At 40.0% G+C, this 261141-nt stretch overlaps 15 protein-coding genes and 1 long non-coding RNA gene across 32 annotated transcripts; 7 read left to right on the top strand and 9 right to left on the bottom strand.

Moving 5' to 3' along the window:
• Nucleotides 1–36259: 36259 nt before the first annotated feature.
• LOC141772683 (prickle-like protein 2) lies at nt 36260–89688 on the top strand. Of its 2 annotated transcripts, none has more exons than XM_074643958.1 (9): nt 36260–36848; nt 77702–77886; nt 83005–83118; nt 83216–83353; nt 84053–84256; nt 85586–85772; nt 86379–86533; nt 86635–87436; nt 87523–89688. In XM_074643958.1, the coding sequence occupies exons 2-9, from the start codon at nt 77755–77757 to the stop codon at nt 88482–88484; spliced, it is 2694 nt and encodes an 897-aa protein (XP_074500059.1). In that variant the 5' UTR covers nt 36260–36848; nt 77702–77754; the 3' UTR covers nt 88485–89688. The 2 variants fall into 2 exon arrangements, with proteins under 2 accessions (XP_074500059.1, XP_074500058.1); XM_074643957.1 differs by having other exon boundaries at nt 36269–36848; nt 77699–77886.
• Nucleotides 89689–91346: 1658 nt separating this feature from the next.
• On the bottom strand, nt 91347–102631 carry LOC141772684 (uncharacterized). Of its 2 annotated transcripts, XM_074643959.1 has the most exons (8): nt 102466–102631; nt 102223–102307; nt 99427–99504; nt 99199–99302; nt 98832–99052; nt 95603–95661; nt 92669–92827; nt 91347–91923 (listed from the first exon to the last, which is right to left on the bottom strand). In XM_074643959.1, exons 2-8 carry the CDS (start codon nt 102259–102261, stop codon nt 91741–91743), a joined length of 843 nt encoding a protein of 280 aa, XP_074500060.1. In that variant the 5' UTR covers nt 102262–102307; nt 102466–102631; the 3' UTR covers nt 91347–91740. The 2 variants fall into 2 exon arrangements, with proteins under 2 accessions (XP_074500060.1, XP_074500061.1); XM_074643960.1 differs by lacking the exon at nt 102466–102631 and having other exon boundaries at nt 102223–102450.
• Nucleotides 102632–104856: 2225 nt separating this feature from the next.
• On the top strand, nt 104857–111506 carry LOC141772682 (receptor-type tyrosine-protein phosphatase V-like). Its single transcript, XM_074643955.1, has 11 exons — nt 104857–104967; nt 105472–105567; nt 106309–106408; nt 106492–106582; nt 106670–106746; nt 106836–106970; nt 107943–108065; nt 108226–108386; nt 108524–108659; nt 110025–110086; nt 110217–111506. Exons 2-11 carry the CDS (start codon nt 105563–105565, stop codon nt 110446–110448), a joined length of 1122 nt encoding a protein of 373 aa, XP_074500056.1. The 5' UTR covers nt 104857–104967; nt 105472–105562; the 3' UTR covers nt 110449–111506.
• A 514-nt stretch (nt 111507–112020) lies between these two features.
• Nucleotides 112021–121844, bottom strand: LOC141772681 (transcriptional regulator QRICH1-like). 2 transcript variants are annotated; one of them, XM_074643953.1, is made up of 12 exons: nt 121616–121841; nt 119507–119782; nt 119325–119414; nt 118483–118623; nt 117602–118369; nt 117315–117492; nt 117043–117197; nt 116797–116911; nt 115506–115614; nt 115094–115242; nt 114905–114995; nt 112021–113191 (listed from the first exon to the last, which is right to left on the bottom strand). In XM_074643953.1, the coding sequence occupies exons 2-12, from the start codon at nt 119759–119761 to the stop codon at nt 113005–113007; spliced, it is 2238 nt and encodes a 745-aa protein (XP_074500054.1). In that variant the 5' UTR covers nt 119762–119782; nt 121616–121841; the 3' UTR covers nt 112021–113004. The 2 variants fall into 2 exon arrangements, with proteins under 2 accessions (XP_074500054.1, XP_074500055.1); XM_074643954.1 differs by lacking the exon at nt 112021–113191 and adding an exon at nt 113198–114513 and having other exon boundaries at nt 121616–121844.
• A 1227-nt stretch (nt 121845–123071) lies between these two features.
• On the bottom strand, nt 123072–133127 carry qars1 (glutaminyl-tRNA synthetase 1). Its single transcript, XM_074643946.1, has 23 exons — nt 132935–133127; nt 131925–132075; nt 131346–131455; nt 130508–130583; nt 130352–130416; nt 130175–130228; nt 129740–129803; nt 129576–129650; nt 129362–129447; nt 129180–129266; nt 128988–129087; nt 128810–128888; nt 128484–128723; nt 128291–128383; nt 128057–128194; nt 127577–127664; nt 127344–127490; nt 127113–127214; nt 126922–127014; nt 125772–125899; nt 125621–125687; nt 125391–125516; nt 123072–123559 (listed from the first exon to the last, which is right to left on the bottom strand). Exons 1-23 carry the CDS (start codon nt 133043–133045, stop codon nt 123509–123511), a joined length of 2331 nt encoding a protein of 776 aa, XP_074500047.1. The 5' UTR covers nt 133046–133127; the 3' UTR covers nt 123072–123508.
• Nucleotides 133128–133537: 410 nt separating this feature from the next.
• Nucleotides 133538–158650, top strand: ogg1 (8-oxoguanine DNA glycosylase). 8 transcript variants are annotated; one of them, XM_074643945.1, is made up of 8 exons: nt 133538–133872; nt 134864–135225; nt 135314–135493; nt 135737–135915; nt 135997–136144; nt 136247–136296; nt 136415–136634; nt 151065–151204. In XM_074643945.1, the coding sequence occupies exons 1-7, from the start codon at nt 133763–133765 to the stop codon at nt 136613–136615; spliced, it is 1230 nt and encodes a 409-aa protein (XP_074500046.1). In that variant the 5' UTR covers nt 133538–133762; the 3' UTR covers nt 136616–136634; nt 151065–151204. The 8 variants fall into 8 exon arrangements, with proteins under 8 accessions (XP_074500046.1, XP_074500045.1, XP_074500044.1 ...); XM_074643944.1 differs by having other exon boundaries at nt 151062–151201; XM_074643943.1 differs by lacking the exon at nt 151065–151204 and having other exon boundaries at nt 136415–136888.
• A 1342-nt stretch (nt 158651–159992) lies between these two features.
• Nucleotides 159993–160828, bottom strand: LOC141772680 (uncharacterized). Its single transcript, XR_012594942.1, has 2 exons — nt 160654–160828; nt 159993–160560 (listed from the first exon to the last, which is right to left on the bottom strand). It is a non-coding gene; the product is annotated as an uncharacterized LOC141772680 (long non-coding RNA).
• A 353-nt stretch (nt 160829–161181) lies between these two features.
• On the top strand, nt 161182–165323 carry LOC141772079 (uncharacterized). Its single transcript, XM_074642738.1, has 8 exons — nt 161182–161281; nt 162408–163109; nt 163299–163370; nt 163509–163747; nt 164139–164192; nt 164307–164417; nt 164582–164659; nt 164767–165323. Exons 1-4 carry the CDS (start codon nt 161221–161223, stop codon nt 163571–163573), a joined length of 900 nt encoding a protein of 299 aa, XP_074498839.1. The 5' UTR covers nt 161182–161220; the 3' UTR covers nt 163574–163747; nt 164139–164192; nt 164307–164417; nt 164582–164659; nt 164767–165323.
• Nucleotides 165324–175192: 9869 nt separating this feature from the next.
• On the bottom strand, nt 175193–183460 carry LOC141772679 (cytosolic sulfotransferase 1-like). 2 transcript variants are annotated; one of them, XM_074643951.1, is made up of 8 exons: nt 183302–183456; nt 182811–182943; nt 182565–182687; nt 181850–181950; nt 177566–177692; nt 176754–176851; nt 175553–175727; nt 175193–175428 (listed from the first exon to the last, which is right to left on the bottom strand). In XM_074643951.1, the coding sequence occupies exons 1-8, from the start codon at nt 183320–183322 to the stop codon at nt 175316–175318; spliced, it is 891 nt and encodes a 296-aa protein (XP_074500052.1). In that variant the 5' UTR covers nt 183323–183456; the 3' UTR covers nt 175193–175315. The 2 variants fall into 2 exon arrangements, with proteins under 2 accessions (XP_074500052.1, XP_074500053.1); XM_074643952.1 differs by lacking the exons at nt 175193–175428; nt 175553–175727; nt 176754–176851; nt 177566–177692 and adding exons at nt 179979–180314; nt 180420–180594; nt 180693–180790; nt 180881–181007 and having other exon boundaries at nt 183302–183460.
• Nucleotides 183461–185653: 2193 nt separating this feature from the next.
• Nucleotides 185654–189515, bottom strand: LOC141772678 (cytosolic sulfotransferase 3-like). The gene is made up of 8 exons (XM_074643950.1): nt 189346–189515; nt 188987–189119; nt 188740–188862; nt 188373–188473; nt 187118–187244; nt 186938–187035; nt 186665–186839; nt 185654–186559 (listed from the first exon to the last, which is right to left on the bottom strand). The coding sequence occupies exons 1-8, from the start codon at nt 189364–189366 to the stop codon at nt 186447–186449; spliced, it is 891 nt and encodes a 296-aa protein (XP_074500051.1). The 5' UTR covers nt 189367–189515; the 3' UTR covers nt 185654–186446.
• Nucleotides 189516–191429: 1914 nt separating this feature from the next.
• Nucleotides 191430–201517, top strand: wdr46 (WD repeat domain 46). The gene is made up of 14 exons (XM_074643947.1): nt 191430–191583; nt 191830–192009; nt 192887–192967; nt 193055–193167; nt 193291–193378; nt 193853–193914; nt 194766–194870; nt 195010–195160; nt 195715–195950; nt 198148–198301; nt 199165–199312; nt 200425–200615; nt 200732–200845; nt 200953–201517. Exons 1-14 carry the CDS (start codon nt 191527–191529, stop codon nt 201070–201072), a joined length of 1800 nt encoding a protein of 599 aa, XP_074500048.1. The 5' UTR covers nt 191430–191526; the 3' UTR covers nt 201073–201517.
• A 1222-nt stretch (nt 201518–202739) lies between these two features.
• On the bottom strand, nt 202740–205232 carry b3galt4 (UDP-Gal:betaGlcNAc beta 1,3-galactosyltransferase, polypeptide 4). Its single transcript, XM_074643949.1, has one exon. The coding sequence runs from the start codon at nt 204892–204894 to the stop codon at nt 203758–203760; it is 1137 nt and encodes a 378-aa protein (XP_074500050.1). The 5' UTR covers nt 204895–205232; the 3' UTR covers nt 202740–203757.
• Nucleotides 205233–209603: 4371 nt separating this feature from the next.
• nr2c2 (nuclear receptor subfamily 2, group C, member 2) lies at nt 209604–224149 on the top strand. 5 transcript variants are annotated; one of them, XM_074643935.1, is made up of 15 exons: nt 209604–209798; nt 212937–213021; nt 213262–213382; nt 213886–213962; nt 214191–214391; nt 214559–214664; nt 214820–214999; nt 215723–215879; nt 215992–216082; nt 218096–218241; nt 218486–218663; nt 219825–219946; nt 220073–220212; nt 220896–221033; nt 221132–224149. In XM_074643935.1, exons 4-15 carry the CDS (start codon nt 213894–213896, stop codon nt 221410–221412), a joined length of 1809 nt encoding a protein of 602 aa, XP_074500036.1. In that variant the 5' UTR covers nt 209604–209798; nt 212937–213021; nt 213262–213382; nt 213886–213893; the 3' UTR covers nt 221413–224149. The 5 variants fall into 5 exon arrangements, 4 of the variants coding, with proteins under 4 accessions (XP_074500036.1, XP_074500035.1, XP_074500034.1 ...); XM_074643934.1 differs by having other exon boundaries at nt 213867–213962; XR_012594941.1 differs by lacking the exon at nt 213262–213382 and having other exon boundaries at nt 213867–213962; nt 220073–220244.
• Nucleotides 224150–227029: 2880 nt separating this feature from the next.
• Nucleotides 227030–230548, top strand: mrps25 (mitochondrial ribosomal protein S25). Its single transcript, XM_074643932.1, has 4 exons — nt 227030–227265; nt 228817–228923; nt 229031–229118; nt 230018–230548. Exons 1-4 carry the CDS (start codon nt 227132–227134, stop codon nt 230205–230207), a joined length of 519 nt encoding a protein of 172 aa, XP_074500033.1. The 5' UTR covers nt 227030–227131; the 3' UTR covers nt 230208–230548.
• Nucleotides 230549–232786: 2238 nt separating this feature from the next.
• Nucleotides 232787–237896, bottom strand: rbsn (rabenosyn, RAB effector). The gene is made up of 12 exons (XM_074643931.1): nt 237758–237896; nt 236473–236754; nt 235912–236046; nt 235662–235762; nt 235499–235544; nt 235242–235403; nt 234880–235148; nt 234628–234698; nt 234444–234530; nt 234253–234355; nt 234008–234112; nt 232787–233916 (listed from the first exon to the last, which is right to left on the bottom strand). The coding sequence occupies exons 2-12, from the start codon at nt 236633–236635 to the stop codon at nt 232810–232812; spliced, it is 2349 nt and encodes a 782-aa protein (XP_074500032.1). The 5' UTR covers nt 236636–236754; nt 237758–237896; the 3' UTR covers nt 232787–232809.
• A 6064-nt stretch (nt 237897–243960) lies between these two features.
• On the bottom strand, nt 243961–247889 carry trh (thyrotropin-releasing hormone). Of its 2 annotated transcripts, none has more exons than XM_074643928.1 (3): nt 247734–247889; nt 246806–247020; nt 243961–245689 (listed from the first exon to the last, which is right to left on the bottom strand). In XM_074643928.1, the coding sequence occupies exons 2-3, from the start codon at nt 246996–246998 to the stop codon at nt 245058–245060; spliced, it is 825 nt and encodes a 274-aa protein (XP_074500029.1). In that variant the 5' UTR covers nt 246999–247020; nt 247734–247889; the 3' UTR covers nt 243961–245057. The 2 variants fall into 2 exon arrangements, with proteins under 2 accessions (XP_074500029.1, XP_074500030.1); XM_074643929.1 differs by having other exon boundaries at nt 246806–247016; nt 247734–247869.
• Between the last annotated feature and the right edge of the window lie 13252 nt (nt 247890–261141).

The following is a 261141-nucleotide window of genomic DNA, read 5'->3' as shown; positions in this document are numbered from 1 at the left end:
ATTCTTATACCAAAAGAATGACTCATGGAGTAACAACCTAATCCTTCTATGATTGTTTGAAATGCATAGAAGGCCAAAGAGAATATATAGATAGATGTACTTTATTCATCCCAAATTGGGAAATTATTGTGTTACAGCAGCAAGTTATCAAGGCAATGTACAGGAACAGTTAATAAAATGTACATATCAAGACTAGAGAAATATATCCATAGAACACACAATATAAAGAATATTGGAATACACCATAAATACCATAAATAAATACACCATACATTAGCAAAAGTGTGCAAGATAAAATGTTTTGTTTTTAAATAAAAAAAAAGAATTGAGGTAGTAAATGTGCAAAATTCAACATGAGCAACATTATTGCAGGAGCAAAAGGAGAACGTATGGTTGAGACAGAACCTATAAAACCTACATACAACCATACATAAATTAAAATAATTTTACTGCAGTACAGCCTTTTATGTAACCACTGAAATATTTTACAGAAATTAAAAATCTCTTGCACATCGGGTGTCCTGGCCTAGATGGCAGCAGAAGATATCAGACTTTGAAAAAGTCTTCAAACACATCCTGGTCTCTCGTATTAATGTGTGTTAAGAGGTCAGTGTTCTGTACTGTGTTGAATGTAGAGCAGAGGCAGTGGTGTTGCTGAGTGCTGGGCCATCTTAGCTGTTGGTAAAGAGCTCAGCACTTTCCTAATGGGTGTTGTATTAAAGAGATTTGGGGCTTATGTTACTCTCACAGGCCTGTAGTGGATTTAATGTCGCAGAGGGTCACTCTCGCTCAGTAGGATATTCCTGGCTTCAGATGTGATATCTTCTTCTTCTTTTTTTCATTATTCATTGCAATGACTGCATGATTTATTGCAATGACTGCAGGCTTAAAGTGCACAATTTATAACCTGAGCTGCTGTGTGCAGGTAAAGACAGATAATTATTGTGGTGATATCAATTTAAATATAAAGCTGGCATAAAAAAATATCTTATTTTCACAGAAAAGAAACCATCACATATTGTTTCTGAAGTCATGAGAGACAGGTTAAGACTATGGAACAAATGCTAATTGTTGATGTTTCTGAATATAGACTAAGTAATATAGGGACAGCTTGAAAATGTACTTGTAGAAGCCTGCCTGCCTTCACTCACACCGTGCTCGTTCTGGCTCCACTCGTGCATACGCGCACACTCCACATTGCAGAAGAGTTCGTTTTGCTCTGAGAATATCTAGTAAATGTACAGAGGACGTTTGTGCAGAAATAAATGCTGCAGCTCCTCCAGACCAACAGAGGTTTCCGGTGTCTTGTGAAGTGACGGGGCTCCGCAGCAAGAAACGTTATCGTCTCCGACCAAAACTCTGGTGTCTACCCTGTTCCTTCTGACCGCGGTTGGGAAGCTGAGGCAGGAAGTCAAAAAATTATCATAGTTTAGTATGTCACAAAAAATTTCATAGTTTATAATATGCCATAAAAGAATCAGGAAAAAAGTCATAGCCATTTATTTATTTATTTGACAGGGACAATACATGTAGGCATTGTTACCTTTTAAATGAAGTGCAACTGATAGAATGTATGTAGGACTTCTAGCTGTAGCCAATTTGCAGAGCATGTCCCTGGTGAGGCTTCTAAGAAATGAAAATACATAGTACACATACATAAAAACACATAATACAACATCATACATTACAATCACATCATTCATTACAATCCATGAAAAATGTCAAAATAGTATGACATACTATGATATGATTCTTTTTATCACTTTTTTTGACATACTAAAACTATTACTTTTTTTAAACATATTATACTATGAATTTTTCAACGTACTATGACTTATTCATTTTTTTCGATATAATATATGACTTTTTTTCGACATACTATACTATGACTTTTTTTTAATCATTTTTTGACATACTATAATATATGACTTTTTTCAATATACTATGACTTCTATTATTTTTTTGACATACTATACTATGACTATCACTTTTTTCGACGTAGTATGCTATGACGTTTTTAATCACTGTTTTCGACATACTACACTTTGACTTTTTATCACTGTTTTGACATGCAATACTATGACTTTTTTTTAATCATTTTTTCCATATACTATACTATATGACTTTTTTCAATATACTATCTGACTTTTTTCGACATACTATGACTTTTTATCACTTTTTACAACAAAGTCTGCTATGACTTTATTTTTCACTTTTTTGACATACTTTATGACTTTTTTCATCACATTTTTCGTCATACTATGAATTTGTATCACTTTTTTTACATAATACACTATGACTTTTTATCACTTTCTCCGACATACTATACTAAGAATTCGTATCACTTTTTTTGAATTACTGTACTATGACTTTTTTTTGACATGATATACTATAATATGACTTTTATCACTTTTTTGACATACTATAGTATGACTTTTTTCATCACTTTTTTGGACATACCATACTATGAATTCTTATCACTTTATTTTGACATACTATACTGTGACTTTTTTATCACTTTGTTGAAATACTGTACTATGTACCATGTAAGTATGCTGAAAAAAGTGACAAAAACGCCATTGCATATTATGTAAAAAAAAGTGAAAAAAGTCATAGTATAGTATGTCAAAAAAGTCATAAAAAAAGTCATAGTATAGCATGTCTTATGTCTTACAAAAAAAACTCAAGGTGAAGTTTATATTATAGAAACATATGCAAATTTAATAATATATAGTATGCCATAAAAATAAAAAAACACTTTTCCTGCAAAGCCCTCAATCATATGTCATCCTTCTCTTCTTTTCTCCCCAGATAAGTGCAGACATCTGGACCAGAACAGAGGACGGACAGAGTTCTTTCACTTCGTCAACATCGCCCTCTGTATGAACTCAGAGGGTCGGGTTGGCCCTCAGATTACGATGCCGCATTTTCAATAATTTTTTTTTTTTCAAATTTGTGGTTTCCTGTTTCATAACCCCCTCCTTCTATATCCCCGAAACAACCAGAGCATACCGTATTAAGATTTTTTTTTTTTAACCACATTTTTTATGATAAAGTATATTAATATTTATGGCATACTATACTGACATTTTTTATGGGATACCATATTATGACTTTTTTATTACACTTTTTGGCATTTCTTTTTTTACCGTATATTATTATTTTTTCATGGCATACTACATTACTTTTTTATAACATACTATATTATTTTTTGTAGCATACCATACTGAGACATTTTTTATGGCATAGTATATTATTTATGGTATACTACACTGTGACATTTTTATGGCATACCATACTATGATTTTTTTATGACATTTTTAATTTTTTTTTATGGCATACTATACTATGACATTTTATATGACATACTATATTATTTTTATGACATTTTTGTTGCATACTATACTATGACATTTTCATGGCCTACTATACTGTGACATTTTTATGAAATTTTAGTTGCATAATATACTATGACATAATGACTTTTCTATGACATACTATATTACTGTATACTATACAATACTGTACTATGACTTCCTTTATGTCATAAGTATGGTATGTCATAAAGTTTATGACATATTATTGCATACTATACTATGACATTTTTATATTTTATGACATTTTGATGGCATACCATACTATAGAATTTTTATGGCATTTTTTATGACATACTATGGTATGACTTTTTGTGACTACTACTAATTTTACTACAGCAACTACAACATCTACTATTTCTACAACAAAATACAACGACGACGACGACGACGCTACTACTACTACTACTACTACTACTACTACTACTACTACTACTACTACTACTACTACTACTACTACTACTACTACTACTACTACTACTAGTTGATTTGATAGTTACCAAATGTTTGTTCCAAGTACTCAGTTCTTGACTCCTCCAGGCGCTTGAAGTCCCTTTGTTCATTCAGCAGTCTGGACAGAAAACAGACATTTACACCAACAGTTACAGAACATATAAAGTCTCTCTTGCTCCAATAACAGACCCTGGCTCACCACTTTTTAAGCAGACTTTTTACATCAGTTTTCATGGAAGATTGATGAAAATCTGTGCAACACAAAACACAGGTAGATAGGTGCATACGTAGGTATATTGGGTCATACATTGATAATCTTATCATGTAATCACAATGTGCATTGTGTAATGATGTCAACGAGTTAAAAGTGACTTACATTTGATTACATTTAAGGCCCTTAAGTCACAAATGTTCCCCTGGGTCCATTCTGCACCATCTATCAGTAAACAATGCTAAAATGTCAGATGAATATCTTTACAAATAAAAAAATCTGAAATAATAATCAAAGTATCGAGAGAATATTTAGCATTACCGGTGTGTCGTCATTCTGTGAGTCATCCAGCATCGATCTTGTCTCAGAGGCAGGTGAGGTGCTACTGATGAGCCTGGAGGACACAAAATCATTAGAATATAAAAATCAAGTAATTTGACTGTTGCAGTTTCCAGCTGTGTACAGACGGTAGTGTTTTTCAGGTCCACCTCTCCTCACCTTGATGTCCTCATCTCTAACCAGTCTGCTGCTCCTCCCCCAACATCTCCTGACAAATCTGAAGACTCTTCCATAGTTCCCACGAACCGTGTAAACACCAGTCCACCTGCAACCGCCTATACGATGAAACTAAATAAATAATAAAGTCCTCAGAATTTTGAGTTGCATTCATTTCAAGTTGAACCATGTTGCACACATTCAAACCTACCTTGGTGTATGAACTAAAAAAGTGTATATTTGTATTGATAAATTACCTTTCATTTAATCTAATTTCCATTAGTTTTGTCGTTGATAATTTAAATACGATAAAGCTTGTATTAAAGGGTGTCTAAGGACCCATAATCCCCCGTACTGACAAAAATACATCATGGAAACTCTTGAGGATCTGCTGCTTTTCTTTGTCATATGTGATATTAAAGTAAATATCTTTGGGTTTTGGACTGTGGTTGAACCAAACAAGCAATTTGAAGACGCTGCTTCAGGATTTGGGATGTTGTGATTGGTGTTCTTCACTAGTTTTTAAAATGTCATAGTCTACACGATTGATCGATTGATTTTTCTTGTATACATAGACAATCTACGTCTGGTAGTTAGTGTATAGATAAATTATACTGTGCATAGACATATAGTACGAATACTATATAGTACTCAAGTTAAACTAAAGCCATCCTGCGAAAAATGAGTAAAAGACTAGGACAGACTAGGGTCAGTAGGAGGACTAACTCTACAGTACACCAGCTATTCAGTCACATGCTGTAAAGGATTTACAGATGCAGGAGATCAGGACAAACCTATTGCTGAGTTGCAAAGCCTCTCTACTCCGCTGAGGCAGATCTGGAGGTGTTTTGCTGCCCTCTTCAGGAAACTCAAATAAATGCATTTATACACAAATCACAGGGTTTATTTTCATTGCTACCAGAAAATTGATTCATATTATTTTTAACCAGGTTTTAAAAAATTAATCTAAAACTCAAAAAATTTGATCAGCTTCTTCCACAGCAACATCTTTGGTTCTCCAAACTGTGACCTTTCAACCATAATCCCTGGGTGTTGGAGACTTTCAACATTTCAGGTCCATTTTTTAATCTTGATTTGAAACTCCTATCAATACAGAAACAAACAATGGTAATGGTAAAATACTGTATTTTATTACAATTTTGCGGTACTTGAGGTGCTATACTTTAGTATATCCACTTTCTGATACATTATGTTTCTACTTGTCTACAGTTCAGGGGGGAATATTGTACTTTTTACTCCACTGTATTTATCAGACAGCTGAAGTTACCAGTCACTTTTCAGATTTTGGATTTAAAATGATATCATATGTTTAGAAAATACACAACATTGTGATTTAAGTGGCAGTAGGCAGTATATTTTTGGCATCATTGGGCAAAAATTCCATAATAACCTTTCAGCATATTGTAATTCAAGTGTTTTGAGAGAAAACTAGACTTCTGCACCTCCTCATGGCTCTGTTTTCAGGCTTTAAAACATCTAGCCCATGATGGGAGACTTTGGCCAATCACAGGGCATTTCATTGAGAGAGAGCGTTCCAACTGGCTGAGCTCCGGTTATGTGACCGGCATTTGACGTTCTTTCAAGATATCTCATCATGGCTGCCAGGTCACAAGCTTTCTCATTTTACAGCTAAACCGTGCACTACAAGATGATTCTGAAAATACTTGAGGCAAGAAATAGGCATTACAGTAACATAATATTGATTCAGATTTGATCAGCGCTTTCGACAGCGAGTTTGAGAGTGACTGACAGCCGGCTCTCATTGACAGCAGATGGACAGCAGACCTCAGATCAGCTCTGACTGCTTGTTTTCCTCCGGTCTCTGAAATCTTGCAGATGCCGTTAGGAGCACTGGAGGACACAGAGGCACATCATTTTTTTTAGGTTACCTGTTTCATATACTACTGTCGTTTTATAAAAAAAGCTTTTTTTAAATCACATTTGCTCCAATCTCGCCTACTTCAGCTTTAACAAAGTGGTTCCAACCCCTTTGGCCTGTGGTGCCTCGCTAAGGAACACTTTGACTAAATTATATAACTGTATATAAAGTAGTTAAAACACACCTTAACCATCTTAAACAGTAAAATGGTGTGTACACGTTGAAGCATCAGTATTCATATAATGTCATATATAATAATATATCAGTCACAGGAGTACTTTTACCTTTAATACTTTAAGTACATTTAGCTGAAAATACCGCTGTATAATAATAACAATAATAAAACAATAGCTATCCTCAAAGTAGAGCCCTGGACTGAACCAGCTAAATGAACCACCCTAATTTCACAAAAAAGTTATGCCGGACTCTTGTTATGTTGCAAAATTGTCCATAAACAATGGTGTTGGCCTTGGTTATGGTTTTATTGTTTTATTGTTTGGTGAACTGGTTTATTTCCATTGAACTCCCTTTCTAAGATGCTAAACTGAATATCGACAGTACTGTAGAATCTAAAAAGTATCCACCTTGAGTTTCTAGATGCCTCCGACAAGGACCTCTCTAATGAATAATACACACAGATTCGGCCTTATCCTTATGAATAGTGTATGACTTTCTCTCCAAAGAGAAACACATAATAGCACAGGAGATGTACTGTTACTTCCTTGAGGTGTGGTAATGTGTAAAGTAGAAACTTTTGGTCACGTAGAGTCAAACCGTGCCACGCAGTTTTAGTGTGCCAAGTTGTGCTGAGACTAGGGCTGTCCTGAATACCATCTTTTTGGGCTTTGAAGCTTCGCTGAGAAATATTCGAAGGTATTCAAAGCTTCGAGGAGCAGCGCAACATGTTCTTCTGTCTGTCTGTCTCATTATCCCTCCTTTCAGTACCTGGGGCAGTGCCGCTGCCACACCACACTACTCTACACACAACAAACAGCGATATTCGTCTGAGAATAACTAATAAGAATGAATGTTGAATAATGAATAATGAATGTTGTGGGATTATTCCTTATTTCATGGGCTATTTGGGAATATATATATAGTACATACATTATTATTACATACTTATATATAAAATATATAACCAAATAAAATTAAAATAAAAAAAATAAAAAATGAAGCATTCGAATAATGATTTGGAAATCGAATACTATGGCAACAGTCGAAGCTTTGAAGCGTTCGGGTCAGCTCTAGCCGAGCCGCAACCGAGCTGGACCATCTCCGGAGTCAGGTCAAAGTGCGCCCAACCCGCCTCCAAGTGGGTTGCGGTGAAGTCTCGCTTAACTCATGTCTGTGCAGGTGACTAGAGAGAAAGATGTTGTGTGTTCAGTATTTTTGTAGCTTGTAATTGAATCTCTGTGGTTTGAAGTTAAGTTTTGTGTTACGTTGCTGCTGAAACCCATCATTTCCTGATTTTGCTGCTTCATAATAAAAGCTTTTGAATAACAAAATAAGGGGGACTTTTATGGTGAAGAATTTAATAACATGTTTTTATCACTGAATTAGTAAAGCTTTGTTAGCGGCTACTCTTCAATAAAAACAAGTCTACTAATACTAATACTAGCACTAATAATACAAGCAGCAACTAGAATTACCGCCTTGCGGTTGTTTGCCTCTGCCAACCACTTTCAGTTTACATCCATGTCTGTCCAAAATGTCATTAATTCATCATTTTATCCTATTAGATATTTGTGTGACATTGTCCTAAATCTTCAGTTATGGCCAAAAACATGTTTGTGAGGTCACAGTGACCTTTGACCACCAAAATCTAAATCAGTTCATCCTTGAGTCCAAGTGGACGTTTGTGCCAAATCTGGAGAAATTTGCTCAAGTCGTTCCTGACAACGCTTTCACGAGAATGGGACAGACGTGAGGTCACAGTGTCCAGGCATTCTTGAGACATGGCATTCACGAGAATGGACAGATGGACGGACAACCGAAAACATAATGCCTCCGGCCACGGATGTAGCCGACGCAAAGGCATAAAAATAACGGGGGACTTTTATTGAATATAGGAATTGAAATGTGAAACGTTTTACAGCCGCCTTTGACCGCTAGTCACAGCTCCTCAAACAGGTAGTCCTGTTGTAATGGAGATACAAATCCCTGCCGTTCTGGGCTGACGCGCCGATTCAAACAGAGTCACACCAAGGAAAAGGCGCTCTAGTCTGGAGGAAGTATTGTTTTCGGTCAACATCATATGACAATAGACCTGACATCAGATTTAATACAGCAAACAACTAGTTACTGTAACTATTCCTCTAACTTTTCAACCTGTCTCAGGAGAGTTAGCGTTCAAGTGTTTCCATCCTCAGATCTGTGGTTGTCAATCCTGGCTACATTTAGACACAGCAATGACTTGACAGTATCCATTTATATTACAAATAAAACTTGTTCCAACAGCCACAGCTTTGTTTCCTGACTTCAGCTATTTTTTTTGTTTTTGCGTATGAAGATGACTGTGGTTTTTAGAGGACAAATGTGTGGGCAGAGTGTGATGCTCTCTCACTCTGCCCACAGGAACTCTCTTGCTGAGTGACCGGTAGAAAAGAGGGAACACTCTGTGACCACGACATGGCACATTCACCACCACCAGATCCCACATGCATTTCACACTGAGGGTTATAAATCATCGGACCCGTAACGGCAAAAATAACATCAACTGGTGTCGAGGATGTCAAGATTAATTTTGAGTTTCACTGTCCAAACAACAAAAACTCTGTCACATACAAAGCTTAAAATAATCATTGATGCCATTTGGTTTAGGACTGCAACTAAAGATTATCATTACTGATTAATCTGTTGTAGAGCTGCAGTAATCACTCGATTCGCAAGAAAATTATTGCAAATATTTTGACAAATTATCTGTTTAAGTAATATTTTAAGGAAAAATGGCAAATATACCCTGGCTCAAACTTCTCAAATGTCAGGATTTTATGCTTTTCCTCGTCTTACACGATAATAAACTCAATATCTTTGGGTTTTGGACTGTTGGTTGCACAAGACAAGACATGTGAAGACATCACCTTGGTCTGTGAGAAGTGATAAAGGGGCATTTTTCACTATTTTCTGACAGCGACAAAATTAATAATCGATTAATGAATAATTTAAACTTTTATCAATAACAACAATAAAGCGCTAATCTGTTGATTTTTTAAATGAATTAATCGTTAAGTCTATAAAAGTGAAAAATGCCCATCACAATTTCCCAAAGGCCCGGGTGATGTCCACATATTTCTTTCTTTGTCCGAATTACTGTCCAAAGATCTGAAATATTCTATTTTCTACAACATGAGACAAAGAGAACCAGCAAATCCTCACAAAACAAATCCTCATTTAATAAACAACTACTGTGGCATTTTTGCTTGATAAATTACTTTTTTTTCACATTTTCTATGGGTGCGAGATGAAATATCAAACAAAAGGACTGCCAGGTGTTGCTCCAATACGCAAAATGCGTCCAATACTGACCAAAATTCAGTATTGGGCATTGGCGAATACGCCAGTCTATGCACCGATCAGATACCATAATTTATTAACTCAGAAAAAAATCAACTTCTTTAACCAGAAATTAGTTCTTCTTCGCCGCTCCAAAACAGTAGCCTTCACTGTTCTGTTGCTGGCTGTATTTTAATATATATATATATATATATATATATTAAAATCACGCTGGCATGGGATCGGTTCTCTTTATCGGCCGATACCGCAAGTTCAGGTATCGGAAATCGGTATTGGGAAGGGAAAAAATTGGTATTGGAACATCTCTATTGCTCTCAACAATTTGGTTACATGATGGTTTGTGAAATTTGCAGCAAATAATGTACAAAAGTAGAGTAAAGTATCTATATCTATGTAATATCTATATAGAGGGGGATGAGTAAAAACACTGCTGCTAGGACCCTGTGTGATTGATAAAAGGGAGTAGAGGTCCAGAGGTTCGTATGGGTGATTACTTTTTTGATGATCAAGTAATCTGTAATTGTGGACTAGTGGATAGTTTCAGCATTTATTCCGGTAATCATGTGATTAGATGTAGTCACACATAAACTCCAAACTAAAAATCAACAGGCCAGTGGATATAGGCTATAAGATAATTACTACATACATCTTACCAACCCCACTAGAAGACAGCCTCTCCTTTCCCTTCACTTCAAAGCTGAAAACAGGACTGTAAATCAAAGCTTCATATAAAAAGCAGTCGACTGGAAATCTCGGGTGCTGCACATGCTTTCAGGATGTTTGCCAGCAGTGGGAGCTGTTAGGCTTCACTGTACTGCCTGACATGAAATCGTTCACATTCAGCAGTAGTGTTGACTCTACAGCAATCGACTGAAGCAATATTTGCATCTTGTTGCTGAATTAGATAGCACCATTTCAGGCCGACAGTATTGGAGGGTGCCAAGCTACCTTTTTTAAATACATTATTCACGTTGTTGGTGACAGCAGGGCTTCTCTCTCCAATCCTGGTGCATCATAGCTGATGCATGGCCATGTTTCTTTAACGGAATCAATGTCTTTTAGACCATCACAGCTATTATTGTGTGGAGGGGGATGTGTCAGCACTCTCAGCAGTCAGTACACGCAGATGGAGACCCTGAGACCCTCCCCTCCTACCAAAGACTGCTATTTGTCAGGAATAGCATCCGGGCCCATTCAGTAACCTTAAAGTGCAGAGAAGATGAGGTCAGATGTGTTGTTACAGCTTCCTTTAATGGAAACCTGCAGAAATCAGATCATACTGCATTAACGCCATCCACTCTCACCTGAACATATCAGGGGGAGGTGTTTGTCAGACTGGCTCGTCACACGTCTGAAACAGATTTCTGCTTGGATGCGTATTTGCATTTGTGCATAGCTATTGATCCCTGGTGAGCAATCAGCTGAAATCTTCATGTAATAGACCTCTTCAAAGAGAGTGCGAGTTAGGGATGCTAGTTTTGAAAATTTTTCTAAACAGATAACCGACCCTTGTTAACCGATTATTAACCGTTAACCAACAAGATTTGTGCCTCGCATGCAGCGGTGCGCCAGCTGCAGTGTAGGAGCACAACAGACAACTGAGTCCCCAGTTCACCCGTCCGGGAGCGTTAACTTAGCAGATAGATAACTTAGATGCTGCGTGTAGTGTGTGAGATTGTTGGTGGCGATATAGCTGTGAACGTAGGTGTAGCAGTGTGTGTACAGTTTATTTGTCGGTGAATAAATGCCACGAAACTACAACTCCTCCACTCCGCTCAAGCGAGCTGGAGAGACCGGAGTCAACTTCCCATATCCTGCAACTCCGGCTCCGCCTCAAAGGCTGTTAAGGTGGGCAGCTTTTCTCCTTTAAGTGACGAGCCGCTCGTCTGAGCTGCTCAGCTTTTGAGTTAATTATTAACATTACTTTTAACCGTTTTAACCGATAGCGTTAATCGGTTAAAATGCTTAATGTCAGTTAATGGTTAAACGGTTAATTATTAACATCCCTAGTGCGAGTACGGAACTTCCTCGTATTTATTTTAAAAATACCCATTTGTGTTGTGAGAAATAAAAAGAAAGCCACTTCAGCAAGCTGATGAGGAGTTTACAGTATTTCTTTCTGGTCAGTCAGATGTATTTAAGCAGTAAGACTGACTCTCTTCTTTCTTTCTCTGACTATCCTCCATTTAGCCTTGATTTTGCCGCTCTTCCTTTCTGTCTCTTTATGGTCGTCTTTCAAGTTCACGCACACACACACACACACACACACACACACACACACACACACAACATTCTGTCTGTGGTGACGTTTCTGTGACTCCTTCTTACCACCCATTGTTCATGTTTGACAACTGCAAAGAAATTAGCAGTCTTTGGCATGATTCATCATCTTTCAATCGACTGGTTGCTAAGGTGATGAATCCACGGTGTATGGAGTGTGTGGAGAGCGGTGTCCTCACTTTGACACACACACACACACACACTCACACACACCGTCTATGTGGTGGACTAAGCCATCGGGCTGAGCTGGGTTCTTACCTCTCCTGGAGTGATGTTTTAGGGTTTATAGAAAGAAGCCCCAGATGCTTAAACCTCTCACTGTGTGCACAAATGTCACCCTCATCAGCAAACACTTCCAGACACACGCGCACACACACACACACACACACACACACACACACACACACACACACACACACATCCACACACAACACCTCCTACGCTCTCATCTGCACACGATCACACAACAACCGCTTCAAAGCCACACATATTCATCAGCCCTCTCCAAACTCCTTTTATCATATCTCCATATTCATATGCTGAACAGCCACACAGATTTGGGGGTTGTTAACTAGAGCATGGCAGATAGTAAGGTAAACACCCGGGTCAGGCAGCATGTTGGCTTTTGTCATAATGTTAGGCTTGTATGGACAAATGTTTTTCTCGTTCCCTTTTGGTGCTCTGTTAAAGGGCCACTGTAGATGTTCAACCTGAATCTTTCTAATATGGTGTGCACATGTAGCCAGGTAGATAAGTAATTGACTTAAATCCAGTATTCCTGATTGCCAAACTAATGCCAGACTACTCATGAATGAGGTGCCAATATCAGCTAAGTTGGGTTAAAACCGGTCCAAAGCTACTATTTAGAGATGATTCTCAGTCCACGCCCCCAAAACAACCTTGGCATCCAAATAGGCTAAATATACAAATATGTGACCGGTCCAACTCACATTTGGTTTTCCAACGCTGAACACAACCAAACGCATCAACGCTCCAACAATGTGGCCACCTTTGAGGCCACCTTTGAGGCCAATACAAATAAAGATGGATCAGAGTTATAAAAATCGGATGATATGTCATGTTTTTAAACACATGATGTGAAAAAAACATGTTTAAGAAGTTAGAGCTGAAATGATTAGTACAGAAGAATCAATTAGTTGATTGGCAGACAAAATTTCAGCAACTATTTTGATAATTGATTGCTTCAGTAATTTTTCAAACAAAAATGCCCACCACTCTGCGATTTCAGCTTCTCTAATGTGAAGATTTGTGGCTTGTAAAATGAATATCTTCCAAGTGTTTGTCAGACAAGACATTTGAAGAAGTCACAGTGGGCTCTGAACAATTTTGATGACATTATTTCATCCTATTTTTTCATTTTGTGTAATCGATAAAAAATAATCTACAGATTAATCGAGGATGAAATAATTGAATGACACCCTAATATACCTTAAATTCGTTTTTAGTAGGGCTGTCAATCGATTAAAGTATTTAATCGCGATTACTCACGCATGTCCATCATTAATCACAATTAATCGCAAATTAATCACACATTTTTTTATCTGTTCAAAATGTACCTTAAAGGAAGATTTGTCAAGTATGTAATCATTTTATCAACATGTGAGTGGGCAAATATGCTGCTTTATGCAAATGTATGTATATATTTATTATTGGAAATCAATTAATAAACCTAAACAATGACAAATTTAGAAGATTTCATTTAGAAAAAAAGAAAATTGACTTGCCCCAAACTGCATGTGATTATCATAAAGTGGGCATGTCTGTAAAGGGGAGACTTGTGGGTACCCATACAACCCATTTTCATTCACATATCTTGAGGTCAGAGGTCAAAGGCCATGACAGTTTTTCCTCGCCAAAATTTTGCGCAAGTTTGGAGCATTATTTAACCTCATTCACGACAAGCTAGTATGACATGGTTGGTACCAATAAATTCCTTCGGTTTTCTGGTTTCATATGATAGCAGTATCTTCACAACACCCCCAATCCTGACAGTAGTGCTGCTCTTTAACTAGGCATTTTCCAACCCTTTTAATCATCTTTTTACTATAATTAGAGTCTGATATTATCACAGATGCATCTACTACTGCCATCAGCCGCTGGTAACTCACTGCTTCCAAATGCAACATGCCCAAAAATAATTGGGTGTGTTATTATTTAACTCCTTCTATGCATGCAAACATTTTTCTTCCTGATACTGTTTAGACAAGATCAGAGTTGAGACAATAGTCACATTATGTGCTGTCCTGTGTGCTCACTGTGACCACATTAGTTTAATATGCAGCTTGACCCTGCAGATACATCACGCTACAGCCTATTTTATTATTTTTAGGGCTGTCAAAGTTAGTGTGATAATGCATATTTGTTTTAACACCAGTAATTTCTTTAATGCATTAACGCATTCAACTTGCGATTTTCAAGTTGTAGCAGGCTCAGCTTTAAAGCTAGAGTGAAGATACTGCTATCATATGAATCTAGAAAGGCAACCACTGGTACCAACCATGTCATACTAGCTTGTCGCGAAGGATGTTACATAACGCTTCAAATTTACGCTAAGTTTTGGCGAGAAAAAACTGTCATGTTCATTTTCAAAGGGGTTCCTTGACCTCTGATCTCAAGATATGTGAATGAAAATGGGTTCTATGGGTATACCCACAAGTCTCCCCTTTACAGACATGCCCACTTTATGATAATCACATGCAGTTTGGGACAAGTCACAGTGAAGTCAGCTTCAGTTTGTCATGTTATGATTTGAGCATATTTTTTATGCTAAATGCAGTACCTGTGAGGGTTTCTGTACAATATTTGTCATTATTTTGTGTTGTTAATTGTTTTCCAATAATAAATATATACATACATTTGCATAAAACAGCATATTTGCCAACTCCCATGTTGATAAGAGTATTAAATACTTGACAAATCTCCCTTTCAAAGTCAAATTTTGGACAGATAAACAATCCGCGATAAAATATTTTAATCGATTGACAGCCCTAATTATTTTATATTATTTATATTATATTATTTTTTATTTATTACTTAGGTGTATTGTAGCTATTAGGCGCCTTCCTGGCAGTACAAGGGTGGTTCATTCTGCAGTCTCGTCAAGAAAAACACAGCTCAAAGCATGATGCCGCCGTTTTGCGTTTCATTTCTAGACATCACAGGTCAAAAGAAATGGGGGCTTTGTCAAGTGAGGGCCATGAATAATATTTAAACAGCTGGAGCGTTTGAAGCTGGCACATGCTCATCTTTGAGGATGCATTAATATTAATCAAACGTGTTTGTGTCCTACATGAATGGAGTAGTAATTTATTATGCCACTGTACTAGTCATCTGCAAGATTATCTTTAGATCGAAACAAAATTCTTATTCATGCGTGACTGTTAGAGCAACACGACACTACTCGTTCCAATTTTCCACCACAGATTAGTTTTGGTGAACCAGCATGCTTGTTAATTTTTGTGGGCATTAATCATAATGTGGCGTGAATAGTGGAAAGTGGGCGAAGATGAAAACTTCAACCAGGATATGCATCAGTGGAGCTGACGCCCAGAATTTGTCAAGTGTGTCTCCAATTTAGAAGAAGTGAAGGGGAGATAGAGTTTCAGACATGTCAGAGAATTAACACAATTTCCAATTAAAGCTTTCATTTCCTTAATGAGAGGGAGGGACTAGTGCAGACTCAGAGACAGATCAGCAGATGATGGATTGGGCTCCTGAGGGGAGTGACTGGGAATAGGCTACAGAGGCTTTGTTCCCCATCTGTTTGGCAACCTGATTTGACTCCTCTAGAGAAGACATTCAATTTGACTTATGAATAAGAAAGAATTTTCTGTCGGTATGTGTGAAAATGAAGTGTTTCACTGTTCTTAATACCAGAAGTACTAGAAATGATCAAACCCTTTTTTCCCCGTCAAGAGGAATTTGTGTTTTGCTAATTCACGGTTATGAAACACTCCAGCATATCTCTCAAGGCTAGAAAGCCTGACAGCTATTTGACGAGCTTCAGCTACAGCCTGAGAGTTGATTGAAGTCTGCTAGTTAGCCAAAGTTCCTGTAAGACGCAGAAGGACCACAAGGCCTCATGTCTGTTTATTGAATTACATAGGGGGGCTGATAATTGGCATAGCAACTGGCCTGCTGGGAAATTGACTTAGAGCGAGTGAGAATCGTGTGACTTTGTCCACATGACCAGCTAATAGTAGGTGAGGAAGAGAATCAATGCAAATGTTTTTTTAAAAAAAGGCTATAAATAGAGCTTATTTTATAGATATTTAAGGTGTTACTTTTCAGCAGTAGGACTAAAATGAAAAAAGCTATTCACCAGTGGGATACAGTCAGAACCTCCCTGGTGCTGCTAATGTTAAGAGTCTACAGCCGTGCTATTTGCTCTGTGAACTTGTACTTGTAGCTGCATGTGCTTTGAGCTGAATGCTAATGTTGGCATGGTGATAATGGCAATGCTGATATTAAGCAAGTGTATAGTGTTTACTGTGCTCACTAGGGCTGCACAATTAATTGAATATTAATCGCAATCACGATTTTGGCTTTCCACAATTAAATGAACAAGATCGACTGCGATATTGACGTTTAAAATGCTCCGCTCATAGAAAACTCTCATGATGTCAAAACTGGATTATTAATGATAACATGGTAAATGGACTTGGACTTATATAGCGCTTTTCTAGTCTTTCGACCACTCAAAGCGCTTTACACTACATGTCAGTATTCACCCATTCACACACACATGGCAGAGGCTGCTAAGGTGCCAACTTTGCCCATCAGGATCTAATCTAAATACTCATTCACACACCGATGGCTATGCCTTCGGGAGCAATTTGGGGTTAAGTGTCTTGCTCAAGGACACATCGACATGTGACTTTGAGCAGCCGGGTATCGAATAAATATCAATAATGGTAAAGGGCTTCAAAAATCCAGTTTTGGTTGGGCTCTAAGAAATGCTTTAAAGGCTTTTGTTGGTTGGACAAAAGCAATTTGAGGAAAGCACTTTGGAAAATTGTGCTGGGCATTTTTCATTATTTTCTGACATTTCATTACAATCAGTTATATACAGTACATCTCAAAATCACAAATTTGCCTCAAAGGACTTTACAATCTATACAACACATGATAACAGTTAACCTCAAACCCCCGTAAGTCTAGGCTACATTTATAAAATAAATACTGTATTAATAAGACGGATAGATTAATCAATAATGAGAATTATTGTTAATAACAGTCCTACTACAATCAGGTAAACTAGGTGGTCTCTGATGTGGCAGGCTGACACTCTGCTGGTCATTACTGCTGCTGTGTCTGGTTATGCAGTTTGCTTCTACCTGCTCCACACAGCTGCTCCACCCCAACCTCCTGCCCTGCGTTTAGATTTCTTATTAATCATACATTCACTGGCATATCTGGCCTTGTGCATTATGTATATACCATATTTCATATCTGCTGTTCTGTTACCCTCTGCATTTTCTGCCGCATGAATGCTGAGCGGAGCATCCTTTTTTCTCCCATCATATACAAATATAAATCCATTTGTAGCTATAAATGGTCCGGTCTCCTTTGACGCAAGTGTTTCTGAATTATTAATTCCTACTGCGTGTTGACGGCAGACACAGCTGAACATAAAAAACAAACAAACAAAAAACAAAACAATGAGAATATAGAACCAAAGTTAACCAATCAGTAGCCTATGCTGTTTGGACAAAATCTATGAGCAGAAAAGGAGATGTTAATACTGTATTAGCCTCAAGACAGATTAACATTTCCAACCGTTTTCACCAGACAGTGAAAGTCAAAAGCTGTGCGCACAGATGCACACGCAAACATGTGCTTGAATCATCATCTCTACTTTTGGAGATGCTGCTTATTTCTAACAAGGATGGATGTAATTTTCATTTATAACTTCTCTCTGCTGGTCTTCGAAAGGCAAATGTGCTTTACAGAATGCCTCATGTGTTTACGTATGGTGGCTGATCAAAGCGGGATCAGATTAATATTTATTGTCTATGTGTGTGCGCGTCTGTCTGTGTCTTTGTGTGCATTTCTGAATGCGTGTGAAGTGAAAGACTCCCTCGTCAAAGATGAAAGCTGCACAGCATCTTGTGATGTTCACTCAGGATTACATACAGTAACCACTGTTAAAAGATTTAAGTCTGCTATTTTAGACACAACACATAAAATAATGCATTGTACACATTAGGGCTGGGATGATACACCCATCTCCCATTTCAATACCATCACCATACCTGGGTGTCGATTCAATATGTATTGCGATTCGATATTATGATTCATTGCGATTTTTGTTAACTTTTTTAACACTAGATCATGGGAAAAAAGTAATCATACACTTCTAGGGACTTTTAATTTGAAAAATATCTAAATTGATACAGTAAAAATGTTTGATTTGTAGTCAGAGATGTCCTGAAGTCAAATATATCAGTGATTGTCAGGCATTATTTATTAAATGTTTTCCAACAACCCAAAAATCAAAGAGACATTTCCCTCACAAGTTAGTGGTATTTTCTTTTTAATCTGTAAGAGATATGTGACATGTTTAATACTTCTGGTGAATACAATCCAATCGATCTTATTTCCACATATATCTTTTTTTATACAGTTCTCTTTGTTAATACCTTATTTTGAAAACCGGACGAAGTCACACGTGTATACTTCCGCTAACTTTGCCAAGTAGGTCGCTAGCTCTCCCGTCAGCTCTGCCCTCTTTATACATCCATGGTGGGCCGTTTGAATGCATTTAACATAAATGTCAGTATATGGGTGCTCTACAGTTGCAGCGTCGGCTGATTTGACCACTGAGATGAGAGTGACAGCTGGCTTGACCACACGTTACCGCAATACGATAACGTTTCCTTAGATAGAGTTAGAATGCAGCTTTAGCCATGATGTCTAGCTCTGCTTTTCCTGGCGATGTGTGAAACCCAAAGTGTTTCTATACTTTACTGGATGTGTAGTGTTTACCACTTTGGATTTAAAATGTGAGGGTGCAGATCGTGTCCATGCAGACCCTCCGCCGTTTTGTGCTCTCTGCTTTCTGTTTTGGTTGATGGATACGGAACAAATATGACGTCACATTACTCAGACTACAACAATAAAACCGTTAACTTCCTTCAACCTCTGCATAGACTCAAATGAAGCAAATGTATCGATTCTGGCATTTCAAAATCAATTTCAAAATCGTAAAAAAATATGTTTTTTTTCCCACCCCTATAAAATAATGCACTGTACACATGCACTCTCCCATCTCTCTCACTGTCCCACATATAAACACACACATTTGTGCTACTTCTGTCTCATCCTACTCGCTTACTTAATAACATGGCCCATATTAGATAATTCCTCTTAAATTATGTTGCCAAAAATATGATAGGCCCATCAGTAATCCCTGCAAGGCTTGGAATAGAACTGAATAACCTAAATGCTAACATGATCATCCAGTACTCAGTTGCGTAAGTGTTGGTACTCGCGTACACTGAGTGGTTAGGTACTGCTGTCTTTCACCCTTGCTCTCAGTTCTTGTCATTCTGCTGCTGTACAGTTTAATCTCTGTATTTTCAGATCCTGTTTGTTGCTTGTCTACGAAGCTGCTGGCACAACACATCCCCAAAGCTCTGTGCTCATCCAGGAGACAGAGCTCCTCACTGTCTGCTAAAGTGAAAGTGTCTTACAGATCATGGCCAAACCGTGTGCTCATGTCTGCGGAGCTCAGGGTCTTACTGAGTACCAGTCTGCCCAGTTTAATATTCCAGACTCCCACCATATGAGCACTTGCCAGTAACACAGCCTCGATTCATGGCCTTATCCCGGCTTTCAACAGGCCTGCAACAACCAACAGCGGGTTTATGCACCATGTTCAATGAGTAGAAGTCTTACTGTTTGTTTTTTTTCCACCAAATCTGAAAAAAAGACGGAGCAAGAGTGTTTGGCGGGGAGCACAGGAACGGCGCTGTGATAAATCATGAGACATTCTTTCATACCAGTTAACACGCTGCCTATTACGTCCATCTGATATAGTTCATTTAATTCTGCGTCAGACTGCTAGAAAAGAGGACCAAAAGCTGCTGGTTGATCTTGACAGCACTCTTCAATGTCTATTTTAGCACACATGCAAACCTCTTCAACAGCAATAGAGGCAAATGTACAAGAATGTAACCTCGAATGACAAATTCTCCTGTGCTAAATATTTATTTTTATTTTTTTACTGTACGTTTGGGGAAGTCTCTGGAGCAAGCATGTTTAAGAAATGTATCTGAAAGGATTTATCTCCACTTAATCCTTTCCCCGTGGTGGCAGCCGCCTGGGCGTCAATGGTAGTACAGTCCTTTGATATCAACTAGCACAAAATAAAACATTTACTCAGGCTACGTTAAAATTTATTTTTCAATTCCTCTAAACTGATGCTAAGATGCTGATAAGCATGAGAGAGACAGAGAGAGAGAGAAAAAGGGAGCGAGAGAGAGAGGAGATTGAGTCTTAGAATAAATCACATTGGTTGATCTGTAGCAGCTCACAGCAAATTTGCAGCTCTGATTGCGAAATGTAAAGCACTTTAGTATATTTTAGACAAGAAGCACTGACTTTTGAACTAACTGCAATGCTAACCAATACAACTATTTATCCCAATGGAAAAAAACAATGTCACACTTGGTCCTTCATATGAATCAAATCCTCCATTATGGTATATTTAATTTTATATCAATAGAGAGGCTGTTCTGGATAAAATAAACCAGACAGAAATGGCTGCTTTTGGCAAATCCAGCAAATGAAATACCTAAAAACTTTGGCCCTCACTGCATTAGACTTATATACTATGTACTTAGACTATAAACTGTGTTACCTTCATCACAATGCTCAAATGTTTTGAGGCTCCAGACAGATTTTTATTATTATTATTTTGCCTAAAATGGCTCTTTTGATAGTAAAGTGAATGTAGACTAAGCACAGTTTTAACATTGAGGATTTATGTTTTGTCGCAAAGATAAACTGTGGACAAGCGAGCAGATACGTCCTCCTCCTCTTCCTCCTCTTCATCCTCCTCTTCCTCCTCCTCCTCCTCCTCCTCCTCCTCCTCCTCTTCCTCCTTCGTTAACAACAATGCAGGAAAAAAACAAAAAAACATCAGATTTCCTGAGTTTAGCTTTTTATATACTTTTTAGACCGATACTTTTACGCTTTGGCTGCATCTGTTTAAAGACAATCACGCTCCCTCCTTTCATAACAGTTTCACCTCCGTGCACCTGGTTCATTGAGGGGGGAGGCGCTCTATTCAGTCCACCTTTAAGTCCCCACCGGGCGTTGCAACCTAATGTAGACATCTCTATCTTTATTAAATTGTTGTGGTTGCTGGTGTGTGCTGATGTGCAAGATCAATATCATCAATTTAATTTTAATTTTAATCAATTTGAGTGTGAAATTGCTTTAGCCTTGGAAACAGTCAATTGACAAAACAATACACTTAAAGGGACTATTTGTAAGAATCAGAAATGCTTGTTAACAGCGACACCTGTGGCCGCCAATTCAACGAGCACATGCAAAATGATCCATTCAATTATCAAAATCTGTCAGACATATTGTATATGAATATTCCAGATATATCTATGGCATGGTGTTACGTACTGTGAGGAGGTACAATTTTTCTGTTTTTTGCTTTACTTATTTTTGGTAAGGATTTCATTTTGTGGCAATATTTTCTGTTCACTGTATATGACTTTACATGAAAGCTCAAAGGTGAATTTTCTATTTATAATACAAGTAGCACATTGCTACACAAATACATTTAAACACACGTATATATCCTGTTTATCCTGTGTATTATTGTACAGTATTGATGTTTCCCTTTAAACTTTGACCTACTGTTGAAATGGGAATCTAAACAGCTCAGTGTGATATATAACAGCATTCAGCTGGAAAAAAACTCACATTCTTGTATCGTACAGTAAGCAGTACTCAACAGAAAAGTAGAAGAAAACAGAGATTGGTATATTAAACATTTCCAGGGTTGAGTGCCGTGGTGAAGAAACATCTAAACATTTTGCCCAGTACGGCTCACACAATGACAAAACAACTTTTCATTTTGGTGACACTGGCCAATTTACTGACACAATAACGTTTTGAAGCATGAATGAAGTGTTTTGGGTGAGTTACTTCCTTTTGCAAACATGCAATAGAGTTTTGATGTCCCATCAAACAGTTGTGACAATTGCACTTATACCATTTAGAGAATGAATCACTTTGGCTCATTTTTTGAAACAGTCTTAACTTTCTCTTAACTGTAAGTGTGATTGTCACAATGACTACTAAACGATACAACTCTATTGCATGTTTGCAAAAGGTAGTAACTCACCCGAAAGACTTCATTCATGCTTCAAAACCTAGTTATTGTGCCAGTAAATTGGCCAATGGCACCAAAATGAAAAGTTGTTTTGTCATCGTGTGAGTCGTACTGTGCAAAATGATTAAGTGTTTTTTCACCACGGCAATCAACTCGAAGTTTTTCTTATATACAAATTTTGTTGACACTAACTACTTATTGTAGGCTACTATAACAGAATGTCAGTTTTGTGCAGCTGAATGATGTTATGTATCACACTGAGCTGTTCAGGTTCCCATTTCAACAGCAGGTCAAAGTTTACTGTAGTAGCTACACAGAAAAAGGATATGCACATTTGTATGTATACAGTAAATGTATTAGTGTAGTAATGTGTTACATGTACTGTAAATAGAAAATTTTCTTTTGATCTTTCATATAAATTCACATACACTTAACAGAAATTGTGCCGCAAAATGACATACAGTATATGCCAAGAAAACAACAACATCCCTGAAAAAAGCTGCTGTAGTTCAGTTCAAAAACAACAAATTGTACCTCCTCATCAAAGATATTTATGGAACATACATGCATGTCTGACAGATTTTGAAAATTGAATCGATCACTTTGCATGTGATAGCTCAAACGATGAATGAATGAGAAATTAGAATCTGTTGTGAACGACAAACTAATTGTTCAGAGATTTGAGCTTATTGTTTTGAAAAAAAACTTCTCATTCGAGAATTGAGCCACATCGATTGAGAAAAACTGGAATATTTCATGTAAAGTCATGTACAGTGAACAGAAATTTTGCCACAAAATGACATCTATGCCAAAAAAACAACAACAACCGTGCAACAATGAAAAAAAGCTGCTGTAGTTCAGTTCAAAAACAACAAATTGTACCTCCTCGTTAAAGATATTTTTACTATTTTTTACTAATAATAACTCCATCCCACCCATTTCCGACTCTGCTCTAAGTCCTCTATTTCCCCGGTGTTTGAGAGAGCCTAAACGCTTCTCTCAACTGCTGCTGCACACCTTCCCCAGACACTCCCACAACACCCAGAAATCCTTGCTGCATCTATAATTATGTCAATTTTCTCAGATTTTCTTTCTACTCCAGCAGAACAGTTAATTACCATAACTACAATGCTCCACAAAATCCTGATGCTTACTAGCTGACTTTAGTTTCTAGTCTCACACCATACCTTGTCTTATGCATTTCCTCATGCTTACAGTATGTTTCTTCTGAGATCTAGTCCTGATTATTTCTGTCTCCTTTACTCTCTTTGGACAGTTTGCATGCTGCATGGTGCCTTTTATTGGAGCTTTCTGGCTAAGCGGATAACATGCCACTGGGTGCATATTAGTGGTGTAACGGTTCATCAAGTGCAGGGTTCGGTTTGTGTTGCGGTTTTTGTGTCACGGTTTCAGTTTGGTTTGCACATTAGGGAGAAGAAAAACAACCATTTCCAATGTGTTTCAAATTCCAAAATATATAATAGATAGATAGTAATGAATGATATTTCTATATTATATGAAGCGATAACACTGATTTTATAAATGAAATAAGGCAAGCTACTTAAAGTTGCAGTGGGTAGAAATAGAGCAAATATGATTTAAAAAAAGATCTTCTCATAAAACGGTCACTGTATCCTGACAGTAGTTCTTGAGACAGGTAATCTGAAATAAATCATGTGCCTCTGTGTCCTCCGGTGCTCCTAACGGCATCTGCAAGATTTCATAAACCGGAAGAAAACAACCAATCAGAGCCGAGCTGGAGCCTGCCTTCTCTGAGCAGCTGTCAATCACTCGCAAACTCCGATCAAACGGTCAAACTAGGCAGCGCTGATCAAATATGTATCAATATTCTATGTTAATGTTACTGTAATGCCTATTTCTCACTTCAAATGTTTTCAGGAACATCTTGTAGTGAACTGTTTAGCTGTAAAATGAGAAAGTTTGTGACCCGGCAGACATGTTGAGATAAGTTGAGGAAATACCAAGCACCGCCCACCAGCCGGAGCAAACTTTCTCATTTTACAGCTAACCAGTTACACTACAAGATGTTTCTGAAAACATTTGAGGCCAGAAAATAAGCATTACAGCAACAGAATATTGATTAATATTTGATCAGCGCTGCATAGTTTGACCGTTTGATTGACAGCTGCCTCCATTGAATGAACAGCCAATAGGAACGCTCGCTCTCTGAAATGGCTTGTGATTGGCCAAAGTCTCCCGTCACGGGCTAGATTTTTTAAAGCCTGAAAACAGAGCCATGAGGAGGTGCAGAAGAACACTTGAATTACAACATGCTGAAAGGTTATTATGGAATTTGTGCCCAATGATGCCAAAAATGTTCTGCCTACTGCAGCTTAAATGGTCAAGTTGGCCTATGTTCAGATAATTGCCTTTTATATGTCTATGGCACCTCATTAAAAACCTAGCAGGTCTGTATTTCATAGCGGTGTAACCGTTCAACAAGCCCACGGTTTGGTTTTGTACATCCCGACATATCCATCCCACCCCCAAAATCTCTATTTTCAAGACTTTTTCCATCTATCAAGACAACTATCAAGCCGAATCATTTTATATCGATCAGTTTAACTTGTCCCCTTAATCCATCTTGCCACAGTCTGCTTTTCAGACAAAGCTCCACATCCAGACACATCTATCAAACCCTGACTGACAAATCATGACTCGATGAATCCACTTTACTTGTCTTTCTCTTCTCTGAGGTCCTCCCTCTTCTAAATTCAGAATTCTCAACATCCATTTTCCTTGTTTCTTCCTCCTTCATTTCCTCACCGCCATTCTCTCCAACACTTGTCTCCTTTCAAGTCTTTAACACTGAATGTGGGTGGCCTCCTTGATCTGATTTAGCCATCCATTTACTCCAGGTGGATGATTTTGACCCCCTACTCAAGTGATGCTGTAACCTCTTTTCTGTCTTGTGTTCAGTTGAAAGTCCAAGACAAAGCTAAGTATGTGGATCTTGATATCAGCTATTGTAATTTATTTTGCTACAAGAGGGCTCCCATCATAATTTTTAAATCCTATTTTACAAGAGGTTGTGGTTAATCCTGCCTGTATAAACTGCAGCTCTCTATCCTTCCCAAAAGAGGAAATGAAATCAGAAAGGGTTATGATTGAGACAGCCTGTTCGGCAGAGAATGGGACTGAGCTTTTCCCCGTCGACAGTAGACTATGTCATATGACCCTTCTACTGTGGATCTAACAATGTTAGGGTGACCTGCCCCCGATGTTTGATGAGGTAACATCTGAAGCCGTTAATCCATGACAGTCGAGGCGAAGCGCCTGAGAGCGGACAGAAATAGATATGCAAATGGTGAGAGTTTCATAACTCCTCATATAGAAATCACTATCTTGATGCTTTTACCTTTTATGTGTCACATCCTTTCATGCAGTGCAGTGGAGAAAACATATCCACATAGGTCTGCATGGGTTTCATCAATTCAGCATGCTTCATTATAGCTGAAAAATTGATTTACTGAACATACAGGCAGTTTACGTTACAGTATATGAGGGCCATTGAGAACTCCATTGTTTCTTTTTTACTCAATATCATGCCACCATGGGGGTTTGGAGTTGCAGTCTCTGAACACATGCTGCATATGAGATCCAATTAGAGGTGATTTACTGCCCTCACAGAACAGGCAAATGGCTGTATGATAAAATAAGCAATCTGATCCCCCAGATGTGACTTCCTATTTTACTGTATTTGGCAGCACAGAGGATTTATTCATGCAGCACCACTAGTTATGTTATTGTGGTTTTGCAGTTTGTTGGGCTAATTTTTGCGATTGTAGTTTAAAGTCGCAGCTTTATAGCTTTGCTTTTATTAGATCTACTACTGCTCGTGGCCGGAGATGAGAGCAGGAGGCCGACACACATTTAATAGCCCCTCGTGTGTTTGGCATCTTGTGAAAATGGTAACAGATAGGTGGGATTAGAGGGCAGACTGCACACTGTGCCCATGTGGTTCCCATCTCATCTATTCAATGTGTTGTCATTAAGCGTCTTATCTAATTACTTCCACACAAAGTGGATGTGGCAGATCCACGAGGGCTCGTCCTCTGGGCTCCACACTGTTGATGTAATGCCTTTGTGCTAAATGCAAAGGGACTTACTGTATGTACACAGACCTTTTTAATGTACGGTTGCAAAAATGATTAGGCGCAAGATCCATAGTTATTCATTTTCTGTTAATATACATAGAATCCAGTGCGGGAGAGGAGCACATTCGGTTCATGTTTAATCATTTGTTTTTGTCTGATTTCGCCGGAGGTTAAGAAAAAGATCAAGTGGCTGCAGTTAGACTGAATCTTTTGAAAATGCGGCAGATGGAAAGCAGCACGGGATGAAACAAGGATGGCTTCGCAGAGAAAAACAGCCAGAGACCTTGCCTATCATTCCTGCGCTATTCATTTTAATTTCCTTGAATGAGAGATCTCCACATAAAAGTCTTTTTTTTGCTTCAATTAAAAGTCTCACAAAAAACAGCAACTGGGATTTTCAGTCTAGGGATAATAAGCACAGCATACTGTGAACTACATGTTCAGTGTCTTGTATGTATTTTACTGCACACTTGTATTTTCACCTGGAGTGTGCTCCTGCAGAGTTATGTGTGCTTGCATGTGTCTGTGTCTGTGTTGTGACTGTCTTTCAGCTCCTTTCTGAGAGGAAATAATAGACACCTCCGTACCCAGGGAGTTGTTATAAAGAAAGATAACATATAAAGATGTCTGCTGGTTGACATCTTCTTCTCTACGACATTACAGCACTGAGTCCCCATGGAGGAGGGCTGTTTATCAGTCAGGGGCTTTAAAGGGAATAGGTGGACGTGGGAATATGTGGAGGAGACGGATGTGAATAGATTGGAAATGGGCAAAATGACTGATGGTAATAGTGCAAGAAGAAGAAAGCAAGTTTCAACGTGGCTTTTTTATTTATTTTTTGCCCATTTGCATGTTAGCACTTTTTTTGTGTGTCGACGCACGGTGCATCCTGAGCTTTAGCACAAACAGACATCTAATTCTACCCCAAATCTTCTTTTTGAATTGCACGTTGTGATCCAAATGCTTTTTCGGGCCCATGAAAGTGGATTATCTTTGCTGCGTGACTCTCCTCCTCCTGTATTGTGGCTGTGCAATTGTGCATTGAGCCACCAGGGAATCAGTGGCTCATCTCCTGAAAGCGCTTAAGAGTGAGTCGTTAGGGCCGAGTGTTAACCCCCTAGGTGCCTTCATTCAGACAAGATTCTCAAATGTCTCAAGTGGAACAAAGGGGAAAACGGGACATTGTCTTGTGCATAGTCTTGAGTTAAAGCTGGAGTAGGCAGATTGGAGCAAATATTAAATATTTTATAAAACGATCGCTATATTCTGACAGTGGTGCATGAGACAGGTAATCGGAAAAACATCATGTGCCTCTGTGTCCTCCGGTGCTCCTAATGGCATCTGCAAGATTTCACAGACCGGAGGAAACTACCAATCAGAGCCGAGCTGGAGGCTGTCGTCTCTGAGCAGCTGTCAATCACTCGCGAACTGCGATCAATCAGTCAAGGCAGCGCTGATCAAATATGAATCAATATTCTGTTACTGTAATGCCTATTTCTCTCCTGTTTTGAGAAACATCTTGTAGTGTACTGTTTAGCTGTAAAATTAGAAAGTTTGTGACCCGGCAGCCATGTTGAGAGATCAGTTGAGGAAATATGAAGCACCGCCCACCAGCCAGAGCAAACTTTCTCATTTTACAGCTAAACAGCCCACTACAAGATGTTTCTAAAAACATTTGAGGAGAGAAATAGGCATTACAGTAATAGAATAATGATTCATATTTGATCAGCGCTGCCTAGTTTGACCGTTTGATTGGAGTTTGCGAGTGATTGTTGAACTGTTGAATGAACAGCCAATAGGAACGCTCTCTCTCTGAAATGACCTGTGATTGGCCAAAGCCTCCCGTCAAGGGCTAGATTTTGTAAAGCCTGAGAACAGAGCCATGAGGAGGTGCAGAAGTCTAGTTTTCTCTCAGTACACCTGAATTACAATATGCTGAAAGGTTATTATGATTTTTTTGCTCAATGATGCCAACTACCTACTGCAGCTTTAAATATGAAAAGTAAAAAGGCATGATTTATGTAAAATGCTTCATTTTAATTCCTCAAAACCTCCTAATACCAAATGACAGTACAAAAACAGTTACTTTGCAACATTTACCACTGTGAATAGTCAAATCCCTGCAGGTGAAGATAGATGTAGCTTCAGTTAATTGCATCATATTCCATGCATTGCAACGGACTTCATCCAATAAATGCATTCACGTAAAAGAATATTTAATAGACTCGAAAAATGATCTTCTTCTTCTTGAGTCTCAAATACTATAAAATGTAATAAAACAGTTTGGTTGTAGCTTTATTAGATTTCAGTGAAGAGGTTGATATTTCCAGGGAAAAACAAACAGACCTTTGTCAGCTAAAAGCAGGCATGGTAATTGGAAAGGGGACACTGGGACATAATCACTCTATCACAATCCTGGTATGGCTTGTAAATATTCACACTTTGGGTGCGCTACCTGGAAATGTTTTGTTTAGATGGAGAAGGTCATCTATAAAAAGCAGGGTCTAACAAAACTGAACACTTCAGGCCACACTTCCGCAGCAAGATGTGTTTTCACCCAGAGGAAATAAGTATTTTTCATGTCTGTCTTTGTGTATATTGTGATTTCTGTGAAGGGGATGGCAGTTGCTTCACCCCGTAGAACAGTAGTGTGAATTGTATCTGGTCTCAGCTGAATACTTGCTGTTTCACAGAGGGTATTTTTGTCAATGTTTTCTGGCTGTGTGGACCCAAACATGAGAATAACTGCTGCAATAGACTGCCACTCTGGTCTCCCTAGTTGTGTGCTTGTTGAGGAAGCTGATGTCACTGATGGGTTAGAACCCTGGATGTATTAAGGAAAACCGGATACCGCGATCACATATGGCGCTCCATTCAGTCCTATGAGAGTTGCTGTGGGAGCATATCGTATGGCAAAAAAATCCTCCCTGGGCTTCCTTACGCTTCAGTGTTTTGGGACTCATAGAAGTGGTTTGCAACCTTTTTCATTAGGGGACTCCTTTTCTATCATTGACCCCTGTCCATTTTATGGATATTTCATATTATGTTCAAAGCATAACAATAACGGTACAGAACAACTGATAAACTTTACAATTAGCCCAAATAGTGAATGCAATAACTGCAGGAAGTTTGTGAAAAGGAATGATTTGAATGAATTTTGAGCAGATTATTTCCTGTGATTATTGAGTCAGAGATGATTATTTGATTATTTTTAGGGACTTTTAAGACAATTTTCTGTATTGTGTCTTTATCTTTTACCTTTATTTTTAACAATCATTCATATTTAATAGGACTCTTTTTTGACAAATTCTGTGTTTTCTTCTCCCTGAAGCTTGACCATTGTTCTATCATCTCTTTGGTTGTTCTAACTGCGTACTTTTCTAATGTAGGATGAGGCTGTTTAGCAGAGAGGGAAGGCTCTAGCTTGTGTTCAGGTCCTCACTGTGCCCTTATCCTGTGAGATTTGTTTTAAGATTATATTTTAAATAATAATACAAACTTTAAATATAATAATTTCATTTAGTTTTCTTCACAGCAATACATGAAATGCTGAGATAAAGGCCAACTGTATATTTTTAAAGAAAGTTGTCTTACATCCCTTAAAATCAAGAAGGCCTCGCGACTCCCCATGAAGCTTTGGTGACCCCTAAAGGGGGTCGGGACCCCCAAGTTGGGAACCAGTGCCATAGAGTATGAGCACGTCTCCAGCCATGCCGATTGAGAGCATGTGCACCGCAGACCTCCGCTGGCTGAGTCGGCTGACTTCCTGTTGGATCCCCGCACATGAATTGGATAAAATGATTTAATCATACGGCTTTTCTGGACTCTCCAAATATTATTGGACAGAATGGATCAAATTCTGATAATAAAAAGAGGGGGATTGTGAAGCTAAATTAAAAGTATTACTTATTTTATAGCCGCTTCTTTTCCAATTTTAATTGTGTACGAAATCAATTACTTTTGGGCCAGTTTTGTCATGTCAGTGGGTAGCGTCATGGGTTGTCCTTTAATCGCAAGGTCGGCGGTTCGATCTCCGGCTCCTCCTGTCCACATGTTGGAGTGTCCTTGAGTGAGACACTGAACTCCAGGTTGCTCCCTGGGCGCTTCACAGCAGCCCACTGCTCCTACGGATGTGAGCAGTCAAATTTCATGTATGTAGTGTATGACAAATCTACAAATTGCAATATCCCGTGCCGCCACTATGCCAAAATCCCTTCAGAGAGCCGCTCCGTTCCTGGGTGATTGGTTAGAACCAGTTGTTGACATAATTGTAACACTTTACTTTTTACTTGACTAACAGTGTGCGTACACATTTCTCAAATGTTTCAGATTATTTAAACCTGCATTAACAGATTTCTTTGGCCACTCAGGGGCACTGCATCAAGTTGTGAGCACTTTATCCCTTATAAAGTTGATACGGTGAAGATGTTGCTTATTTACACATTTTAGTCAACGCTTGTGTTAAATGACTAGGCCTCTGTTTTGGAGAGAGTCTGGGTGTCGCATTGGCAGTGAGGGATTAGAGTCTTGTTTATCAGCCTGAAGAACCGGTTGTGTGATCAAATCAAAGGGCAAGAAGGATGACGGACTCTAATAGAGGCAACACTTCACTGTCATCCTCATTATCTCCCTTCTCCATTGACCTCATCACCTCAGTAACACTGCTCACCCAGTACAATGGGTCATTACTCTATTAAAGTGTAAATAAGTTTCCCTCTGTGGAGTTGAATCATACCTGCAGATAACTGAACTGAATACAGCACGTATATGTGACATCAGGGTCCGCAGCCACAGACACGGATGTGTTTTAACCCACCAAACACACATGTTCACCACCACACACGTACAGTTACACCTCTTTAAAAGGAAAGCCTTTAGGGCTGGGGCACTGGCAGCTTTGTCATCCTGTGACACCGCACCGTGATAGAGGAGAGAAAACCCCCATGTGTCTTACTCACAGTCCCCCAGAGCATAGACATTCTTCAGTAACTGAAATGGAGTATGGCAGGACACAGCTCCCCTCTGCTCAGGGCATTTAACATCAGTATGCCGGTATCAGATGTGTAGGTCCTCAAGGGAGTCGAGGAAGTGGTGCTGTGGGTGAAAACACGACAGAGACACAGACTGGGGGAGAGAGACAAGTCCCAAATGTACCTTGACAGATGCTGGTCACAATGATCTCTTGGGGATCGGATTTGACCTTTTTACTGTTCCTTTTCCGCCTGAAAGACTATCACCTTTACGTACAATTTCGCTGACACTAAGTAGCTCTGCCTTTCTCTTCATGATTCGCCACCCTTTGGCACGCTAAATAATCACTGAAATCCTTTTAATGTCATCTTACTCACACAGACACGTGACAAATATTACCCAGAGAAAGGGTCATGTAATGTATTTAAAGATGCAATTGACCAGGCCACAGGGTGGAAGAAGTAGCCAATCTATCTGATATGATTGTGCTATTGTAGGTGTACAATGGCCACTAATGAATACATGATTGTGAATAATGGTTTTATTGGAAACCTGAGGCCGCCTGATTTAATGTGGCACTGTGATCTGTAGGAAAATATGACATTTAGCTTCCTTTGATAGAACAAAGTCTCTCGAACACCTTGATTTTCCAAAAGTAGTCCAATTAGAGAAACGTTACTCCATTAATAGGCAGTCCAGTGGGATGAGTCTTCACATCCCCATTGATATTTCAAAGTCAAGTCATCATGCGGTTGTCACGCCATCCATCATTACCCGCCTTTAGTCAGATGTTTCATCCAAAGAATCGGACACCTAAAGACGCTGTACCAATCATTCTCATCTTTTTACTGACTTCATGAACTAGAAGTCTAGAGAGAGCAGCTCAGGGACTTTTTCAGGATTATGTTCTGTTTTAAACAAATTTGGACAACTGTCGAATGGTCATTCTGCTGTGGTGGAAAGTAACTAAGAACATTTATTCACTGTACCTAAATACAATTTTAAAATACCTGTACTTGAGTATTTCCATTTTATGTGACTTCATATTTTGATTGTACTACATTTCAGATATTGTACTTTTTACTCCTTTATTTGACAGCTGTATTTACCATGCAGATTAGGATTTGTCATTTGTCAAACATGTCATCACCTTATAAAATAAAATGCATTATCTCACGGGAAGGTGTATAAAATAGCATGATATTACAAGGACATTCCACGTGCCATAAGAACACATTTGCCTTTTTCTGTGTCATTTGTACGCCTCTTTTGCGCGTCATTTTTACACCATGCAACAAAACTACAGTAACGGCTCCAGTTTTAGGCAGGCTTTGGCAACAAAACCACTTAGTTAGAAAAACATCATGGTTGACCTTAATAACTCACACTTCTCACACTCAAAATAACTCAACACTTTTGGACACGAACACCAGTCTCCTGGTTGAAAGTCCTGTGGTTGTTGATTTCAGATTTATCTTGTGACCCGTTGGAGGGACCCGACCCCTAGATTGAGAACCACTGGACTATTCTACCTCTAACTGTATATAAAGTAGTTAAAAGTGGCTCCATTATTAACATCTAATAATGTAATATATAATAATATATCTGTTACAGGGGACATTTTACTACAGATTGAGTACTTTTACTTAAAAGCACATTTTGCTGATAATACTTTGAATTTCAATGCTTTTGCTTGAAAAGGAGTATTTTAACATTATTATGGCCTGAGCACCGACAACGTCGGGAAGCAAAGGCCCTATTGAAACTATAGGAAATATTATTTTTATTTTTATTAAAATGAATTGCATTTTTGAGGGCCTTACGGTCTTGAAATGTTGTTAATTATATTTGTATTTTTACTCAAGCAAAGTATCCGAGTACCTCTTCCACTTTTATTCTGTCACTGTGATTATTATTCCACTGTATATGTATGTTTTGTTGTATAAGTGCTTTCTGTAGACTTTCTAAATGAATAAAGTCATCTCATTCTCACTGTTTATTCTTCCTCTTTCTTCTAGTGTACTTACTCTGAATAGCTGTACCAAAATGAATTAATTTGGCCCTCCAAAGCAGTAATTTTTGAGGAGATAATGGAAATTTGAGGAGAAAAAATAGCATGTTAGGAAAGAGTGTGGCTCAACCGTATAATCGTCAGGATATTCTATTATTCGCATCCGATGGCAAAGTCTATTTTCAGCCTGCAACAGTGGGGAGAGGAAATGGCTTTAACAGCTACACTGCAGCCTTTGAGTCTATGGAATAGGCTCCATTTCTTCTTCTCACATGCTTCTCCTTTTCCTCTCACAATTGATTCCTTTTCAGTCACTGTCTCTCCTTTTACCTCGTCTCTATTTCCTCACCCTCACGCCCTTTGGCTCAAATCATTTCTCCTGTTGGCCCAGAAATGACAGAAATCCATTTGGATGTGTGACTCCGCCAATAGACCACCACCACAGTTTTGGGTCTACAGTCGTTTAAAGTTAAGTTGAAGTTTAAGTCTGGTACCAAATTAAATCTTGCCTCAGTCAAAAGTGCTGTTCACAATTGATTTCCAGTGTAAGCCTTGAAAATAACCAACTTAATGAGAGCTGAGCTGACCAGACCTCTCTAGTCCGCTCCTCATCTCTACTTGAAGCTTTGCTCAAGGCAACATTAGCCACCACTAGCATAACCTTACAGAAAAGAAGCTTATTCAAGTACTATTAGTATAATTCTTTTAAACTTAAAATATAAGAGTATGCTTTCAAATTACTTGTTTTATGTCCTTATCAGAGTTAAACTTAACACAATTATACTTATGTATACTTGGGTTATACTGAAAAGTATGCAGAAAAGTATGAGTATATTTGGCTAAGTACTATAAGTTCACTTAAGAAAACTGATAAGTATACTTGCAGTAAAAACTATTAAACTAGTTTACTGAGAGTATACTTTCATATTCTAAAAAGTGGGCTACAAGTATATTACTAGTAAACTAACAGTGTACCTAATAGTCGCCCCCTGCTGGCTGTTAGAAAGAATGCAAGTTTAAGGCACTTCAGCATTGGCTTCACTTTTCAGAGTATAACAGACGTGTCTAATACATTTCCTTCCTCATAAAAAAAATGCAAAACCGTTTTTTCTTTTACATTTTGAAACCGGCATTGTTTACATCGACATATTCTCATACAACGGTATCTTATGAAAAAGTTATTCCTCCTTTTGTTCGTTTTCCTACGTATGTCCAGCAACACGTGTCAAATTCCGCTAATTACATACATACAGTCTTTTCAAAATGAAAACATGAAACAACTTCCTGAGGTTTAGGCAACAAAACTACTTAGTTAGGTTTAGAAAAAAAAGTTTGGGTTAAATGAACTGTGGAAGTGGCATCACTTTAGTACATAACTTAAGTGACAAATAAATCAACGTTGACTTCTGGTTTCACACGGGACATGTTTCCTGGGCGAGTCTGGTATTTTTTTACCCATCCATGCACCCCCACCTCCTCCCTACGCAGCGTTCAACATTTTTTATGTTTCCTCTTTCACGATTACATTAATTACACACTAATTGATTTTGTGGGATATACATGAATTACAGCGCATTATTTTTTGTATGTATAGCTTCGAACAGCGTATGAAACCCGACTGGTTTACATTCATGTTTACTTGCTAGCAGTCTTCTTCTTCGCTGCATTTCTTGGCGCATTTCCGCCACCTGTCGATCATAATATGAAATCCTAAAAGAAACGTTTCCATAGTACTACTAGAAGTGATAAACTCCACAGGGTATTTATAAGGTTACACATAAACAGTCCAAACAAATGGTGCTTTTCTTTGGAGGACAGTCTCAGATTAGTCAGCTTTGTGAGCTTTGTTTGTACTGATGATTCAACCAGAGGAGCTTAATGTCCATCCAAGCCCTACTCCAAAACATTTTCTTCACAGAAAATGAACAGAAATTTAACTTCTGAAACCCCGAACACCCAAAATACCTCCTCCCACCTCACTACACAGGAGGGCACTTCATCATGGCAGGCAGAGTACGCAACGCAGGTCGCTACAGATCGCACAGTGCTGTGTGTTCTATTTTAGCGCTTTGCCTTAATCTTCCCAGGAAAATTACCGTGGGTCAGACCTTATTGTAGTCGAATGTGACTACGGCCTTGATAGAATGAATCATATACCACAGTGAGTCACGCCTCACAAGTGATGCAGTGATGAATACTGTGCATTTCTAATCATATTTATATGGATCTCTTCATGCTTATGAAGCCGTTAAATGAGTCCAATAACAATACTCCTGAGAAATTATATGAAATAATAAGGGAGAAAATTGGGGAGAAAATTTTCACCGTGACATTTTTTATTTTAATAAATCCTGTTGTGATTTTCTTAATATATCACCTGATCTCCCCACCGAGAGCAAAGTATGTCAAGTCCTCCCAGACAATTCTCCATTTCATTTTCATCTCCTCAAAACAGGCGTGCATAAATACTCCTGTTATTCTAATCGAGAGGCTGTGTGCCGCCGTGCGATTGGCTGATAGCTGATGACTCACTTCAACAGGCTGGTGTGGGGCTGGCAAGGAGAGGGGTGGGTGGATGTGTGGGTTGGTTAAGGTGGTGGTGGTGAAAAAGAGGGAAGCAGGAGGCGTGGAGTGAAGCTCTCTCCCACAGCTTGTGTGCGTTGTTGTTGTCAGAGCACGCTGGTTCTCACACACTAACACACAACATAAATACTTGCAAAGGGAGTTAATCTATATACACTTTGTCACTGTGTTTCTGCCTGCCCATCCATGGCTGCCTGAAGCCAGACTTGAGGAGAAACACAGAGCCTGGAGGAGGAAGAGAGAGAGAGAGAGAGGGAGAGAGAGAGAGAGAAAAAGAGAGAGAGACTGGTGCTGATCACAGAGGCTGCAGCCCCCAGCCTTCCCTTCTGTTGCAGCTACAGTACGTGTGAAAGGCGGAGTGGGAGAGGCAGCAGAGGCAGAGCTGGTGTTTGTCTCTGAGACTCGGAGGGAAGAGGAGAACGCTGCGAGCCGAGAGGTGAAGAGTATAGAGACAGTCGGTCCTCTGGTATGTGTCCAGTGTGAGCGAGTCCAGTCCAATCCATTCCCTGCGCACCTCCACCTCGCACACCAGGACCCTGACACCATCCACACAAACAGGTGAGTCTCAACACGATGAACTACTCTCTTTGATTTGACACTTCAATAGGATGTGATGTCATCAAAAATAACAAGAATGTATTGATTAAGCAAACATGGATTGTTGAAAGTTCTCCTAAGAAATGCATCCATCATTAGTTGTGCGTGCATAGCGATGTGACGAGTGGGTGTTTTTTTGTACCCGTATGTCTTGCATGTTTGTTGGTTCGAGTGAAGGCTTGTTTACCTGTTCTGACTGTCAAGAGAAAAAGACCACAGGGACTTGGGGTGGGGGGGGGGAATAAGCCTCTGATAACAGTGAATCCGTCTGATTTCATGCCCCATGTGCAAATCCATGTGTTCCTGAAAGAGAAAGTGGGTGGAGTGGGAACAGCTCTGTTACTGTTATCTTGTTTGGAAACAGAAAGAAAAAAACCAACACGATGAAGACATCTCAGATGCTGCGCTTTAGGCGGACTACAGTATTTGATGGAATGCAGACTGTGCATACATTTGGGTTCGCAGCGAGTGTGGACACAGTAATTTATGGACAACTGTCAGGAAAATCTGTTGACATGTCAGATTTACAGTGTTTTTCTTGAGCTTATAGTGCGAAGCCTTGTCTCAACTGCGCAAGAGAACATACTGCATCCAGCCCTAATTGTTGTAGCACTGACAGGATGCGATCACTGTGGCATAAGATTGTATCAACATTCCCAGATCAGAGTCTACTCCATTACATAATCAGGGTTTCAATATACTGGAGTGATTTCAAAAACATCGAATCATATCCATCTAATGAGCAAGATTATGACATTTTTTTCTGTAATATTATGTGCAAACGACAATGTGTTGTTAATTTGAAGTAGATTTTGTTGCCCATTTGTCCACTTTTTGACAGCATGTCTACAGTTTCCTATCAACATATTCATTTTGATTTCTTTACTAATTGCTTTGCCCACAACTGAGCTCAAACTCTTTATTCTGATGCGAAGCTGTTTTTCTAATCTATCATCTGAGCCAAACATTGCAGCACCTTCTCCTCCCTCCATGTTAGTGTGTGACACTTGTCGCTTGCGCCGTTGCATCCTGGAAATGTCATTTGTGTGTAATGGCAGCTCATGAGAGTTTACCGCAGGGAATCAGCAGGTCGGTCCAGAATTTATATCCTCCACTGCACCACTTGTTGAATCAAAGTTTGCCTGCGAAGTGAGTCTTAATCTGCCGTGACTTACTTGGAGCCAGTGTGATTTGCGTACAGAGAGGACAGAGAAATACGAGGCTTTGAATAGGAGCATATGGCCGAATGGGATTTCACAGAGAGACATTGTCAGTGTCTAGATGGTTTAAACCCCTGAGCCATGACCGTGATCTGGGGCTGCCATTGAGAGGGAAAAAATCCCCTCCGTGTTTGTCTCTCTCACTGTGGATGCCGCTGTTGTTTGCCTCCGACTGTCAATCTGTCAGTGACTGTGATGTTGCTCCCCATTGACCCTGCCACATCCCTTTATCACCCATCCCTCAATATATCTGTCCCCTCATCCATCCATCTATCCATCCCTTCATGTTTCTCCCACCGGGTTTCAAATGTTTGTCTCTTCACTTTCACCGAGCACCTCCCTCCACCCCCCTCCGCTCTGGTCGCCACAGAAACGGCTGATTCAGGAAGGGTGGGCGGGTGTCTCAGAGCTCTTGCTGCTCTGCCCCATGCGGTGCTTTCACAGTACATTTCTGCTTTTGTGCTGCTTTTATGGCCCCGATATGCTGACAGTTCAGGTGGCTCAGTCAGATGTTATACAATCGTATCAGCAACACAAAGGCTGTTTGTTCTGTTCCCACAAAGGACATGTTTGGTATTTAGAGTTGCGTTGCCATTCATGTTCACTTGGTGCGAACACGGGGAATCTCTTCACTGCCTTTTTTTTTTTAAAGGTTTACTGTGCTGAATTTGTGAAGACATCATTTCTGATTCTGACGTTCATGTCCGTCCCTTGACTTGTCTCCTAATTAAGAGTTGGGTTGATCCTGAGAGATTGCAGGCCTATTTTTTTGCTTAAACATATATGACACCCGGGTCGGAGTCACACTGTGCGTTTAGAGACTTCACTGAGGTGATTAATAATGTAATATACCATGACTGAGTCATTTAATAATAGATATGCTATGACCTTTCTCTTACAAAAGGTCGATGAAGCAGAATGAGAGTGAGGGCGTACAGGATTGAAATGAATAGATGGGATTGAAAAGAAAATTCTTGGATAAATGACCCCCTTCTTAAACCCTGTATTACAGTACACCTCCCACTCAAAAGAAAAACACAGTGAGCGCCAGATTTGCTTCTGTAATTACAGATGAATTTATCAGAAGTGGCTTTTTGTTTTTGTGTTGTGGGTTTATCCATTTTGTTGCATGCTTAGGATAGCTCTGGTTGCCATGGCGATAGTTTGTACAGTAGCTTAAAACACTGCCTAGAAAAGGCTTTTCTGAACAGGAAATGAAACCTGCCTTGCACCGCAGTCTATTTCGAGCAGGACCCCATGAGCTCGTCCTGCTGTGCCTGATTAAATTAAAATGGGAGTTTGTATCCACTGAGGAGGGAACGGGGAAGACCAGCTCCGTCTAAACTGTTGTGCTCCCCGAAAATCCAAGCTTTTGATGTTTTTATGTCCATTGTGCAAACACGTTGTTGATCACAGAGTCAGTCTTTCTGCGGCACACTATCTCAGACAAATGAGCTGCAAAAAGTTACTAGCATTTAATATTATTTGACTATTTACTGTTGTTTAAACAGGGATGAAGAGCAGCATCTATTGAGTCTGACCAATGTTATCTTGCTCGAAGCACAATTTGGTCTTGTTTTATTTAATGAAAACCGCCTCAGATGTGTTTTCTTTATGTTATTTGAGAATAAATAGGTGTAAATATATGCAGGCTGCAGGGGTTTCTCCACCCTGCAGTGTTCAGCCATTACAGTGAGCGGTGACGCAGCTCGAGACTCACAAAGCACACTGCAGACCGTCACGAGACTCAGCCAGAACAAAGAGCACACACTGTCATCTAAGAGAAAAACTCAACATGGATGATAACACAGAAGCTGCCTTTTCACAATATAAGGACTGTAGATTGGGAGATATTGTATGACGCCATGTGATGAGACCCAAGTGGCTCGCCTTACTACTTTTTTAGGACACTGTCCCAGGTAACACTGAGGCAGCGGACGCCTCAGATGGGACACTTTTAGATCACTCTGACATCCATTTGTACTGAATGTACCTGTACTGTACCTCTTCAGTCTTTCATGTGAGCATGAGAGGTTGTAAATGTACGAGGAGGAGTTCAAAGATGACGACAACGTCAGGCACTTTGATGATATGCGAGACTGCAGCCTTACATGATGGTTCCACACACCCATAACTAAACCACAAAGGTAAGTTTATAAAAGAGGAAACCAGAAACTTGGCTTCAAGTTCAATATTATGGATATGTTTATTTGACAAATGATGTAGACAAAATGTAGACTTAAAGTTTTGTAAATACATTAAGGTAGACCCCAGGTTAGCTAATGGAAATCTACAGAAAATAAAAGTGAAAAGAGATTTTTATTGCAGAGTTCAAATTAATTCATAAATAGAGTTTAAATGGAAATGGACCTAGAGAGGTGGGCCGACCTACTGCTAGGCTACACTAATATGGGAACCTATCACCACCAAGCGGATGACACTGCAAACACTCCCTGCAACATAAAAACACATTTGGTTGATACACAAATCCACTAATTGTACATTAGAAGGGACAGTGGCGGAGCACAAAAATCTGGGCCCCACACATATGCAGCCTCATGGGCCACTTCCCCTTTTAAGACATACATTATCACGCCTGTATAACAACAAAACAACAAGTAAACACATGAATCTGTAGTGGTTATAGGGCAATGAGTAGTCAAGGGTTTAAGTCTGCACAGAATGAAATCTTTGCATGTTTCGGCCCTCTTTTCACAACATACTGTTATTGAAGCGTGGAGTTTTCACTTTGAGGTATTAGAACATTACGGAATATTAATTTAGTTATAGTTTTTAGGTCTTCATTTTACCCTGAGAGCATGACAAAGGTGGAAAGCCATCTTACTGCCCCTACGCTGAGAAAATATTACTGTATCATTGTACTTCATCATAAAAACAACCGAATAAGACTTCACTAGAACCGTGTTTTATATACGAATAAGTTCGTTTCCAACTGGTTTTAGCCCATAAAGTAGCATAATAAAACATTTGAATATTAAAAGTACAATCCAATACAATATATACAAAAAAGACAGTCCCTATATTAAAACTGCAGACAGGATTAGAAACTGCTATTACCCTGATTAATTGGTCTTAATACTGAAATGTTAACTCAGTCTGACGCTGCTAAAGGTTTATTTGCATCAGTAATGTTTGTGAATACAATAATAAAACTGATCATAACACTACAGTAAACAGACCATATTTCAAAGGGCATTACTTTATAAACATTGTTCATTACAAGCATCTGAACATTTTATAATATTATATAATATTTATTAGGGCTGTCAAAGTTAACGCAAATTCATTTTAATGCCACTAATTTCTTTAACGCATTAACGCAATCGATCTTTCGGAGGTTGTAGCTGGCTCATTTTTAAAGCTAGAGTGAAGATACTGGTATCATATGAAACTAACAAAACATAAGGACTCATTGGTACCGACTATGTCACACTTGTCGCCAAGGAGGTTAAATAACTCTCCTAAATTGCACTAAACTTTGGCGAGAAAAAACTGTTATGGCCATTTTCAAAGGGGTCCCTTGATCTCTGACGTCAAGATATGTGAATGAAAATGGGTTCTATGGGTACCCACGAGTCTCCCCTTTACAGACATGCCCACTTTATGATAATCACATGCAGTTTGGGGCAAGTCATAGTCAAGTCAGCACACTGACACACTGACAGCTGTTGTTGCCTGTTGGGCTGCAGTTTGCCATGTTATGATTTGAGCATATGTTTTATGCTAAATGCAGTACCTGTGAGGGTTTATGGACAATATTTGTCATTGTTTTGTGTTGGTAATTGATTTCCATTAACAAATATATACATACATTTGCATAAAGCAGCATATTTGCCCACTCCCATGTTGGTAAGAGTATTAAATACTTGACAAATCTCCCTTTAAGGTACATTTTGAAAAGCTAAAAAATGTGCGAGTAATTTGCTTAACTATGGATAATCATGCGATTAATCATAAATATTTTAATCGATTGACAGCCCAATATATATCTACAAGAGGAGAAGCTCTTGTATTGTTCTAGATACAATAAATAGTTTCAAAAAAGTAGATAAAAACAAACAAAATACACTGCTCCAGGAGCTACAAGTTATAAAATGAAGTTTAAGAAGCTGGTTTGTCTTCAGAGGTTTTGATACAGCCCTATAAACTAACTAGCATATGTAGATAGAAGCAGTAAAGACGTTTGTGAATCACAACAGGCAAAATAAACCTGCCTGAGAAAGTAAAAGGGCAAAACAGCATCAACCTGATTTATCATGATAATAAAGAGGCACCATCACGCATAATGAAGGTAAACCCGAGATTAAAACGGTCCACCTGGGACTTCAGTGTATGAATAAATCCCCAGGAAAACCACAGCATTGCCCATAACCTGTGCTCCTCCTTTAATGGATAGCAGTAAAAACTGTTAAAGGATAAGTCTGGTGATATTGTATATTTTTCTTACTGTCAGTATATCCCATGAAAAGACCAAAACCAGGTTATTCCTAGCCCAACATTGTTGTCCAAAAAAACACATCAATGAGCCTCAGCATTGCACTGGGTGGCATGCTCCTGCATTACCATGAACATGGGCAGCTCAGTTTATTTTGAGTCAGTCCAACATACACCATGCTGCTGCTGTAAATACTCATTACAGCACCAAATCGGAAAATGCTCCCCAACTAATGCACTAAAAACTACAGTGGCCAGCTGTTTTAGGAAATTGGGGTAACCTATTTTGAAGCAGGAGCCAGTGGATTTGGAGCCGAGTGCCACAGGCAGGATAGTCGGAAAGTAGACAGAGAGACAGACCAACACATTGTTGGTTCTGGTATTTTAATATATGATTCTTTGACATTACCAAAAATGCAGAATATTGCCATCCTTATCCTTTAAAATCCACAATTAAAATCCATCCGCTAGATGTTACACACTGTACCTTTAAGGACCAGTGTGTAACAATTCGGAGAATCTATTTGCAGAAATGGAATATAATATTAATAAGTATGTTTTCATTAGTGTATAATCACTTGATCATAAGAATCATTGTGTTTTTGTTACCTTAGAATGAGCCATTCAGGTCCCCTCTCCACGGAGTCTGCCTTGTTGCACCGCCATGTTTCTAAAGTAGCCCAGAACGGTCAATCAAAACAATGTTAACTTTTCCTGCATGCGCCGGAGTCGATAACGTTACTCGCTCCAGTCGCCACTGCTCTCTCTCTCTTGCTTCACCATTCACTGCCCACGTATACACACACACTCTAAGCACTGGCTCTGCTCCAGATGACTCTAGAGAGTCCTTTTTTTCGGCCACTGTAGCTCTCCAACACGCTTGGCATACGGGAGAGGCTTCACTTGGTTGCAATCTCCTCACCTCAGATACCGCCTATCTACATCTAGAAAACACACACACACCTAGTTAGTTCAAGACTGACAAAGTGCGAACTGAAAGAAACACCAGTATACCTTACTGTATATCTAGTAGTAATATTAGGTGGGTTTGCTTTTGCTGATGTGATGTGAGGGAGCAACAAATCCAGACATGGATGTACTCATAAAAAAGATTTAAGAATATTAGCAGAGGAACTCGCTGCTCATGTGGGGAAATCGTTCTCCTCTGCTTTGGTGAGCAGATTAACGAGCATTGAGCGTTTCTTCCTTTATCGACTTTACTCTTTTTACACTCAGCAGCCACCAAGATTGATTTTTCCAATAAGTCGGCCCTGTCTTTTAACTGAGCTGTTCTGGTGGTGGGTTGGGCTAATGAAGAATATCTTAAAAATGTTGCCACAAGGAATTAATGCAGATGACTTCTTTTGTTATCTTGGTTTTGGACAAGTGGAAAGTTGCTGCCCACAAGCTAAAAGGAGCATCCTCAGTTCAAAATAACACTGAGAGGAAATCCGGTGAATCATGCTCTAAATAACGTTTGACGTGCAGACGGCTTGATTTGATTTCCACATGGAGTGAAAGGTGAAAATTTAGCTTCCAACCGGTCGTTACAACAATCAAGCTCCTCTTGAAGTGGATCCTGGATGATTCCCTGCGGCTTGCTGCTGTCTGATGACTAATGTTCTCCCAAGCGCCATATTAAAGCCCCTTAATTGGTTAGAATAAACCAATCATTAACTTCCTCATTAGAGCTTATTGTAGTGCTGAGCCCACTGTGACTCCATCTTAGCAAACTTCTGTAATTGTTCCCAAAGCCGAGTCGTGGTCCTGTCTGCGACACTATTCAGGACTCATCAACACCAACGTCCTGACTCATTTTGGTTCTTTAAAGATTCCTCGCCACTTAGTGTCAGGGTGATTCTGCGCTAACCTTGCTGTTCTCGCCAAAAATTCCCATCTGGACACACTCTTCACCGCCATCTGCTCCTCTGCTCTCTTACTGGCCGGTTGACAGTTGTGAGGAGTTCAAAATGGCCCCAACACACACACACACACTTTATTTGGGGGGTGAAAAGAAGAAACGAGGTGAACTGAAAGAATAGAGGAGGAGGCTACAGAGGCATAGAGATTCATAAAGCTCTGGGTTCAAACTCGATTCACCACAGTGCGTTTCTCTAGTGCCGTGGCACTGTGCGTCTCAGCAGTTTCCACCCAATCTCTGTGTATCCTAGAAAGTGCTGACTGGCTTACGATAGGGATCACTAAGAGAACAATATGCAGTTTATGCTTAGTCAGAGGAAGACGGTTCTCCCTTAAATTACAAATTACATCCAGAGAGGAGTTGAGAGGGACGGGGACAAACTGTGGCTGCAGGTGTATGGATTGTTTTCAGGGGAGAGAGACAGCATGATGTAAATGCTGCTGCCGGTGTCGATTTGGGTGCTAGTTTGGCCTCGATGACTGATGGATACGAGGAGACTTAACTCTAGGGGAATCATCTGTGGTGCTGCTGTGCCCTGAGGTTTAGTACTCACTCTATCCTCATACTAATGGCATCATTACTGGGCCTCTGAAATACAGCATTTTCCTACTCACCAGAATGTACACGCACACACACACACACACACACACACACAATTAGAGCATCACACATTCACACACAAAAACAAACTCACTGATGCACATATGATGCATTTAGAAAACCACCTCCATCTTACATTGATATTTCCGAGTGACTATTGCGTGCAGAGTGAAATGTACAATATAAGTGTTTTTCTGTGGTACTGTCTGAAGTACTTACAGTATATATCATGAGCTGACCTATATTCCCCTATCCTCCTAGATAACAGGGATGATATAAGAGGATGGAGGAAGTAGCACAACATGTATCTGCCAAATAGGACATCTTTCCACGAGCGTCATGTTGAAGTGACGTCATTTCGAGACACGCAGGCACACGGCAGATGTGAAAACAATAATAATAATTTGATTATACATAGTACCCTACAGTTCCACATATACACAAGAAATGGCTGCTATAGCGACTGTGTGCCTGAAAAACAATGACTGAATTTATGAATGCATTCCAAACACATTTTAAATCACTGTCTTTTGTTGGCTTCATCATCTTTTTACAGTCCAACGAGATCAGCTGCGGCACCCAACTGCTAAATAAAATCTCTTGCCCATTGGCCAGCTGATGCCTCTCAACTGATTAATTAATCAAGCATGCACAGTTTGACAATATATGAGCAGCAGAGGGGTTTTCTAACTTGGATCATGTATTCCTAAGCACCTCTTCAATGGACATGACCATTATAGAAATAGTATTCACCTTTCAACATCTGCAGGTCTTAAAAACGCTTAGAAAGCATTGCATTTAAGTTTCTCAATAATCTAGGACGGTATTAAAAAGTCTCATGCTCAATTCTTAAAAGTCTTAAATATTCAATATTTAATGAATGGTTTATAATGTAGTTGTAAGCAGATATAAGTGTTAATAATGCATTTGTTAACAACTATAACTCCTCCTGTGGACACCCATAAGTGATGGCAGATGTATATGGACAGAAATATATGTCACTAGAAACTGAAATTAATAAATAATTCAGTTAATAAACTGACATTTAAATCATTTTTATTTGAATTTGTATTGTTTGACTTGAATAGTTGCATTGAAAAACTGAATCTCAAGTTGATAGCGATTAAAATTCACTTTATAATGATACATATTTCTGCCGATAGTGGTGTATAAACAGCTAATAAATGACAACATAGTAAAACAGCGTTGTAACAATATAAAACATGTCTTCATAGGAGAAATTATAGTTGTTTAATAAATATTGTACATTAATAAACACAAAGATGTCCTTATATCGGCTTACAACTACATTATAGTATGTTTTAAACTATTTATTAAAAGTTTGTATACTGTTTATAAACAGAGGGACTTAAAGTAATGTTTCCCGCTTAATATACCAAGTGTCTATGATACATACAGTAGACTGTATATAAGAAGTGGACGAAGTCACCGTGACCCATTGGTTTGTGAACTGCCATTTTGAAGCATCGAGATCAGCATTTTGGCCACCACCATCTTATCAAGACGAGAGGGTGGAGTTAAGTACAACCAAATGCTGACATTTTTAGGCAATAAACTGTGAAAGGGTTAAAGTTGTAAGACGAAAACACGGACAACTTCCAGACTGGACAACGCCGTGGTAGCGGCCTTTCAATCACAAGTTAGCCACGCCCTAAAGCATACCCTGCTTTATGGTCTGTTTGACTCTAAATGGGACCATAATTTACTAAATGAACATCATGCTGTATTGAAGAAGACTTGAAACTAGCGGTTGAGACCATACATTCAAGTTTACAATGTTTACTGAGGTAATAAATCAAGTGAGAAGTAGGCTCATTTTCTCATAGACCCCTATACAATCAGACTTCTTTTTGCAACCGGGCACTTCCGCTTGGCTTCACTTTTCAGACCCCGGAGTTGTGCAAAAAATAAAGGAAAAGGTGTCCAAAAAAACAAAGTTGCATCGGATGCACTTTACTTCTTTCTCCAAGCATTTCTTGGAAGGCGTCTTGCTCTTTGTCGACTCCAAAAGGCATTTTACCAATTGGAACGTTGCTCGAGATGGCAGACCTCAATCGATTTCCAGGTCACAGAGAAACGAAAGGACAAGGATGCATAAATAAACAGCTGGAAAGAAAACCTACATCACCCTGACGTCCTGGATCCAAATCCAGCAGGGGCCTTTGCTATGTGTGTCATCATCTCCCTGAGTCTCTCTCTTATTTCCAGTCACTTTTCAGTTTCAACTATCGTATAAAAGACAAACAATTCTTAAATTACAGAAAGAAAGGTTTATGATTTCAAAGTAGATTATATTGCTTTGACTTGCATCGTGATACAAACTCTATTCTTTTTCAAATCTCCCAATTTATCTTTTCGCAGTTCCATCTGTCTCCTCAAATCACTCTCATGACTTCATCTGCAGCCTTCTTCAACTCTATTACAATTCACAATGCATGAAAACAACGTGAAGTATATTCTTTCTTATATCTGAATGGGTATTCCATCTTGGCAAAAACACTTTATGATTAGGAGGGTATGGCCAATAAATCGATTCAATAAACGATTTGTATCAGGTGGATGAGGAATAAGAGTAGTTTAGGATTAATTTCCTTTCAGACGTCTTTGTATCTGCCTTTTGATTATAGTTGACAGTATCAAGAAACTATGTAATGCTGACATTATTGCTGTAATAAAACATCAATACTGTTCAAAATGCCATCAAAATGAATGCAGAGTAAAAAAATAACCTGAAAAACAAGAGTCTACAGCCATGCTAGCAGCTCAGTGAAGCTGTACTTGTACTTGGCACAGTGGGGCTCTGAGCTAAGTGCTAATGTCACCATGCTAACATGCTTATAATGACAATTTTAACATTTTGTTTTGCAGGTATAATGTTTACCATGTCCACCATCTTAGTTTAATGTGCTAACATTTGCTAATTAGCACTAAACACAAAGTACAGCAGAGGATGATGGGAATGTCATTAATTTTGCAGGTATTTGGTCATAAACCAAATAACAAATTTTGATCTGATGATAGGTGAGAAGTTAATAGTATTAAATATATTGAAATTACTACAATTCATCCCGAGGGGGGCATGAATGTCTGCACCAAATTCTATGCCAATCGATTCAATAGTTTTGGGATATTTCACTCAAAACCACAACTGTCGGCCTCATGGTGACGGTGGATGAAAAGTCAGAAGATCACCAAAGTTATTAGGAAACATCCTCTGGGGACCATGCATCCCTGTAAAACATTGCATGGCAACCCATCCAGTAGATGTGGAAATGTTTCTGTCTGAATTGGTGGACCAACAGACAGACCAACGTTACCCCTTGAGCGTTATAAAAATTAGAACAATCCCCCCAAAAAATAATCATCTTTTAAGGAAAGAGTTAGAGGCATTCATAATTTAAGTTGATTTAATTTAACATTTTCTAACAAGGCAATTTCTGTTATGTTTGTCAATGTAAAACTACCACTGTACCCCAGAGACGATGTAGAAAAAGTCAACAATGCCTGCCTGATCCATTAAATCTTCCATTCCCACGAGGCTGCAGTGGAATCACTTCACAGACCAAAATCTTCGGTTTCCTCTTATGAGCTCTGCGTCACTCTAAACGGCTTTGACGAGATGAGGATGTGATGCGAGCAAAGCTGTTAACTATTACACCTCCTTTGCGAAAACCACACACACACTCAAATACTTCTAACCAGCAGATCCTCTCCATTGCTGCACCACCTGCCTCTCATCAACCCCCTCATCAAGCAGAATAAGATCACTGTTAATCCACTCGTCTCAGCCCATGGCGTACCAACAGCGCTCCCACTGCAGGACTCAGCTGCTCCCTCAGGGCTTCCTGGAAGCCAACAGTATAGAAAGGTGCTCACAGCCTACACACTGCCTTTATGCCTCTCCCTCCCTGACTTATATTATGCACACATGCATCTTTGCTCTTTACTTGTATTCAGTTTTTTATTCTGTAAAAGACAAGGTAAGTGGACATACAGGAGATGTCCAGTAGTGGAAAGTAATTAAGTACATTTACTCAAGAACTGTTCTTAAGTAATTCCATTTTCGAGGGAAATATGTTCTTTTTTACTCCACCACATTTAATTGATAGATTGATAGACAGATAGAGATTAAACCAGCAATTCCCAACCTTTTTGGCTTGTGACCCTTTACAAAAAAGCCAACCTGATATCACACCAAAGCGTGTAATAGACCCGCCTGTCCACCAGAGGATAGCGTGTCAGTGTCACGTTTTGCCATGAATATTACATGTGTATTAACGTGCAGTACCAGCAGGGGGCAAAAGACACTCACTCGTCATGGTTGGAATTAAAATAAGTACGTAACCTAAGTGAAATAGGTATGGAAACAACATAACACCACTACGGAAAACATGTCAAATGTCACTACAAATCACGTCACTAACGTAACTTACAAACAAAACACCAGTCTCCTGGTTGAAAGTCCTGTGTTTGTTGGACCTATCCATCTCACATCCCTCCCACCATAAGCAGTCTTTCTCCCCTTTTATACTACGTCATTACATTGCAGTGAGTGCAGACATCATGGCGTGAAAATGACACGCCTAAAACAAGCTTTAGCCTGGCACATTATCATGTCATTCACACGTCTTTTCGTGCTATCGGGCTGAAAAAGCATTAAAGTGTCTTGTAAAGTTTCAGATGTCCATAAGTTCTTAGCAGTTCAAGCAAAGAGGCATTTCCCCTCTATTCTTCATATAAATAATTGTTTGAAGTCAAAAGAGGTAAAACTATCCAATATTTTATAAAACATCAAAGATTAGAGAAAAGTCCAAAAAAATAATATCAACTTGTGTATCAGATCTTAGATTTCTCTTTCTCCCCACACCATTAATCATCTCATGACCCCTCGGATTTATCTCTTGACCATGGAGGTTTAAAACCACTGGACTAAACAACCTTACTGTTGATAAAGTAGTTAAAACCCGCTCCACATCAACCTACAACAGTAAAATGGTGCTTACATATTGTTGCATCAGAACTAACAATCTAATAATGTCATGTATAATAATATATCAGCCACTGGGGCCATTTTTCTGCAGAACCAGTACTTTTACTTTGACACTTTGAATACACTTAACTGATAATGCTTGTGTACTTTTACTTAAAGGTGCAGTTAGTTGTAGGATTTGGTGGCATCTATCGGTGAGGTTGCAAATTGCAACCAACTGAAACTTCTCCCGTGTGCCAAGTGTATTGGAAAAATACGGTGGCTGACGTGAAAACACAAATGGCCCTTACTAGAGCCAGTTTTTGGTTTGTCCGTTCTAAGCTTCTGTAGAAACATGACGTGAAGAGGATATACTGTATGTAGTATGTATGTATGTATGTATGTATAAGCTCCATATGTAGAATAAACACTCAGTCTAAGGTAATGAAAACACAACGATTCTTATTATCAGGTGATTATACAAGAAAACATACTTATTAATATCATATTCCATTTCTGCCAATAGATACTCCCAAATGCTACACACTGGTCCTTTAAGTAGGGTTTTAATGCACTACTTTACCTGCAATGGAGTATTTTGACATTGTTGTATTGGTACTTTTACTTAGGAAAAGGATTTGAGTACTTCTTCCTCCTCTGGAGATGTCCAGGTTTGATTTGAAGAGGAGATCTTTGTTCATTTTGGGGTTGATTTGTATTTCTAGCTAGCTCCCTAAATGTTTCTCTGGGTATTTCTGATTATGCTGTTACGTCGATTGCGGACCCTGATGTCTGACTGCACAAAAGTGGGGGAGGGATGGGAATTATTTTGGCTGCAAAGTCCTCCAGAGGACCATCAGGGGAGATCTAGTAACAAGGAGGTAATTGAATTTGAGGTTTCAGCTAATGATTTTTCCAACAGCGCGACATTTCCCCCCTTCTCCTGGGCTCGCAGTGTCATGCATGGCCTGCGCAGAGCATCGCTCAGGCAAGCCCTAAATCATCCCATAATGGCTTTGGAGAAGCTAAGTACCTCTTACTCGTTTAACAGGTGTTATTTAATAGCACTTATTAATCCAACAACATATACAGAGCTTTCCATTTTGTGTGTAGTCTTGTAGGCTTCACTGAACAGATGTTAAACTAAATTAATTTCCTTTGGACAAGAGCTTCATTGTTAAAAACCAAGTAGGGGCTAATGAATCTTGATGAGCTCAGGATAATATATTATAACTTCACATAGGAATTCATTAGTTGTCTTATTTAGGTTTTTTGTGCCTTTAATTACTAAAGGATGTTGTTTAACCGGTAAACCAATCCACTGTTAGAAGTAGTCAGATCTCTTGCTTAAAGCTGAAGTAGGCGAGATTGGAGCAAATATGATTAAAAAAAGTTATTTTTATGAAACGGTCACTATATCATGACAGTAGTACATGAAACAGGTAACCTGAAAAAAAACACGTGTGCCTCTGTGTCCTCCAGTGTCCTCTGGTGCTCCTAATGGCATCTGCAAGATTTCACAGACCAGAGGAAAACAAACAGTCAGAGCTGATCTGACGTCCGCTGTCCAGCTGCTGCCAGCTGTCAATCACTCGCTAACTCCGACCAAACGGTCAAACTAGGCAGCTCTGATCAAATATGAATCAATATTATGTTACTGTAATGCCTATTTCTCTCCTCAAATGTTTTCAGAATCATCTTGTAGTGTACTGTTTAGCTGTAAAATGAGAAAGTTTGTGACCCGGCCATGTTGAGATTAGGTTGAGATGGCTTGAAGGAACGCCAAGTACCGGTCACAATACCGGAGCACAGCCAATAGGAACGCTCTCTCAATGAAATGACCTGTGATTGGTCAAAGTCTCCCGTCACAGGTTCGATTTTTTTAAAGCCTGTAAACAGAGCCATGAGGAGGTGCAGAAGTCTAGTTTTCTCTCAGAACACTTGAATTACAATATGCTGAAAGGTTATTATGGAATTTTTGCCCAATGATGCCAAAAAATATACTGCCTCCTGCCACTTTAAGTAAAAGTAGCAATACCCCAGGGTATAAATACTCTGTTACAAATGAAAGTCCTGCATTCAAAAATGTAAGAAATTAGAAGTACAAAAGTAAGTAAAATTATTTATTGTGCAAAATGGGCCATTTCAGAATGATATATATTATATTATTGGATTATAATTAGCAATAATGTGTTCATCACTTTAATGGTGCAGCTGGTTAACTTGGAGCTAATTTGAATTATTTTACATACTGATCGGTAGCTTGTGAATTTCCCTCAGGGTTCATTAAAGTCCTCTCTTAAACTATAATAATTACGGATACAAAACTGAACCATAAAAAAATGAACTGTTGGCTTGTTGAACGGTTGCAGCAATAAAAAATGCAGACCTGCTTGTTTTTTGATAAGGTGCCAGAGACATAGAAAAGGCAATTATCTGAGCATAGGCCTACTTGACAATTACATACCCTGCCTTATTTCATGGATAAAATCTGTGTTATGGCTTCATATTACATAGAAATATCATTCATTACTATCAATCAGTTTATATATCTATTTATATATTTCGGAGTTCAAAGACATTGGAAATATTTTTATTCTCTCTAAACCAAAACCATGACTCAAAAACTGCAATACAAACTGAACCGTGGGCTTGTTGAACCGTTGCACCACTAATAGTAATACATCATAATGTGTATTATTAATTGGAATCTGCAAAGTAACTAGTAACTAGTAACTGCAGTTATCAATTAAATGTAGTGGAGTAAAAACTACAATATTTCCCTCTGAATTGTAGTGGAGTAGTATAAAGCAGCATGAATTGTAATTACTCAAGTTAAGTACCTCAAAATTGTACGTTAGTGCAGTACTTGAGTAAATGTATTGAAATCTACACCTGTTTCCTGATAAGAACCTGTTGAGCATAAAGTGCTCTAATTATCTATTACCAGGTCAGTGAAATATATGTTTGATTGTTGCTTTTTAAATTAATCTCCACTTAAAATGTCTCATCTCAACCTCAACATTTATAATTAGCTTTAGGATCTATACGACTAGATTGACAGTAACGTATTTATTAACTAAAGTAGCGACAAATTCTGTCAGACCTCATGTTGTGTTTTGCCCCAGACAGATTTGAAACCTTCAAGCGACTTCAAGGCTGATTGGTCCCCATTATAGTTCAGTCAGGAACAGACACGTCTCCCCTCGGACCCCTTGTCTCCTCACCTCCATTGTTATCCTTTTTATCCTTTTTCTGTTGCTCCACATAATCTCCATCTCACTTTCTGTCTTTTCTTTCACCAAATCTTATTCAGCTACCTACCCTCTATTAAGCTACTGAATATATTTATTTCTCTTTCCAGCTTGGAAGCAGCTCTTATCACAAAATGAGTGGGTATCATAATTGTTCCTCTTATCCCACCTCGGCTCAGCCCGCCGCTCACACACACAGTCATCGTCGTCCCTGTTGCTGTGCTGTAACCCATTTAGGTGCGACATCTTGTCGTTGCCCTTCAGCTGCACAGACTCACCAGCTAATGGCCACCAGGTTTTTCTCATTAGTTAATTATGTTTTGTGATAAAGTCTGCAGCTTTGAGCTGTTGGCTGAATGGCTTTTAGGCTAATGGTAACTGATCACCTCTGTACACAGATCAAAATTGCCCTTTTTTTTTGCACTTGTTGACCATCTATTATGCCATTCTATTATGCCATTCTTCATTCAGCCACACAGACAAGCTGGTGTTTGTGTTGGTGATCCTTTTGCAGTATGACTGAGGTCAGAGGACAGTGGGAAAAAAGGCTCCATCAGAGATAATGGTGGTGCCCACTGGTCTATATGTAATCATACTTTCGCCGGGAGCTGCCCAATATAATTTTCCTCTCAGCCTGTAATTCCAGTTTTCCGGTCATGGAGGTGTAAATGATTCACAGATCCAGTGGTAACACCTGCAGCTGCTTCAGACCGACACATACATCCACAGATTTGTTCCTCTCACAATCTTTGTCTGGCTTTGACTTGATCTATTGAGATCTGATCGATTTGTCCCATCTCATTGTTTGCTCCTCTTTGTACCGTCACAGTCAATTTATATTTCTTTGTTCGTTCTGGAACGACTCTGGCGTGAGTCATTACATGTTCATTGTTGGTTGCGTCGCTGCACAAAAGCGCTAGTTTTCAAAAAAAGGAATACAACAATGATGGAGGGTGTCAAGTGAATCATGCCTTCAGTGGCTACTCTCTCCACTCTTTTGAATTTGGTACCCAACTCTACATAGCCAGTACTGGATTCACTGTCTTTAAACCCAAAGCTTCAGTGGCAAACAGTTGTTGGTGGTGGATTTTCCGCTAGAGAATTTCCTTCCCTCCTCAAGTACACCATTTTTCCAGAGCACATTAAGCTTCACAACACAATGATGTATGAACTTGTGGTGCTGCAGCAATGTTTAAAAGAACGCTCAGACCAATTCAAACCTCTTGGGTCCATCTTCTGTTTCTTTGAAAATAGTATGAATACTTTAGAAGACACTTCATTCTCCGATGTACCACTCATACTTAATCACACTACCTTGTCATGGCTTCACTGACAAAGTGGTCCAAGAACAGGGAGACTCAGACAACTCATCTCCTGACTGAACACCAGAAGACGTCGCCTTCATATGCACAGCACTTAACACATGCATGCAGAGCAGTAAATGCTTCCCATATGGCAGCATCCACACATTTGTCAGCCCCTCTGCATTGGTCTAAAAAAAAAGAAAAAAAAAGAAACATTTGTGGCTAGTTCGCTGCCAGTAAGAGAAAGATTATGGAGATATATTGAGATTTATAACATTATTTCTGGAGAGAGTGCTGATATTGTGAAATTCACACAGTGCTGTCACATCGAAGCCAAGTTGTTATCAGTCATGGATGTCAGAAAAGAAAAAAGGCTTTCTCGACTTAGCCCTAAATATATGGTGTCTTTTATATCACATTAGGAGTGTGTGGATCATACGTATGTGTGCCATTGTCAGTGCTAGCTGTAGGTTGCATAATAACTAGGGCTGTCAATTGATTAAAATATTTAATCGCGATTAATTGCATGATTGTCCATGATTAATCACTATTAATCGACAATTAATAACACATTTTTATCTGTTCAAAATGTACCTTAAAGGGAGATTTTTCAAGTATTTAATACTTTTATCAACATGGGAGTAGGCAAATATGCTTGCTTTATGGAAATCAATTAACAACACAAAACAATGACAAATATTGTCCAGAAACCCTCACAGGTACTGCATTTACCATAAAAAATATGCTCAAATCGTAACATGACAAACTCAAGCCCAACAGGCAACAACAGCTGTCAGTGTGTCAGTGTGCTGACTTGCCCCAAACTGCATGTGATTATCATAAAGTGGGCTTGTCTGTAAAGGGGAGACTCGTGGGTACCCAGAGAACCCATTTTCATTCACATACCTTGTAGCCAGAGTTCAAGGGGCCCATTTGAAAATTGCCATAACAGTTTTTCCTCGCCAAAATTTAACGTATGTTTGGAGCGTTATTTAACCTCCTTTGTGAGCTAGCTAGTATGACATGGTTGGTATCAATGAATTCATTAGGTTTTTGTAGTTTCATATGATGTCAGTATCTTCACTCTAGCTTTAAAACTGAGACCGCTACCGCTACCTCCGAAAGATCGATTGCGTTAATGTGTTAATGAAATTAGTGCCGTTAAAGGGAATTTGCGTTATTATCGCGTTAACTTTGACAGCCCTAATAATAACACTGATGTAATTATACTTGCCAACAAAGAAAGTATCACATTGCAAAAATAAAAATGAATTAGAATAATAGTTTATCAGCTTATTTTCATATAACACCAAGTTCCTCTCAGGACCAGGAGCAGGATTTGTGCTGCGGTGTTGTACCGTGCTAGCTGCACATATTTCAAAAGCCAATAAAGTCCATATTTATTTAATGAAGTAATTTTGTTGTCCTCCAGACTGTCCTAAGAAAAACAACAACATCAGTCATTTCAGCAAGTGTACCAAAAAACGACATATGTTTACATTCTAGTAGCAAAGCCCATAGCGGCCGAAGGAATTATGACAGGAACAAAGGGGGAAATCAGATGACGTTATTATAGAGCCACAATGGGCCTCATTCACTAATATGTGCATACAAATGTTCTTACTTTGCGCACAAAGTAATGTCAAACGCGAAAGTAACGATAGCGATACCTGGGCTTTGGGTATCGGCCGATACCCAGTACTGATCTGATACTAGTGCTAAATTAATAAATTGTATGCCTCACTGTGTGGAAGTGACTGGGATTATTCTTTTATGTGTATAGCAACATCAGGCTTGACTTAAACATTGCTTTCCTAACTTTGTAAAACAAAATTTAACAAATAAATTCATAGATAACACAACATAAATTAAGTGAATTGTTTTTTATTATTAAAATAATAAATCGTACATCAGAAACTTGGCAAAAAAATCTCAAGTTTTTTTTAGGGATGTGCATTCCAAGCAAAAATACTATTCGAAAATCATTGGGTATTATTTGGTTAATTATTCTATTTATTTTTTATAAATAACGACTATTCGAAAAATCATAACTCATCCCTAGTATATAGTACAGTATATAAACATAGATTGAATTTAATAGATCAAACCCATTGTCACCAATATCCGATCCAGCTATTTGAGTCAGTATCGGCCCGATATCCTATTAGTGCATCTTTACCATACATTACATTTATATAACCACAATAACAAAAACATAAATTGTCCCCCCTTTTTTAGGCGTCATAAAATATGAAGAAAGACATTCAAAGCTTCATTCGAAAACCTCAATAGATAATATATAATCGGTTATATTTTAATTATGACAAAAATGGATGAGGATGAAAGAGTGTCAATTCCATAGTTATTTAATACATTTTGCCAATGTAAACCGTCTTAAAGATTGTTGTCTATTAAAGCGTTTTTAATATGAGATGCACTTAGTTAAAAGGTGTGTGTTTACATTTAGAGAACCGGCCGGGCCTTCATCATTTGTGCGAACGCATGCTTCAACGTTGGTTTCTTTTAACCAGGATTGTGGTCGTTCCCTCACCTTAACGACGTTTATATTATAACCATGGCGACAAAGGCTCACAAATAATGTCTCCTGCCAATGGGGGCATCAGATTAAAAAATGTGTCATTCTGGCGTGCATGGACAAATGATGTATTTTTAATTTGGGGAACTTGTTGCCAAGACGTATCTAAGCATAAAAGCTTGAGAAGTGACATTATTTGGTGGTTTCTTTGTGGAAACCCCACACGTTACGGAGAAAGGAAGACATTGTTTCAGTCAAATATGCCCCTAGTTTTGGAGCCATTACGTAACTCAAACATTACATAATAACCCATATAGCATGACTCTTCACCACAGGTTAAACTGTAAGAAAACATAATGCTTTCATTCAACCATAAATCACTGCAGTGACTTCCCCTGGAATCCATCGAAGTAATGGAGCAATCTAGCGAACCAACAAGCAATTTAAGGGGGTTCAAGCCCTTTTTCCTCGCAGCATCAAGACAGTTCAGGGACGTGCCCGACCTCTAACGCTACGCTGAGGCTTTTTGGGCTTTTACTGCTAAGTGTTGTTGCATCACAGGGAAACGGCTCAGCTATATGTGTTCAACTCCTCTCTGCCATGATGTTTCATGTGAAGAGACCAGTGGGAGGACGTGTAAAAATGCATAGCAACAGACTCTTTCTCTCTCGCTCTCTCTCACTCTCTCTCTCTCTCTCTCTCTCTCTCTCACAAACTCACAGAGACACATTAACACACACGCACATGCACAAATAAACACACGCCTGCACAGATATAGCACACATGTATCCCCCCAACACAACGCTCTGTGGTATAATAATGGCCCCATATTAAAGATTGCACCCTCAGGCAAATGATGTAAATGGCACTACACAACAGGAATTAGCCTCGGTTTGTGAATCACCAGCAGCAGTCGAGGGAGAACATGCGCCGCTGTCCGCCCAGCTGCACTCCTCACACAGGTCATAGGCTCGGTTTGGAAACCGATCCCCTTTGTGTGTGTGTTGCCATTTCAGCTCTGCCTTGGCCTGTCATCATACCTGCTCACGCCTGTCTGTCAGATCATTTGGTAAAATTCCCACAAAGATGGGGAGGCTTATGAACACAGGCAGTATCAATTTCCCTCGCTGAGACGCAGGATGGTGCCCGTGCAGCGGCGTAGAGTGCAGCTTTGCCTGTTGAAACCCTGCAATTCTATTTCAGGCCATCCCACACACAGTGGGAGAGGAGCAGAAATGTGTCACCCTTTAATTACAGCTTTTCAGGTCCTTGTGAAATTTTGTACATCTGTAGGTAAGAGAGTCCTACTTTGGATTTCACGAACACACCTCCAGCAATTAGCACATCAGGGACATGATCACTAGTGTGTGTGTGTGTGTGTGTGTGTGTGTGTGTGTGTGTGTGTGTGTGTGTATGTGTGTGTGCTTTAATTAGCTTGATTTAAGCATTTTGGTTTATTTGCCCGTACATTTGGGATCCACAGCTTCAGCACATGAAAATTATGTCCTTCCAGCTATTGATGACAACGCCGCGTGAGTAATGCAGACGGACAATTCGAAGTGTGTGTGTTATGTTCCCAATTATATCACCAGTATTGTCACCCACTCTGAGCTTTTCTCAGTCTGTTCTGCCGGCTGAGCTGCGGAGCTTTATTCCTATAGGGTCAACCCCCTTTCAATTAATTTCTTGTTAGTCCTGATCCAAATAAGCTGCGGTAAGAATTTAATCCTCATAACTGGATTATGAGCTGATTGGTGCTACTGTAGAGAGCGGTTTGCTATTGAAATGACGGGTTACATAATTCTGGGTTTGATGGTGTATTGACAGTCAGAACTGATCAGTTAATGCAGTAGTTCCCAACATATTTTCCTTGAAGCCCCCCCACTTTTATTTAAGAAAACCCTAATAGTCCCTTCTTCCCCCCCTTATTTTTTGACATCATCACATCAAATAAATTACAAATCCTCAAACAAAATCCTCCATTTGAATATGTTGATTCAGTGTATTAAATTATTTTTATTTTTTTTTTATGAAATCAACTTTCTTTAATGAATTTAACTCGTCAAGTTCATCAACATAAATAAAGTGATGGCGTCTTGACAGATTTGCCAAGCAAATGCTCTTTTTTTTTAACAACTTAATTTACTATAATATTGTTAGAGCTGAAATAGATTTTTTGTTATTGTGGTTATATACATGTAATTTATGGTGTTGTTCGATTGCTGCTAGACCGCCCCGTAAATACAGGTGCGTACCTTCCTTTGTGTGTGGCAAGCCGGAAAGCAAATAGTGAGCTACAGTAAGTGTTGTTTTTGAAAGGCTAAACGCCAACAAATATGAATTGAAGCAGAATGGTTCCTTACATAAAAACATGTGAATTTTTGAAATTATAACATCTATCTTTCTTCAATAAATGTTGAATTTTTGACTTCTCGACGCTCTGGAGTTATTGGAAATGTTTGGATCACACAAGTCGGAAACAATCCTACGCAGCCACCACTGGAATCTAATTATACAAATAGTATAATACTAATTATATTAGTGTAGTTTGATCTTTATCTGCAGCTGTGCAGAAATACAGAGTTTAAACAGAATGTGGCCTACTAAGTAGCAAAAAATATACCTTTTTAAATTGTTTTATAAACTGACTTTTGTATAAAAAAAAAAAAATAATCCAGTAAGTGTGTTATTATGACTTTAGTTATACACGTGCAAATCTAATTTTGGGGGGAGCCCGGACCCCAGGCTGGGAACCACTTAATGAACAGTTGCTTCGTTAAAATCAAAATCTTGTTTTCAAAGAAAAGAGGAGGATTTCTGGCTCCTATCAAGAGATGAGATCTAACAGCGTATTTGCTGTTTTCACACGTGTCCTTGATAATGATTTTCCACGCAGACCTCAGAGAGCTATTGAACACGCACACACACACACACACACACCACCCCTTCTGTGCGGATTAAGAAACAAGATGGAGGAATGAAGGACACTGAACTTGCTTGAAAGATTGCATTTTAAAATGTTTCCACTCCTTCCCAGCGAGAAGTAATCTGACAAAAAAATCTCTCATCTTCAGTCGTCTATTCTATCCTCCAAATACACCGCCACACTTAGTCACCTCCAGCATCTGTATTCCTACATTTAGATAAACGAATAACATATTTCCTGTCGTGCCTCTTGCTCGGTTGCCATGTTATTATTTCCCCTTTCATAAGTTGGGCAAGGGTTACTGTATTTACTCAACCAGCCTGACTCCATGGTGACGAGCTCCTGTGCCATTATCCTGTATAGAGGGTTACTGTGCTCTGCCACACTCGTTCCCTGCTGGGTGAGATAATTCCCCTGTTATTGGAGGACAGGATAGAAAAGCTGGAAGCTTTTGAATTGGAAGGTGTGTGCTTTGTGTATGTGTGTCTATAACCCTTTATTATTAATCAGGGATAACTGTGAGTTCAGCAGGGGAGGGGGAAAAGGCCAAGGGTTGACATTTGGGGCTGTTGTAAGTCCAGTCGGGAGGCTCACACTCCAGCGTTAGTGGAGCAGTAGGTTACTGTTTCAGTCCTGCCCACAGCACTTTATTGTGTCGCTTTAAATCTGTGAAAATGCATTTAAATGTTTGTGACAAGACATCACATTGTGGCTGATTTCAAACAGGAATAGCATAAATTTTTTTTAACCTCAAGATCCGTCACACTAAATTTGTGTGTGTATGTCTGGGAGTGTCATAGAACACACTCAGCCCAGAACGTCGATCCAAACTGTACCCGCTGAGCCATTTGAAAGCCATTTGCATCACGACACTGGTTGAGGAGAAGAGGATGATACCAGATTTCATCCATCTGCTGTCCTGTAAAATTGATTATATCAGTCGATTATGTAAGCAAGGAATGAGATGAGCCAACAAATTAGTTTCATAGCGTAGCACTGGGAGCCAGCACGAAGGATCCCATTATCAGTTGATGAAACCAATATTAATAAATGGATATCAACGCATCTCAGTTTAATCAACCTTTTTGTTTTGTAAAAGCAAAACTGTAATCTGATAAATATCCAAATCCTCTTGTTCCACTCACAACACACCTCCAGGGTTTTGTGTCAATGTGAGAGGCACTTGGGCAGATAATTACCATGAGAGGTGCTAGAATGATTCGGGGAATATCAGCGGCACAAAAAGGCGCAGACTGTTGAATATTGTCTTCATCATGTATGTTGAACTAGAGGGATAACTTACATTTTTTTTCAGTTTTGGACAAAAACTTAACAAATTAGGGGTGGGGAAAAATACAGTATCGCAATATTTTGCGTAGCAATATTGTATCGATACACGGACGTCAAGTATCGATCTTTTATTATATAATTATCATAAAATATATATGTATATTATAATAAAATAATATTAAGCTCTAAACAGCTGCTATTCTGTATTTCAGAGGTTGTAGCAGGCTCAGTGTTGAAGCTAGAGTGAAGATACTGATATCATATGAAACTAGAAAACATAAGGAATCGATTGGTACCAACCATGTCATGTTAAATGCTAAATAATGCTCCAAAGTTACGCTAAATTTTGGCGAGGAAAAACTGGCATGGCCATTTTCAAAGGGGTCCCTTGACCTCAAGATATGTGAATGAAAAGTCCAAAATGAACAGAGTGAAAACTGTATCTTATTAGATGAAACAGATTTTGACAAACTGCATAATTTGCAGTTGAAAAAAAGTAATAAATTGCAATATATCATATCTCATTGCAATACTATAAATCACAAAATGTTTAAAATTGCAATTAGATTGTATCGTGATAATATCGTATCGGGGGTCCTCTGATGTTTTCGACCCCTAAAGTAAATATTTCAAAATGTAATCTGCTAATTATCTATTCTGTATTGTTAGTATCTGTTACATGAATGGATACATAAATGGGGCCTGGCTAAAGACAGGATGGATGTGGGGCAATCCACTAGAGGACATGAAAAACGTCCACTTTCTCAGTCTTTTTATGCTCCTATACTGAGCTACACGACACTGAAGCCTGCTTACCTCCCAAAAAAATTAGCATTACAAATTTTTCAATGACTGACCTTTATGTACTTTGTCGCATCATGTATTTGCCTGCCACAATCCTCCCAGGGGCATATTGTTGAAGTGTTTGATGTTTTACAGCTTTTGCTGAGGGGGCCTGGGTGCAAACTAAACCACTACCACTTCTTTCACATTAGGAGCATGTGTTCAACCACTAAACACACACACACACACACATAAAAACAGAGTGAGCAGAAAATGTATCGAGTAAAAATCTTCAAACCTCCCACTGTACTCTGGCTTTAATATTTCATAGGATGTGCTGAGTCTTTGAGAATACGATGCTGTTGAAAGTAGTAAAGTGCTGCTACGAATAGTGAGGAGTGAGTAACATGATTTAGACTCTTTTACATGTCATTTTTAGTAGTTTCATGCACATTGTAAATACTTTAACAGCATTCATAAATCCTGAACCATTGTGTGTTTGCTACATTACTGCCGCAGAGTCCACAACAGGCAATGGATGATTAATTACTGTGTGTTGGAATAATAATTCCACACAGTGTTTGTTGACAGTGAAATAATTGCCTACATACAGCACTGAGATTAGCTGACAACCAAGAACCTGTTGAGACAATTAGTACCCTCCTTTGTTCGGCTTTTGTGTGTTAAAGGGGACGCAGGAGTGAATGCTTTCAATTTAAAACTCATCACCAGTTTTCAGATTGAAGCCTTTAAAACAGTGGTCTCAAACTCAATTTACCTGGGGGCCGCTGGAGGCAGAGTCTGGGTGAGGCTGGGCCGCATCAGGTATTCCACAAAAAAAGCTTTATTAAAAAAAAAAACAATCTTCTCAAACGTCATTATTAACAGTTCTTTAACTTGAATGGGTTCTTCTGAACATGAACTGTCCTGAACATTAATGGAACATTGAAGAACATGAACGGTTCTTCTGAACATGGCCTCTATTGCGTCTCCCACTTTTCCTGAAATTGTCTGTGCTCGTCACCAACCTTTCTCTTCACTGCAGGCTTTGAAAAAGACATGATTGGGGCTGTGTGACAAGATATATATTCATTCCACTTGGTGTCACTCCGCAATAAAGTTGTGCCTGCTGTGTTTGTGTTGCTCTGCAATTACACCACCAAACCGCTAGTTGGCGGCGGCGTCTCTATGAGTTTCCTTCTTCTTCTTGTACTACAAACAGAAACTGAGCGGAGTTGGAGCTAATAACTGTTGAACCACAGAACTTTTACTGACATTACTGCAACGCCGAAAAGAGAAAATATATCTGAGTGGATTTGTGTGAACAAACATTGAAAAGATGGAGGCAGAGAGAAGTAGAACTTGGTCCTGGCCGCTCAGCATCGCTGAGAGACTGGACCAATCACAGCTGTTGCGGTCTGCGTCGCCGCGACGTGTAGTTACATTTCTGGAGAGGTGCACGTCAGGCTACGGCGTCGATTCAACGCAGAAGTATAAATCAAGCTTTAATCGAGTTTATGCGATGTTACACGGGCGCCGCCACAGTTGTTGTGAAATGTTTCTCTGCTTGCATCAAGCCCGGCCGATTGCCCGTCCCCGGGAGCCATATACCCCACTGTGATTGGTAGGTTCGTTCAGCTCGGGCTCGCGCAACAAAGGGGACCTTCAACGGCAAACTGCCATTCACATAAAACTCGCGGGCCGAGGGCGCCTGGTTAGCTCAGTTGGTAGAGCGGGCGCCCATGTAACAAGACTTGGTCCTGACCGCGGCGGCACGGGTTCGAATCCGGCCTGTGGCCCTTTCCGCATCCACTCTCTCTCTCCCCCCTTTCCAAGACTCTATCCACTGTCCTGTCAATAAAAATGAAAAAATGCCCCCAAAAAAAACTTTATAAAAAACTTTATAAAAAAAAAAAAAATTTGCGGGCGCACTAACATTAAACTTTCATATCAAGGTGGGGGCCACAAAATATCGTCTTGCGGGCCGCAATTGGCCCGCGGGCCGCGAGTTTGAGACCCCTGCTTTAAAAGGACCAGCGTGTGACCTAATGATTTAAATAGATGAGTGTTCGTACTGGGGAGTTGATTTACCTCAAATAAAATTATCCGCTGAGTTACAGACGTCTCTTTCCCAATATAAGTCTATGGGAAAAAGTATTTTTGTGCCCAATGGCATTACGTAACGGACACGGAAGTTGTAGTACCCTTTGACCACTACGAAAGTTGGGATCAACGACCAGCACTCTTCCTGGGGGCTTGGCCAGATGCCATGTTTCTACAGTAGCCCAGAATGGACAAACCAAATACTGGCTCTACATAAGCCCATTAGCGTTTTCACGTCTGCAACCTCACCGCTAGATGCCGCCAGATCCTACACACTGGACCTTTAATGTTTAGTCTCATTTAAAGGTACAGTGTGCGGCTCACGTTACCGTAGTTTTACAAGCGTGTCTGAGAACTACGGTGGCCTTCAGGTAACGTTAAAGGCTCTCTCTAGAGCCAGTGTTTGTTTTGTCCGTTCTGGGCTACTGTAGAAACATGGAGGACTGAAGAGGACCCGCTCCCTATGTAGATATGAAGGGCTCATTCTAAGCTATTGAAAACGATTCTTAGTTTCAGGGGATTATACACTAATGAAAACATAGTTATGCATATTATATTAAATTTTTGCTAATAGATCCCCTCACACTGTTCAATTAATGATTAATGTTGATTATAAATATCCATGAAAAGCATAATAAACCCATATCTCCAATTGATGTGTTGTTTTAAAGGGGGAAATTGTGAAAATAGAAAACCAGAGAATTTGTCAACCAAAGTAAACTCTAATGACTGCTGACATACTGTATAGTGGTAATAGAAAAGGAGATTAAACATCAGCTTTGCATTATTTTTGCTGCCACGACGAGCCTATAGTTGATTTTGATAGGTGTTGCTCTCACTGTGAAGAGTTAATAGAGCCTTGGTCAGGCTCTGTGCTTCAGCCGAGCACCTCCTCTCATGTCAGCTTTTACATAAATAAGAGCTTTTTCTCTCCATCACTCCCTCTCCTTCTCTTTCTCTCATGCACACCCACACAGAGCCTGTCAGAGGCACATGAGGATGGGAGGAGGAAGGAGGGAGGTGGGTGAAGCATGACACGTGAAAAAGGAAAAGCGTTGCTCTCAACACTGCATCTGCAGCCCTCTATCTATTGTTTCTCTCTATTTTTCTCTTTCTCCTTCTGTTTCCAGATACCGTATGTATTCAAGACTATTTTCTCTTGCTGAAATCTGAGCTATTGTGAGTTTATACGCAGAGCATCTTCTCTTTGTTCTCAAAATTACCCAATTACCCATGATCTTCTCTCCTCTGGCACAGAGATGTTGATTAATCTCAGTTAATTTATGTGTAAATTAAGACACTGCTAATTGGATCTCACTGAAGGAGAGGCAAATTATGAAAAAATAAGCTAAATTGAGATTCAGTGATGACTTATGATCTGTAAAGCATGATATGCCTACAGCAAATACATTATGCATTATATAACCCTGGTGTGTAAGGAAAAAAGAGCACTAAAAGATTCATGATCAAAGACGGGAATCGAAAGAAAAATATATTACAGGTCTCTGTCTCTCTTGCTTGCTTGTATTTTTATTGTCAAATCAATAAAATCACACATTTCTTCAGACGCCTGTAAATGGGTGTTGTTCAAGACTTCGCACACCAATCGGTTGCCACGGCAACTTGCAGCGTTTTTCCAGCCTACAGTTGGCTGACTGCTGCCTCACTGAGGTTCAGTTCTCTTCTATACACTAGTGGTCTGGGTTAAAATAGTAATCATCACTGTTGAAAAATTCCTATACTTTTATAAAATTAATTATAATAAAAACAAAATCTATACTCCTAAAATAAAACCCATGACTTGATTGTGATTATTTGAGAGTAGGCACAAATTAATGACTGACCTAAAAGTGAGGACCTCTGAAAGCAACAGGCTGCCTTCTAAAAAGGGAGACTAATTATAAATTCAGCGCCAATATAAATTGTTCACACCAGTGACGTTGGAATGAGTTTTGAAGTGGGGAGTGAATCCAGCTTTGGATGACGTAACACAGTGTTTCCCACAGGATTTCGAGAGACTGTAGTGGGTGGACTTCAGACCCTCTAGAGGGGTGTTGTAAAACTCACGGTTGGAGCTGTCAGCCACCTTCACCACGGGCCTTTTCAAGACGACTGTGCGGACCCCACCCGTTGAGAAGTGGAAAAATATCTTCGGTTCATCATGAAACTGTGGCGGGCCTACCTAGACTGTGGCAGGCTGGATGTCAGAACACTTTGATTTCATTTGAATTAGGCTACACAATGGTTGATTGTGATTGGATAAAGGTCCAACATGTTAGACGCCATATAGACATTATCGCCAACATTTTACCTGGTTTAGACGCTATCATTTAATTACCATAACACCTGAAAGAGGGGGGACAAAAAGTCTCGTAGTCCCCCTTATTCCAGCAACCATGGTTCACATCCTTTCGATGTTGTCGTATTTTATTGTTTAACAACATTCAAACACTGATCACCAGACAAAGATCATATAATGTCAAAGTGAATACAGATCTCTACAAATTGATCTAGATTAATTACAAACATAAAATACTAAATGTTTCATCCCCTTTAATAGGACACACCTAAATCATCACTGGTGCAGTTAATTGGTTTTAGAAGTCACATAATTAGTTACACGGAGATCAACTGTGTGTAGTCAAGGTGTTTAAACTGATTGTAAATATATATATATATATATATATATATACAGTATATATAGTATCTGGAACTTTTGGTGAGTCAGTATCATGACTGAAGACAAACACAATTTCAAAACACCCTTTTTTTAAGTACAATAAAATCATTAGAAGGTAAAATTCAGGATTGGGATAATTTCTATTGCCTCTCAACGGCTCTCAACATGGCGATGGCGAAACGGCGGCTCATAGCTAATGGTGGTAACAGCATAAACAACGGCAAAGGTGCTGACAGAGATAACAGTGTTTAACTTAGGGGGAACCGGAGGGTGGGTGCGATGCATCTCAGATGATGCTGTCGGTCTAGACAGCGATTTCAGCTGTAACCACCATATGAGAGAGGTGCAGAGTGGCCCGGTGACATCAACAAAGTGAGGAAAAGCAAGGTAGATATTACTCCTATATATCTTAACATAGCAAATGCTTGTTCGCTACTATGTTACTGCTCTGAATATCGAGTTTAGCACCTTTAAGAAATGGAAAGAGTATGGCACAGCTGTAAATCTGCCTAGAGCAGGCCTTCCTCAGAAAACTGAGTGACCGTGCAACAAGGAGACTAGTGAGGGAGGCCACCGAGCGACCTACAACAACTCTGAAGGGCAAGCTTCAAAGGCTCCGTGCTTTCAACAACAAAACCGAGTGCTTCACCAGTCACTTTCAAGCAAGAGTGGCAAAGAGAAAGCCGCTCTCACTTTTACATTAAAGGCTTTTATTCAATTGATCAGTGTCAAAAAGCCACATCAAATCGACTTTGATACAATAAAGCATGAAAGCTTATTATTATATAATTATTATTATTTGAAATCTACAGTTAAGAGTTGTTAGATCAGTGTGTGAATGTGAAGGCAGACCATTTGACAAGTTTTCCTATTTTCCTGTAATAATTCTGATATTCGTGCCTACAGTACGACCACACAGAGAGGATATCATTCCTCTTCACACTACCGTCGCAACAAAAACACGCTTAAAATACAAAACGATTTTGAGAAATGTCAAAATATTTTGAGGTATTTAGTGACATCTGAGGCACAAAGTGGCACCCATTGATGCTAATGTCATTGTGGTTTAAAGGTCAAAAATGTAATACTAATGGGGGGAAAGTCCAGACGGATTATAAGATGTTTGTAATGATTGTACATGTTCAGCAGAGGGCAGAGAGTCTGCAGCTTTTTATTCGGGCCATTCACTCCTCCAGGTGATTCCTCTGATCAGTTCCTCCTATAGCTGTATTGATCGGTCGGAAAGAAAACGAGCTATCTCTTGGTCCCGCAAGGCACATGATTGCCAATTTCTGCTGTAGACCTTTACACACCGTTAATTACAAGACCCTGATCCTTTCACCAAACCCATCACTGAACACACCTTTAGTGAGCTTTTCAATGAATCCGTTAATGCTTTTTTCAACAACTCACATTCTGCCAAAGAAACACATTTAATTGAAGGAATTAAATGAAATAACTTAACAATGGTATTTAAAGTACTGTCTCCAGTCCTTCTCCTGTTTTCTCTATTGATAAAATAATTTCAAAACCATTTAAACACTGAAGGAATAACATCAACGGAGCACAATGTTCTTTGGAAATAAACTCTTAAATTGTTTACATTCAGTGGGCAACCTCCGGGTCTGAGAAGTGAAGCCAATGCAGAAGTGCCTTAAACTTGCATTCTTTCTAATAGCCAGCAGGGGGCGACTCCTCTGGTTGCAAAAAGAAGTCAGATTGTATAGAAGTCTTTGAGAAAATGATCCTACTTCTCACTTGATTTATTACCTCAGTAAACATTGTAAACATGAGTTTATGGTCTCAATCGCTAGTTTCAAGTCTTCTTCGTTACAGCATAATGTTCATCTAGTAAATTATGGTCCCATTCACAGTCAAATAGATCATAAAGCAGGCTATGCTTTAGGGCGTGGCTACCTTGTGATTGACAGGTCGCTAACACGGCGTTGTCCGGTCTGGGAGTTGTCCGTATTTTCGTCTTACAACTTTAACCCTTTCACAGTGTGTTTTCAGTTCATGAAAGTTAATTATAACATTTTTGGTCGCCTAAAAATGTCTCATTCAGCATTCGGTTGTACTTAGCTCCACCCTCTCATGTCACAGTGACTACCTCCACTGCTTAGATACAGTCTATGTTCACATTAAAGATTATTATAAAAAAAAAAAATGATAGTCCTACATAATTTACATTAATGAACTAATACAAAAGCCAAATCAACAATCATTCGTCAGAGTACAGCTTTGTTAAGCTGTGTATTTACTAAATCATGTTAATGTGGCTGCCATAAGCAAGGGTTCACTTCTAGGAAAGCAAAGAAATTACAAAAAATACAACAATACAATATAGAGAACACTGAAATATGTCTTTTCTCCCCAAATATGTTACCACTTCTGTCTTCTGAAGCATGAATTACCCAAAAGTATGCCTCCTCCAGGAAACAGAAGTTCACAACTTGTCTCTCCTCTCTCCTTGTGTTGCTGGGGGAAGAACAGAGGAGTGTGTTATGACTAACCAGTCGGGCTGGCGAGTGTGTATTACGTCAAAAAGTCACACACTCATCAGCGGCCTTCTGTACCAGCTGAATGTGCATTCAGTCAAAAGTTAGGGTGTAAAGTCGACTCATTACATTGAAACAGTGTGACACTAAAGCTGTGTCTTTGTTTAACTATGCACAGTAGAGACTTAGAGTACATCTTAATAAGTGGGGTGTGAAGGGACCATTAATCGAACCACTGGTGCACACAGTGACGCTGTCACTCCCTCCATTTAACAATACGTGTGCAAAATGAATTTCTTCACAATGGTTGTACTAATAGAGACACAGTAGGTAAGCCTATTTGAACACATCCACCAATTGGCCACTTTATTCTATAATTCTTTAATTTGTAGATTCTCTAATCTACTCCATATAACATCACACGTCATTTTTAAACTATTATAACTATTACTACTACTACTACTATTAAACTATTGTAACTCCGTTACACTTGTGGTTTTTCTGCCATGAAAGAAGCATATCAAAAACATTTTGATCACAGACCTTCATTAGGCAAACTTGATTTATTCAAAGCAATATTCTGACATTATGGTGTATTTCCCATAATCTCTTTCTTCACCTCTGTGGTCAGAAACAGCTTTGTGACATGTTTAGCCTAGCTTAGCACAAACACTGGAAGCAGGAGGGAAACAACACATCCAGCCCTCCAGAGCTGTCCTATACACACACATTGTATCTTGTGTATTTAAGTAAACATAGAAAACAAGACACGTTGCTTAACGAGCAGTTTGCCAATACAGATTACTGAACAACAGCTGTGCCAGTGAATATAAGCAGCTTCTTGAAAGTCATGTCATGGTGAACTTGCCAGCTTTGCACACTCTCCCATATCTGAACAAAACCCAGTGGATATTTGTGTAATTGGGGCTTGCATTTTAGCATACAAGATACAACATGTAAAAAAGGCAATTTTGGGTTCTGCTGGAAGTCATATTTTCCCTCTTTTTGATGAAGGCTCGTTGTGTTCCCTCCCGTGGACTGTATATATGAATTGGATGTAGTCACCGTGACGTCAACCATTGGTTTGTGGACTGCCGTTTGGGCCATCGCCATCTTGATTTTTACAACCGAATACTGAATAAGACATTTTTAAGTGACTAAAGAAATGTTATAATTAACTTTCATGAACTGAAAACACACTGTGAAAGAGTTATAGTTGTAAGACGAAAACACGGACAACTCCCAGACCGTACAACACTGTGGTAGCAACCTATCTTTCACAAGGTAGCCACGCCCTAAAGCATACCCTGCTTTATGGTCTATTTGACTCTAATGGGACCATAATTTACTAAATGAAAAGCATGCTGTATTTAAGAAGACTTGAAACTAGCGACTGAGACCATCTAGAGATCATATTCCAAGACTTTTCCAGGACATTTTCAGTGATGATCTAGCTGGTATGACAGACAGGGATTGCACCATACACTTATGAATCCCCTTTTTTGTTATGAATTATATAACCCATTGCTGCCTGCCCTGAACACCAATTACACAAATAGTAGCGTACAATTTTGCGTACTGAAAAAATCGAGATTGAACTATACATACCTGAATGTATGATTCAAAGTTAGAGTCGAGTTTGCCAGGATTGCTACTGCCAACTCTTTCCAGGTTATCACACCATACTTCAGCCCCTCTACAAGTAATATAATTAAGTGGAGTCTTTAACAAGGCTAATCACACCCACTGTGAACTACCGCCACAAAAGTCAAACATTTCATGTCATGTCATGGTCCATTTTACTTTGACAATGCAAGCAAAATATAAAAGTACCATTAGCCAGTATTTAGCCGGTGTTTGACGCATACATTTGGACTCCCATCAGACCTGGAATTTAATCATATTAGGGGCAAGACCACATGCCAGAGCAGCAAGCCATCAATTAAAACAATGATTTTAAGTACACGGAAATAATTAATTAAGGATGATTTTATTTTTAATACGTAATATATAACTATCAGGGAAATAAATACATAAAAAAGAACGAATATTTGTTTGTTGTTTATTGTTGTTATTTCCTACTTTATTGTGCTGAAGCCTACAGACAAAGTTAATACCGTTAAACGTCCAGTTATGAACGACATGGATCAAAGATTTGTGGGTCTGTTTTAGTTTTTAAAAATACAATCATCCACACAATTTAATTGTATGTATTTCACATACATACAATTATGTTAGCAGGAGGAGAACACTCACATTCATTCTCCTTCTTGATAAGACTACAGAGGGGGGTTGAAGAAGAAGGAGCCGGTTTTGGGTGCAGCCCCTCAACTAGCAAAGGAGACACAATAGACGAGGCGTGTAGTTTTAAGCTGTGTTCACACTACGAGCGACACGGCTACAGGCTACAAGCCATTTTCAATAGAAGCCGGTGATATGAAGCTACAAACTTACGCCTGACACTTGTTGCTGCGTGAGGGGCGTGATGCGCTACAAATACAGTTGAGCTGGTCTCCACTTTTTTTTCAGCGCTCCAATGACACGTGAAGCGTCAACCCATCATATATTTTTGTTTCACCCACTTCTGTCTAAAAAAATGCCATTAGCCGATTCACAGTGCTATTTAACGACACAATTACATCAACAACCGCTTGAGCAACACGTCAGCTGTGACTCTGCGACAAGGTAGCTGGCCACGCTTGGCCGTTTTGTTGCTTTTGTCGCTCGTAGTGTGAACATAGCTTTAGTAGAGCAGAACAGAGAGACACTACGGAAACACGCTGCAGTGCATCTGGTGGATTCACAAGCATTGTCTAGATTGGCCATGATCAGCTTCACTATCGTCATAAAGAGCCTGGTTTTACAGATGTTCACACAAGGCCTGAAATCAAACCCACCGCTGGTTATGTGCCGAGCGTTTCACTTGATGTCGCCCAATAAGAATTCAGAATCTCAACAAAAGACAATGGTGTCTAAAAACTGCATAGACGGGAAAGAGGCAGAGGTGAAATCAGCTGGGGCAGTGTGGGCGGGGCATCAACACAACTGTGGCTGCAGGACATACGATTTTCAGAAGGGCATCAAGGTCAGACATAGGGGCCACGACGGCCATGGCCGCCGGGGAACTTCCTGCCCTGGCTCCCATTCATTGTTATCCAATTCTCTCGCAACAATGCCCAACACACATTTGGAAACCATTACTCCTAGCAAAAGTTAAATCACATTTTCAGGCAAAACAAACTAGCAAACACGTCAACTTTAGCAACTACTGAACCAAACATGCTAACCAATTTAACATTATTCAACCGTTTAGAACAAGTTGGGAAGAAAGCAATGTTATGTTAAAATATGCTCATATAGCATGGTATATATGCTATATATATTCGGCCAGCATGCACAATAAGGCCCAAACCCACCTAAATGGAATGGGGCCATCATTAATGGTATTAATTACACCTGTGTTTACCCTGCAATGAAATGTCAAAATGCCTGCTGTGAAAGGACATATTACAGGAACATAATATTGTCAATGTCGGAATACAAACTTATTCCCACTGTCTTAGCTTAGATTTTGGCTGCAAATTCAGCTTGAAAAACAAGGAAATAGCATCCTAATTGACACAGAAAAAAAGTTTTAACTCACCAAATCCTTCTTCAGAACTCAAACAAAAAACAGAATCCAGTAAGGTGGACAGAAGGTGAACACTTAATCCTCCAAACAAGTGCTTCTTTGCTCTTATTTTGCTTCTCTGCTCACAATCTAATACTCTCTCTATTGTTCCTCTCTCCAGCGCTTCTGATTGGCTGTTACCGCTGCACTTCTTAAAGGAACAGTACACAGTAAAATAGCAAAAACAAACAGTGTAACCTACTGTTATGACTGTAAATGTTAATGAACTTAATAACTAATGTCATTTAAAGGGACTGTTTGTAAGAATCAGAAATGCTTCTTAACAGCGACACCTGTAGCCGTTAAGTCAACGAAAGTCAGCGTCGGGCTCGCGCTTGTGCTCGCTCTAAATAGACATGAACGAGCATCGCTCTAAACAGTGAGGCGACACACGTCAGCTAAAACCACAATATCACTCAATATTTCACCTGCTTGGCAGTAATGTTAGCTGACCAGACGAAGGTCTCTTCATGAATCACTGCTGATCCTAGTGTTGGCTTTTCCTGCCTCAGCCTCCCGACCGCGGTCGGAGGGAACAGGGAGACACCGGCACCCGGTCGGAGACGATAACGTTTCTTGCTGCGGAGCCCTGTCACTTCACAAGACACAGGAAACCTCTGTTGGTCTGGAGGAGCTGCAGCAGTTATTTCTGCACAAACGTCCACAGTACATTCACTAGATATTCTCAGAGCTAAACTAACTCTTCTGCAGTGTGTAGTGTGTGTTTTTATGGTAAATAGGCCTACTTTTATTTTTGCTTTTAATTCTCAGGAAAGAAAACTGAATAATTCGCCCCTGTGGCGTGAACTTGTGTGAATCTCTATAAACTAGGAATCTAGTATAAACTAGGCTAATATTCATCAGTTTTCACTCATTCATTCATCTTTTGCCCCTGCTTGAGTATTTCTTTCTCTTAATAGTCTCCATTTCTGTCCCCATCTCTCACTCACTGAAGGTCCTTTCAGACACAACGCGTCCGCTGCGCTCAGAACCACGTTATTTCCAATGGCTTGTGCCACACCACGACGGCTTTGCTGTGATGAGCGGCAAGCGCAGCCCTCTTTGTTGCTGTTGCAAGCAGCTCTCCTCTGCCGGGAAAAGACATTTGGTGTAGTTCTATTGCTGTCCTGGTGGAAACAGTAGGGCTTATGGCTTACTACATGCTGTACAGTGCCATAAACAGGTTAAGATAACAAAAAGGGAAAAAAAAAAAGGTGGGAAAAATTGCCATAAATCGGGAGAAATGCGGGAGAATTGTGACCCTGAGAGGAAACTGGTAGAGGGCAATGAAAAACGTGAGTCAATCGGGAGGTTTGGCAAGTATGCTCAGAACCCATGGATTCCGCCGGCGGGTCGATTATAGAAGAGGTTAATAGGTTATATAATAAAAGATCAATACTTGACGTTTGTGTATCGATACAATATTGTCACGTAAAATACCGCAATACAATGCTGTATTTTCCCAATCCCTAATATATGGAGATTACTTCATATTTAAGGTACAGACGTGAGTGGTATCAATCTCCTCATCTAGCTCTCTGCAAGTAAACGACTATGCGTAATCCCAAAATGTCAAACATTCAAAATTCAAATTCATTCAAATGTATTCATTCATTCCAAAATATTTGAATATTCCTTTAATTCTGACAACAAAAACAAGGTGAATTTTAGCGCCATAAAAGCTATGCAATTAAAACAAATGCTAGCTTCCCTATGACGCAGGTGGAGGGAAAGTAAAATGATCTGATTTCATATTGCCGTCATAAGTCAAGTTTGAACTGATGTCTAACTGGCGCTGCAGGCTTCCCAGCAGGCCCACTACCTCAGCCTCCTAAACTAATGAATAACAGCCTCGGGCCAGGCTAGAGGCTCAAGGTTACATACCTGTGATCTCGATTCACAAAGAAATCAGCAGCACCCATCTTAGAGAGATAAACAGTACTCAGCTCTGCTTGGACGGAGGCTGACTCACTGGCTCAGTCTGTGGAAATGTCTGCTGTTCCTTGGCCACTGCTTAAGCTCCGTTCTTTCTGTGATTTCTAATCTGCGGGAAATGGTGTTGCTGCCCGAAAAGACCTGTCTTGTGCAATCATTTTGAATCAGAAGTGTCTGGGCCTGTTCACACTTTCTCACCGAACATCAAGTTGTTTTTGTTGGGTAACTGCTATGACCTTGATACATGACCTGCAGACACAGAAAACAAACATCTCATCCGTCACAGTTTTCTGTGCTGGCATGTCCACATTGATAACTCTCTGATTGTATTACAGCAACCTCAACAAGTTCAATAATCACTATGGATTTTTCAAATTCATATCAGGTACCTACATTGTTAGACACCATGTTTGTTTCCCTCCATTTTACTCTAATTGACTCTAATATCTCTCCAATCATCAGCTTTCAAAATAACAAGCCATGAGATGTAAACAGAAGTCATTCTTGCTCTCGTTGTTGGCTCACTAGATATTCAAGTTGCCTGTAAAACGAGATGAATATCATTTTCATATTTTGGCGGTGGAGGCGATACCTACTCCTGTTAATTATTCATGTGTCATTAATGTGTGCAGCTGTTCTCCACGCAGACAGAAAGAAGGAGGAGAAGATTGAATTGATCTCTTATCTATTAATTCGAGTAAAGCAGCAATACAGTGGCATCTGATAACAATGTCTTGGGACTGTATTGTTAATATAGATCGTTTTTTTTATATAAAGTACTGTGATTTCACAGATCTGGACCACTAATCATGACTCTAGGGATCGCAATGCTGGTCTGTCAGTCAGTTCACCACTTTGATCCAGACTGAAATTTCTTTACTACTATTGGATGGATTGTCATGAAATTTTATACAAACATTCATGGTTCCAAAAGGATGAATCACAATAACTTAAGTGATCCCCTGTCTTGTAGCACCACCAGCAAGTCCGTTTTTTTTACTTATCCAGTGAAATATTTACCTAGTGGATCAGCACAAAATGTTGTACAGATATTCGTGGTTCCCAGAGGATGGCTCTTAAAGACTTCTCCTGACTTTTCCTCTAGCGCCACCAGCAGGTTTTGTGAGAAATGTCCAGACAACTATTGGATAGATTGCCATGAAATTTGGTACAGACCATAGACTGTATCTAAGAAGTGGACATAGTCACCGTGACATCACCCTTTGGTTTGTTGACTGCCATTTTAAAGCCTCAAGTTTAGCATTTTGTCCGTCGCCATCTTGTTTGTTTGCTACTTAAAGTGACATGAGAGGGTGGAGAGTACAACCGAACTTTGAATAAGACATTTTTAGGCAACCAAAATGTTACAATAAACTTTCATGAGCTGAAAACGCACTGTGAAAGGGTTAAAGTTGTAAGACGAAGACAACTCCCAGACCGGACAACGCCGTGGCAGCGACCTGGCAATCACAACGTAGCCACACCCTAAAGCATCCCCTGCTTTATGGTCTATTTGACTCTAAATGGGACCAAAATTTACTAAATGAACATCATGCTGTATTGAAGAAGACTTGAAACTAGCGATTGAGACCATAAATTCATGTTTACAATGTTAACTGAGGTAATAAATCAAGTGAGAAGTACGGGTCATTTTCTCATTAACTTCTGTACAATCAGACTTCTTTTTGCAACCAGAGGAGTCGCCCCCTGCTGGCTATTAGAGAGAATGCAAGTTTAAGGCACTTCAGCATTGACTTCCCTTTTCAGACCCGGAGGTTCCACCACTGAGTATAACAGACGTGTCAAATACATTTCCTTCCTTCCTAAAAAATTGCAAAATCGTTTTGTCTTTTACATTTTGAAATCTGCATTGTTTACATTAATGTTTATTTGCTAGCAGTCTTCTTCTTCTTCACTGCTTTTGTTGGTGACATAAGAGGGAAGTAAGCTAATTTTTTCTCATAGACTTCTATACAATCAGACTTCTTTTTGCAACCAGAGGAGTCGCCCCCTGCTGGCTATTAGAGAGAATGCAAGTTTAAGGCACAACAGCATTGGCTTCACTTCTCAGACCCAGAGGTATACCACTGGTACAGAGACTCATGATCCCTAATAGGTCCCTTAACATTTCATCCACCACCATTATCAGGCCAAAATTACAATTTTTCTAATACTTCTTATTAACAGATGCATGCAAAACTAATGACTCTCCCATCAGCCTCAGCTGTACTTTGTGTTCAATGCTACTCAGCATGCTAGCACGTTAAACTAAGATGCATGTTAGCATGCTGATGTTAGCATTTAGCTCAAAGCCCCATTATGCTAAAGTACAGCCTCACAGAGCTGCTTGCTTGACTGTAGACACTGATATACCTTGAATGCATTTTACAGATCTGCACTGAAGGTTTTTTTTTTCTGTGAATATGCAGACAGAAAAGTATGGTTCATAACATTCATTTTTTTTCTAGCCCTGGTGCCCCTGATGTTTACCACTGGTGGATCTAAATCTGCCAGTTCCGCATAAAGCTACTAATAATAAGAAGTGTACTAAGACTTTACTACCTCCCATTGTTCTCTCTCTTTGCTCACTCTGTTCTCCTTTTTTAGTTGAATCGTCCTTTCTCACTCTCTTATCTGTTTCCTCAGCAGGAATACCTGTGTCCACTGAAGCGGTCTGTGCAGAGGAGCATGTTGTGACAGCCATGTCTCTGGAGATGGAAAAGACCATCACCAAGCTGATGTACGACTTCCAGAGGAACTCCACCTCTGATGATGACTCTGGATGTGCCCTGGAGGAGTACGCCTGGGTTCCCCCTGGCCTCAGTCCTGAGCAGGTACACAAGCTCCACAATCTTCCCTTTCAAGTCACAGATATTCGACTCACACAGTAGACTAGACACCCCTTTCCCCGCCACTCCTAATGCTCCATTAGCCAATAATTATTTATGTCCGGCACAGCCAGACCGTATCGAATTGAGCCGAATCGGTCAGAAGAATTTAATTATTTGGATGATAAAGTATCTGTGGCATTTTCCTAATAATCCTGAGATGGAAAATTCACTGATCTGAAAACAAGACAATATATCATTATTGTTTTTTAATCTCCTTCATGGTGTTTTAGTCTATTGGAGTTGAAGGGAAGGGCAGCGGGGGTGACATACAAATCACTGGGACTTGGCTGTCAGGCGTTTCATGGAAGAATAACTGCAGGGACATTTTTCAGCTGTCAGTGTTAGAGTTGACACCGTGTAGGAACCAAGTTCACAGTCAGACAGAATGACAATCATAACGGACCGAACCACAGACTGATTAGCTGATTGCATCGTTTGAAGAACAGATGAATTGTCTCAATCACTCTGTTATCAAACTATACAATTATGCATTAATCAACCCTTCATATGTTCAAACGTTTAGGGTTATGTGGAGTCCCATTTCACATAAAGCAACAAGCAATTTCCCCAATCACCATCAAGTAGGTGATTATAACATTTCTCTAAAAATAGGAGAGAAACGTGTCACTTAGAAACTGTTTACACGCCATTATTTTTCCATTTAATGAATTCGGTACGCTAAGCCTCGATTTGTTCTGTATTGTAGTGTATCCTTGCAAGTTTAAACCCAGAGGAATGGAAGTAATTTCAGTCATTTAATGTTTGAATTAATCTAATTGGAAATGTGTGGCAATGTGTTTATGCATCCAGGTTTCACAATTCCCTGCCTGGACTCATTTGCAGTTTAAATGCCTTTTAATTGCATGCATGACCAAGCTAATGTAATCAATTGTGCACATGCAGGTGAAGATATTTCCTCATCATTTTTCTTTTTGTCCGTTGTTTTCATCAGTTGTGACACCAGATAAACACAGCTCTGTCCGGCTATATTGGGTATAAACACTTGTGTCTTTATTTAGTAAGGGCAGACTCCTAGGGCTCTCTTAACAGATGACAGGCTGGGCTGATAACAGTCATTTTCTCCAGTCAGCCATCTTGACAGGATGCTAAAAGAGGTTGCTTTCTCTCTCATCCAACAGGGGGTGCAGGCAATTGTAGCTGCCTGTTGCTTTTATAATGCACTTGCATGTAATGATTTTTAAGCCCTGTCACTTCAGGTTTCTCTCCGCACAATGGCATTAATGTGACTCGCATTTTAAAAGGAAATCATTATTTCACACAGTACAGTTCATCAAGCTGTCACAACTCAACATTTTCTGTGACAATGAGGTTTATTTGTGACTGTGCCTGGCTGAATCTCTGACCCACTTTTCAACAGATATTAACTGTATTAGTGAAATAGTATTTAAATAATAGGGCTGCCAATCGATTAAAATATTTAATCGCGATTAATTGCATGATTGTCCATGATTAATCACAATTAATCTCAAATTAATCAGACTTTTTTTTATCTGTTCAAAATGTACCTTAAAGGGAGATTTGTCAAGTATTTAATACTTATCAACATGGGAGTGGGCAAATATGCTTGCTTTATGCAAATGTATGTATATATTTATTATTGGAAATCAATTAACAACACATAACAATGACAAATATTGTCCAGAAACCCTCACAGGTACTGCATTTAGCATAAAAATATGCTCAAACAGGCAACAACAGCTGTCAGTGTGTCAGTGTGCTGACTTGACTATGACTTTCCCAAAACCGCATGTGATTATCATAAAGTGGGCATGTCTGTAAAGGGGAGACTTGTGGGTACCCATAGAACCCATTTTCACACCTTTGAAAATGGACATGCCAGTTTTTCGTTGCCAAAATTTTGTGCAAGTTAGGCGCGTTATTTTGCGTACGGTTGGTGCCAATGGATTCCTTAGGTTTCCTAGTTTCATGTGATGCCAGTATCATCTCTATAGCTTTAAAACTGAGCCCAGTACAACCTCAGAAAGATCGATTGCATTAATCCATTAAAGAAATTAGTGGCGTTAAAACAAATTTGCATTAACGCATTTCGCTTTAACTTTGACAGCCCTACTGAATAATACTTTATATTATTTATATCATATTTCCCCTCTTCAAAAACTGTCTATTAAAGTTATTAAGAGCATGAGGATACAGGATTTGGTGAGAAAGAGCTTCCCATAATTTGAAACAAAGCTGAAACTTTAAGTCAATTAATCGATTAGTCGATCAACATTAAATTAAGCGGCAACAATTTTGATAATCGATTAATTGTTAAGTCATTTTTTAAGAATAAAATTGCAGAAATGTGTTTGTTCCAGTTTCTCAAATATGAATACTTGCTGGTTTACTTAGTCTTCTATATAAAATTAAATACTTTTGGATTTTGGACAGTAAATTGGACAAATTAATAAGCAATATGAAGATGTCACCTTGGGCTCTGGGAAATTGTGATTGGCATTTTTTACCAGACCAAAGGCAATTAATTGATTAATCGATAATGAAAATAATTAGTTGCCAGGGAATGAAATTAGGACCTGCCACCTGCCAAATACAGGGTAAATGTTGGCTGAGGTAGGTACAAATATCAGGTCACCTGCCACCATGTCAGATTTCTTTATATTAAGAAATATTTTCAAAAAGCAATTCCTAAATTAAAAATAGTCAGGCATTCAGATTACATGGTTTATTCCATATTTTTCTGTCTGGTACTACTGCCTCAGTGTTTACAGTTCTAAAGTGTTGTAAATAGATTTCAGAAATGGTACAAAAGATGTGAATGGTCAGTATAGAAATGTTCAGTGACCTGCCAGACCCTGGTTGCAGCCCTGCACAAGTTTCCCATAGTTTGAGCTCAAAACACAGAAAATATTAAGGAAAGTTGAACGTGTTTTTGCAGCCTGATAGACAACAACGACACAATGCAGTATGAGAGTGAATACTCAGTGATATACTTGTACTTGTCCTTTAAAGTGTACCTGTTTCCTTTCGTTCTAAGCTCTCCTCGCTTGGCATAAGGCTCGGAGTCGCCTTCCACAGCGTAGAATCAAACAAGTGGTTGGGTTATACAGTATGTGAGGGGCAGCACTCAGAGACGCACTTCCTTTCCCTCCCGCTCTCCACTCCACTGATTATGTAAATTGGATCACAACAACCTCAGCAAAATAGATCCTTACACTGCACTGAACACCAGAGCACTTTGTGTCAAAGGCTGTTTTGCTGAAAATCAGAGACAAGTGACAAGATTGCTTTGCTTTCTTTGAGTGTTTACTTCTCAAACACCAATCAAGGTTTTCTCTATTTCACCCGCTAACATGCAAACACAAAAGGAGGTTCAGGCCGCGGCCACCACGTCCTACTGCATCGTGAATTCTAATTGCAGTAGCAGCATGGAGATTTCCTTTAAGCAATGCGAATATTAGCTGTAGGAAAATTTACCTCATGCTGGTCAAGGTTGTGTCTGCAGCAGCATCAGCACAGAGCTCATTGTGCCACACTTTCAATCCCAGACACTAATTTACAAGGGCAGCGTTGATGGAGGGCAAAGCAAAAACAAATCCTATTGGCATGAAAACCATGATGAATTCATCTGAAAGTAATTTCAGATTCATTTAGGTGGGTTCGTCACCACGAATTAATGAAATAATGTATGTAAAATGATTATGTAAACTAAAAAACGCACTGTTTCAGTGCTTCTGCACATACATTTGGGTATCTGGAGTGTCTACCAACCCACAAACTGTGAAATAAGACAACCCAGTCAGTTTATTGTGAGTTGCCATATGTGATTCAACATGCCAAGGCTTTTTCGAGAGGGGACCTTAAAGAAACAGGCACTAAAATGGAGCGTTTCAGACAGAGGGTGAATACAGGTATATTCATTCAGACCGTATGAGAATAATAACGTGTTCTTGAATACTAAAGCATTTAAACATGTTCTAGTTGAAACCCAAAATAGAATGAACCTGGAAATGAGCATGATATGTCCTCTTTAACTCAGCATAATGGACACATGACTCAGTTACCACGGTGTGAGTCAGCTCTACATCATACGTAAAGTGGCGGTAGTGAAGATACTGGTATCGAATGAAACTAGAAAACCTAAGGAATCCATTGGTACCAACCATGTCATACTAGCTTGTCGCGAAGGAGGCTAAATAATGCTCCAAACTTACACAAAACTTTGGCAATATAAAACTGGCATGGCCATTTGACCTCAAGATATGTGAATGAAAATGGGTTCTATGGGTACCCACGAGTCTCCCCTTTACAGACATGCCCACTTTATGATAATCACATGCAGTTTTGGGCAAGTCATAGTCAAGTCAGCACACTTTTCTACAGCATATTTCTTATGCTAAATGCAGTACCTGTGAGGGTTTCTGGACAATATCTGTCATTGTTTTGTGTTGTTAAATGATTTCCAATAATAAATATAAACATACATTTGCATAAAGCAGCATATTTGCCCACTCACAACAACAAATCTCCCTTTAAGGTTAATTTTGAACAGATAAAAAATGAGTGATTCATTTGTAATTCATCGCGATTAACTATGGACAATCATGGAATTCGTTGCGATTAAACATTTTAATCAATTGACAGCCGTATTTAATAATGGATCGCATGACTACTTGTATGTAAAAGGTGTCTTTGTGAGCATCTTTCAGCTCATTGTTTTGATTTTCCAGCCACAGATGAACTGTTTTGGTTCACTCTTACTGCTTTTATCAGCTGTTTTCAGTAAAAAGGCTTTAATACACCCTCTGTACACTATGTGCTCAGCACCAAACGGCAGACAGACAAACTTAGCAACAATAGTCAGCAGCTAAAGAGAGAGATATTTACCTCAGGATTTGTGGAGACCAAAAGCAGCTAAAAGTGGCCAGAAACACAACTTGAAACGAATGCTAATGTTGCAAACAAGTTCATATCAACTTTATTAGTCGATAATATGTGAGTGTTTTCTTTACAGCTTGTTCGTGGTCAGTGAATGCAGGTTTAATATTTGAATATCCCCATGTTTGATGTTGTTTGTTTCAGGTGCATCAGTATTATAACTCCTTACCAGAGGAGAAGGTCCCTTATATAAACAGCCCTGGAGAGAAATTTCGCATCAAACAACTGCTTCACCAGTTGCCACCACATGACAATGAGGTAACACATTTTTACATGTTCATCTTTATTAAGACCTCTAGAAGCATTGTAGTTTTTATGATGATGCCTGATGATGATGATGAACCGTGTTGTTCAGGTGCGTTATTGTAGCGGGTTGGATGAGGAGGAGAAACGAGAGCTGAAGCTCTTCAGCAACCAACGGAAGAAGGACAACCTGGGCAGAGGCAACATCCGTCCTTTCCCCCTCACCATCAACGGCGCCATCTGTGACAAGGTAAAGTCAACAACTAGCCGTCCTTCCTTTTGCCCTTTTGTTCTCCATTACCACAACACAACAACTTTTAAGGACTCCTTCTGTCTTGAGAAATTGCATTTTCTAGTCAATCAGTATAATTCAGCCAATTTTTCAAATTATACTCTCGGTTTTGATGTACCATCTTCTCACCCTCCCTCTCCACATCTTACAGTTTGTATTCAACCTTTCCACTGCCTCTTCTCCTGCCCCCACTTTATCCTTTTCCTTTCTTTACCTCTCCTCTCTCCTTTCCTTTCCTTTCCCATTGTTTTCTCTCATCTCATCCCCTTTCCTTTTCTTTTCTCACCTCTCTTCCTCCCTCTCTCTTTCTTACCTTTCATTTTCTTTCCTCTCTTTTCCTCTCATCTAATTTTCTTTCCTTACCTCTTGTCTTCTCTTCTCTCCTTCCCTTTCCCATCTCTACTTTCCTTTCCTTTCCTTTCCTCTCATCTCATCTCCTGTCCTTCCCTCTCATCTTCTCTCATCTACTTCCCTTTCCTTTCTTTACCTTTCCACACATCTGTAAAACTTTCCTTTCCTTTCCTATTGTTTCTTCTCATCTCATCTCCCTTCCTCTCCTTTCTTCCTCCCTCTCTTTCTTTCCTTTCCTCTCTTTTCCGCTCATCTAATTTCCTCTCCTTCCTTTCCCTCTCCTCTCCCCTTTTTCCTCTCCTCTAGTGTGGTGGTCAAATAAACGGAGGGGACATGGTGGTTTTTGCGGCGAGGGCGGGTCATGGGAAATGCTGGCACACTCACTGCTTCGTCTGCAGCATGTGCGAGGAGCTGTTGGTGGATCTCATCTACTTCTACCAGGATGGCAAGATCCTGTGTGGCCGGCACCATGCCGAGAGGCTGAAGCCCCGTTGCTGTGCCTGTGATGAGGTGCGCCTGTCTGGGCCCGGAGCCCTTCAGGGTTGGAAATGGCTGAATGGTTCATAGCTCAGAGACTTGGATGTGATTAAAACTGGTCTGGAGAGAGAAGATGTCTCAGTATTCTTGCCATGTCTCAGAGAGTCTGCTTGTTTTCTAACCGTAATGTGCGGCAAGCTGGCCTGAGATAATAATAATAATAATAATAATAATAATAACTCTGGCCACAGTGCGCTGCACTAATTAAAGCCTGCTACGGTTTGTTTACTGAAAGTATGGCGTGCAGTAGTCCAGGTGTCCATTTTTAGTTGATATACATTATTTGATTTTCCTTCACTCATAAATAGTTCTGACGGACTGAGATCACATGTTTATCTAATATGACACCAAGATTCAAGCCAGCTGGTGATACTGGAGGATAGTGAGAAGTATTTTTTAACAAGAATTTGGGATTTATTTGAAATTTGATCCAGTTTGAATGTCATAAAAGACATTTAGGAGTGATGTCTAGATCATCAGTGACAAGTCACAAAATGAATCCGAGGGGTCTTGAGGCGATTAACAGGATAAGAAAGAAGCAAAAAACTGTCCTGCCCCACAAAATAATAGATATTTTTTAATTTTTTTCTCTAATCTCTATCCAAATAAACAACCAGTTCTCGTCCTAAATCGTCACATACCGCCCCTTAGCATCTGATGAGCGTTACTTTATAGTTAGATTTAGGAAAGAACTACATGGTTTGGCTTAAAACTACTACATTTGTACAGTGAAAATGACACTGAACGTTGTGAACACGGGACACGAACGAACAGCTGATTGTAACGTGACGCACGGGACACAAACGGCGGTCTCCTGGATAAAAGCCTTGTGTTTGTTGGACCCATCCACTACTGTTGCCGCGGATGGGTTTACATGGAACGTCGCCAGGTGTGTTTCATACCGACGCTAAGGGGTGCCTTGTGTGGCGGTACTGAACGCCGATGGCCGTGGCTAAGCATCGGTATTTGACACCCTGGGAATGAGAAAAGGCCGAAATAAAACAATCTGAGAGGGGAAAATAATTTGGTGGAATTGCGACCAGGAGTTGCAGGGGGTCATAGGGCAAAAAGATTGAGAGACACTTTTCTGTAACAGGGGTAACATAAAAATATTATGAAAACAATAATGAGCCATGGATGGAGCCCTGAGGTACCCCAAACATCATCACCAACCAAGATTATGTTGCTTCTTCAGCAGCATTAAAATTCATTTTTTAAATGGGTGTAAAACTAGTTTAAAATCTTCATTAAATCTCGGAGTAGAATATCCTCGCTAATGAATGTAATGTCTTTATCGTGCAGATAATCTTTGCTGATGAATGCACCGAGGCAGAGGGCAGGCACTGGCACATGAAGCACTTCTGCTGCTACGAGTGTGAGACCACTCTCGGCGGCCAGCGCTACATCATGAAGGACGGACAGCCACACTGCTGCAACTGCTTCGAGTCTCTTTATGCAGAGTACTGTGACGCATGTGGAGAACACATAGGTAAAGCACGTGTTGTAATGCTGCTTTAAATCCTCTGAAATACATTAACTGTTAACAAAACACATGGACATGTTTTTCATAGAAAACCTCTAACAGGCATTTATTGTAAGCGTGGGTGTTATCAGCTCTGTGAGCCACAGCTGTGGAGAGGCGGAGTCAGTGCAGTGAGATGTGGATGGTTATCATCATCCCAAGCTCCAGTAACAGTGAAAGTGTGTTTCAGAGGATGCTCCCATGTTGTATCCAGATGGGAGCTGTGAAAGATGATTACTTCCCCTAGCTGGGGAGCACGGCTGGTGAAATGTATTCGCGCTATTCTTACAAATCGAGCGATCATGTATGGGCACAGAAGATCCACAAATGTGTTCCTTTTTTTTACTCTGTTTCAGCACTAAGTGGCATATCTGACAAAAATGAGCTTAACCTACTGGCTAATGGCTAAAATCAGACTGTGGGCTGTGTTCATTAGCTGCACTGACTTTGTAGAACAACATCACATTACCATTTTTAAGCAGTTAACGCTAGACCGCTTGTGTATTTACTGAGAAACTTGCTTCTGGTATGTTATGCTGTAAAATAATGTTTGTTTTCCTCATTTAACCAAAGGCATTGACCAAGGCCAGATGACGTACGATGGGCAGCACTGGCACGCAACCGAGGAGTGTTTCTGCTGTGCCCGTTGCAAGCGCTCTCTGCTGGGCCGCCCATTCCTGCCAAAGCAGGGACAGATATTCTGCTCACGGTCCTGTAGCGCTGGACAGGTTGGTAACCAAAAAAAGACGTCATTCATACATATATTAAACTGTATTTTACATATGATCTTCTTATTATTGTACTAATCTCTTTTATTTTAACCAATCAGGACCCAGATGAGTCTGACTCCTCAGACTCGGCCTTCCAAAGCGCCCGTTCCCGTGAATCCCGCCACAGCACCAAGATTGGCAAAAAGGAACGCAGGAATGCCGAGCAGGAGCGGCGGAGTGCCGAGGTTCGCCAGCCAGCTCCTCCGCCCATGCCAGAGCGTCTGTCTGCTGAAATCGATCCCCTCTCTGTTCAGATGGACCGCTTAAGCCTCTCATCTAGCCAGACCCCGAGCAGGACACCAAACCGCACGCCCAGTCGCACTCCGAGTCGTGCCCCGAGCCTTAACCAGGTGTGGATGAGCCGGGATGAACCCTACGTCCCTGCTGCCTATGAAGGCCCCCAACGGGACCCCTCCCCCACGCCAGCACCTATACATCTGCTGGCTCAGTGTAACCCCAGGCAGGGCTACAATCCCAACGCAAACGCTCATCCTCCAGCTCAGACTGCTTCCAACTCCGGGAAGAGGCCCGACTCCTGGGGGAAGGAACAAGGCAACGCCAAGAGGACCCCTATGGCTGCTCTGAGGGGCCACTCCTTCAATGAAAATTGGACCCACCACAGCCAGGATGAGTTCAGGCCCAACAAGCTGCGCACCCAGATGAGCTTCAATGAGATGTCGAGCCAGAGCCAGGGCTTCTCTGACAAGAGGAGCATCAGCCTGCACGGGTTCCAGAGGGATGGCAGACCCCCGCTGACCAGGAGGAACCCCATCAATGCCATGAGCTTCAACGAGCCCCTCACTCCTCTAGAACAGACTCCTCGTGGATCTGTAGACTCCCTCACAATGTCCAATGCTACAGGTACAATGATGTAAATGATACAGTACGGAACAATAAGATATAATGCCAAATTATATGAAAATGTGACATGTGATTTTTGGTTTCAGGAGGTCACTCTCTGGACGGGGTCAGTAAGCGTCAGGAGCATTTGTCCAGGTTCTCCATGCCCGACCTGAGTAAAGACTCGGGTGTGAATGTGTCTGAAAAGAGCAACATGGGCACCTTCAGCTCCTCCGTCCAGTTCCACAGCACAGAGTCGCTGTCCTCCTCTCGCCCCTACAACAACAACAACAACATGTACGCTCCACTGAGGGTCGGCTACCCGCTGCAGTACTGGGATGGCCCGCAGCCACTGGGCTTCGACGGCAAAGGTCGTGTCGGGGTGATGGGCAGTAGCGGAAACCTGCGGATGGCTCCCATGAGTGACAGAATGCCCCGCCGACGCATCAACGCGCAGGAATCCGTGTCGCAGCAACAGCAGCCACAACCAAGACGCCGCAAACACCACCGTGGAACCCACGGTAACGGGCAGCACCGCAGTGGCCGCCACCACAAACGCTCTCGCCGCTCCCGCTCTGACAATGCCCTGCACCTGGTGGCAGACCGGCCTGCTCAGATGGTAGAGCTGCCCTACCGTCGCGTCCAGGAGGATTACGACCGCTTCCCCGCTGGTAATGCTGCCCGGGAGCTGTTTGGTCTGGAGCCAGGTGGGTACAGACAGCAGCCCCAACGGCCCTGCCCCCGCACCACCTCTGATCTCACCCTGCAGAACGCTGGCTGGCAACCTGTGGGGCTGGGCGGGCCATGCAGGGGCGACGGCTACACGGAGGGCGCCGACCCCTGGTGCTCCAGCTGCTCCTCTTCCTCCGAGTCTGAGGCAGACGAGGGTTATTTCCTGGGTGAACCGATCCCTCGGCCCGTGCAGCTTTGCTACATCAACAACGAGGAGCTGCGCCACCGCTACAGCCCCTCTGGGATAGCCGCCCATCACGGACCTCTGCACGGACCGATTCATGGCCAGCTGCACACCCGCCAAAGGAGGAAGAGCAAAAACTGCATAATTTCTTAGATATAGAGCAAAGAGATGGTGAGGGAAGCGCAGGAGAGTGAAAGAGATGAGAGAGAGAGAGGTAAGGATACGGTTAAAGTAACAGAGAGGTGGAACAGAGGGAGTGGGAAGGTGAGAGTGAGATAGTTGACAGCGAGCGTTAATAGTGTGTGTGTGTGTGTGTGTGTGTGTGTGTGTGTGTGTGTGTGTGTGTGTGTGTGTGTGTGTGTGTGTGTGTGTGTGTTGGGGTTGAAGAGAGAAAAAGGCCTATTTTTTGTGCTTGTGAGCTTACACAACTACACCGGGTAGTGTTTGTGTACACCTACACAGAGTGATCTAATCATAAGAGGAAGCTCAGCTGGCTTACACAACAGAAATGTTTACAATGATGGAGATCGACTCCTCTGATGGTACCAGGGAGCACTGACGAATTTGACTACTAAATATACCGCGGTCGAGGTAAATAACGCGATGTATGTGCGTGTGTGTGTCTGTGCGTGAATCCATGTTACAGAGAGACAGAACAATTCCTTTACAGTTTGAAAAAGGGAAGTATATCTGCAGCGATCTGACTCTTCGTGTCGCCGCTCAGCGATCCCCTGGACCGTAAAACTTATTCTATGTGGACAAACCAGAAATTGTGTTGGGATAGTGAAAGTTACGTGCTAGATTCCAAGCTATGTCATTGTTTACCTCAGTGGAATCCAAATGCTGCTGGAATATAGTGTTGGCTCGCTAGCCCTGTTATCACCTTGTACAAATAGTCTGTTGAACTTTGTGCTCTACATAGCCAGCTCTCCATGCTTTACCAAGGACAGCCTCTGCTCCTTGACCATTCAGGCACAGTAACGTCAGGTATGGTCCCGTTTTCTCTTCTGCAACATGCTTTGTTTTTTGAGAGTTACCCTTAGATGATTAAGAATTATAATAATAATAATAATAATAATAATAATAATAATAATAATAATAATAATAATAATAATGCAAACAATAATTATGAGAATATTAAAGAATGATACCTGTTAAATGTATATATAGTAATAAACTTAATAAAGTAATGGATGTAGTAATGTAAATGTTCTGTACATATGGTCTTAAATATTTATATATTTTGTAACTAAAGAATCATTATTTGTATAAGATGATGTAGAGATAGGGAGACTTGCATGTTCATTTGTTGTTGTTGTCTCATACTGAAAATAAAGTGTACTTCAAGGAACAACCAGCAAGTTGTATCGGAAGTTGTTCTGATCGGCCCAGATCCATACTGCGTACTGTTTCTAAGCAGGTTTGTGTAGTGTGCTCACACTGGGGGGGAAAAATAACTCAAAAAAGTCACAATTACTTTGTACTCTGCTGACCTTTTTCCAGACATTTTTGGTGCCTTCAAATGAAACTTGTGAGCTTGTGTTTACAACATGGGAAGTCGTGTACACAATATGCTTGAGGTTCAAGTGGTTAAGTTGTGAGAACACCGCTGCTAAGCAACGGCAATATCAACATTACTGTCGGCGTCTAGATGCCACAGAGGCTAATAATGCAACGAGCGGGTAACATAATGCAGGAAATACAAAGGCATAATGACAGAGGACAAAGATGAGGCCGTTGGCAAAATAAACATTTTCCTCAGACATATTATAAAATTACGAAGAAAAACAATATACGACTAAAATTACAATATATTCACTTACTACGCACCGAAAAATGAACTTCCATGGCCGCCGCCATTTCTGACGTCAACAAACACGTCACAACTCGTGAACTCTGAGCTTTCAGAAACTTTCCACTTTCGAGGTTGTGAATACCACATGGACTCTTCTTGTGAACACGGTAAACAAGACCCCCTTTGAAAGGATCATTTGGCTCACCATGGCAGGAAAAGCACAGATGAAACTAATGTCATCAACACAATGGCTCAGTTCCAACAAGTGTCCCGGTGAGCCAGCATGCACAGTACCAGGACCCTGAAAACGGCTCACCTAAATGGAATGCAGACGTTTTTAATTTGATCAGTCACACCTGCTGCTTTTCCTGCCATGAAATGCCAAAATGTCTGCTGTGAAAAATGTCTATTGTCCTGCAATTCAATGCTCAGGGGAAATGGAGGAGCTGCTCACAGGTGCAAAAAAGCACTGACCACAAAATAGAGCTGAGGCTGACGGGAATGTCATTACTTTTGCGGTTATTAGGCCATAAACCAAATATTGGACAATTTAAAATTTTGACCAGATGATGAAGCTAGAGAAATACCAACCAAAATAATAGGATTGTTAATAGGGTTATTTTTTCAGATTTTACAACGCCCCTCCAGAGCCACAGAAGAAATTATACAGCAGTTTTCACCGGCTAATAGGACTCTTCATGATGAGTAAACCGAACCTCATGTGTATAATCAGTGGAGTGCCACTTTAAGAATTGTGGTAAATAGTAAATGGAGTTGTATTTATATAGTCTAGTTTTCCCACCACTCAGAGTGCTTTACACTACATGCCAACATTCACCCGTTCACACACACATTCACTCACACCGATGGCACAGCCTTCGGGAGCAATTTGGGGATCTGCGGGTCGCCGATCTTCCGATGAGTGGACGACCCGCTCTACCTCCTGAGCCACAGAAGAGCAGAAGATTTCATGGTTGGAAATAATAATCTCAAACATATCTTTGGTATCTCTGTGCTGCAATTTCTTGTCATTTACGCTGATAGATATTTCTGTAATAAGCCAATATTGGCCATGCTGATGTATCTTTCCAACATCAAAAGGACATTCTACAAATACTTAAACCCCAAACAACGATGTGTGGCCTACTCACCTATTAATGTATTTCCTGCTATGAATTGATCTCGTCTTGCCCATTTATCCAGGAATAAAAAACTGAAAATATTTGTGATCCCAAGTTTAATATGCTGTAAACAAAATGAAATCATTGAAAAGCAAGATACAAATAAAACAAGCAGGTCAGTCGGATGTCAAAATATATTTTTGACTTCTTCATAAGGACACTTAAGCAATACAACCAGTGTATTTTTCAACATAATCATCACATTATCAAAAATTACAAGCAGTATCATATCTCCATCACAGTGTACCCTTAATATTTTTAACCAGTGCTGCTCACCATAAGGCTGAGCACAGAGGGGGGGCTTTGCCCAGGCAGCAGACAAGAATCTACGAACTTATTACTTCTACTGGCTAAAACAAACAACAAAAGCAGCGTTTAATCACATGAAATAAAACTCTCAACACTTCTATCAGTAGCATCAATGCTAGGCTGATTAGTGAGACCGCTCCTTGGAGTCATAGTCCTCTATAAATTTCTCCATTCCCTCCACACAGCGCTTGCCGATGTCCCTGAGGTTCTCTTGCAGCGCGGACTGGATGGGGCGCTCCAGGGTCGGATCCTTTGCTATCAGCATCTTTGCCACGAGGCCAAACATTTCACATTCCTGATAGTACACCTGCGAGACACACACACACACATCCGAGGTTTCAGGACAAATGGGAGGAAGGAAGGGGCGAACAGTGAGATGGAGCGGGAGAATGGGATAACAGAAGAGAAAGTGTCGAAGTGAGAAGTCTCCAATTACCACTGAATGGATTATCAACCCCAAAACTGTTCACAAGTATTGTGTGTGCCTGTATTCAGAGTTTTGTGGACATTTTTGCATCAGCTACCTGTTGCCAGTCTGCCTTTTCTCCTCGCAATATCTCTACAATCCTGCAACCATGGAGATATGAAAAGCAAGAGACCATCTTTTCCATCAAGTGGGTGGAAACACACACACACACAGAAACACACAGCTGATGAGCAGAGCATCATGTGATGTCTGCAACATTGAAGACAGCATTACAGCACGTGTCGGAGCCTCTTGTGATACAGGTGAGCCGAGATAAAGAGCTTTGTTTTGCGTTTTTGCTCAATTAGAAAACACCCTCAATCATGTCAAACGATGAATAAGACCTTCTTCGTCGGGCTCAGCAAAGTGGAGACAATAATGACACTCAAGTTGCCACAGGCTCAGCATTTCAAAATTAATGTTTAGACTAGAGAAAACAAATCTTTTTTTCTTGTCTCATGTCTCCCGGCGCTTTTCCTCTGTCACTCTCTAATCCCAGCTTCTCTTATCTCTCCTCTACCTCTATCTGTTTGTAACTAACCCTTCTCCCAAGGTGTGTGTTTATGTAATGACACTCATCCTCTACCTCGTCTATCTCTTTCCTCTTCTGCTGGATGGCTCGGTCTCGTGTCGCCGTCTGGCTCGCAGTTGAAGGGAGCTCCCCGTCTCTGCTGCGTTCTCTCTCTTTGCTTTTACTCCCGTTGTGATCTCTCTCCCTGCTTTGGTTCCTGTCGCTCTGGCAAATCTGCAAACAGAAAACGAGACCAGAGTTGGACCTTAGTACATTTGGCCAAAAACACGGGCGCAAACACTGATGATGACTGAGCTGCTAATGACCACAAGATGACTAAAGTGAAATTCCACATGTCCACTTGTAAAATGCAGCAAATTAATTATCAATTCAGAATTTGTTCTGTGGGCATATTCAATGGTAAAAAAAAATAAAAGCTTAAGTAAAACTAGTAGGCCTAACACTTCCTAATAATTGCAAAGGTTGCAGCAATTGGCTTTATTAAAAGGTACAGTTTGGTAACATCTAGTGGTATGGTTGCCCTTTCCAAGAGTGCGGTAACATGATTCGCCGAGTGCAAAACCGTGGTAGCGCCGCGGCCTGCTCCCCATTGTAGATATGAAGGGCTCATTCTAAGCTAACGAAAACACAACGATTCTTAGTTTCAAAAGTACAAGTTTCACTGTATACTACCTGCCCTGCACAAAAAAAGCAGATAGACACAGTTAGAGACTAGCTGGCAAACATAGTGGAGCATTTAGCAGATAAAGATTCAGGAGGTGGTGGAGACCAAAAACAGAGCTAAAAGGACAATGAATACTGGTCTTACATTTATTAAAGAGCTGGTTAAACAGACAGAAAGTTACACCAAATGAAGAGGAGGATGTCTCACAACCTGGCAACCCAAAATTACTTACCACTGATCTACAAAGCATACATAAAGAATTGTATAAGAAAGTAGCACCACGAAACAGAAATGTTAAAGATGAAGAAAAAAAAAAATCCTGATTTAATATTCTATAGTCTTAGTTGTATTATCTTCAATTGTGGTAGTACTTTGATAAATCTAGATGATTTGAACAGTAATTCTTGAACTAATAAATCAAACTGAACAATATTCATCAACACTGTTGAGTTAACAGACATTCCTGAGGTGCAGCATCTGGAAATATTAATGACCAACATGCTAAGAAGATTTAGCTGCTGTTAGTACTTGTATTAAACGACTTGTTGATAACACAGATTGTACCTTCAGGTAAGCTTATTAGCACTGATTAGAATATTGAAAATCTGAAATGAGCTAATCATTCCTGGGTTCCTCTTCCTCTCCTCACTTTAACTTCACTGCAGCAGTGACCAGCAGTGATTCATTATGTGCTGCTCTGCTTCTCGCTGTGTTTAGGTCAGCCAAGAAATGTATTCGATCATTTGATTTCAGTCGTTTTCTGCAGCACCTGGGCTGTTTGCATTAATGCCAACTCATCCTCTGTTATGAGCTCATGTCTAATGAACAAACAGAAACACCATCTACACGGTTAAATTATATAATAGTACTAGAACAAGTAGGGGATGAAGCGATAACTCAATAAACAGAAAGAAACTCTGCAGCAATTTTGATAATTGATTAATTCATTTTCCATTCTCTGGTTTCAGCTCGTCTAATTTGTGGATTTGCTGCTTTTCTCAGTTTTATGTCATCGTAAACCGATTGTCTTTGGGGTTTGGACTGTTGGTAGAAATAAAACAAGACATTTGAAAATTGTGAGGGGCATTTTCTAGTACTTTCTCTTGGCAGACTAGCCTTGACTCAGCAAATTGGAAAGATAAATAACTTGTTGCTCTGTGTACTCAACCGTAAGGCAGAAATGTGTCGGGTGCTCTTGGAAAACGAAGAAAAATCAGGGTCGACAGGACGGCAATGCAGGCACTCCAAAATATTAAAACAAGTGGCAAATGAAGAAGGAAATATAATAAAAAAAACTTTATTATAGTGGCTAAATCATTAAAAAAAAGCTTTGTTGAAAGCCCTCAAGAAGACTTACAGTGGTCGAAACATGTTGGCTTTTTTAATGATTTAGTCACTATAGTTAAACCTGCAGTAAGCAGAATGCTTTTGGCATCATTGGGCAAAAATTCCATAATAACCTTTCAGCATATTGTAATATTATAATAATTAGATAACTAGACTTCTGTACCCGTGACGGGAGACTTTGGCCAATCACAGGTCATTTCAGAGAGAGAGCATTCCTATTGGCTGTGCTCCAGCTGGTTGGCGGTGCTTGGTATTTCCTCAGCAGATCACAACATGGCTGCCGGGTCGCAAACTTTCTCATTTGACAGCTAAACAGTACACCACAAGATGTTTCTGAAAACATTTTATGTGAGAAATAGGCATTACAGTAACAAAATATTGATTCATATTTGATCAGCGCTGCCTAGTTTGACCGTTTGATCGGAGTTTGAGAGTGATTAACAGCTGCTCAGAGACGGCAGGCTCCAGCTCGGCTCTGATTGGTTGTTTTCCTCCGGTCTGTGAAATCTTGCAGAAGCCATTAGGAGCTCCGGAGGACACCGGAGGACACAGAGGCACATGACTTTTTCTCAGATTACCTGTCTCATGCACTACTGTCAGGATATAGTGGCCGTTTACTAAAAATAACTTTTTTAATTATATTTACTCCAATTCTACTGCTTTAATTGATAATGAAAATAATCATTAATTACAGCTCTTATTTTTACAATGTTTTATCAGATTGTACATTGTACAGGACAGAAAATAGCATTACATCCCAAATTACTTTCATCACCAAATGTTTTTATTTCCTAATTGGAATAAAATTGTCAAAAGCTCTATATATATAAATCATATCACAGTAACAACATACAGACTGTGCAGCCAGCTACAAAACATGTACATTAGGTCATTCTTAAGGAATGTGTGGACCATTATATTTTAAGAAAATGGAAGAAAAGGGGAAAGCAGAGCAGGTTTTCTGCTTGTGAACTTACAGTGAACTGCATGTCCTTGTCTCTGCTGGAAGTGGATCTGGGTAAGAAAGGTCTGGTAGCTGGAAAACAGACAAACCACACGGTCAACACAACAACACAACAAGAGAATGGAGAGATGGCCTTCTTTTTCTATTTACAGTAAGCACCTACAGCATCTATAGGTGCATCTTTAGATCACCATTGATGGTTAAAAAAAATGGTTTAATCATTCTCTCTCTCTCTTCAGCCTCTTGTTGGAAAATGTTTTTCTTTGGAAGTATCAGAGTCTAACAATCAATATATATATATATATATGTATGTATATATATATATATATATATATATATATACATACATACATATATATATATATCTTTAAGCAGAATGATTTTGCTTTGTAATCTACAGTGTTTCTATGTGAAACACTGGTTTTGTTATGGCTCATTATATACTGCTGGCTAGTCTCCCTCTCTCTCTCTCATATACACACACAAATCAGCGATGAGTCACCATCATCGCACCATCACTCAGGCACACAAAAAACCTGTTCCACACTCACACATACACAAACACACACCTCCACAGTGCTGCAGTGTGCGCACAGATACAGCGCCTGGGTGCAAGAGAAGATAAAAACATTACACTACCAACAGCTCAGTCGTTTCAAACAACACAACGTACCACTTTATATCAGGAAAAAAGATCAACAAAAACATTCACAGTTTGTGTTAAAAAACAAGGAAACATGATCGTAACTAATTTTAAACCCCCTCCTGTTTACTTCCAGACTCCCACTGACAAATGATGAGGTAATTCTCAAGTATCTAATAAATCTAGCGGTAACGTAATTACACCGTTTACATCCTGAGACATATAATGTATAATGCATGGACTGCCACATCACATCACATCACTCCATAATTCATCTGTTGAGTCCAGGAAAAGCTTATCAGTGGTCAGCGTTATGTAACTCTGGTTTGTTGCTACCAGAGTATGTGACTACCTACCAACCACCAGATACCACGATGAGCAAATGCCCTCCAAATATTTGTAATGCAAAGTGTCCATGAAAATGTGCACGCCTCTGCTTGCTTATACTGCCACCCAATGGTCATTTAATAAAGTGCACGATGATGCTGTATAGCTTGTAAAGTACATTATTTAAATATACTGTATGTGTATGTGCAGGAGGTGGCAAACATTTTGTTATATTGTTTCTGTTGGGAGTGTGTCAGGGTGTTATTTGTTTATGTAACACTATGACAATGCGGTGGTTTGTGTTGTATTAAACTGTATAATATGTGTGTATATGTGCTTCTGTTATTGTGTCTAACCACTGTACACGTGTGTGTGTGTGTGTGGAAGAGGCCGAGTGTTTTCTTATGTTCAGGCATTTACACATTCATGATGTATGTAGGGCGGGAATTAACAATTATTTTAATAGTCGATTAATCTGATGATTATTTTCTTGATTAATCGATTAGTTTTTTGGTCAACAAAATCTCAATAAATGGTGAAAAATGGTGAAAAATGTTGATCAGTGACGCCCAAGATGACGTCCTAAAATGTCTTGTTTTGTTCACAAGTCAAAGATATTCAGTTTACTGTCATAGAAGAGTAAAAAAAAACAGAAAATATTCACATATAAGAAGCTGCAATCTGGGAATCTTTTTTTCTTAAAAGATTACTCAAACTGATTAATTGATTATCAAAATAGTTGCTGGATACTTTAATAGTTGACAAATAATAGATTTATCGTTGCAGCTCTAGATGTATGCAGTGCTTTGTATGGTAAAGCTGAAAATAAACTCATAAATTCCTACACCGTGTGGCCAAAAGTATGTTTACACCCAAACATCAACATCTCATTCCAAAAACATGGGCACTAAAGGAATAGTTCCACATTTTGGGAAATTTGCTTATACACTTTATTGCTGGCATCTGAAAAGATTGATACCACTCTCTTGTCTGTACCAGGGTTATTATAGTAAACTAAAACTGAAAGTAAAATGAGAATATGCAGTGAAACATTTTTAAGTAAACTGAAACTAAATATAAACAATATCCTTTAAGAAAAACCCAAACTAAACTGAAATGATATTGCCTGGGTGAAAAACTAATAAAAATACTTTCCATTTACGAGGTCGTGAATACCACAGGAGAGGGGGGTGTTCATATGTATATTTATCTTCTCGTAAACACAAACATGACCCCATTTGAAGGCACCAATAGTTACTAATAACATTAAAGATGTAAATCAGCCATCATTCATTTATCAATCATTCATTTTCATTATTTATCTGCTGTGAAAAAGATTTATCTATATGGTGCTCCAGGTCTTTGAAGAAATCATTAGCCTATAATAATCCTGTAATATTCCAAGAGCATTAATGCTATTTGTCTGTGCTGCCACACTTTTTTGATTAACAACAGTCTTTACAACCCTGGTTTCAACTTTCATCAGCTATATAGTACTAAAGTCCTGTAGCCTCACACATTGCGCAACACCACAGAGAAACACCGTCTTTAAAACACACACAAAAAGATAATGTTTTACAGCAGCAGTTATTACACATGTATTTATAAGTTTATGCCCCTGTGCATAAGAGATGATGTGGTGAAAACCCGTAGCATTAAGTGAACTAAGGAGCACAGTCCAAACCATAAAAACACTTATTTGTAGTCCTATAGCAGGCTGTTCTCATACACCGTTCGTAGCTATACTGTACCTACGAAAAGTAATGCGCTGGAATTCATATATATATCCCACGAAATCAATTTGTATGTAATCTGCGTAATCGCAAAACGCTGTGTAGGGAGGAGGTCATGGTGGATGGGTTGGTCAAAAAACACCAGACCGGTGTACCCCGTTTGTACCCCGTGTGAAACAAGAAGTCAACGTTGATTTATGTCACATAACTTCTGTACTTAGGTTATGCCACTTCCGGAGTTATTTTACCCAAAACCACAACCTTTTCCTAAACTTAACCAAGTAGTTTTGTTGCCTAAACCTAATCAAGTTGTTTTCTGTGACGACAGAAGTTTTATTTTGAAAAGACTGTGTAACGGAAGCAGAAATTTAACACAAACAAACTAAAAAATGAGGAATAACTTTTCATAAGATATCATACGAACCGTTGTATGAGGATACGTTGAGCTATAGTGAACCTTTTGTCAAAGTCTCTTCATAAATGTTCAAATGAGATGAAGGGAAGGGGTGTATTATCGTTGTTTTCAGACATTAACTTACTGTTGTTTTGTTTCGAAGGTGAACTCCCATCAGTGCTCTCTCTCTGCTCGTACCAGTCCTTCTCCTTCTCCTTCTCCTTCTCCTTGTCCCGGTCCCTGTCCCTCAGTTCGTTGTGGTGATATTTAGGATGGAAATGATCTCTTCGGTGGAAGTAACCCCGGTGGTTGAAGTGGTGGTACCTCTGGTTGGGAAAGCCACGTTTGTGGAATGAGTGGTCATCCCTTGGAAAACAGAGAGAGGAAAAAAAGCTTTCTTGGCAGCCAGAATCACCCTCGACCTCTTTATCAATGTTTTGCAGGTAACTCAGCAATTGTTGGGAGGAAAACGAAATACAAAGTGCTCCCTGTTCTCGACCCGTCAGTCTTACCGAGGTCTTTGGAATCGCCCTCCAAACTTGGGTTTGTAAGAATTGGACAGCCATGCCCTCGGTCTGGATGGACTTCGCACTCTTCTGATCAGCCTCTTGGCGTCCTGTATCGTCACGGGTAAACCGATATATAATCACACTGTGGCGCTTTACAGAAGAGAGCAGAACAATCACAGAGTCTAAAACAGTCACTATGAGACGTGGCATCTGAGAACAGGATGTACCTACAGTGGGAGACGAAGAGCCGTCAGTGGGCCGCTTGTCGACAGACTCATCACTGTGTTCCCTGTGCCGCAACATGGAGCCCTGAGGAAATAACGCACCATATTAATCACAGCTATTATGGTGTTACAGTACAGGTAGTGTGTGATTATTATTAGTGCTGAGGGGAGTGGAAAAATAAATCGTTTTAGTAATTATTCAAGCACAAATGACAAACATTCCCCTCATGTCCCAGCCTTTCAAATGTGACGATTTGTTAGTTTTCTTTGTCTTATGTGACAGTAAACTGAGAGTTAACTCAGACTGTGATCAACATTATTCACAATTTGCCAACATTTTATAGACTAAACTAGGGCTGCAACTAACAATTACTTTCATTATCGATTAATCTGACTATTTTTTTCTAAATTATTCAATCGTATAATCATTCGGTCTATAAAATGTGAGAAAATAGTGGAAAATGTCCATCCCAGTTCCTCAAAGTCCAAGATGATGTCTTTAAATGTCTTGTTTTTTCAGTCCAAAACCCAAAGATATTCAGTTTAATAAGATATTAAACAGATAAGCAGGAAATCTCCATATTTGAAAGGCTGAAAACAGCATTTTCTGCCATTTTTGCATGAAAAATAACTGATTAATTGATTATCTAAATAGATTGCTGATTCATTTTCTGTCAATTGACTAATCAATTAGTTGACTAATAGTTGCATCTCTAGACTAAACAATATATATATATATATATATATATATATATATATATATATATACAGTATATATATGTAATACAAATAATGCTGGAACCAAAGGTCAATGACATAGTGTTTAGACAAATTTAACATTAAGGGTATACATTTCTTATAAATAAAACAATCCTGCTAGTTTTTAATCAGGATATGTTTATGATATGTTTATTCATCAGAAATATTATAATATGGTTTAAAAATACTCTATATTTGTTATTTCAATCAAATTCTCCATTGTCCCACTTTAGGAAATATGGTTTGAAAAGTGGGACAGGATGATTTGCCTAATGTGGGACCGCATGGATTGTGCAATAATAATGGTTATTTATAGGGGTTTTAGTCTTCTAATGCATTATTTTAGATATTTAAGGCGAAGGGCAAATTATATTCATCTCTGTTAAACTGGTAGGAGTTTTTTTTTCTAATCTCTGCAGGTTGTTGTTTTTATGGCTATGCATTACAGGTTATTCAATCATTACCCATAATGCAGTTTGTGGTAAGCAATGGTTTCACACAGGTTCGGGTTTAATGTGTTGCCTCAAGGTTTAATGTATTAGCTTGAAATAGGCCCTATGCCTGTCACGGTTGTGTGTGTGTTCCCTGTATAGCCAAATGAAAACTTTGCAATTCACAGCAGATTCATGAATTTTTTGCTGTGCATTTAGTTATGCTATTTTTTGCATAACATATATGATAATTTAGGCTATTTAATGTCTTTCTATTATGCCTAAATGCTTCAAAACTATTATAGTCTATTGTTGTCTGAGGTTGTTCGATTCTCCCTGTAACATCCACAACTATAAGCCTACATTTTGTAACAGCATTTACATTGTAAGTGGTAAAATTACTGAACATGGGATTGAGTGTTTCCTATGTTAATTAAGGTGATTTAGGCCTTTTAACAGATTTTTCAGTGTCTCACATTTCGGACATGACTGTCCCACATTAGGAAATCAAGACTTATCTGAGACAACTTTGGCACTAAGAGTAATAATATGTCCATCATTTCTTTTATGATATCTGCATTTTCTTTTTTGGTTTGATTAGGACATATCCTGGGGATGTCGGAGTGGTACCGGGTGTGGATTTAAGGTCCCATATCATGCTAATTTTCAGGTTCATATTATTTTGTATTTCTACTAGAACATGTTTACATGCTGTAATGTTCAAAAAAGCCTTTATTTTCCTCATACGGTCTGCCTGAATATGCCTGTATTTACCCTCTCTGTCTTAAACGCTCCGTTTTAGCGCATTTTGACGGAATTGCAAAAGAATTGCGTTGCTAGGCAACAGCTTGGGTCCATGTGTACTTCCTGTCAGCTGATGTCATTCACATACACTGCAACCTGGAATAAACTGGGACACATTTAGAATGTTTACGTTTAAAATTGTGTCAAGGGTCTAAATATTGTATATTCGTGACATCACAAATGGGCAGAAATCCTGACAGCTTGTTTCAAATGCACAGTTTCTGAATACGGGCTGTGTGTATTTCCCTGTGGATTGAGTGTTTCGATACTTTCACAGTATTTATATAGGACTTAAGCCTGCTTTATAATAACAAAACATGAAAATCTCACTTTTTTATAAAATGGGACCTTTAATATGCTTCATATTGCAATATATGCCAGAAGTCTGACATGTAAAAAAAAAAATGTCCCACATAAGGCTAATTCACCCTACCTATTTCCAAAAATAGCCAACCTCACACTTTCTGTCATTATGGAGTATGATGAATGACACTGTATTAAAAATAAAATGCATTACTTTTTGTTGTTACATTTCTACATTGTGTGTATGTGATGATCAGTATAATGACACTTTTTAATGCCATGTGGTGTTATTTTAATACACTGTTATAATGAATCTCACGAGACAGGTCTTGTTGGTGCTCTTTGTTAAAGATCCAGCTCTATTTTGACTGACTGGATTTGAAAGTAGATCTATTTGGTTAAAGCGGGGTTTCCTGACTGATCAGTCTGTGAGCACATGCCGCACTTGAGACAACTCTCTCCGGCAGCTCTTTACTCCTCTTTACAGGAAATGTTATTATGTGTACCTTGCTTTGCGGTGTGTCCTGCGGTCGTGCATGGTCCATGATCTCAGCCAGTTTGCAGCGGTGTCTGATCTGTGACTTTATTTCTCTCTAGAGATCAGAGGACAACCAGAAACCAGGAAGCGATGAGAGTGACACACCAAATTAAAGTCTTCGTTACAGCTCGAAAGTGAAAATATCTACATTTCTGCCCCTCTCGTGGTTTAATCATCTGAACCGTGCTGAGAAGTTTAAAAGGTTTACTACCTTGTAGTTGAATGTCTCACATTGTCGACTAACGATCTGACACTTCTCTGGTTTCCGCTGGAAAATAACGCAACATGTTTTTTTTTTTACTTCCCTTTTCTCGCAGCCACCCAATCCGGTTCAGACTGCTGTCATAAAGGCTTGTTATCACAATCTCAACTAAGGAATCAAGCTTTTCTACACGCAGGCGCAGTCAGCCTCATGTTTCATCTGCCACACCTGTTTATACACCTTTGTTTTATGGTTTTACACTTTGCACTTTGGTTGTGATGTCCTACAGGAGTGTGTTTTTACCAAATGATGGCGCACTTCAGCTGCAAGTAGGGATTTTAAACTGTGTACTGGAAACTAAGAAATAAGCATTTCACCTATGTTTGGTTGTAAGGAAGCTCTAAAGGGACATAATTTAACTTTTTAATGCCGTTTTCTCGAGATCACAATTTAATTATCGTTATGGTCGTAACATATGGAGTCAGATCAGTCACTTTTTTAAATACTTTTATTACGAATTACTTGTGAATTATACATCCACAAAATGTCAATATATAATTGCAATTTCTTTCACACATCAATACCCACACACATACTTACAAATATATATATACATTTTTATTTATTTTTTTAAAACGACACAAAAAAATAAAAAAAGAGATCAGTCTCAATATTAATGAATGCACACAGAAGGAATCACAAATGTAATTTGGGATTTATATATAAATGACTCTAAAAATAGTTATTGTTGTATGTAAATGTAAAAATAAAAATCCACATACGGTTCCCAAATATATTTCTGATGCACACAGATATTTCTTGTTTTAAATAAATTTTATAGAAATCCACATATACATTTATTTATGTTTAAAAGTATTTGCAATTTATGACGGCTCGTGATCTCGAGATAACGGTATTAAACAAATAATGGTAATAAAAAAAAAAGTTTGAATCCTGTCCGCAGGGATGGCTCTAACCCTTTTGATGCCCTAGGCGAAATCCGGATTTGGATATTTATTTTAAAATTATTATCATTATTTTCTTTTTAGAGGGCGACCAGTGTCCCCCAGATATGGCCTATGCCTTAAGTCGGACCAGCATGTCCATTTAGGGCTTCAGTAGATGGGTAACCCAAAAATATGATTTAGACTTTGGTTGTTGAACTAGTCCTACACCAGTCAACATAATTTCTGCCATTACACAGTCTCCTGAGTGAGACTGTAATGAAATAAAACAGATTATTATTATTTAGTTTCTTCAAGGACATCCTGAACGACCTATTATGGCCCCCAGATCCCAGTTTGGGAACCTAATATGCTTAATTTCCATGTTCATAAAAGCCTTACAAACAGTGCATTTTTGTACAATCTACCTATCTTGTTCAATCTACCTAGGAAAGCCATCCGTCCTCTGAATGCCCTAGGTCTCAAGTTTATGATTCTAAAGCTTCATGAGGCTGTGATTATCTAGAGGTCACGACAGGTCATTCTGTACAGAGAGGTCAAGTTTAAAAAAATGGTCTCACTACAATGAAATGGCAACTATGGGGACTAACATCATCACACATTAATACAGTTGTGCTCATTGGATCCACAAGAATCTCAGCTTTACAGTGATACCAAATTTATGTAGTTCCAAGACTGTTTAAGGACTACTGCATTCAGAAATATTCAATACACCATTTTAGAATAGGCGAAAACAACACATTTATATAGCATTCAAATAACTGCATGTTTTTTGCACAAAACTGCATGTGATTATCATAAAGTGGGCATGTCTGTAAAGAGGAGACTCGTAGGTACCCATAGAACCCATTTTCATTCACATATCTTGAGGTCACAGGTCAAGGGACCCCTTTGAAAATCGCTAATCCAGTTTTCCCTCGCCCTCGCCTTCCAGACAAACTGGCATGACATTATTGTACCAATGGGTACGTATAGTTTTTCTACTTCCATATAATACCAAATATCTTCACTCTAGCTGTAAGACTGAGCCTCCTACAGCCTCTTAAAGACAGCTATGTTCGCCGGGAATCCTGCGGGTCTCAGAAGTGCTGTTAGTTAGTTTAAACCTTAAACTGTGAAAATGTTTAGTTGTGTACCATTTTAACACAATATTTGAAGGGATGCTTATTCATCGATGTGTTATATGTCATAGGCTATGTGTTAAACTAGACACAAATGTCCACTTTTAAAGTCAACTACTTAAGTTTAAATTAAAAAAAACATGAGCTCCAGTCTCACATGGCTTTAGTTATAGTAACCTAACATTTTGTGTTGGAATGACAGGGTGAGTACAAAGAATAGCTGAGGTCATCATATACTGCCATCCACTTCAGGCTTAGTGTTCCTTTCTCCACCCACTGTCTCCACCCATCACACTTCCTCCTCCCATAGAGAGAGAGAGAGTATTATTAAAACCAGACAACCTTAAGATGACCAGGAGCTGTGTAGTCCTGTTCTCTTTCTATTCAGCAGGCTTAAACCATTCAACAGAGGCACGTTTTGAAAGGTAATGATGAAACAAACATACTGAAGCTGTTGTGTTGTCCTTCGCCTGTTGGTGTTGAGAGTTAAGAACTTGTTTGGGCAGGTTGTCATTCTTGTCAGGGCAGTTTTACAAAGTGTGCCGTGTGAACGTTGGCCTGTGTTTGTTAGGTAGGCCTTTTAACTATATTATGGAGGAAAGGTATAGAGTTACATTTGTCATTTTCTTGGCTTGATATAGTAAAAAATAGCTGGACTCACTCAGCAACCTCAAGGCATAAATGAATTCAAATATATTTGTAAAAAAACCTAACTATTACATGTGTGACACAGCTGCTCTCATCTGCACAATTATGTGTTTTTTTCTGGTGTCACATACCTCTGTTCAGGAGGAAAACGTTTTTTTAGGGGGGAGGGGAAAACAAGAGACAAACACAATGTTCTCACCTATTCAGTTTCAGTTTGCTTTATCAATTGATTCATTGATTTAAGTGTATAAAAGTTTCATGATTTTGTCTCTTTTTCACAGCACCAACACTGAAATCGTCCTGGCATCATTCAACACCCCAAGTTCCAGCTAAATTTCTATTTAAACTACGAGGCTGACCGCAAGAAAGGACATGAGGTAAGGACAAAATATCTGCTAGCATCCTGAGAATACACTTAAAGGATATGACTGTTAGTTTTACATATTTTTGCTATTGTCAACAAAAGAAAAGACCTAAAACAACTATGTGTCAGTTTGTCTCTCAATATCTTCTGACTTTTCTACCCTGTCTGTGGCACTCAGCCTTAAGCTCATTGCTTTGGTTTTTAAAAAAAGACAAAAATATACACTTAGTTGCCAGTTTATTAGGTACAACTAGTTCAAAGTAATGCAATCCTGTAGTAAATCCACTTTCATGAAGGTTATAATGTTCAGTTATTGTTGACACTGTTTTAGAGAGGTGTTGATTTAACTTTATGATTATTGTGGAGGCTGTAGTTGTTTGTGGATCGGTTGAATTGTATTACATTATGTTATGATATCATTATTTTGTGCACTCCATTTAGACCAACAAGTTTATAGGCTAAATAATATAAACACCTCTCTGTTGTAATACACTTCTGCAGCACCGCAAATTAAATCATCATGCAGGCAAGATTATTGCAGGACTATTGCATCTATAATTTTGACAACAATTGACAAACAATGTGTTTTAAAAAGGATAAATAATTTATTAGGATCAAATAATTGTTGGTTTTGGTCTTTTCATTTGTGGACAATAAGAAAAATACAGAATAACACCACCCTTATCCATATTGTCTGAGTGCATCAATGGTCTTAAAATGCTTTACAGTAGTGTAACACAGTCATGTCTCGCAGGGTGCAACCCATCTCAAGAGTGCAAATTCTGCAGGAGTTTCGTTTGCAATGCAAGACACTCGCAGCCAATGACAACAGAGGCTTTAATCAGGAGTTTGAGGTACGTTTTACAATTGAACTTGGATCAGATTTGTGAAGCTAAGAGTGTTTGTCATGTGTGCTGATGTCTTTGGCTCTGTGAAGGCGCTGGAAGAAGTTGGCAAAGACCTCCACAACAGATCGGGGGACTTGGAGGCCAACAGAGAAAAGAACAGATACCCCTACATATTGCCATGTAAGCGCAAACCTCATCATACTAGAACAGATTACAGCAAGTATGTGTGGCAGGACTTTTATTTGTCTGCTTTCCGTTTGGCTGTAGATGACCACTGTCGCGTGAGGCTGTCCGTCCAAAACTCCCAACCACACACTGACTACATCAACGCCAATTTTGTGCCTGTCAGAACTCATTCACCTCCTCAACCACATTTATTTTGTCATTTCCAACTCTGCACTGCATCTGTTAATGACTGTGTGTCTGTATTCAGGGTGGAGGATCAGAGAGAGACTTCATCTGCACCCAGGGTCCTTTGCCCAACACCGTGGTTGACTTCTGGAGGATGGTGTGGGAGCAAAACGTCAGGATAATCGTCATGGTGACAGCCCTGAGACACAAGGACTGGGTCTGATATTAATACAACTTTTTTCCTCCACCTGCTACTGTTGCAGTTCACTGAACATTTCTGCTTGCCACTATATTTTGTTCGTCTGCCACTTCTGAATCTATGTAGAACACTTTTTTAAATACTATTTAATATAAGGAAAACATATCTGCCATGGTGGCAGGTGACCTGACATTTTTACTTGCCACAGCCAACATTTACCCTGTATTTGGCCAGTGGCAGGTGCTTTATTAGTGAACTATTGTGGTGCCGCAACACGTTCTCATCCCAACTCGTCACATACTGACGCTTTGTTGTTGCAAATTCACATAAAAACACTTGCTTAGGCACCAGATTTAGGAAGAAATCATGTTTGGGCTTAAAAATGTTTTTACAGTGAAAATGACACTGAACGTTGTGAATACGGGACATGAATGAACAGCTGATAGTAACGTGAAAGGGAAACTTAACGCACGAGACGTGAACAGCAGTCTCCTTGATGCAGGTTTGCCCATCCACCTGCCCTCCCACACCCCTGTCTGTGTCTCTGAACTACGTCACCACAGCACTTTTCCTAAGCATTTAATATTGACGCCAATGGGCTTACATTGTAGTTATTGGAAAGCCTGGTACGTCTCATACCGACGCTAAAGGGTGCCTTGTGCGTCAGTATCCGACGCCAACGGCTGCGACAAAGCGTCGGTATTTGACACCCTGGAAATGAGAACAGACTGGGAGCCGGTAGGCAGATTTTGTTATCTTCAGACAGAGCCGGGCTAGCTGTTTCCACCTGTTTCCAGGGTTTGTGCTAAGCTAACTGGATGCTGACTGTAGCTTCATATTTAGCAGACAGACATGAGAGTGGTATTGATCTTCTCATCTAACTCTTGGCAACAAAGTGACTAAGCAAATTTCCCAAAATGTCACACTATTCATTTAATATCGGTAAATTCCTTTGTCCTTTGTTCCATTGACCCTTATTTCTGTGTGCAGGTGCTGTGTGAGAAATATTGGCCTCTGGAACGAGGGACAGTTCATCATGGACTGATCCAAGTAACGACAGTGACCCGCAAACAAGGTCCAGATTATTTTATCACCACCATTAACCTCAGACAGGTGAGCCAAAGAAACATCCATCATCCTCTTTGGTACCTTTAAACTGCTGCTGTTGACTTCTGTGTGCACTGACCGCACCATTAATCAATCAAAGAAGAAGAAGAAGAAGAAGAAGAAGAAGCCCTCGAGGTTGGATTGAAGGAAAGTGTTTGTGTTTCAGAGAGACTGTCCAACAGGCAGGATCATCACACACTACTACTACCCTGCCTGGCCGGACCGGGGCGTCCCCAAAGACTTGTCCTCACTCTGTGCCTTCACTGAGCATGTGCGGCAGGAATTGGAAGCAGGTCCACGCCTCGGGCCGGCTGTGGTGCACTGCAGGTGTGACCTCTGACCTCCAGCCCATCACCCTCTCCTTCAAGAAACACATTACTCACCTATGTTAAAAATGTGACCCTTTCCGTATTAATCCTGCAGAGCTTTCAGAAGTTAAAGTTGATCCTGTTTATGTGTTTCAGTGCAGGTGTTGGGCGTTCAGGGACGTTTGTGACGTTGTTGTGGCTGATGCAGCTGTGTGTGAGGGGCATCCGGCCTGATATCCGAGCTGCTGTGGAGGATCTACGACTACATCGAATGTGGATGGTCCAGAATCTGGTCAGTCCAGTAGTGAGACTCACCTGCCGTGGTGGAAGAAGTATTGAGATATTTTCCTTAAGGTTCTCTGTATGATATCCAGGGCATAAATATAGTTAGTGCTTTGTTGACATAGCCGGGTTTTAGTGCATATTCATGCATGTGAACGTGCCTCACTGGCTAGCTCACGGCCGCCACGCTGCACTGCACTTGTATGGCATTTACAGCAGCCGTTCCGGAAGTGCAGCACCCAGGGGCGATTCTAGGATCAGATCTTTAGGGGTGCTCAGCCCTCAATGAGAAGGTGACATGCGTACAGTCAAGGGCGTAGGTTTCATTTCAACATTGGGGTTACACTTATTAAGCAGTTATTAAGCTAATTTCCTGCATTCTGGTGAATTTTAATGCACCAAATTCTGCATCAAGTAATGGTGGAAATGTCTCAATGAATCATCAAGAGTCTTAGCTTTACAGTCATATCCAATTTATGCAATTCCAAGACTGTTTAGGGAACCCAGTATGCAGTAATATTCAAGTATACCAGTTTAGGGTTTGATAATTATTTTTAAGGGTGCCGACATGAAAATTAGGTGTGAATGAAAAGAGTCTAAAATTGCCCCTGGTAGCACCCAACCTCTGGTTCCCCCTCAGGTTACCTTAAAGTAAAAGTAGTAATAACAAAGGAAAAAAAAGTACTCCTTTAACAGCAAATGTCCTGCATTCAAAATGTTACTCAAGTAAAAGTAAAAAAGTATTAGCAGCAAAATAAGTAGCAAAAGTACGCATTATGCAATTAGGTAAAGCTGATTTTAAATTGGATACATTTCTGGGTAGTTTAATCTACAGTATAACAATGCTTCATACTTAATAAGTTGATAATATGTTTGCTATGTAGAATCGTTGAGCTACAATAAGTAGTTACAATATTTTACTCTAAAATAAGTAACATGAAATTGAAATGCTCGAGTAAAGTATCTCAATTTTAGTTAAATACAGTACTTGTATCAAAAGTAAAAGTATTCATTATGGATGCTATCTTAGCTCAGCAAACAATGAGAACCGGTTCTTTATGCTTAGCATGCTAAAGCTAAACTGCGTGAAGTAGCTGCGTATTTAACGGACAAATATTGAGGGTGTTATCAATCCTCTCATCTTGGCTATAAAGCTATAACGTATCATCATAAGCTAACCTCAGAATCATAATTAAATCATTGTATTTTCCACCACTGCTTATTTAAAACATAAAATGTACACATGTTTTCCATTGCTTTCTTACTTTGACACTCATAAATCTGTCATCTCCATGCTCATTAACACTGTGTGCTCGGCTGTTTCGTCACAAACATGAGATCTTTATTACCGGCTCATTCCTTTGTGTGCACTCAGGGGCAGTACGTATTTGTTCATCAGTGTCTGCTACACTGGCTCAGTGGAGGAACCTCAGCACGGTGAGAATACAGAAATAAGCTCCCAGTGAGCACCAACACACACCAAATTCAATTTGGGTACAGGCACCGTATAATTAGTCATTGTAACGGGAGATGACATTTTAATTAGGTGTCTTCTCTTTCCCTGCAGGGCCCAAATTCAGGGATCCACTTCAAATATTAACCACCACATTCAGGATCAACCCCACGGCTCCTCGGGTCGCGGGGGGCGAGCGGGTAGGAGGAGACATCGCCATCAACGACAGACGGCTCCATCGGACCAACCGCTGAACACAATGCAGCAGATTTTACACCCTGGGATGCTTCTGAGGAGGTTACTTCCTTCCTCGTCACTGTTTAATCCAGGCTCAAACGCATCCTGAACTCACAAAGCTGATAATACAAAAACAAGCAAGACTGACAAAAGGATTCATGCCCTCATAGCAGTTAAGAAGGAAGGAGACTGCAGAAATAATGCTGACGACATGACCTGACCTGGCCTGCAGGTGGTAAACTGGCCTGACAAGATGCAGATAAATGCTGGTAGAGATAACAGATGCAGCAGTTTGTATTGTTACCAGACGGAAAAGTTCAGGAAGTAACCTGCCAGTCAGGTCAAACCTGCTCCTCTACTATGAATTAGTCACCAGGAGATCCATGGGAACAGTGATGAGGCTGCTCCCTCTGAATGAAGTGTGAACACGCACAGGTACTTGTGGCACAGTTATTGAAACCACTAACTCATGTAGCCCGGTATGCTTAACCATAAGCATATTGTCTGCTTTAGTTTGAAATTCTAAAACATACTTTTTACAAATAACTACACATGGTTACCTACATTATTCAAAACTAAAAGCCTGTGTGTTGTTTCCTTAACACTGACATTGAAATACCACATTCAATCAGCAATCACCTGCACCCAGAAGGCACCTGTTTGTTCTTTACACAACAAGAGGCCAATTTTGGAGAGTTAGAAAACTGTAATTGGAATGTCCTGTATTTTGTTTAAAGTACAATACGGTAACTATGTTCATGTCCTCCTCAGTAAAAGTAACTGTGTCTGATAGTTATGAGTATTGAGAATAAACAAATTTCCTCATTTCATTTGTGTTTATAGTATATTTACAGCATGCTACAAATGAAAATGCCAAAGACTAGAAGATAATAGTGTTTTATACTTATACTGGCATGTGGAAAGAGCTATTTATTTAAGGCTGCAACTCAAGATTATTTTCATTGTTGATTAATTTGTTTATTATTTTCTCGCTTAATCGATTAGTTGTTTGGTCTATAAAATGTCAGAAAATGGTGAAAAATGTTGATCAGTGTTTCCCAAAGCCCAAGATGATGTCCTCAAATGTCTTGTTTTGTCCACAACTCAAAGATATTCAGTTTACTGTCATAGAGGAGTAAAGAAGCCAGAAAATATTCACATTTAAGAAGCTGCAATCAGAGAATTTTGAGGTTTTTTTTCTTATAAATACTCAAACCTATGTATCGATTATCCAAATAGTTGGCGATTCATTTAATATCAGACAACTAATCAATTAATCGCTGCAGCTTTAATTTATTTGGTGTGTGTGTGTAAAGTTAGGATGCAAAATACCATTTTTAAAAGAGGTTATATTGTTTTGAATGAAGTGTTTGCTCTTGCAAGAGATGTGTTATTTTGTGTAAAGGTTTTTGTGTGTCGAATTTCGACAAAGAAGGCCCTAGTTTAAGAAATTGTATTCTAACAATTGCAAAAAAACAACAACCTGTAAATACTGAGGGTGTTAACTGTGTGCAGCCACCCAATATGTCTGGACAATTCATTGTTTTTGTATCTTTGTTTGTCTCCACTATTGATTTATTTTGTTGATTGTTTTTAATCATTGTGCATCATTTTATATCACACACTTAAGTACTTAAAGATGCATGTGCAGACTAGCTAGAAAGGCAGACACATGGTCTAGTGGCTGTACAAAAAAGGTCATGTTTCAAAAACACACAGGCACTGCCATTCTCCTTAGATGACTGAAACCCAATACAGTACATGAAGGAGCTATGAGTATTATACATTATAGAACATAAAAGGGCTTACCCACTTCTTAGAGTCTTTCATCTGTCATGTAATAAACATGTATGATACAATAGAACCCTCTTCGGGTGAGTTTTGGAGTTTGTGATGGACAACAGGAGAGAGAACGGAGGATCCAGCAGCAGTCAGCATCCTTCGCCCTCCCTCTGCCACGTCTCCACCGTGTGGCAAGTGCTAGTAGCTGCAGGGCGAGTTGGACACTGTATTGCAATGAAATCTGTGTCCTGATGTGATTCGATGCTGCTGAGCTGGTCCAACAGCAAGCAAGCAAGCAAGCGAGTCATCTCCAAAGTTCGGTGTGTGAAGACAAACGAGTGAAACACAAACAAAAAGGGAGGATTCACACAACTTGAATATTAGCTTTTAGCCTATGTTTGGCTACTTAATGCAGTCTTAATACCACTGAGGTATTCACTGTGACACTAAACAGTGACCAAGGCAGATGAGGGGAAGTAGAGCAACAAAGAGGGATGTCTGTGAAGAGCAGCATAGCGCAGGCCAACCCCAGTGAAAATATATATGATATATATTACAGATTAAAACTAAATGTGGAACAGTTAAAATAACATTTAAATTAGAGTTCAGGTCCAATACAAATTTAGACACTACATCCTTTGGCCAAACAAAAAAAAGGTTGAGAGATTGCCTCAATAAGACAAATTCTTAGCTGTAATGGTTGTATGTACAGTCCGTGAATGTAAAATATGCTGACACATAATGAATATAAACATATACATGCCACCCTTTAAGACCACAAGAGGGTGTGAGAGAACAGCAAACTACTGATAATGAGCAATCAAAGGCTTGGTGAAGAGAAAGAGGAAAAGTCTAGTCCATTGATTATTGTCCTCCGGTCCAACTAGTGCACGCTCTCCGACATGTTAATGGCTTCCTGGATTTCGCGGATGGCGAGGATGCGGGCGAGCATCTGCTCCAGATGTTCTTTCGGGATTGGTTGAGTCGAGTACCAGATGGGGCTGTTGGGAGCCACCACGGGCTCAGGAGTCAGGTAGAAGGTGTCATTGCGACCTTTAGCGCTCTGCGGACTGACAGAGGCACAGAGAACACGGCGTGAGGACAGGATGCACTTAATTTACCAGATGTCAAAGTTACAGTTTTAGCCCGTCTCTGCCTGCAAAACTATTTTATTAAATAGACTGTTTGCAACTGAGAGAGAGGATTAGTGGAAAAGTGTGCTGTCAGATCAAATTCCAAGTAATTTGATGCGAGAGTGAAATATAATGCCCTAAAAGGAAAACTCAGTGTTTTTACAATCTGGCTCTTCTTGTAGTGTTGGCCACTGTTCCCTTTGTCCTATTGACATTATTTTTATTATGGATCTGGCGATTATATTCTCCATTAATCATTTGTGTGATGTGTGAATGTACACAATGTCACAAAATGTGGAAATACTACTGATTACAATTTCTCAGAGCCTAAGATGATGTCTTTAATTGCATGTTTTGTCTGACCAACAGTCCAAACCCCAAAAAGAGATTCAGTTTATAATAGGGCTGTCAATCAATTAAAATATGAATCGCATGATTGTCCATAGTTAATCACGATCTATCGCACATTTTTTATCCGTTCAAAATGTACCTTAAAGAGAGATTTGTCAAGTTTTTAATACTCTTATCAACATGGGAGTGGGCAAATATGCTGCTTTATGCAAATGTATGTATATATTTATTATTGGAAATCAATTAATAACACAAAACAATGAGAAATATTGTCCAGAAACCCTCACAGGTACTGCATTTAGCATAACAAATATGCACAAATCATAACGTGGCAAACTCAAGCCCATCAGGCAACAACAGCTGTCAGTGTGTCAGTGTGCTGACTTGACTATGACTTGCACAAAACTATATGTGATTATCATAAAGTGGGCATGTCTGTAAAGGCGAGACTCGTGGGTACCCAGAGAACCCATTTTCATTCACATATCTGGAGGTCAGAGGTCAAGAGACCCCTTTGAAAACGGCCATGACAGTTTTTTCTTGCCAAAATTTAGCGTACGTTTGGAGTTAAAGAAAATTAGAATTAAAGAAATTAGTGGTGTTAAAAAACTAATTTGCATTATTACGTTATTATTGCATTAACTTTGACAGCCCTAGTTTATAATGATGTAAACCAGAGAAAAGCAGCAAATCATCCCAATGGAAGAGCAGGAACTAGTGAATGGCTGGCGTGTTTGCTTGAAAAATTACTGCAACAATTAATTGATTATCAAAATAGCTGATTCATTTTCTGTCAATCAATAAATTGATTAATCAACTTATCTTTTTTCCCCGTATTCACAAGTTGTGAAGGACGCAGACAGTTTTACCGACAGCTAAGGCCAAAGAATTTAGTTGCCTTTATTCCTCTGCAAATTGTTAAGAGGCAGAAAACATTAAAATTTGTCATCTTTTTTGAGGAAAAAAATTAAGTTAGTATTAAGCACCCATGTTTTGTCAGTTGCCTAGCAACAGTGTTTTCACAAGTTTAACCACTTGAACACTTGAGTGCAACGTGTACTCCACAACCCATGTCAATAACAGTTATCTGTGTTATAAGAGTTTTATTTAAAAGGTAGCAGAAGCACCTCAGAGAAAATGGAGTAAAAAAACACTACATGGTAGTACAAAGAAGCTTTTTTACCAGTTTTCTTCTAAGAAATACAGTTTCATGAGTGTTGAAATATTGGATTCATGTTTCATTACATAAAAAACATGTTACACAGGTAAGTTTCCTGATAAAATTGTTTATATATTTACCATTTGAAGAGGTAGAAATCGTAGAGCTTGATGGGACATCGCAGCGGGTTCTCTGGGTCCTCCAGCTGCTCGGAGTACATGTCATCTGTGACTGAACAAAGACAAATATACAAACAATAAAAAAAAATCCTTAATAAAGGGTTTCCTCTCAGACACCACAGCACAAATCCAATGCATGTGCACGCTTACCTTTCTGTCCTATGAACCTCTCTGTTGCCTTTAGGTATCGGATGCTGGTGCTCTTGTCTTTGGGGTTGTTGGGACTCTTCCTGGTGTGTCTCAGCACCTTAGAAAAGGCCACTTTTAGATGCTGCTCCACTGTCTTCAGGTGGAAATACCTATTAAAAGATATACAGTACATAGGTTAACTGATTTGGTCAGCATGTGTTGATTGGTAGCCATATGGGGGCTAGGACAGACACAGAACAACAACGGGTGCCTTGTGTAGATTTGTGTTTTTCTAATATGTGGGTTGGGTATTATTTGTGTTCAAATGTGTACTCTTTAGGTAAACAACAGGCAAAATTACAGCATGTTAATTAAACAGCACGGAGAGACATCATTCATGTGTGATGACTTAAGTAAATGTGTTTCAACTCACTTGGTATTGAAGAACATTAGAGTTGTGAGCAGCGTCGAGGGAGAATGAGCTCCCAGCTGTTTACATTCCCACAGCATCTCCTCCGTCACATGACTGGGGATTATATAACCTGGTAGGGGAGGTAAAGAGCAGATTATGAAGACCTGGCAGTTTATCAAATTGGACAAAAAATGCGCCATTAGTTACATGGAATCAATCCATCACTTAATCTGTAATGTTTAATCAATGACAACTGCTATCGCTACATCATTCTGTCAAGTAGGGATGGGCAAACATACTGTTCGATAATCACTGGGAACTATTCGATCATTCTTCGAAGATCGCGGGGAGAGAGAGAGAAAGTGGAGGGCCAGCACATTTTAACATCGAACTCGATGAATTGAGTTACAGTGGTAACAGACTAACCAAGACGGTTTTGGTGAGTATTATTTTGTTTCTGTCGAGTTTGAATGAAATGGATTTTACGATGCTCCACCACTCAAACAATTCAAATCCTTGACCTCAAATCTCCCTGCTGAAACTACGGGGGGCGGCACCACACACACACATACACCTACACTGACGGAAAAGAGCTGAAACCGAATGTGCCGCACGAAAATCCTGACCCACCCCTATTGCCAAACCCTTTAGTTCTAGTAGGAGAGCTTTCATTTTTTTGTGTTATTTAGTGAGTTTATTTAGTGTTATTTACAGAGTGATGAGTGACCTCATGAAGAAAAATTAAAAGCTGTACCAATATACTGGTTGGGCTTTAATCAGCAACGGGTCTGTTTTTCTCGGGTATTTTACAATTTGCTCTGAATATAACTAGAGGGTGATGCAAACAAATAAATAGCAGTCAGCAGCTTCAATTAATATGTCAGCAAGTAAAATGAGCATTTTATTGAACATTTCCCAGACCGTTCTTTTAAACATTTGCATTTCATTGAGAGAAGCTATAACAATCCTGGCCAATGTTTTGTGGCAAAAAACGTCAAAGACCGACACTCATCTACCAATGGCTATCCCAGAAAACACCACAGGATACTATACAAACCAAAAGCATTACAGGCAACATGTTCGTAGTACGGAACTATTTATCTGGGCTACACTTTCAATGTGCAGCGGTATTATTTAGGAAAATATATATATCAGAATGGATTGAGGTGCGGCAGAAAATTTGATTGGCGGCACGGCCTAACACGGTAGGTTTGTGTATTCACCATTGCGCACTGTATCTGAGATAATATTAGTTGATAAGAGAGGAACATGCTTCACAAGTCCACACAAAATTTGGAAAACAACAACACACCTAGCGGATGAATAGATGGTCCCCAAGGCTCCATGATCTGGTGCAGACTGTGAGCGAAGCGAGTGTAGTACTGATCTGAGAAAACGTCGTCCACTCGACCGTTATCAAACAGATACTACATGGGACAATAGGATAAAGAAAGAGGCGGTCAAATAGTGTTTCCACATCAAATCTAAGTACCAACAGAGATGGAATGGATGTTGAATGGAGAGTGTATGTGTGTGTTTGTGTGCATTCTGAACTTACTTTTTGTATGCACAGAAATACATAGTAGAGAACATCAGCCTCATAAGACTCCTCTTCCAACCCCCGAGCCTCTGTTGTCATCAAAGAAAGACCCATGCAGAGCTCAGCTACTGCACACGACACCAAGTCCTCCTGGAAACGCAGTGCCTGGCGTCCTAAAACACACACACACAAATCAGTGATTGGGTTGACAGAGAAGAGATGGTGGCAATACACATGTGCATCAACAACAAAATATTGTCTTAACACTATAATAAACATAGTGCACTTACGGCCAATTGGGGCAAGTTTATTTTTGTCTGATTTTTCCAACTCTGCGTTTTTCCGCTGAGCCCAAAGCCGCCACACTTCCAGACCCTCCTCTGGCTTCAGAGTGGCAGGAAGCAGAAGCTCCTGCACTTGCACCTGTTGCTGGCCTTGGCCATCTATCTCTGCTACCACTGTGTGACCCTGCAAAAACACAAACACACCAACACTGTTGCATCATGCAATCAAGAAATACATGTCTATGTGTGTATCTAGCCACAATAAAAGGCCAACATTACACCTGTGTTAGTACCTGCAGCTGCTGTATGTCCTGCCCTGATAGCCCCTGTGTGTGCAGCACCTGCTGCTGTGGATCCCAGATAAGGGACTGTGTAGCGTTGGGGTAGCCCTGTACTGCCACTGGGATGTGGATGTTTCCATTCATCAGCTGGGCTGGGAACAGCGTGTTTGCAGCCAGTGTGTGCACCACTTCTTCCTGGCCTCCCATTACCCCAGAGCTTGTTATGCTGGAAACAGCCTGTGCTGTCTGACTTTGACTTTTCAGCTTGTCATTTTCAATAGTAACTTGTGTTGGCATTGTAGTCATTGTTGTAGTGTTTGGCCCCGCAACCTGCACTGTTCCATAGGCCTCCTGGGGGATGGCAATGTGGGTGACCTGCTCGCGGCCTCCAGAACCAGCAGGAGCAGAATAAACAGGGATTGTCCAGGTCTCCCCTGTGGGACTGGTGATAGTGCCTGTAGCACTGTAAAGGTGGGAGCTGTCCACAGTTAGGAGGTCCGGCCGCAGGGAGACGTAACTTTGCTGCTGGCCCTGTCCCTGAGGGATAGCCAGGACTGTGGCCACTTGCTGACCAGGCAGGGCATAGGAAACAGTGATGGGCATGTCAACCTTGCGCTTCTTGGCTGGCTGGAGGACACCTGCTCCCTGTGATGTGGCAACAGTGGTTCCCAGTACCCTCCTCTCAATATTGTCCTGCTGCTGGGTGGGAGAGAGGGCCCCCACTGTCTGGATTTGGATCTGTTGTCCTCCTGCAACGGCTGCCACCAACTGGGCTTGCAGCTAAAACACATGGGAGGAAGATGATAACTGGCAACTGAATTCAAACTGTAGCCAATGACAAAATTTACAATTCTGCAATGATGTTGAGTGTGTTTGTGTGCGCTTATGTGTACCTGTTGATGCTGCTCCTCGGTGAGTTCCCCAGGCTGAATCAGCTGTGCAGTAGTCACACCTTGAAGCTGTTGATGGGAGCCAGAGGGCACTTGGAGGACCTGACCTAGCATCTGACCGTGCTGCTGGCCCTGGATCTGCACCTGAAATTAGAGATAATAGACAAATTTTAGTGGACCAAGGGTTAAATGGAACAGGATTACAGATGTTATGGTGTTTTCCAACTGGTTAATAAACTCATGAAAACGCCGGTGTTACCGATTACACCGGACATTTTACAAGAAAAGATGACGCTCACTATCTGTAGTGCGCTTACTTTGATCTTTGTATGTCTGTGTGTCTGGCCTCTCCGGTCCAGCTTTCGCTGTGGGGATGTTTCCACCCAGCGCACACTGGCTGTGATCGCACGGTGATTGCCTCATTAAAGTTATGGTTCCCTTATAGCATTGGTTTTAAATCCAAAGTATTGCCAAATAGGCGCTTTCGCTTTGACACAAAATCCTCCGTCATCGTCTTGTCTGTCAACTCTCTCTTGTCCTGTGTGTGAAATATGACACCTGCTACTCTGTGCTGAAACTCCATACGGAGCAGAAATTTTCACTTTCAGTTTGTAGCGTCCGTCGTCCGACTATGTATTGATAACTCAGCGCTGATATGCGAAAATGAACTGAATGGGTTTTATTTCTATAGTTTAAAAAAAAAGCAAAACAACGGTGGGGGCGGTGGGCAAGTAATGTAATTGGTGTATGCCCGACCACTGTGCAACACCGGTAACACCGACTACCACGGATAGCCTTAACAGGGTTAAGTGATAAACACAAAGGTATAATAAAAACGCACAAACCTGCACTATCTGTTGCTCTTGTTGTACAGACTGCTGCTGAGACTCCTGTATCTGTATCTGTTGCTGCTGCGGCTGGACCTGCACCTGAACCTGCACCAGAAGACAGTGTCTGTCAGAGAGCTTTCATTTCAAGAACAGAGCTCTTAAACATTGATTTGTGACCAATTAGTGTGCTGATTTACCGGACAAGCCAGCTCCAACAATGACCCTGCCACCTCTGTGCTGTCTGTGTAGATGCAGTTAGCCTCTTGTTGGTAGACCATAGTGGTGGTGGTGGTCGTGTTATCTCCGACTTGCTGGCCGAACTCCTGCAGGGCATCTGCGCCCTTGCTGGCCAGGGACTCCAAGAACTCCTTCATACGATGCTGAGGGATGCTCCGAGCTTTCTGCCTCACAAGCTCCTCATAGGAGCCTGTGCCATCCAGGGAGTTGTTCATTGCTGCTGACAGTGTCTTCTTCTATAGGAAAAGGCAGAATTTAAATTAGCTGCAGACTTAGATACATTATATATCTGTATCAACAAAGAATAACCATGAATCACATTTCAATAACCATAGCCTATTTTCCCGACATGCCAACATGACATGGTACCACTGGATTCCTTAGGTTTTAGTTTCATATGATATCTGTACCTTCACTCTAGCTCTAAAACTGAGCCTGCTACAGTACAGCCTCTGAAAAAAGTAAAGTCGGCCGAGGGCCCCTGCACCCTCAAGGAGTGGTCAGTTGAAGGATATACATTCGATATGCAGCAACTGAACTGCTTCCAAAACAACTTTGTCACCAGGAGCTGGTTTCAACAAGAAGGTATATACAAGTATATATATTTGTAACAACAAACAAATGTAATTTCTCCTCCATCACACACACACGTCGTTATGGTTTACCGGTTTGTAAAACTAACCGCTATTCTAGATCGTTTATCCCCTCTGCAATCAGATTATTGAATGCTCCTTAGATTTTATATTTCTTATGGACTTTTATCCTTTTACCGTCACAGATCCTTCTGTTGTTCTTATTCAGTCTGTTTATTTATTAGTTAGTCTAATTTACATCAGTAATCGGTTTGTGTCCCGTTTTATATATTTTTTTAGCTTACATATGTTGTTGTTGTGTGTCACTATGTTTTATCTATGTTTTATGTACAAGCTGCTCCAAACCAATTGCCCCTAGAAGGATTAATAAAGTTGTTTGAACTGAATTGAATTGACACACACAAACACACAATAAAGCCAGACAAAATGTTGGCTAGATGAAAAAAAAACTTGAGTTTACATTCATGTCTGTCCAAAATGTCATCACTTCATCATTTCTTCCTATTAGACGTTTGTGTAAAATTGTCACAATTAGCATATGAATTCTTGCCAAAAATGTGTTTTGTGAGATCACAGTGACCTTTGACCTTTCAGTTCCTAATCAGTTCATCCTTGATACAGTTAAAACTGTATATCCTCCTGGGAACCGAGTTAAAAAAAAGTTTTGTGTTTTCCTTCCTATTTAGGGTTAAAAGAAAATCTTAACAATTTAGGCTTGTTAAACTTTATTTTTATTATCCACTGTAGTGGACTACAGGACTATTTCAGTGTGAAAAGTAAAAAAAAAATGAACAGATTATGGCTGTAGAGTGATATTAAACCAAGACTACATTCAAATTGATTTAAAGAAACAAAACATGCCATAACACTGGAAAACCCATGATGTCCTCTTTACAATAAACACCAGGGGTTGATAGAGTAGGTCAAAAGAGTAAGAGGATATGCATGTGCTCAAAATGTCCAGTACAGAGGACACATGTCAATGGGCTGGGTCTCAGGAGGATATAGTGTTTACAAACAGACCCACACATCACTGACACACAGTGGCAGCACAGACAGACAGATGGTATAATAGGAAAGGGTTAAATCTATCTCTCTGTGTGTACGAGCAGGGACAAAAAGCGCGGCCACTTTCCAAATCCGATGCAGTATTCAAAGCAGCGATGGAAACACAGCTGCATAATGACACAACATGCACAACAATTAAAGTTATGATTTACGCGCGTGGTGCAATAACAACAGCTGATTTACGTTACACAACACGCTAGGTTAGCCAGCTAACTAGCCGCGTGTTGTTTGACAATAACATCAAGCCACAAAGTGTAATAATGCGACTGTGTACGCAAACTGCAGCTATGCAGCAGGTTGTACATTAACGACCGGTAACTGGAGTAACTTTCCCGTCGGTAACGTTACACCGACTGCATTTCGCTGTTAGCTTCAGAGCTAGCAGGCTAACGTTAGCAGGCTAGCTACCTCTCTTCTTCAAATTGGCCGAGTCTCGAGTCGCTCCTCTTCCAACGAGAAGTGCCTCTGACGTCTCCCTATGGTTGCTTTATTCTTTACTTTTCTTTATTTTTCGTTAGATAGATAGCTGTAGTTTTGTTCTTTTTCTTCTAACAACTCATATTTCGCAGGGTCGCCATCTTACAACAGTAAACCCTACAACCAATAGCGGAGCAATTTGTAACTCTGATCGTGATATCGCGATATTTAGGTGTCCCGTTAAAGGCGACAACACACAGGAGGAGTAGCCGTCGAGATCAGCGAGATGTCAGTCCACCTTAAAACCTCAGTTCTGCCAGACAGACGCTCCTAGTGGTTCACTAGCTTCTGGATCTTTTAAGGTAGTCCTGAAGAGATGCACTGGATGTAAGGGACTCAATGTAAGAATCAGAAATGTGCTTGTTAACAGTGACACTTGTGGTTGTAAAGTCAACAACACGTCATGCATCATCTGTCAAAACTAGTAGAAACCCATCCAAGATGTGGTGCTTTGGATACTGTAAAAGCCTGTTTTTACTTATCAAATTATGTTACTTCTGTAAACACTCTAAAACCACACTAATAGTGTTTAGAAATGAGCTTTTGTTACTGATCACTTATTTGTCATAAGCATTCATATACATGTATTTTGTGCCTCTGCTCCAAGTCAAAGGAATTCAGGCTTATACCACTTTTAGGACATTTAAACATTTGTAAACTATTTATAATATTCCACTATTTTTTGGAAGGAATTCATATGCCAATTGTGACAATTTACACACATTTCTAATAGGAAGAAATAATGAAGTAATGACATTTTCTTTTTCATCTAGCCAACATTTTGTCTGGCTTTATCCAGAATCCAGTGGTACCATGTCATGTTGGCATGTCGGGAAACAAGGCTATGAATTTATGCTAAACTTTAGTGAGGAAAAACTGGCATGGCGATTTTCAAAGGGGTCCCTTGACCTCTGACTTCAAGATATGTGAATGAAAATGGGTTCTATGGGTACCAACGAGTCTCCCCTTTACAGACATGCCCACTTTATGATAATCACATGCAGATTTTTGAATGCCGTATAAATGTGTTATTTTTTTCCTATACTAAAATTTAGCAGAAGTTTGGAGCGTTATTTAACAGTAACTCATCTCTTCCCTCTAGCTTTAAAACAATCTCAGAAAGATCGATTGCGTTAAAGAAATTAGTGGCATTAAAACAAATTTGCGTTAAAGTGTTATCGCGTTAACTTTGACAGCCCTAATATACACATTACCTATTACTCTCACCCACCCTTAGATTGAATATGGAGTGAAGGCACCAACAGTCATAGCCAAAATATCATCACATATTAAGTCAAACGTATGATTCTGATACTAAAATATCACTTATAGGATAATATTTCAGCTACATCAGCTTCAGAAAATTCCGGTTATTAACACAGAGACATTGCAGTTTTTTTGGAGTATTATTTATTCTTGTCTCCTGTCAAAAGGACAACCCTCTGAGTCTTAAAAAATACACATGATGGTTTGGCAGTGATCAACCACCTTTGTAAGAAAGTCATGTATGGCATTTGAGAGCATCTCCTCTGTGTAACACCAGCGTAGAGCCAATATTATATTAAAATACACGAGGTACACCTTGTTGGACAATACGTTCAACAAAGAAGAAACACTGTTAGTGAATATTATTGTGGCAGATTTAGAGAAAGAGCAAGAACAATTTCAGTCAGACAGATCTATGAAAGAGAATAGTAATCATTGCAGTATCTGATTTGAGTCAATCTCAGTCCTCGCTGATATCACACATTAAGTGATGCAAACAATTTGGCCATGTATCTGTGGGCTCATGGGAAGCAGGACGTGTAGCTTGATCTCAGTCAATCAGATCTTCCCTGGGTCTTCTTTGAGGGTGACTGTTCTGTTGAAGATGAGCTGCAGTGAAAGAAAGATTACATTTACACTTCACACTCATTATGTAGGTGCCAAGATGTTTTTAATCCAGAGTAGATTACCAAATAATTTCTTAAAGCTTTTTCACACCGGGGACGAAAACAAAAATGTGAAATATTCGTTGGTGATTTTTCGTGTTCAAACACTTCACACCAAGGCCGACACGAATATTTTCGTTCTGTGCATTTTCACCAAAAATTAAAGTTTCGCACCGCCAAACAATCATCGATGTGCCATGTTTATATCCATCCTGGAAGAGGGATCCCTCATCTGTTGCTCCTCCATGAGGTTTCTTCCATTTTTTTAGTATGTTTTTCCTCATCCGCTGGGAGGGGCGTACTGTAAAGGACAGAGGGTGTCGTATCCTGTACAGATTGTAAAGCCCCCTGAGGCAAATTTGTGATATGTGGTTTTGGGCTATACAAATAAAATTGACTTGACGCATAAGTTGTTTTTACAATAATAAACCCACACTTAACCCTCCGCACTGGAGACGGGCTTATTATTATTCCAAGTGTGCAGGTCTGTGTAGACAAGTTACAAGTGGTTGCATTTCCTATGAAGCATGTTATTATAACGAGTGTAAATGCTGAGCTTATTGCACTGGTTTTCATTATTCATGACTAGACTGGACCATATGTAGGCTAGATATATTATTATGTGATACATGGCCTTTAAAACAGGGCTTAATGGTCAGTTTACCTCCGGGGCAGTGAGTTCATATGCTTCTATTGCTGGTAATAACAATAATAAGAGGCTAATAATAATAATTAGGGCTGTACTGGATAGTTTGAAGCTTCATAACGTTTTAATTATTATTATTAATAACTAACAGAAGCATTGCGTGACATAGTCCACGTTCTCTCTCCCTCACGCACACAGAGTGAGCAACGTGGCGCTCCTTGTCTCTTGTGTGAGGAGCAAAGTCATTATTTTATTGGATGGTTTGTTTTTATCTGCATCCGAAATTTGCAGAAATCGAAACAGCTGAAGAAAAAAAATACTGCACTGCGAAATACAAAGATTCAGTGTGGATAGGTTCAGAGATAGATAGGTTTGAACTTTTAAATTGACGCGTGATTTATTTACATGAATTATTAGTGTTTGGTCTGAAAAGACCTTTAAATTAACTAAAAATAGAAGCTTTGATCAATAGAGCGCTGCAGGGATGACATATTTTTGTAGGCCAACCAAGAAGTTAGCATCGCCCTGGTTCCCTCGACAAAAACCCAATGGGATTTTTACATTGGGTTTTGGATTATTACAGAAAATAAGCTCCATGGCAAACAAACGTTTATGAAACTTACACGTTTTATTCAGCAAGCTAATCTTCACAAATAAACAGCACTTTTATGATTTATGAAGTGTGGATGCAATCGCCAGAGATAAAAAGCTAACGTTAGGCTATAAACAAACTACACCACAGTCACATGAACGTGAGTATACATAACGAGGCTGTAAAGGTAGACGAGTCGGCGTGATGATGTTTAGTAGTCTCATTTAGCCCCTTGTGAGCAGTCGCCTTTTTTAAGACATAAAAGGCTTCAAAATTCACAAATGGGGTATTTATTGATTCATTTTATGTCGTAGAACAAAACGTTAAAATCTCTTCAGCTTGTGTTAACCACAGACCTTATTTCAGGCATCTAACCAAAAACCCATTGACTTCCAGACGAGGGAACCTCGTCTGGAAGTCAATGGGTTTGCTAAAACCAGTGCTAAAATGCTAACTCATTTCCGGGTTTAGTACTCATTCCTGTAGCACTCTATAAGCATTTGTAATATAAAACACAACTGTTTCCTCTTACTGTACCTTATCTGTGGTGCTGTCGGGGTCCAGGGAGAAGTAGCCAACTCTCTCAAACTGGAATTTGTCCAAAAACTTTGCTCCCTTCACTGAGGTATCCACTAAGGCACTGCTGATCACATGCATGGAGTCCTGCATAACAAAAGGAGCAAGCCCATTAAACAATCACTTCGCCCATTGACACATCTCAGTGGATCTAAACCTGCCTTCTGTCACAGGAATGCACAGGTACTCACAGGATTGATGTCACTCAGGAAGCCACTGGGCACTTCAGACGAATCCTCTGGATTTTTGTGCAGGAATCTACAAAGACAGTGAGACGTTTTGTGAGTTTTCTACATGGAATACTGGTTGCGAATGACAGTGAGTGTTTTTTTTGTGACTTACAGTCTTTCATAAAGACGCACTTCACACACCAGTGGCTCGCTGACCCAGTGGATGAAGGCCTTTGGTTTCTCTGCAGTCTCTGAACTGGAACGGTTCACCTCCAGTTCAACCACTTTACCCTGAGCGTCCTGAAAAACAAAGGGGGTGTCAGCAGGACATGTTGTGAGGACGTGGACCAGGAAGTAAAGACATCCACTGCTGAGAATGTATAATACCAAGATCACACATTTTGTTGACATTTCAGTGTAAAGGCCCTAACACAACAGGCCGAAGGTCATCCATCAACAAATTTCGGGTCGTGGGTGAGCGTCTGAGGCCCTAGTTTTTACGGTGTGTCCCACACCGTTGGTACTAATCTGCCCAAATCAGAGGTTTTTTGGCCTATTCAGCAAGTTGGTGGTGGAGTCCTTCGGTGAGAAAAATCACTCTGATTGGCTGTTCGGCTTAAGGGAATCAGTGCACGAGAAGAGAAACAGAAGTGTGGAGAGAAAGTACATTTTTCATCTTCAACTGATCTGATCATTCCAATACACGGATATTTTCACAACCACATGGCCATCTGGAATGACGCTAGTAAGCGGTGAGTGAGAGTGGTGTGAAAATGGTCGGCAAACATCGCTTTGTTTCATGTATGTATCATAACAACGGCTTGTATATCCGCCATATTCGGTCTTCCGATTTCCCTTTTTTAATGACAAATACAGACTACCGCTACCTGCTCGTAGGGAGAGTTATTTCCTCTCGAGCAGGCGCTGAACGTATGTTGTAGTTGGCCGTTGGCTGTAGTCCTTGTGGTGTGTTCGAGTGCAACTTTATGGCCAAGACACAGGCGACGTGGCGTGATGCAACAGTCGGCCTTCGATCGCTGCTAGTTCTTTGATGTTGGTTTGGTGTGTCTGGGCCTTGATAAGCTCCAGGGAAACTATCATACATTAGCATGAAAAGAACTGCAATGAAATAGCGCTTTACCCTAAGTGCTTCACAAGGTGCCTCTCATTAACACACACTCTCAGTGAGCTATCTTGCTAGCTTCTGCAGTTCACACTTACTACTCTACCACGTTATTTCTTGTTCCGCCTGATTTTGCCTCACCTAGCAAGTCGATTTTGTCCAGCAATTCTGGTCTGACCACATCTCAAAATAGTCTTACCTTGATGACCTTCTGGACGGAGATGACATACCCAGCATGCCTCAGACCTACAGGCTGTTCTGGGGTCAAACGCTTGTAGCCCTTCTCCATCACCTGCAAAAGGAGAGGAGCTCATTATCATCTTCTGTCCGCAATCCAAACATGTGCTACTTAAGCTTTGAGGGTATTTTGTTTTGTTTTTTCTCTCTGACCTCTCTGAAGTCACTCTGTTCAATGAAGATTGTGCGTGTAAATGGGACGGTGTGGCTGCCCTTGGCTTCGTTGGCAGGAAAGTCTGGCACTCGTACGTCTGACTGAGACAGAAGAAGACAACAGCGAGAATATTCAGCACCCACGATTTTAAATATCATGTAAAAGACAGAATATACAGAACATTACAAGTCCTCAGGGAGCAGTTTAATGTCTGTAAGTGATGTACAAACCTTTGAGTTCTCAGGGAGGTTAGTTATGGTGACTTTGAGTGGTTCCAGCACAGCCATGACTCTGGGCGCCGTGTCATTCAGTACGTCCCTCACACACGACTCCAAAAGGTGGGGCTCCGTCGTCGTCTGGGAAACCGTGACTCCGACCTGCCAACAGATGTAACGTATCATTACAGCACCGTCCTTGTGCATTTAATTACTAGTTCCTCCATCCACCCATTCATTCTGCATACCCGTGCACAGAAGTTGTTAATAGCCTCTGGGGGGAAACCTCTTCTCCTCAGCGCAGTGAGAGTGAAGAGTCGGGGGTCGTCCCAGTCTCTGGAATTAGAAAAGATATATCCACAGTTACCAAACAGATTCTATGTAACATGAATAAAGCTATTGTGGTTAAAATGCTGCACACCAAATCACAGTGAGAAGTTTATATGGTGTTTGACTTATCTATCTGCTGCAAGAGATCTGTGTTGTTATTACAAGAAGACGTTGTAGCTTTTAATACACTTAAGCCCCTTTCAGACATGGACTTCATAACACTGCTGTTAAAGTGGTCTTTTGTCATTCAGACATGGTTAACGTTTACAAAAATGTTACTGACAGCTCTAAAATGACATTACAGGACACTTACAGGAAGATGTATATGTAAACTCACTATTTATATGTAAACTCGCTATACTAACAGACTGAAAAAAAATAGCAAATGGCTATTTTACCTGACGACGCCAGTCTCTACCAGCTTGATGATTTTCCTCTTTGACACAACAGTGTAGGTGAGGTTCAAGCGCCCGTATTCCCACTGAACAGGGCAGTACACATCCAGAGCGTTGCACAGCCAGAAGTATGATGAACGCCTGTCACAAACACAAAGGGAACCAACAAAGATGGTGAACATAACGATGCATTTTTTGTGTCGAGCTACGACGGATCACCAAAGAATTTGTGTATACCTGGCCTGAAACTCTTTGGTGCAGAGTGAGTGTGTGATATTTTCAATAGAGTCACACAGACAGTGGGTGTAGTCATAAGTGGGGTAGATGCACCTGCAGAGAAAGATGAGACACGAGTGTAAATATAGCACAGCTTGTTGTGAGAATATCTAAATGAAACTAGCTGGGTGAAAAAACACAACAGTTTTCATACCATTCATCTCCTGTCCGATGATGCGGCGTGTATTTGATTCGGTACGCCACGGGGTCCAGCTTCCCATCCTCCATGACCATCTTCATCCTGAGTGTAACCTCTCCCTCAGCAAACAGGCCCTTCTTCATCCTCTCAAATAACACCAGCGACTCCTCGATGGGTCGGTCTCTCCAGGGGGAGGGAGGAGCGTTATGGCCCTTCAGTTCCTCTCCTTTCTGGTGGCAAATGTACGCGTGACCCCTGAGGGGAAGACAACGGAAAGAATACGACGTCATCTACCGGCTTGTGCACGTTTATCAACATGTACACATAGTTCCTACACTCACCTGCGAACGAGATCCATAGCGAGGTCGTAGAGTTGCTGAAAGTTGTCGGATGCGTGGGTGACTTCGTAAGGTTCGTAGCCTGTGTAACACAGTTATATTGATAAGAAACGATCTTCTTGAATGTACCTGAAACTTTGATCAGATCACAAAAGGTGTAAATCAACAGAGTCAAACTCACCGAGCCACTCCACCATCTCCTTGATAGCAGTGAAGTACTTTTCCTCTTCCTTCTCTGGATTTGTGTCATCATACCTCAAGAAACAAATTCCATTGTTTGCCTACAGGAAGAGACGAGGCTTTAAGAAAACTGCTGCACCAGAGAGGATTAAAAAGCTTATGCGGTGATGATAGAGGCTAAAAAGACACGTACCTTTGCATAACCAAAATTGAAGTTGATGGCTTTGGCGTGTCCAATGTGAAGGATACCGTTGGGCTCGGGAGGAAAACGAGTACGAATCTAAAGGAATTCGTAAATGAAAAGGAGAAAAAAAATCAATAAACATAATAACTTTGATGTTTCGTCTCCAAAAGTAACACATATAAAGTTTGTACCTGTCCACCAGTGATCTCCATGTGCTTTTTAAGCAAGTCCATTGTCTTTGGTGTGACCACATAGCCCTCGGTTTTATAGTTCTCTCCTGTATGATGGAAGGTGAGGACGAAAGATCAACAGTAAGTAAATCCTTTAAATTGCTCTTAATGGAGTGTGAAGAAAAACATGCAACAAGCAGAGCTGCTTGTAATTGTTCAGGTGGTTCCTTCTCACCCGTTTTATGGAACTTCAGTGCTTCTCCTCTGAGCTGCTCCATGAGCGACTTTCCCTCCCCAGTCATCCCCTGACCTGAACAACCAACAAGCACAGTTAAAAAAAACAAAAAACAAACACATGACACAAACATAAAATTCAATTCACTTCAATCTGCTGCTTACCATTCACTGCCACCTCCTCTTTCTTCGCCTTTACCTCATTCTCTGCGACTTTAGCTTTCTGGGGCTGCAAAACAATTAGATATGAAAGGGATGGGTTGGGTGTTTTGAAGTGGGGTTGTATGAGGTACTTTTCCATAGTCAGTACACACTATATTTAGAATATTTTCAGTGCTTTAGTTTGCCGTCAGAAACAGCTAGCCTGGCTCTACCCAAAGCTAACGAAATCCACCAACCAGCACCTCTAAAGCTCACTAATTAACATGTTATATCTTGTTTATTTAATCCGCACAAAAAGCGAAGTGTAAAAACTACAAGTTGTGATTCTACGGGGAGGTCATGTTCCGGACTATTTCTTGGCTGGGCACAGGAAGAAAATGAATAAGCGTATTTCACAAAACATCTAACTATTCCTTTAAATAATGTGACGTGTGTTACCTTAGGTTTCTTCTCCAGGTCAGCCTCTGTCTTGGGTCCTAAGAGATGTAGGACCTTTAAGACCAAAGTCAGAGTTAGTTAGTTATTCTCATACAGTGAGAATAACCGAACAACCTCAGATGCAAATATACAATGACAGACACACTACTTCTAATAATATTCTTTTTCAAAACACACCTGCATGTCCACCTCATTTTTGATGACCTTTCCATCAGCCCATTTTAGGGCCGAGCGTGCCTCTCCTGCAACAGACACAAAAGCTCAGTGAGACATCCTGTCTGTCTGTTAGGCTTTAATGGGTTCAATAATATTTAACTAAGTGTGACATCATACCCATTAGCAATCCCATGTTGAAGTGGTACCTCTCCTTTAACAGCAGTTCCTTGTGCTTCTTGATCACCGACTCCACCTGCACATCATTTCAGTGTCAGTGAACACACCACGCCCAGTGAAGCTTGTAAACATACATAGGCCCAATTCCAATGTCCCCCCTTAGGCCCCCTGAACCCTTAAGGACTGAACTGACTGTCACCTTGTAAATGCTTGAGTGTGATAGGCTGCAAGAGTTTGAAATGGTATACATACAAATGGGTCGACACTTTGCTGCAGACATATTACATTTCCCTTACGACACCAATGATGAGTTTTTATTTTACTTTTTTATTGCCTGATTTGAACATCTTCCAGGCTCTTGCCTTACAAGACAAGAGGTACCCTTATTGTCAAATAATCAATTTACTCTTTCTGTCAAAACGCATCATTAAGTAAAATTATAAGAAACGTTGATGAATAAACCAGGTGTGTAATGTGTATTTTTATGTACCATCTTAAATCCTTGTTTCTGTGTAAATGTAATATGCCAGGCTGAACACCAATGTGTCATCGTCTTTGTTTACTTTTTTTCCTAACGCCTCCGGGCTTCCCCTGGTAACCCCGTGATTAACATCACAAAACTATGAATTGTGGGTAATTCCCTCAGGCAAAGTCTGCAGAAATGCGGACGTATGGAAAATGCCCATAAAGAGCTGTGAGAGAGCCCTGGTGCACTTTACGATTTGACAGTGGGTCAGCCCTAAACCCTCTGCAGGAACGGGCCTTAAAGTCCATGAGTCTGTGAGTGTCGACATTGGGATTGGGCCATACTTCTGGATATGTAAACTTGTGCACTTACTGCATCTTCAATCTGCTCTGGTGTTATGACCACGCCCACTCCACATGCTTCTTCAAACTCCCTCTGGTTGATGGGGTCCTGAGGATGACGCTTCACAAAGTCCAGTGCAGCTGCAAAAAAAGAGGGAGGAGAAATTCATGGAGCAGGAAGTCGTGTTTCTCATTCATGTCCGCAAACATATGTCATTAATTTAGAAAGTCCATATAATCAAGGCTCTCAATGCTTCCCCAGCCTACTTCAGAATTTGCATAAGGTGTGGTGTCAGGATATTTTTCACTGCATATTTTATATTCATCAAATGTATTGTATCCTAGCCTCTGTTGGCACAACACCAAATCAAAATGCATATCATGTTGACTGAATTTGGGCATGCAGGTCAGGATACTATATTTTGTGTGTGAACAGTGGTGGGTGAATGAATGCAATGCAATGAACTTCTACAAAATAGTTTCTTGTGTTACAGATCAGTCTAGATAGAAAAATTACCTGTTGGACTAGATTAATGTTAAAATATGCAATGTTTACACTGTGTTCATGATCAGTCAGCTTGTAACATGTCAAAAGATGTCGAGAAATTACCTGCCAGCTGCAGCTCTGTGCAGATTTTGCACTGAACTATGCTTTCTGAAAGGAATGCCAGGCGTTTGGTGTCTTTAAGGCGAGATGCCATACTGTACAGCAATGTCCCCATGGCTTTGTCCACTCCTGATGCCCCACGGACACGCTGGGCCTATTCAAAACCAATGAGAAAAAGACCAGTATTACTAGTGTTGTCCTTCAAAATGTGTGTATGCTAATAGCTAATGGACTTTGTGTTACAGTCAGACAGGGAAGTGATACTATTTTCCTTATCTTGACCCTGGGGGGGATTGCCTGCAAACATCATTATGAATGTGAAAATGAAAGTATGGTGACTCAAAAGTTATGAGAAAAGGTAGGTACCTCTGAACCCATATTTAGCTTTAAAGGTCCCATATTATAAAAAAAGTGAGATTTTCTTGTTTTTTTATTTATTATAAAGCAGGCTTCAGTCCTAAATAAATACTGTGAAAGTATCGTAACACTCAATCCACAGGGAAATAAACACAGCCCGTATTCAGAAACTGAGCATTTGAAACAAGCTGTCAGGATTTCTGCCCATTTGTGATGTCACGAATATACAATATTTAGACCCTTGACACAATTTTAAAAGTAAACATTCTAAATGTGTCCCAGTTTATTCCTGTTGCAGTGTATGTGAATGTCATCAGCTGACAGGAAGTACACATGGACCCAAGCTCTTGCCTAGCAACGCAATTCTGTTGCAATTCCGTCAAAATGTGCTAAAACGGAGCGTTTCAGACAGAGGTTAAATACAGGTACGTTCAAGCAGACAGTATGAGGAAAATACTTCTTTTTTTTTTAACATTACAGCATGTAAACATGTTCTAGTAGAAACAGAGAATACAAGTATGAACCTGAAAATGAGCATACTATGGGACCTTTAAGAAGAACTGAGGTTGGATACAACAAGTGAAGTGAATGACAGTCACATTTCACAGCTGTCCCTGTAGGAAGTTGAGTTTCCACATGATACTTTGGGTTCATACCTGAATAATTGCGTCCTTTAGTACTGAACTCAACGCTTCATTCTTCAGCGTTTCCTTCGCTTTCTGCTCGCTGAGCCCAATGGAGGTGAAAAGTGCCAACGTATCCGCCATGTTTCCACCCGTATTCACCGGCTACAGACTATGACCACCACCGCACCACACGACTTTTCTCCAGAGAGAGCGAGGCGGACCAACTTCCTGTAACACACCTCAAAGAAAAAATGAGCGACAAAAATATTAGCCAATAGGACGCAGCGAGCGAGGATAGCATTGACCAATCATGAAGGAGTTTGATAGAAGGTACCGCCCACTACGAGACAGAGAGCCAATCAGCGGTCGTGTTGACATCAGTAGGGCGGGGCTACAGGAATCTGTGTAATGTTGCATCAGATTGATGTCATCAAACAATTTCTGTTAATTATTAACATGAAGTTAGGCCTACAAATTACTTATTATTAGTATTAGATAACACTTTGTACTATAAGAACCTAAACTCTAAATGCTTTTCTTCTCAAATATGCGCAGTTTTGACTCAGTGTAAGGTTTTTGTTGTCCATCATTATCTACGCTAGTTTAAAAAACAAAACTCCGTGAAAGTTATTTCACACAGGCTGTTGTAAACATTAGCCGTACAATGAAGTTGTAGCTCCCAGTAAAATCATTTAAGGGTTTGTTTTACGCTGCCACATACACTGTCTCACACTACAATGTGTTTTATAATCCTGGGACACTGTGGTAAGTCAGTGTAGCTTGTTTTAACCTCTAAACAGCCAGCAGGGTAACTGATAGCATCAGAAACAGGTAGTACAGGTGCAGGCTAATGTTATCATGGCTAAACATGCGGTGCTGTCATCGGGGGCAAAGATGTGGAGATCTCTGGCCTGTGCAAAGTCAGAGCTGCGTCTGGATCTGACTCTGGCCTGCGGACAATCTTTCCGGTAAGGTTGGTCTAAACTCAGATAATATAATAATATGGATGGGATGCCCCCTCGACACAGTGGAGGTGGTGGTAGAGAGGAGGATGATGGCTAAGCTGTCATCCATGATGGAGAATGACTCCCACCACATGCAGGACACCATCTCAGCACTGGAGAGCTCCTTCAGCGACAGGCTGCTCCACCCAAAGTGTGTGAAGGAGCTATCGCAGGTCCTTCCTTCCTGCAGCTGTCAAACTCCACAACCAGCACTGCTCCCAGTAGACCACTTACACACCAAAAACTGACAATAACTGCACTATACTGTATAATGCCTGTGCAATATCATTATCATTATTACTACTCAGGTGTAATTCATACTGTGCAATATTTTTAGGTGGAATTTCATTTCATTCTCACTGTGCAATATCATTTTCCACTTGTGCAATTTTGTTAATAGTGTTTGTGGTCAATACTGTATATACTGCTCCTATTTTTATACTTCCTTCTATTTAAATGGTTCATATTTTGTTACACTTTGTTTAGCTCTTTTTTTTACTGTGTTAGCTGATGCATCTTGTTTTTTGCACTATCCCCTTTGCTGCTGGACACTGCAAATTTCCCCCCGCGGGACTACTAAAGGAATATCTTATCTTATCTTATAATAATAATAATAATAATAATAATAATAATAATAACAACACACTTTATTTATATAGCACTTTTATTAACAATGTTTCAAAGTGCTACACAAAAGAAAAGAAAACCAAACAAGGCAGATACAATGAGATTAAGGCCAAAGGATATGAGCACAGAGGGAGTAACAAAAGACAATGCAATGAATAAGATCAGATAAATAGGAATACAAACAGTATAAATAAAAACGTATATCAAACATTTCCAAGATGTAATGTTCCTCTGTCAGCATCATGATCAACGGGAGCGTTGCTGGACGGACCTCATACAGTTTAAATCCTTAATATGTGTCATTGTATTAACACATTTCAACCCACAGCTGGAGGGAAACTGCAGAAGGCCACTGGACCGGAGTGATTGGAGGACGAGTTTGGACTCTGACTCAGACAGATGACACTCTTTGGTACCATGTTTACAAAAACCAAGACAGGCAGAAGGAGGGAAGTGACAGGAAGAGGAGGGCTGGTGTTCCTCTCCAGATAGAAAACAAGTCAGAGAAGAGATTCAAAGGACCTTTGAAGGAGGAGGAGGAGCCGTTGGCTGTGACTTCAGTGCAGGACACTGAGGATGAAGAAGAGATGCTGAGAGACTACTTCCAGCTGAATGTGAAGCTGGGGGATCTGTACAAGGAATGGGGAGCTGCAGACCCCCACTTCAAGCGCATTGCAGACATCTTCACAGGTCAGCGCGCTTTCATGCATGATACCACGTATTATTACACTGTAAGTAAGGACTGAGCCAATGTTTGTTTTATGAAATGTCTCCCCAGGTGTGCGAATGCTGCGCCAGGACCCCACTGAATGTCTGTTTTCCTTCATCTGCACCTCCAACAACCACATCTCTCGTATCCAGGGCATGGTGGAGAGGCTGTGTCAGGATCTGGGCGCTCCACTGGGCCAACTGGATGAAACCTCTTACCACAACTTTCCTTCCCTGTCTGTGCTTGCAGGTACTAAATTCTTTCTCCACAGACTTATAGTACACCCCTGTCCATGATCTTTCTTAGTATCAGTGGTGCAGGGTTCAGGTCTCTTGGGTCCCCAATAATATTATTCGACCCTTCACCTTTGCTATAGTGTGATAATAGAAACTCCAACCAGGAGGCCTTGATTTTTATTGTATACCTGCTGACACTCCTGTTCACTAGCCATTGTCATCACAAATGTGTTGTTTTCTACATTGTAATTGGAAGACAACAGTGTAGAGGCACGTCTCAGGGATCTCGGTTTTGGATACAGGGCTCGGTTCCTTCAGCAAAGCGCGAAGCAGATTTTGGACAACCATGGGCTTCAGTGGCTTGAAGGTCTACGCAGTGTCCCTTATCTGCTGGCCCGTGATGCTCTGCGTACTCTCCCCGGTGTGGGCACCAAGGTAGAGAAGGAAAAGAACCTGTTAGCCTCTTGCATTTTTTGTGACAGTAACATGTAATCAAAGCTATGTGTCTCCCGGTAGGTGGCAGACTGTGTATGTCTGATGTCTCTGGATAAGGCAGAGGCCGTGCCCATAGACACACACGTGTGGCAGATTGCTAAACGTGACTATAACTACGCTTCTGGCAACGGACAAAAGACCATCACAGATAAACTTCACAGAGATATTGGTTAGTATTCATGCACCTCAACAGTAGTATGTTAGCTCTGATTGTAAACACTGAATGGTGGTTCTCTTTAATCCTTAACACAATACACATATTTCTGCGCAGGAGATTTTTTCAGAAAGCTGTGGGGTCCTTATGCTGGTTGGGGACAGTCGGTGAGTGTTATAATCAAGTCAGTGTCTGTCCATGTGTCTGTCCAGTGTCTGTCCATGACTTTCTGTCATGTCAGACAGTCTGTCTGCTATAACCACAGAGTGTCTTTATCTGTTTTAGGTGTTGTTCTGTGCCGACCTCAAGAAGTTCCAAAAGCTGAAAGAAATGACGCATCTGAAGCGGCCGAAGAAAGAGGAAAACGACGAAGAAGAACTGAGGGCAGCAAGCCATAAAACAAAAATTAAGACAGAAGAAAATGGAACTGTGAAGATCACGAAAACCAAGTCAGCACATCACAAGAAAGCAAAGACGTCTGTCTAGCATGAGAGAGGGATTCGAGGTAAACAAGCTTCTTACATCAGGTTTCACAATACCACACATTTTTTGCACACTTTGGCCAGCTCCAAAAACTATTGATATGAAATATATATACAGAATATTTGTCATGGTATAAAAAAAATTATTGTAAGAAGATTCTCAGGTTTGTATGTTGTTTACTGTGACCTCCTCTATGTCTACTTTGCTATGAGTTCACTACTACAGTAGAAATATGGCACACTGGTGGCCTTTTTACAATAAAGACAAAATAACTGATGTGCTATTTTTTTGTGTATGTATTTTGAGAGAATATTAGCACAGTCATCAAGCATCACTGTCATATTGGCTCTCACTCTTACTAAATGTTGCCGGAAGAGACCCCTAGGTGGCAGTAGACATTGGAAGATATTGCGCTGCAAGATAATACCACCTAGTGGGCCATTTGCATCAGCCAGCCCTTTTTTTGAAAAATATGTGAACAACAAATTTTAATATTTCCCTGGGTGAATACTTTCTGCAAAGCCCCCTGGTTCCTGTTACACCAACACGTCATGGCATCTGTATGCATGTCTGAAAAGGTCATAGGACACCAAAATGGGGTGTTGTGTTTCTCCCTGCATCAAAATAGTGTGTCTGTTGGATCGTAAAAAGCTGTGTGGCTGTGAAGTACCGCGGCGTCTGTATGTTTATCTATAGGCATTAGTCGACTGTGTCAGCTGATCTTTTTATAGCGGGGATTGCAGTTATCTGCTGTCACTGCTTGGGGCTTGTGTGACTGTCTCTGGTGACAGCATGGACATGTCTCTGGGGGTGTTTGACCTATTACTGTCCCTGTATGGAGAGAAATCATTCCAAAATATTTCGACAGCGTACTTGCCTATCAAACCTCTTTCTTGCCCTAGTTTGAAAGACACGTTTTCTGACATGTAGGCGCAAGTGAGCAGGTGCATCATGCACGGCGTTGTTGCATCTGTGTGTGTCTGCATGTGCATGTATTCCATCCACAGACGACGTTTATTTGTGGAAGTGTGTGCAGCCATGCGTGTTAATGAATATGTGAGTCAGCTTTCATCCCCACTCTCAGTTGAGCTGGACGGAAGCTGGGGCCCAGCTTTAGGGCAGAGTCACAGCGGAGAAGAAAAGCAGAGTAAAAATAGAGCTGAGACAAGAGGAATATTATTATTTATTTTTTTTAAAAGATAGAGGTGAAATTGTGCTGGAGGTGGGGACATGCATCTTAAAGAAAAAGCCATGTGCGCACGCGAGTTGAAACGCAAAGACTCAAACAACACAATAGTTGCCTGTGCGTTATGTAAGATATGGGTCTCAGCTTGTGTCATGCCCTCGGGAATTATTCAGTTGAAAGGGCAGTTCTCATCGTGTCTTCTTTATCTCAGAGGGCTTCATTGCTTCCTGCGAGCAGCAGGGGGTGCCACTTTTGGAGCACCAACAAAAGGGAATGGCCTCTTGTCTATTTCCAGATGTGCAGTAGCAAGATTGAGTTTGTTTGTCTCCGAGTGACAGAATGTGAGAGGTGGTTTTGTGGTAGCAGAATTAAAGAGATCAAGGGGGCCTATTGAATGCGTGCGTGCGTCAAAATCAAGTGGGTCATCATTGAGTGAGTGTCGTGATATGCATAAAATCCCCTATACCCCTATGTCCCCTAGACTTATTTATCTATATTATGATATTGTAAAATGTCTGGAAAATCATTACAAAAACAGTTTATGTATAAACAACCGGATGGTTATTTCTGGCTAATCCAGCAAATGAAATGCCTGACAAATCGTTGCGCTGATGCAGAAATGATGTAGAAATCAAGTATTTCCATTAAGCAGTCCTGCTCAGTAATTTGCAACATCACCCATAATGGCCTTATATTATGAGAGAAATAGGGAGATGTTTCTTTTGATTTGTGCCCTCCCTATTTAAATCAAAGACTGTTTATGATTTAAATACATGAGGGGGCAAAATATTAGGAATTTGGTGTAATGCAGCCCACCACCACTAACTACCTCAATACTGAAACATATAATATATGAAACAGTGTTTAAACATATTATATAGGCATCATTAAAGTAGACTTTATAGCACAGGTGTACAGGTGTACCCAATAAAGAAACCACTGAGTGCGTGTGTGTGTGTATATATATATATATATATATATATATATACAGTTATTTGAAAATATGTAAAACATAGGAATGTGTGTTCAGGTATGCAATAAACAGTTTAGTAAGATATTGGATACTAATACTTAATAGGGGTTGTAATTTGAAAGTGTAAATCTCTGACAAGTTTATATTTTTAACAATATAATCATGTTGCCATTTATATTAAAGCTCACCATATATGTGAAAGGGGTAGACGTTTGAAAAATATTATTATTATATAATTGTTATTATCAATTTATTAAAAAAGAATGTGATCCTGTTTTTCATATCCAGGCTCTGTGTAGGTTTGAACCCAAAAATGGTATGCACATCCACACTCTGCCTGCTACTTAAAATGATAGATGTTATTATTCCTGAATGGTAACAGATGTATTATATAACAGTATCTGATACAATACCTAAGATGGATAAAATTTAAAGCGAGTTGTGTTGATTCACCTTAGATGTGGTGAAACCCAATGCTGCTGGAGGCAGCGCCTTGAGGGGAGCCTGGGGGACGGGGGAAGGCCATCCCCACATGGAAGTCTGTCTTTGGGGCCCAGAGTTGGGGAGATTATTCTTTGGTGTCTAGACAACCGTAGGGTGAGGGGGAAAGCCACAGAGAGAAAGACCGAGAGCACAGAGCTGGCAGAGGTATTTTATATCTTAAGCTTCTCTGCTTCATATGTGTGCGGATGGACGTTAGCATATGAAGGTCTTGGCTGTTCTTAATGAAAGAGGCTTATATTGTGGAGGAAATTTATACTTTCTACCATCTGATAGGATCCCCACTTGGCTGGCTGTGATTAAGGTTCAATGTCGTATAGATCGGGAGGAGGAAACAGTTCCGTCTGCTCCGGAGTTGAATTTCAGAGCGGCCTTCCCGGATCAATTCAAATGACTAAGTGGAATGTATTCGCCACATTCCTGGACAAAGATGGTATAGAAACACTATCCACAGTGGGCGAGGGATATAGCACAAGTCCCATGTGCGGTTGGTTTTGGTGTAGGTCAGTGTCAGTGCAGCCTTTTTAAGAATTAGTTCATTTAGCAAGCTTTAAATACTGCTCCCTTCTCACTTTACTTAAAGCCCGCTAAAAATTCCCCATATGACTCAAGAGCTGTCAGTCAAAGGCAATACACGTACGTGTAAGTTACCGGGTTGACCTTTTAATTAAGATAAGTTAGACATGCAAACATACATTAGTTTGGGTTATTTTAATTTCAGTTATAAGGATCATTCAATTATTTAATTCAAAATGAGAATGGGTGTGACCGCCAGCAAAAGTGCCCTCTTGGATACCCCTATGGTAGAGAAAACATGATAAATGTCCTTTGGGGTGCCCTTCCAGTTGAGAAAACATGATAAAGTGCCCATAGGTGTCCTTCCAGTGGAGAAAACGTAATAAAGTGCCCCCTAGGGTGCCTTTCCACTGGAGAAAACATGATAAAGTGCCCTGTGGGGTGCCCTTACAGTGAAGAAAGCGCGATAAAAATAAAATTGAGAAAACATGATGCAGTGCCATATAGGCTGCCCTACATGCTAGAAAACTTTCTGCGCACTGGTGCCCCACCACGTGCAGTGGTGCCCTTTTTATTTTTTACGCCCCTGCCCCTCAGACAGGCAGAGTCCGCCACTGACGCCTGGTGAAGCTTCTCTATGTCATAATGTACAGTCGCCTGTATATAAATGACAAAAACTGTGTTTGACCACTTTCCTTAAGACTAATTTAGAAAACTGGGACAGGAGGACAAAGCCGCTTCGTGTCAGGGCATTAATTTTGAAAGAAAGGTCTAATTTTATTCAGTGAAGCAACATGGCACCACCACATATCTCACGTGTTTCTTGTGCAGCGTTCGGACAATGCTGAGCTCCTCCTTAATCTAAACAATGACTAGAGGGCACCTGTGCACGAGGAGAGACTCATCGGGGCCTTATCATATAGTATATAGGATGTTAGATGAATCAGATCCCTATATAGTACACCAGCTTACAGTAATCTCATTAACATAACTGGATAACAATCTATGGCAATGAAAAGGTCTATAGAATATGATGTGCAATAATGTGATTACCATCTTGAAGTGTCCCCGCTCCTCCTGTCCCAACCCATCAGTATCTCTCCTGCTGGCTCAGTAGTTACGTAATGGCATTAGGACAATCCTCCTGAGCTGCACAGGTTATTTTAGGACGGTACAGTGCAGACAATCTAATGAGAGTGACAATAATGATACAGAGTGAGATGGTTGCTGCTGAGGCCTAGCAGTTCATGTTGTGCATTTGGAGCTCAGAGCTGCAGTCTCATAACAGCAGCATGTCCAAACTAGAGTGTTGTGTTTGTGTATAAGAGACAATCAGACAGGGGGGATGAAGGAGGGGAGGCAGCGAGCCAAGGTGCCGCATGAGAAAACATCTTGGCTCGGGCTATGGCTTGCCCCCCCTCTACAAACCCTGGCTGGAGGGCAGGAGAGGCGAAGCGGGAGGTAGAGTTTCATGCACAGCTCATTGTCCTCCCTCCATGCCAGAAATGTCAGGTGCCTCCTCACCTGTCTCCCTCCACATGACACTCCTTTCAGACCACTTTAACAACCCAAGCTTATTTTTAGCTTCTTTTTTTTTGTCACTTTAGTCTTTTATTGCTTTTATGCATACACAAATAAAACACAAATATAACAACGAAACTTGCAACAGTGCAGCGAGGGGTTCAGTTTACAATTGATGATGCCGTATACAGGGTTATTTTCTTATTAAAACATTTTCCAATAACTTACAGTATTGTCAATACAATCATACAGTGCTTATGTCTTTATTTTCTATACCTAATCCATTTTCCCCATTTTCTGTTAAACTCATCTTCTTTCACTAGAGAATAAGTCATTTTCTCCATCAGAAAAATATTTCCTGTACTATGTCTAACCATTGACTAAGTCTGGGGGTGTCCGCTACAAGCCAATGGTCTTTCTGCCAGCTGTGAGTAGAATTTTAACCAAGTACTGATCTTCCTTCAGCACCACTGTAGTTATATTACCCAGGTATAAAATGGAACATGTCTTAATGATTATATATCCTAATACGTCCTTTAATACTGAATTCACTCTGTCCCAAAATGGTTCTATTTTGGGGCAACTCTAGAAGATATGTGCATAATTTGTGTCTGTATGGCCACATTGTCTCCAGAATGTTTGTTGCCTTGAATGATTTCATTTATTATTACTCTCGTATTTTTGTACTATTATTATTTTTTGTTGTTGTTATGTGTGTTTTGTTTTTGTTTGCTTTGTTGTTGTCGTTGTTTTTTAACTCTACTCTTTCTTTTTGTCATTATTATTATTGTTATTTCTTTTCCTGGTTTTGTTTTGGTTTTGAATGTTGAGGTTGTTTTCTCTCTAGTGTACTTGATGGGTTTGTCTGTAAACTCATCTTCTTAAAAGTTGGTTTATAGACTGTTGTAATTACAAACAGTGGATTGCATATATGAAAACAGCCTGAAACAGGGGAAAAAAGAACCTGGATATAGTGGCACTGCATGCTGTGTGATGATGTCAATGTGTCGTCATATTTCCACTGGGCATTGTCTATGTAGCTTTGTAACAACAACAAAAAAGGCAGGCCTATAGATGATCAGTGTGAAGCTGCGTGCTGCTGTTGCGTAACAGGCGTGCCAGCCAGGCTGCAGGTTGGTAGGTAGTAAGGTAAGGCAATCGTGTTTATCCGCTTGTGAGGGAGGAAAAAAAATGAGAGGGAGGGAGAGATGTAGCGGTCGGAGGGGGCGTTCATCCGCTCACTAGCTCATCGTGGATAGAGAGCTGGCAGAGGTACAAGGCTGCTGAACAGAGCTGTGTGTGTGGATAGAGGACTGTTGGACCAAGCGGCTAATAAACCTGGACTACACGTTTCCTCTGGCTACACCTCGGTATGTCCTAGTCCTCATTTCTGCCGCAGAGGAGTCCACCAGGAGAGGAGACCTGCAGGTATGTTTAGTCCGTAACGGATAGACTTAGTTGGCTGCTATGCGGCGATACTTTGCGCAGTGACGTTGTCTCTCTACCTGCCTGCCGTCCGGTTTATTATTTTAACACCTTCACATGTTACCTGTACCGTGGTATACTTTGTGTACGTTGTTATCGCTGATATAGATGACATAGTGAGAGGAGTGCAGGACAAAAAGCGCGCAGTTGGAGCTAATTGTGGTCAGTTGGAGACGTTAGTAACGATGGTTACGCAGTAACGACGTTACTGCTCTTCGTGACCAACGCGGACTAACGTCAGTCTGTGATTATTATTATTATAATAAGCTACAAAAACACAGCGTTAGTTAGCTTTAAATCTCTCCTCTAATTGAACATGTATTAAATCCTAATTGTCGACCCTAGCCAAGCATACGGACACGTTATAGTCTGTCAACGTAACGTCTGGCTGACGTTACTAGGTTACATATGTTACTATGCTGCGTAATAACCAGCTATTTCAGGGAGTAATGTGGCCCATAGGATATACAAAATAATAAAAAAATAAAAATAAAAAATAATAATACAAATTGGAGGCCCATTGGAGGACGAAAAGTCACTTACAACAACAAAAACGATATTATTGATTTATTTAGTCGCATTTTACATAAAAAGTAGACCCTTTTATCTCAGTTCCGTAACGCCTCCATTAGCTACTACTACTGGGCTAATGTCTGTGAAATTATCCTAGTTTGTGAGACATTATTAGCCACTTACTTCAGGCTTCATGCGATTCAACCAGCCAGCTTCTCGTGTTTCATTAATTTGCATGATGCCCAAATAATCCCAGGGAATCAGAAAGTGGAAATAACTTTGGTGAGACAGTAACAAGTGGGGTACTATTACTCCATGCTGGCTGGCAGGTACGCACTGTGTTGTGTCTGTGTTTACAGTAGGCTATTTACGAGTCCAACCTTAACATGTAGGCAGGGCTGCGGCGTTAAGGGGTTTCCGGATTCACCTGTTCCTCTTCAGTGTTTGAACGCATCCAGCTGGAGGGAGAGAATAAGCACATTTAAAGGGGAGGAACCGCCGCGCCAATGCGCACTGAGAGCCCACTGTAGGCAGAGCCAGGGCTGGACTGGGACAAAAAAATCAGCCCTGGCATTTTGGCCCAGACCAGGCCCATCACCGGTTATCTGGGCTGTGTGTACCACGTTTTGTCAAGGCTCTGTTAAAGGAAATCCCTTCAAAAGTGGTTGTTTTGCATACTCGCCATCCTTGACACCTCAAAATAGGGAGGATTTCAAAACCAAAGTGGGGGGTCTGGAAAATTAGAGTTTCAGAGACTTTGTTTCCTGAATTCTGGTGACTTTAAAACAATGAAAATAACACAATAATAATTGTACCTTTAAATCTCAGGAAAGAAAACTGAATAATTTGCCCCTCTGGCATAAACTTTGCATGTGAATATCTAGCATAAACTAATATTCATCAGCTATAATTCATTTTTTTGCCCCCTGCTGTCCCTTTTTTATGATTATACATGCTGTACAGTGCCAGAAACAGGTTAAAAAAAAGTAAATTTGACATAAATTGGGAGAAATACAAATTGTGACCCAAAGAGGAAAGCAGGAGAGGGCGAAGAAAAACGGGAGTTGCCAGGCACAGAGCGATTGGGCCAGCCCAGTGTCAATTAAGGAAAAGGAATGGGCCGATTTACCTGTTTTATGGGCCAAAAAAAAAAAAAAGACATACGTCGGCCCAAAAGGTCGTCGGCCCACCGGGAAACGCCTGGTATGCCAGATGGCCAGTCCAGCCCTGGGCAGAGCTGCTCCAAAGTGCTACTGGTTGTGACACAGAGCCCTGCCATAGCCTCCATACGACTCCATTTCAAAAGAAAAACAGCAGAAAAAAAGGCCCTATCTAACTGTAAAGCAGCTCAAGAGAGATTTACTGTCTGCTTTGAGAGTGTGTTCACAGAGAAGAAAGAGTGGAGGATGACTGCATGCCTCAGTGTTGCCTATAAACGGATTACTTTAATGGCTTATCTTGTAAAAGTTATTATTCGCCCATTCTTTGGGTCAGACGTTTTTAAACTGGCAATATAGTTAATACTTTCCAGTTCACAGCAGACCATAACACACTTCCCAGAACAGACGGTCTTGAACTCCCAGAATAGTGGAAAATAAAGCATAAATCAAGACATCAACGAATAACTAAACCCACTAAGCACGAGACATGATCTGTTCCTGAGCTCTTTTATGGATATTTTTGCTGGGGTTATATGCATTATTACAGTTTCATAAAGTAATATAATAGTAAAGCACCAAGATGATTAACCTGGCTTTATTGTTTTATATACATGCAATTTGCAAATTCAGTGCCACACAACACACCACTTCACACAGCAGTGGTTTTATTGCATCCAGCTGTGACAAAGTGAGAGTCTCTGGTTGAAGTGGAGCTGTGGTTAACTCCCGGCAGCAGGCAAACTGTTTATGCCCGTAATCTCTTTTCCTGAAAGTGTTTTGTGGCCCGACGTGGTTTTGCAGTTGTTTCGATCAGTCACCAGACTCGCTATCTCTCAGGGTGTGTTTCTGGGAATGGGTGAGCGCTAATTTGAAGTTCTGAATACACTCGATTCACAGTTATTTACTGAATGTGTGTGTGTTTAAGACAGAAGGTAAACTTTCTTTGAATGGCCACATATCATATGTCAATATTTGTAGCCTGTGTTTTACCCATTCTAGTGCAGAGGGCTGTCAAGACGTGTGTGTGTGTAGTGGAGTCACACAGGGCAGTTAAAGCGCCTCACCCTTTAAGGCTGACCTTCAGCCTTTGATCTGTGGCTCGCATGAAGGCGGAACATCAGTCAAAGATGTTGCGAGGCTCAGCATTTTTAAGCTGGACATCCACTTCAAAAGCATCCTCAATTGGTTCTGGAGCCTCCTCTCTTCCTTTAGCATGACCCCGCTGTGTGGTCGGTTGCTCCAGTGGAGGTTTGACACCCCCCAAGGCAGTGTACCGCCACCAGAGAGGCATCTTTAACAGGCGTTGGTTTGTGTTAAGAGCTAAATGGACAGCTTTAGTCTGAGGCAGATGTCCAGAAGTCTGGTGACCGCCTGGAAAACTTCCTGGAGAATATATAATGCATGTGGAGAGCTCGTATATCTCCTCATATATAAATCAACTTCATTTAAACTGAATGGCGTTAATTTATTTTAATGTGGTAGCTGAAATAAGTCAAGGGAATATTGTGGGAACTGTTTGCGATCCATATGTTATTTCAAGGTGTGGAATTTTTAACGGTCGAACCAGCGACCTCCCCCACTACCCGCATACCAGCATAACCACACATACTCCCTCTCCCATTTCCCCCCTCACACTTTTTCTCTCCCTGTCTCACGTACACACAAATTCACATACATACACTGCTTCACAGTCTCACCTCTCTTCCTCTACATAGCAGTACAAACAAGTTACACATCTGTATGGCGAGTAATGCTTAACTGCTCTGTTGGACTGAGGAACCGTTGCAGTGCAGAGGTCCACAGTGACACGCAGCTCTCTGTTCATCTTTACTATTGCTGTCACTACAGAAACCCTGTCATGTACCTTGTAATCTGATTCTTACTATCAATTTCTTGTCATTTTTTTTGGGAAGATTTGTTTCTTATTTTCTCCTGCCCCACTCATGTTCTTCCCTATTGTCCATTAACAAGCTCTTCTTCTCTGCTGAGGGCCTCTGTGGCCGTGGGTGACTTTGACTGGGAAATCCTGCTCATTAGAGAGACACCTTGACATTGGATAGTGGATACTAGGAGTCAACTCAGGTATTGGACACTCCGTTAAAGACGTGGCCTTGTGATCTCATGCCCTGACACACAGCACAAGCATGTGTCCCACTCCATACATATTTATACACATAGAGTGCTGCAGGGATGACGTAGCCTATTTTTTAGGCCAGCCAGGAAGTTAGCATCATACTGGTTCCCTCGACAAAAAGCCGATGGGATGTTTCCATTGGATTTTGGATTATTCCAGAAAATAAGCTACGTTTATGATACTTACATGTTTTGTTCTGTAAGATAATCTTCACAAATGAACACCTTCTGTATTCTTCGATACAACATGATGCTCATTTAGTAAATTATGGTCCCATTTAGAGTCAAATAGAGCATAAAGCAGAGTATGCTTTAGGGCGTGGCTACCTTGTGATTGAGAGGTCGCTATCATGGCGTTGTCCACTCTGGGAGTTGTCTCATAGTGTGTTCCCTGAAAATGTCTTATTCAGCTTTTAGTTGTATAACCCTCTCGTGTCACTTCTGGTTGCAAAAACCCAAGATGGCAACGTCCCAAAATGCCGAACTCGAGGCTTCTCATCGGTAGTCCACAAACCAATGGGTGACGTCACAGTAACTACTATCACTTCTCATATACAATCTATGTTGTGGGCATGTTAGTAAGCCGATGTTAGCATTTAGCTCAAAGCACCGCTGTTGCTAATTATACAGCCTCACAGAGCTGCTGGCAAAGCTGCAGACTTTTAGTCTTGTTTCAATATTGTGCCGATGTAATGCCTGAGTTTCGGTGGCAAAGCTTATTTGGATGCCTTACTCTGAGGAATATGAAAATGTTTCTCTACAAATCCCTTTATTTCATTTAACAAATGAAGCCTCAGTTCTCAAATATTGGTGTCTAAACACAAGCAGCTGTACAATATCTCTTTGCCTGAATAAATTACAGTCTAAAATTAGCTATCAGGAATCTGACCAGACATTTAATGCTATCTTTCAGTATTTGACAGTTTTCCATACTGTGTGCTTTGGACACATTTCGGTCATTACCAAAGTATTGAGGTATGATACCCAGCCCTGATGGATACAAGTGTATACTAGACCAGTCTTTGTTGAACCTGCTGTTGCAGGACACAGATCCTTCTGTCCACAAACAGACTTACGTTTGCCCTGGGAAATATTCTCTCGAATTAATGGAAATGTTGCACTGCCAGGCTGTCTGGAATCTGGCAGAGGAGAGAGAGAGAGAGAGAGAGAGAGAGAGAGAGAGAGAGAGAGAGAGAGAGAGAGAGAGAGAGAGAGAACATTTTCAAGAAAACCTCACTCCCTCTGTCTGTAAAGTACGGACATTAGCTGGTCATCAGACATGACATCAGAACTACAACGATTAACTGATTAGCAACAGCTGCTGTTGAACTGACTGACACATGTGATTGTATAACCAGCAGGTCTATACTGTGGGCAAGGAGTTTATAGTAATCTTCAGATTGTTGCTGGCTGCTGTACTATTGGATATTATGCGTGGGCATTTCCTGCTCTGGATAAAGAACGTATTGTGCAAGAGAGAGTGACGACATCGACACAACATGCAGTGCAAAGGAAATACAGAATTTTATGTGTCCCTCTGACTGACCGTGCACCCATCTCCACCCATCTGCACCCCCACCACTGGACAGTCACAGAGGGATGTGCTGTCTAATTTGTGAGTCTGTCTGTATTATTTTACTCCCTGTTGAAGGGGATCTGCTATGGTGGGCTGAGAGCATGCTGGTTTATATTCAAGCCAAACACCAAACCAGCTGATTACACTGATCTGTTCTTTGTAGTGTTATGTTAGAAATGAAATCCAACAACACACATGGTTGGCTGTTCCTGGCCTGTAATTCAGTCCGCTTAGAGGAGCTGCCAATCAGCCTAAATCTACTCCATTTGTGTTACTTCAATGGAAACTTGATGTCAAATTGTCTAAATCCAGTCAAGAAAAACATTTTGGGGAACCGCTGCTGTGTGTGTGTGTGTGGGCTTATGGCCCATGTGTGGAGATGAGATTAATGCTGACAGCGTTTCAAATACAGCAGCAGAGTTTTTCTCTCCTCTCGCTTAAGCTCGTTTGTCTAAATGTCTTTTGAGACTCATTAATCTCCACCTTCCTACACATGCACATGGGATGACGCATGCTGGATTACACTGGATCAAGATAGTAGTATGTTTACTAAAAGCCATTTCTCAATAGTCAGGTTATTTATCTCCGGGCTGCCAGAGACGGCGCACCTGCCAGTTAACCTCAGAGGAAAGGTGAAGCATACTCAGTTTCTCCGCATGCCTTCCTGGACAGACTGCCATATCTGCGCTTGGACCATAACAAACCGGTAAATCCCGAAACATAGTTTCCCCGTGACTCTTCCTCTTTTCCAAAAATACTCTGCTTCTTCGTTTCTGTCAGTTTATATCATCTAGCTATCTCAAACTTTACAGCCCTCGCCATTTCTCTCGGTCTTAATTTTGTCACAGATCCCCTCGAACCTCGCCCCCCCCCCTCGCCGTATACCCTCCACTGTCAACTTCATTACCGTCAACATGCCTCCTCCATCTTCTCCGCCCCTTTCATCCCATGTCTTTCAGTGAGTGCACTCATTTGTCTTATCTCCACATTCTTACATCCACCTTATCTCCCTATCTTCAGGGCCTGTGTTGAAACAACTCCAGTTAAATGGGGGACAAGAGGAAAAGAAAGAAAGGGGGAATAACAGGGATTAATCAGAGGTGGGATTGGCCAACAGCCGACTAGACTGAGAGCAGAAGAGGAGGCCGAGACAGGAAGGAAAATAAACACTGGGGCTACTGTGAGTGGGTGGACATGGAGATATACTACCACTTATATTACTGTACTCATGGCCAGTTTCTGTCTCCAGCTGCTCTTGTGTAACACCACCAACACCTAGTAAACAGGGACACAAAACACTGACGAATACAAGGCGAGCTCAAAAGCAAGCCGAGATTATATTGCACTATTTCTCACATACTTACAATATGCACTGTGACCTCCTGCTTGGTGCAAACACACATACATGTTTTCCATATACTCACACTGATTCCTCACATCTTACATGAGCACGGAATGCACATGCCAGCTGCAGTGTGCAGCTGTGAATGAGCCCCAGGTGAGTCATACGCAGCAGAATGAATTCTCCCATAGGCGCTGCTGATTTCTATTTTCTGTGCTTTCCCTCCTAATGTTTCAGCTGAAGTTTCAGTATGATCCTTACTGTTCTCCAAGGTTATCTCCGACTGTGAGTCATAGGCAGAGGCTGGTGTGAACAAGGGAGGTTTATGTAAGTCAGATGCTCATATAGTAAAAGAAAAGGGGTGTTTTTTTTTATAAGAAGTAGTGCACATTGGGGGATGCGACTGGCAGCTGTTTAGCTAGATGAATCGTAGGATTGTGTAATCCTCAAGGGCCCAGGGGTCTCTCCGTGTCACTGGGCGCTCTGAGCTTCACCACACTCGCTGCTACAGCTGTCAGCTCCTGGCATCCATGACTCAAACAGAACTAGCAGAAAAGGGGGAGTAGAGAGTCCTGCTGCTTGAAGCAAAAAAACTGAAGACTTTGGAGGAGAAAGAAACTGATATTCATCCAAAGAACATTTTTATGGCAGTGATGGTGTGGAAAAAAAGTTAATGTGTCCATCTGCCACTGAATGAAACCATCTGTGGCTCCTTTTTGGCTTGATCATTTTGACGGTGCAACGTGGTACAGAGGTGAACTCTTGCCTTTGTTTGTGTCTGTATGCTACGGCATACGTGCTGTCTATTCTGAAACCATACACCTTACCACACCCTGTGTGTCCGCCAGTGTCATGCTGCTAAAACCTTGTGGGAGTTTCAGTGACCTGCCCTCTGAATCAGCATAGTGAGGCTACGACATGCATTCCTCAAATTAGAATTATTCATACGTATTGACACTATTCCATGACTTAAATTAGCTATGGACTATTGTATGGACAAAAATTCTGCAAAAGGTGAAATAGGTTTTTATTGTATGTTTACATACCAAAGGGCTACCTCTGGGTCTGAAAAGTGAATGCTGTAGTGCCTTAAACTTGCATTATTTGTAAATTATGGTCCCATTTAGAGTCAGATAGACCATAAAGCAGGGTGTGCTGCAGGGCGTGGCTACCTTGTGATTGACAGATCGCTACCTTGGTTGTCTGGTCTGGGAGTTTAGCCCTTTCACAGTGTGTTTCAGTTCATAAAAGTTAATTGTAACATTTTGGTCACCTAAAAATGTGTTATTCAATGTTCGGTTGTACTTAGCTCCACCCTCTCATATCACTTCTGGTTCCAAAAAAACAAGATGGTGACGGCCAAAATGCGGAACTCGAGGCTTCAAAACGGCAGTCCACAAACCAATGGGTGACGTCACTTTGACTACGTCCACTTCTTATACAGTCTTTGTTACATACATACACAGTGCTTTTTATGTTTGTGTTGGTGTAGTTTGTTTTATTTCATGAAATGTAAAAATGACCTGTTTTCCTCTGTCAACAGCAGCACAGTGGAAGGATGGTGTGACACGCAGACAGAGGGACCACTCAGAGACAGACCATGGCTCCCACGTCTCTCCTTTTCCTGGGCTTCTTCCTCTCCTTCCTCCATCCTTCAGATGCCCAGACCATCATCGGCTCCTCCTCCTCCTCCTCCTCTCTTCTGGACCTGCCTGTTAACTCTTCACCTCAACCAACCAAGCAGACTGCTAAATTCTGGCCTTCTTTGCCTTCCAGAGGCCGTAGTGATGTGCCTGTCAGAGCTACAGTCCGGGACAGACTGATAACCGCAAATGCAGCGCAACAGGAGCAAAGATTGTCCCGTCCTGCCGCACAATCCACTCCTCCTTTTATATCTGCCCTTTCTACGCAGAACCTCAGCAGCGGGCCAATTTTATCTCAACCAACTGCCTCCAGGCCCAGGACTGATACAGCTAGTTTAGCATTCAGCAGGGCTTTTGCAAAGGGAGATGCTACTACAAAGGGCTCAACTCCACCTCTGCCCACTTTGCTCTCCGCTGCTGTCGCTGAGTCTGCAGGTGATAAGCCAGTGACGGCAGGAGATCCAGAGGAAGGATCACTCAAAGACAAAGAGGATGATGATTTACAGGGGTTGGGATCAGGTAGTAATCCAACAGTGATGCCTGTGAAGGAGGTTCCTCCGCAGTCAACAGTTGGTGATGAAATGGCACAGTATCAGCCACAGGCACAGACGGCGATATCTAAAGTTTCTGATGTAAAAACACCACCAGCACCGGACAGTCAGACTGTGAAGCCTCGCCTGTTTGGGCTTACAACAGCCGGTAAAATCTCTACGATGCCACAGACCGAGACAAGAGCCACACCGGCCCCCGTGGTAACACCGGCGACACCTCGGACCGTGGTATTAACAGGTGAGAAATCAAAGATTAAATGGTTCACGACAGTAAGGTGTTGTTGAGGTCAAAATCTTTACACCAAGGACATCCGACATCCGTCCATACTATGCACTACATACTCAATATGTCTATTATCGTTCAACATACTTCTGTGTGAATAAACAGTAGTATGTATCTTTTCGGACGCACTAAACTGTAATTACCACGTTAATTCCAGAGAGCCTCCTTGTCCGTTGGAGACGATGATTTGTGAGAATCATGAAGTCTGAAGTAATTTAGAAAAACTTAAAAAATATATATATATATTTCAACTATACTCATAACTTACACTTAAATTGAATCATTATTGACGTAACAGAGCTGTCCGCCATTGTCTGTTATGAACATTGTCGTTACTACCGCATTGCATTGTGGGATATTTATGCCAGTGTAGCGTCCAGTGTTTGCATACTGTAATATTTCACCGGATATAGTATGCAATTTGTGTACTATTGGTTTCATACTAAGGTTTCAGACATACTAAATAATCTCACATACTGTTTTACTAAATAACATGTTAGTATGGAATTTGAACATAAGAAATGTGTCTTTTCCACCTTTTTTTTAGGTAAACTGACAGAGAACACTCCTTCCACCATCACAGATGCTCCAAAACGGGACTCTACTGCTGTGACATTACCGCAGCCCACGACTCCCACTGCTGGCTCTAACTATAAACAGTCACCGACTGCAGAACAACCAGTAAACACCCCGACACAGCGAGCGACAACCACATCTACAACTAGTATTTTTACTACTACACTGGAGGCTGCGAGAACGTCCTCTAAACCAACACGTCAACCCAACAAAACACCAAAACTGGGAAGAAATGCAGCCAGCACAACTGTACAGTCGTCAAGGACGGGTAAGAAATCAGCGTTTTTTGCTCCGCAGTTGACTAGTTTTAAAGTGTCCTTTATGCTTTGATCATTTAAAATGGAATTATTTGTGCAGCTGGAACTTTTTTACTGGAAGAATCTGGAAAAGGCTTCAAAGGAGGGGAAAAAGCAGAGACGCTTTTCCATGGAAAGTGGGGTGGTAGTTGTGTGGGGTAGACACCGCGAGGGAATAAAGTATGAGCAGGAGGTGAGAGGGAGGGTTGAAGAGGGGGCGGGTAAGAATCGCTGCCATATAAAGAGATAGACAAGAGGAAAGTAGGGTCTGAAAAAGAGACAGTCGGGAATAGAGATGAGAGAGTGGATGAGAGGTAGGTGAAAGTGTGATGGAAGAAAGGTACAGGCATAGAAATGCAGGGAGTGGGAATGGTAATGAAAACCAGATGAAGGGAAGGGAGTTGAGAGGAGACGTAGATGGAAAAGGAAAAAGCATGACACATGGGGCGCATGACCCAGTCTCTTAGATACCACCAGAACAACATATTAATGACTTTTAAACACTCGGGCTCCCATGAGCGCATTTAAAGTCTTCAAGTAGGTTCCTTGGCAGGTCATTGAAATTATTAACATCCAGCTTCCATGGCAATACCAGTTTGTACTGTATGTATACATCTGTCCACATGCGTATCGGGGACTGTGTCCTACGAGATGGAACAGGATATTTATTTTTTAGTTCATTGCAGCGTGTGGACATATAAAGCAGTGGGAGAAAACTCAAGGGTAGGGGTAAGTGTATCCAGCTGTGAAATGTGATCAGCACATCTGGAATGTGTCTGGATCTTGCTCCTGTAAGAAGAAATAAAAAAAAGTGGGTTTGAGGGAAGGAAGTAAAACATACCTTTTATATAAATAAAGAAGTGTGTCTGTGACCTGTATGCAGCGCTCGCCTGTGTGAGTCTGAAAGTGAAACGTGTGTGTGTGTGTGTGTGATGGGAGGGAGGGAGCCAGGAAGTGAACACACATGTTGGAGTGAGTCATTAGTTAGTGTGTCAGCTTTATGGGTGTCTTCTACACGGTGAGGACAGGCTTAGCGTCCTCCAAGTGGCTGTTTTACCACTGATCATGTTGTTCCACCATACATCAAGTCTAAAAGTTAAATAGTTGTAGTGTTATTATTAACATCAGTTCATGGTGCTAGATAGTTTTTTTTTTTTGTTTTACCCTGTGTGTTATCTTTACGTCTGAGTAATTCACAAAGCGCTCAGTGATGAATGGCCCCGTGATTATAATGCTGTTGGGTGTTTCCAGGGTTTTGCAGCAGGATAAGGTGGAGCACCTTGAACAATGTGAAGCATGTGTTTGCATGCATCAGATGAGAGAGAGACAGACAGATAATGAGATGCCACACCGTCAAGGTGTTGTCTTGTCCGACAAGGTCGCTGTGTATTGTGTAACACTGCAAATTTGAACGGAGAGTTTTCGAGGCTGCTCTGTGACACTGTTTGGGCGTTACGTAACGTAGATGTTCTTGTTAATTACATAATCCAATCAAATTAAGCCGCACAATTACTATTCAATTATTTCCGAGGAGTTTTGCTCAGCATAATGTCTTATGAATTTATGAATGTGAATGACGTGGTGGCACAGTATTCAAATCATACTGAGATTTATAGCATGTTATGACTGCTATTGCATGACTTGCCTTTTCTTTTTTCAGAAATGTTAATGAAAATAACGTAATTAGACTTTTGCTTTAATAAATAAACATTCTTGTCACCCTGTATGCTGGTATTAGCTGATGTATTATGCCTTGTTTGTTCGATTACAAGTGCCGATGTGTGTGCCTTATTGAGTACATATACATACCTGATGTGTAATCTGTACATGTCTGCTCACACAAAGGGGCACTGTCTGTGGTTTAGGTCTGTTATTTCCATGTTTTGGGATACAGTTTTAGAGCGGATGAGTAGCAACACACTGACCTGATACTTGCAGGGAGGAGAGAAAAAAGGAAGTGATGCAAATTTAAAACTATTTCAAAAATAGATGTTATTGAGACCGTGCAAGTTGGCTAATTTTACTAGACCTTCATATTTATATATTATATATAGACCTGGGACAATGTGTCTGTGCAGAACCGATTATGTTACACTGAAGAACTGAGAGATGGTTCTCGCTCATGACTTTGATGGTGAGCTACAGCCCTCTAGTGGCTCTGAATAGTATTTCATGTACTTTTATATTATTGTTTTGCTTTTCAGATGAACGGCATTTATAAGTTACTTTTAACATTTTGTTTTCATATATTTAAAAAATACCTGAAAACCCAAACTCTGTTTCTCTTTTTGTTTTTGTAGGGACCTCTTCCGTCCTTGCCACCGGTGTTGCACCTGTCGCCCGAACAAGGTTAAGCCCCACATATCAGTCTGGTGTTGGTCAGAGGAACCGCTCCATTCTCCTAGGACACCCTCACCAAGCTCCCCACTCTACTTCTAATCCAGCCCCCTCTCCCAGCAGCAGTTCCTCCACTAATGGCACGCTTCTCTACTGGGGTGATCTTAGCCGGACGCTGGCTTTCGCCTGGGAGCTGCATGTCTATGGCTCAGCGAGCCTCTTCCTCCTCCTGTTTGCTGGAGCTGCTCTCGGCCTCACCCTGTCCCCTGGAGCAAACTGTCCTCATCGGGGGGCTCTTGCACTCGCCAATGCTCTATTGTTTCTGGCCGGAGGACTAAGGGCGGCTCTCTTTCTAATAGACCCCTATGGCACACGGAAATTCCTCCCTCGCCCTGCAGTTACAGCCCTCTACAACTTGCCTCTGCACCTTCTGGTGTGGACACAGGCTGCCCTGGCACTGCTGGCATTGAGGGTGGCAGGAGTAAGTGTGTTACCTTCCACTTTAGAGCGTCCTCCTCTGGTGGCTGTGCTGGCTGTGTTGCAGTGTACCCTGCTGCTGGCGGCTGATCTGCTTTCCCCCGCCTTGTCCCCTGTGGTACCCGTCACCTTACAGGTCCTGTCCCTGTGCTGGGGCCTGGCTCTCTGTCTGGGCTTCCTCTGCTATGTGTTTCCACGTATTCGCTGCCCGTCTATTCCCCACCCTGGAGTCCCTGAAGAGGCAAGAAGGAAGGCTTGGACAGGGAGCAGGAGGATAGGGGTGATTCTGGCGAGAGTGCTGGCAGTGTGTGCAGTTCTGGGGGCACTGTGCTGTGGGCTGCATGTTCATGCCACTTTATGGCTCTATGGTCTGCTAGGGAACTGGACGCGCTTCAACTGGGGATGGTGGCTGGTGCACTTCTGGGCCCGGCTCCTGGAGCTGGCCTGGGGGTTCTTCCTCCTACTCCTGGGTTCCTGGGTGTTCTGGAGGCCTCAAAGTTGCGGTGGAAGGGAGGAGGGTGGAGCAGACGGCAGAGCAGCAGGAGACCTGCCGTCCCCTGGCCAATCTACGAGCTCCCCTCAAAGACATACCTGCTGGTCCAAGATAGTCCAGAGCCTGAGGGGGAAGCCCTGTAGAAAGTCTGACAGTAATGGGGTGGGAGGAGGAGGAGGAGGAGGAGGAGGAACAGGGGAGGTGCCTAACAACTGGGCTGGCCAGGAGCGTCCTGGAGCTGACATCAGCAAGAGTCTGATCAGGAACCAGAACCACGAGCAGGCCAATGCCCAGCCACGATGCGTCAAAGACAGCAACCGGGGTCGCAACCATCGGGGTCATTCGGCAGAACGAGGCATATCTGATGGCTCCACAGGCTCCCTGCTGAGACTGCAGGCGCTGGGCCGCCCCCCACAGCGCTCAGTGAGTGGCAGTCTGGATCAGGACAGGGACACTTCGCTGTCTCTTTATGAGTTCGATCTGCGGCCCCCGTCTCCCATCGACCTGACCCGTAGCATCGACAGAGCCCTGCACAGGGAGCACCTGATCATAGGAGGAAGCTTGTTTCATCCTGTGAACCAAACGTCACAGTCCCCCTCCCCGGGGTCAGGGGTCAGCCAGGGGCCCTGGCTCCGCAGGAACAGTGATCCTCAGATGCTCTCTGAGAGCAGCGACGCCCCGACAGAGTCTTCCATGCCACTGGGGGGCAGCATTCTCAGCAGTGTGCCCAGCAGGCAGGTGACTGCTCCCCCCACGCCCTCCCACCAGGGTCACAGGTGGGCTGGGAACGCGTCAGGAAGCGTCCCCTCGTCAGTGTCCTGCCCCGTGTCACTTCGTCCCTCCAGAACATCAACGGGGCATCTGGGGGAGGATGGAGTGGACGACACACGGCCGTTCATCACCCCGGACTCAGAGAGGGTGCGGGGGAGGGCTGGGAGGCCGGCAGGGTCGCGGAGTTACCTGGAGGTCAGCCGACACGACGACTCTGCTAGTGTCAGCAGTGAAATTATTGATCTATGAACCAAACCTCGGACATGAGGACCAATGACTGCACATCAAACACACCTATTCAACAAATACTGTTCCTGACCAAGACTTCAACAAAATTTGGAAAAACTTAATCCATAAACTGCCTAAAAATTAACTATTTTTAGAACAAGGAAACTACTTAAAAGTGTCTCTTGGTGATGACCTTAAAGGATATCACCTAGTTGCATTTTATCTTGTTAAAGGGTTTAACAACTGTGTGTTGTGGAACCAATATGGTACCTTTTACTCTGGGAGTAAAACTGGGAGATATAGCACAGATAAACAACACAGCAGCACACACATAAATCTTTCTTTCTCTCTCCCACACACAAACACACACACACGCACACGCACACACACACACACACACACACACACTCTCTCTCTCTCTGTCTTTCTCTGATTTTCTCTCAAACACACAGACCTGCATAACACTGGCATCACTTCAAGTACACTGGGACCATACGTACATTTCAAATCCTAATAATGGCTCTTTAGCTGGTCCTTGCTTGTGATGGGTGTGAAATGTGTGATGACTTTAATCTTCCCATGTCTGGGAACAGCACCACCGAGAGTTTCAATAAGTTTGATGGTTAAAGACAAATGGTTCTCCAAGCGTCTGCAGGTCCCATTTCTATTGTTTCTGTGAAAAAATGTCTGCATATCAACAATCATGAATTTCATTGCTTTCATAGAGTTTATTTGCTGTCTTCCATATGTCATATTGCTTTGTGATGTAAAGATGTGCCATACATAACCTTGGTTGGTTCCGTGCTATTTTTATTGTCCTATAAACCTATTATTTGGGTTTACTCTCTATAGCGTTTTACCAGTATCATAGTGACTCAGCTGCGGATTACTACTTCTAAGCTCTTAACGTGCTGCTGCCATTGTTGTTGTTGTTGTCATCCCGGCTGCCTTGTACGTTAATGTGAAGCTGGTTGCATAAAGAGGCACACAGTAAACAACGGCCAGAGACATGCAGACGCATGCTTGTATGTGAAACTTTCGCTGAGGCTTTTAGCTGAACTTCACAATGAGATTCAAGCATTCACCTGTGAGGTTAATGCATTTCATCTTATTTTGCTGTAGGACAACGCATTTGCAATCAATAATTATGTACGATTAAAGCCTCTGACTGCATTTTGACAAAGAATACAAAACATAATCAGTTGCATTGAATCAATTCAGACTGTTTGATATGTTACCTAATTAAATGCTGCACAGCTTTGCAGGGCTGCACCACCTGAGACTGGTTTGGCATGAACCTCAGATCTCTTATAATAGACCTAACTCAATAACAGAGCACTTAACTGTAAGCCTGAGCACTAGACTGAAGTATTTTACTACTCAAGAGGAAAATATCTTTCAAATATATGATGTATAAGCAACAATGTAAATAACGTTATTTTTGATGTTCATGAATAAAAGGTGTATTTGAAACATAGCTGTAGTTGTTACTGTGAAAGACAATCTAAAGTGGTATTGCTTGTGTGTCTGAGCTGTGCAGACAGTTTATTTGAACATCAGATGTGAGCGGTTTGCAGAGCTGTGACAGTTAATACATCATTTCAGAGGTTTTGTTGAGGACATTCTGTGCTTTGCTCAGGATTGTAATGATGTAGGTTTTACAAAATGAATAACAAATGGTCACGGTCTGCAGGATTTTGAATTATTCTTTCTTTTTTCTGTCATTGGATGACGACAAAGGTATCGGAAAGAAACAGAAGACACTTCACATTGAACCATGTTTAGTCTAATAATTAACTCAAATCTGTTTGGTGATCCTGAAAATAGCTTAGTGGTTTCCTCCTCAGTCTTACATTTGAAAGGTTTTGTTCCAATATGAGATATCCAGTATTCTCACAAAATGATTACTGGAGTGTTATCTTGGGTTACTGTTGTGAATACATTTTAAGAAGTTAAATTTTTCCAAAGTGGATAAACGTCATTTTGGTATAAAACTGAATTCATGCCTCTGTTCCTGATGAAAGCCAGTCCATTAATTGTTTTCCGGTTACCTCAGGGTGACTTGCAGTACCTCCCAGTGATGTGAGATGCTTGACTTGTTTAGTATTTACAGTACAATGGCCTTGTGTCTACATTCCAATGAACCTGTAAGATTTCTCTGTATCAGTACTCGCTGTTACCTCTTTTACTTCATGACCAGGGTGTTACCTCCAGCACCCGTAGTGTTGTCCCCTCCACAAAGCAGTACGTGCCATAGAAAAAACAATCAATGTGCCCCCTCCAGTCTGTAGTCGCAGTGCAGAAGTACAGTGTTAGATTCAGTTGTTTATTTTGCTCATTGAACTTTTGTTCTTGTATTTCTTGCTGCATTTCATGTCTGGATTCAAATAAACACGAGAAAACATATTATTGCTGTTTAATATTTTTTTATTGTTTTTATATATTTCACATAATTATAAGAATCAGAGAACAACTACAGAACTGTGCAAAATTGAATAGAAGTATTATTTTTCCCTGTAGTTTTCATCAAAAAGTGAAATTATTCTTCCAACTTCTCCAGGAAAAACAGCAATAAAAATGAATCGCTGTCTTTTTCTCTCTCCATTCTCACCGTGTGTGCACTGGAGGAATCAAGTTTCCAAATCACACTTGTGTAAGTTATAAAATGGAGCAGGATTGGCTCCAAACTAGTTGTGATATCACAAAATCATGCTTGTACGTACGCATCTTCAACTCTGAATTCAAGTGGAGCACAACGTTCCTCTTCAGTTGATGAATGTGAAGATGAACTCTGCACACACATACATCATTCTGCACGGTGAAGGTCAAACATTGATGGTTTAATTATTAAGATTGATATTCAGTAACAGGCATGATCAAATAGTAACTTCCTACAGTATCACCCCTGACTCAATTTCTGATTGCAGTTTTGCTTCCAAAAGGACAAACTGTACAGGAAGACACTGCACTGCCACTGCAATCATCTGCAATTAATTTTCTTTTATTTTTTTTTAAATCTAATCAGTAAATATAACATTTAACATGGGTCAAATGTATAAACGTCAAAGACTTCATCAAGGTTTGATTTTTGTAAATCTTTTTGCTAATTTTTTGATGGTTTTATAACATCAGTCGTTATCATTATGAGAAGAAATGTCTTGTACAGATGATACATTGTTCTTGTCAATCAAATTTAATATCTGACTCAGTAACTTTATCAAATTATTATCAAATGAATCACAGTTCAGGACATTATGCTCAGCCAGGCCAGCCTCTAAACTTCAGTACGAAACTGCAGTGAAGAATTCTTCATTTTCTGCTTGTAGTCCTCATCAAACTTTTCATCCTGGGCCACAGTGAAGTGGTTCTTCCAGTCACCGACCTTCCCTGGAGAATAAAAATCAGGCAGGTATTCTAGCTAAATGTGATGATCTGATTTTGTGTCATGCCGCATGTATTGCATCTCACTATTCACTGTACCTTTTCTCATGAAGGAAGACTTCTTGAAATCCAGCAGTCCAAACAATGACTGGTTGACCATGTTGTTCTCTTTCATATCATCAAACTGCACTCTGCCTGTAATTCTTTCCTTCTCCTCAGACGAAGGAGACAAACCAAGAAAGCAGCAGAGTTTGTCTATTTCACGTCCAGTATCCTGGAAACACAAAAGTCAAATATTATCATCACTCTATCACCAGCTCAGGTTTAGTAGGGCTAGCGCCATGCTTTTGAGCATTATTATTTTTCTTTCTGCCATAGCTCCGGTCCCAAACAAACTGAAACATACAGCCCACGTATGTGTCATTGTGCGTGCTGAACCACTACGGATGCAATATATCTTTGGCCGCTATTGTTTGTTTGGCGCCCTTTTTCCGAGGATTCTTTAGCTAAAGCGCCCTAAACACATTGCCATTCATTCTCTATGGTAGTGCTGAACCACTACGGATGCAATATATCTTTGGCCGCTATTGTTTGTTTGGCGCCCTTTTTCCGAGGAGGAGAGGAGGAGTTGTTGTTTCCTTCGCCACTCTGGCAGTGTTGGTCTGGATGAGCTACACTTCGCATCGACTTGAGCTTGAGCTGCGCTGTGTGGACATTACGCCAAACGGTGAGTTATATTTAGATAAATAAAGATTACCGACATGTTACTATAATGTATCCTGGCGCTGTGTGGCGTGTCCTTGCTTGTAGTTAACGTTAGCCGTGTTTCCTCAGTTTATTGTGTCGAGCTGCTGCGGTATATTCGGATGAATTACAAGCTAACGAAACTTAACATTCCTTAGGTTGAAAGCATCACGTTGTTAGTGAACATTAATGTCTAATGTAGCGTTAACTACGGTATATCAGCAGCTTACATCAGCAGTAAGGTTAGATATAACGTTACTCTGGACACACTAACGTTACTTTACATACACACATTGACAGAATGATAAATGAACAAGCTTCATATGAATCATAAAGTCGTCGTGTTTGCACTTAACGCTGTTGTCACAGCATGTACTTATACTTAAGGTTTTTAATGCAGGACTTTTACTTGTAGCAGAGTATTTCTACACTGTGGTATCAGTACTATCACTGAAGTACAAGATCAGAGTACTTCTTCCACCTCTGTTAAAATGAGAGAACACCAGAATATTGTTTATTAATTGAGAACCAATGTCTCTAGGGTTTTTCATACTTTGTCATGTTGTGTACAACGTACTATTCATGCTTAATTTTAACACTTATTATATGCTTCTATACCATATTACAATTTTCAAAATACTAAATAGGCCACGTTTGTCTGAGCTTGTCAAAAGCAGAATATATCAAATATAGTCTAATGCATGTCTGTTTGGGATAGGAAAGGTGAATTGAATGCAGGGCGTTGCTGGATAAGACACTTCACACTTCAGTGTTACTTGAGTCAGAATCACTGGTTGGGGGTGGGGGGGGGATGATCTGCCTCAACAACCAGAGCTCATCGTTAAGACATACACAAAGGCAGGCACTTAATCAAGGTACTATACAAAGTAGTAAAGGTAATATTAAAGTAAAGGTATTTGATATCATTTTTTCTTTCTTCAAAACCCTGATAAATACAGTGAGAATATGTAGACAGTAAAGGGGCTAGAGCTGAGATGTGAACCTCCTAATTCCTGCTCTCCCTTGAGACCCTCACTATTAACATTTGTTATGAAAACAATGCCTGTCTATAACATATTAATAGATCAATATGCTTTTCTTCATTACAGGTAAAATGCAGAAAACGTTTTTTTTCCCTGGGAGAATGAGTGTCACATTCCGCAAGGGACCACTCGGATATCTCCGTCAGGATCCAACGGATGCAGCCAAACTCCTTAAAGACAACCCCTCTCTACAGGACAAGTCTGCACCCGTGAAGGAGGAGCTGGTCAGGAAAAATGCACTGACTGTGATCATTTTAAGAGGAGGGGATGCTTCAGATAAAACTGAGGTGGCTGGAGAATACATCCTGCAGTTTGGGAAATATAAAGGGAAGTCCTTCCGCTGGCTCCTTGAAAATGACATTGGGTATACCATCTACCTAATCAAGAACCAGCAAAAGGAGGAGACTGCAGGAGTGTTCATGGCAGGGGGGCACAGCAAGGACAGCCTGCTGTCATTTGTGAGCTATGCCCTCAGCTTTCAAGAAATCCAGTCTCTTCTCAATTATGAGAAACAAAAGCCAGTTGTGACAGCAGCAGCAGCAGCATCAGAGGATGACCAGCTGGTTGGTTTTGGCTCTCGTGCCAAAAGCACCTGGAGAGAGATTTGGGACAGCAGGGATGATGGCTATGCAGCCTTTATTATGAGGAAAAGCTGTGCTCCAGGAACAAAGATGCACAAACTACAAGTGTACCTGCAGAAGAAGCTGCCCTCCCCCTCTGGCTCCTCTCTGGTGACACATGCCTCACAGGCCCCTGCTGAAGCCATGGGTGGGTCTTGTTTTCCATTTATTTTGTCAAAAAAATGTATATGCTGTCATGGTATCCAGTGTATTTTAGTACACCAAAGGGAGTAAACTTCGTCTTCCATTATTTCAGTGGTGATTTTATTCATACTATCCTAAGTACAGTAAAGCCATATTTTTAGTACATTCTAATTCTTGTCTGTTTGCATCACAGTGATGGATGAAGATGAAGAGCTGGAGAGAGCGATGCTGGGTATCTGTCCTTCTAAGCAACATGTGCAGAGCTGTGAGTAAACATTTGTTGTCTTATATTGGTTTGTTTCTAATGCCTGAAGATTCAAAATAATTTACAGTTCAGCCTGTTTAATATTAATTGTGTATTCTATATAGTTTATATTTAATTGTTTTTGTTTGTGTTTTACAGCTGTTTCTGCACCATCAGCATCAACTGCCAGACGACAGGCTTCGGGAACAGAAAGAGGTTCTTAACCAAACAAAAACGTCCTGTCGTCGACGGAGACTCTGGGACCATGAATTCTTATCCCAAACCGAAGCATGACATAAACCGTTCCTTCTCATGTTGACCATGTTCTGGTCATGTTTGTGTTTTGCTGTTCAACTTGTTGTCCTAGTGACTATGAATTGATTCCAGTCATGGCGAGGGTAAGTAGCACTCTTTATTCCAGTTTTTAGACTTATATGATGAATATATATATATATATATATATATATATATATATACATACATACATACATATATATAGGACTGCTGTGGTTACTAACACTTGTATGCATGTGTTTGCAGTGTGCCATGTTGCTTCCCCTGCTTATGCTAAATTGTAATGACTGACTACTAAATATTTATCCATACAGAACTAAACTGCATGTGTATGAATGAAATTCTTTATACTTTAATGTAACAAACAGTCTGTTTAACTATATAAGGCTGAGATAAGCAGGTGAAGTAAAAGATGGATAATGTATGCCTTTACTAACACCAGTTTTTTTTATATTGTCAAAATATAAATGACTGACAAGATTTTTTCTGTTGTAGTACCATCTGCTACACTGTCCACACCAACTGAACTGACGGGTTCACAAGTAGATGGTAAATGCATTATATTTCTTTTTATCCATTTAAACCTTTCTGTCATATTCCCTCTGATTATGTCCGTTATAAACCAATAATTGATTACTTTTTGTGGTCCTTATCTCCTTGCAGCCCCTGCTCTGCCGATGGTAAAGAGACCTGTGCCCCTTCCTCAGGAGCTGATGTTCCTGATGCCAGAAACACCAGGACCCTTGCCAACAGAGACAACTGTCACTGTTCCAGGTGTGTATTATTTTAACTGTATTTGCATCTTAAAAATATCCATATGTAGTGTCCATCGGAACTGTTCTCATTGATGTAAATCAGATACTGGTGCACAATGTCATAGTCAAGTTTTTTATTTATCTTACTGTGAATAATAATGAAATGTTTAATATTCTATATAGTGTCAGAGGCACTTCCGATTTCTCCTGAGACGTCTGCAGAGCCCATTCAACCGCCGCTGCAACCGCCAAGAGCTCAAAGTAAGTATTTGAATGTTCTTGATTTGGCTGTGTGCGTGTCAAAGAGATAGAATCAAGTCAACACACAATCTTAATAATTTGCTATGTCTTTCTTCTTGCCTGACCAGGTCAGCCATTACCCAGGCCATCAGCTGTCCCCAGCTGTCCTCCTCCACAGCTTAAACAGCATTTGCATAGGAATGATTCTGTCCCAAGCTTTTTGATCCATATTTTATTTATTTGTTTTTACCTTTATTTTATTCAGGGGGAGGTTCACTGAGGGCAATGCTCTCTTTTTCAGGAACGCCCTGATCACATTCACACAGTTACACATTCACACCTGGAAGCTGCCCAGTACAACCACAGTCTGATCTGCTGGTCACTGAGCAACTCCACTGGAGCGGTTGGGGGGGCCTTGCTCAAGGGCATCTCAGTGGTGGTAATGAGGGAGGGCCACCACTGCCCCATATAAGCGGTTTATCAATGTAACCGTGATCACTGTAACCGGTTTCCACTGTATATACTGTATATTTTGCTCATGTAAATAATTATTACATTTATTATATACAATATTATATTTACTTTACCTTACATTTTTGTGTGATATATGTGTGACCTTGCAATATGGGCTCTGTTGAATATTTACTGTTACAGTTGTGGTTAATAAATACATTTCATTCACTAATGTCTACATGTCTCATTAATAAATTAATAATTTATAATGAACAGTAAAGTCTCTAATTGAAGTAATTAAGTAATTGCAATTTAAATGTTACACATAGGAAGAAAACTCTAATATAATTGGTTAATAGCTTTAAGTAAGTCAAGAACTTGATATAACCAGACTAGTCTAATCTAATGATAATCAGAAGAAGTAAATAACAAACTAAGACTCACATTTCTTGATTCCCAAATAGCTCATTATCTTTGATAATGTATCACAGACTTTGTACCAAGTGGGATTCGAACCAGCTCCAGATAATCATTCTTAAATATTCAGGAGAAAACTGCTGGACCAAAGCCGCGTTTTCAGCACCTTGGACAGCGTTAATAAGTCTGCAATTTCATTGGCTGTCAGTGTATGCCACCTATACGCGACTTGCCCCCGCGGAGGAGACGGGGATCGTACCACCGATCAGCCGATTAGTAGACAACCCGCTCTATCTCCTGAGCCACAAGGAAGAAGAAACTAGTACCTTTGGCCACATATAACATTGATTCTGTTGTTTAATCTGTACAAAAATTGAAGTGTAAAAACAATTCACCAATTTAGGTTCAGTTTTTGTACAGATAAGACGTGTTAATTATTGAGCTTGAGAGGTACCGTTGGACATAACCAGACTAGCTGCTTCCAGTCGTTTAGCTAACTGTGCGTATGGACTTGTAAGTGAGTTATTGGGTGGGGGAAAAGAAAAGGGAAAATTGTTGGAAATAAATGTTTTCTATTTTCTGTTTAGGAATGTTAGAAAAATGTTTATTAATGTTAGAAAAATGTGAGAAGACATTCTAGGTGTTTCAGAGGTCAATGTCTGAGTTCAGTGCTAGGATACCTGTAAGAGGAGGTTATTACAGTGGAGTTGAAGATGTTAAAAGAGGGTGGTGTTCTTACTTAAAAGGGGAGGTGTTCTGTTAAGTGGAACTATAGTGAGGTTACATTAGAGGATGTTACACGGACCTTCTATGTGTGAACACGTCCGGGTCATGATAATAAACGGACTACGTTACTACACCGTTGAGCCGACTCGCTGTCTACTTAATCTGCACTCTCACACACACAGTAACGTAACACCGTATGCTGAAAAGCAGCCCCACACCATGATGTTCCCACCTCCAAACTTCACTGTTGGTATGGTGTTTTTAGGGTGATGTGCAGTGCCATTTGTCCTCCAAACATGGTGTGTATTATGGCATCCAAAGAGTTAAACTTTGCTCTCATCTGACCAGACTATATTCTCCCAGTATTTCACAGGCTTGTCCAAATGTTGTGCAGCAAACTTTAAACGAGCTTCAACATGCTTTTTCCTCAGCAATGGAGTCTTGCGTGGTGAGCGTGCATAGAGGCCATGGCGGTTGAGTGCATTACTTATTGATTTCTTTGAAACAATTGTACCTGCTAATTCCAGGTCTTTCTGAAGCTCTCCAAAAGTGGTCCTTGGCTCTTGGACAACTCTTCTGATAATTCTTTTCACTCCTCTGTCAGAAATCTTGCGAGGAGCACCTGGTCGTGGCCAGTTTATGGTGAAATTATGTTCTTTCCACTTCCGGATATGGCCCCAACAGTGCTTACTGGAATATACAGAAGTTTAGAAATGCATCTGTAACCAATGTCATCAGGATGTTTTGCAACAATAAGGTTGCGAAGGTCTTGCGAGAGCTCTTTGCTTTTACCCATCATGAGATGTTTCTTGTGTGACACCTTGGTAATAAGACACCTTTTTATAGGCCATCAGTTGGGACTGAACCAGCTGATATTAATTTGCACAGTCAAGGGGCCGGATTGCTTTCTAATTACTGATAGATTTAAGCTGTTGTCTTGGCTTTCCATACCTTTTTGCACCTCCCTTTCTTCATGTGTTCAATACTTTTTCCCTGTGTCTTTTCACATAACTTAATTTCTGAACTTATTTGTTTTGGTTTCTTTGTATGTATGGATTACTTGGGTTGTTACCAACATCTGGTAAAAATGTCATGTCAATAGCACCTTTGGAAATATATTTACTGAGAAAAATGGTGATGTGTTCAATACTTATTTTACCCGCTGTATATGTATACATATACGTATACATGTTATATATATATATATATACATATAGCATATGTATATATATTATATATATTGTATATATGTATATATAATATATATGTATATATAATATATATGTGTGTATATATATATATATATATATATATATTTATATGTGTATAAATATATATTTATGTGTATATATTAGGGATGGAGCGGTTCAAGTAAAAAATCCGACCCGTTCGGTTCGCTAGTCACGGTTCGGGGTGTGTATGAATTGTTCGGTTCATTTGAAATAAGTTATGAGGCCCATTGTGTGCTTTTTAGGCTCCCGTTTATTGTCACACTGGAAATGGGGAACAGCCTCACAAATTTCAGTCAAAAAGGCATGCGCAGAAAAATACACTTCAAATAAAATTATTGGGGGAAAAAAAATTCTCAGTTGGCACGGATGAAGTGCAGAGTGCGGCTGTCAGTCAGTTTAGGAAATGGCGAGTGGACACGATAAAGTACAGGATCCACGAGCATGTAAATGTCATGATTGTGTATAACAGTGTTGAGATTCTGCATTAATTGTTACAAAAGGAGACCAGGTGGACCAAAACTAGTGAAAAATGGCTTAGACCTCAGAGGGTTACATTTTTGACTAATTTGTCAATGAAAATCATTATCTAACATCAACATTATTATCAAATGAATCACAGTTCAGGACATTATGCTCAGCCAGGCCAGCCTCTAAACTTCAGTACGAAACTGCAGTGAAGGATTCTTCATTTTCTGCTTGTAGTCCTCATCAAACTTTTCATCCTGGGCCACAGTGAAGTGGTTCTTCCAGTCACCGACCTTCCCTGGAGAATGACAGAAAATCAGGCAGGTATTCTAGCTAAATGTGATGATCTGATTTTGTGTCATTCCGCATTTATTGCATCTCACTATTCACTGTACCTTTTCTCATGAAGGAAGACTTTTTGGAATCCAGCAGTTTGAATATTGAATAGTTGACCATGTTGTTCTCTTTCATATCATCAAACTGCACTCTGCCTGCAATTCTTTCTTTCTCCTCAGACGAAGGAGACAAACCAAGAAAGCAGCAGAGTTTGTCTATTTCACGTCCAGTATCCTGGAAACACAAAAGTCAAAAATTATCATCACACTATCACCAGCTAGTGCAGAGCTTCGGAAAAGTAACCTGAACAGGGAGATTCTAAATCACACAAACACATGCTCAGACAACTAGCGACGCACCGATCCAACTTTTTCAGTCCTGATAGCGATACCTGGGCTTTGGGCATCAGCCGATTCCAAGAACTGATTCGATACCAGTGTTTAATTAATAAGCTGTATGCAGGGTCTGAAATCAACTTTTTTCACTGCCTGCCACTGTGTCAGGCAAGTATTTTTTTTTTGTCTGCCACTCAGAAATGTTATCTATCTATCACTTTTGAAATCTATGCGCTAAATAACATTTTAGATCTGATGTCATTCAATGTTCAATATATTTTACACACAAAACATTATATACATGGTAAATTACAGTGTTCAAATTACACTGTGGCTTCCGGGGAAGCCCTATTTTAAGTACTGTACTTTGCTATCTATAGTGGGTATTTGCATAAAAACACAATTCAAATGATTATGATTATTTAAATATTTGCTTTGATTAAAACAAATCTTGGCAAGCTGTTAGGAAGTTAAATAGCTCATAATTCCCTCTCTAATGTCTATTTTATATTGCTGTGAAAACATCTCCTTCAAACAACTGGATTTATTCAAGTTTCTCACCAAAACCTTAATTCTACGAGATTACATTTGAACATGTGCGGCCCACCAGCTGCTAACAAGTAACGTTACTAACTCTCCTGCTGATTCCAACACAGATTTGTTGTTTACAGTGTAGCATTATCAGGACAAAAATAGGGTGCGTCCCCTCAGGTTTAGTAGGGCTAGCGCCATGCTTTTGAGCATTATTATTTTTCTTTCTGCCATAGCTCCGGTCCCAAACAAACTGAAACATACAGCCCACGTATGTGTCATTGTGCATGCATAACTGCGGACTGGAGGAGACGGGGATCGTACCACCGATCAGCCGATTAGTAGACAACCCGCTCTATCTCCTGAGCCACAAGGAAGAAGAAACTAGTACCTTTGGCCACATATAACATTGATTCTGTTGTTTAATCTGTACAAAAATTGAAGTGTAAAAACAATTCACCAATTTAGGTTCAGTTTTTGTACAGATAAGACGTGTTAATTATTGAGCTTGAGAGGTACCGTTGGACATAACCAGACTAGCTGCTTCCAGTCGTTTAGCTAACTGTCTGCTGGCTGGAGCTTTTTCAATGGACAGATATGAGAGTGGTATCGATCTTCTCATCTAATGAACATTCACTTCCACCAAGTCAGTTTTGGCTAATTTCTGTATTACTATACATACAGCCTCTTATTTTAGGAGAAATAGTCTACTTCAGATATGATTAGAATACTATACTATCATGAATAGTATGAGAACTCAAAGTTACACACAAACTTACACAAAGACAACACATAAAACAACTAAATTACCTCAATCAGATCTTCATAGAACATGTAATGGAGTTTTGGATGACTCTGTTTCTTCTCCCACCAGCCGCTCACATGGTCGTACCAGGATCCAAACACCACTGAAGCAACAGAACAATAAATGAAAAATCCTGGTAAAGATCTGTAGTCAGTCCTTTGATAATTCCTGTACGCATAATCCTGATCATAAAGTTTGGTTTAATCAAACTTGTAAATCTGTATGAAATGCATTATGTATGAATAAACTGTGTGGGCAGTTTGAATCATCTCCCTGGCTTTAAATTCTTGAGAATATGTCCACACCTATGTTTCTCTTAATTTTGTATAACAAAGGGAATTTGGTTGAAAAAGTACAATTGTCAACTATTGATACTGTACATAAAAGGCATTTGTAACCTTGCAGTTTTGCTCCCAAAAGGACTTTGTCAAAAACTGGACTGGGAGATGAGTCCTAATGAGTCGAGGAGAGGTGGAGCACTTGTCCAGATCCTCTGTTCCTGTGATCATGGATGGAGAAGGCCCTAATCCTGTAAATTATTGAAATAGTACATATCAGTGAATGTAATACAACACAATGCAAATACACATCAAATGTTAAGATACCATGATGAAGATAAATGCACAAATTATCATTAAGCACCCAGTGACTACCAACCCGGATTTCAATGTTGATTTCTAGTTGAAAACTGGTTGATACTCGGTCTGAATGTCTAAGACCTCTTTTTGCCCTCTTTTCAACCAACTAAAATGCGATTACAACATCAACGTGTCACAAAACACATTTGTTTAATCATTTTGTTAATTTTTCAGTTGTAGGTTGAAAGAGAGACAATCCTGATTAGCATGTGAAGGTATATTTCTCCAAAGTCATATTGCACTGGTCCGAGAAATGTGGTCTACACAAAGATGTAATTTCAACGCATTTAATGTTTCATATAAAATGTCCTAAATCTGGAACTATATAGCCAAAGCTGTGTGCTTCCAACAATACGTTTCCATTTCGTCATAATAGGAGCAGTGCTATACATTCTGTAAAATACATAAGAAAGTGTGCTTTTGTGAATGAGCTGACGACACAAACGCAAGCTTCACGCTAACTACATACTTTGTAAGTACTTGTACTACTGTATTTCAATAAAGCAATCCAGAAATTAGCACTATTAGTTTTATTTTATACTGCTCACGATGTGGGCTTGCTTGGCTACTAGTTTGTAGCGTTAACATTTTAGCTTGTAGCGTACTGCAGCGTGGACCAACAGTAAACATAAACATGCTGCCAGACTATTTTCACCACACCTGTGTGTAATGTTGGGTTGCTAATGCGTCTGGTTTTGCGAGCTGTCGATGTGTCCTATAAAATTGATTTTTAGGCCATTTTGCATCGAAAATACACGAGCTAGGGGGGCTACATACAGTTTGGATGGGGTCGGGAGTGAAAACAACAAAGTGTCATGTGCAAACAAGAAGAGGACTGAAACATTGTTATTTGTCATACAGCAACATACAAACAATGTGATACTGTGTAATAGAGATAGGATACCCTCCTCAGTGAGCATTTTCTGTTGAAAAGACATTTAAAAAAGGACTGTGGTCACCGGTGAAAAGACGTTCAAAATTGGTTCAAAAGTGACCCTTGATGGACATTCACCCTTTCCCGATGATAATATTTCTTTTTACTAATGTTACTTGTACCACCATATGGCAGACCACCTGAAACAGGCTCCTGCAGAGGTCCAGTGGGGATGGCTTTGACAAAAATATTTATTGTATTTAATGAACATTGTTCATGTTGTATTTAAATTGTTTTTATTTAGATTGTTTAAATTAATTGCAGCCTGTCTCACGTGGTTTTCTTTGTCTTTTAAGTGGAAACTGTTGATGTGTTAGTATGACTTTACTGTATATGTAAATTACTGCTACTTTTACAGTGTTTTAAGTTTAAAAGGCGTTTAAAAAAATTGTTGTGGTGAAAAGACGTTCAAAACTAGTTCAAAAGTGAACGTTTTTCCACCGACTATTGAAGACGTTGATTAAACGTTTACATTTAGATATTTAACCGGGGTACCGGCTTTCAACTGAGAAATTTGAATGTGGTTTCTTAATTAGGCTACAAAATGACGATAGGCTATTATTAGCACAATGTAGAGGATGAAGCATTTCACTATTGCAAATGCCGGTGAATTATGGTCTAAAAGTGAACGTTCAAGCGTCTTCAAATAGTTTTCGAAAAAAGTTTCACTTTTAAACCAACTTTAAATATCTTTTCACCGGTGACCATAGTCATTTTTTAAACATCTTTTCAACGGAAAAATGCTCACTGGGTTATCTCACACTCCCTGTCACACAACCTTTACAATACAACACAATGGCATGTGATTCAATGTGAACAATTTAGTTTACTGATTTAAGTAAAAGGCTGAGAATTACCACCATTGCGTAAAAGTGTTTGTACGTTTGTGACATAAGAAATATGGTGAGTGTAAGAGACAAATATGGTGTTAGAATAACCATAAAATGCAATTGTTATTCTCTGTGTGTACATTAGGTCTCGCTGTGTTAATATCCTGGTCTCACGAGTCACGTATGTAAGGAAAGTCACTGATGTTGTCAGGTAGCAATATGTTTTTGCTGCGTCTACTCTCCTGCACTCTGGTTTTTGACAACTGAAGCACTAACACTTGTTTGTCATGCTCTACGCCTTATGTGTGTTTGGTTATCTGTGGAAAATGGAGATGGACGTTTATGCACGGTGAAGCCAATAAATGGATTGTGATTCTAAAACAGAAGAACATGTCTGCGAATTCTGTAAGGAACGCAACACACAGCAAATGGTAAGAACTCCTGGGTGAGACATCTCAGTAGCTTACAGTAATAGGCTGAGCTACTATTATTACTATTCAACCTAGCTGCAGAGAAGTGATGGCGATCTCCAAGTGTAACACCCTTGCAGTGAGAGGGATGGATGTATCACGCTCTGGAAATGTCTGACCAAAACACAGCAGGTCAAGGATGTAGGAGACCCACGTGCTTCCTAAAAGAAAGAGGGAGGAATATAAAAAGATAATATAGTACAATAATCATAAAATGAATCAAAGTTATCTGTGAAATGCTGAGTCATCCAGACTCCGTGGAAATCAAACAGTTCTGGTCGAGAAAATACATCAATCTTTAAAAGAAAAGAGAAAAAAAGAAAAGACTCAAAACCTACAAAACATATGATCATTGTGAAATCAAACTGAAGTCAAATTATCTTAGAAAATCACTTCTACAAATCATCTTAAAAGTAAAAAATACTTTTTAAGATGATTTGTTGAAGTCATTTTTCATACTCTTCCTGTTCAGGGAAAACTTTGTATTTCCAAATTTGAGGATTTTGAATTTGAATTGTTTCTGATAAACTGAAGGATTAAGTGTTTTTGTTATGGGTTGAGAAAAGATACCGCCAGATCCTACACACTGTTCCTTTAAGTAAAGGATCTGAATACTTCTTCTCCCACGTATATATGGAGAAAAGTATATACATATGGTGTGTCTTTAAACCAGTTTTCTTAAACAAACAAAAAAAGGTATATTGACAATAAGGGGGTTTCTGAGCAGTTTGCAGAACAGAAGTGTTCGCCATCCAATCGTTGAAAAATGCAATTCTTGCAGAAATCTCCAAATGTCAAAAGTTTTTAATACCAAATCAAAGCATGGCTTTTTCTATGGTGTTCCTCAAGGTCTTGGTGTCTTCATGTGGTATTTTGGAGGGATTATTGATCTTTTTATCAATTCTCAATTGGAAAAAATAGTTAAATTTAGCACAAAATCGGTATAACAAATGATATCAACCCAAAGAATTGGTGCAACAACTTATGTGACATAAGTGAGGATGGGAATTTCCATTATATACTTCCATCATAATGTTTTAGCCCTTATAAAATTCAAAAATTTATTTTTTATTTGTTCATGTTTATTTCTGATTCATGATTAAAGCAGCTTGACACACAGTGCTGAGCTTTCAAATGAATGAAATGAAAGCTCAGCACTGTGTAACAAATGATATCAACCCCAAAATTGGGACATAATTGAGCATTGGAATGACCATCATATACTTCTATCATAATGTTCTAAACCCTTATACACTTTCACAATTTATTTTAAATAATTCATTCATTCATGTTTTTTTCTGATTTATGACTAGAACAGCTTGACACACAGTGCTGAGCTGCATCTCAAATTAATCTTCAGGTTCCCAGCTTTCAGATGGTGTACACCATTTACTACTACTATCTACTGTTGACATGCTATCTCCCCCTAAAGACCCACTGTACCCCCCTAAAAAAGACAAAAACGGGTCTATTGTGGGTCTCAGAGGGCTAGTAAAGGATCTAAATACTTATTCTACCACTGACTAAGAGTCCATTCACAAATGTTGGTTCCATGTTGCATGTTAAAGAAGTATTGAAGCCCACTAGAAAGTGAGCATATTTAAAAAACAGTGTATTATAGATATAAAATTATCTGGAGACATATGCCTACCTTGTCCAGATCACGGATGTTGTCTTCTGACTGCTCTTGGTTGTATTTTGTTCTTCTCCCAGTGTGTTTCTTCACTTGTGTTAGTAATAAATCTTCTACTCTATGCCACAATTTTTACTGACTATGTTTCGATCCTACTGGGAACTTAGTCAAGTCAAAGTGTTTGAAGAAAGGAAACCACACCCATATTGATACATACAGCACACCAAGCTCTATCATGAAAAATAGTTTCAGAGACTTTGTTTCCTACATTCTAGTGACTTTAAAAGAATGAAAATAACAAAATAAAATAAAAAAGTACACTGCAACAGCATTTTTATGTTAAATAGACCTACTTTTAATTCTCAGGAAGTAAAACTGAATAATTCACCCCTCTGGCATGTGTTAATCTCTGGCATAAACAGATATTCATCAGTTTTTATTGATTCATTCATTTTTGCTCCTGCTTGAGTATTTCTTTCTCTAGTACTCTCCATTTCTCTCTCCTTCTCTCACTCACCGAAGGTCCTTCCAGACAACGCGACAACGCCACCAATGCACTCTAAAACCCATTATTTCTAAAGGCTTGCGGCACTCCACGACAGCTTTTCGCTGCGTCGAGCAAAGCCCAACATGGGCACTGCACGCTGTGATGTGCGCCGAGCCCAGCTCAAACTGTGTTGTGTGAGCGTATGAGCAGTATATCTATTGTTGTCTGGGTGGAAACAGTAGGGCCTATATACGTTATACAGTGCCAGAAACAAGTTGAGATAACGAATGAGGAAAAAAGGTTTTAAAATCGGGAGAAAAATGGGAGAAATGTGACCCTGGGAGGAAACCGGGAGATGGCAGTTCAAGACATTATGCACAGGCTTCTAAACTTCAGTACAAAACTGCAGTAAAGGATTTTTCATTTTCTGCTTGTAGTCCTCATCAAACTTTTCATGCTGGGCCACAGTGAAGTGGTTCTTCCAGTCACCAACTTTCCCTGAAACAGAGAGAATCATTCAACTAATTGATAAATAAAATCAGTGATAAATGAACAGATTTTGGTGCAAAAAGAAAGCATCTTAGCAAGGAACTGCTTTCCCAATAGACATTGTTAACTGTACCTTTTCTCATGAACGGAGACACTTTTTGATTCATAGTTAAGAGAGTGGAAAAGTTGGACATCTTGTTCTGCTTCATATTGTCAAACTTCACTTCAGTTGTGACTCTCTCCTTCTCCTCAGCTGAAGGAGTCAAACCAAGGAAGGAACAGAGTCGGTCTATCTCTTGTCCCGTGTCCTGCGGAAAATGTAAGAATCTTAGCGTCAGCCTTGTAAAACATAAATTAAAGATGCATAGTTGTTATCTTTCAGATCAACATCCAGTCTTAAAAAGGCTATATTATTCTAACACATCTCATTGCAACACTGATTTCTGTCACTTTTCCTTACAATGTACGAAACGTACTAAAGGTGTAGGTTAGAAGAATAGTTTGACATTTAGGCTTACACTCTTTCTTACATATGAAATTCGATACCACTCTGAAACTGGAGCCAGGACACAGTTTTCTTCGCTAACAAACACAAGGCTTTCATCCAGGAGACCGCTGTTCGTGTCCCTTGCGTCACGTTACAATCAATTGTGTGTTTGTTTGTGTCCTCTATTCACAACATTCAGTGTCATTTTCACTGTACAAACGTAGTTTTAAGCTCAACCATGTTGTTTTTTCCTCTACCTAATTATAGTGGTTTTGTTGCCTAATCCTAAAGTGGCGGTATGTGACGAGTTGGGATGAGAACATGTTGCTCCACCAGTCTTGTCTGCATTTTGGGTCTCTCCATCCTGTACTCCATCCTTGAATCCAGACAGTCACCGTTTTACAGGTGGTTAAATGCTGAACTATTACTTGGTCGAGCGCCGAGTCTCCGCTGCAGTGACTCCAGGAAGGAGGACCCAGGCTAACTTTTTCCTTATGCTATTAACTTATGCTAAGCTAAGCTAACCATCTTCTGACTTTAGCTTCATATTTACCATACAGACATGAGAGGGGTATGCCTTTGCATCTTTTCATCTAACTTTCCATTAGAAAGTGAATAAGCATATTTCCCAAAATGTCAAACTACTCCTTTCATTATAGAGCATGTTGTAATTTTTCAAGCAACCAACATTAATAAACATGAACATGAATGACCAACAGAGGTCAGATTGTAAACATTTTATTTTCATTAATAAAACAGCTTATAAAATTTCAAATTTCAAAGTCCAGTTTTTTTAAAGAGTACAAGATTGATTACGTAACACACCAACAAACACACCTCAGCTCACCTTAATCAGATCTTCATAGAACACGTAGTGAAATCTTGAATGAGTCTGTTTCTTCTCCCACCAGCCGCTCACATGGTCATACCAGGATCCATACACCACTGAAGCCACAGCATAATACATGAGGGGACATGTAGACCTTGTCAAACTTGATAACATAAACATTCTAAATGGGCCTCTTTGTATTTCCTGTTGCAATGTTTGTTAATGCAGTAGCTCACAGGAAGTAAACTTGGACCAAAGCTGTTGCCTTAGCAACAGAATGGCAATGAAAAGGTCTATAGGAAAAGACATATTGTGCGTCCTTTACACAAAGGCTTCGCCCGAAATCACATACGACGTTCTACATACCAAATATGTGTACTATCGTTCAACATACTTTTGTGTGAATAAGCAGTAGTATGTATCTTTTCGGACGCACTGAGCAGTAATTTATGTCGTCACTTCCTGAGAGCCTCCTTGCCGGAGGGAGGCATGTAACCATGGTAACCCGTGCCAAACTCATGTGACCAAAACAATGATTTGTGAGAATCAAAGTCTGAATTCATTTAAATAAATATTACGGCTAGCAAAGTGAAATCTTACAGTCAAAGTTAAATTGAAGCGTTATTGAGTTTACAGAGCTGTCTGTCAACATCTGTTATGAACGTTGTCTTCACTACCGTATTGAATTGTGGGATATTTATGCCGCCTTAGTGTCCAGCACTTCATACTAAGGTTTCGGACATACTAAAAATCTTACATACTGTTTTAGCGTACTAAATAGCATGTTAATATGGAATTTCCGACGCAACCTATAAGTACTTTGAACTCACCCTTTCCCTCCATGAAATTCTGTAGAAAGGTGCTCCAGTCTCCTGGTTCTGGAGAATTACTGTTCATGCGGGCAAAATGGTAATTGGACACTGCATTGTCCTTTGCATTACGAGCCACATAGACTATCTACAGAAAGAGAAAACACAAAATTATAATCTTTCTGCATCATAATTAAGTGGGGTCCAGAATATTTATATATACAGTACATATTTCACAGGCTTTTGTTTTGGTAGAGGAGGTTGCGCTTCAACATTGGGATTCACGGTGGAGTGCTAGACCCAAAGTCCAATAAGCATAAAAAAGTGATAAGGTAGCACATCCCAGATTTCAAAATCAAGGAGGAAAAAATGCTAACATTTCACTTGGCTCACATCACAATAGACATACACTGATGCGTTTCAGCACAGAGCCTTCTTCAGAGTGTGTGAAGTTTTTAGATTCAGTTCAATAATATACACAAGGGCAGAGTTAACACACAGCTGGGAGTTGGATCCAATTATTTGGGAACCAATCACTTTTCTTTTCACTTGGATCTAGATACAGGGACCAATCACAGGCATAGCCTACAGTTTAATCTGATCCAAACCCCATTACATACTATGTTGAGCTCCACAAAACACTGTTCCTGGCCATTATTGGTTCACTATTAAGACCATACACTAGATGGCAATAGGGGGACACTTGAATAAACCTCATTCATTTTTAATTATAGGCGAGTCTTATGGATGATCTTGTATCACCAAGTGGTCATTGGTCACCTTCGAAGTCTGTAGGTTGCAAAAGACTACAAATAGTCCTGACCTAAAAAGCATTTTAAGCTGAAATCATCATTTAGTCCATTTGGTGTCATAGTGTTCACTGTGTATATCCAAAACATTTCCCTCTGGAAAAGTTTCTTTAAAATATCACCTCCTCTAGTGATCCTTTCAATCCCACAGAATTTTAATGAAGAAGGTGAATCCTGGTTTGCTTCAGCATAATGTTTAGCAATTGCATAATCCATATTGCCTGTGCGGATTGCAGTTTTTGGGCCCAAGGGCATCATGTGACGGACCCGGAAGTTGTAATTCCACCGTTTAACCGCACTTCCTGGGGGCTTGCTCCAGCCTGATTCCCAACTTTTCAGCCCCCAGCCAACACCCCTGTCAGCTAGCCTCCAGCCCGGCCTGCTAGCAACTAGCCTCCCGGAAAGAAAATAATAAAAAAAAAATACATAAAAACAGCTATGAAAATAAATGTTTATTCACAATTAGTTGCAATATAGATCGTGTCAGAAAATGATTTACAAGGCTTCTACAAGTCATCTTAGTCAAAGGAGTCAACCAGTGGTCCATTTACAAATCTGTTCTAATTAGCCTCATGTTGCATGTTAAACAGATGTTAGACTCCACTCGCTGAGTAAAGCATAACTTTGAAAAAAGGCACATTATATAAATTAACTTAGAAAACCATGGTAGGTCTATCTGGAGACGTAGCCCAGATTTCTGATACTTCAATGTGTCCAAACTGTGTTTCTTCAGGTGTGTTAGCAACTCTTTATCCTTCCTCTTTACAGTCCAGCCCCTCACTGTCCTTCTGGAGTCAGGCCAATGTTATGTACCTTCATGTTGTCAATAAATCCCTGAACTGTCCTAGTCTGCCCGATTATCTGCATTTGGATCCATTCCCTTGTTGCCTCGTACTCGCCTGACAGTTAAAGTGCACAATAAGAACATATCAAACTCTGTTCTGGCAAATTAAAGTATCCTACATTAGGCTATATCTGTGAGACCTCCTTCTGCCCCCTTATGAGTAGATCAAGACTCTTTTCCTGTTTTCAAAAGATAAAAGAGAAACCTTTATTAATCCCCTGCAGGGGAATTTGGTTGTTGCAGCAGCATAAGGCAGCAATAGTGCAGATAGAGTAAAATAAATGACGATTATATAAAACTAAAATAAGAATAGAATTAAAATAGAAAATATAAGTACGTAACTCGCTCCGGAGCACAGTCCTCTGTTGGTCTGTAGGAGCTGCAGCATTTATTTCTGCACAAACGTCCACTGTACATTCACCAGATATTCTCAGAGCTAAACTAACTATTCTGCAGTGTGTAGTGTGCGCGCATGCACGTGAGAGGTGGAGCGAGATAGCGAGTGAGAACGAGTGCGGTGTGTGAGTGAAGGCAAGCAGGCAGGCAGCGGAGCAGACACAGCATTGTCTCCCCTGTGTCCTCTGGCCACAGTCGGGAGGCTGGTACAGGATTAGTTGACACTGTTTTGCAAGACGCTCTTCACTAGATATAACTTTGCGGTTTTGTTGCTTCCGTGTAGTTTGTGTTGGAACAGCGTAGCCACACGCGAGCGCGAATGGGACACCGACCTGCAATGATTTATAGGAGTGTAAGTTTAAGAAGTAACAAACTAGTAACAAACTAAGTAACAAAGGATGTTTGGTTAATTACATCATAGTTATCTGCACACTACATTCTCTTGTCATTAAAGAAATATTCAGATATACTGTAATTATCAAGAAGATACACTCCACATTCCTGCTCTACTGTCAGAGGCAACTGTAACTTGATTTTATCACAGAAAGGCTACATGACCAGTCAGTCATGGATCCATCTCCACATACACACAGCCTGTTCAGCCCTCTTCAAATTTCAGTGCGGAACTGAAGTGTGGCGTCCTTCATCTTTTTCTTGTAGTCTTCATCAAACTGCTCATTCTGGGCCACAGTGAAATGGTTCCTCCAGTCACCAACTTTCCCTGCAAAGCCACAACAGACAACCACTCAGTTATTTCAGCTAAAAGTGTAGATCTGAATTTGTTTGTTCTCATCACACACATTTATCTATTTATTCATCAAGATACCTTTTCTCATGAAAGGAGAAATTTTGAAATCCATAACTGGGTTTGTAGAATAGTTGGCCATGTTGTCCTTTTTCATATCATCAAACTGCACTCCAGCTGTGACTCTTTTCTTCTCCTCGACTGAAGGAGACAAGCCAAGAAAGCAGCAGAGTTTGTCTATTTCCCGTCCAGTATCCTGGAAACACGGTGGTCAGATATCATTATTACATTGTCACCAGCTAGAGGAGAAAAGTAGCCTGAATAGGAAGAGCCTAACAATAACAGCTAGATTACCTCAATCAGATCTTCGTAGAACATGTAGTGGAGTTTTGAGTAAGTTTGTTTCTTCTTCCACCAGCCGTTCACATGGTCGTACCAGGATCCAAACAGCACTGAGGTCACAGAACAACACATGAAAACACTTCAGTATTGATCATAAAAATCTGTGCATCACATCTATTATTATTGTATTTCATACATACTCTTTCCTTCCATGAATCTGTGGATGTAGTTGCTCCAGTCTCCGGGCTCTGGTTCAACCACGTTCATGCGATCAAAGTGAAAAAAAGACACCATGTTGTCTTTGGCGTTACGGGCCACGTAGACAATCTACAGAAGAAGAAAATGGTAAATGGTAAATGGATTTGCATTTATATAGCGCTTTTCCAGTCTTCCGACCACTCAAAGCGCTTTACAAAACACTTAACACTTAAAGGATCTGAAGACCAACGTTACATGAGACATGCTGTAATATAGCCTACTTTTACACGCTTATGTGTTAGATTGATGGGTTTTATTATATGTATAATTGGATGCTTAGTCAACCTATGGCCCTGTTCAGATCTGGCATTTACAAGCATCCTGGGTGATCCAACCACAAGTGGACAGTTCCAAGTACAGGTGTGAACGCACTCGAGACGCATTGAGGACGCTTAGAGATCTGATCACTCAGACCGCATTTATTGCATGATTGAACTGCAAATTGTTCTTAATTAAAACACAGACACCGCCCCCGTTACGGTGGCCGTGGAGGAGCAGGGGAGCTCCACCTACGTGTCTCCAATTGATTGGTTCAAGTTTCCGTCACAGCAATCACTGCCGCTTTGGTTTTGACATCAAGCTGTTTCATTTCCTTGAGTGTGGGCAGGTTTCAGCGTTCAGATGAATGGAGTGTAAACCCCTCCGAATTAGTCAAATGCATTGTTAGATTCCTGAGCATCTCCCATTACACAATCCATGTTTGTATCCAACAGTTCAACTTTAGACACTGCATTTGTTTCTACTGTAGTGACTGAAGCTAGACATGCCTCAAATTCTAGGCTAATGCTTCTCTTTGTCATCATTCAGCCTTTAAATGAAATATGAGTACTTAATGTTACTTTGTCATCTATTTCAGAGTCTTTTATATATATATATATATACTGATATAATGCAACACACAAACTACTGACCCTGCAGTTTTGCTCCCAAAAGGACTTTGGCACAAACTGGACTGGAAGGTGAGTTTTAATGAGTCGAGGAGAAGTGGGGAGGTCGTCCACCATGTCTTTTCCTGTATGAAGAGGTAAAAGATGTAGTGAGCAAAGCGCTGAGCAATAAATCAATATTATATCGATATGAGACTAGATAACTTCTTAGATTTTGGATATTGTACTATAGCATATGTGTTGTCTTTTCCTGGTGTTAAAGGCTGCATTACAGTAAAGTTATGTAATATTCTGAACTTACCAGACAGTTCTAGCTGTTCTATTATTTGCCGTTACTCACTTAGTTATTATATCCACATTACTGATTATTATTTATCAAAAGTGTTATAATGTAAATATTTAGTGAAAGCACCAATAGTCAACCTTACAATATCATCGCAATATCGATATCGATGTATTCAGTCAAAAATATCATATTTGATTTTCTCCATGACACCCAGCCCTAAGCAAAGCCCTGATCCTGTAAAGTCCTTAAATAGTTTCTTGACTGCTTCAGTTAGATGAATATGGTGATACTAATAAAAGGAATATGAACCTTTCACATACAATGATAATGTTGACTGAAGTTTCAAGCAAATAGAAAATCACCACACTCTATACTTAAGGTTAAAATAAGTGTTTGTATGTTTGTGATGCATGTAGGTGAAATGTTGTGAGTATATTTGATCATCTGTTCAACCTGTAAACACAGATGGGAGTATGAGCTCCAAGAAAGGCACTCTATCATAGATTGGGATGGATGTCTGACGCTCTGTCTGACCAAAATACAGCAGGTCAAGGATGTAGGAGACCCAAGTGGTTCCTAAAAGACAGAAAGAAAGAGAGAGGGAATTAAAATTATCCCAACCCTTCAACTCTATAGACACATCTTTTATGAGCTGTAACTCATTTACTCCGTCTGATCATGTTTATGAACTGGACTGACCTGCTTTTGGGTATGTTGCAATAAGTATATCATCTGGCCTGGCCTGAAAGTTTTGAACGTTTTCCCAGTTGTCTGTGAAATAGTGAGTCATTGAGACTCCATGGAAGTCAAACAGTTCTGGTCGAGTTGGTTTCTCCATATTTAAAACAAGAAAAAAAGAATCAAAACATATACAAAGCATACAATCATTGTGTGAGAGTAACTAAACAGTAGCAATTTGATTGTGTGGAAACAAATGCAAACATTGTTTACGGTCAGTTGCAGACAGTGAAGTCAGTTTTAAAAAGTAACCTCTGCTTTGTATATGGATAATGCAAGATTTGGTATTGTTTGTTCATTATGCATTGCATACATAAAAATATTTCAGTCTTCAAGTCCATTTTCATTTGCTCAGAATTACATTGTTAACAAGAAATGAACCCCATGGGAGAGTAAAGCACAATGTAGCTCGTTGAAAAAAAAAAAAACTTTAGATTAATTTAAAGACATACCTCAGCCAGATCAAAAGACATGTTGAATGCTGCTGGTTCCTCTGCTGTATTTCTGACACTTTCCTCTTCTCCTGCTGCAGTTTTACCAGGACAAGCAAACTGTTTTCCTTCCTCTCTCTTCTTGTTACATAACACTCTCTCTATTGTACATGTAATCTCAGTAACCACCAGCAGGGAAATTCGGTTGTTGCAGAAGCATAAAGGTATGGAGTCATAGGAGTGCCATAATAAAGAATAAATCTGTAAAAGAATAATAAACGCGGAAATATAAAGAGGACAAGATAAGAGAATATATAAGTAAATACAAACATGTAAAATTAAAAGACAGATACATAAAAGAATAAATAAGTAAATTTATGTGGAAAATAAAAAAAATAAAATAAATAAATGTGGAAATGTAAAGACAAATAACAAAACATAAAATAAGCATTTTAAGCATTTTCATTAAATTTTCACATTTATTTAATTATATATTAATTCATGTATTTTTTTAAAAATACATATTTATTTAGTTTTTGCATATAAATAACTTATATATATATATATTTTCTTTTTAATAATTATGTTTTTCTTTATTTATTTGTTTTTCTTTATTTTTCCTTATTCTTTTCCCTGTTGCTTTTGCTTTTGCCTTATTGCTTTTGCTATTCCTTGAGGGTCCAAGCTGTCAATCAACTGCATTTGGGTTGTTCTTCCTGTCCAGGCTGAGTAGTCAATTTCTGCACACATGAAGCAATGATTTGAGCAGCCTGAGAACGCCTTGAACGTATTTCTTAAAATTTGGTACAAACATCCACTTAGACAGGAGGATGAACTGATTCGATTTCGGCAGTCAAAGGTCAAGGTCACTGTGACCTCACAAAACACATTTTTAGCCATAACTCAAGAATGCTAATTATGACAATTTCACACAAATATCTAAAGAAATGAAATGATGAAGTGATGACATTTTGGACAGACAAGGATGTAAACTGCAACTTGAATGGTTGATGGAGGCATAAAACTGCAAGGCGGTAATTCTAGTTGTGTCTTTTGCAAACGTAGTAAGGTAGAAAATGAGCTACCCTAATTTTCATCAAAACAAGCCATCCTCTGAGCTGGACAAATAACAATAGTCTCTATGTGCAGACGACTTAGCCTACAAAGTGCAATGCATGAAAGAGATATGACAAAAATATTCAATAACTTCATTTTTATGTAGTGTAGTGTCACCAAGATCATGGCACACATCAATGGTCTCCTCGTGGTTTTACTTCAATACTTATTTTGGAAAAATGTGATTTTGCTTAATTTTGGGGAATATCTATCGGAGAAAAATATTCCAAATGAAACTTCACCAAAATTATGCAAAAGTCAATTTTCCAAAATAACCTTTCGCTTACGAGTTATTGATCCAGGAAGTTCGAATCTGTGAATATCTTTCCAACTTTACCGAACCTAACTATGCACTTATCACTTCAAGATTGCGCAGCACAACCTCATTGATGTCTGCTGGTCTGAGCAGATATTTGCCTCTAAGACTCTCCATGACATCTTCCACCATCCTCAAAACATAGTCTGTTTCAAAATCCTCCGCATACTAAGTAAAGAACTTTTTGGACACCTCTCCTTAACCCTTATTCTTCCTCTGCCATGATGTTTCCTTCCCTGATTCAAACAGCTACCAAAGCCGCTACCACACCATATTCATACTGTGCATGTGCAATTCTGCGCCGTATCTACTTCCTGTTGTCCACGCTAAAAAGCTCCCATCAAAGCATTCAAATAGGTATATCTGCGGGTCTACAGTACTACAGGACACGCCTACAACAGTACATGAGACGCCCTTTGAAATGGTCCCAGTTCAGTTAGGTTTAGGCACCAAAAATACTAGAAATACCGCATTGCGGTTTTATGCCTCCGCAAACCAGTCAGGTTGCAGTTTACATCCATGTCTGTCCAAAATGTCATCACTGCATCATTTCATCCTATTGGACATTAGTGTGAAATTGTCATGATTAGCAATTCTTGAGTTATGGCCAAACACGTGTTTGTGCCAAATTTCAATTTGCTTGAAGTGTTCTCAGGCTTCTCAAATCATTGGTTCATGTGTGCAGAAATGGACTACTCAGCCTAGGCAGGAAGACCCACCCAAAGCCAGTTGTTTACCAGCCGGTTGATTGTTTATGTCTGAAAAACAACTGAAACTGGATGTCTGACATGCCCAGTGATAGTGGTGGAGAGTAAGCAAGTACATTACATTTGATTGCGTATCAAGTCCAATTTCATACCCCCTACTCTTTTTACTTATTTTCTGATCATTTTGTTATTTAATATCTCATGCGCAGAAGAAAACAATATGAACAATATGAATGAGCTCTTGTTGTTTTATTGCAAATATAAAGATATTAAGGATTAATTACATCACTGATCACACAAAAAAATTGTTTACACATTGACACATTTACAATAAAAATGTAAGTGTGTCATACAGCTGCTCTTTACTGTGCTTACACATTAACTTTTCATTCTTCTGAAGAATCAGACTAACATATGTGTGGGTAATATGGTGGATGTGATATTATACATTTTCTTAATTTAAGGATGTTTGGTTAATTACATCATAGTTATCTGCACACTACATTCTCTTGTCATTAAAGAAATATTCAGATATAATTATCAAGAAGATTGTTACAACCCGGCTCAAAGGTTGCAACAAAAATGGGAGACCAGACGAGTTTAAAAATAGTAACAGGCATTTATTTAACAAACTAACAATCAATAACTAAATTAACGTGGAAAGTCAGTAATCAGTGATGTAGGCATGTGTGGGTGGGTGAAAATGTCTGCTGCAAACAAAACCAAAACAGGTTTGCCAGCCAAGGAAGAGAGCGACATCTGTTGAAAGGTAGAGAGCTTTTATCCCAACCACACCAAGCCCAGGTGTGGCTCATCAGCCTGACGACCCTCTCTCCTGCAAAACAAAAGTGAACCAGCAAAAAGACACGGGACACCAAGTGGAGTGGAGGGGTCGTCACAAAGATACACTCCACATTTCTACTCTACCGTCAGAGGCAACTGAAACTTGATTTTATCACAGAAATGCCACATGTGTCCAGTCAGTCATGGATCCATCTCCACATACACACAGCCTGTTCAGTCCTCTTCAAATTTCAGTGCGGAACTGAAGTGTGGCGTCCTTCATCTTTTGCTTGTAGTCTACATCAAACTGCTCATTCTGGGCCACAGTGAAATGGTTCCTCCAGTCACCAACTTTCCCTGCAAAGCCACCACAGAGAACCACTCAGTTATTTCAGCTAAAAGTGTAGATCTGAATTTGTTTGTTCTCATCACACACATTTATCTATTTATTCATCAAGATACCTTTTCTCATGAAAGGAGAAATTTTGAAATCCATAACTGGGTTTGTAGAATAGTTGGCCATGTTGTCCTTTTTCATATCATCAAACTGCACTCCAGCTGTGACTCTTTTCTTCTCCTCGACTGAAGGAGACAAGCCAAGAAAGCAGCAGAGTTTGTCTATTTCCCGTCCAGTATCCTGGAAACACGGTGGTCAGATATCATCATTGCATTATTACCAGCTAGAGGAGAAAAGAAGCCTGAATAGGAAGAGCCTAACAATAACAGCTAGATTACCTCAATCAGATCTTCGTAGAACATGTAGTGGAGTTTTGGGTACGTTTGTTTCTTCTTCCACCAGCCATTCACATGGTCGTACCAGGATCCAAACACCACTGAAGAACACATGAAAACACTTCAGTGTTGTTCATTAGAAATCTGTGCATCACATCTATTATTATTGTATTTCATACATACTCTTTCCCTCCATGAATCTGTGAATGTAGTTGCTCCAGTCTCCAGGCTCTGGTTGAACCCCGTTCATGCGATCAAAGTGAAAATAAGACACCATGTTGTCTTTGGCGTTACGGGCCACGTAGATCATCTACAGAAGAAGAAAATGCTTAAATATGCTGATGATGTACCATCTCTATATGGCACATCAAGAAACCTGGGGTTATTCCTGATGATATCATATATATGATTGAGTTTCAACTGATTTTCTCTCAGCACCACTGATAGTAGGCCTACCTACTTAAACTCCGGGGTTCCCACATGGGTTCTTGGGGTGGAAACATTCAAGATGTACCTAAGTATATTGTTTTGCATGACCTGCACTCTGCTTTTTAACTTTCCGAGCATGCGTAGCCATAGTGACACTGGATTAAGGCTGCAACCACCAGTTTCATCATCCTAAAATTAAACATCTAGTGTAGCGATACAGAAATCTCAACTTGTTTGCTGATTTCTTCAGTATTCCCTCACCAGAGAGATCCTGATCCATAGTCACCCCAAGGTACAGTATGTGACACTAGTCCTGGATTTTTTATACTGTTCCCTGCGCATTTTACTATGATCTTGTTTTCTTTTTGCAATCTGCCCTTGGAACCGCATAGTATGGACAGATCACCCAATTTAGAGTCCAACTCCTTCGCAGGTATATTCTGAGTGACACTATAATCTCTCCCTGACACAAATAAAGCTGAATCATCTGCATAGAAAAACCCTTTTCTGCACCTACTATGTCATTAAAGCAAAGGTTGGTAATCGTCTTCAAAAACATTTTAGTTATATTTGTTGAAATTCTCATTACATCACGAAAGCAATCAATAAATTGAACGCTCTGACCAAAAAAAAGAAAAAATATGGTATCTGTGGCTGTCGCTTGTTCATTCAATAGCATTGGAGTTAACAGTAACAGACTTTGGATGTTCAGATGAATGTACTGTAAACCCTTCAAATTAAAACAGCCAAATGCATCTTTTTGTATGTCAGGTTTCTCAGCATCTCCCGTTGCACAATCCGTATTCATATCCAACAATCTAACTTTAGGCACTGCATTTGTTTCTACTGTAGTAACTAAAGGTAGACATGCCTCAAATTCTAGGCTACTGCTTCTCTTTGTTATCATTCAGCCTTTAAATGAAATATGAGTACTTAATGTTACTTTGTCATCTATTTCAGTGTCTTGTATATAAATTGATATAATGCAAATAACACACAAACTACTGACCTTGCAGTTTTGTTCCCAAAAGGACTTTGGCACAAACTGGACTGGAAAGTGAGTTTTAATGAGTCGAGGAGAAGTGGGGAGGTCGTCCACCATGTCTTTTCCTGTATGGAGAGGTAAAGATGTAGTGAGCAAAGCCCTGAACCTGTAAAGTGCTTAAATGGTTTCTTGACTGCTACAGTGAGGTGAATATGGTGATACTAATATCACTATTATCATTGTAATTCACATACAATGATAACATTTACTGAAGTTTAAGCAAACAGTAATAAAAAATCACCACACGGTATACTGAAGGTTAAATAAGTGTTTGTATGTTTGTGATGCATGTAGGTGACATATCGTGAGTATATTTGATCATCTGTTCAACCTGTAAACACAGATGGGACTATGAGCTCCAAGAAAGGCACTCTATCATAGATTGGGATGGATGTCTGACGCTCTGTCTGACCAAAATACAGCAGGTCAAGGATGTAGGAGACCCAAGTGGTTCCTAAAAGACAGAAAGAAAGAGAGAGGGAAATAAAATTATCCCCACCCTTCACCTCTATAGACACATCTTTTATGAGCTGTAACTCATTTAATCATGAGAGATCATGTTTATGAACTGGACTGACCTGCTTTAGGGTATGTTGCAATAAGTATATCATCTGGCCTGGCCTGAAAGTTTTGAACATTTTCCCAGTTGTCTGTGAAATAGTGGCTCATTGTGACTCCATGGAAATCAAACATTTCAGGTCGAGGGGGTATCTCCATGTTTTAAACAAGAAGAAAAGAATCAAAACATATACAACATTCACAGTCAAGTCAGTTTTGAAAAAATAACTCATAGACGTCTGCTTTATATCTGGATAATAAGATTTGGTTTTGTTTGTTGGTTAATTTGTTAGATCATTGCATGCATTTTAAAAATACTATTACAATGTAGCTCTTTGAAAAAAATACTTTCAGACTTTAGATTAATTTAAAGACATACCTCGGCCAGATCGAAAGACATGCTGAATGCTGCTGGTTCCTCTGCTCTATTCTGACACTTTCCTCTTCTCCTGCTGTAGTTTTACCAGGACAAGCAAACTGTTTTCCTTCCTCTCTCTCTTCTCGTTACATAACACTTTCTCTATTGTAAATGTAGGCTCAGTCCCAGATGTGTTATTGTACACCCGCCCCTCCCCTATCCACATTCCACATTCCAGATCTAACTGTTATTCCTCTGTTCTCTCCAAAACATACAGTATACACAGCAAACCCCTTTCTCAAAATACTGCGGAAGTGTCACTAAAAGGTTGCGACATATTCACCGCTGCACACTGCGAGTGAGGATTTTGTTTAAACTTCCTCCCCAGGCTCAGTGGTTTGGAAAGTTTTGAACATAGGCCAAGACTCCTTATATACTCTCATCAGGGAAAGGGTGGTTTTATACTGCACTGTGTCCTTCATTTGCCAGAACAAAGCTGTAACAACACTACAAAAACAAGGAGCTTTGCTGTTTTTCTTACCATGTAGAATTACCTAAAATGCACTTACAAGGAAAAACAATGCCATATGTTTTGAGTTGAACACATGCATGCCACATTTAAAGAAGAAATAAAATTGGGTTTCTGACATAGAGAACGACAGAAAACAAGAAGTTGAGGCAAGCAAGGATAAAACATGTCAAGCAAGGATAAGTTACTGTAACTTTGAGATATTGTGAAGTTAAAACACTACCATCATCGGCCAATTTTAAACTTAAACTTTATTACAATACAGATACAAATTTGACCTCTGCATTTAACCCATCCTAAACATTTAGGAGAGCAACTTGGGGGTTCAGTGTCTCGCTCAAGGACACTTCAATGTTCAGACTGTAGGAGCCGGGGATCGAATCAGCCAATCTTTGTGTTTAAAGGACGATCCATTGTTTAAAGGACGATCCATTATTTTTTTTTTTTTATCATTTTCGACATGCCATTCCACGACTTTTTTTTAAAAAAGATTTACGATTTGCTTTTTTTCCCTAGATTTTCGACATGCCGCGGAATTACTTTTTTTTTTAAGATTTTTGACATGTCGCGCCATGACTTTTTTTTTTTAAAGATTTTTCACATCATTAAAATGACCATGACTTTTTTTCTAAGCTTTTCGGGATGCCGCGCCACGACTTTTTTTTTTTTTTTCAGGATTTTCGACATGCCGCACCATGACTTTTTGGGGGGGATTTTTGACATGCCATGCTATGACTTTTTTATTTAAGATTTTTGACATGCTGAGCCATGACTTTTTTTTATGATTTTTGAATTATTTTTTCATGATTCTCGACTTTTTTTTAAAGATTTTCGACATGACTTTTTTTTTTTAAGATTTTCAGGATGCCGCGCCATGATTTTTTTTTTAATGATTTTTGACTTTTTTTATGATTTTTGACATGCCGCGCCACGACTTTTTTTTTAATGATTTTCAGGATGCCACGCCATGACTTTTTTTTATGATTTTTGATTTTTTTTTCATGATTCTCGATTTTTTTTAACGATTTTCGACATGCCTTTTTTTTCAAGATTTTCGACATGCCGTGCCATGATTTTTTTTTTAATGATTTTTGACTTTTTTTATGATTTTTGACATGCCGCGCCACGACTTTTTTTTTTAATGATTTTCAGGATGCCACACCATGATTTTTTTTTTTTAGGATTTTCGACATGCCTCACCATGACTTTTTTGGGGGGATTTTTGACATGCCATGCTATGACTTTTTTATTTAAGATTTTTGACATGCCGCGCCATGACTTTTTTTTATGATTTTTGATTTTTTTTTCATGATTCTCGATTTTTTTTTCACGATTTTCGACATGCCTTTTTTTTCAAGATTTTCGACATGCCGTGCCATGATTTTTTTTTTAATCATTTTTCGACATGCTGTGCCACAACTTATTTTTTTTTTAAATTTTCGACATGCCGCCCATGACTTATTTTTTTTTAATGATTTTCTACATTACTTTTTTATTTTTATGATTTTCGACAGGACTTTTTTTAAAAAATCATTTTCGGGTTGCCACGCCATTACTTTTTTTTTATGAAAGTAACATTTCAGGGATTTGTTCAAAATAAAAACTCAATGTTTAGCTGGAAGTGACGTATTCAGAAGTGATGTCACAGGAAGTGAAAAACGTATACAACAAAGATGGCGTCTCCCGTCGAGGCAGCGGTGGATGAGACACACGTGGAGAAAAAGAAGAAGGTAATGTGTATATAATAAGAAAAGAACTCGCAAGAGTGTCTTAACTGTCGATATCATCATGTGAGAGAGAGATTGGGACGGTGCTTTTCAGACTGACACCCAACGTAGCAGTAGTTCTCTATCATCAGGCAGCGCATGTGTTCCTGAGGGGATCGTGAAGGAGACGAGCTGACTCCACGTTTCTGGGCACAAATAAATACACTAAACTCTCGCTGACCTGCTAACTTGTTTGCTCCTCTTGAACAGTCTGCAGCTCGTTACTGGGAGGAGACACAGGAGGAGGGGAAAGATGAAAACAAAGTGGGAAAAGACGGAGAACAGACGGAACAGGCTCTGCAACAGAAGGAGCAACAGACACAGAAACAAGCACAGAAAAGAAAGCAAGAAGAAGAAGATCAAGGAGATGGAAATAAATTCATATCAGGGGTAAGAGAATTAACGTGATTGTTGTGTCAATGTCAGCATCAAGGTGTTACTCCAAAACAGATTAACAGTAGGAATCAGTCTTGGTTGGTTGCATATAGATGTGTATATATATATAATATCAGATTTGAAGTACAGGTAAGTGTAAATGTGTCGATAGATTTAGGTATATTTAATCTGAAGGAGTATTTCAGGGACTAACAATTCATTAAATTCACGGTTTGATGAAATAATTTATCTCCTTAAAGTTTTCCGTTTCGTTTTTACTTGAGTAGCTTTAAGATTGTAAAAAAACAACAGATTTTATTGCACACTATCTGACAGTGTCATATATATAAATATACATTATTCTGTATCAGCCTGTTCCGGCTCTTCATTGAGTGAGACTCTTTTGTTTTTTATAGCTGCTCTATTCCATCAATTGGAAATAGTGCGTCACTCTTTACATTTCCCTATATTCCTCCTGACATATTAAGTATCTTGAAATTTTTATGTTTTTTTTAATACAACATAACAAGTTATGCTTAAATGTATATTTCCAATGTAGTATAAAATGAATCTGAATCAAAGTAATATTATATTTGTCATTATGGAATGAAAATAATGTAGTTTTTACCGAACTCATGTTGACTCAAAAGCCCTGTACTGAATATTGGGGTGCATCCCCTAACTGTGAAGCAGCCTTTACAACCAGAAGAAGAATGTATTCAAGCTATACCACAATATTGCAATACCCCATAGTCCAAACAGTATCTATTTTCACACTCTAGTATTTATATTATATCAATATATCTCCCAGCTCTACATCAATTTACCTTAATTTGAATGTTTCACAAAGTAAATCTAGCGTATTTCTTCTAATTATTTTTCACTCTCTCAGAAATCCGACCCTTTCCCTGGGCCTGCTCCTATTCCACAAGACAGGTTGCAGAAGTACAAGAGGAAAGATAAAACTAAAAAGGTAAGCACCCCAATGTCTCTTATTTACAATTTATAATAAATATGTGGAGTTAGCCAACATCTCATGCCTTTATTCTTCTCCTCCTAGCCTCGCCGCAAGCATTTCAAGCTGAAAGACATGATCACTCGCTCAGAGGAAGGTTCAGAAATGGCCCAGAAACAAGCTGCTCGCTTTGACCTCCTACTCCCAGAGGATGCAGGGTAATTGCTTCTAAATGTTGGCTGGCTGCTTCGTGTCACAGTGTATGATGTTACAGAGATTCAATTATGAAAAATGTCACTTTAGGTTATTGCTGGTTGTGACATGTTTTCCTTTAATCTCAGGTTTCTTGAAGGAGATGAAGACGAGGACACATGTACGATCTCTCAGGAAGACATCGCAGATTCTGTGGATATAACATCTGCGACAAAGGTGGGACACTGATAGGACACTAGTTTAGATGTTGAAAGATTTCACACTTCTGACATCTTAGTGCTGGCGTCTTGGCTATAAAATAAAGTATATATTTGACCTTTTTTAAGGTCAAATTTTACTTTACATATTTATTTACAGCAAAAGCTGACAATAAAGTAGCTTTGTTTTGTTTGTACAGCTTAGGTTGTTCCCAACTTATTTTATTTACTTATTAGTAGAGAATGTGTGGGGCCTTAACATCACAAATCCAGTGTGTTTTTAATTCCTGTTTTTAGTTTTAAAAAGCATAATATTAGAAAACATGTAAAAAAAAACAAAAAAAAAACAGTCTGTTTAAATGGAACAAGATTATTTATTTTATGTATTTAAAAAGCACTTTTGAAAATAGGTTCCCATGTCTGATGTTGTTCCCCAGATTGTTTGCCTTTTATTAATTTGTTTTGTTTTTTCTCTCTCCCACTTCCTTCTCAGTATTTTAATCTTAAACTGTCTCAGTTTGGACCATATCGAGTGGATTATAGCAAGACTGGACGGTCAGTATCTCACTCTCCATACTCGTACAAACAATGTATGAAGTGTTTGTCATTGGGTTGCTACCACAGTTAAAAATATTTAGTCAGTTAGCTCAGCATTATGGGAAAATTAACTCCAGATTTTTCATATTTAACCCTTATGCCTCTCTAGGGAAATTTTTGGCTTTTTAATTTAATATTTTCAATACCTTTGTCTGTGTTAATGCATTTTGGCAAGGTTGTGAGTTTTTATTTTATTTTGGAAGTCCCATCCCAGCTCCTTTTATTAATAAACTTTGTAGCCAAAATTCAGACACTCAGACCCTTAAGGACAAAAATGTCCGCATTGAAACCCATTAAAACCACAATTTGTGATCCCATGGCCATTACAGTATAATGTTGCACCTGTTAGGGTGGGACAATTTACCCTGTTATCATTTTTATTGGCGCATAGAGTTTTGTAACATCATGTAATTGTAAGCATAGCTCACTCTGAAAACACCTGAGAGGGAGTGAAGGGCCTTTAAACGGGACAGAGCCATAATGCCGGACAGGTAGTGTACAGTGGGTTTCTTTCAGAGCTTTTTCACTGCCTGCTGCATCTGAAAACAGAGCTAAAGAGAGAACTGTGTCTGAACAGTAATGTTGGTGGGTAATCAAAATCAATCAAACGGACAGAGGGGGTTGTATGATGTACAGATTATAAAGCCTCTTGAATTATGCTAAAATGCTCTGTAGAGCTGAGGAAACTGCAGACTTTTACTTTCTGTGGCTTTATCACTACAAGCGAGTCCTTCGACATTATATAGAAATGTTGATTTAAATGTTTGAATTGTGGACATTTTGTTAACAGTGTGTTTTTTTCACTTCAGTCAACTCCTGCTTGGTGGGAGGAGAGGCCATGTTGCTTGTATAGACTGGCAGTCCAAACAGCTAATGTGTGAGATAAACGTGATGGAGTCTGTCAATGATGTAAAGTAAGTCATCCAACCTAACATTGTGCAGCACAAAGCACAACATTTTGTACATTACAATCATGCTTCACCTACCAGCAACTGTGAACATCCTTTCTGTAAATACTCAATACTTAAAAATCATTTTCTGCCTTTTATTTAGGTGGCTCCATAGTGAGAACATGTATGCGGTGGCTCAGAAGAAGTGGCTGTACATCTATGACTCCAACGGAATAGAGCTTCACTGCATCCGCAAATTCAATGACGTCCTTCGTATGCAGTTCCTCCCCTACCACTTTCTGCTAGCAACAGTGGTGGGTTCATTAAAACCGTTCTTTTAGGTTTTGTACATGATGTATTGCATGTTTATTTTGAATGTCTTACTGCAATAACAAAAAATTGTCTTCTGTTGAATTCTGTATTTGCCACAAACTCTGATATTATTTATCACGCGCTCAATTGATAGAGGTTTTTTCTCAATGTCTGGCTGCATAGATAAGTTTCACTTTCAGCTCAGTTCCCCGTCAGAAAGGGCTGTGTGGCGGCAAGATAAAGTGCTGAAAATATTCTAAATATAGCGTACACTTAGATGGATTTAGAATTTTTTTCAGGTGAGCCTTTCTTTGAGGTGTCTTTAAAGTACCTTAATGAGCTGTGTGTGTTAAACTACAACAACAAACTGAGCCCTTTTCACCTCACACAGTATCTTTGCATCTCTCCCTCCACACCTCACAGTTTGAAAATATTTCATCCAGATAAAGTAAATGTAAAAGCAAACAAATTGATCAGAGTGTTATTCTCCAGATCCTTGAATTCACCAACAGTAATCAGCTCTGACAAACCTTCCTGTTGACGCTCTTGTCTCCAGAGTGCTACAAGTTTCCTGCAATACCTGGATGTGTCTGTGGGAAAGGAGGTGGCAGCCACCTGCACCAAGACTGGCCGGCTTGATGTGATGTGCCAGAACCCTCATAATGCCATCATCCACCTGGGCCACCACAATGGCACGGTCACCCTCTGGTCGCCCAACCAGAAAGAAGCCCTCGTCAAGATGCTCTGTCACCAGGGCAGCGTGCGCTCTGTCGCTGTAGACAAGACGGGCACGTGAGTCACCTTAAAACTTTACTCTCGTTATGTAAGACAACATGGATATTTGGTTTCCTTTAGAGGCAGGAAGCAATGGATAATTATGTACATTATGTAGAGGTTGTTTCACAGTAGTCCCAGTGTAAACGGCATCATTAATATTTTTCTTCAGTTTTATAAAGTGTAATATGTCCTTGTAATCATTGACCAAATCCTGTCTTCAACCCACGGCCTGGAGACAACATATTTTTAAGGATTCAGTCGTATACTTGGCCGTGCATTTTACCAAGGCCTGGGTACCGGTACCCGATACCTTTTAAGGTAATAACCCAGTACCAAGTAGCATCTTCTCCAGTCAAAAGATACCTGCAATCAATCCTTTTTGTCTCCAGATCTAGAAAGAAATTACTTCGTCAGAGCATGTGAAACAGAGTGGAGTGGATGTTTTAAAAGGTTGGAGCGTCGCCCTATCTCCCGCTCCATCCAACGCTCCCAATTTCTGCGAGGCTTGCCGTGATAGTCTGTGTTACCGGTGTTACACGGTGTTCGACGGTGTTCGGGCACACACCGATTACATTACTTGCCCACAGCTCCCACCGTCGTTTTGCTTTTTTTTTTTTATATAATAAAACTTATTTAGTTCATTTTCGTGTATTGGTGCCGTGTTATCAATACATAGTCAGACGACAGACGCTACAAACTGAAAGTGAAAGTGCTACGTACGGGGTCACAGCACAGAGTAGCAGGAGTCAGATTTCACACACACAGGATGAGAGAGAGTTGACAGACAAGACGATGGCGGAGGATTTGGTGTCAAAGCGAAAAGCAAAGCGCTTATTTGGCAATATTTCAGATTTAAACCCAATGCTATGAGGGAATCATAACATTAATGAGGCAATCTCTGTGAGGGGGACGGAGCGGTCACAGCTGGTGCGGTCACAGCCCGCAGCAAAAGCTGGAACGTAGAAGCCAAACACACAGCCATTCAACGTTAAAGATCAAAGTAAGCGCTGTACATATATTGACTGTCGTATTTTCTTGTAAAATGTCCAGTGTAAACAGTAACACCGGTGTTGTCACAAGTTTATGAACCGCTGGGAAAATGTCCTCACTGTGACATCCCTAGCGCCTGCGTACAATTGTTTCAGACTCGTGTGCTCCAAATATTTTCAATAACTACAGAGCAGCAGGTCAGATGAGTTCAATTAATGTAAATGGTTTGTTCATCTTTTAATTATAATTCTAATTTTGTAAAAGTGCATTTCGATTTGCCTGTTAGGCGCAATGTCTGCAGTGTTTTAGTGACCTCTGCTGTCTGTCTGTTGCAGAACAAATTATTCATCTGCTTTGTGTGTGTTGCCAGGAAAAGTGACCGCACAGTCAGTGTCTCTGTTCATCTTCTCTCTCCGAGCCCTAGAAATGCACAATCTATAAGCTTGTACTCTATATTAATTATTAAAAAAGCATACACACAGCGCCGCCGCCCAGCCCTCGTCTCTGTAATTGTCTCAGTCGGTCATCAGTCCAAAACTCAAAATTTATTGAAAAAAGAATCCAAAATCTCATCATGTTTCTATCTAACGAAATATGCTGCTTCAGTCCATATTTGTTGGCGCTTAGCCTTTCAAAAACAACATTTTCACTGCGGTCAAAAAAATTTTTTCTCTTCCACTCACTGCACACAAAGGACACACCTGTATACCTATTAATGGGACGGTCTAGTAGCAATCAAACAAAACTGACGAGTTGTAATCATTAAAGAAAGTTGATTTTAATAAAAAAAGACTCCCTCATTTAATCCGATGAATCACTTAATTCAAATTGAGAATTTTGTTCGAGGATTAGTTTTTTTAGGGTCAAAATATGACAGACATTCGAAGCTTCATCTGAAAACCTCAATAGAAGCTTTGAATGTAAAAAAACCCACATTTGTAGCCTAAAGCCTAATTAAAATGCAACACAGCTTGTTTTGTTTTTTTCGAGTGGAGCAGCTTTGAGCTGGGGAGCGGAAGGAACAAACTGCTCCGTGAGCGAGCAAGGCAGAACAGTGGGTCGTTGAAAGTGGTTGAAAAGAATTTGAAGAAAAAATCCGTAAATAATAAACAGCTTTATAGTCAGGTTGAATAACTGTTACATTTTCTGTTGTGAGCACTGAACTGCAGTTTCCCCAGTGTCCACCAGAGAGCAATCTGTTGTTCTGGTCTCCTCTTGGCAGATACATGGTGACATCTGGTATGGATAAAAAGCTGAAGGTCTATGACATTAGAACCTTCAAGCCCCTCAAGTCCTACTTCCTCCCTGCTGGAGCGTCCTGTTTGTCGCTGAGCCAGAGAGGGCTGCTGTCTGCAGCCACGGGGGACATTGTTCAGGTCACTATCTCCTCCACACTGCATGATTCATGATTCGTCATTGAAAAACCATCTGGAGCACATAGGAAGCTGGATATTTACCATGATCAGCAAAAACACTATGGTATAGTGGGAAAAAAGGGGAACCACAGACACATGGAAAACATTTTGATATTGAACAACAAATGTTACAGAATTGGTGACATCGCTGGATGGCCACACTTTGTTTTACGCAATCCGAAATTTCCTAATAAGGATCTAGTAAATTTCCTGTGAAGAGCTATGCAATCTGGTACTAATTATAGGGAAAATAGACACAATTCTGAGAGTTGCCTGTAGATACATTTAAAAAATGTTGCACATGCTGTGCAGCTGAACTCGGTCTCTGTTTTCTCTATCATAAATCAACATTTCCTTCTCAGGAACCTTCCTTTTGCATTTATAGTTACATATATGTCAGAGTTTGTTTTTCGAGAGAAGGAAGGGAAACTTTGGGGCGTGTAAAATAAAGTGATCTATGGGAAGTGAGTGTTACAAAAAGACAATTGGCCTTTTTCACAGTAGATATTTAATCTTGTCATTACAGCAAAAGCCCAGGTGAAACAAACACCTGGGCTTTTGCTGCTATGACAAGATAAAACGTCTGCTGTGAAAAAAGTCTGCAGTGACTTCTTCTGGCCAAAGATAGAATTAAAAAAAACAAGCTGACATTTTGCACATTGCTGCTATAAATTACCTATGACATTGCAGAAAGTCATTTTTTTATCACAATTATCTTTTTTCTTTTCTGTTAACCAACGATGCATAAGGCACCTCTTTACGTATTGGTAACCTTTTACCCTCACATCACCTAATCTGTGTCTGTGAAATCTGTCTCCCTGCAGGTGTACAAAGACGTGTGGAGCACTCCTGTGACTAAACCCTACATGGCTCACAGAGTTCAGAGAACAGTTTGGGGGATGCACTTCTGTCCCTTTGAGGATGTCCTCGGGGTGGGGCACGGAGATGGTTTCACCAGCATGCTCATACCAGGTCCGACATGGTTTCACATTATATTTAAAAGTAGACTGAATAAGAAGGTTGCACTGATGGTACATGTCCACATGGGCGTTTTTGGACGCGAGGGATCGCCTCACTTTCCAGCATTGGATGCTTGATGGACTGTCACTAGACTCTAGGCACCTGATTGGACGAACGCTTTCCCTCGTGGGCTGCTGCTCCCAGCTTTCAAACCGGAACCAACGTGGCGGCTCGTTTGGAAACTTTTTCTCGCATATTACGAAAAAGGTTCACTAAAATGTGTTTCTGAAAAAGATTTAGGTGAGAAATAAGTCATGCAGTTGCTGAATCTGTCCTTATTTTCGACAACAGTTAGTTTAAAAGTTTTAGGAAAGGACAGGATCCGTCCTTTCCATGCTACCGTTCATTGTCAATGTAAGCAGCCGTGCAATGCATTCTGGTAACATAAGATAAGATAATACTTTATTAGTCCCACAGTGGGGAAATTTGCAGTGTACAGCAGCAAAGGGGATAGTGCAGAAACAAGAAGCATCAGTAAAAAACAAAAGGCAAGACAGAGTAAAAAAAGTAAACAGACATATTGAAAAATAGGAACAAATTTAAATAAAACATAGGAACACTATAAACAAGGGGAAATGCATTATGTTTCGAGAGACGGACCGTCACGTTGGCCGCTCCTCATTTGCATAAAGTTGACGTCTAGACTACTAACCGTTGTCGATCTAAAATGAAGACAGATTCAGCAACTTCAGAAACACATTTTGGTGAACTTTTTTCTTAATATATGAGGAAAAAGTTTCCAAACAAGCCGCCATGTTGGTTCCGGTTTGAAAGCTGGGAGCAGCAGCCCACGACTGAAAACGCTCATCCAATCAGCTACCTGGTTTCGAGGGTCCAGTGGCAGCCCATCAAGTGCCCAATGCTGGCAAGCGAGGCGTCCAAAAACGGTCATGTGGACACGTACCAATAGACAGGGTCAAAATTAACACAAAATTTGATGTGAGGAAACTGGTGGTTCAGCTTGATGTGGTCATGTGTGTTTCTTGATGGGTAAACCCAACCATAACAGCTGCCATCATATATTCAAATGTTTTGTTCTCCGGCTACTTCATTTACATTCACAGGTGCGGGAGAGCCAAACTTCGACGGTCTGGATGCAAATCCATACCGTAGTGCAAAGCAGAGGCAGGAGTGGGAGGTTAAAGCCCTGCTGGAGAAGATCCAGCCAGAGCTCATCACCCTCGACCCCACCGAGCTGGGACGGGTTGACCGCGCCACCTTTGAACAAAAGCACCAAGACAGGGTCCAGGCTCTGGTCAGTGTCTGGAAGCATCTTATTGGCACACATCAGATTTTATTTTTGGGATACTCTTGATCATATTAAATATATTACAGTTTACACCCTTCTAAACGCATTTTTTGTCTTCCCAGGGCTTTGACCCACTTGCCAAAGAAAAATTTGTTCCGAGGTATAAGAAAAAAGGTCGTAGTTCGGCTGGCAATGTTGAAAAGCGCAAGAGACAAGTGGCTCATGAGGACCTGAGGGTAAGTAATCCAGAATATAAGATAAAAAGTGATGCAATGGCTTTGTGATCTTTCGGCTATATCTTTAGTGTCTGGCTCATCTCTCTTGACTTGTTCACCCCCCCCAGGATGAAATCAGGGAAACTACGGAGGACAAAATGAAGATTGAAAAAGAGAGAAAGCAGAGGGAGAAGAAGGAGGCGGTGTTATCCAGCCAGAGATCTGCTCTGGACAGATTCAAAAAGTAGTAAAGGAAGAGCCTTTGTGCAGCCCAAAACCCAGTGACATTCTGTGGGAGTGACCTTTGACCTTCATATAAAGGACACATTTCTTGGACACATTATTCCACTGTGGGAACAAAACAGGAACTGCGGAAATTCTGAATGTAGTCGGCTAATAGAGACTCACTCTCATGGGTGGCAGATCATCAGTAATCAATTTTCAGTGCAGTGAAAGGGCCGTTCTATTTAATGCCTGTAGCCTGAAGCACTTCCTGTCTACATGGGTGGATAATGGGTGTCATCCAGAATTTGTGTTAAGTTGTATTTTTTCTCTACTGATGAGCACATTTTTTCACTTATTTTTGACCTCGTCGAATGGAGCAAGGGAGTGCTTTTTGGTGGCTGTACTGACTGAGTGTATGTCATGTTTTATATAAATATGTTCTAAAAATAAACCATATAATGCCAAGAATTCAGAGTGTTATTTGAGCTCACAACATACTGTAAGATATGCTCACACATTGTCAGCACTTTGGTTAACTCCTTATCAGAACGACTCAGTTTAAATTGATGTCAGCATAGACTGCATCCCTCCCAAATTAATCAGCAGGTGTATTTTGGAGATGTCTGACCTACAGTCACTGGTAATAATGACAACATGAGTGTGCCTTATAAACAAGTTTTGTAAAGGAGAAGAATTAATAGATCAAATTATATATACAGTATGCTCATAATATTTTCCAAATATAGAAGTATGGTGAAACTAATTGCTCAAGCAATTCTGGAAGTCATGTGACAACTCAATTCAAGGCTCTTGAAATAGAAAAGGGAATAAGAAATGTGACTCAATCCTCGCATCCTCATTTTCTGTTTTAACCATAAGAGACCCACTTAGACCTGTTTTTGTCAAACTCAACAGTATATGTCACACAGAAGTGGTGTACATCATCTGAAAGCTGGGATCCTGAAGATTAATTTGAAATGCAGCTCAGCATTGTGTGTCAAAATACACATTAAGACACCAAGACATTGAGGAACACCATAGAAAAAGCTATGCTGTGACTTGCTATCAAAGACTTGACATTTGGCAAAATTTGGCGATTGGATGGCAAGCGCTTCTGTTCTGGAAACTTCTCAGAAACACCCTTATTGTTAATCTACCTAGGAAAGCCATCCATCCTCTGCTCTAGGTCTCTAGATTGTGACTGTAAAGTTTCACGAGGCAGTGATTATCCTAGAGGTCACCACAGGTCATTTTATACAGTGAGGTCAAGTTTTAAAAAATGGTCTCACTACAATGAAATGGCTACTATACGGACTAACATCATCACACTTGAATACATTTGGGCTCATTGGATCCACAAGAGTCTCAGCTTTACAGTGATACCCAATTTATGCAATTCAAAGACTGTTTAGGGACCCCAGTATGCAGAAATATTATAATACACCATTTTAAAAAAAGGCGAAAATAACACATTCACTGCATGCCCCAAACTGCATATAATTATCATAAAGTGGACATATCCGTAAAGAGGAGACTCGTGGGTACCCATAGAACCCATTTTTATTCACATTCATTCATTATTGCTTCAGTTGTCATGGAGAAACCCAATGTGACAGAAATTTTGAAACAAAACAGATCTGTGTATACATGTGTGTTTCTCTTAAAAAAAAGAAAAAGACATCAGGCAAACTTAACATGATACAGAGCGGTTTATTGGTGACTATTTGATTCAACCATAAATTTCCTGAGTGTAAACACACTGACCTTCTCTTTGTTCACATTGGGGCTTTATCCTGACACACTGTAAACTGTCTTTTAAAATGTACCGAAATCAGTCCAGACACTCACACTCTTTTTAATGTTTAATCTCAATGTTACAGAAAGATATAATACTACAATTCAGTTGGGATTGTAGCGATGTATCACATCAGTCATGGTTATATTTTCCAGTTGATATGAGGCAGCAGAATAATCGAGCCTCCAAAGACGGAAGATATCAAATTCCTCTGACGTCTGTTCCCAGAACTGGACGATTACATCTCACTGTCTCCAATTTCAAAACTGTCCAATCAATGGCAGGTTGCACACATCATCATGTCATTATTATTACTGAAAAACACAAATTCATTGGATACATCTTGTACTGACGTGATTCTTACTACCATTTTGAACATAAAAAAGCTTTTAGCAATTAAGTATTTGTTGGTATTACTTCCTTCCTACTCGGTATCTGAAGCCTGTGGTTTGGTTGTACTATTGTTTGGAGCATCATGCATTTAGGCATCTTAATAGACTAACATCTACACTTGAAGTACCTGGTGTAATATATATATGAGGATAGCAGCCTAGAGATGTCAGACTTTGTGTGTCAATAGAAATACTTGTTCCAATGTGCATTTATCACATAAGCGGCTGTTTTTCCTCACTGTATACTATCAGCATGCCATTGTTGTTTGTTCTACATCTATTATATGTGTCAGTGAAGGATGCTGTAACAGTCTAATAACGATAGCTTAAAGACTACTTTGACAATTTTTCATACAACCAGCTGATCATCGTTTTTCCTGCAAATAAATAAAACCAGTTAAATAGTGTTTTAAAAAAATAAAGCTATAAAAATAAAGTGACATTTGACAGCCTGAAGAGCACTTGTGCTGTTCACAGTATTGAAGCGAGGCACAGCCCCAACGAGTCCTTCTTATGAACCCTCACAAGCCCTGCTCCAGCCCCAGAGCTGACCCCAACATCGCCCGGACTTTGCAGAGCCCCAGAGAGGCACGCAGACTCAGCCAGGAGCAAGGGTGTGATGTCTGGACGTCAGCCCAGTAGTGCAGCATCTCCCTGGGCGGGATGCGGTGGATGGACACCATGGCCTGATAGCAGCAGCGCCCGTATGGCACACCGGGGCCCCCGGAGAAGAGCGGGCAGTGCGAGGGCAGCACTCCGGCTGTCCGGGCGCACAGGCCGACAAACACATCCTCGGGGGGCAGGGGTGTGGATAAAGGCGATGCGGAAGCTGCCAGGGAGATCTTGAGCAATGCAGAGCGGGACAGGACGTAGGCCGTACCACTGCAGTAGTCTGGAAACACAGAAGGAGGGTAGGCCCCCGAGGGGAGGTAGTGCTTGCTCTCGGGGTCACGGTCCGGGGCCACGTGAAGATGCACCCTGCCGAGGTACAAATCTCCTTGTTCGTAGGGGTTACGGCTCTTGTTCAGGAAGTGCAGCAGGGCGCTGGGGTTGAACAGGACATCATCGTCCACTTTGGCCATGAAGTGGGCCTGAGGGCAGAACCGGCGGGCCCAGCCCAGCATGGACAGAGTCTTCAGGGTCAGGTTGGAGTAGGTGTCCAGAAAGCGCCCCTGAATCAAATCCCCTCGCTCCCTAGCCTCCTCTATGAGCAGCTTGGCCATCCCGGGGTCAGACGCCACACCAACCATGAACAGGGTCATGACCCTGAGGCCCCTCACCTCCACCTCACCACCCCAGGTGTCCCGGATGGCCTGGCGGGCCCTCTGGTTGCCAGGAGCCGAGGTAACCATGGTGATGAGGTAAGGCTTGGCTCTCTGGCACACCAGAGGACTGGGCATGAGCAGGAACTCCTCTGGTCTGGTGGGAGGGACGCTCTGCGGAGGGATGATGCCTCCTCCTCCTCCTCCTGCGTGAGGCGGCTCCAACACCGTGTTCATGCTGATGGAGGTGACCCACGACTCGATGCAGTCCACGAAGAGCAGAGCCAGCACGGCTAAGGTCGCTAACGCCAAGCACACATAATAAGGCAAAGCACCAAACCTGCTCCCTCGCTTTCCAAACCGAGGCTTACATACCCACAGTCCGCGTCCGACCATGACAAAACCTCTCCTTTCCACTCCCACTGCTACAGCTCTGAACACACCGCTGTAGAGCTGCGCCTCGTTTCTCACCGGTCTTCCTTCTTCTCCTTGTCTCCACGACTAAAATCCCTCCACTATCATCGCGTTATCTTTATCTTCTGTTGTTGCCCCGGTAACGCGCCGGAGGAGAGTGTCCCAGCGTCGGTTCGGTGTGGATGCGGTAGAAAGCAGCTTGGTACTGTGTGTTGATGCTGCAGTCCGTTTTTACAAAAAGTGGGATATGCACCTGCGCAAATGAACCGGTCGATTCGGCAGCAGCCCCTGAAGCTATTACTGCCCTGGTTTCTTCTTTATACTATAACGTGGAGCTACTCAGAGTGGAGCTACTCTGAGGTCGATTGCGTCACAGGGGAGAAAAATGTTGCCAAATGATCAGAGATACCCTTTAAGCGTCCTGATGCTCTGGTGGTGATGAAATGCCTTCTGCTTTTGGATGAGCAGCCTTTGGTTTCCTCGTTCATCAGGCTGAGTAGCCTATCCCATATATATAGGCTTACTGTCCTTTGAGCAAACCAGCTATATTTTTATTTATTTATTTATTTATTCGTTTTTGACAGGGACCATACATAAGCTTACTATCCTTTTGCAAACCAGCTATATTTTTATTTATTTATTTATTTTTGACAGGGACCATACATATAGGCTAACTGTCCTTTGAGCAAAACCAGCTATATTTTTATTTATTTATTATTACATTTTAAATCTTTCAAGTAACATTTTCAAAGGATAAATCATAGCCTATATGTTGTTATCTTATTATCTTATTATATGACACATCCTTGACTTCGCTTGTAATATAGTGGTTATCACAATGTTTCCAGGTTTTATTTTTTTATTTATTTATTTTTGACAGGGACCATACATATAGGCATTGTTACACTTCATTAAAGTGCAACCGATGCAACGTGTACAGGACTTCTAGCCAGTGCTCATTTGCAGACCTTGTCCCTGATTACTACACACAGATCTAACAGGATCCCTGCTGTCTTTGAAACAAAATGTTGATCGAAGGCAGAGAGGCTTTGTTTGCATATTAATATTAGTCAGATGGCACAGTTCGGCTATTTAAATGATATATTAAAATAAACCTGATTCTATTATTATTATTATTATAGCCTATTTTCTATTTTATTTTATTATATTATTTATTATTATATATTTATTATTATTTATTTATTATTTATTTTATTATATTTCTATGTTTTATTTATTATAGCCTCAGATTCCAGCTACAATGTGGGCAGATAATGGTGACGCATCTTGGCTACAGGGATGGAGGTCTAAAATCAGATGAATGATCAATTAACTGTGGCAATCGGAGCCCATAAACGACATTAAATCAAGTAGAAAGACGACAGTTTACAAAAAAAATATCAATTCTATTAAGGATTATTTTCATCGCAATCATTTAGTGTGAATCTGCTTTGCGCATCCAGTCCCATCACACCTGGAGGCACATGCAGGGCGACACCTGCTGGTCATCCAGAGGTACTTTCTTTATGCTGAGGTTGGACCGCAAAAGACTTTGTTGTATTGTAAAAATGTACAGATGGTCATGCAAATGCAGGAGAATCATGCAAAATGCAAATATTTTTTTTTATTTTTAGACACAGGGGGAAATTCCATTCCACAGCATTATACTTGTCAGACACTAACACACACAACAGCACACAATAACACAGTAAACAGCAACATGTCCTGTGCTATTCAGATTGCAATGCATGCCTTTGGTTTTGTTGTTTAGTTCTGTGGGGTTGGGTGTGGGTGTGGGGAGACCAATTATCCTGGCAGCAGTGTTGTTTATAATTATGTGTGAGGTTCGACCTGTTAGTGAGGCATAACATGTTAATAAAACAGCAGTTGGAACAACAGTACAGTAGGATGGGCTGGATATGAAGTGATTATCTACTGCAGAGATCTAACCGAGTGCCCCACTGGAAACAAATAAGCCTATATGTAGACAAATTAGGTATTTGTTTATTCAAACAATGTTGCTGCAGTAAACACAACTGCATTACCTCAATTTGTTGAAATACAAAAGATATGTTCAAATCTTGAGACCAATATGTAAGCTGTTTTTCATATAAATAAAGTTGGTATCCTCAGACAGTAGGCTATAAAAGCTACAGAACAATGGTATTTAGGTGACATTTATTTAAAGACTCCCTCAAGACATAAAAATACTCTCCTTTGTACAATGATTTGTGTCTGATATATTTAAAAAAAAAAAAAAATCAAAAACCTATGATATTTTTTATTTCAAAGTTGAACTATAGACATAAGATGTTTTCTACTTCAATGATCCATTATTTGTGTGCACTGGAGGCTTTAAGTTTCCACATCTATTAAAGCTATATGGCATTTTGAGAATATCTGTAAAGTGTGCCTTCTTTTTCCTACTGGCCCAAATATTGACTATATAATATACTTGTGTGTGTTATATTACACTTTCACTTATAGATATGTCTCTTAAAAACGGCATGGCACAAACATGACAGACAAAGGTTGTTTGTGTATGTATGTATGTTTTAGCATATTTGGGCAAATGTCTTGTAAATGAAGTCTAAATTACCTTAAATTAGAGCATGTAAGAATAAAGCCGAGGGAACTGAAAAACATCTGCGTTTTTATTGTATAAATTGCTTAGATTTAATTACAACCCTGTAGTAAACATCTGTTTGTCCTTGTACTAACGTAACTTGAGGTAACTTTTTTAACTTATTATTATAGAAATATACAGTATGCAATGAGCGTACAGAAAAAGAGGAATGTCATTCTTGAAAAGTCAGAAGAACCTAAAAAGTCACATTTGAAGACATTACAACATAATAAACTATTTAAATTGCCATTTTAAATTCCTTATAAAAATGGAAGAAATGGCTTGGAATTTGACCATTTTGTACAGTCTCTATATATACATATATATATATATACATATATATGTATATATATATACATATATATATATATATATATTAAGGTTGTCAATCAATTAAAATATTTAATCGCGATTAATCGCATGATTGTCCTTAGTTAATCGCGATTAATCACAAATTTTTTATCTGTTCAAAATGTACCTTAAAGGGAGATTTGTCAAGTATTTAATACTAGGGAGTGGGCAAATATGCTGCTTTATGCAAATGTATGTATATATTTATTACTGGAAATAAATTACCAACAAAAAACAATGACAAATATTGTCCAGAAACACTCACAGGTACTGCATCTAGCATAAAAATATGCTCTAATCGTAATATGGCAAACTGAAGCCCAACAGGTAACAACAGCTGTCCGTGTGTCAGTGTGCTGACTTGACTATGAGTCGCCCCAAACTGCATGTGATTATCATAAAGTGGGCATGTCTGTAAAGGGGAGACTCGTGGGTACCCACAGAACCCATTTTCATTCACATATCTTGAGGTCAGAGGTCAAGGGACCCCTTTGAAAATGGCCATGCCAGTTTTTCCTCGCCAAAATTTAGGTTTTTCATTTGATCCCAGTATCTTTACTCCAGCTTTAAAACTGAGCCCGCTGCAACCTAAAAATCGTTATACGTTAATGCCTGTATATGTGTCAAAAACTTAACTCTAAATCAGTCCAAAATAAATAAAATATATACATTTTAAATCTTTCAGGTAACATTTTCAAAGGATAAATTATAACCTATATGTGTTATCTTATTATCTTATTATATGACACCTCCTTGACTTTGCTTGTAATACAGAGGTTATCACAATGTTTGTGTGCTACCGTGTCACACATAAAGAAGTTGCAAATTGCTCAGAATAAGGGAGCGCGTTGTTTACTTCGAAGATTCACACTTCCGAAGGTGAAAACTAACATGTTGAAAAGTACTGTAGTGTACAGAGCAATGGTGAAGTGAAACACTGTGCCTGGGTATATCGTTCAAGAAAATAGCAAAAATGTATTGAAAATATTATTGAAAAAACGTCTCCTAGCTGAACAGCTCTCCGTGTCTGCTGATATTTAGCTTACATCAAATCATAAAAGGTTTAATGTTGGATAAATACACATTCTCGTTAATACTTATGGTAAAAGAAGTTGTTGCTTGTTCTGTTTTTGTACGTTTTTGTATTTTGACATAATATGCTATATGGTCCAACCACTAATGAATCATATATGATTCATTAGTGGTTGGCCTCTATTGACCTCTATACTCTGTGAATAGTATTAACTTGAACCTATAGGTCCTGTGTTGTGTGTTGGGTTGTGTCTTGAATATTGTTGTGTTTTGTTGCTGTTGCTTTTGATGTTGTGGTCATTGTTGGTAAAGATTGTAATGTGATTGTGTACTGAAATGTAGCCTAACAGTTCAAAGTGATTTAAGTGGACTCCAGGAAGAATAGCTGGGCTTCAGCCATAGCTAATGGAGATCCGAATAAAAGATAAAGATAAAGGTTTCCAGGTTTTATTGGTCATTGTATTTCTGAAAAGAGCAGAAATGCTTTAAAAAATGAGTCTGTCTTGTTAGTACACTTTTTCCTTTTATGTTAATTTTGATATCACATAACTTGACAACAAAGTCCATATAGACTTACAGTCAGACATAATGACGTCAGCCCTGTCTGGCTCGCGCCAAAGGGTGGGTGGGTGGGGGGGCAGTTGGAGGCGCGAGGAGGATGAGAGAGCGAGCGAGAGAGAGAGAGAGAGAGAGAGAGAGAGAGAGAGAGAGAGGGAGGAGAAAAAAAAAAGAAAAAAAACCCCTTCACCCATCATCATCAGCGCGCGGGCGGTGCGGGGGTCACGAACTATGACCTTTAACAGAAGAAAACCAAAACAAAGATTTTATAAAAATAAGCAGAGAGGTCCGGAATCTGTGAGCAGCGTTTCTCCTGGAGGTAAGTCTCAGTACCGGGTTGAAAACAAAGAGTAGAAAGCTGACTGACATTACTGGGTGATAAAAGAGAGCAGCTAGCTTGTTAGCTTAGCAAGCTAACTGCGGAGCTCTCTGTCTGTCTGCCGACTCTGGCAGCTCGGGATCCGGGCGAGAGGACTGTGAGACGCCGGGGCGGAGTCTGGTTACACTGCTGTGCTTAACAGACAGTTAAACTAATTATTAATATGTGACACTGCTGTGGACTCAACAGGAACCAGTCCCTGCATGCTAGAGGGATAAACAGGAGGAGAGATGGGTGCAGCAGTCTGCTCCTCTACTGCAGACTAGCTAGCTGCTGCTGCTGCAGATGAACTCGACCCTTTTACCTTTCACATCTCGGGACATTGAGTGTGTTGTAATGCTTCAACAAAGCTGCTTTTTTTTTTTTTTTTTTTACATTCACTACCATCACATCCAACAACAGCCTGGCTGCTCTACTATACTGTGTGGAAAAGAAAACTGCTCTAATATATTTATCCTTTATAAGGATTGGTCTCCTATGTTATTGGCTGTCTGCCAGATTGTCCATTTTGTTCTGTGTGTTGTGATGTGGAGGGAGGTATTGATGGGCACTCTGTTGGTCCAATAGGGAAAGAATATGAAGCAGCATGCTCCTCCTCCCTTTTGGTCAGTAATCATATGGAGCTACTGCAGGCACATTAATCAGCTTTCACTTATGCTGTCATATTTGTATTCTATTCTATTATAATCCACAAATCAGCAAAGACAGTCAAAACTGTCACTTTCAAGGAGGTTAATTAATGGTAGGAGTAGATGCTATTATTTAATTCTGCCAAAGAAGATGCCCAAATGCATTGTGGTCGCTCACAATTGATATACAGTTTTATAGGTTTTCATATACCAAAACAATGTGTAGGGGAGAGATGTCTATGTTTTTGTTTTCTATGTACCATTTGGTGCATTTAAATTGTATCATACTACTTTATTACTAGGGTGACCAGATCCCAACAAATCAAATGTGTTCACTTTAATTCTGCCAAAAAAGATGCCCTTCATTAAAGAAGAAGGAGAAAGGCACTTTATTAATCCCCGAGGGGAAATTAAATTTTTTTCACTCTGTTATATTTACTTATTACATAGTACACACATGCACAAACAGGACCTATATACATGCATTAATGGAGCAGTTGGGGGTTTGGTGCCTTGCTCAAGGGCACCTCAGCAGTGCCCAAGAGGCAAACTAGCATCTCTTCAGCGACCGGTTCCCATGCCAAGTCCCTATGGACTGAGCTACTGCCGCCCCAATGCATTGTGGTCACTCACAATTAATATACAGTTTTATAGGTTTTCATATGTGTAGGGGAGATGTCATGTTTTTTTTTTCTATGTACCATTTGGTGCATTTAAATTGTATCATAATACTTTATTTTCTAGGGTGACCAGATGTCCCACTTGACCAGATCCCAACAAATCAAATGTGGGACAAAGCGTATGTTTGTGTGGGACATGTTACCAAGGCTGAGAAGTAGTCTACAATTTTTATATAATGTCCAAATGTCTAACCATTTCTATTCTGCGCCTTACCTCGTAACATCTCTATGCTTTGTCAGAATGCATCCATAGATCGGCACATCTCTTTTTAAGCTGCACTTTCTCCGAGTCTTTTGTGAAATTTGCTAGTTATTTTTCAATTTCAAACACAGGGGGGAATACGACATGAAGCGACACAGTTCATGTGAGTCACAAGAAACGTGCGGCTCAAGAAGAGATGTGCCGATCTATGGATGCATTCAGACAAAGCATATAGATGTTACAAGATAAGGGGCAGAATATAAATGTTTACTTATTTAAGTTAGATAGACATTAGTATATCAAAATTGTAGACTACCCCTCAGCCTTGTTTAACGTGTCCCACATTGTCCCACACAAACGTACTCTTTGTCCCACATTTGGTTTGTTGGGATCTGGTCACCCTTTTAATTACAGTGTTCCTCCACTGATTTGATGCACTTCTGCCAACTGTGTTCAAAAATGCAGTCGTCACAACATGTGTTCACTTACCTTTTGATGATTCATAGTTCTTTCCAAGCAGTTATTTTTGTTGTTTTACACAACTATCACATAGAAAGCAAACATTTAGGCTAACAAAAGTGCTAACTCTCTGCTTACAATGTTTGCAGTCTTGTTTCCAATGAAGTAAAATCTTATTCTGTGGTGTCAGCTAATTCTCTGTGTGCGAATATGCTGAGACTTTTGACTATTATCAGTATGAAGTCGCATGTAAAGGGACACAACAGGTTTGTTACCTAAAACTGGAAGCAAAGACAGCAGGAAAAGCAGCCGTGATTTAGGGAAGTTTATATAAAAGGTGACAAAACATTTCTATTGAGGGACATCAGTTTTCCGTTACAGTGTTGTATTAGACAACGTGAGGTTCCATCAGACTGTAGTGTAATCTGGTTATTAACGGTCTCTCAAATCTCATGTCTAGGTCGCACTCGAGAGGTCATAGACTCGGTTGGTGGTGACATCACTGCAGGCATGCCAAGGCTGGATTTGTCAGACAAAATATTTACCTATGGTGTCGGAGCAGGAAGAGTATTAAAGTAGCTGAGACATGGAAGAATATATACAGTATATAACCTGATGTTAATGACAGACACATTTTGGAGCAGTGAACAGATGTTATTGATAATTTGGTTAATTTTATTTCTCTTTTGTTCATCACAATGAAATGATTGCATGTGCAAACTTATGATTTGATTTTCTATGTTGAAAAAGAAAGTTATTTTTTTATTTTGCTGTCTTGAGTGACGTTTTTTTATTTTGGCGACACCATTTTCTTTTTGGACACCTTATTCTTTTAACAGTGCGTCAAAACAGTGGAGAAATACTGTAATCCCGCTGAGAAATTGCTGTGCTACTTCATCCATGTCACAGAAATGAGACAAAACGTCCCCTCTAAATCATCAAGAAGATATTAACTTTCATCACAGATAAAACTTTGTATTTCAATCAATATCATTATGCTTCCTCTGTGATCCACCACCAAATCTATTAAGCTGTCGTAGCGTTAGCCTGCTCTTCTGTGACAGTTTGCACCTTTGTGGTTGATTGTCTGTGGCATCTCTCCAAACAGACCTCACTAATGACCTTACATCATCATGACGACCAACCTGAATCTGCTCTCTCAGCAGAAAGTGGACTCTGAGCACGAGGCAGAGGTGAGCATGCAGAGGGAGACTTTCATGATGTACTGTTTGCTGGCAGTCTGAGTTGTTCCATATAACCCATATGAAGTTTTTTTAAATTTGTTGCTTCTGTCTTTGGTTGCGTCCAAAATTCCATACTAACATGCTATTTAGTACGCTAAAACAGTATGTGAAATATTTTACTATGTCCAAAACCTTAGAATGAAACCAATAGTACGCAAATTGCATACTGTTTCTGGTGAAATATTACAGTATGCAGCGCTGGACACTACGGCGGCATAAATATCCCACAATGCAAGGCGGTAGTGACGACAACTTTCATAACGGACGTTGACGGACAGCTCTGTAACATCAATAACGCTTCAATTTAACTGTAAGTATAAGATTTCACATTGCTAGACGTAATATATTTTAAATTAATTCAGACTTTGATTCTCACAAACCGTTGTTTTGGTCACATGAGGTTGCCACTGGTTACCATGGTTACACAGCTCCAACCGGCAAGGAGGCTCTCAGGAAGTGACGACGTAAATTACTGCTCAGTGCGTCCGAAAAGACGCAATGCTACTGTTTATTCACGGTAGTATGTAAAAGTAGTAACAGTACGTTGAACGATAGTACACATATTGGGTATGTAGAGCATAGTATGCAATTTTGGACGAAGCCAATGTGAATGACATCAGCTGACAGGAAGTAAACATGGACCCAAGCAGTTGCCTAGCAATGTAATTCCATTGAAACGTGCTATAATGTAATTTCTATGCCTTGTAAAGACTCAAGTGAAATATATGTGTTGCAGACATGTTGATTATGATGTGTATGTGTTAAAGCTTGTTAAAATGTGTTTCAAATTGTAGGTGTCATCCTCTCCTTCAGACTCAGTGATGAGTGAGTCTCCACAGCGCTTTCAGGTCATCTCCGCTGAGCCAGCCACAACGCCACAACGAATACAGGTAACTTACTGCTGCACTCTCAACATTAGTTGGCTTCAGAGAATGTGACACTGCTGCTGCTACCTGTTGATGTTGTCCTCTTTCGGCGCATTCGGACAAGTTGATGTTACAACGTGTGACTTATCTCTTCCACCGTCAATGTGACTCTCTTCTCTTTTTTTTTTACTTCAACCCCATTGGTGCGTGTTCATTTCCACCTCCCTCTCTTTCCGTTTCTAACACCCTCAGATTGTAACCGACCAGCAGACAGGTCAGAAGATCCAGATAGTGACAGCGATGAAGCCGTCCAGTGCTCCCAAACAGCAGTTCATTCTGACTACGGCTGACAGCTCAGGGGCAGGCAAGGTTATCCTGGCCTCGCCGGACAGCCACAACACTAAGCAGCTCATCTTCACTGCTGCAGACAGCCTGATGCCAGGACGGATACAGGTACAGTTCCCCCATAATATCACCCCTTGTACATAGCGACGACACTATTGGCAATATCTTGGTCTTGATATTTGTTATAATTTCCAGACAGTGTTATGACCATGGTTTTGACATTGTGTTAAGGTGAAACACAAGATTAATGGCCTGTGTTTGACTTTGCTTTTCAGATCGTCACAGATCCAGTGTCAATGGAGCGGTTGTTAGGGCAGTCAGGGGACCTGAGCCGACCGCAACCGGTGGAGTACTGTTTGGTGTGTGGGGACAAGGCTTCAGGTACTAAAGCATTACCTGGTGATGTGAGGGTTTGTGTTTGTTTTGACTCATGATGCCAAATCTTACTGTATGTTTTGTTGCACATTGTCAGCAATCAAAGGTGCACCCACGCACGCAGTGACTCACACTCTGTGACTGTTTTTCTCTGTGTTCAGGACGTCACTACGGAGCGGTCAGTTGTGAGGGATGTAAAGGCTTCTTCAAGCGGAGCGTGAGGAAGCACCTGACCTACAGCTGCCGCAGTAAACAGGACTGCGTCATCAACAAACACCACCGCAATCGCTGCCAGTTCTGTCGGTTGAAGAAATGCCTTGACATGGGGATGAAGACCGATTGTGAGTTTGCATCCAAATCCAGGACACACCATACGAAAACATTTATACAAAAACACCCAGAAACAAATCAGGTATTATTATCAGGGTATCTTAGGACGTTCTCATCTCAACTCATCATATACCGCAGCTTTGTCTCGCCATTTGGCATCACTTTAGGTTTAGGCAACAAAACCACAATAGTTAGGTTTAGGAAAAAACTACATGGTTGGGCTTAAAACTACTACGTTTCTAAAGTGAAAATTAAACTGAACGTTGTGAACACGGGACGCAAATGAACAACTGATTGTAACGTGAAAGTGAAACTTACCGCACGGAACACGAACAGCGGGTCTCCTGGATGAAAGCCTTGTGTTTGTTGGACCCCTCCTGCCAGCCCTATGTGTGTCTTGTCACTCTTTAAACTACGTCACCACACTCCCGGCACACTTTCTCTGAGCGTTTCCTGCTGCCGCGGATGGGTTTGGGATGGGGTTGTATTTAATGGACAGCCCGGTGCATCTCATCCCGCCGCTGAAGAGTGCAACGGCCGTGACAAAGCATCGGTATTTGACGCCCTGGGAATGAGAACGGGCTGGGTATCTACAGGTCTTAAAAAAAACAGTTCCCTCAAAAAAAAAGCCTTAAAGGTAGTCTTAAATTTAATTTACAAAGTCTGGAATAGTTTTTCTTGTCTGCCATAGACAGTTACAGTAGATTTAACTTTTTGTTGTATATTATCCTCAGCTGTCCAGAGTGAGAGGAAGCCCATCGACGTAGTGCCCAGAGAGAAGCATGCAAACTGTGCGGCCTCCACCCAAAAGATCTACATTCGCAAGGACCTAAACAGTCCACTCATCGCCACGCCAACCTTTATCTCCGATACAGAGACAGACGGCTCCAGGTCAGTGGGAATCAGACCTACAGACAAACATCAGGCCCTCTACTTTCATATCTCTCAGCTGTTGATGTTGTTATGTGAACTGGATGTTGATGACGCTCTGTGTCGTGTGCAGATCCAGCCTGCTGGACCAGGGTATGCTGGTTAATATCCAGCAGCCGGTCATCCAGAGTGATGGAACATTGCTGCTGGCCGCTGACTCAAAGGTACAGCTCTCACTGCAAGTACCGTAAACATAACATCTGCCTGTCTGTTCTGCTGCTGTCCGTCTCCTTCTGCTCCTAATAGGAGTATGATCTGTCAGGCGGACTTTTGTTGTTGTGAGGCTGATATATTTGGTGCTTAATATTCTGGGGTCAGCAAAATAAAAAAGTTTGAGGTTGAAAATCTGTAAAGCTGTTCATCTTGTACTGTGTGTTAACTCACAGTACACGTTTTGATCTGCCGTTATGCCAGTACATGCAACTTTAACGTTCACATTGTACGTCCAGTCAGTTTTGTCCATTGACATTTCCAATAAAGTTTATTCAAACAACATAACTGTGTCCTCAATGCTGACAAAAAGAGAGAAAGGCAGCAATTATTCTGCTATGAACTGAAAGTAGTGTAGGAAATTAGAAAAAAAGTATTTGGGTCTAAAAAATATGGGCATTTACAAAGTTTTGGGGGCACTGTTAAGAAAAAGTAATTACTGCATATAGTTGCTGTTTTTGATGTGAAATGAGCCCAGATTAAAAAGCATACAGTAATCACCACCTTGTGCCGACATGAGTAAATAAAAAGCATACTATTGCTGGAAAGAGAAGTGTACAATCATCTGTATGTGAGAGAAAGCAGGAGACAGTTGTAACTATTTAGGACGTGTTAACAAAACATTACGCTGTCATATGTGGTTGGTTTTGACATTGGCTGTCATGAGACCATTTTAATCATGTCATGAATATTTTCCATAAACTCAACTACAGTGCTACAAATTGGACTTGAATTCTAAGGCATGTTTATGACTATGGTTATGCTGTCCTGGTTAATGTCAAGTTGTCATTACAAAGATCTCAAACAATGTAAACTTGGCATAAACATTGACATAATTAACCGATTGACAGTCATACTCTCATAAAGATTCCTTCATGTTCATGACAGGTGTCATGTCATGTTTATGACGCTGTCATGCAAGGGCGTAGGTTTCGTTTCAACACTGGTTAGGACACGTCAAGCTGGTTGTCCTCCCCCAGACAATTTTGAGCATTAAACACTTCATTGCCTGCTTTCTGGTGAATTTGTATGCACCAATTTATGATGGAAATGTCTATCTATGTCAAGGAAAACACAAAATTCAGGTGCCAGGTGACAGTTAAAAATTTAAGCACTGTTTGTGTGAGTGTGTGTTAGAGACGGAAATGGAAATTAAATGAATTGAATGAAAATAAAATGATGAATTAATGTAGGATTACCATCTTGGCCTAAACTGATTCTTTTTGCCTTTTTTTTTTCCGAAATCTTGGGGGCAATTTTTGCCACTCAATGACGGTTTTTATGGACACTCTGGGATTTCTTGGATGCATTTTTGTCCTTTGCCCCCCTTTATTTCCTACGCTGACAGAAAGTAGGAAGAAAAGAAAACTATGGAGCTGCAGATGGCTGGAAGATGCCGACAGTCTTTTATATCACAGCCGTCTGACTAAAGACTTTTAGCCACAACATGTAAAATACCACTCCAATAATATTAAAACACGCTAACTACAGTTTATTATGGATCTTTAGACAGCAGCAATGAGGGAAATCGGACCTTGGAAATGCTCAAACTGCAAGACAGCTGACCAAAATTTCTGACCTGCCAGAAATCCATCTGATCATCTAAGCCATGTTGTTGATCGTTCAGGCAATTAATCAGGCGTCGTGACTCCCCTCAAACTGCACGTCAAATGACAACATATGGCAGAGATTCTGACCGATTCACGACTAGAATCTGGCTTAATCTGTAAAGTGTCTGCCCCTTTTAAGGAAGGTTTGTTTTTGAGCAGCAAATTCTTTATTTTTTTCAATCTTTATTTATCCCTTTAATATGTTTTAAGTAGCATCTGTCATTCCATGTCGTTGCAGGCGACACATTTTTGTGCTTTGCTCTCAGTTTAGGACCCCCTGTTTTGTGTCTATAGTGGATCCCGGTTCAGCTGACCTATTTGATGTAAAACAATCTGCATTGTTTCATTTGTCTTCAGATGGATCCTGGGCAGGGGGACTTGGGGACACTAGCCAATGTGGTGACATCACTGGCCAACCTGAGTGACTCACTAAGAGAGAATCTAAACAATGGTGATACCTCAGACAGCCAACATGAGGAGCAATCAGCCAGCGAGATAACACGGTCAGTCAGCAGTGCACAGAGAGGAGGGGAGTTTGTTGGCCCTCCGTGAATTCTCATCTTTTCTTGGTCAGGTCTTGGCACCACGTGTCGAGCTGGTGGAATCTCTTGAAGCAGATTATTTAAAACTGAGCATGTTTGTCTTTATAGAGACAAAACAATGTACAAAAAAGACGCGACACATTTATGTTGCAGGGTTTTCTGTCAAATCAGGTAATTTAAAGTTGTGTGTGTGTGTTGCTCACAGTGCCTTTGACACCCTGGCCAAAGTGTTCAACCCACCTGAAGTAGGCATCGGACAGAGTCTGGCAGATAAGCCGCATTGTGTCAGTGGAACAACTATCCAGCTGATTGGTCGAGACCAGGAGACCCCCATCATTGAGGTGGAAGGACCGCTACTCACAGACAGCCATGTCGGCTTTAAGGTGGGTGGAGTCAACTCATACACACTGGATTTTCATTATTCCTAATTTAGGAATACAAATTGACTGAGTATGCATATTTACCTTACACCCTCAATACTGTGTTTTAGCCACAGACTGTATATAAGAAGTGGACGTAGTCACCGTGACGTCACCCATTGATTTGTGGACTGCCGTTCTGAAGCCTCAAGTTCAGCATTTTGACAGAAAGCATCCCCTGCTTTATGGTCTATTTGACTCTAAATGGGACCACAGTTTACTAAATGAACATCATGCTGTATTGAAGAAGACTTGAAACTAGCGATTGAGACCATAAACTCATGTTTAAATGTTTACTGAGGTAATAAATCAAGTGAGAAGTAGGGTCATTTTTCTCATAGACTTCTATACAATCAGACTTCTTTTTGCAACCAGAGGAGTCGCCCCCTGCTGGATATTAGAAAGAAAGTTTAAATGCCCAGAGACACCCAGCCAACATCAGAGAACTAGCGTCAACAAAGGCCGACTGTTGCGTCACCTCATGTTGCTTTTGTTTTGGCCAACAAGTTGCATTATAACACACCACAAAGACTAAAGCCACTTTACTCGTTTGCTTGCTTTCCTCACTTTCGTTTCTCTTCTCGTACACTGATTCACTTAAGCTGAAGTAATTTCTCTCACCGACGAGCTACATCATGCTTCATCATCCAAAAAACCTCTGACATGAGCAGATTAGAGCCGACAAAAACTGGGCGGACAGACGCTCACTGACGGCCCCATACTGTCCGACGGTCGACCGTCGGTTTGGTGTGTCAGGGCCTGTTGGCACTTCCGCTGTGGCTTCACTTCTCAGACCCAGAGGTTGCCTACTGGTATAAGCTGAAGCTGTATTCTGTCGAAACATACTAAGCCTGCTCAAGTAGTTTGTTCTCTTTTCTCTGTTTCTTTTACTTTGGCATCACCTGTAAGTAGTCATTCGTCAAATATATTTATGCCTCCGTGCCGGGGACAGCCATAGGTCAAAGGTCAAGGTCAATCTGACCTTAAGTCCATCCCATTCTTGCGAACGCGATATCTTAGGAATGCCTTGAGAAACAAACTAATTAGGTTTTGGTGGTCCACGGTCAAAGGTTATTTTATAATTTTCTCTCCTATGTCCTCCTTTGTCTTTTCCTCTTTGTCTAGCTGACCATGCCCAGCCCCATGCCAGAGTATCTGAATGTACACTACATCTGTGAGTCAGCATCCAGACTTCTCTTCCTCTCCATGCACTGGGCACGCTCCATCCCTGCCTTCTCAGCTCTTGGGTGAGAATGTATTTGACACACGACGACTTAAATGATACAGTTACGCCCCTTCCAGGAATGCAGTGCATTATTGTCTATCTACTATATGCTCACACATATCTATTTTTCTGTCTCTGTCTGTCTCAGTCAGGAGGCCAACACCAGTTTGGTGCGAGCCTGCTGGAATGAGCTGTTCACTCTGGGTCTTGCTCAGTGCGCTCATGAGATGAACCTGTCGACCATCCTCGCTGCCATCATCAACCACCTTCAGAGCAGCATCCAGGACGGTATGGACCACAGACCTCGTCATCATGTCTCAGTAGGACACACACACACACATATAAGGAGTCAAGAAATGTGATTGTTGTTTTCATAACAAACTAAACCTAAAACATAGAAGAACTACTAGGGAGGACTGTAGATATGTCTTCTTCCATTGCTTCATTCATTTGTCAACCACTTGTGGCATTGTTGACTCGATTGTGATGAACCTTTGAAATATGATGTGTTTTCCCACTCTATCGTTACACATTCCAGTATTATACTGATGAGCCCCAGATGGTGCTACCTTATTGTTTATGTGTCATACATGATGGCTCAGATACCGCAGATTCAATTTAGATGTTAATTGGATAATTTATGCATCTCCCAGCTACGGTCTTGCTGGTATAGGCCTTGATCAGGCAGAGCGCATTTTGCAGGTGGAAAACGTGAGGCGCACCCCACTGCCTTTTTGTTGCCCGATCCGACAGAGCGTTCTTTGCAGTTTGCTGCGACTTTTTATTTTATATGTTGCTAGGCAACCACCAAATGAACGCTAACGTTACCTTGTTACAAACCATGAACTGTACACGACCCAAATAGTTAATAGTTCAGTTTAAATTATTGAAAACAACTTACCCGAAATGTAAAGTACCGCACTAATTTGCCTTATTGATCTTCATATATCAAACATTTTTTTCTCTCTCAGACAAGCTTTCGGGGGAGAGGGTGAAGCAGGTGATGGAGCACATTTGGAAGTTCCAGGAGTTCTGTAACAGCATGACGAGGTTGGAGACTGACAGCTACGAATACGCCTACCTGAAAGCTATAGTGTTGTTCAGCCCAGGTGAGTTTCTCCATGTCCATGGAAGAGTGAGCGTGATTTGAATAATTGACCTGTATTTGCATTTTTGAAAACAACTGTTGTTGTGTTTGACTCATCAGATCACCCCGGTGTGGACAGCAGCGGGCAGATTGAGAAGTTCCAGGAGAAAGCCTTGATGGAGCTGCAGGACTACGTGCAGAAAACCTACCCAGAAGACACCTACAGGTTGACCCGTATCCTGACTCGTCTCCCAGCCCTGCGCCTCATGAACTCGGGCATCACAGAGGAGCTCTTCTTCACCGGCTTGATAGGTAACGTCTCTATCGACAGCATCATTCCCTACATCCTCAAGATGGAGACGGCTGAGTATAACAGCCAGGACTCTGACACTACAGAGTGACACCCCATCACTCCAGCAACCAGAACTGTCTCCACTTCAGGTACTCTTCGTAGTCTCTCCTGGGGTTTACCGTGGAACCCCGGTCCAAAATCCTGCAGCGACCCCTTGATTTTTTTAACGATGCATGGTGCAGTCATTCAGGAATCCTTGGCAGATTAAGATAATCTTGGATTGGAAAGCCAGAATGACACTTGGAATGTTTTCCGGAGCTGACGCAGTGTGGTAATCTTGAATTTTTCTGGCTCTAAACTCAGTCGCTCTGAACTGAATGGAAAAGGAATCCTCTGTAGCTGCAACTGTGCTCAACTCCTTTAATGTCTTTATGGCACTTCAAGTTGATTATATATGAACTTTACCTTCTGAACTAAGCCTTTCAACTTGTTTTAGTCTTATCTAAGCCTTACCATGCTCTCATGTTGATCACATACATACTTTAGCATTAGCTTGCAGATAACAGATGAGCTGTATCAACAAACAGAAATCTTACATGTGGAAAAGGAATTTAACTTAATTTAAAAGTCCAAATACTTAGTTAATCTGAGTACTTAACTAAAAGTGTACTTTGAAGCTGTAAAGTATTTGTTTATGTTGGTATTTGGGAACATTGGCGCAGTAACAACTGGTATTTTAATGGCCATGCTGTTAAATTGAGAATTCAGGCTTTTACAAAGACTAAGTAAAAGATGACTATTCTGAAAGTCCTACAACGAAGAACTGAAACATGCTTTGTAATAATTTTCTCGCTATTCAGTGTTGAAACTAACACAAATTCCTCAAAGGTGCGAGACATTAATATACAGTTATCTACTTTATATACATTTAAATAATAGTTGGAATGAGAACTCCAATCAGGTACAAAAACAAACTCAAACCTCAATTAATTAATCCTTAATCTTTATTCATATGGACTGTCTTTCATAGCATTTATCTACCACACAGTGCATTACAGCAGAGGTTTTCAAAGCAGGAGGTGCGTCTCCCTGGGGGGGGGAGTGGCCAAACTGTTTCAAGAGAGGCTCAGTGAATGGAAATTAAAACATATTACATTACTTATCAAAAGAAGATCACAGAATAGCCTAAATGTGTGTGATTTGGTTAAAGAGATAGTTCAGAGATACAGTAGTTTTGGGGGGGAGACAAAACGCACAATAAACAAAGTTAAAGATGAATTTGATTGATAGCATGTCTTTGTTCTTCAAATATTTTATTAATATCACGATATTATCGTTATCGTGAATTATTTTGGCCACGATAATCGTGTTGTGAAAAACTGATATCATGACATAATCATGATCCCATAGACATGCAGGGATTTAAGCGAAACTAAGCAAGTAATCTAAAGAGGGGGTTGAGCTTTGTCTGAGGGGAGGCCCACAGTCTCAGACTTTGAAAACCTCTGCATTATAACATGACCAACGTCTGAATTGATTCAGTTTCACTTCTAACTCACATTTGCAAAGTCACGTTAGCCAAACTAGCCAGTTAAACTGACCATAAGTCTTTTTTTTATACTGAATGACCTCTCAGAGATTTTAGCTTTGGGAGTGTTTTATGTTTAGGTACACTTATATCTGGATTATCATGAATATATCGCTAATATAACCTGTGCAATCACCTCATCACCTTTCCCTCTACGACAATCAATTATATGTTATTTCCTTCTGTCCCATCAGTCTCAATCTGCATTTTGTATGTGTATTTATCAATGGCAGTTATTTTCTTTTAATGAATTACATTATCTTCAAGATTTTGGGTTCAGAAACGTTACTCATGTGTAGCTATGCTACTGTTTTTGTACTTGTGTTTGCATTTGTACTCTGCTAGGTGCACATCAATCGGCTTCTGTGGCGTTCCACTGTGTTTGTTTTGTATGTTTTCTAAAAACTTTAATTTGTTGTGAACAAATTAGCTTGTTGCATACTAAGTGTACTTAAAGTACTTTTGGGCAGGTTTCCCTAATTTAAAAAAAAACCAACAAGATTTTCTGGGAAGCCAGTCTCAAGTGCGTTGATGTCTTGAAGACCGTACAGAGACGTTCATCGGCTCACCCACTTGTTTAATGGTTCAGAATACGCATCCACAGCAACATGAATGATAACGGGAATGTTAAGAAGTCAACAAGGATTATGTCTTGTGAATTAAATGTCACTTGTAATATTTGGGGTTTGAAACCCGTACAGACTGTTTGTAAAGGCACTGTTGTGAAATGACCTTTGTACATGTAGTTTCATTAAAATGAGTGCATGTTGTTTTTAAGCCGGGTTTTATAATCTTGTCGCTGTCTGCCCTAATAAGGAGCATTGTTATAAATTTTATAGTGCATTGCAGTGCATGAAGAAGTTGCTTAAGTGCATTTTATTAAATGCTGTATGAAAAATGTTAATTTAAATGTCGTGGCTTTAAAATATTTACCATGAGCAGCTCCCACATTAGAGGATATTAGGTCAGATTTTTTTTTTTCAGCTTTGTGGATTGAGTATCCTATGGTTCAAATTTTATACTATGTAAATGTACTTTGTTTTTCAGCTCATGTAAAATGTATTTCTTCAAACATTGAGATCGAGAAACAACATTCATGTTTTGCTCAAGTTTGTCACAACCCCACATTTCTACCTCACACTGATGAAGATATAAAACAAATGTAATAGAGCTCCTGTATCAGCATTCCAGTCTGTGAGGCTGGCCTCTCTGAAGCCACACGCTATGAAAGAAATAAACAATTAATTATGAAATATGACACGACTGAGTCTGTTCATGCTGAAAACGTCTGTCCGATATTTGCCAATACCTGGGTATTACAGCTAAAGTGAAACTATGACCGGTGAGATTTGAAGGTTTTTTGCCAGAATAGTAGATAATAGAGCTTTAATGAACTAATCTTTTATTTAAATTGAAGACCATTTATTATATTGTTTATTTGTATTATTTACAATGTCTGTATATTTATAGATATTTTTATTTTTACTATAAGGATTTTAATACTATATGTTCAACCTGCCCCAGCTGTTTTTAAATTTGTTGTACAGAGAGAAAAAACAAATAACATTGCAAAACAGTAAAAAAAAAAAAAAAAAACATTAAAAGTAAGAAGTAAAAAGCGGCTTTCTTTTTTAACCATTTATTTTTCCTTGTTTTTGCAACAATTAATTGTTTTTTTTTATTTCACATTTGCCTTTTTTCTACAAGTCTTCACAATGTTAAAGTGGTAAATATAATAAATAAAGTAGGAAAAAGGATTATGTATTTTTATTTTAGTTTTATTCTGTAATTTTTGTATTTGGTTCTTATAAGAGACGTGTATATATTTATTTTACACGCGGCGCGGCGAATTTCGATGTTTCGAGATGACAAGGGAGGCTGTTGTAACTTGACTTTACATAGTCCAATCTGCCCCAAATTTCCCAAGCTGGATAAGAGTCCAGGCCTGAAGACATCTATGTGCCATTATGAGTGATAGTCCTAGCGCCACCTACAAGAAACAGGAAGTTGTTATAAATTGACTATACATTGTCCAATCTGCACCAAATTTGACATATTTTATATAAGAGTCCCAGCATCAAGACGTATACGTTCAATTATGAGTGATAGTCATAGCGCCACCTAAAGGAAACAGGAAGTTGTTATATTTGCATGTGAGCAATCCTTATTGTTGAGCCGTGCCTGAGGAACCTGCTCAATAGAATCAGGTTTTAATCAAATCAAACCATGTCACTAATCTTTCTGACTTAATGGAGTCAACACCGTAGAGTGTGAATAATTCACATCAAAACCAATAAATAACACAGACAATAAGTTTGTCTTTACAGCATCTTTTCCCATGCGTGACAACGGGACACACCCAAACTCTGACGTTCACGTCGATTCGATCGCTCACCCAGTAACGTTGTTGTTTTTCGCTCTTAACTTTGTCACCAGTAGCTGCGACTTTTGACTTCATGAATGTAATGGGGTACCAAATGACATACTGATATGCTTTTAGTCATGATTATAGGTGATGACAGTACAATATCTTAAAATACGGGCACCATAAGCTAATAAAAAAAGTGCAGTGCATTTCTTTTACCTGTAATCTCTACACCACAAATGCCTACACCTCAGTCTGGGTGTAGGAATGACACTGACAACAGAGAAGTGACAGTGGAGGAGGTTCAGAGTGTTCTGCACCCTGCGTTAAAAGCTATGAACACCCACACAGGTGTTTTCAGTTTATTTGGCTGATTAGATCTCTGCTCACTGTAATTTATTGGCATCTTCCTGAGTCTCCTGTCAGCTTTCATTGCACCTGGTAGATGGAGATTTGTGATCTCATGAATTCCACCTTCAACCTGAGCAGAGATCTAATCAGCCAGAATAACTGAAAACACCTGTGTGGGTGTTCAGAGGACAAACAGGTTCAGCTTATACAGAGTTTGAACAAAGTGTTCAGATGTACAACAAAAAAACAACAAATGAGTAAAGATCTTCCAGTCCCTTCGAGTTGGTACTAAATGTGATTACTACATTATGAAAATGCCCAGTGATTGGCAGTTTGGTAATAGCAAGTTCACTCTACTCGAGTTTAGCCCTGATTTTCAGCCTCCAGACTAGCGACTAGAAGGGAGCCTGTAAATTGCTAAATTTGACAGACAACCTATCCTAACCTCAACCATTCGAGGTATAGACATGACACAGGAGGCTGTTGTAACTTGACTCTACATATTCCAATCTGCCCCAAACTTCACAAACTGGATAAGAGTCCCGGCCTGAGGACATATACGTTCCATTATTGAGTTATGTTGATAGCGCCATCTACTGGCAACAATAAATGGTTGTATACTGCCACCCACCCTCATAGAAGTGCCTTTTAAGGATGCCCCACAGGTTTTCAACAGGTCATTTACAGTGCCACGCGCTCCACGCAGAAAATATACCCTCTTACTGTTGCGTGCAGTGTCCGACTTTCATGGAAATGCACGGCAGCGGGTACCCCCGACGTGCGGGTCGAGGGCCCGTTCAACATTGCTTGCAGCTTTAATTATTCTTTCTTTCTTTCTTTATTTATGCATTTATTTATGCATTTATTTTTTTGTTCCTTTAATTATTTTCTACCCTCTTTTATTTTTGTTAATTTTATTTTTGTATATATTATACATATCATTTTTTTTCTAATTTAAGTTATCTTTCTTTTCTAATTGTGCCTTGTATGTTAGAAGTATTGAGTTTAGATTACAATGCCTTAAGACTCATGAAAGGACAACATGTAAAGTCTGTCCTCAGAGCTAATGAAGAACTGAACAGATATGATGATGACCCCTAGAGCTACTATGGAAGAGTGCAGTCTTATTATTATTTCTTTCTTTCTTTCTTTCTTTCTTTATTTATGCATTTATTTATGCATTTTTTTTTTTGTTCCTTTAATTATTTTCTACCCTCTTTTATTTTTGTTAATTTTATTTTTGTATAAATTATACATATCATTTTTTTTTTTATAATTTAAGTTATCTTTCTTTTCTAATTGTGCCTTGTATGTTAGAAGTATTGAGATTATATTAAGATGCCTTAATGTTTGTAAATTAATTTTCTTCAATAAGAAAAAAAAAAGAAAAAAAAAAAAAAAAAAAAAAGTCAACTTCCTGTTCGCTCCTTGTCGTCATCCAAAGGCGCCTCTCCGTGTTTCTGCTAGCTAGACTGCTCTCAAATGGTTCATTTGTAAATAGCAAAGTAAAAGGGACATTTTAAAATGTCTATGAAAGGAAGGTTTCCGATCAGGAGGACTCTGGACTACCTCCAGAAAGGCGACATCATCTTTAAGAACAGAGTGAAGATCATGACGGTCAATTACAACACACATGGAGAGCTGAGCGACGGAGCAAGGTCAGAGACAACTACAGATACAACTCTGCACATGTTGTGTCTCAATAGCATGTTAAGCACCACCGACCACCACCACGGTTGTTCCAGTGACCTATAAATGTGGTGGCAGTGTGGCATGCATAACTCTGTCAATCTCACATTATAGTTCATGGAATAGAAGCACATTGCTAATTGAATATTGACTTAAATGTCAATGCTGTAGTTATGGGGCTGTAACCAGAGATTATTTGCATTATCTACAATTGTGCTGATTAGAGGATCTTGGTAAATGTGATTGCCCCTATCAACTGATTATGTATTATAGCTGTTTTATTGTATTGCATATTAACATGTTATTGTGCACACTCATTTGTAGTGTGTGGCTGTTTGTGTTTATTGTTGTGAACGTGTTTTTGCTGCCCTCTTGGCCAGCTCACTCTTTTTTTTTTTTTTTTGCTGAGTCTTTTTATTGGTATTCTGTACAAAATCCAATAAATCACAGAAATAATTGTATAAACAAATTATACCCCCTCCCCCCATCCCTATAACAATATTACTGCAGAGTTAATTTCATAAACAATTACATTTATACATATAAATGAATTAAATCTGATAGCAACATAAATGAAACACATACAAAACAAAAACAAAAACAAAAAAATAATAGAAAAAAGGAAAGGACCAAAAAAAATAAAATAAATAAATAAATAAAAATAAGTAAGGCCAGCTCACTCTTGATTTAATCTCAATGACACGTTCGCCTGGTTATCCACTTTATTTAACTTCTTCGTTCAATAAAATGTCTGAAAATAGTGAAAAATGCCCATTACACGTTACCAGAGCCCAGGTTGACATCTTGAGATTACTTATTTTATCTGGAAAACAGTCCAAGTCTCAAAGATATTTGGTTTCCAATTATTAAAGACAAAGAAAAGAAGCAAAATTTCAGATTAAAGAAGCAGGAATCAGAGAATTTATAGCATAAGTGATAAATCGATTGTCAAAATAGATGCCACATAATTTCGTGTTGATTGACGAATAGATCCATGGTTTCAGCTTCACTTTGTTTAGTTGATTTTACCTTCACTTATAATTTCATGCGAAAGTAAGTACCAGCATCTGTTTTCTCCCAAAAATACTGTAACACATCGGCAGGTAGCTGTAGTGTAGGCCTACATGCATAATTCTGTCTTTGAAGTATTGAATTAGTGTTTCACATTATAACTATATAGCTATTACAGAAGATAAATACATGAGACAATGTTCAAAGATTATGAGTAATATGGACATATTTTTTCAATGTCCTTGGCTGGATTAAATAACTTCAGAAAACTCATAAGTCAGCCTTGCTATGACAACTAATAACAAGAAAACAGTTGGGTAAATTAAAAAGTCATGGTTTGGTCTAGTCAGAACCAAGAAGATTTTTTAACTTGGAATTTTCAAAAACAAATTCACCACTTGTGTTGAAGTTTGAATGTTTCTCAAAAAGTGTACCATATACAGAAAGTCAGACTGCTTGTGATGTGAAGCTGTTTCTTAAATTGTGTACTTTCTCTCCTTGTTTTGCAGAAAGTTTGTCTTCTTCAATATTCCTCAGATTCAGTACAAAAACCAGTGGCTCCAAATAATGATGTTCAAAAATATGACACCATCACCGTTCTTGAAGTTCTACCTGGGTGTGTAGTCTTGCACTGTTATTTGACACTTATTATTATCAGCATTATTATTATTATTGTTATGTATTGTATCAAGCTCGAGCTGATATCTTCTGTCTCTTTTGCAGACGATGGGGAGCAAGTTGTGATGGATGTGGAAGGGAAGGACCACAAACTGATATCACAACACGTTAAGAAGATTTTGGGCAAATCGGAGTAAGATATTCTAAACTATTCAGAGTTGTTGTGAGTTAAGTGTGGGCCGTGTGACTATATTTGTTTGTGATTAGGGCTGGGTGATATTAGAGGTGTTATTGATAACATTTTTTATGAAGGCAAATCATTTTTCAAAAATACTCAGAGCTTTCACAAAGGTGCCAAATAAAAGTATGGCTTTCCTAAAACAAATATGATTTTGAATTAATCATTTTAAACATTTTGATGGGTCCAAAAATAGTGTTTTGTTATCTCTGTGGAAGATATCTTACATTTAGTTCCCACTTCTAGGGAGAATGTGACATCTAGTGGCTGAATGTTGTCAATGTTATCAATTACACCCTTTAAATAAATCAAATATTAGATACTTTTGACTATGTATGTTGATAGATTTCAATTCAAAGATCATTCAAAGATTATGAGTATTATACGCTTCCATTTCACTTGGCAAGATCAAAGAAATTATGAAACTGTATTGCTTAATTGAAATTCAGCATGTAAGACCCATCACAACACTATTGATAATATACAGTATATAGGTAATATAAATCAAACACCCATGTATTCCTGATGGATTTTCTGCCTGTAAATAACCATGAATGTACTTGGGTTCAAGAACATATTTTGAGTTGTCAAAGTAGGAAAAGCACAGGCATTACTAATAACATTAACATTGGCTCTGTTCTATTCAAGTGTCCCAGTAAGTCCTGACAGTGTGACAGTGAGCCAGCATGCACAATACAGGAGCATCTAAATGGAATTTGGCCATCAGTAGTTTTATTATTTACACCTGTGATTTTACGACTGACATTTCAAAATGTCTTCTGTGATAAAGGCCCATCCCTGCAGCGACTATAAGATCTTCAAATATATTAATTTTACTCCGTCTCTGTTCACAGAGAAGTGTTACAAGCTGAGGCTCGAGCCAAGATGCAGGCCTCCAACCCCGCCAATTTTGGGCCCAAAAAGTACTGTCTGAGGGAGTGTATCTGTGAGGTGGACGGCCAGGTGCCGTGTCCTGGCAACACGCCGCTGCCCAAGGAGATGACGGGCAAATATCGTGCACAGATGGCAGCGTCACAGGAGTGAGAAGCCGAGTACTGTAGATTCACTGGACAATATTATGGCACCGTGATGTTACGTTTGAGAGGACTACGGACTTGCATATTATGTTGTAAATATGTGTAACTAAATGGGTCCAACTATGCTGTGCATTGTGAGAACACCACTGGCTGGACTGACACCCTCCAGTTCACCATGAGCAACAGGAACCTACCAACACATGACTTTGGTCTCGGTTTAGAAGTCACACCTTCTGTGTTACATGATGTGACCTGGTTGAAGAATCCACTCATCTGGATGCGATTTACATCTAGCACAATGTGTCAACACTGCAATGTGAACATTCAAATAAAAATGAATTGCCTGTGTGGCTGTAGTTCTCGCTCTGTGTAACATTAGGAAAATCTAAATCCTAAGTAAGAATAAACACAATATTTTCATGCGAGAGGCAGGATCAAGTTGAGATTCAACAAATATTCATGACAAGAATGAGAAACATTTTACAGAGACAACTTTTTTTATTGGTGCTGAGATGGAATTTTCTAAAGTTAATAATGTGTGTCTGAAATATTTTACCAAATTAGCTAAAAATCAACTGCTAATACACATGAAGAAGCTCCTCGAGTTACTCACACTGCGGTCACAAAACGTTTACAGTGTCACGTTTTACTTCAAATCTTCTGTGGACGTCACAGATGAGCAGTGCGAGATCAACACCACGAAGAGAAACATGGACATTCTGACTGACAGGAAAGCACTATGACAAACTCATGTAAGGACTTAGCAGCACTGTGAGTGATAATACTTGCTGGTATTCAATGTAGTGTTAATTTATCTGACAAAGTAAAACCTGTCTAAAATGTTGCATTGACCTAAGAATTAAATTGATCTTTACAAATACAGATAAACGCCTGTGCACACTGGGGTTTTAGTGAATTCTGTTTTATTTGTTGACTTGCCTATGTTGTGCCTTGGCAGATAGTGTTTAGTATGTTCATAATTAGTGCTGGTTGGATGCTTTACATACAGATCTTGGCCGAAAGCACGGAACAGGAGCTATTTGTTGAGAAAAGAATTGTATAAAAAAATGAAAGGAAGACAAGCTTGGCCACTATCTATAGAAAGACCAGCGATAAACAGCACGTCAAAGAAGCACAGACACAAATCATGCAACCCAAGTGCTCAGGTGGGTCAGTAGTGCCACTGTTAACAATAACATCACAACCTTTAGGGGTCGCACAGTAGGACGTGGAAAACGTTTTGTTCACTTGGCTCAATGTGGCATTTAAGATGCTGTTTAAAACAAAAATTACGGTCTAAAATGCAACCATGCCAAGGCCTACGAGACAAGATGCACAAAATAATTACTGAACCGAATCTGCTTGAGTGAGACCATGCAGATATCACCTGACAGAGACCGATTAACATTTGAATTCAGTGTTACAGAAAAAGCAACTTTCACTGACACAGAAATTAACAGCTGTTAGAACAAATACTTATTCAACTCCTGTCATAATGTAGATGACGCAGATGTACATGTGGTTATTTATAGTATGATTACAGATTAAAAGCTTTTCCCTCTGATAACGTCATCATAGTCCGTACGAGTGACAGTTACACAACAAGAATGGCTTATTTCTGTGTAATGTGCCTTTAATTTCCGTTATGACACAAAGTGGTCACAGGCTCTGGGTGCAGGTCGTGTGACTGAATTAGAAATTTAACCCTGTGATTAAATTTTAATATATCTTATAGAAGTTATATATCACTTATTGAATGATCAGTTTCCTTCAAACACTGCCCAAATATGGTCATAAAAGTCTAATTTCATTTGTTTCTAATTAAATTATCAGATGGTTATTTTGTTGTTTATTTTGAATGTTGTTAGAACAGATAGAACAGAAATGCATGGTTTGGTTCTTTGGTTCAATGAACAGCAGGAAGTTCAATTACCATAAATAAACCAAAGTTATAGGTACAAGATGGCACTAATATCAGTGGAATTAAAGGGCAGCTCCACCGATTTTACACATCAAAGTCTGTTTACAGGTCTTGGGGAGTACTACTGCAAATGTGAAAAAAAAAAAAGTTGTTTAAAACCTTTAGTTTAACGTGCATCAAGTGCTTTGTGGCTCCCAATTGTTCACCCTTGGCCACAATTACATCTTGACTTAGTTCATTGCTTCTACCAGAGATCCAAATCATACATCCTAACTTCCTCGGCCACACTCAACTCAAACAACCATCTGACGATTAAAAAAACAAACATTCAAATTGCATTCTTCTGCCTTCCATTGTTCGTGTTGTCCCTGATACTGTACGACAGGGTTAATATCTTCAGCAACATGCCTGTACAATTTGCAGTGCTTAAAATTTGTGCATGCTGGGATAGGCTCCAGCCCTCTGCGACCCTTTACAGGATAAGTGGTTTAGAAAGATGTTTTGGAGTCACTCCAGACGACTGAGCTCTAGTACTTATTTAATTTTGAGACTAACCTAATCTTTTTGTGGTGCAGCAGACCTCACCCAAACTAAAACCAGTGGGCTCATGAGTCATGTAAAGTGAGCTAGCCTTGCAGGACTTGGTAAGTAGCAGGTAATCAGGGTTTTGTTTTTTTAGGGAAAGGTGTCAGTGCTTCTTTTTCTTCTGTTCTTGTAGGGTGCGCTGTAGCTCTCTGAGGTTCTCTGACAGGAGCTCCACCTCGTCAAGACGCCCGCTGAGCTTGGCGTCAAAAATGTAGGCCCTTATGTTGTCGATCTGCTGCAGCAGCAGCTCCTCCTCTATCATGTCCACGTCGGGCAAAACCTCGTCGTCATTGTCTCCGTCGAAGGGATTGGTCGAGACTTCTGGAGAATTCCCAGAGGCTTCCAGGAAAGGGTTACCTTTGTCGGTATCGCCGTCCTCAAAGGGGTTGCCGGGTGCGGCCTCAGCCTGTTTGTCCTCCACGACTTCTTCGTCTTCATCGAATGGGTTGTATTCTTTCTTCCCATTGCTCACCTCTTTGTGTTCCCTCTTTATGTCCTCAGAGAAGGGATTGGATGGATCCTCCTCAACGGGAGTAGAGTCCTCCTCACCGAAAGGGTTAAGGGAGGCGGCGTTCTGTCCTTCACCACCAGGGGGGGTTACGTGGCCCCCTAAGCTCCTCAACCTTGGAGGCGACTCCTCTTGGCTTGTGAGAGCAGGGAACGCTCTTACGGAGGATGGACTCCTCTCAGCTTTTGGAGTCAGGTCCCCTTCTTCAGTATCTTCCTCTCCTTGTAAGCCCCCTGCCGGACTGATATCCAGAGACCTCTCCCAGGTGAAGGAAGGCTGGGTGGAGCCCACAGTGGGGCCCCAATACTCCCTCTCCTCCCTTTCCCGGGCTTCGAGACGATCGAGCTCCCCCTGCTGCAAGCTCTCCTCCTGGGCCAGCTTGTGGGAGAGCGCGATGGCCAGGCTGGTCTGCTGCTGGTCGTATTCATCCTGCAGCTGACGCAGGTTCTCCTCCAACATGGCAACCTCGTCCGTCCTCTTGGCCTCCCGCGCTTGACGAAGGAATGACTGGATGTTCTCAATCTGCTGCAGGAGGGGGTCCTCCAGCTCGCTGCGTGTGTGGACGGAGTCTGCGGAGGGCAACCATCCACCAGCTTTGGTCATGTGCGGAGCTCTGGGTGCCTGCGGCAGCTCTCCGTTGGTGCTGGGAGGTGGACGGTTTCTCTCAGTCTCCTGCCTCTTCTTCAGGGTGTCCTGGGTTACCTGTTGAGCAGGGAAATATATGAAGCATTGACATTTAGTAACTTGTTACAAATGAAGAAGAAGCATGAGAAGTATCAGTGCACAGTCTCACCAGTCTCTCTTGTTGGAGTCTCTTCTCTTGTTCCTGTTTTCTCTTTTCTTTCAGCTCTTCATATTTATCCTTAGTGGGTAAAGACATGAGACCTAACAGCTTCTCCTAAAACAAGAATGACACGAAGAACGGGTGAATTCGGGGACAGAAAGGATCAAAAAGTGGAAATACTGTATAAATGCAACAGAGTGATGATTGGAAATGCACAGTATAGCCCCATTTGGATGCTGAGAATTGAACTTCACCTGGACAAATAGCGTAGCCGTATAGCGGATCATCTTCTGCAGCTGGAGGGCTTTTGGATGCGGTGGTGGGTCATCTTTTGCTCTTAGTGTTAAAATCCTCTTACTGAGAAGAAAACACAGAACTCCATTAGATCTTTTTAAACATAACAGAAGACTTCTGTTCAATTTTGTCATTTAGGACCGACATGTACCTCAGGGCATCGATAAGTTCGTAGTATTTCTGCACTTCCAGTCTCAGTCCACCAGCAGTGTCAAGATTGTATGTGGTTTCTCCGGCACTGTGAAAGCATACAGCCATGACGGTGAGCAAGCAGTCTCTCTAATCACAGATCCAAAGATTATTTCTCACATCAGAAACTTTTTAATGGGGCTTACTTGAGAGACTCGGCCATCCTGATGTATTCTGGAGCCCTTTCATCCACCTTCTCCATGCACATCCTCAGCCTCTGACAGGAAGACAAGTTTTGAGCAACTGAACAACAGGAAACCCCAAAAGACAAACACTGAATGACCGGAAGGATAAAACAGTGTAAACTCAAGACAGCTTGAAAAGAAAACACAGAATCACTACTAGTGGGAACAGAAGAAGAGACAGATTGTAAATATGAGATTGTTTGATTTGCCAACCTCGTAAAGTTTCACCACGTCCGGCATGTGGTCCTTCTCTTCCAACTTCTGCTGCCTCTTCAGCAGCGTGTCCATACAGTGGCGACAGCATCGAATCTTCTCGTCGTCCTTTTCCTCCAACATGGAGGTGACGCTGCTCAAGCTGCTGATGCTGCCTCTCCTGGAACCCATCCCGCTGCCGCCGCCGCCGCCTCCCACTGGGGGAGACTGGGACTGAATGGGGCTTCCAGGTACACACAGGGCCTCTCGCGTCCCATTAATCAGCTTTTCTATGAACAGACATTTCACAGCATTGAGACACATTAAAGCAAAACTTGAGTTGATATCTGATGATTGTTTGTGAGAGTTTTGTTCATACGTACGAGCCAAAGGCAAGGGGACAAACTCCATGCACCTCCTACACATGATGGACCCACAGAGACGACAGTGGTGCCGCCTGTTCCGGATGTTGAACTTGTTTCCACAGTCAGGACAGAACGGGACATCCGAGTCATTCACCCATGACACCACTGACTTCTCAATGGCTATAAAGTAGGATAAACACTCATTAATTTATAACATTAAATCATACATAGACTGAGGGGAGTCAGAGTTGTAATGAAAACACACAAGGACAGACCTCTGATTTTGGCAGCATCGGAGTTGATCCTGTCAAACGATGTCAACTGAAACAACAAGTTTTTATGGAAAATGAGTTAGCACAGTTACGCCCATCTTAGTAGGAACAGCGGGAAGAGATTTATGGTTTGAATGAGTTGTGATTTGTGCTATTGTAAGCATACCTTTTCCAGTCTAATGATGAGCTTGTTGACCTCAATAACATAGTGATCTATCCTTGCTGCCCGGTGCTTTTTAAAGAAGTCCAGGTGACTTCTGGTCGCTCCTACAAAAGCAAAGAGAAAGTAGTTCAGCACGTGGTTGCTGCTTAAAGGCGTTCTTAAGTCATTCTTATCAATACTTATTTAATTTTATCCTAATGATATGACAAACCAAAAGGTGGAGATTTATTTCGACCCAGTTTAACAGTCTCACCCAGTTCCTGAGGCTCCCACATGTAGGGGTCCACTCCACCGTAGTAAAAGGACTCATAACTGCCTGTATCCGGTCTGTCATCTCCATCACTTTTAAATAGCTTGTCTTTGGCTTTCTTTGCCTTCTGAACCAAACCTGTGCAAAAAGAAAATTAGGACACAACTACCTCCAAGTCCACAAGAACATCCACTTATTTCCAGTTCCATTATCATGTTGAACAACTGCATTCAAATCAGACAGCTAACCCCCTTGCATGCCTCTGTTTACACCCAAGATTCTTCCTCTCTACATTTCCAGTTTCATCTACTGTGCCTCCCTGCAGCAGCATACGGTTTGTTGCCAAATCATCCTGGCAACAATCTCCCCTAGTCTAACACTGCAGTGCCCTTATATCAAATTGTACTCCTTTAACTGCTTTTTAAGGAAGGCCACATCGTCTTTTTGCTAAACTAGACAAAGTTATTTTTGTTTTTTAGACTCTGTTTCGCACTAGAACACGATAAGACTCAAATGGTAGTGTGGATGTGAGCAGAGTCCACAAATACAATCAACGGGACTTACTTTTGAGCTGTCCCCTAACATGGCGGTCATCTCCAGAGTGCTCCTCTTCATAGTGGTCTTGGAGTTGGTAGAACGACTGAAGGTCCTTCAGGCACAGCGGGCAAAGAAAGCCCTCCTTCACTTCCCCTGTGCCCTCAAAGGGGGGTGGATAACTGGAGGCCATGACAGCAGAGGGCTGTGTTTATGGAGAAGAGATGCAAGATGGGGAGATTCTTGCTTCAGTCCACATGTCACGGGGTGTACAACCCACCCCATAATAGCTCCATCACGCCAGTGAAAATCCTGGGAAGAGCAGGGGGGCAAAGCAGATTGAGGCCACAAATGTTTAACAATATCCATACATGATATTCCAGATTGGACTGTGAACTTCAAACCTGCAAACCTAATAATGTGATTTAAACATGGGAGGAAAGAGTCTCAGGGCTATACAACAGCATCACAGCAATATCTGACAGACACACTAAAGAGGATTGTGAAGCTGAAATAGGCTATATTATAATATATATTATAATATAATTATTATTATAATAATATAATATTATAGATTATATTATAATAATATGTTATATTATAATAATAATATTATATTATTATAATATTATATTATAATTATAATATAACATATTATTATAATATATATTATATTATTATAATAATATAATATTATATTATTATTATAATATAACATATTATTATAATATAATATATAATATAATATTATAATAATATATAATATTGCCCTCATGAGTGAAGTAACAAAGGTTCAAAGGTAGCTACACCCACTGTAGTCCACTAGAGAGAGCTGCATGTCCTTCTATAAAAGTCTAGCTAACAAGCTAACCTTACTACATACAGTTACATGAGTTGCACAAATCACACATCAAACATGTTAAAACGAAGACACCACATGTGTTTTCTTGATTTGATGCATATAAATGAACCTAAATAAAGTTGTAACACTACATGTTTACCAGGTAGCATGTTAGCCAGCTAAGACTTCATATATATAGAGCTACTTAACCCACAAAAACAAACCTAACTATAACCATAAGTAACGTTATCTACTATTCTGACTGCAAAAGCGAGCACCACTTTATTCAATATATGAAATATCCGTCGGCTAAAGTTATATAGTTTAGCTGATATTTATGTAACAAGAGAATGTGACGTTAGCTTCAGGATGCTAACAAGCAGCTCTCTCTTTCTTTAGTCATCCTTTCTCTAATCTCCTTGTTCAAAACACGGAGATGAATGACTTCAAACTTAAACATAACATTATACTCACAAATGAATCCAGTAATAAGTGTGTGGTTGACAGTTAGTATTGTCTTTGACAGCTCGACAGCTCGACAACACCAGCTGCAGCAGCAGCAGCCCTGCCTGGTCATGTGATTAGCATTCAGTTGGTAAGAGAAGAGAGGAGGGACAAACCACACCAAACACACAGAGACAGACTGGGACAGACTGTGACAGACTGGGACAGACTGGGACAGCCCCTGTCACAACTAATATTTTTTCTATTTTGGAGGGGATGTACTATGGTTTTAATGGTGCATTACTGCCATCTTCTACTTCAGGATGTGGACCAGAAGTTAAAGGTCCCATATTATGCTCATTTTCAGGTTCATACTTGTATTCTGTGTTTCTACTAGAACATGTTTACATGCTGTAATGTTAAAGAAAAACTTTATTCTCCTCATACTGTCTGCCTGAATATGCATGTATTTATCCTCTGTCTGAAACGCTCCGTTTTAGCGCATTTTGACGGAATTGCAACAGAATTGCGTTGCCAGGCAACAGCTTGGGTCCATGTGTACTTCCTGTCAGCTGATGACATTCACATACACACTGCAACCAGGAAATAAACTGGGACACATTTAGAATGTTTACGTTTAAAATTGTGTCAAGGGGTCTAAATATTGTATATTCGTGACATCACGAATGGGCAGAAATCCTGACAGCTTGTTTCGAATGCAGAGTGTCTGAATACGGGCTGTGTGTATTTCCCTGTGGATTGAGTGTCTCGATACTTTCACAGTATTTATATAGGACTTAAGCCTGCTTTATAATAAAAAAACATGAAAATCTCACTTTTTTATAATATCGGACCTTTAAATTATACCTATTAATCCTTACATTAACTATTATAGCCTCCTCCCATGCTTTTGGCAGCCTCTCTTCCTCCCAGACCCTGATATAAAGATCCAAAAGTTAGCTTAAAGCCTAATCTTTAAGATCTCTCAACATTATGTAAAAACTATTTTCTGATTGACATTCATCTACATGCATCTTTTAATTTATTTCTAAACTGAATGGCAAATTGACTGGGTGATAAGATAAGATAAGATAAGATATTCCTTTATTAGTCCCGCAGTGGGGAAATTTGCAGTGTACAGTATCAATGGGGATAGTGCAGAAAACAAAATGCATTAGCTAACACAGTAAAAAAAAAAGAGCTAAACAAAGTGTAACAAAATATGAACCATTTAAATAGAAGGAAGTATAAAAATAGGAGCAGTATATACAGTATTGACAATAAACACACTATTAACAAAATTGCACAAGTGGAAAATGATATTGTACAGTGAGAATGAAATGAAATTCCACCTGAAAATATTGCACAGTATGAATTACACCTTAGTAGTAATAATGATAATGATATTGCACAGTCATTATAAAGTATAGTGCAGTTATTGTCAGTTTTTGGTGTGTAAGTGTAAGTGGTCTACTGAGAGCAGCAACACCTGCTGCTGCTGCAGCAGGTGTTGTTGTTGTCGAGCTGTCAAAGACAATACTAACTGTCAACCACACACTTATTACTGGATTCATTTGTGAGTATAACGTTATGTATAAGTTTGTGGAGTCTGACAGCTGCAGGAAGGAAGGACCTGCGATAGCGCTCCTTCACACACTTTGGGTGTGATAACCCTATAAACTACTCCTATCCAATGCTCCTGGATGTTTTCTCTCTTATTTCTCCTCTCCTTCTTCCTTCTTCAGTATGAAACAGTATCTGAACAAATGGTTTCATCATTATTTCAGATTCACCCCTGTCTGTAGCCTACTTGGGGCCTACTACTTCTGCTTCAGACTCAAACACTGGGTACTCCTTCTGTTACCGCCCTCTTACTCATACTCCACACTTCTGCTATTGAGACAGTCCTCCCAATTTCACTTTGCTTGTCTTATTGTTCTTCCCTCTACTGCCTTGGCTCTCTTGTATGCAACTAAATGATCCCAATTCAGACATACCAACTCTCTGTCCTCTAAGAGAACATCTACCACTTCACCATTTACATCAGTGTGTCAACTAGGTCCCCTACCCCAAAGTGAATTTGGGGAATTAAAATCTCCACACCCTATTACTCTGTGTCTATCCTGATGTCTTTAACTTCCAGCAACTTTTCCAACTCTAACCTTCTATATATAGGCCTATTATAATAATTAATGATCACCATTTCCCTATACCACAACAAATTCCTGACCTTCACGTTTTCCCGGTAGTCTATGAGGTAACAAGTGTAGCACACAAATGATTCTTGATTGGATTTTGTCTGAAGATTGTCTCCCCTTACCAAAATGAAGTTTATTCAAGTGTGCTATTAGTATACTTCTTTTAAACTATTTATGTACTTATCAGAGGTATACTTAACAAAAGTACACTTAAGTATATTTGGCTCATACTGACAAGTATACTTAAAAGTGTAAGTATACTTGGCTCATACTGACAAGTATACAGAAAAGTCTAAGTTGGCTTATAGGCCTACTTGTACTTAATCTTTTGATCAAGATATACTTAAGAAAAGTATAATTAAGTATTCTTGCCTTATAGGCCTACAGAAAAGAATACTTGGCTCTTAGTTGTGCTTACTTTTTGATAGAGTAGCTTATTAAAGTGTGTGAGAGTTTTTAAAAGGATGTTTTGATATGAATTTACTTCAATTCATCAAGTTTTGGGATTATCCGTTCACCGTAGAGGCATGCAAGAACAACACATTTTATTATTTTTTAAAATCTCATCACAAATCATCAAGTAAAATAGCAAAAGGAGCAAGTCACTTTATGTAATGCATAAATCATTGGCTGAGTACTATAAGTTAAAGAAAACTTACAAGTAGTTGCAGTAAAAATTTTGAACTAGTAACTTACTGAGATTATACTTCAAAGTGTACTTTCATAAACTAAAAGTGGGCTACAAGTACCTACCTAGAGTATACCTACAGTATAAGTCCACTTGTAGTATAGTTCACTTCATAGTATAGTTGCTTTACAAAATACAACTTAGATGTAAACTATAGATAGATAGATAGATAGATAGATAGATAGATAGATAGATAGATAGTAACTGTATTGATCCCGAGGGAAATTCAAGCTTCCAGCAACACAGTTCCATAGTGCAAAACATGTTAGTAAAAGGCAGTAAAAAAGTTAGTAGTGCAAAGTACAAAGTACAAATATACCAGATATGAAAATACAAGGAGATGAAGAAAACTGTTAAAACTGAATATAGTGCAGGGTAACAGCTGTGATACACAACTATTAAAAAAGTGAATATAGTGCAAAAAATGATATAGTGCTGAATAATAAAATATAGGAGATACACGGTAGAGACCAGGGGATTAAGAAATGTCAAATATGGAATATAATCTGGGATGAGAGTTTTTTTTAAAATAGACTAAATTGCAGAATAAAGCTGTACATTATTGGTATAATACAGTAAAAACAGTCTATACATGTGCAGAGTAGAGCTGTTTGTGGTGTGCAGAATTAAAAAAGTAGCGCTAGTCTATGAAAGTGCACTGTGTGCATTATTATCTGTTTAGTTGTGTACTAAAAGATTAATATTCTTACACTTAAAGTTGACTTAAAAGTATACTTTTATAAACTAAAAAATGGGCCAATTTAATCCCAAGACGTATTGAAGTAGTACACTTACAAGTATATTACTAGTACATTGATATTAGTATACTTACTACATAAGTATACTTGGGAAATATACTTGAACTTTACTTAAGTTCATAAAATAAACTTGAAGTATACTACTTTTTCGTAAGGGCCTGTATTACAAAAATCCAAGTAAGGTTTATTAAGGTGCATTAATGGTTCTTGACTGGATTTTGTCTGAAGAATGTATCTAAACTCTTCCCAAGTCAGCCCAGGATGGTGAGCTGCTGCTTTACTTTTACTGTACTGTAACTAAATCGTTTGAGTTTTAGACACCGGTCACTAGATTTTCTTTTCTAATATTAAATTGTCATTTATTACCTGGCTGTACCTTCAACATTGGTCCCCATGGATGTGCTCTTTCACCCACAACTTGCATAAAGTCAGTTTTCTCTCCACTTTCTTCCTTTGTATTTCCATTTTCCGTGTGAGTACCTCTCCTCGCCTGTAGGCGGCGCTATGAGTCTCTCAACGTGTTCAAGCAACATCTGTCTGCTTCTTTTCCATACTTCCCATATTCATGATTCCCTCCATAACTCACCCCAAGGCCAAGCTGGTTACTGGGAATCTCACAAGAGCCTATAAGTAGGTAACATTTTCCTGATTCTGACCGTCTGAGGTATTGTTTATGTCCTCTTCCTCGACTAAATCACTTTCCTCCATCTTTCCTTTCACCCCTAACTTCCGTCTCTCTCTGGTTTATTCAGGAAGTAGTTTCCTCACCTGCTGAGGAGGTCACCGCCATCACAACACTGGACCACAATGTGAATGTAAGTAGCCTATATATCATTTGCCGTTGTGTCTTTGTGTTTCTTCTTGTACTTTATGTGTTTGATTCTGCTTTTGTTTGTTGTTTAGGTCTATGAGTGAACTAAATGGCTTTCAGTCTTTGAAACATAAACACAAGCATGTCATGCTAAAGTCTACCAGTGACTGTATATAAAGATATATAGTTCTCCAGTGACTGTGTATAAAGATATATAGTCCACCAGTGACTGCATATAAAGATATATAGTCTACCAGTGACTGTATATAAAGATATATAGTCTACCAGTGACTGTGTATAAAGATATATAGTCCACCAGTGACTGCATATAAAGATATATAGTCTACCAATGACTGTATATAAATATATATACAGTCTATGCTCCTGACTAATGGAGTGTGCGTTTGCTGTAAGTTCAATTATGTTGGCAAATGCAAGGTTTGTGTGTAGAGCGGAAACTGCCCCTGAGGTTCACTGTGTGTCTGTTGGTTTGGGACAATTTCATATTATTATTAATTGCTAATTTGTTGAGGAATATGCTGCACTATATGACCTGAGGTGATAAAAGCTTTGTATTCCTGCATTATTACGTTGTAGAGTGGAGAGTGGCCCTGTCAAAATCTTCATCAAAATTTCAGTTTAATGTTATTTTGATATAGCGTCAAATCATAACAGAAGTTATCTCGAGACGCTTTTCATATAGAGCAGGTCTAGACCGTACTCTATCATTTAGAGATCCTCCATGAGCATGCATTCTTATGCGACAGTGGCAAGGAAAAACTTTAGCGGCCGGCAACCTTGGGCAGTGCCCGGCTCTGGGTGGACGGCCATCTGCCTCGACCGGTTGGGAAGTTTTAAGACCTTCCACTAATTCAGCTCTATAGTTTTATAAACTTTATATTTTAGCCTATACAGCTCAGTTTTTGGGGCTCTGTTGTAAAACACAATTATGATGCCATGTGTAGTTTATGTGCAGGTCAGGGCCTTGAGGTCAGTGGGGGCCCAAAGTTCATGTATGCCCCGAGGCCCCCCTAGTTAGTCAGTCATGGGCAAATTAATGTATAATAATTGGTTAGACTGTCTCAGACGTTCTCAATCTTGGGGGTCAGGACCATAATTCTTAAGATGATTGAATGTAAGTAAAAGTATTTCTGTTATGTAAAATTATGTTTCTCTGACTTTTGCTTTTGTATTGTAAAATCCTGGATAGTTTTTACCTTTTCAGGACTATAAAACTCCTTCAAATGAAACAATATAAGAGGAAATACCACATCCACACTAAGGACATAACCTGTAATGAGCGAGTCTGCTTCATTTTGAGGGCTCACGGACCAAATATGTTGGCAACCACAGAGTAACTGAAGTGTGTGTGTGTGTGTGTGTGTGTGTGTTGGGGTGTGTGCATATCACTGTCACATAAATATAGGCTATATATATATTCATCTGAAACTGTTCATCCTGTGCAGATAAGTGCGTATTTCCTGCTTAATGGTTTGTCAATCAATCCACTGAAGCATTACCGCTGCAGTGGAAAGTTGTGTGTGCGCTTCAGTGGATCTTCTCTACCATGAAGTCTCCATCTCTAACTCACATGCTTGATGAATAATTTGCATATTGATCAGCCCTGTGTGCAGCTGCTCTGGTGGAATGAGCCCAATTAAAGTGAGAAGAGGATACCTGACTCTATCTGCTATAGTGAATTGCATTAATCCTTCTAGACGAGGCTAAGGCAGAGAGGGACTGCTTTGTTGGACTACACACTAATTAGACCTGTTGGCTTGGATTAAACAGTTTAATAGACTTTAATGGTGCACTAAAGGCATGAATTACTGCAACTAAAGCAAACCATACATTTTTACCAATGCGTTTTATTGTCCAACAAAAACATTGGTGGTTGACTTTAAGGCAAAGGTATAGCTTTTTAATTTACAACATTAGGGTTGAATCAACTTAATCCATGCAATAATAGAAAAATAATTAATGACATTTTTTATTTGCGGTGGTATTCATTATATTTTTACATGAGTAGAAAAGAATGAAACACAAATCAATCAATGAAGGGATGTCCTCTGCAAAGCTGTAAACGTTTTCAGCATGTACTGTATACTGAAGAGCGTGTGCTGCCTCACAGAGGCAACATCACAAAAGCCAGGAGACTAATGCTTTCATTTTTGGACTTTTTTTAACATAAGTAAGCCTAATTAACGGAATAAATACTAAATAAGTGTAATAATAATAATGAAAAGTTCAACATATGGCAACTGTAATGGAAAATCACATTGTATGTAATGATGTCTCTTTATGCAACAGTGGAAAGTTACTGTCTGTGTGCTCTTTGTCTCATGTAGTGGGAAAGTACTGAGTGTTTACTTTTACTGGGACACTGTCTGAGTAAAACAACTCCTTATCTGTGTTAAACAACTCCTTATCTCACAGTCCCTGTTGTAGATTTCTATATAATCACATTGTAATAATCTCCTGGAGTGCACTCTTCTGCAGACTTTGTGTGACTCTGTATAACCAGTACCTCCTCTTGCAAGAATAAAATACAACAAAGACATTTCATCTGTTTGAGATCCTTATTTCAACGTTCATTATTAGGACTCATCTTGGAATATTGACAGAATTTCCATTACACAACGTACTCTTATATGAAACCCATATTTACAGCGATATTTGGAGGACAATTACGCACAAGCTCTCCAAAGAAACAGACAGCAGATACATGTTTTGTTGTTGTTGTCTGTGGCACAAAAGATTAAATGATGTAAATTATTTTTTATCATTTTTAATAATTCATTATGGTCACTTCATTTACACATTTATTTGTTTACAACACAACAGTACACACACACATACCAGACTTTATTCTAAGCTACTCTCCCTCCTCCACTAAATCCTCCTCTGGTGCGAACCTTTTGCCCGGGTGTTGTCTCTTCTCCTCGGCGTGACTCTTGTTAATGTTGTCTAAAAAGTCGAGCAGCAAACTGGTCTTGCTGCAGCTCGTAGAGTCCAAAACATCACATGGACTGTTCGTGCCTAAATCCGGACTGGAGTTATCCCAAAACCGTTTTCCAGGGTGCTGACGCTTTTCCAATCCAGCGAGGTCTTCTTCATCTCCATCCGCATCCCAGTCATCATCATCCTCCTCCTCCTCCTCGTCCTGATGGCGCTTACCTGGATGCTGGCGTTTGCTGTGCAGCACCACATAGCGTTTCTTTCCAGGATGCTGTCGTTTGGAAAGTTCACTCAGGAGCATCACAGGGTTTTCAGTTTCCATCGTGAAGCGTTTTCCCGGGTGCTGCCTTTTCTGCAGCTGCATGAACGAGTGCATTTCATCTTCGCGTTTGCCCGGGTGTTGTCTCTTTTGAAGGTCCAAGAACTGCTGCTGCTCGTCCTCGCCTTCTTCTCTCCTCCCAGGATGCTGGCGCTTCTCCAAGTCCTCGCTGTATCTCTTACCGGGATGCTGTCGTTTTGTCACCCATTCCGTCTGAAAGGAAGATCCCTCTGGAGAGAGAGGAAGACAATATTTAAGATTACTTCAAGTGTAGCCACTTTACTGCCAAAAAAACGCGTTTTCCATATTCCACATTCCACATTCCACATTCCAGTTTCAAGATTCAAGATTCCTTTATTTGTCATTTTTATGCTCCACATAAAAAAGGAAATTGTGTTTCTTACATCCACCACTCAGAAATTCAGTGCAAAAAACAAATTGGTGAAAACTATAAAGTAATTAACTAATAATTAAGAGCACTAATAAATAAGCACGCTAAAAATAGAATAGAATAAATAGTTACAATTTAAAAATTAAAAATATTATTAAAGGAACAGTACATGTTGTCTGGTGCTGTGCGTAAAATGCGCACAAACGAGTGTAGTTGAGTGGTTCATGTTCCTTGCGTCATATTGAGTTGGAGGAAGATTAGTTGCCATTTAAAACATGTTTTAAAACAAACATTATGATTATTTATAATTATATAAACACTCACGCGTTAAGCTCAAAACTGCTTGGAACATGTTGTCACTTCAGTTAAAGTCTTTCAGTTTAAAACGTGAGACAAATAGTCCAGATATCAATGCCATGATAGCGGGAAATTGAATTTTTTGACATTTACAACTGAAAATTAAACATTTTTTAATATACTTTGCAATATTTTGCATTAAATCAGTCCGTACTGAAAAAAATGCTTTCAAAGAAAAAAGAAACCCACCACACAGTATAATACACCATGAACATCACACACACACACACACACACACACACACACACACACAACCAGTGAACTAGACAGATGATGAGATGATGCATGTTTAGATATTTGACTGCCGATGAAATTTTAATGTTTCCAGAGAGCATACTGTTGTTTTTATGATTCTTTTTAATTACATAAACTCTCGTACTGTGTTAAGCTTTAAAACTGCTTGGAACATGTTGTCACTTCAGTTAAAGTCTTTCAATTTAAAACGTGAGACAAATAGTCCAGATATCAATGTCATGATAGTGGGGAATTGAATTTTTGGACATTTACAACTGAAAATTAAACATTTTTAATATACTTTGTCAATTATTTTGCATCAAATCAGTCTGTAAAGTTTATCCAACACATGCATTTTACGCACCGTTTCTGCCGTCTTCCTCCTGCATCTTTTTGAGGATGGACCTTAACAGGAGACTCTCTGCTTTCTGCAGGATGATGTCGTCTATGGTCCTCCTCCCGTCCGTCTCGTCCTCAGCAGGGATGTCCTGTCCTCCAGACTCGGTCAGGTTGCAGACCACGAGAGAAGCCAGGATGAGCAGACATGTCGACTTCATGGTAATGTAGTTGGCCGTCTGTCTGGTGAAGAAATAGATTATGGTCGATGGGAAATATAGAAGAGATGAAATCAATGTACGTGCAAGGTGAACTTTCTAAACATAAAAAAATAAGTTATTTGAACCGAAGCCTTACTTTTCTGCAAAAACAGTCAGTCACAGAGATAATTTGTCCAGTGCAACTTGTTTCAACTTCTTAAAAGCAATTTTCTTTAAAACTGTCCAGTTTTTTGTTTGCTTTGTTGTTGTTGTTTTTTTTAACTCTACTCTTTCTTTTTGTCATTATTATTATTGTTATTTCTTTTCTTGGTTTTGTTTTGGTTTTGAATGTTGAGGTCGTTTTCTCTCTAGTGTACTTGATGGGTTTGTCTGTAAAGCTCATCTACTTAAAAGTTGGTTTATAGACTGTTGTAATTACAAACAATGGATTGCATATATGAAAACAGCCTTGAAAAAAATAAAGTATAAAAAAATAAAAATAAAATAAAACTGTCCAGTTACAAGTTCTTATAAAATTCTAAAACAAGTCAATCTGCAGAGGAGAAAAAAATGGATTAATTTCACTGCAGTAGCATTTTAAACCTGTTTTACAGAAAGAAAAGATGTAAACTGAACGTCTAAAAACCTACGAAATAAATTTGAATAAGGCCTAATATATTAGACCTCTTCAGATATGATGAAGCAGTTGCACCAACACAAAAGATAGACATATTTTCTGAAGTGCGCCAGACTCACCTGGGAAGTGTCCAAAGTGTCTGTTGAGCGCGCGCAGTGCTGATGGGTAGATGCTCTCAGCCTCGCGCAGCAGGTTGGTGACCAAGTAAAGACCAAGTCTGGAGGTATGAGCAGATAACTTCCAAGTCTCAGCCTTTATACTCAGCGGTCACTGTCGTCACACCAACGCTGGAGTCATTTCTCAGGATCCCTCGTCCACGCTGATGTCACCAAGTCGTGCGCAACTGGATGTGGAGAACCATCTCTGCCCAATCAGTCATTTGAAAAACAAATAAACGCCCAAGATAACACTGGAGATGACTGGATGAGACCAATTCAGTCGTAAAAATTGTGAATTGTTGACCACACAAATCATTTATTCATACTAAGTTTTCTAATCCAAGTTGAATAATCTTTAATTTGGCGTTGATAAATATTTCATTTATTCATTTTTTATATATATTGAGTATGAGTCTCCATACAATAGGCTTCTATTCTGTCTTATTGCTGTTTGCCACTCAGGCAACATAAATCATCTGAGTATCTTAACAAAACACTGTACTTTTTTATTGTGAATTTTTGACGTCACAAATCATTTATTCATCCTAAATTTTCGAATCCAAGTTGAATAATCTTTAATTTGGAGTTGATAAATATTTAATTTATTCATTTTTTCTTTTTTTTAAACAGAGTTTATTTCTGAATTTTGTTAATACAACTCTGACAATCCATTGCACAAACATGTTTGGACTGATAGATATCCCACCCACCCCCACCCATGACAATACCCAGAGGGCACTCAAAAAAAGCAAGTGTACAAAAATAGATATAAATAAATAAAATAAAATAAATAAAAATGAATCATGATAAATTGTTAGAGGTCTAGGACAGTACACCCTATCATCTATAGGGCACTGACATGCATAAAACAAGCACAGGAGTTAAGCCGAAGAGTTGAACACAAAGACAAATCAGGGGTCCTTCCCATGTTTCGTTTGAAATATTCCTGGTAAAATATATACACACATATCCTTTATCCATATATATATATACAGTATATACATATACATACACACACACACATATAATTATACACATACACATACACACACACACATATACATACATACACACACATACATCAAACTTAATCAGCCACAAAGTTATCTGAGTCTAAGGAATCAACACGACTAAGAAAAGGTGGCCAAATCAATGAAAACTTGTCGGCTGACCCCTTAATAGTAATATTTATTATATTGAGTATGAGTCTCCATAAAATAGGCTTCTATTATGTCTTATTGCTGTTTGCCACTCAGACAATATAAATCTTCTGAATATATCTTAACAAAACATCTGGATGTCTCCAATGGGGCGCCAGTATAAGGGCTGCAGAGAGATGCATTCCTATTTTTCATAAATCCCCTCAGGTCCCAGGACTCAGGAGGGAAGAGCTGAATCCATCTGGTTCTTCTGAGCACAAATAATGCACTTTCTGGTCACGATGCAACACGGCTGAATGAATCATAGGCTCATCTAACCAGTTTTACATGGAGTGGGAGCTTTAGGGATTTTGACTTGGTATGTTAAATTATAAAGCAACCGATATGTGGTGAACTCTGGAGCCAGTTTTAATGCTTATTAATGCAATTTGTCAAATTCAGTGATGGAAAGTAACAGTACATTTACTCAAGTACTGTTTAAATACAAATTAACAAATACTTATACTTGGATATTTCCATTTTCTTGTACTTTATACTTCTACTCAACTACAACACTGTACTTTTTACTGCATTACATTTATCTGACAGCTGGAGTTACTGGGTATACACATTTAGAACGTAAATGATTGGATGATCTATTATTCAATTACCAGAAAATCTATCCACAATTGTTTGATAATTGATTGATCATATTAGGGCTGCAACTATAGATTATTTTCATTGTCGATTAATCTGTTGATTATATTCTCGATTATTTGTTTGGTCTATAAAAAGAAAAATGTCTCAAATGTCTTGTTTTGTCCACAACTCAAAGATATTCAGTTTACTGTTGTAAAGGAGTAAAGACACCAGAGAATATTCACATTAAGAAGCTTGAATCAGTGAATTTTGACTTTCGTTATTTATTTATTTTTTAACTTTTTTTTATTAATTACTTAAATACTACTATTTATAAATTACTCAAACTGATTATTTGATTATCAAAATAGTTATCAATTAATTTAATAGATTACTCGTTGCAGCTCTAGATCATATTGTAACGTTTCTGCTTCTCGAATGTGAGAATTTGCTGTTTTTTCCTTGTCCTGGTTATGATGGAGAATTTTTTTTACAATGTGACACTGATACTTTTACTTAAGTAAAGGATTTCTTCCACCACTGTTAAAATGTGGTTATATGGGGTTAATGACTAGTTCAGCTGCAGTATCTCTGCAGGTGAAGAATGGTTGTGCAATAAACAAAAACCCAATCATGACAATAGAACATTTGCACAGCAGACATTTTGGCTTTTCATAGTAGGAAAAACAAGTGAAACTAATTTCGCTCAGTTCCATCAAGTGTCCCAAGTGCGGCCGTTTTTAATGTCATCAGTTACACCTGCTGCTTTTATGACAAGCCAAAATGTCTGCTGTGAAAAAGCTCTAATTCTAGGGACAGGTGTTGCAAATTGGCATCCGCTATAAGCACTATGATACTTGCATCAGATAGCTGTTTTTAAGTTGCCTATGAACATTGTATTGGTCCCTATTAAATAAACCATGAAGAAGAAGAATTCAAACAACATAGAACAACCCTTTTTTCATTATTGTGTTCTCTCTCCATCTCTGGAGATCTCTCTGATGTGATTTTGCTGAGGTTTAACGATGCAGATGTCTGCTGTCTAACATCTGTCTCCAACTGTCTTTTATTACGCAGAAAGAAGTGTGTCACTATCCAAAGAAACACACATGGATCACACGAAAGTGGATGTAAATGCACGGCGTTGGTCTCAGCTGGACGTCAGGTCAGTGGTGGTTGATGAGTTCACTTGAGTGTTATGACTGAGCTGGTCTCGGTCATGAGTACTGGTTCACACGCCTTTTTACAGACAGTTGGCAGGTTACTTTCAAAGAAATTCTCAATTAAACTGTTGGCAACAGTAGCTGTGGACGTAACTGTCTGGAAAATAAGTAATTTTTAGGAGATTTGGCCCTCATTAACCATATGTTGTTGAGCACCACTGAACTAGAGTATGAGACTTCTCGAACCAAACTACCTGTTTGAATCTATCTGTAGGTCTATCACTATGCAGAGTAAAATCACTCCACCGTCTGGAGGAACTCCTTCATACTCACACTCAGTCAGTGGGGAAGTTCGGCGTGAATTGAATTGGCCGTGTAATGCTATAATTACTCGCTTTCAACATGCTGTCATGTCAAATACCTAAGCGGGTTTTAGATTCCTGCAGAGCCTGCAGTCAAAAACTTCAGTATCACGGTGAAAAAACACAAGGCACAGTGTGCTTTATGACAGATTTATATTGAATAGTATCATAAATCTTTGGCTATAGACCGTTTCAATGGAATTGCATTGCTAGGCAACAGCTTGGGTCCATATTTACTTCCTGGCAGCTTGTCGTTCATATACACTGCAACAGGAAATAAACTAGGACACATTTGGAGTGTTTACCTTTATAACTGTGAAATGGTCTATAGTATAATATGTCTGATTTTCCTTTGTGAGGAAACGTAGCAAACGTTTCTCTCTGATGTTGAAATGAAAATGGAATTGGATCAATATTGTCACAAAAGGTGAGGTTTGAGTATTAACATTTTAGTGCAGATAAAAATGCATACATGTTTTTGTAAATATAGAGTGTTATAACTTGTTTTTTCTCTACACATTATTAGTTATGTAATTAATGTCATCTGAAGGAAAAAAAACAGATTATTATTATTTTAGGAAAGTTACAGTTAACTTGCATATTGTGTAAAACGTATATAGACAGAGCATATGAGGAAGTCTGTTTCTGTCTCCTTCAAAATGACTGCCCCTAGATAGTGTGTTATACTTTAAATTAGAACCCATGGCAAACATGTTATCCATCTATTCTATTTGATCTATTTTAACTGCATAGGCCGCAATCGGGTGCTTTTACTACATACATTGGTATTATTAAAATGCAGTAATTAAAACAGAAACAGGAACCAATGATATGAAGTTATTAGCAACAAATTGATTGCAAAATTGGAATGATAGAATAAAGCACCTGTGAGATATGACAAAAAGTATACCTCTCGGTTGGTAGGATGAGGGTTAAACATATATGAAGGAGGAAGAATAATTCCCCAGTGAGCCTAAAGACCTCTTTGTCTGGTTGTGATTTCTTTCTGCCCTGCGTTGCTTCAAATGAACTCAGAAAGTGACAGCCAGCACAATTAAGACACATCTGATCTGTATGTGAATCCACCTCCTTTCATCCATCATGTATGTCCCTTCCTTCCTATTAGGCCAAATGTGTAACGACACGCTCAAAGGAACCAATTAATCGACCAAGAGAATGTATGTTTGTTGGATATTAAGCAGTTTTAAAAGGCCGGAACGAGCTGAGAAAAATCTTTTGAATCTATTCGGTAAACATGGCGTCCTGATACTGAAGATGTAGAACAATTTAAGCAGATGGAATGATTTCTGCAGGTGTAGCAGCATTTAGGTTTAGCTTTATCGCTTTAACGCTGTGATTACAATACGCCCTCCTTTCTCTTGATTGACTCTCCGTCATGCTGCACAAAAAAAGCAAAGCTCGCTATCAGAGTCTTTCAGAGGTGGGAAATCATAACAATTAGTATTCCGGTCAGGATTATGTACCTCATGTACTGAGGAAGAGGACAGGTTAAGTATATACCCTGTGCGGTGGGAGAAAATAATAAGACTCATTAGCCTCCGTCCTCTGTTTACTCTCGCTGGTGTTAATTATATATCTTTTTAAAGTCTTGGTGAACTTCTTCAGTGTGTGAAGGAAGTTTCTGCAGAGCATGTCATCCTGTATATGTACCCACATTAATGCTGTACTCATCTGGAGCAGGTTACAATAAGATAGACTTTGACTGTGGTTTAGATCAAATTAATAGCCAGACTACAGATAGATGTCTAAATCCATCCGTTGCATAAAGCACACTAGTTCTGGATTATGTTAAGTAGGATTTATTTTCCATGAATTCTAGGCTTTTTTTTTCAAACTAAAAAACATGACTGACCGAGCAACCGCGTTATACTGATCCGAAAACCCAGAGTTGACAGAGCCAGTTGATAACCGGCTTTGTGATACCTGTTAACCAGGATCAGAAATGTTAGTCCCAGTGAAGCCAGGTAACACAAACACTAAGGCAACAGGATCTCAGGCCTGTATCACAAAGCAAGTCCGACTGTCTCCCCAGTGTGCCGCTCATGAGACTGAAACATTTTCCTCGGTAACTTGGCGCTTAATGATCCCTGCAGCGTTCAGTGTAATCCTCGCTCTCTCAGTGCTGGAAAGTCAAAGGCAGTTGTGGTGAAAAAAAGCCTTCAAAGAAAAAAGAAACCCACCGCAGTGTAATAGCACCATGAACATCACACACACACACACACACATACACACACACACACACACAACCAGTGAACTAGACAGATGATGAGATGATGCATGTTTAGATAATTGACTGCAGATGAAACTTTAATGTTTCCAGAGAGCAAACTGGTTCCCACGCAGCTACAAAAATAAGACAAAGAATTTACATTATTGTATCCTGGCTAAATTCATCTCCAGTGACATCATTCACATTCAATATCAGTCAGGTGTTGACTGGGATTTCCTCAATGTGATCTGAATTTGGTTCATGATGTGTATTTTTTGTGACTCACTGAAGAAGGACGAGGGTAAAAAAAATGTGCTGCAGATGAGCTAAATCCTGTAAAACAGACCTGTCTGGTCCTCGTCACAGACATTGTTGATATTTAAACCTGAATTAACAGTTGTTTTTGTGCTAACTTTATAAAGTTGATGTGGTGAATGTGTTAGCAAACAGTTGCTTATTTACACATTCAGCAGAAAAGGAGCAACATGATCATTCATTCGGAGTTGTGTTTCTGTTATGTCCAATATGAACTCTCCTTTTAGCCACCAAAGTAGTTAGTGGTAGTTAGTTGCTAGCTTTGCCTGTTTGTCATTTGGTGCTGACCAGGTAGTGTACAGTGGGTTTTTAAGAGGTTTTTCTCTGAAAAGAGCTACCTGCTGGTGACCGTCCTGCTAAAGAAAACTCCAAAATCAGTTGTTTCAGCGAATGCCCCATAAAGCTTTTTTACATTCAGCTGATAAAGCTCTCCAGCAGTGGTAGTAATTATGACACTGATTATAACGTTATCATAGAGCAGTGGGAATGCAATGTGAATTCGGGATTCATGTTTTGACATCAGAATCTTTTTCGCGCGGAAAAGTAAACAAATCGGCTCTTTATACATCCATGGTAGCGGCAGTGGTCATTCAGACAGAATCTGTAGGTTTACAGAATGGACAGATATTTGACAGGTACAAAAAGACAAAGTTTGAGAACCACTGTTATAGAGCGACAAAAGTCTGCGTTTAGGGAGGCCGTCTGGGTGGCTGGATGGTTTAACGAAATGTTTAACATGGGAGAAAGCTGTTCATTCAGGTTAGGGAATGATCGTGATCATGGTCTACGTTGTTTGACTCTGGGTCAGACAGAAAAAGGAAAGAAGTACTTATTTGAACTAAAACCATGATCTTTCAATGAGCTGAAAGATGCTCAAACGCTCTGCTGAGCTGATGGGAACCGCAAAGTCGTGATAATTATCAGTGGCTTCATAACCAAGAGTGATCTTGATCTATCACATTACATATAGTCACCTGACCCGTTGTTAATATAAAATGATTTATTATAGCAGGTTTAAATGAACAATGATGTGGTCATAGGGCAGGTTCAGGTTAATTTATTTGTACCCATCGTGACATACACATTTTACAAACACAGACAATAGACAAACATGATAAAAAAATACTCAAGGCTCCACTGATCACTAAAACCACTAAAATACAATGAATAAATATGAATAAATAAATAAATAAGCAAGCGTTGCTTCTATAGCATCTGTACAGTGTTGCTACAACTTGTTCATCTGAGTGAACAAAGCTATTTTTATACCACTTTGCTCTACACCTTGGGACACTAAACCTCCGTCTAGAAGGAAGAAGCTGAAATTCACTGTGCGAAGGGTGGGAGGGTGGGAGTCATCATTTAAAATGGAGCCGGTTAGCCGCTGTAACTGTCTGGTGTACAGAGACCCTGGGTTAAGATGTGACTCACCAATCAGCCTGCTCGACCATTTTACAATCTGATTCAGAGAATTTCTCTTCTTTAAAGATAAGTTTCCAAACCATGACACCAAAGAAAAAGACAAGATTTATTCAATAAAAGCACACAATGTGGAAATAGACCAGTTTCCTCAAGCAAAACAGACGCCGGCGCCCCTTTTTGCACACGGCTTCACAATTAGCTTCAAAGTTCCACTTTGAGTCAGTAATTGTTCCGAGATATATATAAGTTCAAAAAGTTAACTTGATATTCGTGGTATAACGCAAATTCGTTTAAACACCACCAATTTCTTTAACGCCTTAACGCAATCGATCTTCCGTAGGTTGTAGCGGGTGCAGTTTTGAAGCTGGAGTGAAGATACTGGCATCATATGAAACTAGAAAACCTTAGGAATCCATTGGCACACTGGCCTACTAGTGTGTCGCAAAGGAGGTTAAATAACGCTCCAAACTCAAAGGGGTCCCTTGACCTCTGACCTCAAGATATGTGAATGAAAATGGGTTCTATGGGTACCCATGAGTCTCCCCTTTACAGACATGCCCACTTTATGATAATCACATGCCGTTTGGGGCGAGTCATAGTCAAGTCAGCACACTGACACACTGACAGCTGTTGTTGCCTGTTGGGTTTGAGTTTGCCATGTTATGATTTGAGCATATTTTTTATGCTAAATGCAGTACCTGTGAAGGTTTCTGGACAATATTTGTCATTGTTTTCTGTTGTTAATTGATTTCCAATAATAAATATATACATACATTTGCTTAAAGCAAGCGTATTTTTCCAATCCTATGTTGATAGGAGTATTAAATACTTGACAAATCTCCCTTTAAGGTACATTTTGTGCAGATACAAAATGTGCGATTACTTGCGATTAATTACGATTAAATATTTTAATTGATTGACAGTCCTAGTTTGCACACATTCCACTGTCTGACTCTTTATGGATATGACTTCATGTGTGTGGGCATGTCTTCTACAATCAATTATCATATCTGTGGGTAGCAGGTGGGTTTAGTTATCATGAAGTTTTTACTGTTCAAAAACTGCAGTAAGCCACCGTGGTGAACAATGCCTCTGAGCAGACACATCCTCTCATGACTTACTGCTTAATAATTCTCTAGTGTTTCTCTCAGTGCTTGGGATGAAGGATGTTTTGGTTACAAAAAAACAGATGAGTTCAGAAAAAGAGATTCAATAAAAAAAGTCTTCACAAAGTTCAGCGAAACTCACTGAAAGAAAGTGTAGAGTGGATCTGTCGACACCTCTGTGTTCAAGGACACTTCAGGGCAAAACAGCCAGAGGTGGCGAGTTAAGAGACAAGACATCGGAGGGGCGTGAAGGAAGTGTAGCGTAGAAGACGGACAGGAAGAAGGCAGACACCGGGAAACGAAGCGACGCAAGCAAATAAATAAACAAATGGCAAAAGTGAGTGCGTATGGATGGCGTGATAACCCTGTCCCACCAAAAGTGACACAGGCCTGACAGGGGTCACTGCAGCAGGGGAAAGAGTGACAGCTTACAGGGTGCGCTGGTGGAGACGGCTGGCTGGAAGTGTGTGTGTGTGTGTGTGTGTGTGTGTGTGTGTGTGTGTAGCGGGAATGTGTCACAGGTCAGGAAGACAGACTCAGCTTTAATGGCCAGCTTGTTGGCTTTGTCTTGCATGTTAATATTATGCAAGGAAAAGCTTCTCAGTAGTGATTCTTTCCAGATGAAATATTCATTCAAATGTTCTCGTTCATGGCGGTGCATGATTTGTTTGGAATGAATTTCTTACTTCTGTTTCTCTTTCAATACACGTTTTGGGGGATATTTAAAAGACAAATCATACAGTAGACTTTATGTGATATCTTTTTGTTGATAAATTACTACACAGAAGAATGTGAGGTGAACCTGAGGTGAGTGTTTACCCTTTATAGTCTTTGACCTGCAGTGCTTAGTGGGTGTCTAGAGAATTCAAATGATGAGAAAGGAGGGGATGAGGGATGGAGGGCAATTTGCATCTGGGCAATATATACTCAAAGTAAATATCAAAATGGGTTCTTAAAGGGCTCACACAGTGGGTGATGTTACTGGAGCCCCCTGCAGCTGTTTATAAAAATAACAACACTGTCACAAGACCATGATCCATCACAGTGGGGACGGTCCTGCACACTGCCGCTGCAAAAAAGCTGAACATAAGGGATCCCACACAACTAACCCTGCAATCCATGGCATGATGTCAAGGATGTGATAAATCCAGTGGGCAACTACGGTTCTGAAAAGTGAAGCCAATGCAGAAGTGCCTTAAACTTGCATTATTTCTAATAGCCAGCAGGGGGCGACTCCTCTGGTTGCAAAAAGAAGTCAGATTGTATAAAAGTCTATGAGAAAACGAGCCAAATAGACCATAAAGCAGGGTATGCTTTAGGGCGTTGTCCGGTCTGGGAGTTGTCCGTGTTTTCGTCTTACATCTTTAACTCTTTCACAGTGTGTTTTCAGTTCATGAAAGTTAATTATAACATTTTTGGTCGCTTAAAAATGTCTCATTCAGCTCCACCCTCTCGCGTCACTTCTGGTTACAAAAAAACAACATGGCGACAGCCAAAAGCCAAGATGGCGACGGCCAAAATGAGTGATGTCACAGTGACAACGTCCATTTCTTATACAATCTATGGATAAATCTAGAGTAAGGATATTGTACTATAGCATATGTGTTGTCTTTTCCTGGTTTTATAGGCTACATTACAGTCAAGTCATGTCATTTTCTAGACTTACCAGACTGTTGTAGCTTTTCTATTATTTGCCGTTACCCACTTAGTCATATATCCACATTACTGATTATTATTTATCAAAAATCATATTTTGTAAATATTTTGTGAAAGCATCAACTGTCAACCCTACAATATACAGTAGTCTCAATATAAAGGTATTCAAGGTCAAAAAAATATTTTCCATATCGTCCATCCTCTTCTCACAGTAGGATATTCACATTTAGCCTATTTAGGCTTCACATGCATATTTACAAAAATTGTAATCTTTTCTCACAAGTGCCAAATCCAGAAAGTAGCGGTCGTGAGTGCCATTAGATATCAGAAAAGTCCTCCTGTGATGTTTTTTGTGCCCAGGATTCTAAAATCAGTAGTCAGACTCTGAAAGCTGGGTTTGTTTCTGTTCCCGTATTGACTAATGCCTTATTTCCTAATTTTTCATCACCCAGAGCAGTTGGTATGAGTCATAATATACACACACACAGACACAAACACACACAGCGGAGAGGGAGACAGTATTTTGCATTTATTTATTCTCAAATTTCATCTCTGTCTTTAGCTGTGTGTCTGTTGCCCTGAGAATCCCATTATCTCTCAATAACCTGCGAGGCGCCCGTGTGTTTCTTCAGCCGGAGACGGTGATTAGTGCACTACTACCACATGCTACAACTCACTTATCATCACGCTGCCTCTCTCTCCCTCCTTGTATGTCCTCCCTCGTCTTCGCAGCCCTCCATCACCGTCAGCTAGTGTCTGGGACCGGCCGTAATCGTGCTAGATTGAGCCGATCTCTCAATCTCACGACCGGCTGAAATGGCAGATGTGAGGTTTTAAATATTTCATTCCCTCTGGAGTGATGAAAGGGAAAATATTTCAAGGAGGAAAAAAAGTTCTATAAAGAGTCCATAATCAGAGCACTGCAGAAAAAATCCCCATCTTATCGAGCCATTTTGTCTATAATTGAGTCCTAAAACTGCAATTTTCTTAAAACAAATGGAAAAAAGATGATTTCAACCCATCACGCTCGTAGTGATGAACCCACTGAGAATTATCAGCCAACTCTGTGGTTCCTCTCAGTTATACAGAGCTTTGTTCTTTCAGCTCATTCTTTTGGTTTTCCGGCCCGCAACTTCAGTGTTCTGGTTCACTCTCACTGCTCTCATAGCGTTGTTTTGGCCGCAGCAGGCAGCTGTTTTCAGTGAAAAAGTCAGACTGCTACCAAATGGCAGTTGGCAACTAGCTAGTTACTACAAACAGCAGTTAAAGAGACACTTATTTCCCAAAAACAGAGCTAAAAGGAAAGTAAATATTGGACTTACATTCATCAGCTGACCAGTAACACAGCTTTAAATGAATGTTGCTCCATATCTGCTCACAAGTTATATCCATATAAGCTTGGTGATATTATGTCAGTGTTGTGTTTAAAGTTTGTTTCTGCCAGTAGTGGGAAGTAACTAAATACTCTACTGTACTTAAGTACAATATTTGGGGTACTTCTCTTTCTGTTTAATGATACAGAGTTGTTGTTACACGTAGAGGAAAACAGATAAATAATAAAGATATGTGGAAACAGGCTATTTTGTGAACACGTGTGCCAACGATATATCACCAAGCATGACTATGTGCATACTTTTATGTCATTTATTGTGTCACTTCTCGCATCACTTCTCACGTGTTTTCGTGACAAAACGTAGTTTGGAGACCAGACATACTCATTGCTCCTGGTGAAAGATCTTGTACTGTCGCCGATCAGTCATGTAGTGTGAAAACCACAACGACTTCAAGACTCACAATTACAAGACAGCAAGTTGTGTAGTGTGAAGTTGGCTTAAAGTCCACTACTGGTTTCTGCTGCCCCCAAGTGGCCAAAGAATCTGTTATTGCAGGTTTAAAACAGTGGGCAACCTCTGGGTCTGAGAAGTGAAGCCAATGCAGAAGGGACTTAAACTTGCATTATTTCTAATAGCCAGCAGGGGGCGACTCCTCTGGTTGCAACAAGAAGTCTGATTGTATAGAAGTCTATGAGAAAATGACCCTACTTCTCAATTGATTTATTACCTCAGTAAACATTGCAAACATGAGTTTATGGTCTCAATCGCTAGTTTCAAGTCTTCTTCAATACAGCATGATGTTCATTTAGTAAATTATGGTCCCATTTAGAGTCAAATAGATCTTATAGCAGGATATTATTTAGGGCGTGGATACCTTGTGATTGACAGGTAGCTACCACAGCGTTGTCCGGTCTGGGAGTTGTCCATGTTTTCGTATTACATCTTTAAGCCTTTCATAATGTGTATTCCGTTCATGAAAGTTATTTACAACCTTTTTGGTCACCTAAAAATGTCTTGCATTCGGTTATACTTAGCTCCACCCTCTCGTGTCACTTCTGGTTGCAAAAAACCAAGACGGCGACGGCCAAAAACGCTGAACTCAAGGCTTCAAAATGGCAGTCCACAAACCAATGGGTGACGTCACGGCGACTACGTCCACTTCTTATATACAGTCTATGGTTTAAAACCAGTATAGACAGACGTGATTTCTGAGACCTGCAAATTATCTTGTCTAATACTTTGTTTCTATTTTGTTTGCTTTAGAAAAATATATAACCATAGTGCTCTGACCTGGCATTTATACTCTCATTTGTTAGTTCAGGTTTCAGTGTTTTTAGTCACTCTCTGTACTTAATATCTAACTTCGGAGTTCCAGATATTATAGAGGTTTATACTTTCGAACTGTAAAGCACTAAATTACTAGCCTCAGAATACTTTCTCTCCGTATTCTGTTCCGATCCGTATTTTTCAGCCTTTTGTGGTCCTCCGTGGCTGTGTGGGAATGTGTGAGGATGTAACAGGATAGTGATGTGCTACTGGTGTATCACTATCAGCACATGTAGAAAGCTGTAGCTGTGAGGGGTTTGGCCGTCACTTACAAACCATCCATCTTGTGTAGGTAACCAGGAGGGATCGCAGACACGCACAGAATCCTTCTCTAGTATCCCTCTCTGAACATCCTTCAGCTTAGTTAATCTAATAGGGAGGAACGGTAGGCAGCTGCAAAGCATATTAAAAGTATATTTATCACCAAATGTAAATGCCACGACATGCAAATTGGGTAATCTTCCTCACCGTCATCTTCTCCTGCACAGGATGGAGCAGTTATTTATTGCACAGACTCTGAAAACTATGTTAGAAACACAGTGAGCCTTTTAAAATTTTTCTGTTTCAAGAAATGTAAGAAAGTATATGTCTGGGAGCTGCAGCTGTTATTGTCATATAATCATCTGTCTGTTTTCTGTCAGCATGTTGGTGAAATGAGCTGGATGTTCAGGTGAAAT

Source organism: Sebastes fasciatus, chromosome 8, assembly GCF_043250625.1.
Source record: "Sebastes fasciatus isolate fSebFas1 chromosome 8, fSebFas1.pri, whole genome shotgun sequence".
Lineage (NCBI taxonomy): Eukaryota > Metazoa > Chordata > Actinopteri > Perciformes > Sebastidae > Sebastes > Sebastes fasciatus.
The sequence above is the reverse complement of the archived record's forward strand: the minus strand, read 5'-3'. Positions and strand labels throughout refer to the sequence as shown.

Coding starts and splice junctions, on each gene's coding strand:
- LOC141772683 (XM_074643958.1), top strand. CDS start 77,755: ATGTCTCTGGAGATGGAAAAGACCATCACCAAGCTGATGTACGACTTC. Junction 84,257..85,585: donor GTTGCTGTGCCTGTGATGAG/GTGCGCCTGTCT, acceptor TTTATCGTGCAG/ATAATCTTTGCTGATGAATG. Junction 85,773..86,378: donor CGCATGTGGAGAACACATAG/GTAAAGCACGTG, acceptor ATTTAACCAAAG/GCATTGACCAAGGCCAGATG.
- LOC141772684 (XM_074643959.1), bottom strand. CDS start 102,261: ATGGACCATGCACGACCGCAGGACACACCGCAAAGCAAG. Junction 99,053..99,198: donor GGGCGATTCCAAAGACCTCG/GTAAGACTGACG, acceptor CTGTTTTCCAAG/GGATGACCACTCATTCCACA. Junction 92,828..95,602: donor ACAAGGACATGCAGTTCACT/GTAAGTTCACAA, acceptor TTCTGTTTGCAG/ATTTGCCAGAGCGACAGGAA.
- LOC141772682 (XM_074643955.1), top strand. Junction 108,660..110,024: donor TGTGGATGGTCCAGAATCTG/GTCAGTCCAGTA, acceptor GTGTGCACTCAG/GGGCAGTACGTATTTGTTCA. Junction 110,087..110,216: donor AGTGGAGGAACCTCAGCACG/GTGAGAATACAG, acceptor CTTTCCCTGCAG/GGCCCAAATTCAGGGATCCA.
- LOC141772681 (XM_074643953.1), bottom strand. CDS start 119,761: ATGAACAACTCCCTGGATGGCACAGGCTCCTATGAGGAGCTTGTGAGG. Junction 117,198..117,314: donor TAAACTTGCCCCAATTGGCC/GTAAGTGCACTA, acceptor TGTGTGTTTTAG/GACGCCAGGCACTGCGTTTC. Junction 116,912..117,042: donor TATTTCTGTGCATACAAAAA/GTAAGTTCAGAA, acceptor TGTCCCATGTAG/TATCTGTTTGATAACGGTCG.
- qars1 (XM_074643946.1), bottom strand. CDS start 133,045: ATGGCGGATACGTTGGCACTTTTCACCTCCATTGGGCTCAGCGAGCAG. Junction 129,448..129,575: donor ACTGAAGTTCCATAAAACGG/GTGAGAAGGAAC, acceptor TCCATCATACAG/GAGAGAACTATAAAACCGAG. Junction 125,517..125,620: donor TCCTGAGTGACATCAATCCT/GTGAGTACCTGT, acceptor TTTGTTATGCAG/GACTCCATGCATGTGATCAG.
- ogg1 (XM_074643939.1), top strand. CDS start 151,119: ATGGCTCCCACGTCTCTCCTTTTCCTGGGCTTCTTCCTCTCCTTCCTC. Junction 151,951..152,542: donor TCGGACCGTGGTATTAACAG/GTGAGAAATCAA, acceptor CCTTTTTTTTAG/GTAAACTGACAGAGAACACT. Junction 152,840..155,167: donor TGTACAGTCGTCAAGGACGG/GTAAGAAATCAG, acceptor TTGTTTTTGTAG/GGACCTCTTCCGTCCTTGCC.
- LOC141772079 (XM_074642738.1), top strand. CDS start 161,221: ATGAGCTACACTTCGCATCGACTTGAGCTTGAGCTGCGCTGTGTGGAC. Junction 163,110..163,298: donor GGCCCCTGCTGAAGCCATGG/GTGGGTCTTGTT, acceptor TTTGCATCACAG/TGATGGATGAAGATGAAGAG. Junction 163,371..163,508: donor TAAGCAACATGTGCAGAGCT/GTGAGTAAACAT, acceptor TGTGTTTTACAG/CTGTTTCTGCACCATCAGCA.
- LOC141772679 (XM_074643952.1), bottom strand. CDS start 183,322: ATGTCTTTTGATCTGGCTGAG. Junction 182,944..183,301: donor TGTCTTTTGATCTGGCTGAG/GTATGTCTTTAA, acceptor TTAAATATGGAG/AAACCAACTCGACCAGAACT. Junction 180,315..180,419: donor TTCTCCTTTCATGAGAAAAG/GTATCTTGATGA, acceptor GTGGCTTTGCAG/GGAAAGTTGGTGACTGGAGG.
- LOC141772678 (XM_074643950.1), bottom strand. CDS start 189,366: ATGTCTTTCGATCTGGCCGAG. Junction 187,036..187,117: donor CAGATTCATGGAGGGAAAGA/GTATGTATGAAA, acceptor TGTGTTCTTCAG/TGGTGTTTGGATCCTGGTAC. Junction 186,560..186,664: donor TTCTCCTTTCATGAGAAAAG/GTATCTTGATGA, acceptor GTGGCTTTGCAG/GGAAAGTTGGTGACTGGAGG.
- wdr46 (XM_074643947.1), top strand. CDS start 191,527: ATGGCGTCTCCCGTCGAGGCAGCGGTGGATGAGACACACGTGGAGAAA. Junction 193,379..193,852: donor ATATAACATCTGCGACAAAG/GTGGGACACTGA, acceptor CTTCCTTCTCAG/TATTTTAATCTTAAACTGTC. Junction 194,871..195,009: donor GAGTCTGTCAATGATGTAAA/GTAAGTCATCCA, acceptor CCTTTTATTTAG/GTGGCTCCATAGTGAGAACA.
- b3galt4 (XM_074643949.1), bottom strand. CDS start 204,894: ATGGTCGGACGCGGACTGTGGGTATGTAAGCCTCGGTTTGGAAAGCGA.
- nr2c2 (XM_074643933.1), top strand. CDS start 212,962: ATGACGACCAACCTGAATCTGCTCTCTCAGCAGAAAGTGGACTCTGAG. Junction 214,665..214,819: donor GTGTGGGGACAAGGCTTCAG/GTACTAAAGCAT, acceptor CTCTGTGTTCAG/GACGTCACTACGGAGCGGTC. Junction 218,664..219,824: donor ACAGCCATGTCGGCTTTAAG/GTGGGTGGAGTC, acceptor CTCTTTGTCTAG/CTGACCATGCCCAGCCCCAT.
- mrps25 (XM_074643932.1), top strand. CDS start 227,132: ATGTCTATGAAAGGAAGGTTTCCGATCAGGAGGACTCTGGACTACCTC. Junction 227,266..228,816: donor GAGCTGAGCGACGGAGCAAG/GTCAGAGACAAC, acceptor CTTGTTTTGCAG/AAAGTTTGTCTTCTTCAATA. Junction 228,924..229,030: donor GTTCTTGAAGTTCTACCTGG/GTGTGTAGTCTT, acceptor TCTCTTTTGCAG/ACGATGGGGAGCAAGTTGTG.
- rbsn (XM_074643931.1), bottom strand. CDS start 236,635: ATGGCCTCCAGTTATCCACCCCCCTTTGAGGGCACAGGGGAAGTGAAG. Junction 235,404..235,498: donor CGATGCTGCCAAAATCAGAG/GTCTGTCCTTGT, acceptor CCTACTTTATAG/CCATTGAGAAGTCAGTGGTG. Junction 234,699..234,879: donor ACGTGGTGAAACTTTACGAG/GTTGGCAAATCA, acceptor TCTTCCTGTCAG/AGGCTGAGGATGTGCATGGA.
- trh (XM_074643928.1), bottom strand. CDS start 246,998: ATGAAGTCGACATGTCTGCTCATCCTGGCTTCTCTCGTGGTCTGCAAC. Junction 245,690..246,805: donor GGAGGAAGACGGCAGAAACG/GTGCGTAAAATG, acceptor CTCTCTCTCCAG/AGGGATCTTCCTTTCAGACG.